The sequence below is a fragment of the Chlamydotis macqueenii genome, chromosome 2, assembly GCF_036417535.1.
Source record: "Chlamydotis macqueenii isolate bChlMac1 chromosome 2, bChlMac1.mat, whole genome shotgun sequence".
In the NCBI taxonomy this organism is placed as follows: Eukaryota; Metazoa; Chordata; class Aves; order Otidiformes; family Otididae; genus Chlamydotis; species Chlamydotis macqueenii.
Window position 1 is genome coordinate 73211419 of NC_141557.1, and position 285751 is coordinate 73497169.

General features: G+C 43.5%; 7 protein-coding genes and 1 long non-coding RNA gene across 14 annotated transcripts; 4 read left to right on the forward strand and 4 right to left on the reverse strand.

The window, feature by feature from the left end:
• Nucleotides 1–10451: 10451 nt before the first annotated feature.
• On the forward strand, nt 10452–30214 carry LOC147601701 (uncharacterized). 4 transcript variants are annotated; one of them, XR_015257634.1, is made up of 6 exons: nt 10452–11470; nt 25350–25480; nt 26647–26751; nt 27399–27638; nt 28595–29362; nt 29484–30214. It is a non-coding gene; the product is annotated as an uncharacterized LOC147601701 (long non-coding RNA). The 4 variants fall into 4 exon arrangements; XR_015257635.1 differs by having other exon boundaries at nt 25350–25442; XR_015257636.1 differs by lacking the exon at nt 27399–27638.
• Nucleotides 30215–33385: 3171 nt separating this feature from the next.
• Nucleotides 33386–150110, forward strand: SLC22A23 (solute carrier family 22 member 23). Of its 2 annotated transcripts, XM_086740273.1 has the most exons (11): nt 33386–34121; nt 50860–50963; nt 56864–57018; nt 113579–113747; nt 118676–118803; nt 125464–125553; nt 131080–131182; nt 134165–134397; nt 137018–137050; nt 138741–138864; nt 145692–150110. In XM_086740273.1, the coding sequence occupies exons 1-11, from the start codon at nt 33597–33599 to the stop codon at nt 146047–146049; spliced, it is 2022 nt and encodes a 673-aa protein (XP_086596399.1). In that variant the 5' UTR covers nt 33386–33596; the 3' UTR covers nt 146050–150110. The 2 variants fall into 2 exon arrangements, with proteins under 2 accessions (XP_086596399.1, XP_086596400.1); XM_086740274.1 differs by lacking the exon at nt 125464–125553 and having other exon boundaries at nt 33387–34121.
• Nucleotides 150111–151518: 1408 nt separating this feature from the next.
• PSMG4 (proteasome assembly chaperone 4) lies at nt 151519–157046 on the reverse strand. Of its 2 annotated transcripts, none has more exons than XM_086740277.1 (3): nt 156830–157046; nt 156650–156725; nt 151519–151781 (listed from the first exon to the last, which is right to left on the reverse strand). In XM_086740277.1, exons 1-3 carry the CDS (start codon nt 156998–157000, stop codon nt 151711–151713), a joined length of 318 nt encoding a protein of 105 aa, XP_086596403.1. In that variant the 5' UTR covers nt 157001–157046; the 3' UTR covers nt 151519–151710. The 2 variants fall into 2 exon arrangements, with proteins under 2 accessions (XP_086596403.1, XP_086596402.1); XM_086740276.1 differs by having other exon boundaries at nt 151519–151785.
• Nucleotides 157047–169930: 12884 nt separating this feature from the next.
• On the forward strand, nt 169931–172616 carry LOC104486242 (tubulin beta-2 chain). The gene is made up of 4 exons (XM_086740278.1): nt 169931–170062; nt 170592–170700; nt 170999–171109; nt 171323–172616. Exons 1-4 carry the CDS (start codon nt 170006–170008, stop codon nt 172381–172383), a joined length of 1338 nt encoding a protein of 445 aa, XP_086596404.1. The 5' UTR covers nt 169931–170005; the 3' UTR covers nt 172384–172616.
• Nucleotides 172617–186890: 14274 nt separating this feature from the next.
• On the forward strand, nt 186891–189667 carry LOC147601703 (tubulin beta-1 chain). Its single transcript, XM_086740279.1, has 4 exons — nt 186891–187025; nt 187698–187806; nt 188070–188180; nt 188394–189667. The coding sequence occupies exons 1-4, from the start codon at nt 186969–186971 to the stop codon at nt 189452–189454; spliced, it is 1338 nt and encodes a 445-aa protein (XP_086596405.1). The 5' UTR covers nt 186891–186968; the 3' UTR covers nt 189455–189667.
• Nucleotides 189668–189847: 180 nt separating this feature from the next.
• BPHL (biphenyl hydrolase like) lies at nt 189848–207599 on the reverse strand. The gene is made up of 7 exons (XM_010127064.2): nt 207484–207599; nt 204526–204629; nt 201867–202033; nt 197698–197851; nt 195220–195351; nt 192513–192636; nt 189848–190033 (listed from the first exon to the last, which is right to left on the reverse strand). The coding sequence occupies exons 1-7, from the start codon at nt 207585–207587 to the stop codon at nt 189946–189948; spliced, it is 873 nt and encodes a 290-aa protein (XP_010125366.2). The 5' UTR covers nt 207588–207599; the 3' UTR covers nt 189848–189945.
• A 7547-nt stretch (nt 207600–215146) lies between these two features.
• Nucleotides 215147–234437, reverse strand: RIPK1 (receptor interacting serine/threonine kinase 1). Its single transcript, XM_010121801.2, has 11 exons — nt 234254–234437; nt 232569–232722; nt 231973–232110; nt 229609–229837; nt 228704–228853; nt 227346–227422; nt 223969–224059; nt 221132–221689; nt 219352–219423; nt 217082–217234; nt 215147–216185 (listed from the first exon to the last, which is right to left on the reverse strand). The coding sequence occupies exons 1-11, from the start codon at nt 234403–234405 to the stop codon at nt 215899–215901; spliced, it is 2061 nt and encodes a 686-aa protein (XP_010120103.2). The 5' UTR covers nt 234406–234437; the 3' UTR covers nt 215147–215898.
• Nucleotides 234438–245147: 10710 nt separating this feature from the next.
• Nucleotides 245148–254167, reverse strand: NQO2 (N-ribosyldihydronicotinamide:quinone dehydrogenase 2). 2 transcript variants are annotated; one of them, XM_086741912.1, is made up of 7 exons: nt 254091–254167; nt 253443–253495; nt 251506–251670; nt 249936–250066; nt 247710–247823; nt 247426–247527; nt 245148–246044 (listed from the first exon to the last, which is right to left on the reverse strand). In XM_086741912.1, exons 2-7 carry the CDS (start codon nt 253447–253449, stop codon nt 245871–245873), a joined length of 693 nt encoding a protein of 230 aa, XP_086598038.1. In that variant the 5' UTR covers nt 253450–253495; nt 254091–254167; the 3' UTR covers nt 245148–245870. The 2 variants fall into 2 exon arrangements, with proteins under 2 accessions (XP_086598038.1, XP_086598039.1); XM_086741913.1 differs by lacking the exon at nt 254091–254167 and adding an exon at nt 254010–254031.
• Between the last annotated feature and the right edge of the window lie 31584 nt (nt 254168–285751).

A 285751-nucleotide genomic window follows, 5' to 3' on the forward strand; every position in this document is an offset into this window, starting at 1 on the left:
TAATTTGTTGATACTATGTGGAGAAATGCACACTGAGTATTGCAGCTGCAAAGCTTTGTTTTACTCTGTGGAACTGTGCTTATCTGGTTGGCAAGGAGAATGGCTTTTAGTGCAGTCCTTCTCTGCTTTGGTCTGCAAGACATTAGCAGATAAATATCCAAATGAAGAGGAGGGAAAAATAAAGACCAGACTCTCATACATGTCACTAGTCACATGAGCAAACAAATTTCATGAGGGATTTGAAGAGAACAAAAGTAGTAAATGAACCTGAAGGTTAACCTAAATTTTTTATGATAGTTTTCATTAACAATGTGATCTTACCATAAAAGATTTTTTTCAAAGCCTTAAATAATTCTTCCTTTAAAAAAAAAAAAGCTAGAAGTTAGGAAATACTGACCTAGCTTGTATCTATGAATAGTCTTCTCAGTAAGCATTCCAACTCCCGAGAAAAGGCTTTGAAATCTTCCCCCACTTGCAATGGAGCTGAATGAGTTCAGCGGTAAATATGCAACAAGTGTAATGCTTGTTTCCGCTCTTTGTTCCCCTGAGTCACTTAAACAAAACAAATTCAGTGCACACTAATAAAGTGGGTAGGTAGCTATTGCAGCTTAATAGCCTGTGCTCGACCATTTTCCTTGGCAGGGAGTTTAAGGAATGTTTCCAGCTAGGTTATGATCTCTTCATCACGAACTGTTATCAGGAGTTGCATTTCCCTGTGTCAAATCCTGGCACTGGATACACACTGCTCTTTGGAAGCCTGGGACTGCTCAGGATGTACAGAGTTAAATGCAGCCTATGTGCTGCTCCCGGGGGCCCATTGTTATTGCTAGAGCCTTCTCCACTTGCATTCCAAATGTTTTCCAACCAAAGCATGTATAGAGGTTTTTTTGCTTTTCCTTCTTTTTTTTTTTTTTTTAAACTAACATTGGCAATTGCTTGTGTCTACCTAGACTATTTTCCTGCAAATCTACATTCTTCTTCAGCTTCTTTTTACTGAAGAGCAGGCTATAAAATGTTCTGCTCATGGTGTCTCCTGGTGCTCTGTGTCCAGTGTAACTACCTGAGTAACACAAGTGTCACAAATTTTCTTGGCTATAAAGGGTGATGAGGAGGTGTACTCCTTCAGGTCATCTCTGACCCTCTAGAGCTAGCCTAGTTCTGCTGTGGGAAACCAGACAAATGACAGGACTTGGGGAACAGGGTAATGTGGGATGATCTAGAAGCTGTTCCCCACTGCTTGTAGGTAAAAAGAATGGGGACAGATTAGGGGAAAAGACTAACAGTCACAATACGCAAGCTACTTGCATTGTATTTGCGCACCTTGAATGATGAGCCTGTTAACGCTTCTCTATAGAAGAGGACCCTGGCCATGCTTAGGCCTGACCTCGTGCCAGTTTTGCTGCAGGTGATCCAGGCAGTCCCCCCAGACTAGCACTGCCACCTCTGTAAAACTCGGTGACTCCTTGTATGTGGCTCCGTGTGTGGGCAGGAGGTAGGGACAGCAACTGCCTGAGCCAGAAATGCTGCTGGGATTTACTTGGTGAGCTATGCTTTAAGTCCCCCTTCCCCTACCCAGCCCCTTGTGCTGAGGATGTCTAACCATGGTGTGAACATCCAAAAAACAGGGACCAAGTCTTCCTTCATCTGCAAATGGATGACAGTAATTTACTCTTTAATTTTCTGGTGATCTTTGGGAAGTGGTGAAAGAAACTAGGAAAAAAAAATGCTATGTACTGAGAAGCTAATAGTATCTGTTTTCCAAAGGGTTTGTATTTGTAGCTTGACATCCCTGAGGCTTGTCTTTCCTTTTCAGGGTTCTCTCTCATCTACCAAGATGGGAGCCTGCACTGCAGCCTTCTCCTCGGCCAGGACATCTATGTTGGTTTGCTTACGGCATCTCCACTTGTTTGGACGCTTCCTCTAACATTACAATAAGCATATTGAAATTACCTGAAGGTTGAAAAGGACCTCAATTAATGTGACAATGCATCCTTTTTTTTTAGGGGAACTATAATGCTGCTGATTTGTGTAGTGTCCTCTAACTGACACTCTCCCAGTTTAGTTCTGCACTTTTTTCTTTCTAGCTTGGTGTGAATCCACGCTCCTCTTCTAGAAGATTGATAATTTAGAAATCATGCCTGAAAGATTTTTAATTTACCTTCAGCATCTGAAGGAAACTGAAGTTCAGATGTGCGATATGATTAAGTACAGTCTAGTTTCAATCAGAACCTGTTATTCTTGCCAACTGAACTCCTAATCAGAAAGGAGCAAAGCATTTCTGGTGAGCAGCAGATTAACTGAAAAATTTATTCAGTATCCTGGGTCAAATTCAGTCAATAGCTGTGCTGAATTAAAAAGATCTTGAAACCTTAACACTTAGAATATATTTTGATGCTTTATTGCTTACTTCAAAAGGCTTAAAAAATTATTTAAGCTTTATGAAACTGAGTTGAGCCAATATAAGACTGGAATTTCTTAATTATTTTGCTCTTGGTTTTGTTAAGAATTATTTCTTAACACTTGCATCTGCAATTTTGTTCAGTCTAACAAAAACCCTGGGATTTATTCCCAAACAAACAAACCTTATTACATGCCTGGTGCTGCTACTAGTAACTTGTTCAACTCTGCACACATTGGTGGCTATTGTTTAAAACAATTTCTGTAGCTGAACTCCCAAGAGTTGGTTTTTTTTTTTTGCCTCTCAGAACAACAGTATCTAAATTCTCTACGTCAGACCGTGCTGGAGGCTGGTTTTATGTGCCCTACTTTTTCGAATGGCACAGATCACTGATTTAAGGAGCTCTGCGCAGTCCGTGCTGCTGCTGAAAACCCAGCCATTGCCATCAGTGCTCACCTGTGGATGCAAAGCCTGAATTTTTAGCCTGGTATCTTAAACATCTGCATCACATCTTACAGCATATTTCATGTTAGCTATATATTTGGCTTGTTCTGGTACTCTCTGGGCAACTGCACAGCTACTCCGAGCCCCTCTCCAGAACGGTTGTGTTCATGGTTATGGTCTTCAGCCACCTGAAAGCCATCATGAGGGTTTAACAGAAAGCTTTTTCTACTTGTCCTGTCTGGTAACCAGATGCTGCCTTTGGTATCGCTATCTGCAAATCATAACAGGACTGTCTTCCCCTTTCAGTGGATGTATTGTTCTCCCTTTGTGTAGCACCTGGTTGCACCAAACTACAGGAGCCCCTGAGGACCCTGAGCAGGGAGCAGTGGTGGGGTGCAGATCTGGGCGCTGTACCCTCGGGTGTGCTGAGACTGAGACCACACATGGTCAGGGAGAAAGGAGGTCATGGAGGAAACACAACTGGGTGCACAGAGTCTCCGTAGGGAAAATTAATCCAGCAGTCCGTAGCATCTCCAGTGAATTGCTGTAGTTGTCAGGACTTGCTGCTGTTGTGAAGCTTGCTGTGTGGTGGTCTTCTGTCCTGTTAACGCGGGCATCAATGGACTGCCTATTCCATTCTCATAAAGGAAGCCTGTTTTGCAGAGGACATGATGCAAAGAGGCTGCAAGCTTGAAATATCTGGACGTCTTCCAACTTCTATTCCCAGAAGCCTTGTTCTAACAAATACTGTTGAACATACACACAGTACAAGGGTGTGCAGGGAGAGACTCAGCAGGAGATGGGATCATACAGAACATCACCAGTCTTGGAGCAGCATGATTAAATAGCCTGCACTAGATCTTTGAAGTTAAACTGGAGTGATTCCTTGTTTGTGGAATCCCATTACTTGGCAAAGGCTGCAACTCTGTTCATAGCTATGCTTTTGAATTTAGGGTGTTATTTTCCAGTCCTCTTGTGGTCGTGCATGTGGATCTCAGGATGCGCTTAGGCAGAAATAGGAGAGCCAGCTGGTGAAAGGAAAGAAGTTGGGAGTTTCCCCACCCACTTGAGCAGATGTCTTCATTTGTCAGTCTAGCCCAAGGCAAAATGAACAAAACTTCCCTCCAATCTCCAAACTTTCCCCTTCTTCTGCTAGAGTTCACAGCAGCTGATAGTCCCCAAAATGTCCAAGACGATCTAAACCTGAATAAACAGCAAGCATGGTATTCACAGGCCTGGTTTGGAAAACGACTATGACAGAGCCAAGTAGTGAAATTTGCTAAAGCAAGTTCTGTGGTTCAAGAAGAAACTGAAAAAAAATTTCTGCCTCTGCTTTCACCAGCCTGGTGAGCTATTGACAAGTGCAATTGGCCTTCAGGCTCTGTCCTGCTTGATTTAATATCTTTAAATCTCAGTGTGCAGAGCCAGGCTCCTTACCCATATGGTCCTGGGAATATGGTAACAAAAGCAAATGCTCTCCCCAAAAGGGATTAAAGAACCACATTGAAAAATAGGCAAATGGGAAAAATAAACCATAGCAATATAAAGGAGCAAAGGAAGCAGAGCACAAATGTATTAGTCATCTCTTAATTGCTCTTGGAGCCCAATATGCTTAACATCCTGAAATAGAAAGACCATCATTTAAGTTCTGAACATTAGCAATTTAAAAAGAAATAAAGTGAGATGTCCTGAGAATGAAATAATATATATTCATATTGTCAAAGAGGTGTTTTTCCTGTTTGCAACCTCTCAACTTAATCCCTCATATATTGTTATATTCAGGAGTTCTAGACAAATTCTTATTTGGACAAGAGGAAAGTTTTTCCTGGGTTTCAAAGAAGCTTATTTCATATTGCATGACCTGAGTGTGCTGACATGTTATTAATTTAGGAAAACTTCTGAGAGAGAGAGAATAATGAATATTTTCCTGTTTTGCAGAAGCCTATGCATCAGGGGTAAGGGCACCCACAGACCCATCCAAGCCAGCATAGTCTACCAGCAGTTGGGCTCTCATCTTTTAAGCATTCTTGGGTTTCAGCTAACAACAAAATCTGTAATTTTTCTTGTAGTCTCTTCAACCACTTATCAGTGCAACTCCCCCTCTCCTCATTGCAAAGTAAACGTAAAGGAAATCATCAAAGTGGGACTGTTTGTTTTGTGTTTAATAGATGCCGTGATCTGCCCTGCAGACCTCCAGGGACCGTCCATTGTTCTTGTTCCTTTGGCATATTGGCTGTGACAAAAATTGTCATCCTCTGTCTTCTGTCAAAGGACACTTCCCCCTCCCTTTCCTTCCTCCCTCTGACTTTCTTTTTCTGTTATTCCTACTTTACGCACCGGTAGTATTTCAGCTCTCAGGAGTATTTGGTACAACTTCTGGGCATCTGCTTTGATGCGCTCATTCCTTGCATATAGCTCTGGTTTGGAGGCATCAAATCCTTTCCGCGTTATGTGCTGGGGCTATGAAAATGGTAGCCTTTTGAAATCAACATGTGCACGCATTAATTGCAGGCTCAGAGTTAATGCGGTAGAATCATGGGTGATCTGTAATTTTGCTCAGTGTCACTTACCTAACACCCTGCAACTGTAATCAAACGGGTTTACGGTCTTTACTGTATTTCCCATGAGGTGTTGCTTGCAGTGGTATTTTTGACAATGGAGAAAATTACATATTGGTAAAAACCTTTAGCGTTTATAATTACATGATATTAAATGGTACCATGTTGAAGAGCGATTGTTGTGTGAAAATGACCAATAATGTTTTAAACTGAAATGGCATTTCTTGCTATTTTCTTTGAAATTAATGCCTAGTGCTTTATTTAGTTATTTTACTATGTGTTAAGAACATGTGGAAGTATGCATTACCATGAATTTTAGAAGTACTTCCTAGCAGTAGATTAAAATATTATTCAAACAAGGGCCAGATACATTCCTGAGCCCTTCCATTTCCAGATCACAAGTCTAGTCTTTCTGACAGTTGATCAAGAGCCTATAAATGCAAAGAGAAAATAAATAAATAAATAAAAAGAACTTAGGCAAAATCTAAATTCAGATTATTGGGGCTGGAGGTCCAAAAACTGGATTGGAAGTTCAGATTGGTTTTTAATCAGAATCCAAGCTGTGCACCATCACCACCTCATTGCTATCACAGGTGTCAATGTTGCTTATGGCTTTTACAGCAGAAACCAGCAGGACCTGAAGAAGCTGTTCAACCTCAGAAGGAAATGGTCCATGACCCAAAAAACTTTCAAGTGAAGTGGAAAAAAAACAATGAGATAACAGTCTAAAGGAATTAAAGGCACAAGGATGACCAGACTGTTCAGCCCTGGAAGCAAAGACATTGGGGCACACAAGCTGCTCAACAGTCATCCAAGTGCTGTGTAGTCCACGTGGCAGAGGAGACAGCTGAAGGGAACAAGGCGGATATGCACTGACTGTATAGATCTGTGCCTTCTTATGGGGGAGTGACCTGGGGAGAAAATACGAAAGTGACTGTTCTGCTCTCTAGTTAAGTGGGCAATGAAGTGGTCTTTGTACATGGGAGGCAGAAATTCAGACTTCAGTATATCCTTGCAGAGGGGTCGATGACTGACAAAGACTAGAGTGGGTTTTGTCTCTGTACGTTAATCACAGCTTGGAGAAAGCTGAGGTGAACAGTATGTCTTGTTATACTAATTTCAGAATGAAGTCTCATTTTCTTCTGCAGAGCTCCCAGTCTCAGTGCACGTCATCAGAGCTAAATGCACATGCACTGGTCTCTCAAGCGAGCTCAGCAGGAGCGGTGGCACTTGCAGCATCTGTTGAGCTGACTTCCAGCCCTCCACTGCCAGTGGATTCTGGAGGTAACAGTGGAGACAGCAGAAATATCAACATCAAAGGGAAGGAATTCAAAGAAAGAGTCTTTGAAATGGGGTCTTTAAATACAGTTGTTTTTCATGCGTGCTCACTAATCCTGTATTGCTGGGAGCTAATACTTAAAGTAAGGGTCACTGAAGGAGAATGAACAAGGAAAAGCATTTTTTGAGGAACAGCTGGGGAATAGAATCCCCACTATCAACTTTGTACACTGAGACCAAAGGAAATTCTTTGTTTCTCATTTGTCTCTGGTGTTATGTCCTACAGCCCCAGAGCTTTCCCTCATTATGTCAGGGTAACTGCTCTGGAATTTAGCTGTAAGCAACGGAAAACACTGAAAACATTATTTCTCTTAAAAACACAGGATATCCATGGTGCGCTGGACTTTACTTACAGAGTGGAGTGACGTGACATTGGCAGTGCTGTCAAGCAACAGCTATGGAGGGAATTTTCACCTTGCCTGAACAAGGAGAAAACTGGGCGTAACATAGCACGTGGGAGCAGAAAAGTGGCCATCGGGCTTGAAAGGCTGAGTTCCTAGAGCCACTCTGAGCAACACTCCAGACCCGCATAACATTTTTATAGTCCAGAACTGAGGGAAGGCTGTCATTGTCGGGCTGTTTTGGTGATTACCTGTGCCTGCTGGATGGCCCTGGCAGCCAAATGACAAGATCGCAGGACAAACCAGCGGGGGAGAAAACTGACATTATTCCTGGCAGAACATCATGCTGAGACCCTGGCTTCCTGCTGCAAAAACAGGAAATGTTTTTTTTTTTTTTCCCTGGAACAATGATGGACTAAATTCAGTACTGGGGTACATTCACAATTGTCCCCAAAACCTTTACAACTATAGGCAGTTTTCTGTGCCCAGGGTCCTGAGAACAGTGGCTAAAGAGAGAAAAGGGGTTTTAGGTAGGTTTGTTTTGTCTTGCCTGTAAAAGATGGAGACCATGGGGGTTTGCATGCTCTGCTGTTTTGGCCAATCCACTCCTAAATTGTCCAGCTGGTTGGACTCCTACTAGCTGTCCAGGGACACTATTCTACAGCGAGTTTCACTGTGAATTGTTTCAGTATTGAGCTTAAATTTACCTCTGTGATTTCCTCCCCTTCCTAGAGCTCCTGCAAGATACCTGGTGGGTCCCAAGAGCAAGGCTAGGAGCAGGAATGGGCAGGTGGTAGCTTTTTTCTTTTTTCCTCCTCCTCCTTTTTTTTTTTTATTTTTTTTTTTTAAGGTGAGCTTCTCAGTATTGAACAGTTAAAAACATTTGTCTAGTTTTCTGTTGTAAACACCCCTAGGCGTGAATTGTGGGAGAGTTTTCTATGAGCAGCGATGAAATGGATTATTTCAGATGCATTTTAAATGTTTCCAATATACATTGGCAAAAGATTTTTTCCCCCCTTCTTTCCCTTTATGGCTTGTACCCTCAGGCTCTTTAGTATTAACAAAATTAATCTGTACTGATAAAATTTGAATGTTCATCCACTTTTCTAACTGAGGGAATCTGTAATATCAGCTATTTTGCATATGTGGGATGATGATTGATGCAGACATAGAAAGGTTCTTGTTGAGATGAGTGCTGATGGGTTAAGTGTTTGGTATGACTCTGGGGCAAACAAATTACTAGTGCAAGCTTTTGAAACTTTTTTTTTTTTTTTAAACAGAACATAAATACTTAGACTGAGTATAGACTGTACACACAAGCTCTAGGGGTTTTGTTTGTTTTGTTTTCTAAGCCGAACTCAGCTTCATTTGAGCACAGTGAACTACAAAAATTATTTCTCTTTCTATACAATTGAACATTTTAAAATAATTATCCCCTCCTATTCTTAATGTATATAGAGTCTTGCCAGATAGGTGCTTTCAACAAGCTGAAAGTATACCCTCTCACAAATAAGCATGGCTCTCTAGGCAAAAGTCCAGCCCTTGCAGCGAGCCTCATCCTGGGCAGGATGAAGCAATCAACATTGAGATCTCTACTGAGCAGAGCCTCACAGAGGGGAACTTGTTGCTATTTCATTCTGCAGCTGAAGAAACATAGAGTAGTGGCAGGGAGCCTTGGGGCAGCTGATTTAAAGATTGATTTTGCAAGCTGTTCCTTGCTATCTGGCATTCATAAAATTCACCTTGAATAACTGATTTTCCTACTGAACTCTTAAACTCTTGCCAGAAGAGCATCCTGCTGGCTCAGTGTATTCGGACCATCTCTTGAGCTACACCAGATGGTACCAGCTGCACTGAAATCCAATGAGTCATGATTCTTTTTTTTTTTTTTTTTTTTTTTTTTTTCCTTCCCTGAGAATTATAAGGATCTGCTCTGCTCCTTTCCTGGGAACTTTGCTAATGCAAGCAGTAAAGGCTCTCCCCAGATAGAGCATCCCACCGGCTTCAGCTCTGCTCTGAGAAAATGAGGTAGGATTAAAAGAGCACAACTGCTTCTGGGCAGTCGGTTTGTGGCCAGCCACATAGTGGAATAGCTTGGACATGAATTTTAATTTAATGCAGAGTTGCTAATCAACATCAAACATGTGAGCGTCTGTGGCTGACAAATTTAATTGGGTGTTTAAGAGCATTGCAGGAAATATGTGCTTGAAGCATCAAAGAGTGAGTTTTAGAACTTCAAACAATACTCTGGTTATGTTTTTGGGAAGGGCGGTCACCAGACCTGTGCTGTTTGGCTGCTGCAGTTATACTTATTGCATCAGTTTCTGAACTTGCGTGTCACTTACTAAAATACATGTGTACATAAATAGACTTACAAAGAACAATATGCATGTAGACTTGCAAAAAGACTTATGAAGAATGATGTTAAAAGAACATCATCATGGTGGGCAGCAAAGACCTAGCTAGGTGATGCAAGCATCAAGGATGCCTGCTAAATCTTAATTTGCTTCTCCTTTCATCCTGCTCCTGTATATTGTGGACACAAATCTCGTGTGATCATGCTACATTTCTAGCAGGATCGTGAATGCACAGAGTGGCTCTGGTGAGAAGCTGGAGCTGTGGAAAGAGGCCAGTTCCTCTGAAGGAGGACTTATCTGCTCTCTCTGTCCGCAGTGGGTAGGACAAAAGGTTCAAGCGATATCAAGGAGATGTAGGTTAGACTTCTTGAAGAAATTGTCAGTAGTTCTGCAAGCAGCAAAATGCTGGTGTAGAGTCACCTGGAAAGAGGGAGGAATTGCTGATCCTCAGAGTGTGAGCCTGGCGTCAGCAATAAGGCAGGGCTAACTTTCTGCATCAAAGCAAGGGAGTGGACTAGAGGCCTTCCAGATTTCTCTCACGTCTTTCCATTCACTCTGAATCCTTGTTTTCTACTCCCCGTTTTCTACTTCTACAGCAGAAGCTAGAAGGCGCATGACAAATGCGCCTGGCATTGGTAAAAGGGGAAAGGAACATTTGGCAGCTGAATGCAGTCCTAGAGAAAGGCATCCCTTCCCAGCCCATGCCACAGACCTCCTGCAGATGTTTTGCAGCTATCACTTGTTCCCAGCTGGCATTCTGGGTGTGCCCATCTGCAGTCTCATTTGAAGCATTAAACCCTAAAAATTTAAACTGAAATTACTGGAATATGCTTTTCAAATATGTGATTGTGACCTTTCCAGAAAGCTACAGCTTTCTGTGCGTCAGCTGCCTTTCTGTAAAATGAGGGTAATACAGCATTTTCAGGGGGATTGCATAAGTAAGTTTAATACTTTTGAAGGGCTTGGGTGCTGTAGCGATGTGCGGTGAGGATGAGGCCATAAGGAAATTATGACTTTTGTCCCCACAGTGGAATATGAACAACGTGCCATAAGGAAAGCCAAAGGCCACATGCTGAGTGTCAGGAAGAAAACAAAATATCAAATGACCACTGATCAAGTGGGCACTTTTCATTCTTAGTGTTGAATGGGGCAGGAATGCCAGGGGGAAAGTAGCATGTGGTATCTTATTGAAGACTGTATAATAATTCAGTCTCCTTTTGCATAAGAACTAAGGTGGGTGATTTGCCTCATCCTTTTGTGAGGAATTTAAAGTATTCCTATGCTACACACAACATCTACCTTAAACTAAGAAACTGAAAGAACCCAAACAGCAAAACCAAAAAAAAAATCAGCTCAGTAAATTTGATGGCTGTGATTCACCAGCTGGTGGATCGCTCAGCCCAGTAGACAGACAAACTGACAGCAGTGGCAGGCTGACCTTCTCCAGGCTGATCAGTGCTAGGGATCTGGGACTCCTTTTTCAGAAGCTGGATAAATGTTGATGTATAGCAGTGCAATTATGAGGTTTGGGTGTCCTGGCTTCATCCTAGATTTGGGGATAAAATTGAGTCTCTTAACAGCACTCCTGTGAACTGTACATCCTTCAAAGGAGAGCCTGGAGTGCTTTGTTCTTTATTCCGTCAATTTGCCTCCAAAAACTCCTACATCCTTATTTTCCAGGACATAATCTAGGATGGTGTGAAATGCCAGGCATTGTCACAACATGTGAGAAATGCTGTGGTTCTCCAAATGAAATACTGTGCAATGGACAGAGGCCAAGGTATAGGTTCCCACATGGACACAGCTGACATGGCCTCCATATATGACAAGAGGGTATATAGAGGGGCTTCTGCCTGATCACAGCTCCCCTTTGTTCTGCCTCTTACAGAAGAACCTGAAATAATGATGTAATCTCCAGTAAAATATCTCTCATTTCTTCTTGCCTTCCCTCTGAGGCACATGATGCAACACCTGAGGCTGTTGACACATTGAACTGATCTCACAGCTGACTGAGGAGGAGGCAGGCGAGCAAAGGTGAGCCTGAACCAAGTAACCGGCATAATGTGCTTGACGCCTTTGTGTAACCTCTTATGGTCAAATATTATTACATCAGCAGAAAAGGCCAAAAGAGATTATATTCCTCTGGGACTCCTTTAATTTTAGATTCCGAAGTGAGTTAGTCAGATGAGAGATGCTTGAAATGAATAGAATCTTCTTTCCATGCGTGTTTGGAAGTTCCTTGCTTCCATCACAAAAACCACTAATAGACCAGTGGCAAAGTGAGAGCTGAAATTCTCATTTCAGTCTATTCCTGCCCTCATTCATCCCCCAGACACTTTCCTGCCTGGTGGCCTGGCTCAGCTGCAGCCAAGGACACGAGGTCACTCCTGGACAATCTTTACCTATGCTGCTGATGCTTGCACTGCCAAGCACCCTGACCAATTACAGATGGAAAAATCCAGATTTAAATTTTTTCTTTAACTGAACACATTGCATCCAGTGGTCGAGGCACTGTAACTACAACAATTTGTCACTGTCTGTAGTGTTGCTGCTTTGTAAAATAAACAATGGTCTTAGCCTTTCAAAATGTGGTGGCCTTAATCAGTTTTTCCCTGATTATAACTCTCATCCTCAGTAGGTATTCAGCTAACAGTCCCTTGTTCATTGTGAGGCTTGAAATAATAATATTTGGAATATAATGCAATTAATTTCAAGGTGTCTTGTTAAATCTATCGGAACTCCTATTTTAGCTCAACCAATGTTTTTAATTATACTTTTGAGGGAACATGTGTTTCTTTGACATTGTACTCTGAGACTTATTGATTAGCAATAATAAAATCTGGCCTGGCTTGCCTATCTGGAATTTAAAGCAAAAAGCTGCTGGTGCAGCATCAACAGCTAATTGACTGAATAACTCTCTCCTGTCGGAGATCATAAAGATAAAAGAAAAGAGATCAGGGCTTAATTGTTTTCTAATGGAGCTAGCTGATACACAAACTACTGTTTCATTAACGGAGCATCCGAGTGCCGTTTTTGGGGGTGAGGTAGGAGTTGAGCTGAGCGTGCCCACATGAGAAGTGGCCCAAGCGGAGCGGCTCTGCAGTGCATTACCAAGCACCTCGCAGAACGCCTTCAGGAACAGATTATTGCTCTTCTGAGAAGAAAACCCCAACGCTGTTAGCATGAGAGGGCAAAGCCAACACCTGCTCATTGTGCTGCCGTGGGAGCTTGAAGAACAATGATGGGCAGGCTGCAGGACAGCATATCTGTGACTGCTCTGTGTTGGTACTATTGGTGAACAAGAAGTGAACCCTAAAGCGCTAAACTATATCCAAAAACAAAACCTCATAAATAAAAAAGTGCCCACAAAAGAAGTAGGGAAGAAATGGGAAAGGTATCAAAATGCTTCTAGGATGTTGTGACTCAAATGTTAACAGAAACTAAGAATTTCCAGGCTGGGTACCTTAATAAATGGCCCAATCTCTGAAGCAAGCCCTTGGAGTCCCAGTAGTGTGCATGTGAACTGCAAGGGCTCTGCTGTTACGAAAACTCTCACCTGAAATGGGTGGTGCTCACACACGCTCCAGCATCCGCTCCCCAAGGGTGACTGTGTGGAAGGATGTGCGAGAGCTGCCTTCCTATCTCAGTCCCATCCTGGTCTCTAATAAGTGCTGACTGTCTTAAGGCCTAAAGCATAATATTTAATCACTTTTCTTAAATTTGAATCATTATTTGTAACTTTATTCTCAGTAGATGCATGTTATCCAGTCTCTCTGAATTCTGCGGTGCTCCCCAGCGCCCTGCGGCACAGAGCTCCTTGCTCTTTGTGAAGTGCTTACCCTCTCCAGGATTTCTATACCTTGAATCGTTCATAATTTATTACACTTTTTCGTCTCCCATTTCTAGCTCCTTCTTAGAGCAAGAAACTCAAATGGTTTAATCACTTTACGCTGATCCTTTTGTCTTCCCCTCTTATTCTGTTCTGAAAAACCTTTGGTTATTCAACAGCCATTCTTTTTAGGATACACAGCAGTGAGGATGCTGTTCCAAGAGGCCAGCCCATTCGTTCATCTTACAACATTATGACATTTTTTGGCATTTGTCTTCATCTCATTCCTTATAAATCCTTCTTGTTGCCTTTTGGCTGAAGTTGAAGATTGAGCATAAATCTTCACTGAGCTGTCTAGGTTTGAAAAATGTGTCTATTTTCCTTGCTTTATCTATAAGCAAAGGACTGAAAAAAATCCTGGGGAGGGGAAAAACCCACAATTTACTTCTCCCCTGCCCCCATGGCATACTTTACTGCTCCCTGCAAAGTTTTAGGGACTTACAAATGTGCCATCTTGATCTAAATGTGGTGTACACTTGGAGTAACTAGGACCAACAAAATCTGTTTCAACATAAAAGGCCAAGATAATCTCAGGAATGCCAAGCTTGTTTTCTCTTCTCATAGCATTTCTTTAGACTTTTACTTCTATAATTTGGTAATATTGCAGTAAATAAGGAATTCCCAGAGTCTGAGTCAAACCATGGATAAACATATGACATAAGATGCAAAACTCTGGAAACATGAACATCACAGCATTACTAACCTTTAATCTACTAAGATTTAGTGGATAATTATAGTTCCAGGCTCCTGCATATTGACTGATGCATTTGGATAGTGGAACTTACGATTATAACTTTGTGCCGATATAAATACAGCTTATCAACCATCCCTGGATGCTGTTTTATAGTGTCAGCAAGTTTAACATTTATTAACCACAGGATGAAGCAGGAACGTGAAAGCAATACTGCTTCTTGGTAGCTTCTCAGTTTACCCTGCAGCACTCACAGGCTAAAATCCACCAGAGAAAAGCGAAAAGCTCATGCAGTATTCAGGATCCAGCGCAGGTGAGAAATTACACGCATGACAGGCTGGGTAGCCTGGCTGAGTTTTGCACAGCAGGGCTCGGTTCACAAGAGCTATGTCTGATGTGGGATTTAATAAGGCAAAGAAAAGGAAGGGGTGATGGAGTCCTCACCTAAAACAGATTAGGATGCCGAGCTCATACTGGACTGCAGACTGGCACAAAGCAGAGCATTGACCAGAGCCAGCAGAAACTCTTGTTTCGTTGCTGGTTGCCAGGTAGCATAAGCCTTGTGAAAGGTTTATTATCCAAATAACAAAAGAGGAGGGTAAGTTTTCACTGACACAGAAAGATTACATTGCTGAGGTTCATCTCCACACAACAATTTTCTTCCTGTTTTTGATTTTTTTTCTGTCTTCTCCCACATTCAAATAGAGAATATCAGAAGCAGGAGAGGAAAAACAAAGCTCAGCCTGTAAAAAGAGCAGAAACTTGACTTCAGAGTGGTTGTAAGAGATTTCAACACTTTTCTAGCATAGGGAGTTTGTAAGTGTGAGCTGCTGCCTTGCCCCAGGACTACATTTATGAGATTGCTGAAGGCACCAGAGCTGTGGAGCAGCCTCTTAGCTGTGAAGAAATATGCACCCCAGGGTAATCGCTGTAATAAGGCAACGGGCTTGCATGTGGTCTCCCACCCCAAAGTCCTGGTCTCCTAGGGTAAGGGATGTGGTCAACATTAGCGTGTGTCTGACCGCAGCAGGACACGCGTTTGTGCTGCTGGTGCCACCAGTGCTCACAAGGACGTAAGCAGGTTCCCTAGTTAGGGGTACAGTTCAAAAGAGGTTCCCTTGCCTCTTACCAGGTCCTTGCCTGACCTGTTGGCCCATCTCTGTCCATTAAGGATCGCAGTTATGGCTGCAGTGGTTTAATTGAGCTGCCTGCTCTCAAAATGCAGCCTCCAGCTTCCAGCCATCTTCACTTTAACATAGCTGAAAGTAAATGTCAGAGTGGGTAGGGATGGGCAGGGTGTTTAAACCTTAGAAAGGGCTGGAAAAGTCCAATTCTCTTTCAGCCTTGTCCCCCAGAACACCAATATCCCAAATTCCTGGCTTTTGACATGAACCACTTGCTTTATTCTGACCGCTTCTGCTGGAGTTACTGACTGCAGCCGGACCCCTGTACTTCAGAAATGCCCACTTCAGAGCAAGGCAGTGCTTAGGTGAGATGGGGTCTGGCTGTTGTCAGAAGAAGCAGAGCAGAGCAAGGCACACATAAATGCTGGGATAGCACCAAGTGCTGAGATGGAGAAGTCTGCCCCAGAAATGCAAACAAGGAGGTTATAGCAGGAGAAACAATCAGCAAATTGAATAATTACAATGCAAATCAATAATTTTAAAAATTACATCACTTTTACGCTCCTATCCCCGTTCTCTGGTACACAAGATTTTCCTGTAAAGAATTTTACAACTGTTATCAAGTTTGCTAACAAGGGAGAGCTTAACTTACAAAATAATTGTCTTGCTCCAGAGTCTTCATCATCCATTGTGCAGCATCCCAGCCTGGCCATAGACTCCCATATCAGCTTCCAGCTTTGGACAGGCTTTTACATTGCCTGGTGGCTACTCCTACCCCTCTAGGGCAAGTCACTGAATGGCCAAAAGGGCTCCAGGTTGAAATTCATGCTCCTGAATGGATTATACTTATCCTTATGTAGTCAAAGGTCTTTTGTTTTCAAAGCCCTCAAACCAGCAAACCCATTTTGACCAAAAGGCTTTGAGGGCAAGACTGCATCTTGGTGTTGTCTGATGGCACTCAGCACCATGTGAACACGCTTTGCTGAGGGCTTTCATTCAGTATTGTGAGTAATTCCCGGGAAGAAAAAGGGTTTTTAAAGGATGAGAGAAAGAACTTGGAATTGCTATCCTTCTTCTAAGCCTGCTATGCAATCTGCTTTTCACATTGTGTTTTCTTCCTCTCCTTTAGGACAAACACTGCTTTTCTTTATCAAAAGGAAGGATGTAGTTGCTCACAGACCTGGGGGAGAGGAAGGCTGCGTCTGCTGTCTTTGTTGTATTCATTTGTGGGTTTCGTAGCCTGGTTTCTTAAGATAAGCAAAGCTTGTACAGTCATGTCGTCTGTCTGTCTTCCTACACAGTTATTCTTTAATTTATTGGCAAATTTCATTCTAACTTGATACAGGCACTTGAGATACCAACTATACTAAATTTCCATGAGTTTTAAGGAAATAGATGGTAGATAAGCAGGAAAGATTGTGTTAACATCCCTACTGGGGGACAAGCTAATGAACTGATCAGAGAATCCACGTGGAAAAAAAAAATAGATATCTGTAATCCTGCTATCTATGGAGCTACTGTAGAAAATAGAGGGAGGTGGATTCACACTTGATATAAGGAAGACATTTTTTACAATGAGAGTGGTGGAACACTGGAACAGGTTGCCCAGAGAGGTGGTGGATGCCCCATCTCTAGAAATGTTCAAGGCCAGGTTGGATGAGGCTCTGAGCAACCTGATCTGGTTGGAGATGTCCCTGCTTCTTGCAGGGGGGTTGGACTAGATGATCTTTGAAGGTCCCTTCCAACCCTAACCATTCTATGATTCTATGATTGTATGAATTGGGGGAATGACTGCCATCTAACTTAGCAAAGAGGTCTTGAGTAGGATTGACCGGCTTTCTGACTTAATTTTCATATTTGCACGCGAGCTGGTCTGAGCGCTGGTGAGGGCGGTGCCAGTGCAGTATCTCTGCTGTTCCCAGACTCCTTGTGTTGCAAATGTTCATCAGGAGCAACGGCATGAAGGGCAAAGGTACTAGTTGCAGAAAAGGACAGTAGGTCAAAATCACTTTTGTCATCTCCTATAAATCTCACAGTTATACCTCCAGGACTAAAACTGCCCAGTGTGCAATTTCTGTGTACAACAGCACAAACCTTAAATAGCTGGCACTGCATTACCCTCTGCTTGAAAACCCACTGGCTGTATTTTTAACTACACTTAGGTTGCATGCTGTCAAGAGGAGTTAGAAACTCCATCTCTTTGAATTCAGTTGTATTGATGATCCTTTAAATATCAGCACGGTACTTGCTCTGTGGTGTAGCGGCTTCTGGATTTTTGTGACTTTCCAGTGACTATAGGGAAGGAAGGTCCTGTGCATTCATCTATCATGGACTTATCATCAGATGTTACAGAATTGTTTCTGTAGAAGAGCAAGCCATTGCGTGCTCTAATTTGTGGCAGTTTGGCTCAGATAGCTGGAATTTAAAAAAAAAATTTTTTTTTTTTTAAAAAGTGTTCTTATTCTACCAGATGTCTTTAAATAACAGTTATGATGAAGCCTCTTGCCAGCTGAGAGCAAGTCCCCCACTGAGACATGAGAAAGGCAGGGAAATATCTGCCACTGTGAGTGCAAATGGGGGATCCCAAGTGTGTGTGACCTGGGAGGTGGAAGGGAATGGCAACCTCAGAGGCTGAGGTGAAATATCATACTGTTGCACTTAAAAAAAGAACAGGCACACCTGCCTTGGAGTACGTGCCCTGTGGTCTAAGAGACTTTTTTTTGGCAGAATAACATACCTGCCCTACACTGTTGCTCTGTGAATAATAAGGCTGGTGTGCCTTAAATCTAAAATGCAAGGCTGCTCAATGGCTTAACGGATTGGGCCCTTTGCTACATGATACAGATTTCCATTCCCACTCGAATTCCCTGATCTTACCCGCTTAGGGATGTCAGTTCATTACCCCACAGGTCACTTCAAATGCGCTACTTGGCACAAATGAAGGGAGCGGGACTTGACCCAATGGAAAACACCATAGAGGCGAGGATGTCAGAGGAGGAAGCAAACTGTGTTGTTCCTAAATGATCACTATAGTCAATATAAAAAGGAACGCTTATATCCTGAAAAATAATTGCTGTCCAGTGTTTTTTTGCCCAGCCGTGACCAAGCACTTTCTTTCTAGGCGCAGCAGTGTAGGAGGAAGGGATTGCTTGTCAGGCCTCCAGCAGGGAACTGGAAGCCTTGCAGAATAAATAGCATCAATAAACGAATCAAATTTGATTGTTTCATAGTAACACTTCAGGATCCTAGTTCATTTTTGGCTGTCTTTCCAGCAGCACATAACTAGTCATCAAACCAGTCAGCCTTCGAGAGCTGGACTGTTTGGATGGAATAATTGGGCTTTATTGGCTGTCTCTTAGGGACTCATTACTGGGCGTACAAAAATGGACAGTACAGTCTGTATCCTCAGTATATTCTACTGGATGTTCACATGTCTACAGCCACTGCACCAATTACAGAGTCTCCATGAGTGATCTGTGAGTGCTAAAGGGACCTGGGAGAAGGCTTTGCACAACAACAACTCTTGGCTTTGACAATTTTTGACTTTCAGAGAGAAAATGGACTTAAGGAAGATGGATGGGTGAGGAGAGACTTGTCTAGTGTGCATTGTACCCCTAGTACAGACAGGATCCCTGGATCCTCATGCCAGACTTGGCACCATCATGGTGTCACAAGTCATGACCTGCTGTACCTCCCCTATCACTCCCTCTGTGAAATGACCCTAGGGGATATACAATGCAGCATGCCATAAAGATTAGTCTTTGAATGTAGATTTATGATCTTGGAATGAAACTTGCAGTCCGTGTCACATGTAACAGTAAGTAGAGCAGTGCAATTAGGTTTCTTTGGTAGCTGCTTGTGTGGCCTAATAGAGAAAGTTCCCATTACCATGTGTTTTGCCATGGTTATCCATGGTTTATCCACGGTTTTAACCTTGCTGTTGCAATTTCACACCTTTAACTGCTATCTGTGTCAGAAAATGGATGTCACCTAACTATTCCCCAGTTCACTGCCACGCACTAATTAGGCTCAGAAGACAGCTCTGGTGAAACCAAAGCCCAGTCATAGGTGGGGATGGTAAAAAGTGAGTTGAGCCAGAAGTCAGGCAGTCCGCCACAATGAGGTCTGCATCATGGGACAAAACAGCTAAAGTTTGTTTAAAAAGGACTGGCGTTCAGTTACGGAGGATTTAGATTCCTATGTATTGTGCAAGATATTGGTGCCAACTGCTAACCTGAAAGAGCAGACAACAGTATCAGGGACACAGATACGCATGTAGTTTTTCTGCTCTACCTTAGATAATTTAATGTGCCATTCAGAAAAATTATTTCATAAAAATATCTGTGTTGTGCAATAGAGAATTAGGGCCAGCCCACCAGTAGATCTACCATTTTATCTTCATATTGCCTTGATTGCAAATCCAAAGTGTTACGTGGGGCTTTTTCCCCTCTTGTCTCAAGAGCTTTTCTCCATCTCCAACCCACTGAGCAAAAGGAAGATGACAGCAATATACAAAGCCTAATCTACTGAGCTCAAATGGGTTCAGTCCATTAACTTGTGCTGAACCAATAAGCTGTGCTTATTGTTTAAGTTAACTTCTTAAGTTTCAAGTGAACAATACAAGCTCCCTCATACAATTGCATGAAATATCACCTGGCCTGTAGGGACACTCCTGCTGTGTCTACTCACATTGTTTTCATCTCATCTGTTCCAGGGGTATCTTCACCAAATTGCAGTTGGCTGATGATACCAGCTACTTAAAAGTCCATTTCTGCTCTTGCTGACAGCTTAGCGTAAGTTGTCTTCAAGAATCAAAAGGGATGTGCTGGTTTTCTTTGTGTGTCACAAAGGCACCTGATAAATCGGGAAGTTTAACACAGCCATATAATTACAACACACAGCTGCATACAGCTACACAGTACTTTAAAATCTTGATAACGCATTCAAACTAAAACTCAAAAATACATTTGTGCCCCTTTCTTTAATTATTCAACAGAACGCCAACAGTTTGAGTGAGCTGTGAAAGCGCAAGCTTGGAACCGGCAGGAAGCCTTGTTGGCTTTCTCTTAGTTTCAGCAAACAAATAGAATTTGGAGTGCAATTCGCTCCCATGGAGAGGATCAGCACAAAACATATGCATCTTGAAGACCTATTTTGAGGACTAAACCAAGTCTTAATCGGTATATTTTGTGGTACATCATTACCAGGCATGAATTTCACTTCAAGTGAGTTCAACTCCAGATTAAGTATTTTGTTTGTTGGAGTTATTTGTTTTAAAGTCTTTACTTTTGCATTCAAGGAGAACAAGCTACATTCTCTTCCTTGGCACACCAGCGCAATTGTCCTGCAATTCCCACTGAATTACGCTGTTCAAATCCTTTAAAAATCCCAAGGTTTCCATGGTGTCACTAAAAGACATCATTTGAAGGGAATGCCATTGCTCTTGCACAAATGAGGGCAGAAATTACTCAGAGAATTTTCATTTTTACCATCTTTTACAAGAAGTAAAACAAACAAACAAAAAAAATAAAGGCCTCGCTTGAATGCAGTTGCCCCAGACTGTGTCTGCAGCAGTAGCAGTTAGAGAAATTATCTTTTTAGTTTGCATGCTGAGCGCATCAAAAAGAAAGAGGCAAGGGCTGCTGGATTACACCATGACGCTGCTATTTCTGCTGCAGTGCAGAATGACACTTTCAGATATGAGCCCCAAAAACATGAAGTGGTCTGCGTCTGGAGAATGCTGGACTTATATTCAGGTAGCACAAAACCCAAGTGCCATGCTACCTCCCCCTCAGGACAGCTGAGCACAGCTCTATTTCCAGGTTATGAACAAGCTGGTCCTCTACGAGTTGGCACTGAACCTCACAGGGAACGTGCCGCTCCATCCCATGTAGCTAAATTGAAGATTACAGTTAGCAGGCCTCCGTACCCAGCACAGCTCCTTGGAAAGCCCATAAATTAACGTATTTTCTTTTCTGGGGATGCCTGGAAGGCAATGGCTGTCGTGACTAGTTTAATTAGTACTTATGCACACTAATTCTACTAAATTTAGCACCTGCGTCTGCTAATCTACAGCCCAGCTGGAGGGCATCGGATATCAAAGGAAAGGGAAAGTAATTGCTCTGGCCTTAGGGACTGAACATTAAAATTATGATGGAGAATTTAGTCAATAGACACATTTTTTCCCCTCTAAGGAAAAAAAAAAACCTGAAGTTGGTTACAATTGCCTGGAAAACAACCAACGTGTTGAATATCTGCATGCCATGTACACCCAGTAGAATACACGGTATTATTGAATCATTTTCGGATCAAATCCCAAGTAGGATTTTAAAGACTGATCCTACTAATTACTACCTCTGGAAGTAAGAGCAAGGGGGTTTTTTTTGTATGTAGACTCTGCTGGAGAGTCAAGGTCTTTCAGCACATTGTTTCTTCCCACGCTGTATATAGCAACTGAAAATTCACTACCAGAATGTCCCTGTGAGCAGGAGGGTAGATATATCCTCTTCTGCTACTATCAGGAAGGATGTACGGTTAAACAGTTGAATGTTATTTTTCAAACTCTCTCCAGAGACTCTTAAAAACTTGTTCTCTCCAGGCCCAAATAGACGCCCAATAGCCTCAGAGGGATTTCAGGCAGATCTCCTCTCCCTGGGGTATCAGCCGAGTCTTAGTAGCACAGATCAAGCTGAAGATCCCCAGGGTGTGCTCTGGTTTCTCTCACCCCTCCCTAAAAAGATGTGTTAATAAAAGAAAGAAAATCATTTTTTCACCTCAGCCATCTGATGGACCGAATCCACTAGAAGTGTGTTCATCTGGAGGAACTCAGAATTTCCTTCCCTCTGAAGAACCAGCAGTTTCCCAGAAAAATGCATATAGAACAGGAGAACCCAAATACCCAGACTTTACAGAGTAGATGTCTAAATCCACCTCCTCCCAGAGATTATGTGTAATTTACAATATCCAACCAAAATCCAATCAGAGGCTCTTCAAAGCTATTGTAAAACTTGAGAACGTCACAACACCAATTCCCCCCTTAGAGGGGAAAAATGTGTCTATTGACTAAATTCTCCATCAATGCAAGATATGCTACAGATGTACAGGTTGGATTTCAACTGGTGACTCAGCTTTGCCTGTTGCAAGCCGGCTATCAATTTGCAGAAGGTCACTGAGGTCCGTTCCAAAATATTTTTTGTTCAGCCAAATCAAATGCTGACTGTTTTGCAAAAAGTTAAAGCTGACACAAATGTTTTCCACAATAGTAGCAGCCAACCCTAAAAATGGGGAAAATATAGATGCCTAGTATCAGTCACAGCTCAGGAGTCTGCACTTCACACAATGAAAAGAAAAATAAAAGTCTGATTTAAAGCTCACAGGAGTTTTAGGTAAATTCAGTTAAAGAAAGCAGCCTCTAAACTTCATCAGACTTGGACTCAGTTCCTCTATTTGTGTTTTTAAAGGAGGTAATTATTAGCTTTGTATTGTTCCTACTTTGTCGACATCTAATAAAGTGAGGAAAAAAAACTTTGTCCTGAACTTTAAAACTTACTACCTGTAATCTGCTTTCTTTTTTAATATAGGCTCATGCTCATTAAGCACTGCACTGATTTGCTCCGAGGTCTTGGAGCGACGGGTAGGATGCTTCATTCCCAGCAGAGGAAACAACATACTTTGCATCTACGTTCACAAACTGGATAAAGGTTTGTCCTCAAATCTGCAAATACTGGAAGGATACGTTTAAGTATCTAAGAAGAAAACTTTAAAATAACTGACTCCAGGAGCACTTTCCCATAGCAACATACTTTTAAAAATAATTGAGAGAGGTTAGCAGAGAATTGCTGCATAATTATACAAATCCATCTTCATCTCTTACTACTGGGTTCTTAATCACAGAAGTGTGCGTGCAAAGGAGAAGCTGAACAAGGCACCAGTTAGTCACCTGCTCCAGGTAAGCTTATGAAAATAAGCAGGAGGCAGCGAGTTGCCCAGTCAGAATGGCTGTTTGACACTGAATAAGGAGACTAGGAATAAGTCAACACCTCTGTGAAACTATCCTAACAATCTCCCTCCTGCTTAAAGCCCAGGAGTAGTATTAAAGCTAATAACCATACAGAGCCTTTTGTCAAAATCCAAATGACCAGGAACACTTGATCTCTATAGAAAAGAAGTGGAGAAAAGAAATGTCCTGTCTAAGATAGCTGGCAGGACAGCTAAACCGCAAAACACAGGAGGCTTTCACCCAGGTAGGTTTTGGCTCACCGCCTATCTCATTCCAAACAACCACAAAACTGGTAGAAGCCTTTGATGTTCTCTCATGGAATGGTCACAAGTGTGAACAATTTACAACAGCTGCACTCACCAGGACAGACTTCTTTATTTTTGAAATGTTAGTTGCTTTAAACTCATTGCCCAGTTGATATCTTCCTGAGAAAGATGGCTGAACCTCTGGAGCATCTGAAAAAAATGTTCGTTTGGAGAGAAACACAGATTTGACAGCAAAAACCAGCTTTCTCCTTGCTGATTGAGGCCATGGGTATTGCCTGTTCTGCTGGCTGACCACCCATGCCAGCTGAGTGGGTAGGGGGAAGCAGGGAAAAGCCACAGCAAAAGCTGCTCATTGATGATACTCTGTTCTTTTATGTCTTAATCACAAACAGAAGCCTTGTATGGATGAAAGTCTAATTTCCCTTTCCCCCATCATCCTGTACCAGGTTTGTTTCTTCACAATATTGTTTACAATTTACTGTTTGGGTTTTTTAAGCCTGGTTTTTGGTTTTTTTTTTTAAAGACAAGCCTCCCCAAGCAAGGTGTTTATTCCTAGCTGACTCCTCCCTTCTAGCATTTCCTCTCGATCCAGGTGTAACTTATCATTCTCCAGCTGCTGTTGGCAGCTTTTCCCTCCTAGCAAAATGTTTCTAACTAGATGTCTCCAGCTGAGTTTTCTGACTGTCTTCTATATTTTGAGGTTCTTCAGACACAGCATCCTCGCTGGGCAGCAGAGGGGAAAAAAGCTGGGGCAGGTCTGCAAGTGGGTCACTCGGTGCAGTGTGCTCGCTACGGCTGGCGCCTCCCACCTTTCCTCGGAAATGCTGGGTGCGCAGTGAGCAAACATCCTGGCGAGCTGCGTTTGCCAGCCGGACCCTACAGGTCCAGAGCAAAACTCGCTGGAATTTCACCCTTTGCTTCAGGTGCAGCAGGTCCTGGTGCATTAGTGCTGTATAATACAGAGCCCTTTGGATGAACGAAGGGATCTACCTCTCTCCCTTTTCCTCAAATTTCAAAAGTCCACAGACTCCTTGATTTTAGGCTGCATAAATTCCAGCCAAATAAACACTATGAAAGAAGTGCTTGGTATTTCCAGGGTAGAGGCTAACAGCTCAAGACAACATTGCTAGCATGCTGGAAAGGGAGTTTTGACCTTTATGGGATAAGGCATAAATCGGTGGTTACGCCTGGAAAGACAAAGTCTGCCAGGCTGACCGTACCGCAGAGCTGTATTTGCACAAGCTGGCCTGGGTTCCAGGTGACTACAAACTATTTAACTCTAGCAGTGCAAGCCTCTTATCTCTCAAAGCTTCAAACGCTGACAGAAAAGACAACAAAAATATTAAAAACTGTGTTATGATTTTTTTCCCCAACCTCTGTCTTTCCCTTTTGTTCTTAAGGCTGTTATTTTGTTTCATAACAATTTTCTTGAGCAAAATCAACATGCTGTTTCTCCAACTTGAACTAATCAATGCTCTAATTTCCCTCTTAAACCATATACACACAGCCATGCTTGTGTAGTGTGCAGAAAATAGAGAATGTGCTTTTCTTGCCATTTTTGAAAGGATTTATTCAGGAGAACCGGGAGCTGAGCTGTGAGCCACTGGTGCAGGTGCCTGGAGCACTGCTGATGGGAGGTGGGAGAGTGCCCAGGGCTGTGCTTGCGCAGGTCAAATTTAGCAAGGTCTGTGCAGGGTATCCCAGTAATTTACGTCTGTGATGAATAGAATAGAATAGAATAGAATAGAATAGAATAGAATAGAATAGAATAGAATAGAATAGAATAGAATAGAATAGAATAGAATAGACCAAACCTACAATGATCATCTAGTCCAACTGCAAGCAGCAGTGGAGTGCCAGGTAACATGTAAATAGATGGCTGTATACATGTCAACATGACATCGCTACATGGCACAGTTTAATTAAGACTTTGCCGCTTCTCAGCCTCTCCACAGGTAACATCCAGTTTGGGCATGTGTTGAGCACAGAAGAGGCTCAAGTCTTGCTGCTGTACCTTGGAGCTCGCTCCCAGCCCATGTAAGCACTGACTCATGGCAAAACCATTTGGACGCTAGGTGAGTCCAAGCTTGACATACAATAAAGGATCAGGCATGGAAAGAAGCACTCCTTGTCAAGCATATCTCTTAACTAAGTGTAAAGAAAAAAAAATTCAAAGGGAAATATTTCATGTGCAAATAACATTCTTGATTATATGTTCTGTCTTCATTAAATATTCCATTTAGGTCCTACAAGATTGGAACTTGGTGATTCATACACTTGAGGCAATTAAGCGTTGAGTTGCTGTCCTCACATTTGTTTGGTTACTTTCGGTAGCATATACACGTGCTTGCACAGTTAATCTGTGTGCAAGGCATAATTTATCTGTCTGAGGACTGCACTCTGAATCACTGAGTTCCCTCAGGGTGCCCTGATTCCTTTCCTCTGATAACTCTTAAGGAATATCCTAAGTGCTCTTTGGTTTTTGCTTTCCCTTTAGAAACTGAGTTATCCAGTAAACGTGACAGTAAGCATCAGCATGTAGCAGGCTGTGATTCCCATTATAGGTGAAAACGCTCCTGTCTTGCTCCTGAACTAAGTATTACTATACCAGTCTCAGTATTTCTGTTAAGAATCTGTCAGCAGCCTTAGAGGAGGACGCAGAAAATATATACATGTATTTGCACTAAGTGATTTTTCAACATCAGCTGTTCGGCTACCATCTTATGACCAAGGGAATGTAAAATGAACGCTGTTAGAGACTTTGGTCTTTTGAAGCAGGAATCCAGCTCAAAGCCTGCTTAATTTAATTTAATTGTTCATTTAATTTAATTTATTTAATTCTAGTATTTGAAGATGATCTGTTTAAAATAAAAAAGCCACTAGACTGACTTAATTCCTGCTTGATTTCACTACATTCCATTCAGGCATTCAAACAATCTGTGTCTAAAAATTATGCACACTGTAGAACTTGTGTAAGCACTCATTAGTTTTTTGCATTGTTTTAATGTATACACACAGACAAAAAGCCCTACATTAAAACACCACGAAGAATGCAAAATTAAGCATTTGAAAGTCAGAAATCACACAAGGTAAAATAGCTTGTGTAAATTTAATTTCGCCTCTTTGTGCGTTCACATAATGTCTATGTGTTAAATATACATATATATAAAGTGTATAATATTTGTGTGTGCACAGCGAGAAAAGCCTTTCATTATATGACTACCTACTGCTTTTTCCACAGAGCGCTTTCTTTATTCAGCAAACAGGATATACCTGCTTCACATGTGGGTCACCTCACTACGAAGAAAGCTGCTCCCTATACGACACCTCCTTGTTAATTGTAGGGGTAGGTGAATCACACATGAGGTGGGAGACTGCAAGAAGAGTTAAGGGGTGTCACTGCTTCTCCAGAGAATTAAATCCACAATTTATAAAGTCAACCGGCTGGCAACTGGCTGGCTGCTGACAGGTATAGAGGTATCTGCTCAGATACATCCCCTCAAGGAAAAATATCAGGACAAGGTTCTGCAATTTAAGTTGCTGCTCTGAGTGAACTTCACTGATTTACCCTACTGTAAAAGTAGGAGGTGCATGAGGAAACTGGTCTGCAAGTAGATTGGAAGGGGAACTAATTTCTAGCTAGGAAATGGTCCCAAGCAGCTGGTGGGGGTAAATTCTTCCTGTGGCATAGCTGTGTCCAGAAGATAAACATCTGTTCACAACCTGGACCAAGCTCGGATAGAACAAGCTTGGATTTCTCTTTCTTATTGTACAGTCACTAACAGTCTACAATCAGCCATTGTCTTCATTAACCAAATTAATAACCTCATTAAAAAAAAAAATGGTAGTGTGACAAAGTTTATTTTCCTTAAAACCAGGTTAACTGGCTTTAATTATCTTACCTAGTTTTAATTCTTTATTAACTCAGTGCTGCATCAGCTGCTCCATCATTTTGCGCAGGACTGATGTCAGGCTTCTGTCTCTTCCTCAAAGCACCATATGATGTTATTCCAGTTGCATTTGTCTCACTTTATGAGTGCATGCCTTGAGACTCTGGAATCTGATTTAGAGAAGCACTGCACATTCACAGTTGCCAACAGGAACTATGCTTTGAAAATACAAAATGCTGCTCCATGTTCAAGAATGCTAAACTGCTGGGAGCTGCAAGTACCCAAAACTTCATGGTTTGCACCTTAACCTGTCTGCCTCTGAGTTTCCCAATATGAAACAAAGGTAATAAAACTTCCCCTTATGGAGACACTGTGAAAATAAGTGCATTAATATTTTTGAAACACTTGGATACTTCATAGGGGAGAACTACAAAAAAATCCCACGAGGACATTAATCATTAGTTCTTGAGAGCAGGGTTTGAAGATAGTGCATTAAATAAGTCATGGGGCTCCATACTGAACAAGGAGAAAACAAAATATTGAATTGTTCCTCATTAAGACCCAGATTCTCAAAGGTATTTTAAGTGCCTAAATCGTGCTGAGAGCCAGGGCTTCTTCGGTAGTCATCTTTCTTTTTTTTTTTTTTTCTCTTTTTCTTTTTTTTTTAAGACAGGAGATCTGCAAGAAAAATTGTACATAATCATTTAATTATAGGTTGCATCATGATGCACTGTTAATTAAAGGTTGCATCAGAATGCATGTGCTCAAGATTTGGGGCACAAACTAACATTGCCCAAGCAATCTTAGTTACAGCATTTACTAACATCAGATTGCTTGACTTTGCATCTATGATCTTTTCCAGTAATCAGTGTACAAATAATTTTCTCTGGTTTTAGGATAATAAACAAAGCCACCTACATTCCCTGTGATGTTCACATCCCTAGCAGATGGGGGATGGAACCCTTCCCTGGCTTTATCCCGCCCTGTATGGGGTACAGACCTCTGCCAGCAGAGTAAATGACACAAGTAGTAGACTGTCATCTTCTATATGAATCAGCATCAGGGAGGGACGGAACATTTTGCCAGTGAGTTTCAGTAATGAGGGGAGCTCAGGAGCTCGCTTGGATGCCTCTATAGTATCAGAACGGTGAAAGTCAGATGTCTTTGGTTCAATCAGGATCGGAGGAGAGCACATTGAAATAAGTACAGGCTCTTCCGCCTGCTCCCTGAGTGGCTTAGCTTCTTTCATAACTTTCAACTCATTCCCCTTTCTTCCTGTTTATCTCGCTTCACACCCAGCTCTCACAGTGCTCACCTGGCCCTCCTGAGCTGAAAAATCCCCTCTAGCATCTGGATAAAGCCCTGCACATCCTGATCTGACCCCGCAGCTGATCCTGCTTCGAGAGGAGGTGGGACTGGAGACCTGCTGATCCCTTCCAACTTGAATTATTGTGTGACCCTATAAAGACATTCTGCTTTTCTCCATTATATAAGTAGTCTGCATTCCAACAGGTGGTTTTATTAATCAGTCTTTGTACCAAGTAGCTTTGGTTTATTCCACTGTCATAATTTCACCTCTACAGCACAGAGTTCCCTCAGACAAAAAAGGCAACCAAACATATACTCCACAAAACAATAAAATATAGATAGGGTTGTTGTTATGTGGAATGAGGTTGTTGCAAATGCCATGTAAACCAGGAATTTATGTGAGGAGCTCTTCAAAGCGCTGTGGTTGGCCTTCCAAGAATCTGGAAATGTTAACACTAAGGCTAAGGCAGCTTGGTTTTTTTTTTTTTTCTCCTCTCTGTAAACACGACATTTCTCTGGGTCCTGGCTTCAAATCCTCTGAGCCGTGGCAAGGTGCCAACAGACAGGTGCTCCTTCTGCAACGGGAGGTTTGCTCTGCAAAGACACAAAGGCCACTGGTTTCCACCGCTGTTGTGCTGCCTCAGCTCTGAAGCCCCTCCCTCTGTGTTACAGCGGAGATCAAATGGCTCCTGTCAGAGGAGACCAAAGCTGCCATCTCTGCTCCTCCTCCCCAAACTGTTGAGGACCCAGGTTATAATGGTATGCAACCTTCTTAATATAATCCAGTGAATGTGGAAAAAATAAGCCAAAAGATATTGATTCATTCTCTTCTTGAATGTAACTTATCTTTTAAATGGTATCTTTTTGTCTTCTGGCAAAGAGGCACCCCAAGGATCCTATGTCTTCTGTCTGAGGTCAAGGAGGCACTGTTGGAGAAACCATGCTTGACCACGAAATACAGCGTCTCATGAAGCCTTGCACAGGACAGAGAGGCTTGGCTCTGTAATCTTAACTTCAGCATTTACTCACGTGTAGGCTCCACCACACAGCTGGAATATTCCTTTCAAATCTTTCTCATTTCCTCATTCAAACCAAAACCATTTTTCACAAGAATATGTAAAGGCATTTCTGTTATTTGAAAGATATTTTTCCATGAAGTTTTGCTTCAGTAGTACTTATTTCATAAAAAATTTATTTCCTCCCTCCTAGAAATGTATTTTTTGTCCTCAACCTTCTCGTAGTCAGAAACAGTCTCTCGAGGATTGCTGTTTCAAGGGCAGGAGAACTTCTGCTATATAAAAATACGTAACTCTCAGGAATACGCTACCTTTGAAAATTTTCAGTTCCATACAAAATTTCAGGACGTAGGAGCAGCTGAGAAGAGGCATTTGGGATGAAAATGCTTAGTCAGCTTAAGTAAGGGTTGCTGCCTCTCATTATGGGCTTTTCATTGTACTGTATGATTTTACTGTTTCTACAGATCTGCTCATCACAGTAGACCTACTTCCTTCTCTAAGGGTTCTTTTTCCTCCTATCTCTTTCAAGTTTTCAGTTCTTTGCTTTCTTCAGTCAAATTTCTCTTTCCTCAAAAGTTCAACTTGAGACCTCTGTTCCCAAAGTCCTCTTCCCCTTCCACTTCTCCCTGCCAGCCCCAGGCTATACTGAGGCCTTTTCCCCTTTGTGGGAAAAGACAGTAAGTGGTGGCTGGGAGCGACTAGAAGACCAACGATGCCATCGCAGAAGAAATCTAGGAAGAGTTGGAAGCAACCGATCAGGCTAAATCGTGAGCTCACAAAAAGGAAGCACGTAGAAAGTAAGTCAAGTTTCCACGGGATGAGTAGAGAAGTACAGTCTAGCAAGAGCAGACAGGGACAAACACACACAAAAAAAGCCAATACAACAAATGAAACTTAACTACAAGAGCATTGCAAGTAACAAGAAATCGTTCGGTATGTACATCAGTGGTAAGAGGAAGTCAAAAGCAAGTGGATTACTCATCAGAGAGAGAAAGCTATTGACTGATGCTGAGAAGGCTCACAGTGCCTCAGGCTTTTTTTGCACCAGTCCTGGCTCAGAGCGGTCACTTGTGATCGGGTGATTGACGTAATACACATTAATGACAAGGAAACAAGCTTGCAGCTCTGACTGGGACAGAACCAGTTACAAGAGTATGTAGGTAGCTTAGAGGTGTTCAAACCAACAGGCTGGCCAGACCTCATGTAAGGGTACTGGGAAAAGTGGCTCAAACAGCGTTGGAAGCACTAGTGTTTGTCTCCGAGAGCTCAGGGAGGATGGCCAAGGATCTTGCTGATCGAAAAAGGTAAAAACAGTAACTATATTTAAAAAGGGCACTTAAAAAAGCCCAGAACATAGACCAGCCAGCCTTTTTTTTTTTTTTTCCCCCAGAAAACACCAAGTACAAATAGACACATCAGTTGTAAACAGACAGAAGGGAACAATGAGACAAGCAACTACTAACATGGACTCGTCAGCAAGAAACTGGGATGAGCTGGCCAAATTTCCTTTGGCAACAGAGGAACAGACCTTGTTATGGAAGAAAGGAGTGAGGGCCACAATCATCTGTGCCTTGGTTAGGCTCTGCACGCCCAGTCATAAATAAAGGGGTTCAGTTTCTGTGAAAAAGTTGGGCAGTGGTTCCAAAACGGTGGAAACAGCAGTTGAGCGGTTTACTGACAAATGGGTGGATTACAGGTGCAGTTGCAAAGGGGTCTGTTCTGGGATCTTTCATCAGCAGCCTTCAGAGATGGCACCAATCAGGGAGCAACTGCAAGTACAAGGGAGGATGAAGTCAGAATTCAAAAGAATCGCTTTGAAAGCCTGGAGCGTGACTGAAAAGCAGCAAGAGGAGTTGTTTTTGCAGGCAGGGTTAACCCCCTGCACGCACAGAGGCTGGGGCACAGGCAGCAGCTGAGGGGAAACCAGCGGAGAGCGGAGGGGACAGCAGGAGGGGCGGCCAAATTGCAGCTAGTTGTCATAAAGAAAACGTGGCGCGGGAACGTGGCATCAGCCATCTGATGTAAAAGGGCACTGCAACACATGGAGAGAAAGAGGAGGCTTCCCTGGGCAGGGAGCACTGGGTTCACGTTTCAGCAAGGAAAATTCAGATCAGAGGGAGGATGAGGTGTCGGCTGGGGAGGTCGCAGGGCCACGGTGCACTGGGGATCCCTCAGAGTGGGAGAAAGGGAAGCCATAAAAAGGGATCCCAAGCCACCAGTAGATGGGAAACCTTTTTGGTGTCCTGTGTAAGAGAAGGAGCTGAAGGGAGGAAGGTCTAAGGAGTTACGGTGCACAGGAACTCGCCTGGGATCAAGCAAATGAAAATCCACCACCAACTTGCTCTTCCATTTACGCTCAGTAACGACACCAGTCCTTTTGTGATGCACACAAGTCTTTTCTGCCCACTAGGCATGTTCATGTGCACAAGCGTATATTGATCTGCTGTCTCTCCTTCCCTTCTTCCAAAGGAAAAAATAACCGCACAGTCCGGTAATGCACGGTCTATGCTCCACGACGAAAATAGTCTGCGGCACTTACATGCTGAAGTAAATTTAGCTTATAATAAAAATAACCTTTGCAAATTTGAAATGTTTGTTTTACAATTAATGTCACCTGTTAATAGGATTTTTTTTTTTTTTTGAGTGTGTGCTAATTTGACAGGCTGACTGAAGCAACCCAGGCACGTCCTCTGGCACCGCTCTAAGTCTCCCAAACGCCCCCTTCGATTTTGGGCTCTTCCCTCGAGGTCAGCCCCCGCTCCAGCCACTGTCCCCACGCAGGGTGTGCTCCCGGCGCGGTGTCGCTGCGGCCGCGCTGCATTATTAACGGGATAAATAATTGATACGGAAACAAGACCGCGATGTAGGAGCCAGAGCCCTTCCTTCCCCGCGCCGTTACCTTATCCCGGCCCGGCGGAGACCAGCGCGGCCGCGGGGCGGCGCGGAGCCCGCGGCTTCCCCGCCCCCCGGCGCCGTCCCGCCCCCGGCGGCGGCGGGGTCCCTGCAGGGGAGGGGAAGGCGGGGGGCCGGGCCGGCGGCGCGGCGGGAGCAGGTGCGGCCGCCCGGCGCGGCGGGGGCGGAGCGGGGGGCGGTGGCGGCAGGTGGGGGCTGCCGGGAGAGGCGGAGAGCCGGGAGCCGGCCGGCGGCTCGGTGAGCGGGCTGCCGCGGGAGGCGCACGGCGGCGGCGGTCGTTCCCGCAGCCCGGGCCGCGGAGGGGCCGGCGGGGCCCCTTGCTGCAAAGCCAGATGTGTGGGACGGGGGGCTGCGAGGGGCCGGCGGGGAGGTGCCGGGGGCTGCCGCCGCCGCTGCTGCCGCGGCCGGGGGGGGACCCTTAGCTGTGCGGGAAGCGGGGAAGCCGCGTCGGGAGCGGTTATTTTCTTCTCCTCCTTCCTTTGCCTTCCCTCTCCTCCTCCCTCCTCCTCCTCCTCCTCCTCACCAAAACCGGGAGAGGAGGCGTGTTCGTGGAGCCTTGCTGCACCGGTTTTGCTTGGTTTGTTGTTGCAGGGTTTGGTTCGCCGGGTGTTTGGTTTGGTTTTTTCCCTTTCTCTTTTTTTTTTTTTTCCCTCTTTTCTCTGCCCATCCTTCCTCCCTCTCTTTCGGCCCATTGCATGCTTGGATCCGGGTGGACCCTTTCTTTTATTTTCGGCGGTGCCTTTCGGAAGGGAGGCGGGGGGGGGGAAGGGAGAGCTGGGATGAGTGCCGCTTGACGCACAGGCGAGGGGAGGGGGGGCACCGCCGGCAGCTGCAGCGGTTCGTGGCCGCAGGGTGCGGGTGAGGAGGGGAGCGAGGGGCTCGCTCCGTGCCTCCCCCTTCCTTCATCCCTTTCCTTCCTCCCTCCCCCATCCGTCTCCGGCTGGGAGCGTGTGTGCAATATATTACGTTGCGAGGTGCGTGGAGGAGAGGGAGGGAAGGACGGACTGGGGAGGGAGCCGGGGCTGCCCCAGCCCCCCCTCCATGTGAGGCCCCCGGGTGACTGGATGGCGATAGACCGGCGCCGTGAAGCGGGCGGCGGGGGCCGGCCGCTGCCGGAGGAAAACGGCTCGGTGCCGGGGGTCGCTTCCCCTCCTCCGGGGCCGCCCCCCGCAAACGCCGCCGGGGCCGAGATCCAGGCGGTACCGGTGCCGCCGCCTCCCCCCGCCGCCGCCTGCAGCCCCCTGCTCCTCGACTACGACGGTTCGGTGCTGCCCTTCCTCGGGGGGCTGGGCGGTGGGTACCAACGGACCCTGGTGCTGCTCACCTGGGTGCCGGCCCTCTTCATCGGCTTCAGCAAGTTCTCGGACTCCTTCCTCCTGGACCAGCCCGACTTTTGGTGCCGGGAATCGGATGGGCAGGGGAACTGGAGCCGGTCGCTGGCGCCGGGCCACGCCAACCGCAGCGGCAACGGCAGCTTCTTCCCCCCGCCCGGGCTGCCCACCCCCCCGGGGGGCAACGCCAGCGAGTGTGACTGCCATGAGTGGCACTACCGCATCAGAGCCGGCCTCGTCCAAAACGTCGTCAGCAAGGTGAGAAAGGCGGTTTCCCCCCTCCGGCCCTCACCGCCCCCCTCACCTTCTCCCCGAGACAAGGGGAGCAGCTGGACACGCATCTGTGCCTGGTTACCCTCCCACCAGGAATAAATCCCGCATCCCCCTAACCCTTTTCCCCTCTCTGGGTGTCCCTGTTGTGGGTTTGTGCCTGGGCCCCGGTTGCGGCACTGAAGTTGTGTCCTGAAACGGGATCCTCAGCGGCTTTTTGGGAATCCCGGCAATGGCAGCTGTCTTGCCGTCTTGGGACACGGGTGTCTGTGGGAAAGCACTGCGCGGGCGAGTGTCACCAGCGAGTGTGGAGAACGAGGTCGTGGAGAAGGTGCCGATTGTGATATCGGTCGTCTTTTGGGTGAGTGTACTAAAGGAACTAAAAACCGGGTTGTTTTGGGGGAAGCTGGTGAGGTGGTCACTGTTGGGAGGAAAACCAGACGAAGTTCTGCCAAATTCCTCTTGTTTCCAACTTACTCCCTTGATAACTGTTTTGCGCAGCAATAAAAAAAAGAAATATCTCACGTAAGTTGCTGTACTCCAGAAAGTGCATGCTGCTCTGTTTTGTGTTTCCTAACGTAATGGCCAAGGTGGAAAATTTCTAGCGAGGAGAGCTGTGCCGCTTTCCACTCTTACTTCATGTTTGCTGAGTAGCATGTGCAAAAAAACCCGCCTCACCTTTTCACCTGGAAGCTTCTGCTTGTTAATGGTACTGGGCCTGCGAAAGCTCTGCTGCCTCTGGATGGGCCTCGTTGGAACAGGCAACTGGAGCTTTTGGAAATGTAAAATGAAACTCTTACACCAGAAAAGTAGTTCCCTTAATCTCAAGGCACCCCCCCCCTCCCAAGATCAGCAAAAATTATTTCCTGCCTGGGAGTGCTGTTTTGGATTAACTGCACTTATCTTAGTTGGGAGAAGGAAACGCAGCAATAATCAGATGACTGGCATGATTGTGCCGGCACACGTTCGTGTTAGTCACTGCAAATCATTTCAGTTTCTCTGTGTCCCTTGAAAGCATGCACAGCAGGGAAAAAGCAGGTAAAACAAATTCCTGAAAACCTTGAACCCAGAATGAATTTTAAAGAAAAAAAAAAAAAAAGTAACCCAGCTACACTCCTTTTGTGAGAAAAACACAGGCACATGGTGGACTTGAATGGTTTGTGATGTAGAAGTGCATAATGAAATTTGACATTTAAAAGAGGCAGATCTTCTTCTGTTTATAACCAGAAACTGAGCTATTCATATGTTTTAGGGTTTAACACTGGTGCTTAAGCATGAAAAAAAAAAAATCTTTAATTATTTATTTTTAGTGTAAACTGTAAAAAAATTTTTTTTTAAATGTTTGACTCTTTTGAAGGTCGTCATCAAGTTGACCACGAAAGGTTGAGGGAGAGTTATTTTGCTATCTTGCATGCTTCTTTAAAAACAATTTTAAAAGTGTTCTTTGGAAGAACTTGTGGTAAAGGGCAGATCAATTTGAAGGGATAAATAAACATCTGTGGTCCCTGCTGTCTTGTTTTCTATTAGAAAGAATAGTAATCATCTTTTGAGACTATGGGTGTTTCCAGTGTGGAGCTTTTATTTTTGTTGTATGTTGTATGTTTGCTTCCAAAAACTTGGCAGCTTTTTCACTTTGATTTGTAATCCCTTGTAATTATAATTAGGTTGTTTTCTCAGGGTCAGGATTCCTCTTTAGTTTGTGCTTTGGTTTTGTTTTGGGGGTTTTCCAGATGGGTGTACTGTCTCTTTTTATCCTAATGAAGAAAGAGAGGAAAAACCCAGGCAGAACATCAGTGTAGCGTAATTTGGACTTCCTTTCTTATAAACCAGCAGGAGCTCTGATGCTGTGGGAGCGATCCTTGTAACTGCTGACTCCTCTTACGTGCATCCCACCGTCCTTTGTGAAAAAGAGCTGTCCTGGATGAATTCGGAAGACTGGATGTTCAGATCTCCCTTAACTCCCCTCAAAAATACATTTGTTTCTGTGGTGTATTATGCAATGTTCCCATCTTTCTAAATAGAGTTTTATTAAATCTTAGTCTAATGTGTGCTCATCTGTGTAGTAGCCAGGGGTTATATTGAAATATCATGAAGAGAGCCAAAGTGTATTAATAAAAAATGCACTTTTGTTTGGCCAGTAAATCCCCTTGTTCTCTTCAGCGGTCCAAGCTGATAGCTGCTGGATGTTCCATTGCTGCCTTGTCTTCAGAAATGGTGAAACAGTTGTTGTTATTTAGCGCAAAGCCTATTTCCTGCTCTTGCCTTTTGTTGATGTCCATGCGCGAGACGTCACTGTCCCCCGTTCCTCGGGAGCAGATAGCTGTCTTTAAACTACGTTACATCTCGCTGTCTCCGTAGCGCCTCTTCTAACCGTTCCCTTCATCAGATGTTGTCTCTCTGTCTCTGCTTTCTCAGCTCTCCCTTCCCTGGTGCCCGTTTTCTCCTAGCCTGCGTCACGATTGGGATGGATGGAGCGGAGATCTTGCAGTTTCCAGCCCAGCTCTGTGCTTTGCTTGGCCCCACTTCTCTTTGTGTCTTTGCTGGAGCCAGGGGTGGCCTTGCGCCTTCCTTGAAGAGGGGCATTGCCGCGCTAGGCGCTGCCACTACCCTGACCTCCTTGACAGAGTCACTGGGAACAGTGCTTTTTATAGTGCTGCCAGTCATTGGAACTGGAAATGGTAATAAAGGACGTGCTGCTCATTATTTAATGCTGTTGAAATACATACAGTGAAGAGGTCAGATGCATAATTTAACCACAGGGATTCCAGTGGCCATATTAAATCACCCATCTGAGCTAATGTCCTGACTTGGTACATAAATCTTGGGCTTTAGCTTCATTTGTACATAAATATCTTCCTTTAGGGCAGTTCACTTGTAAGGCTTTTTCACTGCTAAGTGCTTCTTTGAGGATTTTCATTTATTCTTTATCACAACATCACAATGATCACGCCACTATAAAAAGCACACGTGCATTGTTTGAGAGATGTATCCTGAACTAGCCTTTTGGCAAAAGGCTGGTACTAAAAAAAAAAAAAAAAAAAAATCTGTCTTTCAAATGATCCACGTATCTCACCACTGTCCCAAGGACGAATGCTGAGAAATGCTATCCTTTTTTGCCATAAGGAAACCTGAAGTCTCATTTTTTTTACCCATTTGCTAAGTGATGCTTCTGTTAAATTATTAGCGTTAACGCAGTAGGCAACATAATGACAACTAAACATAGGCAGCCGTGAAGCCTAGCAGGAAGTTGGAGTGATTACTCAGCAGGGACTTTTCTAACTCTCTCGTGAAGTTCTTTAGTGCCTGGATCTTCTGATCATCTGCAAAGCCAGCTGTAATCTTGGAGCAAAGTCTTCACGGAAGCTCTTGGTTACAGGAGTGGTGGTGGTTGTTTTTCCCTGCGTTACTAGGATGACCTGTCTGCTGCATTCGATCACATTACATGGTGGGGTTGTTTGTTGTTCTGAATGCTAATTTGTATAATGGACACCAAAAGCTGACGATGGGCAAGGACTGAGGCTTGATTAAATTGCGGTTGATGGCACAGCATCCCTCCATACGCACCCGCAGTGTTCCAGATCGTTCCACCTCTTGGGGGTGGCGTGGAGGGAAGTGGTTAGTTGAAGGCTGTGTTTTAATCACCCAGAGCAATTATGTAATAATATTTCATGTCTAGTCACGAGGGAATTCCTGTTATGGCTGCTTTCCTGCTCCAGATGCCTTGTTTTGCTGCAATGCTGTTCTCTTGGCTCTCAACTTCCCACTTGATTTGGGTTGAATCATCTTCCCCCCCCCCCCAGTAACATGCCATCATTTTACCTATCTGCCACTGGTTCAATTGTTCTTGTGCCAATTTGGCTAAGCCTCTAGCAAATTGTCCCCTCCAAAAAAAAGCGGAGCTTCATTCAGGAGAGCCAAATGGTCTGGGGGCAGTGCTGCCATGTAGCCAGCACCGAGCAGTGCGGCCTTGGCCTGAACTTGGATTGGTTCAGGCTGGAATGTGATGCTCTTTGCCCCGAAAGTAGTCTGTGTCCTACTAGCCTTTCTTTCCCTTACTTTTATGGCAGTTCTGGCATTTCTTTGCACATGTCTTCAGCTGATTAAATTTGCTAACCTGGTAGAAAACTCCCTTTAAATGCAGCTTTTTTAATTATTATCTTTTTTTCCTGGGTTTTCTGCTAGGGAATGAAGGGAAATGGCTCTGTGTGGTGAGGTGTGTGCTAGACAGTGATATTGTCTCATGGGATTATTGCAGGTATCTGCACGTAGCCAAAAATGGTACAACGGATGAATCCGTGTGTGGTACCAGTGATGATAAATTTGGCACTGCTTGTAGGATGATATTTCTTGGAGTAGGGGATAGGTGTGCATTTCAATTGGATTTTCAGAGTATAGTTGTTAATTAATTCGAAAGGGGTCACTCTGGCAAAGTCCTTCCCAAAATATGAGCTGTGCCACCCTTTCCAGGCACAGATGGGAGGAGGTTGCTCGTTCACTTCTGCGTATCTTCCAGTTGGCTGGTCTCTGCAAAGAGACTTCAGAAATGCTGATGCTTCTCTTTTTTTTTTTTTTTTTTTTTTTTTTTTTTCCTGCAACTGCCACAATTTGTCTTGTCAGTGTTGGTTCCTGGCTGACTGACTTCTACTTAGTCCCAAATCCATTAAAACCTCGAGTTATTGTACCCAGTGCGGTAGTTGGGTCAGAAGTGGCGAGATCAAAGCTAGTCTATTGCCTGTGCCCTTGCTTTCCATCTACAGATAGAAGGGGGCATAGGGACCTGTGAGGCAGGTATTTGCAGTAGCCAGAAAGGCTCTTCTAAATTTCTTTCGCACAAAGCTTTGAAATGACTCTCTCTGCTCCTGATGGGTGCTGAAGGGGTCAACAAGTCCCTGTGGTCAGAGGCTTTTTTTTTTTTTTTATGGCTTCCTCAGCTATGGGAGAGATCCCATTTCCCCCCCCCCCTTTGCTCTGTGAGTTAGCTGATAAAGAGTTAGTGGTTGCCGGTCTGAGTGCTCACAGGCTTGAGAAATCAGCTTGTTCAGGAGGGAGCAAGGGGAGCTGACGGCCTGTCCTGCTGCAGCTGCTTCGGGGCCTGCCCGTACACACTGAACGTGGTGATGGAGTCTCCTGGTTATCAGGGTGCTGGTGAACAACACCCTGAAATACTGGGGCAAGTTTCGGCTGGGCACTGTGAAGGAAGGGGATGGCCGTGTCAGGAGCAGTACCTGCTGTTTCCCAGTGGTGCAGACCTGTCCTCTGCCTGCGAACAGCAGATTACCTGATGTTGACCTTTGAGATAACCAAGTATGATGATATCACCAGACTACAAATACTTGCTTAGTGAGCCTAAATACTGTTTTTATTTATTTAGGGAGGCTATGTACGGGCCAAAACATTTTAAAGCAATTGGTCTAGAAAACAGAGACTGGGTTAAGACAGATACTGGCATCAGAACTCGGGTAGTTTTAGGTTCTCTATCTGGTATGGATTTTTTTTTTGCTAGAGGGAACGTACATGGAGTTAATGTTTATTATCACCCTTAAGATAAGGCATCTCAGATATAGGTATCTGATTTAAACCTACCATGAACAGCTTGTAGCGCTGGTAGAACTAACAGTAATCCTTCAAGGAGGTGGTTCCGTATTAGAATATCTTAAAGTCGTTCTCAGCTTTCCTGGACTTGCTGTTGAGCCTTTCTTATTCCTCATGTTCTGTGTGTATGTCAAAAAAAATGCTTTTTTTTTTTTTTTTTCCTGGATGGACGTGATGTTTGAAATGGTTGGGGTTTTGTTTGCTTTTGTTTCCACTCCCTAATACATCCTGTATCTCTGTCATTTAGTTTAAATATATTGACCCTGCCCATGCCGTGGCAGGAGTTGTAGGCTACGGTGTGTGTTTACCAGCTGCTAAGGCAGTCTAAAACCAGATTTCTGAAGTGCTGTAGCAGTTTTACCTCTTCTTACTCTGACTACCAGAGTGCGATTGTAAAAGATGACCTCATGTTTTTCTTAAAGTGTTTGATAAAGAGGAGGAACTGGCACGTAAGAAGGCATATAATTTGGATGCAGTTCTGAAGGTAACATTGAGATGAGGATTACAGGCCAGCTGAACATGAAGGTGTTCATTTTTTAAGGAAATAACAACTGGAATAGCACAAGACTTTGAGTTTTCCTTAACTTTTGACCATACTAACGGTGCAAAGTCTTTAATTAAAGCTTTCCAAATGAATTCTAGAGGACTGCTAAATTTAGAAAATGCTGAAAGGGATCCAGTGCTTTTGTGTACCATGTCTTTTGTTTTCCTTGTCAGCCTATTAGTTTTCGCCTGGTTTCCCCTCCTCGCTACCTAGTATCTCTGCTTCGGACAGTTGCTCTCGGTCACTCCCTTTCGTGCTCCTTCCTCCTCCCGCACTTCCGCAGCGCAGCCCAGCCCGGCCAGTGCTGGGTTACCCAGGAGTAACTGTGGGATTAATTAGGCTGAGATCTTGCTGTACGGGAAGGGAGTGGGGTTTGCTGTAGATGATGCATAGAAGATCAGAGGACCCTGTCACAGGAAGATGCTGCAGCTTTGCAGCAGTGCTGAATTTTCAGTTCTTAACGCTGAATTCCCTCAAAGCTGCTTCTCTCGGGCCCTCGTCACCTCAACTCTGAAATGTGTGCTTGGCTCTCATAACGTAATTTATTTTTTTTATTCTTTTTCCAGTTGACTTTTGACAGCAGGTGACTTGTGTGTGCACTCTGAATTCCCTTTTAAAGTTAAGGGGGAAGGAAGGGGCCTGAAGAAGGAGGTTCAAGCCCCTTCCAGAACATGTCATTGGGGCGTGTTGCCAAGGTATCCAGGCAAAACCAGTGTCAGTACCTGCTAACTGCTCGGCGCAGTACCGGAGCAGCCCTGACACGTGCCCAGTGCGGGCGCAGCACAATCAGCCGTGCCACTGGCCCATAAAACCCAGCAGGCAGCAACAATTAACGTGCGTGTTGAGTCGCACCCACCAATTCGTGCCGTGTTATACCTGCTGGGACCGTGCAGCAGGTCTGTGCCTGTTTCCATGTCGGGGGAGATGCCGGTTGTCCTACTCAAACACGAGAACAGAAGACTAAATAAGTGAATATATCCTGATACTTCTTTCTGGAATGCCTGTTTAGATCCGCGAGTAGCAAAGTTGGGAGAATCAGGAATGCTAGTTGTGAGATGCAGGGGAGCAGTACGTTCGCCTTGTACGGCAGTGTGTGATTTATAGTTACCCCTGCACACTGTTTTCAGAGCAGTGTGGTCTGGTTCCCTGGAAAAGGTTTTTGGCTTCAGACAGTTGTGGAGGAATTCATTTTGGTGCAAGTACCGTCTCCCTGTTACTTCGCAGTGCTCTAGAGTTGCCCGGTCTCCTCCTGGCCTCCAGACCAAAGTTCACGAGTGTGTAGACAGTGTTGCAATGACCACCCTACAAATATTGTTTAAGGATGGTGAATGTAAATTAAACCGTAAGACCTTTTCCCCTGCTCTCTCTCCTGGGGCTATGTAAAGCATTGTCTGCATGAGCAATACAAGCTCGACAGACCAGTTTCTTACTTTGATTTGTAAAAAAAGCGGAATATTTTTCTCCTTTCTTCCTTCCCCTTAATATTTATTCAAGTCTAAATTTATACCAGACCCTCTTTGTTTCCCCTGTCCCTCTCCTTCTCTTCTTGCCTGAATAATAACAGCTGTAGTCCTCAAATGCTGAGAGGGCAGGGTCATGGCAGCGATAATTGCGTGTCAAAATTAAGGTGTCTGATCTTTTCATCTACGGTGATTTGAGCAAGTGTTTCTCAAGAGAAATGGCTTCCTCCTCTTGTCCTCTCCTTCCCCCTTCTTTGTTTCAGAGTTTTTATGCCATACTTGACATTTTCAAGATTTTTTTTTTTTCCTCTCAATTCTTACAAAGGCCCAATAAGAGAGGAAATTAGGTTTTCCCATGTCAGCCCTCTCCAGGCTGCATACATGCAGTACGTTTTACACTCGCATGGTTTTGGCAGCCTGAAAAATACCAGTCCTCAAAGTGTTAACTTCTTTTCAATAATCAGATAATAGCAAATGTTAATATTTAACCAAAATGTTGGACTTCTCTTGCACATGGCTTCTATTTACAGTGCCTAGACCTGTTCTAAATATCCATTTGAAAGTTTAACTTTTTATTTAGTTTCGTCACAAAGCTACTCCCAAGCAAGCACGTACCTTGGTCAGAATAAAGGTGGTTGTCAGTTGAAAACTGAAGGGTGGCACTCAAAAACTGTTTTTCTGTGTGTGTCTCAGTCAGTCTTAGTGATAAGCATTCTTGCTTCTGGTCTCTTCATACAGCTGGAGGGATGCAAACAGCTCTGGGTCTCAAAGCAAAGCATAAGTTTAAGGTTAGTCAGTTTTGTGACGGTGTCTCCTAATGATGTCAGAATACATGTAGAAAAGGTAAATTACAGCCCAGAGATGTAAAAGAGAGATGGAAATATTCTGAACCTGCTCTCTGGAAAGTTACAAATCTGTTGTTCATGAAAGCTGCAAGCAAGATTTTGTGTCTCCCAACTCTTTGATGTTAGATGACATTATGGAGTTGGAAAAAGCGAAGCGGGTCACATCAGCTGAGAAACAAGTTAGTTGACTAATCTGGGGAGGGTGAAGGCTGGGGAAGATCAAAATGCCTCAGAATATAAAGGGAACTCCCACTACTGCAAATAAAAGAAGTAGTGATGGAGAAGGGGGTGGTATATGGATGCTACTAAAATTGATTTAATCATGTTGAGTATTCAGAAGACTTTCATATGATTAACAAATCATATTTTAATTGTTAGCATATTAGTGATGATTATTTACTTAGCAAACTTCCTTCTTCCTTCTCCCCATGGGGAAAAAACAGATCTGTGATGAGAGCAAGGTTGGGAACAGAAGAGCTAATTGCTCCTGATGAAAGTGGAAAGTTGAAGAGTAGATTAAACTTTTCTAGTTTTGCAGTGTTTCGTGTGGCATCTCATTATCTTGAGACTCCACTGATGGGCCTGATGGATGGTTTGGAGGGTCTTTTTTGCTTGTGATGTAGACTAGGAATAATTTAGTACAGAGCATTCAATTTGAAGTCTTTTCCAATTTAATGGCTGTAAAAAGAAGTTGGCATGTGTCCTCTTGCATATTGGAAGCTTTGGGCTTGTTTTGTGATTGCAGTGTTGCTTGAGCCACCTCGCCACGCTGGGAAGATGGCTCTTGCAGGTGAGCAGTGACTGAAAGGCATTAGACACGACATGGGGCACGCGGATGTGTGTGGTGCAGCTCAACTGGCAGCGCGGCACCGCTTCAGCAGGTGCAGGCATGAGATGCTACAGAAATGCACCTGGTCTCAGCATCACCTTCCTGCTGCTGGTGGGGAATGGGGCCATGCACATACTGGGTGTGAGTGGGACAGCATCTCCCCACAGGGCGTAGCGGGGACAGACTTAGTTACCCTGAAGTAATGAATACGGGAGGCAGTGTATTTCTGCCTCTCCAGTTGCAAGCAGCTTGACACAACCTGTGCCTAAGGTGTCCCATCCTCACCATGGAGTTGAGTTTGCAAACCAAGAGGAAGTGCCATTTTGTGTATCGGTGTTCATGCACGTGATATGTGGCAGCATGACGCCAAGCCTGGATGCTTTCTTTTTAGGGCTGAAATACCAGACTTAAAGAAGATACACTTCAAAAATTAATGTGGAAATTTCACAGCTAAGTCCTGCACATCTGAAAATGTGGTTTTGAAGGATGTATTTCAGCAACTTCAAGTATGTTAAACTTCAGAAACCATTAGAGAAATTTGTGAAGTCCATGATTGTGCAGTTCTGTACTGTTTTGCAGGGATGGAAACTGTTTTCATAGGTACATGAAATTGCTTTCATACAATGCTGCACGATCTAATTATATCTTTCTTGGAAGACAGCGAAGCACATGTCCTCTGGCTCACGCGCCCTCTCCTCTATCTCTCTTCCCCACTCCACTCCCTCCCCGTGTCCCCAGAACCTTCAGCTTTGTGGTATTAATCAAAAGTAGTTTCTTTGCTTTATTTTTCAAATGGTACATTGCCCAGGCAGTCACGTCTGTGGTTAAAGCAACCTGACAGTTTCTGTGTATGTGACCTTGTGTTCACAGTTCATGAGTGACCTTCCCAGGCTGCACCTTTTCCTGCCAGCTGTCTACTGTGGTCAGAAATGGTTTACTGGCTTCCAAGAATGAAAAGTGCAGAAAGTGTTGTTCCCACTGTGGGAAAAATTAATCTGATGAGAAGCTGAGCAAAACCTTCGCATCTGTTGAGTCAGCAATTTCCAGTGTATGGGAATAGGAACCCCACGTTTCTTGGGAACGGGAGAGAGGCAGATGTTGGGCAAAAGGTGATAACTCTGGTACCAACAGTATCTTCTTTGCTACCTGACTGAAAGTTCTTGCAAACTTGGATGGTTATAAACCTCTCAAAATACCAGTGTGTACTTGCTCATTTAAACATTTGTTTATTAGAAGGATTTATCTGTAAGAGATCCTAAGCACTCAAGCAGTGGCTGAAGATTTTTCAGCGAAAGCATCCACTTATGATACCACTGAAGAAAGTTAGATGTACTTGGCACTTGGAGGTCTACCATCATATAGAGAGGAAGTAGCTTAAAAGTTGGGTGTTGACTGTGTGGTGGGTTGGGGCATTCCAGTGTAGGTGATGTAGACTTCTTTGAGTTGCTGTTCAAAGAACACAAACAGCAAAATCTTTCAATACCTGTTTTTCTTGTGTGGGGGATTTTTTTTTAATTACTCTTCTGTTCTCCAGGTAAGTCTAGCTGTGTCTGATAACATAAGGAAAGATGTAGTTTGGAGATGTTTGGTTTTGAACGTGGCTGTTCAAAGCAAGAGGAAATAATTCATTTTTATACCTTCTTCTCAAGTCTTCCAGGATTATTTGGTTTATTTTTTTTCCCTGTTCTTAATGTCCCCATTCTGCAACATTGGCCCAGCTGGTTGTACTGGTGGTCAAAAAAATGCCAAGTGTTCTCAAGAAGACTTTATTGACACTTAAAATACAGATAAGGGAGTGCTTTGCCCAGCTATGATCTCAATGGAGAGACATCCTTACCCTGAACCTTGAAGGTTAAATAGTTTAAATGCTTTGTTGTTGCCATGGCTGAGAGGACAGGGGACACCTGAGCGGTGGTCATGTGGCAGTAAAACCTTCCCAGCTTGGGCTGGTACATCCCTCTGGGAGGCCTCTCCTGTAACCTCTTGACAGTGGTTTAACTGCACAGTTATTTTCTGTAAAGTTGAGCGTCATGACATTTATCTGGAACTTGTGTGTTTTCTTTAACATTAAAAATGCAGCCAGAGTGTCATCTTTGGCTGGGGTTTGAGAAGGGGAGGAGAGAAGCATTGTCCTGTACAGCCTGGAGGAAAATCTTGATATAGTGGTCTCCTCTGGCTGTAACTGAGTGCTACTTGGATAGTTTAGTACTGGGAAAAGGCATTAGTGGTAGGTATATTAGGGTAGAAGTACGGACTTCTAAATTTTTTAATTTTTTTTTTTTTATTTAGTGCTTGATCCTGGGGTTTTTATTCCAGGAATAAATACATGGAGACTGTCTTGGTCTTTGTTACATATTGTATGAAAAGCATAATTTTTAAAATTTTTTAATTATTATTTTTAAAAACAACTTTGGGGTTCACCGTATGGTTTGTTTTTTTTTTTTTAAAAAAAAAACACTTTAAGAGAATCTGAAGGCACCATAAATCTAAACTCTTACTAGATGAGGTATTTATATAGAAGATGGATTCTAGTGCTGTGCAGGGAAAATTGACAGGGGTTGATTATAAAAAGATGAAGCAGGAAGGAGAGGAACAAAGAAAGAAGTGAGCAAACAGACACAGACCTCAGTGATAAATGACAGATTTTTATTCTCATTTACTAGTCTTAAAATTGCCCCCTACCATGCAGGGGAGCTTGTGGATTTGGTGCTGCCACAGTAAGCTGTGGCATAAGTGATATTTAGAGGCTGGGGCTCCCGGAGCAGAACCTTTTCTCCAGGTGTCAAGAGTCTGTGTGGGGGGGCATATTTTGTGCCTCAGGACAGAGCCTGCAAAGCCCAGGCCAGGGAAGCACCGAGGGCGCAGCTTCATGCCTGACTTAGGGTCTTCCAAGACAGGAACCCTCTGGTCTCCTTGCACTGAAAGCAATGCAGAGAGCAGTTGGAGCAGGGCCATGGTCTGCCTGCTGGCTGTTTGGGGAAGGGTCTTTCAGCAGCGGTCTGGACATCAGTCAGTGGAAACGGACTGCAAACCCACGGTGTGGAGAGGTGGTGTGCATGTCCAGGTCCCCTCTCGCAGGCTCTTTGTGCCAGGCTTCTGGCAAGTGCTGGACCAGAGCATCGCTCGTCGTGTCTCCTTGCTCTTCTTAGGACAGAAGGGTCTGCCTTGCACTCTTTCCATGCAATCAGGGTGAAGGTAGAACAAACCAAATCCTTGGCAGGCTTCTTATTATGACCTTTTTACAATGGATATTCAGTGTGCTTAGATGCCAGTGTTATGGCCTCTGGAGGACAAGTGCTTTCAAGGCAGGACCCCTTAATTGAGACAACTTGTGTTTGTAGTAATAAATGTGTAGCAGATTTTACATATGCAACTTTTGTAATTTCGGTGCAAATACCAACTCACTGCATGAGCCCTGTCCAGATTTTCACCCCTTGTAAAGAAGTTACAGGACGGTTACTTCTGGGTGCCTTACCTTTTGCCAGATGTCTTCCCGAGCATCTCATGTTTCACATCGCCCTCCATCTTGATGTAAAGCGTAGTGACTCACAGCAGGGGTGGTGACTCACTGGTATCAATTAAACATTAGGATCCTGAAGGTGTGACTCCTCTGAAGCTTGGACAAAAAAAAATGCTGTCGCAACATGAAAAAAAGCATTTGCGATGTATTGCATATCTGCATAGGTGGCAAATTCTCTATATTGCTATTAAAAAAATGCTTTTGTTTTTAAAATGTTCCATGTTCACTAATGTATTTTATATACAGTTGTTTTTGTTTCAGCATAACAATACAGCCCTATTGCAAATCACTTTATCAGATCTCTTGCACTGGGAGGAGGGATGGAGGGCAGAAAGAGAGACAAAACCCAGAGACGCAAAGAGAAATCCCAGGGAGCAATGTAAATTTAGCAGCACCCTTCCTTCCCCAAGAGGGACACCAGGGGATTCGGCCAGAGCAGTTACAGGATTTAACGGCGTCTCAGCTTCTAACAGATTAGTCTACCTTTTGCGAGAGGCAGCAGAGGATTACTGTCTAGTCTCCAGCCAAAACAATCTAGTGCGGATTTACTTGGAGTGCCACTTGAACTGTCATCAGCGCTGCCCAGCCCAGTGTTTTGTTCTGCAGGGACAGGGAGACCTGTCACTCCTTCCTCTGCAGAGCAGATGTGGGTGTCGTGTTCGCAGGATGAAACTACCAGCGCTTATGGCAGGACCTGTCAGGGCTCTGGGCACAGCCGTGCCATGTGGGCGCGTGTCGAATACGCTCCGCTCTGCCGAGCCCAGGTGTATGTAAGGGGAGAGGCAGCGTTGACACTATTTAATGGTTCCTGCTTTATTTCCAGTTCTTCAAAGCTGAGGCTGCAGTCCTCTGCCTTTGGCTTTTCCATGGGGAAGGGAAGGGGGAAGTGCAGGTCTCTGACAAAATTCCTGCGCTTTCAGCATGACGAAGCCTTGCTGGTTTGCTCTGCTGCTGTGTTAAGATGGGTGGGGACGATACGCTACCTATTAAATATGTATGTTGTCCTATTAATGTCATCGTTACCTGAGTCTGCTTTTGACTGCAGCATCCATTTTTCTTTTGTGCCCTCTCCTTGTTCTTCCATCTCTCTGTGAGTCAAATGCCCTGCTGTCACCCACCACTGTCCTGCCATTTTTATTTTATTTTATTTTTTTTTATAAATGCTTCACAGTGGTGTAGCATTTCTCTGTTTTGTGATAGCTGTTGGGGGAGAAGCTGGGGTATGCTTGCGGCCTTAGTACCTAGCAAGTAACTTGGGGTTGCGACAGATTCTCTGAAAGCTTGTGCTGAAGCAACCGTTGAAGTATTTCACTGTTTCCCTGTTTACGAATTCTGAGGGTTTTGGAGAGCGAGAGATCCGGGGGAGGTCAGGGGCTGCCCGTGTCTGTCCGCACCCGCGTTAGGCTGCCCTTGTGAGCTCGGGGGATCTGCTCTGGTTTACGCTGGCTTGCAGAGCGAGCGCTTAACCGAGGGCAGGAAAGGGCCCGATGCAGGGCTTGCGAGGAAACACATGTTTTTATTTTCAGAGCAGCTGGGGAGTTGGGCAACAGCCCGAAAAACAAACAAACAGAGGATGACTTGCAGATAAGTTATCAAAAGGAGTGGGAGCGTTTTAGGCACCAGTGAAGGATCTGCTGATAGATTGACTTTTCTTCCGCTTTTAAACTCTTTACTCTGGGTGCCAGTGTGCCAAAGTGGTTTGACATCTGTTGTCCTGGCCTGAAGTTTCACAACAGCCCTTCATGAGATTTTGGCTCTTCCAGCCATGAACCTTTACCTACGTGTAATCTGGTACTGCACATTCTCTGCCTGGGGCTCGTGCAAGGGCTGTCTGTCTTTGACTAGCGATACTGAGCTGTGGAAATGAAAAAGGCACTGGGATATCTGCTTTTTCTTTTTGCAGTTGGATGACATCACCCTTCCTCTGGCAGCAATAAAATTCGAAATTAACAACTCGAAGAGATTAGCTTTAAAAAAGTGTTCTCGTATAAATATGACTATTTTTATTAAACTTAATTTGTACTCTACAAACAAAAATGATTTCTCATTTTTAAGCAGCATATACACCTTCTGGATTGTGAAAATAAACCCAGAGCATTTGAAAGCCTGCCTGGAGCTCAGATGTACCTCCTGAATTTATTTGTTTTTTTTTGTTTGTTTTGTTTTTTTTGCGGCTTGTCTGAGCAGATATTTTTTCTTTGTTAACTGGAGGTTGGTTCTATAATTGCAAATATTAGGAATTGCATTTCTCCCACTTGCTGAATACTTCTAAAAAGTAAACATCTTTGGAGAGCAGTTCTCACTGCCTTGCTGAGCTGTTTGCTGCAAATAGTTCATAGCGATTTGGTGGAAAAAAATACTTGCTCATACTACTTGCTTTTGGTTCCTTAGTACCTTCAGTCTGTAGGTTGGAGGATCGGACACATATATGTCCCAACTTCTACAAGTCAGTGCAGTGAGGAACTCAGAAATACATTGAATTAAAACAAAAAGCCTGAGCCTGAAAGCTGACATGTTTCTTTTGGCCACAGAAGTGCTATACTTTCTGGTGAGATGGTACATTGTAGGGAGGACATCTCGAGTGAAGTTGAACCAGAGGGCTGAGTCAGAGCGGGCCTTGCTTGTGGAAGGGCCATAAGTCATGGAAATGTTTCAAAGTGCAGCGCACCTGATTGAACTCTTCTGAGGGAAGCTTTCTTTTGAAGTTGCATCTGACTTTTTGAAATCATTTGCATAAATTTTACTTTGAGTTGTTTGCCATGAAACTTCAGTTTCAGGAGTGCTGCCACTATGACATTACACGCGAACAGCCATTTATTCGTCATAGTTTCAGTTCTGGAGTATCTGACTCTCCAAAGGTAGCTGTACTTATTTTTCATGAAATATGCATGGCTCCCATTACTGTCAATATTTGAACACTTCGCAAACCATGAACAAACATATCTTCCTACATTTATTCAAGGCTATAATAGTACTATCGACACTTTACACCTAAGAGAGATTAAGTTACGTATCTGAGGACAATGAGAATGTTGGGCTAAAGACACGGATGCAGCCTGGCTCCCCTGAGGCTCAGTCTAATGCCTCAGAGGAAAATGTCTTGGAGTTTAGGGAAACCTTACCAGAAACTGTACTGTTCCCATCTTTCTCATGGGAATAAGGCAGTGCACTGATGGCGGGGGGCCCTGAAATGGTCCATTTTCTCTTCCTTTGGACAGAAAGGGCGATTTCAGTGTCAGGGATAGCTTTATTGTGGAGGCTCAACTGTCCCAAGGAGCTGCTGTCCCAAGGAGTTGCATGGTTGCGCTGGGCTCTCTGACTGCCCTGTCTGGCCTCAGGCCAGGCCCTGGCTTTTCAGATCTGGCCTGACGAGCAATGGTGTTAGTCAATCTTCATCCCCTTCCACTGCCTGGGGAACCAGGATGCTTTTCTGAAAGCAAAAGTCTCTTCAGGCTTTGTCCGTGGGCGCCTGGAGCTAATGGCTATCAGAGATCTGTGGTCAAGCTGCTGCTTTTCCCCATGTTTCCGAGCAGCCCTGAGGAGATCAATAGGAAAACTTGCTCTTAAATTGTCGGGCTCGCTGCCCTTGGGCTTCATAGCGCTCTGGTAGTAGGTGTCTGGGGTTGCTATGGTGAGATGCTTGGCTACATCAGTACTGCCAATGTCTAAACTCATGTGGCCTAGAGACGGGAAGACTTAAATGCTGGATATTGTCATTTTATAATTAAGTGCCTGATAAAACTCACTGAAGGAAACAAGTCTTTGATTTGCTTCTTGGGATCCAGGTTTTGACTTGACGGGGAAAGCTTTCCACTGCCATGCATTCACACTAGGACTGAAATTTGGAAGAAGCTCTACACAGACATTAGTATGTTTAAACTCATCTGAGAATAACTAATTTATTTGTATATCTGTCTTATTTTATTTTTCTTCCAGTGGGATCTGGTTTGTGATTCCGCCTGGAAAGTCCACATTGCTAAATTCTCCCTACTGGTAGGATTAATCTTCGGCCACTTAATAACAGGATGTATAGCCGACTGGTAAGTGAAAAATCTTTTAATGCAATGTAACTATAAATAAATAACCGTAAAATATTGAATATTGTTTCAATTTTCTTCTGCTTTGTTTTCATGAGGAACCTTTGCATAACAATTTTTCAGATTCTGGAAGAAGCATGATGAATAAACAGTTTAAAAACATGTGTTAATTGTTTGAACTGAGTAATTTATATCAAGGTTAAATAAAAATAAGCTATATGATGGTTGACTTAGTTATTTCCCGCTGACACCATTTATTACAGCTGTAGTGCTAGTAGAGAATTAAGTATTTTCTAATTATGTGAAGCCTTTGGTTTAGGGTTTGGTTTTTGTGGGTTTTTTTTTTTGTTTGTTTGTTTTTTAAACAGAGAGATAGGGCCAAAAGAAATTGGATACGGCATTGATTTGACTGAATACAAGACTAGTGTAATGTCAATCTTATGCTTACACAGTGTCTTTTGGGGAGTAGAAGGCTGTTTTTTGCAAATCTTTCCATTGTTCTATTTTTAAAGTTCTTGTTAAGGAAACATTTCGATGTAGTGTTAAGGAATTGCTGACTTATGCACGGTTAATATTGGGGTATCAAATTTAAAAGCATAGCATGCAATTCCTTAAATTGCAGTAGTGAAAACATTATTGGATACCTCAGTTATTCTGAAAGTTCAGCTTTTGTTTAAAGAAAGAGTCTTGTAGTGCAAAAGAGGGGGGGAAAATTAAAAGCATGACTTAATGGAAACTTGCAGCATCTGAAACAATAGCTCTGCGATGCCGTCCCAGTCATTTCAGTGGCTTCCAGCACTGTTGCCAATGTTGATGCTTTCAGTGGCCTCAAGTTAACTCTTTTGCCATTCATTGAAACAGGAAAGGAAGAAGACTTGCCTGCTAGGGAAATTTTACGAAGCCTCAGCAACTCACCAGTCAGTTGGGAGAGAAAAGGCCCCCTGCAGCTGTGCTGTAATTTGGCTCAAGCGTTTGTAGGAAAATTACATCTTAATTCTTGAATAGTCGCTGAAAGTTTTTAGGCAAGTGAGGAATCACGACTTTTCAGTGAAATAGGGAACATACATGATGAAATACAGTTGAATTGGATTAAAATAATGAAGTAATACAGGGCTCTGACAGCACACAGAAAGTGTAGTGGGGAAATGAATGAGGGATCTTGCTGGATTTTCCTAAAAAGGAATCAGTGTGGAGAAAGCAGGCTTGTTCCCAAGTTAGGGAAATACTGCTATAATTGACAAATAAGTCACAAATAAGTGTACAACTTGTTGCCTAAGGCACTGACTTCAAGTCAGAATTGTAGTAAGCAGATCTAATAGCTCTCTGCCACCAAAAGAAGGAGCATCCTGCTCTTACATCCATTTCTGTCCCCAGTGTGTGCTTTGTGCTGCCACGTGCGCTTGTTGGACCCCTCTGCAAGCTGCTTAGCTGAGCTAATGCAGCATTAAATATCCCTGATGTAAAAATTAGGTTTGGTTTGGTGTGGGTTTTTTTAAGTAAATTTAAGAGAGCTTAAGGAGAATCTGGTTTCCAGCTGTGGTGCAAAGGAGAAAAAGGATAACTTGGTGGCTGGAGGGATGAGTGAGCCCCTTGCCCTTTCATGAGTGACCAGAAAGGACAAAGTTTGCTGCCACGAAACCCAGTTCTTATGCTCCTCTTCAGTCTCCATCTTTGCTATCTGATGTAACTGACCCCGCAGGGGTTCTGTGCTAGATAGTCTTTTTGTCATTTAGCAGTAGCATTTTGGGCTGGTAGAAGAAGGCTTAAATGGGATTTACTTAGCTATTTATCACAACTTATTTATTTATCACAACTTGAGTTTCCACTACAGCAGAGGGTTGTGTGAAGAGACAGATACAAAGGGGATTGTACCTGTAAAAAAAAGAAAACGAACAAAAAAAGGATGTTAGTCTCAAGCAAGAGCAGGGGAGGTTAAACAGAGGAATGTATGAAAGAGTTATAAACTTTCAAAATCTGTTTTCATTTTACTTATGTACCACCGTCTAGTTTAGATAATTAGAAGATGCTTTGGGGTTTTTGTTTTTTTTTTTCTTGTACCATTAGGTTTTAGGGCTTTGCTTTTCATTTTTGAAAGAAAGCTTTTAAAGCTGTATGTGGCAAAAGCATAGAGTGTATTAAGGTCGTTTGCTAAGTAAAATGAGTGGTTTCCCTTCAATATACAGTAGCTGTGCACGCTTGGATAGCTCCATGTGGAAAACCTGTAAGAAGAAGGTTTGTAAACATGTTCAGCTGTGTGAAGACCGACTGTGTCCAGCGCCTGAATAAGTTATTTGTTCAAGAGGCAGAGCGTTGCTGGCAGTTTTACCTGCCTTGGGCAGAGGCTGTTGAGGTCTCTGGGAGGCTTCCTCTGGAGCAGGCAGGCTTGGTGTTCATGTAGCATCAAGACAGTAGGTCTCTGCCTCTTGTTGCCCAGTACTGCCCCTGCTTTGCACCTGCTCTGGTGCTTTATGGAGCCTTTGTGCCCATTCAGGTGGCAAAACCTACAAAGAATGGCATGGGAAGAGCAATTTGATCGGCAGCAAGAGCAAAGCTTGGTCTTCTCAGGGTGGTAAGGTACCTGAGTAGGAGCATGGGAAGAGCAGGTCTTGTCCTCAAACCTATTCACTTTCCAACAGTGGTGTGACTCTGCTGACGTTAGGTGTATCTTTTTGATGCATCTGCATATCACACTGTGGGGATTGCAGATTTTTTGAAAGCCTGGGGTTGCTTGTATCCCTAGTTATTTACCTGTGTAGGCAGCATTTAGCGTTTGATCTAGATGATAGTATGCAGTGTAGGCTGAGACTTTTGTCACACAGAAATCTCTCTGGAATAGTTTGGATGGCAGCAGATAGCATCCCGGGGCTGTTTTACCAGGGAGATTGTGTATGGTTTAATTTCTCACAAGCATTTCCATGTACCATTAGTCAGATAACTCTGTCTACATATAAAAGCCTTTTTTTGTACTCTTTTTAAGACAGCATCCTGTCAAAACACTGCTGGATCACCAAGTATATGGCTGATAGATGCCCTGGGGTTTCGATTCTTGAGGAATGCCTTGGTGAGGAGGGAGACCATTTTTTTTGTCTGGGAGGAGGTGCTGATGATGCCTCGTACCAGAGGGTTTGTCTGGCCTCAGTTGGCTTTTGCAGGCCTAGCAGGGTCTTAGATTTCCCGATTCTTCATTAGCAGCAACCATTCATTTGCATAACTTGTATAACATTAGAAGAAATACTACATCCTAATGATGGATAACCTTGAGTAAAGAGAGTGAGAGGAGGGGAAGGAATTGATGCATGCTAAGCATGAGGTCTTTTTTTAATCAACATCAGGGAATGCAGGTCAGGCTTGTGATGAGAATTAAGTTCCTAATTCTGAGTGTTTGCCTAATGCCTTTCATCTACAAAACACTTCCACAAATACTCATTAGTATGAATTACAGCTTGGCGATTACGAAAACACGGCTGCGAAAGTCTGTGCAGATCGCTGATAACACAAAGCTCATAGTTGTGGTTTGTTTGGGGTTTTTTTTCTGTATTCAAGGTTTCATATGAGGTACTTCCCCTCTCTACCCAAGTGCTTTGTTTTCTGTAAATGTAAAATCTGAAGCATACACAGAGGTAACTGCCCAGTGTCTAGCATGTTCCCCGTGCCTTACGTATCTCTGAGGCAATGATGTTGTGTTCCCACCCTCAGCTCAACAGCAACTCATCTTCTGGTGGGCTGGGTTCATACGTTGGCTACGAGCAGTCTGCTTTGACCTTGCTGTCTTCAGTTCGCAAGTTAGAATCATAGAATGGTTAGGGTTGGAAGGGACCTTCAAAGGTCATCTAGTCCAACCCCCCTGCAAGGAGCAGGGACATCCCTGACTAGGTCAGGTTGCTCAGAGCCTCATCCAGCCTGGCCTTGAACGTTTCCAGAGATGGGGCCTCCACCACCTTTCTGGGCAACCTGTTCCAGTGTTCTATAACTTGCATCATAAAAAATTTTTTCCTAATTTCTAATCTAAATCTACCCCCTACTATTTTAAAACCATTACTCCTTGTCTTATTGCAACTGGCCCTACTAAACAGCCTCTCCCCATCTTTCTTGTAGGCCCCCTTGAGGTACTGGAAGGCCGCTATCAGGTCTCCCCGGAGCCTCCTCTTCTGCAGGCTGAACAGCCCCAACTCTCTCAGCCTGTCCTCATAAGAGAGGTGCTCCAGCACTTTTATCATCTTTGTGGCTCTCCTCTGGACCTTCTCCAACTGGTCCATGTCCTTGGCATTAAAAACATTGAATGGTTAATGCCAACAAGTTAAATCTTTGAAGTGCCCCACAGACGATGCTACAGCTGAAAAAAATGGTGAACCTGTCCTCATGCAAGGAGCCATGACATTGCCTTCTTACGTGTGACTTTGAAAAAGTGTGAACAGTGATATACATACTGGTGCACTCTTCTAGTTCCCGAAAGTGTTAAAAATTATAACCATGTGTCCTTTTCAGCCCTTCACCCCATATTTCATTGATCTTGTTCCATTTTCAGTAAAGCAAAATCCAAAGTTTTGAACGTGAATGCGTATATACAGCATACTTTACAGCTGCTGATAACAAACTGCTGAAATAATTGAATAGAAATGCTTCAGTGTGTGGAATTGGACTAAGATGTGAGATTTAAATGCTCTTTATCGTGCTGACATTCAACCTGATGGCTGGCTTGCAGCTGACAGACTACTTTGAATGGGTCTGTGAAAGCTGCCTACGAAAAGCAAGCTCGTATATTCTTTGTGGAAATGGCATATGGAGCTGACTAAAAGGGATCCTCGGTTCCACTGGAAAAGTTGTGGGAGTTGACACGTTGAAAAATTTTGGAAATCTCCACATAATGATCCAATTCTTGCTTAAAAATAGCCCTGTGCTCTGGTGCTTTGTACCATTCTCCTTGCACAGGAAGAGGGGCAAAAAGGAGAATTATAAACACTAGGCATGTGAGTAAGAGATGTGGAAGTCTCATATTCCTTTGACATAAAAGAGCCAAACTCTGCAGCAAATGCCCCCGTGTTCAGCGGCATCGTAGCTCTTCCTCCTCATCGGCGCTGCACCAACACATGCAACTACAAGTTGCAGCTGCAAAGCCTGCAAAGGAGGACTGCAAATCCTCACGCCCGCATTGCCACTAATAATTTTTGGAGCAGTTTCTTCCTAGTCCTCTGGTCGGGCTGGTTTTGTGGATCTCAGCAGCCGCTGTGGGGATGCAAGGTGGAGGGACTTGGAAGTTCACTGTGCTCCTGCGAGTGTTACTGTCAGTTTGCCAAGGCATAGGGAAGTGGCGTGAGCCCTGATTAGTGCTTGGTCTGTGTTTGTTAGGCTTGCCCTCAACAGCATGGCTAAGAAAAGAACGTTTTTTGAGCCTGCTCCTCCTGCAGATGGCTGAGAAGCGCATATCTGTTGAGAAGAAGGGAGCTCTGCAGTAAGCTCTGTTGCTGTATGCTGTGGATAAATAATAATATACCATGCTATATGTAACGCGTAATACCATATGCTCTACTGTGCTACTACTGAAAGCTTTGAGAAGTTGTTTTTAATCCACAAGGTATTTGTTTATGGCCTTACTGTAGTTCCTAGATCTTTCCTTATTCACCTTTGGTGTCTTGAAAATGATGTCTAAACCAAGTAGTAATACATCATGTGCTGTCCATGCTTAATCTCATCGGAAATGAACTTGTCAGTGCAAAACTGACAGAGGAGTCTGGGGTTTCGGAAGCAAAAAAAAAAGGAGAAGAATGAAACAAGCATTAAAAACGGACGGTAATATTTGGAACGGAATGCATGACTTGTTCCCCTCTTTGTTAGCTGTTATGTCCGTCTAGCATTGTATCCATCCTGGCTTTTAACACCACTTCTCCCTACTTTTTTCTTTTTAGGTTTGGTCGACGGCCTGTATTACTCTTCTCTGTCATATTCATTTTGATATTTGGACTGACTGTGGCACTCTCAGTGAACGTGACCATGTTCAGCACACTCAGGTTTTTTGAGGGGTTTTGCCTCGCTGGAATAGTCCTCTCCTTGTACGCACTGCGTGAGTATGCCTTCATCACCCATCCAAATGTGTCTTTATTGAGTATGTGGTTTCCTGTTCTCTGGCTTCTAGCTTTCATCCAAACAGATCAAACCAGAATCATATGGACTGAAAAAGCTTTAGCTTAAGTTTTTGTAAAGAGGTAGGAATTTTGCAGCTATCTCTAGGTTGTACAGAGCAGTCTGTGAAGCTGTTTAAATGAGCTCTCGAAAGAGTTATAAGGTGTTTTGGTTTTGCTTGTTGTTATTTAAACCTAGAAGTCATCTGTGTCATGCCCATAATGTGTAAGGGGAGTGGATTTCACCTTGCAGTATTGAGCTCAATAGGACACTCCCCACTTCTGCTATCTCTAGCAGTATGTATTCTGGCACTTTTTCAGAAATTCCTCTGTTACTTGCAGCAAGAGATCCCATGTCCCTACCTCAGGATTGTAAAGTACAGCAAAAACACTTGAGAAGAGCCTGAAGTCCTTTTATCAATAATGTTTTGGGGTTTTTGTTAGTTTTGTCTGTTTCATGTGAGGAGAAAAACAACTGAGAGGAAGTTGGGGGAAAGATTGTAAGAAATGTCTACATGCTCATACCTGGGGTGACTGGTAAACTTGTAGCCAAAACACTTGAAAATCCCTTTCCCGTGCCTTACCTTTGGAGAGTACATGAGTGATACCACTAGCCTAATCTGTGTCCCCTGGATACAGAGGCTCCAGAGACCTGCATCTGCTTGTGCTTCCTTGGCTGTTTGTAATTAACAGGTAGTACTGCACCAACCAAGGAAAATGCAAAATTTCCTCCTTTTTATTATGACTGTGGAACAGTATTATCTAACTATATCCTGGAAGTTGCTGTACAGATCTTCATAAATTTTTATTTGCTCCCTATTGTAGATGGTGTCTAACCCATCAAGAGTTAGCACAATGTCCTTACCCTGCATGGAGTGCTCCATAGTATGAAGTTCCACAGTATTTGTTTTGATTTTGGTGCGCACCAAGGGGAAAGAAGCCTGACTATACAAAAGTTTGTTCTGGGTTGTACTTTGTTATGGCTGAATTGGCACCCAAGATACATATTTTTTTTCTTCTCTTGCCTTTGGTTGTATAATTTCTATTGAGAATTTTTCCCCAAAAAACAAAACTGCCACTGAAAATATCACATTTATTGGGAAGTGTCTTAACCTGTGTGGTTCTCATAGGAGAGGTCTTCAGCCATTACCAATATGATATTCAGCTGGAAATTAGGCTTGTTGGGTTTTTTTTTCACAGCCCAATGCAGCATGTTAGTTTTTCTTGATTGGTGTTTGAGTTTTGTGGGGTTTTTTTGGTTGTTTGTTTGTTTTTACTTTAAAGAGAGTCATTGCAGGTTTTTGTGGAGAAATACCATCTAAGTAAAAGTTTCAGAGCAAGAGAGTGCCTGTGTCACCTTAGATCAGACAGTAGCTTGCCAGCCAAGGCTTTTCTTTCAGCAAATGGGAGATGCTGGTTGGTTCATGCTCTGCTTAATCCAGAGCAAGGATTTGAGACTGATTTCCCCCCTATAATTCAAGTGTTTGCTATAGCCACTGCATGTCTGTATCCATTGCAAATGGGCAGCTGCCTGGATAGACCATGAGTAGAGCTAGTAAGTGTTAAGAGATGTGTGTGAAATTAGCTGCAGTCTGAATATGCATCCCTGGTAAATCTTCTGACCACCTAGTTAATAAGGAGGTGAAGGGAGTGGATTTTTCTGTATTAAATGTTTTCATTTAAACAACAACAAATTGTCATCTTGGTATGGAGTCATGGCAGAGGATTAATCCTTACAGTCTTCAGAGAATGGGAGGAACAGGAATTTTCTGTTTGTTTTGTTGTTGGTTTTGATTTTAGTACTTGTGATCTGTTAGGCTTCCTCTCAATTTAGATTTACTATCTTTCCCTTTCTGCTACACTCTGTGGCCTGCCATTGCACTCCTTTGTTGAGTCATCTTCCATTTCATAGCACCTCTTGCCTCTCTCTTAATGGCCTTGATTTCTTCTGGTGGTTTGCTGCCCCTAAATTCCCGGCTGGCTGCCCTGAGCAGAACAATAGGAAGTGAGAAGTTTGATCTGCTAGATGCAGTCGTTAGCTGAAGTTTGCGAAGCTGCTGTGCAAAAGCAGAACTGTACAGGCTTGCGTAGCCTGCAAAGGTAATGAGCCTGCCACAGGGATCCTTTTACACCGTGTTGAGCTTGCTAGTTGTGCTTGGATTTATGGCCTGCCCAAGGGAAATTGTAAATAAGTGCTGGATGCTTTGGGAGTGGGAAGAGCACCAGAGTGCTGTCTTTAAAACACGGAGCTGCCAAGGTTGAGCTGCCCTCACCATTCAAACCACACTCTTCTTAATAGCCTAAGGGTGTTCTCCTGCCTGTCTGCCCTGAGATGCAGTGGGCCCAGGGATAAGCCTTGCCTTCTGTGGGACGGCATTGCTCAGTGCCCAGCCATCTGTGCTCCTCTGCGGGCTTTCCTCAGTGTCATAGAGAGCTTCTTGTGGCCTCCACGTTACAGCCTCTTGGCTGGAGCTGCTTGGGACTTGTCTAAAGAAACCACTTTTGGATGTTGATTTGTTTAAACTGAAAAGTTTTCCTGCAGCTGCTGTAGTTTTGTTGGAAAGGATGTTTCAGGTGAAATTTCTTGTGAACCTGCAGGGAGAGATGGGCTTGGTGCAGGTGATGGTGCTTGCTGCAGAGAAATAAAGCTGGGGCTTTTGCTGTCTTCCAGAAGTGGTTTCCTGCCCTGTACCCAACCTTCAGTGGCTTCCTGTGCTCCTGAGCAGCTGGGACACACCTTGCATGGTGAGGCACCCACAAGGTCCTCAGGAAGCTCTCCCCATGGCGACAAAGTGGCTCCCCATATGCTATGCTTGGTAGTAGCACAGAGCTGAAGCTCTTTGCTGCTTTACGCTGGTTAGGTCCCCTGCTATGTCAGCTGAGCGGATTTCTGCAGAAATGGGCTGCCCTTTGTTGGAGAAGGGTCCTGGGAGCAGAGGCAAAATCTCCTGGAGAGAGAAATGGTTGGAGGGATGCTAAGGAGAACTCTGGCTGCAGTAGTTGGAAGGGGATGTGTGACCTGCCCAGCGGTTAATTGTAGAAAAGAGTGTAGACTGGAGGGCTGGAGAAGGACAGGTTGTTTAAGATGAAGCTGAGGAAAAGCTGGTTTTTTGAGTGTCTTTTGTCCTGGTGTTTGCTGCATGCATGTCTAGGGAGGGAGGATGGGCATCCTGCACCAGCTGGCTTGGCATGGTTGGGTGCACGGCACTGTGACCTGCTGCCCACCCAAAAATGAGGAGGTTGGAGTTCACCAGTTGGGGTGGAAAGCACTGTGACCAGTCTTGTGAGGAGTTTGCTTTCGCCAAGAGCAAGGGGAAGAGGTGTGGGAGCCTCTGAGCAGGTGCCCATGTGCCCGAGTAATGCCTCGGCTGGTGTCTGTGGACTCTTGCAGCAGGCAAGGTACGGCACTCTTACTGCAAATAGCTCTGCTTGCTGGTTGCAACTCACGTGGCTCAAAGTACACTTGGCAAATGTGGAAGTCATGGGAGAAAGCAAATATGATTATCTGAAGGATGGGAAGGGTGTTAGTTATCGGTCACTTTAGTCTCACTGGGGCATTGCCTCAGATGTGACCCTGGGGCAGCCTTTTCCTGTGTGCTTGTGCAGAAGTCCAGATGCTATGGCTGACTCAGTGCAGGTCCCTTCCTTTGGGCTGGCTGTCACAAGATGGCATGAGCTGATGCAAGAGGTCTCATGGCTGAGGTCACGAGTTCCCCCTCCCCGTTCTCCCCATCTCTTCTCACATGCTGCTGCCCAAGCCATGCTGGCACCAACGTCTGCCCCAGCCTTCTGAGGGGAAAGTCACCCACCTTAAATCATAGAATGGTTTGGAGTGGAAGGGACCTTTAAAGGTCATCTAGTCCACCCCCCTTGCAAGAAGCAGGGACATCTCCAACCAGATCGGGTTGCTCAGAGCCCCATCCAACCTGGCCTTGAATGTTTCCAGGGATGGGGCATCCACCACCTCTCTGGGCAACCTCTTCCAGTGTTCCACCACCCTCATTGTAAAAAATTTCTTCCTTGTATCAAGTCTGAATCGCCTTCCTTTTATTTTAAAACTATTACCTCATGTCCTATCCCAACAAGCCCTCTGGAGAAGACCAAGTGTGCTCTTGTCAGTGGGGTGCACCTTCTGGTCTCGCCTCCTGTTCCTTTGGGAGATCTTCTGCTGAGCATCACATCCCTCACACTGCCTGAGCCTGGGGGATAGAGCAGGAGCGTGGCCCCGTCCTGTGCAGGGCCAGTTAAATGGGTAAAGAGAAGCAAGAGTTCCGTTCCAGCTGATCCCTTCCTCTGCTGTATCTGTCTCCTCCCTGGTGTCCCTGCTTTTGACTCTTTCTGGAGTCGAAGCTAGGATGATATTAATTAAACTATTTAAGGGAGAGGAGGGGTGGGGAAGAGCAAATGCTCTTGGCAAATGCTCCTGGCAGGTTTAACGTGAGCCTCTTGTTAAAGTGCCGCGCGCCATCACTAATGGCTACACCTGAACTCAGACAGCCCAAGCCCTGGCGTGGATTTGCACACAATTGCAGGCTGTTCAGCAGTTTCATGGGTGACTGAGCTACAGATTACGCTGCAAAATTAGAAAGCCTAGACTTGAATGAGCCAGGAAATAGGCTCTGGAAATAGCTTTGCTGAAAGGAAGACAACAGCTGCTCAGTGAGGAAGCAGGGGTGCCCCTCTGATGCATTGTAGCAGGATGAGTAGGCACATTGTTTTCTCCTGCCATGTTAGGAGAAGAAAAAAAAAAAGGTAGAAAAGCTGTTGAAAATCATAGGTTGTGTTTCAAAAACCTGGAGAAGCTTGGCAAAGGCTTCCAGACCGGTTAAAATGTCCCACTGTGATGTATCTTTTTCGTTTATAGTTAGATCAGTCTAACCTGCTACTTCTGTAAATTGCACAGGCACTGATCTGAGAGAGGCTAAATGTGGCTGCTTAGGATTTCTGGGTTTTTTAACACGTATCCTGGAAAGCTAGAGTGGCATGCTAGAAAGCTTGCTCCAGGATGAAGGATGAGCAAGTGCTAAAATGAAGCATGGACGCCTCTGGGTGTTGGGCTGATGTCAGGTTTATAAAATGATTTTGCTTCCAGTCAGGTGTCAATAAAAAGGGTGAGATTTTTCTCTCTTCCCCTTCTCCCCACGGCTTCCTTTTTTTTTTTCTCCCGCTCTTCCCCTTCTTCCCAGAAGTGTATAGGCTCAGATCCTGGAGCATCCCAAGCTTATAATTCCTACATCCCTTGGAGTTTGAGTGGTCTAAACAATATAATTGCTTGATTTATTTTCCATTTTCCTCTCCCGACTCTTCAGTAGCAAGCATGTCCTCGGCTAGGCAGGGCAGGTGAAGCTGCAGGATCTGAAGTTATTCTGTATAATCTGAACTGGCTCAATGAACAACTCTGCAATGCGTTCCCAGATCGGACGATCGTGGAAACCATCCGACCGCTTTCCAGTGCGTTGATGTGTGCTTTAGCTCTGTGGTAACTTGCAGTTCTCTCCCCTGATGATGGGTCTCTGATAAGATCCAGGTTGGTAAGCCACCTGCCTTCTGTTCATGTAACCAGCCTTCCCTTGCTCTGAGCTGCTGGAGGCAGATCTAGTGGGAGCCATCACAGAGGGATGGACTGAACAAAAAATCTGTCTGGATCACCCTAAAGTGACTATTAATTGTTAAATGATACATCTTTGTTTAAGGAGCAGCCACAGGCTGGTCTTCTAACACTGAGATGGGATGTGAGTTTCTGGAAACAGCACCTCTGTATTTTTACTAGCTTTGTGCGAGAGCTGTTAAAAAAAAAAAAAAAACAAAAAACAAAAAAACAAAAAAAAACCCAGAATGAAGTAGGAGCACTACAGCTGCTCAAAGAAAAAAAAAAAAAAAGACAAGACTGTACAAGCCTTTTATCAAATGCCTGGGGGCTCAATTTATGCAAGAGTGGAAAAGGTTATTGGAATTACAGTACTCTCCTTTTAAGTATAAATCTTCCTTCTCTACATTGATTCCTTCAGTACAATCAAATGATGACTCCTCGTATAATCTGTTGGCCACCACCTCCTCCTTACTTCCTCTGAATTTCCTTCCCTTTTCTGATGGTCAGAATGGGTGTGAGCTCTTCTAGGCACAGGGTTTCTGCCGTTAGGGCACGGGCTGTCATCCTTATTTTTAAACCCTAAATACCATGTTCTGGAGCAGAGGTGCCCTTGGAGCACTGCGAACATTGTCCCGAACCTGTAGCATTGGAGACAGTCTGTTTGAAGTGAATTTATACAGGATTTTAAAGTATGCTAAAGGGGAATAAAAGAAGGATCTTTCTAAAGCTCCTTGGGAGGTTTGAAGATGTTTAGTTAATGCAGAAATTGCAGCAGGATCTAATTTTAATCAATTTTTCCATTTCAGTTGCTGAAAATCTTATGTCTTGTCAATGAGACAAAAAGCCCAAGGAATTAATTTTATTTGAGGTACTGCTTGTATGACTGGTCAATTGGGAATGCAATTAAGATGCAACACTGCAGTTGTTATACTTGTGGTGATGACAATCAGATGAGATTAGAGTACACTTGCAATTTCCTCAGCTCAAAACACAGCTTGCATTTACCATTTAAAGCATCTGTCTTTTTAATTGTTCCAGACTAGCTCCGGCAGTTTGGGTGTGCTCAGTATGTGAAATCTTACCTTCTGTCATGCAAATACTTGTAACTATAACTGTTCAGGGTTGTAATGACACTTTAAGGGAAATTTATTGGTTTTTTTTTTTTTAATTTGAGGAGTGGCAAATAGACTCACAGGTCTCATCCCTGTTGTGCAGCTAAGAGCTCACTGCCACTGAAAGGAAATGGGGATGGCTTCTCTCTTCCCCTTCCAAATTCCTTTGCATTTTCTCAGCTGCTCATACGACAGCAGCTTCACACTACAAGGGGATGTTTAAGATGGGTGTGTAGTTAAGTCCAGAAAGTTGCCTTTCACTTGCAGCTGCTTGACTCAGCTAAAGTGGTGTTAGAGCCTTACTGTAAGGGTGAATTGTAAAGTGTCTCTTCTCTCTGCTCTTTTTTTTTTCCCCCTTGTTTTAAGACAGCTGCTAAATGGTTTTTCCTTGCCATGTAGACCCAAGCTAGCGTTCAGCCTCATGGAGGTTTGCTGATAGCAGAGGCTTCACATAACTCATGCGCGTGCATCTGTGTGAGCCCTGTCCAAAGTGACTGATGTCACTGTCGGGATGTGGGTGGTCTGTGTCTTGCAGGGTCCTTGGGCTGCTGTGCCCCTGTCAGCCTCCCTCCTGAGAGCGGGTCTCAGTTGTCCTGCCAGGGAGTCCTCCCCGCTGGAGTAGAGCACTTCACCGCGGCTGTGGGGTCTGCTCCTTCTCACCAGTGCAGAGCCTCCCCACTATGACCTACCCAGTCCCTGAGCCCCAGCTGCTCTGCTTATTCCAGCAGGGAAAAAGTTATGTACTTTGCAGTTATGTACTTTGCAGTTGAGGGTTTGATAGTGCAGCAATATTGTGTCACTGATGTATGTCTGATACTGTTACGGGTTTATGATTAATCCCATACTTCCATGATCTGAGAGATATGTGCTGGGTTGTTTTTTTTTTTTTTTTCCTCTGAGAATACAGGTCGTTCAGAGACTGGGATGTGCAAACTCTATCAGTTGTGATTTTTTTTTTTCTTTTTTTTTTCTTTTTCATAGCAGGAAACAATTTGTTGCAGAGAGCATCAGAGAGAAGTCATACATATAAAGCCTATTCTGCTAAGTCTGTTGGCTTACTGAGTTTTAGCTATCCTGTTCCTCAGCTGCATTCTTATACTCGGCAGAACTTGAAAACTGGACGGGCTAGTTTTGGAAATGAGACGGGCAGCAGCGAGCTCAGGAGCTGCCCTTAAGGCAATCGGCATTACAGGGTTGAATTTTTTCTCCAGCAGCTTCTTCCAGTGAGGCACAGGTATACGCACATTTCTCTTGTGTGCGTGTGTTAACTTCACACTGCAAAAGGAAGCACGCATGGGTTCATAAATCACCTATGGATGAATAGTGCTTTACTTCCCTTTCCTGCCTGTCCCTACTGGTTAGCTCGTCCGGAAAATGCAAGCCAAAGTGTCGTGGCAATAGGATGTGCATAGAGGAAAAACCACGTGCATGAGGAAGGTGGATTTAGAAGTTATCTGTAGTGACTCGAGTATTCAAGTCCAGCAACAAATGTCAGCACACAAATTCACATAAATATTTATGTGCCTTTCAAGAGGAACTGTAATTTAACAAGGCTAGCCAAATTTCCATCCCCAGTCACGCAGACATGACTCCTATTTTCTCGCTTACAAATAACATAAGCCCATGGGATTTTTACTAGTTCAAGTTAATTAAATTTCACTCAAAGCATGAAATTTGCAGGCAGCGCTCGTTGCAGCATTTCTACAAATGCATATCATTTAGTCAGATACAATAAAAAGTTCACTTTTGTTTTAAATCTTCGTTTTATTTGTTACCACTCTACAGAATTTAATCATACATTCTGTACCAATCCTCATATCACTCATTTTTCTTTTTTAAAGAAAACTGCTCGATGTTGCATTGCAGATGAACTTGTTTGTAAGTCATATGCTGCAATTACTGATGGACCTAGAAGTATGAGCTATGTTTTTGTATTTTGAGAACATCTGGTCCCTTCTTAAATGAATTGTACATACACTTACGTAGTTTTTAGAGATAATTTGAGGCATAAGTGCTTGCTAGTAACTTGAAAACTTGTTTGCCCACATTCTTTGAATTCTGGCTATGGTATGAATTGTAAGAGAAGAAATCAGTTTACTGAAGTCTCACAAATGATGTGCAAATCCTCTCAAGCAGGACTCCAGTTTTGCATGTATGAGCTGTATGTCTGCTTTAGCCACCCATACGTTCCGTAAGGAGTCTTTCATGTTGAAAAGACTTGGTAATAAAACAGGTAGTGTCACAGAGAAAAAGAGTGTTTGAAAAAGGTCTCTGGCTTGGATGTGTAGCTGTCCCTTGATGAACAGTATCCGCGCTGAACTGTGGGAGGGAGCATGGTCCAGTATTTGCACCAGAAATTCTGGATCCATATTCCTGTGCCTCTCTGCATGATTTTCCCAGCTCCTGGATGCCCGAGCATCTCTCTCTAACTGGCTTGTGTTTGGAGGAATTCAGGGCAGACTAACCATCCTTGTGGCTTATCCTTCCAGCTTTCTGTCCTACTCCTGTGGCAGAGTTCACCCTCTTGTAGGGCAACCTATTGGCTTGTACACTGATGCCTCGGCCATCTCCCATACAGTCAGGCATTTAAGCACAAATACATCTCCATCAGTTCCTTTTTCTCCTCACATTCGATATATTAGGTGAAGGACATGCATTTAATTCTCCTGCTGTTTATTCTCCAAGGAGAATAATTGCTGTCAGAAGCAGCAGCAGTGGAGTACAATGTCTGTATGTCTTGGCCAGCTGGAGATGTGGGAAGTGCCTTGGTGCGGTGGAAGAGGGCAAGCTCTGCTGGAGCACTATGTGCTGCAATTAATAATTCTGTTAAAAATGCAGACTTGAAGACCTGTGTGCTCTGGCACTATTGAAGACCTGTGTGCTCTGGCACTAAGGCATAGGTACGTTACTTTATGTACCATCTGTTACCCAAACACTTGAGGCTAATTCTGTAGAGGAATGAGGGTGGCATTTTCTCCATGAAGCATTTGGCCCAATAGATATTTAAGCACATGGCCCAGGGGTCCTTGTCTAAAATAAATAAATAAACGAGTCTCCAGAGTTTTCTGCTTGATGTGAAACTACTGTCCAGAAGGAATGATGTGCCGCTCTGTCAGCTTCTCTTTAAGGGCCTTCTCCAGTTCCAGTGCTGCTTCCACCCTGATTTCTGTCCTGTACTGGTAGGCAGTGTAGCTGTCTCCTGGGTATAGAGCACTCAGCTTACAGCTTTGTAAGATAAGTTAGAAGAAAGAAAAGTAACAAAAACCATACAGGAAGCAGAATCAATAATGTGGCAGGCAAAAAGCAATATAAGGGAAGAAATGGATTTTTTTATTATAGCAAACAAAAATGGATTGAAGGCAGGGAGGAAAAACGAGCAACTTTAAAAGATTGCATAATGGTAGAAGTAGCTTATGTGGTGAAATTGCAACCAACGTTCCTAATAAAATCTCATTTTGGCTTCATTTATAGCTTTGACTTCGAAAAGGAGGTTTTGTCTAGAACTTGGCTGATTTGGTTTTCAAGGCACAAAACCAAATCTGTGTTTCTAGGAAGCTTGAGGAGAATTAATTAAGAGTTTTTGAATTATATATCCATTAAAAATGAATGTGCTTTGAAAGTTAAATAAATAAAGCTGTCAGTGTTAGTCATCTATTGGAAAAAAATTACTTCTGTTGTATCTGTACAGTAGGGAAACCTAATTATTGCACTCCAGTGCTTTGGAATTTGGGCAGGAGAAGCTTTGATTATATGAACCTTCACTCTACCCATGTGAGTCTTTTCAGAAGTCGTGTGAGTTCAGAGTTGTGAATCAGCCTGAAGTGTTGTCCCATCCTTGCTTATTTTTTTTTTTTTTAGTGCCTGTGCTAAGTCTGGAAGAAAATATGTAAAGTTCAATGTGCATCTTGTAAACTTTAAATCTGATGGATTTGACTTTTTCAGGAGACAAACATCACCTTTCTTGACTGAGTGTTGCATTTCGATAAAATTAGGTATTCATGCAGCTGCCTTTCCTCCCTTCCTGACTGTGCCTTAATGTTCTTCTTTGGCTGAGGCTAGGTGCTTCACATGGGTCTGGGGTCAGTAACATGAGGCAAAGCAGAGAACAAGAATAGCCAATGCATGACCCAAAGAGGCAAAATGAAGAAAATAGAATACGTAATATGTACCACAGCTGCCTCTTCTCTCTTGCTGCTGGTAAGAGAGAAGGTGACAGATACTTTTCTAAAAGAAGAAATCTGCTTCTATCCAATGAATAATAGCAGCAATTAAAGATTTTTGTATCCTAGTTATTTTGGAAACAAAACCACGGCCATACAAAGCAGGCAGTGTGTCATGCTAGCTTGTGTGAATCTGAGTAGCTCTGCTGTCTCCGTGCTGTACTTTGCTGGGATCCTGGCTGGAAGTTTCAAGTGGGACTTGCTCTGGGGATACTTGTGCCTTTTCCTGCCAGGACAGCTTTTGCGTATGACTTCTGTCTGGATTAGGAAACATTTATTTGCCAATAGTCTCTGTCCCCACTTGAGGCCACCAATGCATGTCCTGTTTGGTCGCAAGCCAAGAGCTGTGGTGTGGCTCTGCTCGCAGCAGTGCGGTGCAGATGAAATCCCTCACAGACGTCCACTTCCTTGAGAAATAACCCACCTGCCTGTCCAAAGCGGGAGAGGGCCTTTTATTTATCTGTGTATACAAAAAAAAAAAAGATCCTTTTTCTGCCCTGATTGCTGGGAGCAATTAAAATTTGGACTGGCTGAAAGCTTTTGCCCTGCTCTCTGCAGGAGAATCTGGCAGCATCTCAGGGATGAGCATGCGCTGAGGAAGGAGGAGAGCAGGAGCGGGTGAACGGAGAGTCAAGGAGAGAGGAGGGGACTGCAGGAGCCACGATACAAATTCACCTTGCCGTGGTGCCCTGCTGTAGATGCAATTTAAGAGCCCTTGTGCCTCGCTTGTAGGGCAGATGGATCGATTCTTGCAAGCTTATTGCGGCAACCTTAGGTCAGGAAATTCTCTTGGTGGAAACAGATTAGGCTGTTAGAAGTCACCGGGAAGCTTGCCTTTATTCAGTGTGGGTCACTCTTGAATGTGGGATTTACAACTTCTTTCTTGCAGGCTTTTTAAAGTTTAGACAGTGTTTAGTTGCATCTTGGCAGAGAGAGCAGGTCTAATATGTTTAGAAACTTGTGTCTTGGACAGGTTAAGCTTTCCCCCAAGATAGCTGTCTTTGTATAGCATATGGAAGTCTTTCCACCACTTCTAGGCACTGACTTGTCTTGGAGAAGAGTGGATAAACTGGCAGTAGAGAAAAGGGTTTTTCAAAATAATTTATAGAGATCTAAATGGCTTTAACTTTATTTACTCCAACTTTCGAGTGAGGATACCAGCTTCGGATTTATTTAAAACTTCTGAAGCTCAGTTGGAGAACCAAATATGATCAGGTCTTGGTTATGAGTTTTCCACTTTTCTGGCTGGCTTTTCTTAGCAACGTCCAAATTAGTGAGCAAATAGAAGCCTCTGGTCTGCTGATGACAACAAATAATCTGTGATTCAGAGTAAAACATCTTGATCATGGACTTGGCAGTCCTAAGCCTTCAGGAGCAGAAATGCAGACCATCAATCTGATATTACAGTACTGGAAAGACCCACTTGCTTTGAAAAGGTCTTTTTGTTGCAGTCCTGTCAATTTTGCTTCAGTAAATTTTACCCTTTAAGGAGATTTTGGTTTGGACTTTAGAATAAAAAAGAAGGCTAGGGCTTGAACTGAGGGGCAGAGATGATGGTGTTTGTGTCTAGGATAAAGATGATGAAAAACACTCTGTGCTGAATTGTCTGACCAGCTCATGTGACTTGATCTACTCAGAGCATTTGCAAAGTCTTTGGGACTGTCATGGTGTTCTTTTGGGTTTTTTTAGTTGTTGTGGGTTGGGGTTTTTTTCCCTACTTGCTTAACTAATTTCTTATTGATACTTAGGTGAATGCCTGAGAATGTCTGACTATAACATTGCCATGTCTGTTTTAAAATATTATACTGTGTAGAATGGGAAGTTTCTGGATTTATATGTCCAGGCTTCAGCTTTGTCTCCCATTTGTTTTGTTATAAATGATAGTACTGAAAAGAGTGAGTTTCACTTTCTCAGCACTGGAATAGTGCTTGTTCTTTGGAAAACACATGTATGAGAAAGGTGTGCTACAACGCTTGCTGTAATATATTAGGAGAATTCACTGAGATTTGTAAGATTTATGTGAAAATGAGTTTGTCCTGATGATTCTGAATTCCGAATATTGGTCTGCAAAATATTATGCACAATTCTAATTTCAAATAATAGAATTTTAGTGACTTAAATTTAAGATACTGCTATAATAAACTATAATAAGGTTAAATACCAAAAGAAACAATCTCTAACTTGTTTTTTTTAATACTGCATTGCAGTTGTACTTGCACAATGTGTAACTGGTATGAAATCATACTGTTGGGATGTAAACCCTGAGACAATTTCAAGACAGGCATTTAGTGTAAAATGAATTAGATTTGATTTCACTGAAAAGCTAAGTGTAAAATTATTATAAATTTGAGAAACCTAAACATACAAACTGTCAAAACTTTCATTTTCCATTTTTTTCTGTGAACTGGTGGATCAGGGCAGGAGTAGAATGTGGCTGGTGAAGCTGTTTTGCGTTGTCTCTACCTGGAGAGGTCGGCAGCGGCGCCGTCTCCTCTGAAACCCACTCATCCTACCCCAGTGCAGGTTTATGTTGAGGGGTACTGTTAGTGTGGTGTGGGTCTGGGGGCCAGCAGAGCTGCTGCCTATGCGTCCAATACCCAGAATACTGGTGTTTTCCTGCCAATCTTTAAGGAAAAGTTTTACTGCATGGAAACGGTGCTGTGAGACTATCATGCCAGTAAGATACTGATGTTCAGTAATTATTGGTTACAGTGTTCCTGTCACTGTAGAGTCATAGAATGGTTTGAGTTGGAAGGGACATTTAAAGGTAGTCTAGTCCAACCCCTCTGCAAGGAGCAGGGACATCTCCAACCAGATCAGGTTGCTCAGAGCCCCGTCCAACCTGGGCTTGAATGTTTCCAGGGATGAGGCATCCACCACCTCTCTGGGCAACCTGTTCCAGTGTTCCACCACCCTCACTGTGAAAAATTTTTTCCTTATGTCCACTCTGAATCTGCTTTTCTCTGTTTTAAAACCATTACCCCTTGTCCTGCCACAACGGGCCCTGCTGAAGAGTTTCTGCCCATTTTTCTTATAAGCTCCCTCTAGGTGCTGGAAGACTGCATACGAGAACTGTGCTTGCACTCTTGTAACTGTACATTGACTCTCAAGGTGAACCCTGGGGGAATTGCCCTGTTCACCCGTATCCTTCTCAGCAGGCACTTCCTTTCTGCTAGCTTTGACGTTTGTCTTGCCCTCTGCAGCCACTTAATCCGGCCAACAAACAAGCAAAAATTCACTGTTCTCTGCTGAACTGATTTTTTGCTCTTCTGTTGAAATATCCAATTAGGGAGCAAACAGATGCAAATGTCAGCAGTAAATGCCATGGGAGGCGAGAACACGGGAAGATGGGCTTCGCTGATGAGGTGGCAAACTGCATCCTGACCAGCACTGTCTCACGAAACTAAATCTGAAAATAGAGCAAAGGTGTGGCTCCACATTACAGCCCTTGAACGGCACAACCAGTTTCAGAAGTTTCTGCCATGTGTTGCCACCTCCTGAATTTTGCTGATTTAGCTAGTTTTGTAACTGCAGTCAAAACCAACCGTGGATGGGGATGTGGCTTAAACAAAAAAATTCAGAACTACCTCTTGAAATATTACTCCCACCCCACCGCTGCCAGTTGCTCTGCTCTGTTTTTCAACAGATCCACCTTAGGATTATTGTGTGATTGCATCAGCAGTGGAATTGGTGCAGATGAGGGAACCGTAATGTGTAGCGTGCTCTTTCCTTCTCACACCACGGAATTGTATGCATTCAGGATGAACCGTGTGTAGATTAGTTTCTCGCGTATTGCAGAATACGCTTCAGACGGAGCAAAATCAAAAGGGAAGAAATCAGAGCATCCTTCTGTGAGGAAAATTGAATTATTGAAGTATAAAGTTTTCTAAGGGCAGCACACTACCTTGTCTGCCATGGCTGTGGTCTTTGGATCCCAGCAAAGGAAGTTAAAGAAATGACAAGTGACAAATGGAGGGGGTGTGTGCATGTCTGTGAGTTCTAGCTGAGCTGGCCACCCTCCCTCGGAAAGGTCAGGGAGGGGAAGAGACCCTCTTTCACTCAACTGTTTTTAATGGAAAGTCACGGTCTCTTTTTCATTTGGAATTCTGAAATATTAGCAGCAGACCTAGTAAAGATAGATGTATGGCAGAATGTCAGCAAACGGGCAAAAAGCACATGATGAAGCACTAAATGGAAAGCATGGTATATGGCGGCATGTGACACAGGAGGGGAAGATGCCTAAAAATATGTATATATCTGTACACAATTCTTCTTTGTAAACTATATTGTGTTGAGATAGAAAGTTTCTACAGAAAATGCTTGACTTTTCTGGCATCTCCCTGTGCTGGGGAAACTGTAAATATTTCATTCTGGGTCAAATTTAATGTCTGTGTTCTCTGAAGATAACGTGGTACTTTCAAATGCTGTATGTGTTTTATTCCTCATGCCTGGATTCCTGGATTCTGTATTTTCACTGCCGTTTCTTTCCTTGCCAAACTAGTCTGTTGTATCGTGGGAATCCTTAAGCAACAAGGACAGACTTAGATGAAAGCAAGTGTCAAAATACTAAAATTTCTCGTGGGATAGAAACTCCCCATCCCACACACACAACATATATAACCTACTGTTGGCATAGTCTCCTATGCAATACCTTTATTTCTCTTCCTCTGTATCAAGTTCTTAATCACCTGAGATCGGCTGACAGAACATAATCCAGAGTGGCCTGAAATAGTCGGCAATACTTGTGTGCTGCAGTGGTACGCCATGGGAAAGGCAGGTGCTCCCAAAACCTGCAGACATTAGTATCACAGTGTTTATTTTCATCTGGTAACGTCATCAGTATTCTGTCACGCATTGATTTCAACTGGGATAACTGAGGGTGGCAGTCCAAAGTCTTTGGATAGAAAGTAAGAGCCTTTCTTTGGAAGCTCCTGAAAAATCCTGTGAACTGCAGAGTCAGAGGCAAGAGCTGCGAGGCTGCCCCGTTCCAGCTGTCATGGATGCTGGAATCCTCCATTTCAGAGGGAAACAAATTCCCAAGTGCTGAATTGTGTTTTTTTTTCTTAATTTCTTTTGCATCCTTTTTGTGGGGCTTGGAAACATTTCATCTTTCTGTCTACCTTATTCCAAAGGTAGTGTGTTGAAGAAGCACAATGAATGGTGGATGCAATTTGCAAACTTGGTTATCTGAATGATGATAAAAATGGTATGAGACCAGGTGCTAGATAACTCAGGCTTTTTAATTCTGCGATGCTTGAGTGCTTGACTCTTTTTTTGCAATGTTAATACATTACATGTGATGTAGAAGGAGACTTTTGTGTATGCGTGTGATCTCTTAGGCTGTCTCAGGGGGCAGAAGTTTCTCACTGTGGCATCAAGTGGTTTCTCTGTGGTGTTGGAGCCTTTGATTGAAATGACAGAGGGCTGCAGGATGACCATTAACGTGTTGGCGGGCTTTCCGCTGTAGTTTTCGTTGCCTGGCTTCTGGCAGGACTGAGCACCCTGACACTGCTTGTAGTACTGGGGTGAGGGGCAGGAAGGGGGCAAGCCATGCCTTTGGGAAGACTGGCTTTCAAAATAACTGTGGAAAATGAGCTAGCACCCTGAAATTGTTTGTTTGTAAAGTCATCATGAGAGAACATACCATCACATCACAGGTGACGTGCTGTGCAGTTCCTGATGGGCGGGGACATGGACCTGCTCACGTGCACCTGCATGACCTGGAAACATTTTTCTGTATCATGGCCACAAACTAGTGAAATGTGACTGGAAAGCACTGGAAGGGTGTGGACAGGTTGAGGAGCTGGTATTTTGACCACTGGTCCATGCTGTGGTCTGCTTCATGCTTTCCTAAAGTAGCATGAATTTTTGTGTTCTGGTTTATTATGGTAGCAAAGGATCACATAGATTGTTTCTGTGTGTGGACTTTCTGTCATAAAATTGTAATAAAAAAACGGAACAGCAGAATCAAAAAATCCTAAATTCTGTGTTGGTGCAGTGCTTTAATTCTCAAGTTGGAATGTAAAATTTAGTTATTTCTTAACTTATAAAGTTAAGAAAGCTTCTAAACCTCTTCTGTTTAAAGGGGAGAGGAGAAAAGGCTTAAGCCCAAAATGGTGCTATTGCCTTTAGGTGTCTCCGTATGGAAAAAGATTATGGGATGCAGCGCAGTCAGCAAATCACTTTTGATCCGATGCGAATGCTCTTCACCTGAGGAAAGCCGTACGGTGCTCTGTGTGTTTGCCTTACTATTGACGCTGGTTTCCTGGCAGTGCTGCTTAATGATTCTTGCTTGTTTGGAGACAGGCCACCCCAGTGTGCTCTGTCCCTGAACCGTCCTCCACCCCAGCAGTCACCGCTTCTCCCTGGAGCACCAAGGGTGGTGGTGGTGGCAGCAGCTGGCGTTAGCATTGCTTACTGTGTTTAGTTTCTTCATTGACACAGCTTCTTAATGAAACACCTGATGAGTCAGTGTTAACTAATCTCACTTGGGTGTTTGGCTGTTGCATCCCTGAAGACCAGGGTTCTGGAGAAGTTCTGCACCTGTCTTGAGGTGTAAGCCGGAGAGATCATTTGCATGCAGCTATGGCTTCTTTCTTCATGTAACTTTGTAATTCAGTACCTGTAGGGATAGCAAATTGTAAGTGAAACTGGCATATCTAGAAGGAAATGTATGTGTCCCTCGCTCCCCCAGGCAGCATTTTTACATAAGAGGGACACTTTGGAGATGCATCTTGAAATTGATTTCATCTTTCTGCCCCATTAAACAAGCAATTGGTTTTCAACAGCAGTTCACAGATGAACTGGAGTCAAAGCAGCCTGATTAACTGGAGGACAGCCAGCTTGGCAATTGTTTGTCATCTCCTGTTTAATACTTGCAGTGTATAGTGATACACACATCAGTCTTAAAACTTCTCCCCTCAAGAGCCTATACAGTAAACTCACTTGTTGAGGAATTGCTGAGATTCCAGCCTCCTTCACAACTTTTTTAATTTAACCAAGTTAAATACTGCTAGCTGGAGTTGCTCAGCTCAGTGACATACATGCAATGCTGGAAGACTTAATTTTTGCTTTTTTGGGTTTCATATCTATAAATGGGTGGTTTGGAGTTAGTTGAGGTGAAGCTTAATTCCTGTCTGTTAATAACAACAATTCCTCAGTCAAATGTTGAATATGCTCTGCTTTTACTCAGAAAACTAGGTGATCTCTGTGTGAATGTGTCACTAATGGACTTCCTCCCAGCCCCGGCAAAGTTACAATGTCCTGAGGGTGCATATGCCCATCTCTATTCTGAATACCTGGGTTTGGGGTACTCTAGTCACTAACCTGACTTCTGAAAGGCAAAGGTGTTAAGGAGTGTCTCTTCAACCTCTGACAGGTCTTATCTTTAATCTCCCAGTATTTGTCATCCTGATTATTTTAAAGGACAAAATAGCTGTATTTAAAAGCTTCTAATCATTGTCATGATCCCTCTTTTGGTTTGTAGGTGGATGAAACAAAGGGCTGTGGTCTCTTGGGGGCTGAGAGGGGAAAAGGTGGACAAAGGGACGAAGCGGCTAGTACTGTGTCCAGAGTGCCTCTAACATATTTTCTGATTCACTTCATTCTTACAAGGGGAAGTTAATGAAAATGGTAGAGTTTAAATGGCTGTGTTGCTACCTGCAGGGAGGGGGGAGTGAATCTACAAATTATAGTACAAGGTTATTGGAGCACTTATCTGCCTATAATATAGGTATATGTCTCTGAACTACTGAATACTTTTATTGCTGCTGCTTTAATAATTGATCTACCCTTTGGAAGCTGCAGGCTTTTTGTCTAGGATTAATGTACTCTTAACATCCTTATGTCTACCACCTTGTCCTGAAAGCGAGGTGGTAGCACAAGAAACTGCTACAGGGGGCTCGTCCCAGCTTTGACCACATGTTCATATATCTTCGTAGAAAGCATTTTTAATCCCTCTCTGCTGCCAGGTTTAGCCATAAAAATCTCAAGTTCCATTCTGCAGATCTCTTCCATGTTAGCTAGGAGGACTGGTCTGTTAACAACTAGCAATAGTGAATGGCAACTTTCTCTGAACCAGGCTATGAAAGAAGGCACATGCGTGGCTGAAAGGGCTGTTGCATGCCTGTTTCTGGCTAGGAGTGCAGAAACTCTCATCCTTAAAACACAAATCTTAATAGAGCTCTTTCCCCAATGTGAAAAGCTGAGTCAGGCTCTGTTCAAGGCCTTCCTGCATTTTCTTGAGAGAGACCTCACGTGGTGAGGTGTTAATTCAGATCTGTCAGCAGGCACTGCAGGTTGTTGATGCGTGTGTTTTGTGTTTTTCCTGTTCTGTCTTGTTGGCATAGCAAGCTGACAAATCAGCACATAATGTCTGCCACAGTGAAAGTGGTGTGAAGCGGGATGCTCTGCTGCTCCCATTTGTTTCCCAAGATCCGCTTAGGTTTCATGGCCTTGTTCTCTGCGGCGAGGAGCTTTTGCTTTTTTCAGGTGTAAGCATCAATATTGTGTACTGTGCTTTGCCCTGTTCACCCGTCTGCTTTTCATAAAATACAACTGGGGTCCGCCATGGATCACATGTCGTACAATCTGGCTCCGAGGTGTGGTTGATAAGGAAGAGTCTCCATCCATAGGCTGCACATCATGCTGGGCAAGATGGAGCAAGGGCAAATGTCTTTTATGCTTTAAGGCACATTTGGTTAGTGGATTTGCGATTCCTGTGTTGAAGCAGAGAAGGGAAGCGAGTCAGGGAGGTTGACTAACCAGAGTGTGGAGGGTTGCAGAGGCCACACACTCATCTCTCAAGGTAGCTTTTGTGCCTCCAAGAAAGAAGTATCTTGCTGAAGGCAGTTATGCCTATTAGCACCAGCCCTCCGAACTGTGGAAGGAAGGATGTCCCTAGGATGGGCTTTGTGGGAGGGTGGAAGAAGCAGAAGGAATTAAAATAGGAGCTGGCATCTGTACACTGGGGAGAGGGGAAGGACAAGGAAACTTAGGGCAGAAAGGAGTAATAACATGATTCTGACTCAATAATTTATTTCTGAAAACGGAGGAGTGAAAAGAGGGACACAAAATGGAGGAGATCACTTCTTTCTAACAAGATTTGTTTCCAGCTAGTACATTGAGTGACTTAGTGGCCAATATAAGCCCTTTGAATAGATCTCCTCTCCATGGTGTTTGTATTTAATTTTTTCATAAATGCAGAGCTTAAATTCTGAAGGTATCTTCTGCACTACAATTACATGTCAATAGAGTCATCTTTGGTGGATAATGTTTTGTTTGTTTTTTGTTTTTTTTTTTTCCTGTTTGTAGCAGCCCATGCAGTTAAGACCACATGATGTTTGCCTTCATGGTTGAAACGATGTTTTAACCTAGGTTTGCAGAGGCAAAAGGTAATATTTTTCTGACTCATTGAACTGTTTTTAATTCAGGGCGTTCTACAGAGTCTCCAAACAAGGCCATACAGGTTGTCTAGGAGTAATAGAACAGCTCAGTTGTATGGCTACCGCCCAGCCTCACTGGTGGGAGGATGTTCCTTTCTGAATCAGCAAAGAAAACTGGTTAAAACCAGTTCTGTGCTCCTTTGTTCCCTGTGGTGCTGTTGGTAACTGTGTGCGTGATGAGTACTGGCTAGAATTGATGGCTAGCAGGAAGAAAACAGTATTATTTTTCAATCTGGTGCTTTTTTTTGGTCATTTGTGTCAGTTTGAAGCAAAAGATCCACCAATAAGGCAGGGATGTCCCATAAGAACAAAGTATGCCATTCCCACAGCGATGATAGAAATACAAGGCTTTTCATTTTATTTTAACTGTGTTTGAACACATACATTTCTAGGATTGCTGAGGTGTACAATTTAGCTTGGACTGCTGCTGTAGCAGTGACAATCCAAGTCATCAGAAATACTGCTTTTTTGTTGTTGTTGTTGTAAAGCCACATGGATTTTATTTTAGAGAAAAAAAATAATTACTAATTCTTTTCTCTAAAATTTTCTTTCTATAGGGGATAGTTGTTAAAAATCAAACCAAAATTCTAGTAGTTCACAGTTTAGTTGTGTTGGTGATGTGGAAAACTGAGTTGGATAGTGCAAACTCAAGTATTCATCCTTCCAGGAGCTGAAGAGGGTGACTTAGTGCCAGGAAACGACATAGCTTCTCTTAGGGACCCAGTTTTGTGTACGGGGGTCCACCATGCACAGATTCACAAGAGGTTTGTTTTCAGACACATGCCATTTTCCCTTACACTGCCCCGGCTGTAGCCCATCTGCATTGCAGGGCTGATAAGCTGCCTCTCTTGCTCTCTTTCGCATTAGTCAGTTTATCCGTTCTCCCTGGCTACTCCACACACAGCACCCAACTGACAATTGTGTGTAATTACTGTTTGAGCTGTTCTCAGCTTATGGCTATTTATTTGTCTTGGAAACTGGCCAGTGTTTTCCATGGGATTATTTCTCTTTGTTAAAGTTGTTATAGTCATGGCAATTTAGGCAAAGCAATGCAACTGTTGGTTTTGGAGCACCAAAGGCTAATTCAAGGCTCTGAAACCTTGATTTAGAGCCCAGAAGTGTGCACTACTCGATGTATGGGAGATGGTAAGTGTTGTATCTTGCTTATGTGCACTTAATGGTTTGCCTTCTTGAAAAAGTGAGGATTTTTGCCTGTGGAGATCAGTGCTGTATTGTGGTAACAGAGCATGCTCTAGGAAATGATCTTAATACTTTTTGGTTAACTGCCAGCGGAACAGAGCAAGTTTTTGTCAAGTGGAAAGGCAAAACTGGCGTGGGAGGAGGACCCTCAGCAGTCTGGAAATGGCAAGCTTATGGATATGGAACAGCATTTTGTAGGGAACAGTGTGGGTAGATGTAATTAAGCAGGTCTCAGTGGACAGTGTTTGTTTCTCAGCTCGCAACAGTGGCTGTTTCCATTAGCTTTCTCACCTGTGTTAAAACTGTCCTTGGAGTGATATGTGTGCAGGTGGCAAACTTTGTTTCTTCTGAGGTAATCGTTTTGCTTATTTGTGGCCAAAGGAGGCCAGGAAGCCAAGCTAATTTAGTGTGGGTTTCATCTAGGAGGTTTCTGGTGCTTTTTTTTCCATAGAGAAAGCTGGCAGAGTATGAAAAGGAGTCTTGGTGACCTCATAATTGAATAAAATGAGACTGCTAATTATGTTTAAGAGGGTTGCTTAGATTATCGTAAGTATTTCTCTCTGCATTTAAGTCCACAGACTTTCCTTTTTAAGAAGAGAAACATTCGGGGTGGATGTCACTGCAGTCTCCGGACTTTACTCCCTGCTTCCGTGACTGTGTGTGGTTTGGTAAATTGCTGCCTTGCCTGTCTTGACAGTCAATGGTTCTGGGCAAACAGAGGGTTGTAATTGTGTTATCCCATAAATGAGATGTAAAGGCTTCACCTGACCTTGGCTTCCCTTGTCCTCTGGACCAGGGCCGGGAGGGATGCTTGCCCTTTGAGTGGTGCCTGCCTGTTCCCTGCCCCCAGAGGAGTGTGGGCCTCCACAGGAGGAGCACCTTGGAGCAGGTGGGACCCCAGAGGCTCCCCTTGCTCTGTTCCAGCTCTTCAGCTCTCCCCTTCAGAAATGTGGACGAAGCGAGGAAAATGTGACGTGTCGTGGGTGTCTGTGTATTTTGCTTTAACCAAGCTGAGGGGAGGAGGAGGCGGCGGCGGCTGGATCCATGTTTCCTGTTGCTCTCCCTCTTCTGGCGCCGTTTCTCTGCTTTCCTACCCCCTCACGCCTCCCCCTAGCTTCCTGGCAGCCATGTCCCGTGGCATGCTCTTTTCACCCCCTTTCAGGCCACGCAGTACCACAAAAGAGCCTTTGTTGTACCTGCAGTGCTGTATCTGAATGCTGTGAAAAGCATTACAGCAGCTTGCCTGTATGTGAGAGACCGCACGTGGGGAAGCTTGGGACAGGAGCTGTGTGGCCAGCACCCTCTCAGCTGAGCAGCAGAGCTGTGGGGAGGCTTTGGGGATACAGGAGGGATGCTGTGGTGTGAATTGCATGGAAACACAGTGGTAGTTGCTGCCATGGAAGTGTTTCTCCAGGGCAACTGCTGTGTGTTCACGTAGCATTGAAGCAAGTCTTAGGATATCTGCGAAACAGAAGAAGCTTTTTCGACATCAGGCCAGTGGAACAGAGGCTGGAGAGAGCAGCGATGGTGGCTGCATCATCCGCTTGGAGAAAGAATCTCTCTTCTTGGGGGACTTCTCAGCTCCACCTTGCAAGGTGCTTTCATTCACTGCACAGCTCCTAGGCCGCACGGTGCCCCGCAGCCAGCCCATGTTGGTATTGCTATGGCCCACCACTCCATTACACCAGAAGCCATTGAGAAGAGCTGTCCTGGGGAGGCCGCCAGCACTCCAAGAAGCCCTGTTCTGAGTCAGCATGTTGATGCTATGCTGCAAGCGCACTGTGTTCAAAGGCTGTACTAATTATAAGTTGATCCTGGGAGATGAGGATAAAAATATCCTTCGTCGGCTTGTCTCTGTAAACAACCTGTGATGCTATTTGGAAGCATGGCACAGTTTTCATGTTGCAGGGGATGTGCACGCTGTGTGTGAAGGACTTCAGCAGTCTTCATGCAGAGCTTCCTCATGGTCAGGCTGACAAATAAAGCAAAGAAGGAATTTTTTTCTACTACCAGAGATGGCAAAGTGGATATTCATGAGATTCTCTTCCATGCAGTTCTGGGGGTAATAAGAGTTTTCCTCAGTATTGGAGGAGGACAAGCGTTTATTAAACCAAGTGTATGCTGCAATAGTGCCTTCTTTTTCTAAATAAGAAAATGCCCTTGAAGCACGTTTTCTGTCCTGGCTGTGTGAGTTTGAGTGGAATCTCTCCAGTGCAATGCAGGAGAGGATTTGCTTCTCTGTGTGCAAGAAATCAGCTGAGTCGCTACTAAACCAAATAACAGCACGTACTGCCATCCACAAGGTAACGTGCCCTACTGGGAGAGGGTGCCAGAGGCAAGTGGAAGAGCTGGGTGCCAGCGACAGACGTGCAGGGAGCACCCTTAAGCAGATCCAGCGGAAACGATGCTGCGTAAGGCTGCCAGGAAGGCAGCCATCCCCGTGACAAGACCTATCTGCACAGCTGGAAGCTGCTGCAACGCGATGGCAAGAGAGAACCAGCAGCAAGGCCCTGTAGCCTCTTTCGGCTGATGGCTTTGTCAGCTCATGCTGGCGCAGGGCCAATCCAGGCAGAGCTGAGCCCCTCATGAACCTCCTCAGCCTTCCTGTACGTGCCTTATGCAAACTTTCTGATGTGTGCAGGGCATTTGGGAAGCTGAATGATGCAAGCGTGCTTTCTAATAAGGCAAAAGCACTTTGCTTTTCCTTTGTTCTTCAGGTCAACAGTGACTTAAACTAATGTGGTACAATGCGTCTTTGCATTTTCCTTTGGGTAATGCATCTTGCTGTAGGTCGTGGGATGACCTATGTTCTGAACTCTACTTTTTATGAAACAGGCAAAATATGAGGAGAGGAGGGAGGAGCGGTCACAGCCTTGCTTAAGTACCTTCCAGTTCAGTACTTTGGGACCACATTGACAATCTTGAGGAGGAAATGCCTGAAGTACGCAAAAGGGTTTGTCATCTGAACTACATTATTCATCAAAATATTAAAAGAAGTGTACGCAAAGACATAAACTGAGCACACCTTGCTGCAGGTTGTAACGAGCTAAAATACAGGCAGGGTCTTGGGGAAAGACCAGAGAGTCTCAGTTAGCTCAGCACTATCAGCTGCCTGAGTGCATCTGGACACTTTCTGCACAAGGTTGATGTCGGGCTTTCATCATCTTTGTACTCATTTTTCAGTAGCTTAAATAAAACAGGATTTAGTCTGTATTAGCAATAGATAACAGTGGTGCCAGTTAGAGGTGCTGTAAATCTGGTGAATGAGTAAGGGCAGTTGGAACCTCTGCTTCCTCTTGTCTTGCAACTCCTCCAGGTTTTCTCATTTGTTTTCCTCAGTGTTTGTCCTGTAAATGCTTATAGCTAGGTTTATGGAGATGTCACTCTCCTCTGTGTCCCCCTCTTGTTTTCACTCTGTTTTCAACTGTTGAATACATGTATGCTTAAATCTGTCTCCATCTCCATTTAAAAATTGATGGCTTCCTCCTTTTTTTAATTTATTAATTTATTTATTTTTTTAAAACATCTGTAGTTTAACAGCCTTTGTTCTGACTCTGTTTTAAAAGAGTTGGGAGTCTTGCTTCTCTTGTTAGAGCATGATTATTTGCATACATCCACTCTTCATTTCAGAGCAAAGATGGATGTGTGTTGAGAGCTTTAGAATAGGTGAGTGGTTAAGAGGTTTCTTTCCTCTTTTGGTCTGTCTTAATGCTGCTGTGGAAAGGCTGGTTTGGAGAACCAGGTCTCGCAAGTTTGTTTTTTGTTTTAATGCTGTTAAGTCTGTTTTCTCTGTTTGTCACTGGTAGTGCTTCAGGCTATGTCTTTATCTTCATGAACTTGAAGGTCTTGCCTTAACCTTGATGACAAGCTCGGATGTTACAGCAGTGTGATTTAACTCTGAAAAGTGCTAGAGCTTGAAAATATGTCATTCTGCATTCAGGATAGTAGTTAGTATGCTTCAAGTTGGTCAACTTGTAAGAGAACTTAAGCATTCCTTGGAATGAAGATGCTTTTCTATGCCTCTGTCTCCCCATCACACTTTCTCTCTCCCTCATATATTAATTAATAATAATCATTGTGTGGGTGGGGATTTGTAGAGCCAGAAATTGAATGAACTAGAAATGACCCAGGAAATCTCTGCCATGCTGCATGTATATATAGCTCCTAGACAGCCACAACAAAGAAGATACTGCTAATTATTTTCCAAATAACTTTGACAAAGGCATGAATAGAAAAACGCATGTGAATATTTTTGGAAGATCATCTGAGCAAAAACTCTAATTTTAGAAGTTGCTTGATCTGTTTTAAAATAATGTTAAGAAGTCTTTAACAGTAACTTAAAAAAAAAGAGAGAGAGAGAGAACTCTTCACTGAAGGATCAAAATCAATTTTGGTCTTAAATTAAGATCTGAAAAGTTTGGAGAGTCATTTCTATTCAATATACTCGGGAAGGTTGGGGGAGGTGCCGGAGAAGTCTTCCTGAGAAGTTGTTCTATGTGCTCTTGGTGCTGATATCTCATATCGTGCAGAGCTCATCTGAAGCAATAACAGGAAAAGACAGCTATACAGAAAGCTGCAAAATGTGCTGATTCAGGGATAAGAAACTTTTATTTGGAACATTCAGCTTGTGATAGTATTTTAGACTTCCTCCATTTTTGATGGATTCATTTATATTCCATTGTGCTTCTTGGCAGTATCTTCGTTTCCTCACTGCAAGAGTCTGATTCTCAACCTAAGAAATACCAGGAGGAGGGAGAACAGGGGCAAGTAGATAGGTATGCAAATCAAATGTGAATGACTTTCTGCAGAGAGGAAGACTATAATGCAAAATCTGCACTGGAAGCTACAGGTCTTTCTCATTATTATAGCCTAGGAGACATTGCAGACACCTCATGTGAAATTGGGAAAGTAACCATATGTTTCTTTTCCCAAAATTGTTAGGGGTGGAGTTATCCCTACCTACCTCACCTGGGAAAAAATTTACTTCTTTGTGTCTGGCTCCATAAAGAACTAAATTGTTATCATTGTCATGTCCTGTTATTTCAGCTGTAGAATGCTCTGGTTTTGGTTGGATGACGTTCTCTTTTTGTTGTTCAGCCATCTTTCTGGCTGCTCTACATTTTCAAATAGTCTTGTGTCCTGGGATGGTGCTGTAGTTGGTCATTCTAGCCTGGTCCATTGCTTGTAGTCTTTCAAATTGTAGGAGCCGATGTTTAGCTCTCTTCTCTATCTGTGGAGTTCAGGCACTTCTTTGTCTGATGTGTTTTAGACTTCTTGCTCTTATTATTCCAGCTCGTTTGGCAAGGCTCTGGTCACCTTTAGCTCTGCGCAGGGGTTCGTTCCTGTTCATGTGGCCCAGAGGAATGGATGGAAGAGAAGTGTCTGAATCCTCAGTGCTTGCCTCCAGCAGAGCCAGGGCCCTCTGTGTGTGAGCGTAAGGCAGTAGCACAGTGATGCCGAAGAGGAGTGCTTTCTGTCAGGATCAAAATTGTCTATGTCCTCCTCTTGTTGTAAGAGGACAATGCTCTTGATTGCAGCATGATTCCAATTTTTTTAAAGGCAAGAATCGGTGGGCTGTTGACCAAACTGTTGTAGTTTTGCTTACTTTTTACTTGCCTTTTGGGGTTGTTCCACTCCTCCTTCATTAAAACTGGGAAGGGCCCCTGAGGGAAGAGTGTGTCATCTCAAGCATGAAGCCTTTCCTTAAACTGTGTTCTTTTCTTATGGACTGCCATTCAGAAAAGAAAGCTTACTTTTTTTTTTTCTTACTTTTTTTTTATTTATTTTTTCCTTCCTTCCCCCAGTTTCAGGTGTAGCCCAAGTTAATGCTGGCAGGCTGACTGTGGGAACAATTAAGAGTTTCTATTCTTGTCATTTTAGAACTTAGTGTTATTACACTCCACTTCACATGCTGCCCTGTGAACAGTGGTCTAAACTGATACAGGTAATGAACTCCTGTGCCCCTGACAGCTTGTGCACTCTTTGGCAAGGGTGGGAGCCATCTGAATTAAGTGGATGCAAATTGGCAGATTGCTTCATACAGAGCTGAGGTGCACAAAAGCTGCAATTGCATCATGCACAGGGTGAGATTCCCCGCTTGCTGGAAATTTTTAATGTGTTGGGAGAGCAAGCAGCTCTGGGTCATGACTAAGAGACATCAGCAGGCTGTGATCCTCATGTCTATTTGATTGCAAATGAGAAGGGGAAAAAACCTTTAAAAATAATGAAAAAAAAAAAAAAAGCAAACAAAAAACAACCCACCAAAACCCTCCCAAACAAACCACTGTATGTGGGTTGGCTATGGGTTTGTGGGGTTTTGTTTGTAGCTGGGATATATTTATCTCTGTGTTTATTGCCATATAGTTGTCATCTTACTTACTGAGTTACACAAGCCACTTTATCCTGAGCTTCTTTAACTTAATTTCACATGCCTCTTTTATTAGTACTTGTCATGTACCTGCGAGCAGAGGGATGACAGATTGTAATATGTGAAGTAAAAGCAACTGCCATGAAATCAGATGATTGACAGTAGGGGGGGAGTGCAGGGAAGACAGCTTGCTTGGCTGCCAACTTGACAAAGCATGTTAGTTCACTGGGTTTTGGGGTTTTTTTCTTCTATTTTACTTCGGTTTAATTTTGATCCCCTGGTTGGGCTCTATCTCCAAGTTCATTATTTATGTAAAGCTTTCTTTTTCTTCAAGGTAAATGCTTATAGCCACTTTTATAAATAGAAGGACTGGCAAAGTTGTTGCAGAAATACGGGTATCAGACTGGATTTGCCATGTGCCATACATTCTCCATACTCTTCCGGGCATCATGGCGCAGAACTGTTGTTGCAAAGAGTACTGCTTCTTCAGGATGTTGTTTTAAGGTGTTTAAGCTTCTTCTCAGGTGCTGAAATGAAGTTCAGTTTGCTAGTTCATCTGTACCACTGAGGCTTCGGAGAGAATGAAGGGAATATTTTTATTAGCTTTCATTTTGCCCTGTGTCAAACTGGACTGATCGTCTGTGACAGTATTGAACAAACCCTGCAGAAGTGGAGGGACAATAATTCTTTCTAGTGTTGTGTTTGCAGTGCAAAGAGTGTTGAGCAAATATGCTTGCAGTGATTCAGCAGAGTTTGTTAAGTATTAAGTTTGGGTTTTTTTTCCAGGCACTAAGTACTGCATAATTGAAACTTTGTTAAGTTGTTGAACCAATTTATATATACTTCTCAAAAGCAACGGTCAAGCTTTCTTGGCACAGGCAAACTTTTAACACTTCTTTTTATTTAATCCAAACAACCTTTCCTGCTGGCAGTCGAATTGCCCATGTCATTTCAAGCTCTGTGCTGGCAACAAATTCTCCCTTCTCCATAGTACTTGTTATCTCATATCTTACAAACTAACGGCAGATTTTTTTTTTCTGGAATATCAAACCAACTTGATCTGAAGCAAAAATAATTTTGTTTGAGTTATTGCAGCTCTCTGTACATTTCCTATGTTAACTGATTCTGTACTTCTAAGACCAAACCTGACATTGGAAAACAAGGTAGCTATCTTGGGAATGTGAGGGAAGAGTCATGAGCAGTTTATGGTAATTGTTAGGACTGGGTGGACATCAGAGGAGAAGGTCCACCCTTGCTGCACTAAGGCTAAATTATGGATATTTTTAATGGGTTTGGAGATAATTTTGGGAGCGCAAATCTGAGCGGAACTTTTTGATTGTGGTTCCTTCATGCAGGTTTCGTAGCTTACTGAAATTGGTGACAGTGTAAACCAGTGTTAATCAGAACCAAGCCATTTAAACATGCTAGCAGGTCTCCTTGATGTGCCAAGGTGGCCAGAGCACTTAGTCTTGAAGGCATGACAGCTCCCACAAAAGCAATGAGCGTTTTCTTTAGCAGTGTGCTTTCTCTGGCTTTCTAGTTTAAATGCAGCTCTGTAACTTGTCTCCTGTGGCTGCATTAGGTGGAGGCTTGTCTTGTGGAGAAACTATCCCAAATAAAGTCTTGCCGTGTGGTCCTTGTGCAGGCCACAGTCAGAAAGAGCACTCCAAATTTTCCAACTTTGTCTTAAATTTTCTGTATCTCCAGGCCAAGATGCTTGTCATTCCATGTAAATGATTTTGTTTAAGCCTATTTTCCTAAGAAAATCAACTAATGTAACTCATGCGGTCACCTCCTCTTTGCCCCAGTGCTTTCCCCTTTTCCCTCTGCCCCTGTCATTTTTGAGCCTGTTCAGCAGTTTCAGCCACACAAAAGCAAGCCAAAATCCTCAAAGTGGAGGAAGGACCTGGCACGCTAGTGGCTCTGCTTACAGGCAACTAGTTTGCTCTGGCGGGAGCCATCCAGAGAGAAGAGAGGGACTTGAGGACCAGCACAGTTGGGATGGAGAAGATACTTGCCTTCCTCTAACTCCTAGCTTGCAGTGGAGGCTGAGCTTACAGACAAGGCAGTGTGGGGTGTCTCAAGTACCATAGTGTATTGTGCATCCCTTTTGGGCTTTTGGTTTGGCCTCCTTTTGTTTGCAGGGCTCTCCACCAGCAACAGACCACAAACTTGGCATGCAGCTCCTTATCATTACCTCGGCCTTCTCCCTGAAGCCAGTTCTTACCAGGATTGAAATTTGGGAAATCAGAAGGAGGAATCAAAGAGGAGAGGTATCTGGAATCAAAGAGGTCAGCAGGCCTGCAAGGCAGGGCATGTTGGAGCAGCTGCATGTGTTGTTTCAGAGTTGTACCATCCCATCAGCTCCAACGTGCTTGGCATTCGGCACCTTCAGAGGATGCTCAGCTTCAGCTGAAGGGCAGGAGGAGGGGTTTGCACAGGCTTTAAGAATAGCTAGCGAAATAGGTAAGAGCTCATATGGCATTTAAGCTTGCTAGCCATTGCCAAGTTTCCACGTTTATAACATCGAGTGCTACTGTAAACAAGACATCAGCCCGCATCCTCTTCCTATGTAGGTGTCCACAGTTTTCACTTAAAACCCTGAGTGTGCCTGTGTGCAGCCATGGTAATGACAGATCTAATGACTCTGCAAACTAAACTTTAACTTTCGAGTCTCGTTATATGGCTCACAGGACTAGGAAATGCTTGCGAATCTCAAAGCTTTCTGGACAAACTGCTGTGATGTGATATATTTCCTGTTCTTGGAGTGGAGGAGTCCACTAAAGGCAGCTGAGTAAAAGGAGTAGGAGCAAAGTCTGGAGATGAAAGCCTCTCCTTTTAGGTTAGATAAGTAGGTATGAGGCTCTGAGTCTGGTTATTGTTCAGACTTGGTTCATAGGAGGCTTTACTGAAACCCCTCCTGGGCAGGGCTTGGGGCCTTGATTCCTTTAAGGTCTGATTGAGGTTTGGTCACGGGTGCAGGTGGAGGTAACCTGCTGGCCAGGGGATGGTTGCTGTCTGTTGACAAAATACATCCCAGTGTGGCAGGAGAGATCAACTGAGGAGGGTGGCATGACAGTCACAGAGGGGCATCCCCATCCCATGAGCAAAGGCCATTGCCTGTCGGGGGCATGTGTTGTTCCCAAGCATCCATCTCTTGGTGGGCTCTTTCCTGTTGCTGTTGGTAGTGTCTGAAGTGGGGACTGCTGTTTCTCACATAAGCATTTCTCTGCATTTTGTAGACAGTAGTGTCTTCAGACTAGTGTGTAATATATATATGTTTGTAGTAGATGGTACTGAGGAGGATGCACTTCCAGCTATCTGAAGGGTAAGGAGAGGCAGGCAGAGAAAGGAGGGATGGGGAGACAGAGAAAAAAAACATCTTCCATCCAGTCACTAACAGGGAACACTTGGTCACAGAGAATACTTGATCACAGAAGCGTCCTGTATGGGAGGACCAGTATTTTTTGAACTTGTTTTGGTTCTCTGGAGTTAATGAAACAGAAGGAATCAGGGAAAGAGTGATGGACTTCATGTGTGCACAAAGACATTATGTTGGATTGTACTGGAAAAGTCCAGATCAGTGGCCCCCAGGGAAGTCTGGACTACTGCTTTTCTGGTGTGTTGATTCAGACCAGGATGTATTTGCAGTCAGAGGAAGAGTTAAGCGTAACACATAGACTAGCAGAACAAGGAAATCCTTGCACCCTCCATAGCTGTTCTTAAGATTTCTGACATCTCTACTGGTACATCTCCTTCTGGACAGGAAGCTAGAAATCTCTGCATTTTGGATATTTACTGACGTTTATCTAGCTTATTAAATTGTCTGAAACTATCGAAACTATCACTTGTCAGAAGGTCAAAACCAAACCCACTTGAATGCAATTGGTTCCCTTTTATTTGTTCTTGGGAATAGGCTGGAAAGAGACTGTTTGTGAGGATATGCAACTTCTCCCTTATCTTTGGACTCCCCCTGAAACATTAGGATGAGAAGAATATGTCGTGATCATCAAACCAAGATGGATTTATATGCCTGGCAATAAGACTCTGTGTTGGGAAATGAAATGAATCTACTTAAGGATATATTTAAAGGGAGGAACTGTAGTGAACCCACACACAAGTGAATTTGAATTTAATTAAGTGAATTTAAATACATTTGTCTAATCTCCCTGGCCAAAGTATCATTTACTCTATAAATTCATTTACCTGTTGGCTTGCTTTTTTTTTTTTTTTTGTGACCTTAGTTGTGTGATGTTGATTTTTGCTTCTGACATGTAAGAGCTTTTTTCTTTTCTTTAATCTGGATTAACAGCTTCTTAACAGCTTCATACAGAATTGTTATTTTGGAGCATTTTCTTTCCTACATCTACAAACATTAAATGTCAAAGCAGTAAAACAAGCAGCCCTCTGCTCCCCACAACTTAATTGAGGAAGGACTTTTCTAGTGTTGGAAAGTTTGGGAAGTTATAGCCGTAGTCTGGCCTCCTCGTACCACCCCATAGCCGCACAGCTCTGTGTCTCAACAAAACTGACATCAGCAAAATATGATTACAGTGTGCCAGAATATTAAGGTTGTGGTTTTGTGATGCAGTAAGTCTGTATTTAAGATGGTGGTTGTGGGATTAGAGGTACTCTGCAACCATGTGGGTGGGTAGGTTTTTTTAAGTACAGGTTCAGTCCTGATGGTTCTCCTTTGCAGGCACAAAAACATATGAAGACTATTTTGTTTTGTTTTCTTTTTTTTTCCCCTTGCATTATTGGTGCATTTTTTTTTTTTTTAACTTAGCACCAAGTCTAAGGCTTTGCTGGCTGAATGAGGCAAGGTCTAAAGCCTCTCTTAATGTTGTTTAACCTGGCTGGTGACAACCATCAACATGTTTGAGCTTTAAAACCTTCTTGTATCTGTAATGGAAGGACAAGCAGAGAAATCTTAAAATGGAAAAGCCTTGGTTTTGTCTGTCAGCCAGGATAAGAAGTAGTTGGTGGGAAAGGGGTGAACTGAAGGAGACAGTGCACTTCACGGAATGAACAAAATTTAGGTAGATCTCCTAGTCAGTGCAAGAGGTGGTTCCTGCTGCTAACTCCGAATTCCAGTTTTGGGTGACATCTTAAAGTAGACAAGATGTTTGGTATGGAGAACATCCAGGAGATGGCTGTAGATTTTATGTTCTTGCTTTCAGACAGCAAGGCTGAAACCCTAGTTTAAAATCAGAACTTAATTATTTAAGATGCTTTTCAAAAGGGAAGTAGATGTTCACTGGCTGGTAGTAATTCAAATGTATTGACTTGTAATTAAACACAATTTTCACATTCATTTGGCACTATTCCTGGAGAACTGGGTGGGTGCATACTGTGTGTGTACACATACTTACTGAAGCAGTTGTAGGGCTCAGCGTACGCTTGCTCAGATTCCTCATTAATAGCTGCTTTTTCCTTGTGGTTTGTGCCAAGCTGCGCTTGGATGGAAAACGGCGTTTAAAAGCTCCAACTTTGTTTAAAAACTAATTAGTGAAATAAAAGCTTGTTCAAATGCTCTACTGTTTGAGCAAAATAGAAGTTTACCAAAATATAGTTTTGTTCTTTAAAGCTATCCAATGTCATTAAACAAAGGAAGCATTGTGGCTTTTCATTTCTGGTCACCACGTCCTTCAAGAATTTAAATATTACGGTAGATAACATACTAGATACCAGAGGGAAGAGAATAATAAGCTTTCCACATCCTGAAACTTCCCCACTCCCACAAGTGGCAAGTTCAAAGCCCATAGTAATATGTTAATTTAAACAAACTTAAATATACAAACTATTTTTTTGCACATTTGGGGAAAAAATGTAGTTGTCAAAAACTGTCTTAGACTTTCTGCAAACTCTTGTTTCACAGCATTGGTCAATAGTTTCTGCAAGCTCAGTATCTGAATTTCTTTAAAGCTTTGAGAAGCTTTGTGAGTTAATTTAGTTTTATTTTTTTTTAGAATTAACTTAATTTACAGTGAACATACTGTGGTTTCAAATGTAGAATTAAAAAGATTTGATTAAGATATTTGAATAGGTCTGATTTAATTCCAGATGTAGAAGTGCACAGAAGTGTGATTTAGATTTGCAGGGTTCCTCCTCACTCCCTGAACCACGACTGACCCCAGCAGCTCTTGCTTTTGCTATTAACCAGGTACCTGTCATACCTGAGCTATCCCCAGACGAAGAGCTACACACCTCAATCGGTTTTCTAGAAAGGAAGGTGAGTCCTATGTATTGCAGTGCAGTATTGGAGATAAAAGCTAAGCACCAGGGAGTACGTTCTGAAATGAAGTGAGATTTTTCTTGGGTTATCTGGTATCTCTGCAATGCACTTAACCTCTCAGCAGGTTAAAACAGAAGCCTTTCAGAAACTGCTGGTCATGTATGAGGGAGCATCCCTCAGCCCCTCTCGGGAATGCCTGGGTCGTTCTAGGGTGGGGGTGAGCAACAACAAAAACATCTGTTAATGCATTTGGCTTTCTAAATTTATCTTTGTTCCCTATCTGACTCCTGTGATGCGCGGTACTTCTCTTATCAAGGGAAATGGTGCATTGAGGTGGTGTTTGCAGGGAGATTGGCACAATCCCTCCGTCAGGAGTTTGGGAACAAGAAAAGTCAGTGTATATCTGTGCAGGTGGATGTGTGCCCGGTGGAGGAAGGAGAAACAGGGATTTAGGAAGAAAGGATAGGAATTTTAAAAAAAATTTTATGAGCTGAAGTTCTCTGGGGGAAAAAAAACCCCAAGTGGTCTCAGTCTTGAGTGTTTTTCCCATTTCTTCTTTAACAGTTCCTTCTTTTTTTTTTTTTTTTTTCCCCCTGATGTATGAATGAAATTGCAAAGTCAAAGGTCACCATAGCACCACTGACTTACTTGAAGTGCACTTTAAGATTTCAGTATGCTTTAGCCATCATTTAAAAGCAGCTCTGTCATTGGAGCATGGGTCTACCTTGCAGATGCAGTGGAGGTGTGTTTTCAGGTTCTGGAAGCAACTAAGCCATTGCTGTAAAAATGGCACAAAGGATGGTAAGTCAGTCTGTGTGGAGCTCCACTTCATTTAAATGTAACAAGAAGCAAGGGTGCATGGGATTTGGCCATGGGAAGGAGCTGAGTGCCAGGCTGCTTGGGATGCAGCACTTCTGGAAGGGAAGACTGTGATCTCTGAATGAGGACACTTCCCTTTGCTCACTTCATGGCTCTGCTTGGTGCCGGGACCTGGCACATGGTCTGGTTTTGGAAATAAGCAGAACTGTACCAGTGAAATAGTATAATACCTGTATTTTGAGTAGTGTTTCCGAGGAGGGCCCTTAGGAAGAGAAATGTCTTAATTCCTTCAATGGTACCACTTGCACTTCTCAATTTCGCATGCAGAAGACATCCTCCATCTGGTTCCTGAGGAAGAAATTATTCTTCTGCAAAACTTTACTTTTTAGTCACTCGCCTGTGTGTGCTTAGGAGACTTAAGAGCAAAAAGATCTTACTCTTTGAAAGAGCTATCCCAATGTTAAGGAGGTTCTGTGACCTCTGTCAAAGAGGCCTCTGTGGTGGCCACTGAAGTGTTTCAACATAGTATTCACATAACAGCTAGCACTGAAGAAAAGAGGAAGAAGGAAGGAGAGGAGGTCAGGCAGTTCATTTTGGGGGATTATTTATTAAGACTGAGATCTGGCCTGCAGCACTAAATATGTAACACCACGGATGGATATGTGTTTCTTTTCTAATATAAGATATGGAAATCTGCTTTGTTGCCACCATTGTAGATGTACTAAGAAATTATTTCTCTACTCCCTCTCCTTGTTTCATTCCAAAGACATTAAGCCCCTTAGAGTCCCAGGGTGTTATGTTCACACCAATACAGACAGACACTTTTGGAGCTCATACAGTGCTTTGTTGTGAGCTTCTTGTGGGGAATGCACTGCAGTCAGAGAGAACTTAATTTTTTAGCCACAGCTTTGCTTATTCTAATCCCGTATAAAGTGCATTAGGTCTTGGGCTTTGGGTGTTCACACGCCTCAGTGTATGCCTTGTTATAAAGATCAGTTTGAATTCAAGCAATAATATGTGTGGAAAATACTGGTACTGAAATATAAGACCCTCTGATGATCCTGTGGATGTTTTCTTTATTAAGTGCTTCATCTAAAAATCTCCTGTAACACTTGCAGACATCATTAGTTATCTTAAGGTGTTATAAAAACCAGACCTACTCATCCCATCTCATCTACATTTGCACACGTACTTGGAAACTCAGTGCTTTGGTTGCTGGCCTGCCAAGGAATGTGTTGAGGATCATTTGGTATTTCACGAACAGGGGGGTCTCCCCTGCTATTCCCACAACATGTTGTTCCCCAGGGCTGTACAGCCAACGAACACCAAACCCACAGTTTCTTCATGGTGGGGAATACGCAAGTCAGGGCTCAGACACATGCTCTGTGTTACGGAAAGTTCGATGCTTTGAATGTTTCTGGTATAACTTGACAGCTTGCTGTTGAAACTGGTTGTGATATGTGGCATGGCAGTGTTAGCCCCCAGTCTCTGACATTTGGTTTGCACTTTTTAATAGGAGAAGGTGCTTCTGATGGCTGCTAACCTCTTCCCATTCCTGCTCTCCATTTCACCTCCTACTTCCACTCCCATTTCATGCCTTGTTCCCTGCGTAACCCCTACTGCCTGCCTGGTGCTGAAGCAGCCTCAAGACCTGGGGAAGGGATGAGGACCCTAAGTGGGTTGGTGTTGGTGCAAACGTCCTACAAAACACTGTGCTAGAGAGGTGCTGTTCATCGCACCGTGGCCGTGCAAGGCTTCTTCCAAGGGACCTGTGGTCAGATCCAGTGTGGACAAGCTGCTCTCCAACACGTGCACTTACTGGAAGGACCACAGCCCCCTTGTTGGAGGCTGCTAACTTCTGCTCTTACTTTTAATTGCTTAAAATATGTATCAGTTTTGTGCATGTTTTTATTTAAAACAAAGCAAAACACACAAATAAAAAAAACAAACCATCTCTTTAATGTAAAAATATTTTGCTCTTCTTGCAAAAAAAAAAAAATTGGATGAGGAGAGAAGTTCACTTAAGTGGAAGAAATGAACTCCACTTTCCAGAAGAGAGGATCAAGTAGTGTGAGTGTCCCAGCAGCAAGTAGCACTGTTGAGTGCAAGGTATTAATCACACTCCAGAGAATTTTGCAGTTAGCTGTTTTCAGCCATGTTTTTAATCAATATGATATCTTAGTTCTGTCAAATTCAGAATAAAGCCACGTCTCAAATACTGCTTGTTGCTATCAGTTTTTAACCATCCAAACTTTAGAAAACTTGCTTCAGCTGTTGAGGGACCTAACTTGTGAACCTTTCACAGACTGCATATTTTTAATTAGCCTGGTTTTTGGAGAATGACTGCAATGGAAGTCAACTGTGTTATGATACTTGCTGGATACTGAAGCATGTGTAGTTTCCCCGTCTGAAGCATTATAAATAATTTCCAAAGTCCACAGGTCAGTTGCAGTTGCCTTGCTTGAAATAGAAAAGTTAGGAGATGAAGTACTCTTCCCCCAGCTCACCACCTTTCTAGCAAGGCATGAAGGAGAAACCCAGCTCACTTCATGGTGAAGGAGTATTACAAGCCACATTCCTACCTAGGTAAATTCCTCACCTCATTTCAGAGTAAGGATTTTTTCTTTCTTTCTCTTTTTTAATTTGCTGCTTTCTTGAGCTGGAGTAAATTGCTGTGGATATCTACAAAGCTGCTCTACCCTCTCCCAGGAGCTGACGGCCCCTAAGCAAATGTGAAGTGACTCCTATGTATTTTGAGAGACAGTGTTTGCATTTGTATCCTTTGTTGATAGAAGCTAGGTAGTGTAAATATGGATAAATATGAACTGACTGCAGGTATTGCAGCAGAGTCATTCAGTGGTTTATGTGTGAAACCATGAAAGGAAGAGGCTGAACAGAGAGCCCTGCAGCTGTTTGGTGTGAAATACCTGTTGGTGCAAGGTGTGATCAAGAGAAACACATTCTTAGGGTGGCTGAATGTACATTATATTCTTGTTTTAATTAAGCCTTGCCTGTTATGCACGGCGACGCTTGCGGTGGTAGGAATGTCTGTTTGGCTCCCTTAACATTCAGCGTGTTTTCCTGAAGCAGAAGTAGTGTGGTCAGCTGCTAAGTGGAAGCATAACTGAAGTTTCAGATGTAGGATAACTTGTTTCACGGACTGCAGCAGTGCTTTTAATGTAAGGCTCTCTTTCTGCTGGAAATATGTTCACTGGCTGAAAATGTTGATTTGCAGATGCTGTGATCGTATGGCTCTTTTCAATTTCAAAAATAATGTCCAAAGCGATTCTTCTGAAGCTCGTTCTGGTGTTGGCCAGTTAAGTATCCTGTTACCTACTGCTCTGTTTCTGTCATAAAGAAATATTAAATTCAGATGTCTTTATAATGACCATTTCCTATTCTTTCCTGAAATAAAGTGTGCCTTCTACGAATGTTTCTAGGAGGTTAATGAATAATTGACTACTGAGAAGAAGAGAAGATCCTTTTAACTGACAATTGAATCTGGTGTGATGTATGAAAATTAATAGGCCTAGAGCTTGAAATGTGATATAAATAGCTTGATGTAGATATACAATATTTAGACACAAAGATGTCCTTATTAGTATCAATTCTAAATATTGTTATTTATTTTGCATGCAGCTCCAAAGAACTTGTCCTGGTTTCAGCTAGGATGGAGCTAATTTTCTTTAATTTGGTTTCTCAATCAATGAAGCTTTAGAGTTTATGTATTTAGGATCTGAACTTGAATGCAGAGACCCCTGTTACATTATTCGTGTTCAGATGAGGGAGAAGACATCAAAAAGCAGGTGTGTTTTTCTTTTTCTTTTGTTTTTTTCCCCTCCTTATCATTTTTCTCTTTTTGTTACACTTGTGCAGGCATTTGTTCAAATTGAAAAAATGGCTTTGAATCTCTGTATCTTCTAGGAAGGAAGAGTGTGCAATGATTGTTAAAATGGAAAATATTTTACAGCTGTTGCTTTTATAGTCGGTTTTATATGAGAGCTACTGATGAGCCAGTAATAAATCAGTGCAAGCCTCGCACGCCTACGCTTTTCCTTCTTTGCACAGAACGTGGATATTGTTTACTCCCTGCTCTCTTCTGTGTGGTGAACTGCACGGGGAGTTTTCCCGTTTTGAAGAAGGATTTGGAAATGAAGTTGCTACCTCGCTTCAGATCTTAATCTTCTTTGCTGTTTGCAGATGATTCTTCACCAGCCAGCCGAGTCAATATTAAAACCAAGCTGTGCTGCCTAGAACCTGGTGACTCTGTCTCTATCAGCATTTCCAGTTTCTCATATCTGAAGTTCAGAAATTGGCGATAAATTGAGTTCCCTGAAAGGGAGGAGGGCTATGAATTACAAGGCTTAGCCACCTTCTCGCCAGCCTGCCGTGCTGCCTGCCCGGGACTGAGCAAGGCCGGGGGCTAATGGTTTGCCTTGTTCCGTTTCTGTGCTACTGAGGTTTGTCTTGTCCTTTTAGGAGCTTGCGTACCACTTTCTGTCAGTCAGAAGTGAATATATTAAAGTGGTTAGGCTCGTACTTGTGTAGATTTTTAATTTATTTTTTTTTATTTCCCTCCCTCAATTCCCCTCTTAAAAAAAAATATATATATTTTGCTTTCATTTTTGTTTATGCGATTATGCAGAAACATTGCAGGTGATACCAGCTCGGCGAGGGCAGCCTGGCAGTAACTAGCTTGGCGATTCTCAGGCTTTTAAATTCTTCAGCCTTCCTGTGTCCATTTGTTTCCATTTCGCAGGTGGCTTCCCTCTTAAATGAGTTTCTTTTAATCAGACGCATGGGAGTACAAGGCTGTGTTGTTTGTTAGACCTACACTGTCAGGTGCAGTGATCTGAGCAACAGCTTCTGGCCTGGTTAAAAGGAAAACCACCTCAAGGTGAAGGTTATCCCTATGGTTTAACTCCGTGTAGGCAAAGGTGCAGGTGTGTGTTGTCTGGATTTTGGGGTGAGGGAAGCCTGTTACTGGTAGTGAAACTGTTGCAGGGTGTTTGTCTGTTGGAGTATGGTTTATCCTCAGGCAGTGATTGCTGGAAAGTGCAGCTGATGGGGCTGGGGCAAGGGGGTGAGTTTTAGTATGGCTGAGCACATCTCAGTGCACTGGGGACTTCTGGTCTCTTGCTGGAGAGGGAAACAGTGGGCAAAAGCTAGCTAGTTGTTTTGCAGGTTTTTTTCATTGTGAAAAGGTCATTTTCTATTTCACCACCACCAATGCAGTGAATGCAGGAGGCAGAACAGGCAAAATAGCAGCACCCTTCACCTCTTACTGCTCTGAGACTTGGTGGTATTTGCGCTCTCTCGTACCACTGTGCTGCAGCCACGTACAAAGTTGGGCGGTCGCTTTGTGGCTTGGGCTGCTCCTGCGGCTGTAATTTTCCAGGGAGAGAGTGATGAGCTGGACCGCTGAGTACTGCACATGCTCCGGGCTCAGCAGACCCTGGCCTTCAGCATTGGTGGTGGACCCCGCAGAACACAGCGAGTGGGTGGTGGGAGCAACCCGGCGAGAGCTACACCAAGGCGGGTGCGGAGCCGAACAAATACCGCAGTGATGCTGTCAGCCCTGCTCAGCGCAGGGAAAACTCCCTGCCTCTCAGAGCCTTTTCCAAGGACCTGCAAACAGACCTTCAAACCGCTGCAAGGGAGGACCACTTTTCTTCAGTCATTCCCTCACACTTCTAATTTAGCTGAATGGGTAATCTAGAAGGAGATTAATTTCCTAAGATTATTTATGCAAATGACAAAAAAAAAAAAAGTCTGTTTCTGGTAGCAAGGCACATAACATCAACTCAGATGAAACCAGGAGAAATTTCAAGACAAGAGAAGCCTGTGGTGCTGGTTCTTCACTCACTCCAACTGAGAGGCATCTTTTTCTGCATTAGAATGAGAACTACAGAGTCCCATGTTTTTTTCTCGGGCAAATTCTGACCTATTCAGGCATGTCTGTAAACAGATACAGATATCCCAAGCAACATGAAAACTCATAATGCCAAATTGTGTTGTGAGTTTTTACATACTAAAAAAATTAATGGTGTGTTATGCTGGTACGTGGACACAGAGATGAGTGGTGACAGTGATTTTGTGTGCGACACAGGAACACAGCACATACTAGTCTATGTCCCTGGCTCACCCTGCATGGAGTTTTTTTTCTTCTGAAACGGTGATTGTAGGGGCTGGGAGGTTTTTTGGTGTTTCAAGTTAGTGCAGCACCATAGCACAACGCAGCTCCAAGTAACTCTTCATAAGCACGTTGCCTGTGAGACTCTGGGAGGCCAGACACTGAGCAGCTGGTGTCCGGCACCTCACTGACAGGTGAGTGGGTCAGGGTGTTGTGTCACCCAGAGTTTGTGAATGTCAGGCGTTTCCCCTCTTTTGGGCAAGAGCTGGGAAGGAAGCCGCTTTATTTAGAAAAGGGCTTTTTTTTTGTTTACTTCTGTCTATTCTTATACTGAGTAGACATAGTATTCCTCTTTCCATGTGAAACATCTCACTAAATTATAAATGTGAGGAAGTGGCTTAACCAAATTGTTGTTTATTGGGTGATTTTGTAGAATTTCTATCTTTTATTATGGCTTAGCCATATAGCCATGTATTCCTCTTAAAATAAGGAAACAGTGATGATAACAGAAGCTCCTGTTTTTAAAAACTTGATCTTAACTTACCCAGGAGCAAGGAAGGTGTTCTGCAGGTGAGGCCAGTGATACTGGATACAAGCCTCCTTCTTGCCTACAGTGAGCACATGCACCCATCACTCAGAGCAACCCCAGCACTGAGTGACTGCGGCCAGAATTCCAGGTTTTCCAGGATTTCCAACTCTAGCCCTTTTTTTAGATGAGAAAACAGTTATTAATCCTTCCCTACATCTGAAAGTGTTGTGCAAATGGGCAAGGATATGTAGAGAGACCTGCTTCCTGTCCAGTTCCTAACGGCCTCATGCAGGGGCTTTCTTCAGGGGTCCGGCCACTTGTAGGTGGGGAGCGTGGGCAGAGCTCAGTGGAGCAGTGGTCCCCCCAGGGGCAGGCTCTCCAGGTGGGACACATGGACATAATTTATTTTGCTCAAATCTTCGATCCTCAGATCTCATCATTCAGAAGTTCCTCCAATCCCTCAGTCAAACCTGAAGCAGACAAAAATATTTTCCCTTTAACATTGCACTTTGAGTAATGAAAATTAAAAAGAAAAATAATAAGGCTTTTTTTCTTAATCTAGTTCCTAAATAGCATAGTATGCCTGTTCGTCTTAGATACGTGATGGAAGGTTTTCGGTTTGTAACTTGTAATTTATTGTATTTTGTTCCTTAGGACCTGTACTTTTGGTCTTTATTTTTTTTTAATCACACTCTCGTGTTACTCCTCCTCATTTACTTATTTATTTTTGCCCTTGGCTCAGAATTCCAGATGCATCCTGATTATATAGCCCTCTGAGCTTTATCCTTCATTAAGCAAACATCAGAGTTCAGTATAATAAATATGACTGTTCTTTGGCAGCACTTTCTGCATGTCTTTCATAGCTGACGGGTTTGCAGCACTTCCAAATGTCTCTTAATGTTTTTTTTCTTCAAATTTTGATTAGAAACATCACTCAGGAAGACAGAGGAGCAGTCATGTTTTCTCTGCTTCTGTAAACATACATAAATGTAAGTGGACATTAATTTTATTTTTTTCAAATTATGTCTGCACTTTTTTTTTCCAGTAAGAACACCTCTCACAAATGTAGTTATTCTTAGTTCCCAGGTAAACCAGAATGCCTTTTGGGTAGAGCTTTTTAGCTTTTTGGTTGGCAACTTGGTAAAATCCAGATGCGAGGTACAAGGTGGTTTTCCTAATTGGACTCCGAAGCTTAAAAGCTACATCTGAAGCCAGGAATCAGTTCCTCCTTGTTCCCACATGTTTTTGAGACAACGACTTGTAGGTTTATGTTGTGAATGGTCTGGGGAAGGGCTCTGCCCTCCTTCCCTAGGGATGCTTTCCACCTGAGCCATGTGCTTGGTGCTGCTCTATGGGCAGGGAGCACGTGTCACCTTCAGCTGGATGCCTGGTTACCTGGGTAATAGATAGAGAGAGATCGTCAAGTTCCCAAGACATTTCTGTGGCACTTGTTCCAGAGGGGCCATGTACCCACGGTACACTAAGATTTGCTGCATGCCAGCAGGTACAAAAACCTGCCCCGAGGAGGTGCTGATGTCCAGGCCGTGGGTGGGGGTACCAAGGACCCTCTGTCACACCAGGAAAGACAGGATCAGCCACAGAGCCTTTTTTTTCCCATCATCCAACCTTTTTCTTGTGGATGGAAGTCGTCGTCTAGTTTACCACATTCTTTTAAGTGCTTGAATACAGTTACAAAGCAAATCAGTGTTTGAGCTGAAAACTGAGCTCACCTCTTGTACCATTCCAGTTCAGCCCTTTCTTTCTTATCTCCTTACCGGCTCTGCAAGAGGACCCAAAGGAAAACTGGGAAACCATAATGGAATTATTGCTGTTGTGTTGAGCAAGAGAGTGATTTGTTCATAGCTCAGTGTGGGAAGGAAATTTGATATGATGAGCTGGGGACAGTCGGTCTGTAGTTTATTCTCGCCCCGCCGTGGCCAGCACCTACTTTCTGCCACTCTTCCTTCCTCTCCCACCCCTTACACATTTTTCTCTTGCTATAAAATGATAGTAAATATAGGAGGTTTTTCTGATGCATGTGAAACTACTCCCTGAGCAGGGGAAATCTAACACCACACGCCATGCACTTCTGGCATTGCATGCCTAGGAAGCAGGACGTAAAAGTCGTGTTGTCATTTATGTACTATAAGCCAGCTACGTATTGCTGCACAAACCAAAACAGGATTATCTTCGTGGAGAAACTGCTTGCTGTGTGCATTTGTCTTCAAAGTAAGTAGCACAACTTACTGCAGAGAGAACCTCCCAAAAAATCCTCTGATGGCTTGGCCCTACCTAGGCAGGGTGAGGTCTACACCAGGCTCTGCCAGCTGGTCCCCTAGGCACTGTTCCCTCTACCCACAGGTCTCGTCTTGACTTTGCACCGTCACAGGTACTGTGAAGCACCAGTCAATAGGAACTGCCATTTGGAACATAGAGAGATACTTAGGAATTGGTAAGAAAAGGTTAACAGTCATTCATCTGCCACGGGGTGTGTGCGAGCATGTATATCTTCACAGTTTCAGCTGTAGCTGTCATGTCTACAAAGATTACTAATGTTGTAATTGGAACAAGTGAAATCCGCTTCTATGAACTGCAGCTGGATTCTTTCCAAGGAGCTCGGTTTCTTTTTAATGTTGTGTTATTAATTAGCCGAGCAATTCGTTCTAGTTTTATTTGGAACAAATCAGTGAGTGTTGCCATCTTTGAACTTTTCTGTAAGCGGCAGTTTTTTTGAAAGAGGTCTTTCACTGGAGAAAAGCGAGTGTCCTCCGCAGGAGGATGGCTTCTGCTCTGGGAGATCGGTGTATTCCCAGTGTCCTTGCCAGCCTCCACAAAAGGAGGATATTAAGAAATGTGAGTTTTCTCTTTTTCAGAGTTATTGCAAAGCAATAGGAGGTTTTCCATCCATTCAGCAGAAATATTTAGCTCTTACCATAGTTTTATCAGCCTGTATTAGCATTTTACCCTTGTAAAGCTACATATTCTTCTTGACTGTGAGATACCCTTGAACAAACTCACTCATTTTTCAGGAATGATCCTGGGAAAATGTAGAATCCCAGTGGATGTTTTTGGGTGGCCTGGTTTAGTATTGCGCAGATATGCTCAGCACAGCAATTTACATGGAAATATGAGATGCTGGAGGTATTTTAATGCCAGTTGCCCTTTTATTGTTGTTCACTCTCAAGTCAAGTTTTACCAATTCAAGGAATTCTCTACTCCAGGGGAAAAACTTTTCACAGATGGTATTTGTAAAGACAGCAAGGAAGAAATTTAAGGAATGTTTAAGCTTTGGCAAGTGTGAGATCATTTTAATTATGTATGTGACAGCAGCACGTGAGGGGCGTTCCACTGCGCTCGCCTCTGTGCGTGCAACTACAGGTGCTGCCTTCCTGAGTTAACCTTGCCTTGAAATGGAGGTGTACTTGAAGAGGGCTGGACGGGGAATGCTCTTTCTCCAACAAGTTTTCTGCACTCTCTTTGACCTCGTTGCATTATGCAGCTGCAGAGCTGCCCACAAACCAACCACGAGCAGAGCCCCCACTGCACAGAGCACTTCTCATGCTCAGGGTGGTGGAAGGTGTCCTATACAGTGTACAGTCCATGTGTGTAGCATAAGGAATAAAAGCTTGTAATTAAAAACTTAGGACTTCATTTTGAATTAAAATTACGATAGCTTTAATAGTCTCAGGAAGGAGGTTTTTTCCCCAAGGTTGTATGTCGTATCTTTTTCACTTCAAAATCAGTTGACCGAAAGGAAATCTGTGCTGATCTTTCTTTATCCCATTATGGGAATGTTACTTGGAAAAATAAAAGCTTGTTGGGAAATGGAAGAGGAAAAACAATACCTACATTTCTTCTTTTTAGTTCTAACTATTTTTTTTCTTTTTGGCTATTTTTATATCAAAGGGAGTTTTCTCACCACCTAAATACTACAACAGCTTCATTTTTCTTTTTGTATTGTCATAAGTTTAAAATTAGAGACCCAGCCAGGGGCCATCCTCCCTTTGGTGATTCTGGTGGAATGGTTGTGCGCGCTGCTTGGCACGGTCCTTGCTTGTCGCACGGGTGTTCCCATTCTGTCTGCCTACCTTTGCCTTCCCCAGACCCGTGTCAGGTCTGATGCTGAATCCCAGAGACAGAGGACTATTAATCCACAAGTCACCCCATTAGTGTGAGCAGCACTTCCTTCTCCAGTGAAAGCACCTAAAATACAACAGCTCTTTGACTTTGAGTCTCCCAAGTTCCACTTTCACCGTTTTCATGAAACGTCTATCCAGAGTGCCTGGCATAAATCTTTAAAAACAAGGATGCCCCCGAGGCCAGATGTGTGACAGCCTTTCACAGGAATGCTTGCTAATTGCTTTTGATTAAATGGCCTGCGTACCCGCCAGCCCTTGGTGTCTGCTTTCGGCTGGCACTGTGGTACTGTGGGCTCTCCCTGGCGCTGGTGACCCCACCTGAGCAGTTTAGGTCCTCTGAAATGGCATGGGGTTCTTCGGGGCGTCACCCAAATTTCCACTGATTGCTTTTGACATCAGAGAGGGGTCAGGGAAGAAAAACAAACAAGGGGCTTTTTCCTGTATAATTATATATACATATATAGATGTACAATATGTGTGTGTGTGTTTATGCATAGATGTGTGTATGGGTTTACAGCTGTATTTATGAGAGTTTAATAACCAGCCACCCAAACGTTTGCTTAGACTCTGTGTATGTGAGCGTTTGGAGGGCTCGTTATTGACACAGGCTGCGGGAATGAGGTGCTTTCCTGGGATCATGCCTCTGGTGTGCAGTGCTTCAGACAAGCCATCCTCCTTCAATCCAAGGGATTGCGCGCAGGGCAGGCGATGCTTTATTAAGAGCTAGGGAGCATTAAGTACATTTCTTGGCCCTCCGTTTAAAGGTTTCCTCCAGGCTTTTCTTTTCTGCTTGATAAGCTAGACTGCAAACAGCTCGAGGCTTCTCATGTCAAATTCTTGTTAGCAATATATAGTTCTGCTGGGAATATGCTCAAATCTGGGGCTTGGTGCATTTATTCACTCATCCAACAGCACGACAGTAACGGTGAAAAGCTCCTGCTTGGAGGAGCATCTTGTGTGCGATCAGTGCTCAGGGAGAGAGGGGCTGCCCCTTGCTGCCTCAGTGGGCTGGGAAACATTTAATAAACCTGAAACAAGGTATTAGGCTGTTACTTCTTTGTTCCTGCCTTTTTGGAGGACTGTCATCTGCCTGGAGGTTGCAAACTGAGATTTAGAAACAGCTGCTGTTAGAATATTGTTTGCTGCTTGGTTAATTAAGAGGCTACCGTGCAGATTTGTGGCTATTGAATTTCTTCTCTGTTCTGATTTTAAGTGGCTACGATATTGTTAAAAATTCACTAACAAATACAGAACCCTTTCATCTGAAGCATCAAAGAAAATTAGCTCCTCTGATACCTCTCACACTGGTTTTGTTTCAGCTGCTCTCTTTAATTCCTGTCAAAAAAAATGCCAGTTGTGATTCAGATTCTGCCAAGAGAAAGGGGGCCAGCTGTCGTGAACAGCATAGGTGTTCGATTTGCAAAATATTCCTATGATCGGCTTTGTGTTTCCTTTAGAGCAAGCCACCTTTTGGAACAAGGGAAGAATCTGGTATATTTCTATGCAATCTTACTTTTTTTTTTTTTTTTTTTTTTGCAAAAATAAGCAAGTATTGATACAGGTTTGGAGAGTCTCTTACTGGAGGGTAGGAAGTTATAGACTGGAGGTAGAAGAGAAATTTTTTATAGATAGCAGTTAATGTATATTAGAATATATGTTACGACAAAGCTTTTTAATCATTTTTAACAGCATTTAAATTAAGTCATCTTTATTCTGAAATTAGTGTGTTCTGCATCTACCAGTTTCTTACGCTCTTTGTCACTGCTGTTTAGGTTTCCAGGGGCACACTCCTGGTTTTGTTTCATAATGCTGCTGTTCACGTATGGGAACTGTCACCAGAAATCAGTGTTGGCTGGGAGCTGCTGCTTTCTTCTGGAAGTAGGATAGAAGGCAACTGCAGCACCACGAATGTGATTTAACATTTCTTTGTTTTTATGACTTCGTGAATGGCAGGCAGGATGGTGTGTTAAGGGTTTATTACACAGTCAGACGGCTGTTTTGTAAGATGTTGTTTGTCTGTCTTGTGCAGTGTAAAACACAGCAAATGCAGATACTACGGGATGAGCAGAGGAACGATGCGTGCTCCCTTCTCTGCCGCTGATGCTCCCTGGGGGCCAGCTCGGATCAGAGCATGACTGCAGGCATCACTGTGTCCCACGCAGTGGTCGGGCAGCCTCTGCTCAGTCTCCTGCGCCTGGAGGAGCCGAGCTCACCCTCGCCTTGCCCAATTCTCTGCTGTGAGCAAGGCTGGCCCTGGGAAGGGGCTCTGCTGCACGTACATCGTGCCCAGGCTGTCCCCAGCTCCTGCAACTACATTTGTGCAGGATGAATGAATCTGCATTCGATGTCCTGCGTCGAACCCAAGCTGACTATGTGTCTGTGGTCCAAACCACCCACCTGTGGGCAGCTACAGACTGATCGCAGCTGGGAGGAGAGCTCCTCCTGGAATATCCTGGCACAGCTGAGCAATACCAGGCCTGAAATTGGGTTGGTTATTGCTTGTTTGTGCCTTACAGGAGTGAGTCAGGTGTGTGGAGAGCAAAGAAGGGGAAGGTTGCACCTTGTGTTTTGATTTTTGGATGAGAGGTGTAGCCACGTTTACTTTTTTCGTGCTGTGCCTCTCTGTGCACGTTGTAGTGTTTGCAGAGGCTAAGTAGTGTAACTCAAGGGTATTTTGCCTAGCATCAGTTTTAGCACTCATATACAAAATGAACATCTGCTCTAGTTTTGGTAAGAACAATACCTATTCTGATTAGATTTCTGTCTCTCAGCTCTGTCCGGTAGACCTGGGTTGTCTGTCCTGGTCAGAAATGAAGAGTGGCCCTGTGTGTCTGGTGAGGTGTCATGCTGGCTGCCTACGCCGGAGCCAGCCCGATGGCTCCTTTAGCTCCAGTTGTGTCAGCGCACCGACGAATGATTTGACACATGATAAAAGTGTTAATTGGATATAAATAGTGGGCTAGTGTGTGTTTAAAAGACACCCCCCACCCCTCCAGCCAGACCTGTAATGTGTAGAAAAGTACCTTTGAGGAAGCACCTATGTCATGTCATAGATGTTTTTTAGAGTAACTTTTGTGCTCCTGTGCTGTTGGGGGAAAGTAATCCCATTTTTCTTACTCGACCATTGGAAGTTCAGTCTATTACTGCTCTATTTGACAGTGGATTGGATTTCTCCAGAGCGGAAATGAGATTTTTTTGTTTTTTCCTTTGCTTCCATTCTCTCTCTGTCCCATGTTTACATCAATTGGTGGGTGACTGTGCCCTGTGGCGCGTGTGGTAACCTTTCCTTCCATGCACTGCTTCATTTGCTGTTCTCTAATAAATTGTGTTTATACGTGGTGCTTCCTCCCTTACTTCTGGTGATGGCAAAGACAATCAAGAAGTGCTCTGTGTCTAAACTCACCCAGGAGCAACTGCAGGCTTAACCGGGGCCATTTCAGCCAGCACTGATTGGGATGAGAAGTGTACGTAGCCCATGGGTAGGGCTTACAGTTCTTAGAAGTTTGTGTCTAGTAACCACCTGGAAATTTGGGTGTATAAGCAGATACGTTGGATTGTATTTATTTCTCTCCCTAACAGCCAGCTGCAGAATTAAAGGCTTGTCTGGGAGTTATTGATAGTTTCTGCTGCAATTGTATCTGGTAACTAGCCATAAGCCAGGCTGGGGACTGTGTTATTCTGGGAATATCCAGCAAGATCATCCCTTCATAGTGGAAGGCAAATCCCATGGAGAGTGCTGGAGGAAGAAGAGGTCCCTGAGGTTTGAGAGAGCTTGGTGGGAATTAGGAAATACAGCAGGAGTGGAGACGGGATTGCCTCCCTCCAGTCTTCAAAATTGCCGTTGTGGAGGTGGTGAAGCTCGGCGTGCCAAAAGGGTCACCTCAGGGAGCACGGCGGTGGTGGGACATGCTGGAAGCACTGAATAGCTTGGAAAAACTAAGTGCTCTTAGATGTTTTTTTCTTTCCTTTTGTGCTGTGTTGGAAAGCAGAGTCCAAATGCAAAATCCTATCTCAGGGCCATACCCTGTGCTTTACTCTTGAGTGAGCTGAGCAGCTGCTGAGGCTGAGGGGCAAGCACAACCCTGGTGCTTTAGGATGCTACCACCACCGGGAACTTCTGGTGTCCCGCGTTTTACACCTAGAACTGTGTTGCCTGAGCTTTTTTCTGCTCAACTGTTAGCATGGGTCTTGTTCATCTGATTGTTTTCCTCCCTTTTGGGTTAGGGGAACGTCTTGAGGAGTCCTTAGAGGGAGGGATTTAAGAGTGTTGGGTGTATAGTAGTATGGGGGAAACAACTATCAAAAATGGTGGTTTTTAAAATTTATTTATTTTAATAATGTGAAAATGTGAATCTAGAATCAGACTGTCTCCTAGGGGATTTTTTTTTTCAGTGGGAATGTCGTTGCCCAGATTTCAGGTGCTTTGTCCTGACCCTTTTCTCCAAGGGATTCTCCTATATAATTACAGTCTTGGTGGCTCACAAATTGAAACTGGACAGGGAGAGAAAACTGCAAAGGCAGTTAGCTTGTGGTTTCTGATGGAGCTAGCGCTTGGGCTGCGGTGCAAGAATTGCTTTGTGTTTTGGGACTCTAGATGGGTGAGTGAATGCTGGAGAGTTGTTCAGGCAGTGTGATTTAACCTCTTTTTCCTCTTAATATATTATTTGCAAATGACTTACAACAACTTTTTTTTTTCTTTAAATAAAAGTATTTGCTATTTATCCTTGTGTAAATATCCTGTGAGAATAAATGTCAGCCTTTGAAGACAAATGAGAGGGTTTCTGAAATCTGAAACAGATTATTTGTTACCAGCTCTCAAGTGGAAGACCAAGTGCGAAAGGATGGGATGCAGCACTTAGTCCCTTCGTGTCGATGACAGCTCATCTGATGGGGTTTGGAGGAAGTGCGCTGCACAGGGCCATGCTCTGTGGCAACACGAGCTGGTGCTCACTCAGTGTTACTGTAGTCCTCCCTGGTCACCTGGCCGTGTGTCCGTCTCCTCCAGATGCACTGCTCCTTCCACAGCTGCAGGCAAAAGGGTGGGAGAGAGGAGCTGGCTGGAAAGGGGAGAGGGCAGCATTGCAGATGTCAGGCTCTGGCATTCATGGATAATTTTAACCCAGTTTCCCCTCTTCTTCTCAGGAGAGGTTGCCTGAAAAATGGTTGTCAAGGATATCAGCGCCCAGGGTTTTTTCTGTCTCAGTGCCAGGGAGAGGAGAAGCTGTTAACAAAGGCTTCTTGCCCTTTCCTGTCTAAAATTGATGTGCTCCTTGTCACCAGTGACAGATGCATTTGCTGCGGATAACCTGTGGCTTTACCATGCCTTTCTCTGCTGATGCCGGGGTGATGGTGACCTCCAGGCAAGGGAGCAGCTCTGCACATGGTGGGGCTGAGCCCCCGGGGTACTGCAGAAGGCTCTTCAATAGCTCCCTCCTCACAGCTGCATCCCAACGAGTCTCAGTGCCCGCAGTCTTGCAGTTGGGAGGGCTGAGACGCGAGCCCTCCTGGTCTCAGCTGTGTCCTGTGCAGCTTGTGGGGCATGCTGGTGGGAAGAGTGCCCTGGTCCCACTCGGAACAGGTGCTCTAAGACCCTCTGCCATCCCATCTGACCTGTCAGCAGTGTTGGGATCTTCCTAAATTTTACCAGCCACTCAGAGATACATGATGGACCCCTGTCCCTTTCCATAAATCCCAGCATTTGGTGAGCTGTCGGGAACAATTTATTTTGATGTGGAATGATCTAGAGCCCTGACATCCTTGCAAGCTATTTCAAAGTTTCTGAAAACCTTAAAAAAAGTAAAACCTTGCAGGACTAATGGTTCTCTGCAGACACTCCAAAGATGTCTGTGGCTCTGAGATGTCCCATACCTCATCCACCTAGGGCCTGACTCCAGAAGTGTCGTTCTTTCTGCTCCACTCCCTGGGTTCTTCCAGGCACACTGATTTTCAGATGAGGCAATACAGATGGCATTCACCGGTTCAAGTACTATATAATTGTAGAGAATTAATTCACTGATGTTTATACACAGCTGCTTTTTAGCGAAACTGCAGACGCCCTTGCCGAAGGGCCTCCCAGCGCTTCATGTGCTCTGTGGAGTGGACCTGCTTTTCTTTGTGAAGACTTCTTCAGGCTTCCCCTTCTTTCTAACCAGAGTCCCAAAGGACTACACTGCAGGAACACAGGGAGGGGTGAGGGAGAGAAAATGAATCCCATTTAAAGAAAAGTAAGTTAAGTATTCCAAAACCTGCTTGAGAGATCTTACCTGATGTGACTCCAGTGGCGTGCTGTGGGCTGAAATATGAAATAATGATGAACTCATTTTCAGTTGTTTCTTTGTTTTGGTCTGTCAAGAAAATCTTACTCTAACCTTGATGCTATTGTCACATAGCATGCAGTGTGGATCAAATGAGGATCTGGATGTGACAATGTTGCTTTCAGTCCATAGTTTTCCTGGTCCTAAAAACTACTTACTGTGCTTTTTAGACATGTTTGCAAAATGCTCTAGATTTGAAACCTCTGTTAGCCTCTGTATTCACCTAAGGTGTGAGAGCGTACCCTGCCAACCTGCTTGTTGAAGCTAGATGGTCAAAGTCTGACCAAGCTCAAAGCCCTGTAGGTCTATCAGCATCTGCGGCATCTTTTTTCAGGCCAACATCCATCATGAAACTCAACTCCTCTGAAACCCAAGGGCTGCCCCTGCTCCGAGGGGAGCACACCAGCAAGGGAAGCCAGCCCAGGACATCTCCAAGGGTGCCTCCAGAGGGAAGTGTGGGGAACATCGGGGACAGAGCCCTCCTCAGCGGGGGCTCTTCCCTCAGCATATATCTGGAAAGTTTAGCAAACAAATCCTAGGGGTGCATGTGGCTTTCTTAGGGGTCAAGTAGGGCCATAGCTGCAATGCTAGGGGTAAGCAAAAAGGACAATGTATGAAATAGTGGGGATGCTGTTCTGAAATCTATCCTTTTAGGATACAAAAAATGTTGATTTAAAAGTCCTTTGCTTGAGCTTGAGCTTGAGCTTGACCTTTGTGACTAGGAATAGCCAATGTAGATGCTGTGGTTCTTACTCCCTTGGTTAATATTTGAAAATATTTCCCATAGGATTTCTAAATAACTTGGTGAGAGATTATATGGAAGAACAAAGTTGTTGGTTTGGATTTTTTTCCCCAAAAATATCTCAAAGTAGCCAGATTTTGCACAACCACACTCATTCTCTCACGAGTGTCATTCATGCACACTCTCATAGCCGTGCACTTACAAGTACAAAGATGCATGTCCACGTAGTCTGGCCGAGGTCACTTTTGTGACCCAGAGGACAAGAGGCAGTGGCTGCTGCATCCTCATCACATCCCTGAGGTTCTTGGCAGGCAACAACAAACCAGAGTTAATGATGTTTACAGTTTTTTGCTTCATTGTTTTTTTCTCATCCCTCATAATTCTCAGGCAAACAATTTCTGTTCTTTTCTTTTTTGTCATACTCTTGACATTTTATGACTTCAACCTTGTTCTTCATCTTCTTGATACGTTATCTGTAGGTCAGGTTGTTCCTCCTCCTTTTGTTACTTGAATGAAGTTATGGGTAGGCTGAGATTGGCACAGTGGACATGTGCCATTTCTTTAACCCGTGCTCTGTCCATCCTTCTGGTGTCTGGTTGCTTGCTCCTGTACATACAGGATAGAGTCTGAAAGGAGGACTTCTACACTTCATTCCTGCATTTCCCAGCCAGAGACATGTGCCATGCAATGAGCCTCGTGTGTTCTGTGTCTCATGTCAGTGATGCCTACAGGGACCGGGTCTGGACCCCGCACGTGGTGAGGCCATTGCCTTCAGGCTGGGTCGTACTTGCAGCATGTGTGGAGCAGGTCCACGTTGATACAGGTTCTGTATCAACGGGGATTAGCTGGGTCCTGCTTCCACTGTTGGTGTGTGTCTGCTGACGGTGACAAAGTCAGTCCCATGGGTCCTGGGCACGTCTGATTTCACTGCCCAAGGTACTGCAGGGCTGCTTTGTGTACAGGTTTCAACTTGCCCATATGATCCTTTGCCTGAGACTTACAGAAATTAGGCTGCTGCTCTGGTTGCGCTGCCTAGTGTAGAAATGCTGGGCAAGGAAGCAAAATGCTTTCCACACCTGTCTCCTAGCCTGCATAAAATTTTCCAAGAAGAGCAAATAGAGATATCTGGGAGGTTTTGGTACTGATTTCCATTATTTGTGTGTATGACAAGGGTTTGCTTCATCCTCCACGAAGCAGCTGAGGTGGAAACATTATCAGTGAATGGGGGAGTTCGAGCTTTCTTACTGGATTTCCCATGGGTGAATAAAGCTGATCTATGTCTTGTAGTGATTTCTTCTCAGTCAGTAATTTATCACATGAACTGGGTAGAAGTTGTTGCAGTTGCAGAGGCCTCGTGCCTGGATGCATCGCAGCACCCGTGTGAGCATCAGCGGAGTGCAGGGTGCCTTTCCTGGTGCTGGGGCAGAGGTAGGAAAAGGTTGACCGCTAAATGCTTGCTGAAAACTGCAGTGCTGTATCTCTTATCAAATAAAACTGATGCCAGAGACGTTGGAAAGTCAGTAGACTGTCCTAATACAACGAATATTTCAACAGAGATGTGATATTTCAGCTGCAGCAGCAGGAGTGCCTGCTGATGTCACTTGAAAGTCATGCTCACCCAGCAACAGCAAGGATTTTAATTTTTTCTCTCCAGCTTTTTTAGGGAAAAGGGCAAAAGTTGATCATATGCGTTGATAATCCAGGGAAGAAAATAGGTGCTAAATAATCTCTGAAGTGTTTTCCTTTCTATACAACAACTAACTGCTGCAAATGGAGTTACATACTGTGCACCAGTGACTTGAAAAAATATAATTTTATTATTTGGACATCTCTTTCTGATTTCGTATAAAAGTTTTTCTCCTCCTGTTTTTTTTTTTTTTTTTTTAATCTGATACTAACCTAAGCAATGCAATTGAAATGCCAAAGCCTTACCTATCTAAAGCAGACTTCCCGTTTCTATAGCGACAAAACTCGTCCTTGTACTTAATGGAGGAGTATTAGAGTCTGAGAAACTGGGACTTTAAGGTTTAGAAAAACAAGCAGAACCACTTTATATTTGAAGATTAGGAAAATAAAACGGAAGTGACCCCTTTGCATAGAATAAAAAAAAAATCGCCTAGGCTTGGGATATTTCATTAGTAAGAAAGAAACCGTATTAATGTCATAAGGAGCTCTGTATTTTAATCTTGTTTTCCTAATTAAAATGTAAAAGCCTTTTGTAGCAAGTGAGAGACTTTGGCGGTTTTTTCCTCCCCTTGCTTTTCCAAAGCTGTTATGTTTGTGGTTAAGTTAATGAAAATTTGCGCTGCCTCACAACAGATACATTTTCCTTCTGTACTGGCAAAAATCCATAAATAGTTTTTGTCATTAGCTAAAAAGAAAGGGGACAAAAACCAGTGTGAGATATTTAATTCTACATTTGATCTACAAGCTAGTTCCCGATCAGCTGGTTTAAATCTATGTTACAGTGATAAGTGCTGAACAAGCTACAGACGAGAGTGTGAATGAAGGAGCAGCTGTCATCTCTTCCTGTTGTCTTATAGCTTTCAATTACAATTTTAGCAGTCGTTAAATTCTAATTTAAAACCACCATAGGAAACATCCCAAGGAAAAGAACAATGCTGATAGCAACGTATCATGAATGTTTATGAGCCTATGTTTTTGTATCAGCATGCCGATAAGTACTACATAACATTTGTGACAGGTTTACTGTGCTTAATTATTAATTTTTAGAAGTGAACGTAGGCAAATGGTAAATATGAAATAGAGGTTTGTATTGCAATCTTACTGGCAAAAAAAAAAATGTTTTAATGTATTTCCACAAGGCAGTCCAATTTTTCTGCTATTTAATATGTGGGGTTTTGTTAGGTTTTTATTAAAGCTGTGATTCTGATAAATTTGTCGTCATTTTTGAGGGCTAAATAAAAAGGTAGCAAGAATTCAGGGTTTAAGGAAGCTTTTTATCTACTGAACGCACTTGTCACCAGGCAGTTGAGACAAGCGATGATGGCAGTGATGGCAGTAAATTGCCCCACAGCAAAAGGAAGGAGGGAGGACAGGATAAGACAGATAGAAGGCTGGCTCGTTTCAAAGTTGATCAAGATTAGCTATTGCGAAAACAAAAAGCAAACCCAGAAGCAACCCACTCAGCAAAATCCAGCTTGAAACTGTAGCGTATTAAATTGTGGGCCGGTGGCATCGTGTATGAGCTGGGCAGCTGTGTCCTGCTGAGAGCTGCACTCTTTGGCTCTCAGCAAACTGATTGGAAAAGCAGGAGGCATCTCTGAGAACACTGAGAAGGCTCAACCCCAAATCTTTGGATTGTGTTTTACCCTGCATTCAGCAAATATCTTACAATTTCGTAAAAATGCTTCTCTAGGCAGAGGCTGAAGGAAAGCTGGCACTGGGGATATATGGCAGGTCTGCGGGAGACATAGTAGGTGTATGGAAGTTGCAACGTTGGGCCGGAGCCAGCTGTTAATGGGCTGCTCCATAGCTGCCTAGGGGATTTGAAGCCTAAATACAAGAGGAAACAAGATTTATGTGATCATGCATAACTTTGGCCAGAGGTTTTAAGGACATTAACTCCCTGAAAGTTTTATAAAAAGATGCCTTTGCTGGTGGGGGGCTAATGCATCTGTGTGTGCTCTGTGTTGCAGGTATAGAGCTCTGTCCTCCTGGGCACCGGTTCATGATCACCATGGTGGCGAGCTTCATCGAAATGGCGGGGCAGTTCCTCATGCCAGGGCTGGCTGCTCTCTGCAGGGACTGGCAGGTCCTTCAGGCCGTCATCATCTGTCCTTTCCTGCTGATGCTGCTTTACTGGATGTAAGTACTTCTTCCTCCTCTCCGGTCAAAGACAACACAAGCTCCTAGTGTTGGACTTGGGAGGTGCTTCACTGTCGGGAAGTGCGTGTGCTTCACAATGCATGTGAGCCTTTCCCTTTGTTCTTACATTCACCTTTTGCAACGACTTGACTTTGAAATAAGAAATAGTAAGTTTATATAATTTGCTGTAGCGCACACATAGGTTACATGTTGAGACTTGGTGGGAACTCAGGAGATGGTCCTCTTCCTCTGAGTGGCAAGTTGTGCTTTGTTATTCTGGCTGTCACTTCTCCTTTAAAGATGAAAACAGTTCTCTTGAGAGGATGCATCTCAGCCTAGCTGTTGTCAGATTACGGTTGCACAGCTAAATTTTCCCTTAAAACTCATACTATGGTTCTGGGCTGTCACTGTTGGTTTCTTTGGCCTGGGTTAGCCAAGCTAGGTTAAAAATAACGTGTCGGCTCTTGAGCAAGTGCACTTGGACGTCTTGTGTGCGTGTGTGAGGTACACAGCCCTCAACTAGACTGCCTGCTCAATTTTGCCCCAATTAGTGCACACTGTGCCGAAGCCTGGCTGGCCGGTCTGCATCAGGCAGTGGCTCGGGATCGTTCCCACAAGGAATCCTCCCCTCCCAGCAGCTCCCGCTCCTCTTTGCCAGCTGCGCTGGCAGCACTGGAGTGTTGGTATGGCTGTCCTGAGGGAAGCAGGGTGGCTCTCACCTTGGTGGTGCTGGGTCCATCCCAACCTGGACTCTCTAAGTCTCCCAAAAGAATCTTTCTTTGTTCTTCTGTCTTAATAGTGACACGCAGTGGCGACATAACACAACGGAGGCTTATGAGAGCAGTGTTGTACAAAACAATAAGAGTAAGAACATGCTAGATGGTTCATTTTAAAGATAACACTGAGAAGATTAAAATACTTAGTTGCTGTATACTGAAAAGAAATTAAGAAAAAAAGGCCACCGCATTGTGCAGGGCCCAGTTGTTTATGTACCGTGGGGGACCAAGCTGGTAGTTGTAATGCCGGACAAGTTGCAACATGTAAAAACTTGTTACAGCATGTAAAAAATTTTAACGGTTTTATATTTTTCTATTAATGCATGAAGGCCTTACAGAATTCCACTGTGTTCATGGCAGTAATAATGGCTTTTTTTTTCCCCCCACCCCCTCTGTTTTCCAGCATGCACAACATCTAAATGGTTTCATCTTGTCAGTGTTAATCTTGATGATGAATAAGCTAGAGTGTTCTTGTTAATGTACAGTACCGCTCTCCCAAACCTGCCATATGTTATACACATGCAAATGCAAACACGTGGAGATCTACTCCAAAACCTCCTGTTGGGATGCCCGCCAGCTGGAAAGCATTATATCCACCACTGGAGAGTACCCAATATCAAACATAATGTTCACAGGTATTTATATCCAAAAGAACAGTCTGATAGTATGAAGACACCTGATGAAAGTGCTAGATGGCATGGACAGCAGTAATCCCTCAGCGGTCTTCTGGAGGCTAGCACGTTTTTCCAGGTGGCCAAGGCAGGGTCCCGTACGTTGCTGCTGAGAGGTTGTCCCTGGGTGACGTTGAGAGCAACAGGAAATGCTAACATTTATTTCCTAGTCTCAGAGAGCTTTGTGGCTTTTTGGCTGGACAGGACAGACAGACCACACAAATAGATTCCCTCTTATATAATGTGTGACATGGCAGCTTGATAAATAGTGGTAACAGCCGAAGTAACAGGATTTGCATTGCCTGAGGTTTTCACATTTGCAGAAGTGGACTCTGGTTAGGATGCCTGTTTAATTATAGTGTTGATACAGTATGCACTTTTCTCTTAGGCTTTTCTCTTCCATCTGTTGCATGTTATCTGGAAAGTGCTACGGTTTTATTACCTCTTTCCTTTCCTCCCCTCTTCCCCCTGCATTGTGTTGGGGAATAGAGTGTGGACCCTCAGCATATGTTACAGATGAAGGAAGAAAACTAACAGATTTGTAATAAAAGAACAACTGGAAAAGTGCACTGCTTGTTAATTCCCCATTGTGTACCCAAAGCAGTGAGTTCAATAACAGACGCTGCCTCCTCCTTTCTCTCTTTTCTTCCATCTCCTGCTGTGAGAGCACTGTTTGCCCCTCCGTGCTGGGGCTTAGCCCTCTCCCACCTATAGACTTGCTCTGCTACCAGCCACATGCATGTGGCAGGCCATAGCATCCCCAGGAGGTGGGTGGCTGAGCGGAGCGAGAGGCTGGGCATGGGTGAAGGGAAAAGGGGAAACAGCAGATTTGTCTAGGAGGGGCGGGACTAGTGAACTGGGACACCTGCAAGTGGAGTAGGTGCCTTTGCTGACCTCTCAAGTCGTTCTGGAAAGACAGAGGCACCAATGTAAGCCAGACATGAGCAGAGGGGTTGGTGACAAGCATATAAAAACAAGCTAATAGAAGTTAGACTCCTTTCAAAGTGTATGTGTTAGAGCTGTGAGGGAACAGGAGCTCCAGTTACACACAGGCATTTTTTCCTCTCCTTTGGAGGCAGGAAGCTCCTGACAGCACTGTGCCATGAAGTTCAGCACGAGTATCAATAATCTGAAATAAGCTCTCGCTTCACTCTGACCAAAACTGAAGAACTGGCAAGGGGTGGCCAGTTCTTTTCTGATGCTGTTAGATAGGATTTATCCTCACCAAGACAGAAAATTGTAATAACTGGACTTGTTGCCCTTGTGTAGGACCCCTAATTGACACACTAACCCTTTGCACAGCCATGGGTTTGCTCTGCATCTGGACAGGATCATGATTCTCCTTCCGGCTCTGTATGGTACCTGCCTGGCCTTTTTCTATCTGTCAAGGATTCTTCTCTGCTCTTAGGATTTCTCAGGCTTAGGATCTTTTCTCCCAGTGTCTCTCCCACTCTTCCCCTTCTCCCCTCCCAAGCAGCAGCTGTGTAACAGGAGATGAACATTTCCCCCAACCCACCCACTGCCCATTTTTTTCTTTGACTGCAAAAGGCTGGTCCTTTCCTGGCTGATGGAGGAGGTAGAAGACTATCAATCAGGTGTCTGCACTCAGCTCAGCCTGGTGATCTGGGCAACTGCCCATCCTCAGCAGAAAGCTTTCTCGGCTTCATCAGTATTTAATGACAGGTGATTAAGTTGGTTGTGATGGTTGTTAGTTTGGCAACAGAAAGTGCAACAGTAGGTGCGCACAAATGACACTTGGCAGCAGGGTCCATGCTCCACAAGTGAGCTTGGGCGCTTGCAGAGATGGGGTGGCCAGCACATCACCTGGCTCTACCTGATAACCTGGGTTCAGTGCAGCCCAGGAGGTTTTAAAGATCCTTAAATGAACCTCCCAGTGCTCGCACTGGGTAATGGAGCAGTTGAAAGACGTGAGGCTTCAGCACTTCCAGTTTGAGAAACCTGAAATAACTGGAAGGCTTTAGACACCACTGGTCCACAATATGCCCATCCCTGCAGCTCTCTTCCTTCCCTAGGAGCAGATGCTCCCCACAGGACTTGTTGTTTGGGACCTATAAGCAGACCACTCAAAAGTGCAGCTTTTAGGCTACTGGCTGAGGCTGTCCCCTCTCCAGAGCTAAGTGTGGTGAGATTTTACGTTCAAAGGATTCTTAATTTTTCAAAACCTGCTATTGCAGCACAGGACTTTCTGCAGGAGGATATGCCAAAGCATCGATGCAGCACCAGTGGTAGTAAATAGGCTGTCAAGCTGAATGACTGTCATCATGGCTATTATATATTTTTACTGCCTGATATCATTTGGATTGCAGTGTGCCTGACTTCTCTCCTTTTTTCTTCTTCAAAAAGACATACTTCCTTTATCTAGGATGGAGGTTTCACTAAACTGTCTTCCAAATTGCATCAGCCTTAGAAGATAGTACCGTAACTGTGCAATTGCCTTGTCCGCTGCTTAGAACTATAAGAACTGAGGCAGCATCCACAGCAAAGATCAGTGCTTTGTGAAGGAAATTTGAGGTTTATTATGTATTTGAAGTTAAAAGTTTGTAAGATTAGTGAAAATGAGCCCTAAACAAGAAAGAAAAATGTGTTTGGAGACAGATCTACAAGTTTTCATATCTATAGAAGTATGGGAGGTTTTGTTTTTGTTTTAAGATCTACATATTTCTTTTGGTTTTGTATTAAAATAAACTCATCTGGAAAAAAAGGAAGAATGATCAGTTAAGCTAATGAATCAGATAAATATCAGTGCTTGAAGGAAACAACTGGATGGAAAATAAACTTTTTTATTTTGTAAATATGTGTGCAGGTGTGTATTTTGAAGGCAACTCAACTGACATAATATTGGCTTTACTAGTGGAATTTTTTAGAGAAACAACTGAATGTTGTCTGGAGCATTCACAATACTGACCTGTATAAAAGAGTGGCTTAAAGTATGCATATCTGGGAGAAGATTTTTGACATGTTTAAAAATTTAAAAAAATGTATTCCATTATAATCCTAAAAAGTGATTCTTCTCTTTCCTCTCTCTGTCTTTACAAGAGAATACAAATCACTTCTGTCAGCTATTTTCCTCCTTTGGTCCAAATTGCCATGTGTTAACTGCACATCACATTCATTCCCATCTTGACAGCAAATGTCTATGGCAGACAGTGCTGCCTCCTCTCCGTCCTTTCAAAATTATATTAACAGGCAGAACAGCTCTAATATGCTATAAAATTCTAGTATGTCCTATTTCTATGTGATAAGATAGTTCCTGTATCATTTGTGAATCAGTGTAAAAGAAAATGTCATTAATTTGCACAATCTGAATCTGTTTTCCCTCTTACTTGTTTTGTAAGTGATTCTTCTGCTTTTTGAAAATAATTACATAGCTCATGAACGGTTAAATGAGCAGCTGAACGCTATCAGCTCTTCCTCTGACAGAAACTTGGAAGGGACTCTAACCTGTTTTCCATCTCTAAAGTATTTTTCCAGAGTCCCTTCGGTGGCTGATGGCTACGCAACAGTTTGAGGCATCCAAGGAACTGATCCTTCAGTTCACACACAAGAACAGGATGAACACGGAAAGCGACATCAAGGGCGTGCTGCCCGGTGAGTAGGACAGACAGACAACCAGAAATCCCTCCGCTCTTCTCTAAAGGCTGCACATGGCATTGCTGCCCAGAATTAAATCATCTATTTACTGCCTGTAAAATCATCCCACTCGTTCTTTCATTCATTCGTTCATTTTGCATCTCTTGAAAAAACATTCCAAACTCCACCACTCTTTTTAAAATTACTCGGTCTGTTGAACAGTCCTAGTAATTACAGTCTCATCTTGCAGTGCCATATGTCTTTAGAGACATCTCGAAGAATTTTACCATGGCTTCAGTCCTGTGTGCCCCTGGAAACTGTGTTTTAAGGAAGCTGCTGGCTGGGGTCCCACCCATCACACAACACTTGTTTTCTTGGTTTGGAGAAGTTGCAGCACTCAAACCCCAAATGCTAAAGCACCACTCCCGTGGCAAACCTAAACCACATTACAGTTTCTCTTTGAAGTCTTGCTCCAAGAGCCGTTTTGCTTTCCTCTCCTGCATCATCTGAGTGATGCTGCTCTGGGGGTGAAGGGGCTGCAAGCAGCAACGGTAGGGTGCAGTTTTTGGTTGAGAGTCTAAATTACCAGTTCCTTGTTTTGCTGATGCTTTTAGAAAGAGCTGACAACTCTATCACCAGGATTGTCACTGAAATAGCCGTGCTCCTGTTTCGCAGGGCGCTTTGCAGAAGAGACTCAGTGTGTGTCTAATTACAACAAAGGGAAAGGATCTTTGCCTCACCCATCCACCTGTCAGATTTGGTTCAGGCTCCCCTCTTCCTTCTCACAGACCTGATGGTGGCTGTAAAAACCCATTTTACACTGTCATTTGCAATCTGTATCAGACTACCCACTAGTTGGAACAGAGTGGAATGTTGGGGGTTTTTTTCCCCACCACACACATTTTCAAACCCTGCTTACTCGGACTGCTGGGGCTACAGGAAGACCTCACCCAGTAGCTCTGCCCAGGGGGAGGGGTGATGCTTCTTGCCCTTGGCCCAATACTCAGTGACAAAGGTCTCTGGGGTAACTGTAGCTTCAGTCCATGGGTGCTAAAGGTATCAATCAGCACTGGAACAGACTTCATCCAGAACAGAAAAATGTCACTGTTAACATCAGTGGCTAGCAGATGAAGCAGTATTCATCAGTGAGGGCTGGAAAAGTCCGACTTGGGTATGTGGTCTTCATACCCAGGTCACTGCTGTGATTTCTGGTGTAGTTGTACAAATGTTAATTAGCTGGTTTGCATATGAATTGGGTGACTGGGGCTACAGTTCCTGGATCTTCATTGCACATAACATGGCTTTGCAATGTAAATGCTTATTTTTTCTGGTAAAGTTCTGAAAAGCCCCGGGGTATGTGAGCAGCCCTTAACCTGGTGATCTCCATCCCCCTCACTTCCTTTTTGCAGATCTTCCCCAGAGTAAATGATGGATCTTGGAGAAAACTCATCTCTGTGGCAATGAAGTGTCTCAAAATTGGACTTGCAGCTTCCCAGCCAACTCTAAATTTGGCTTTTCTCAGCTAGTCAGCTTCTTTAATTTGCAGATGAAATAAAATGTGTTTTAGGGAAAAGAAAAAATAAATTACCTGAGTTTCCTTTAAGGAATATGATAAAGATGCAACTGTGTTAGAGGGATTTATTGAAGCCATGTATAATAATATTGTCCATGGAGGAATGCTGAGTATCAAAATGGTTTTATGACTATTATTCGTGACTGATTACTTTTTCCAGCAGTTTCATGGTAGGGGTACACTCCTGTTTAAGGAAGGACTCCCTTCCATGTGGAAAACAAAACATTATTACACGTCTTGATGCTATGGATTCTTTGCCTGCAAATACATTTGGATACAGCAGTTGTCAGTACATTACCCTTTGCAAACTTTTAAGTGATACAGAATATGGTCAGTTTTGCCTCCTTGCTGATGCTGGATTTCTTGAGGATTTTGTTTGAGGTTTTTATTATTTCCTCTCTCACTTTTTCTCTTTAAACTCTCTTTCCTGACCCAGCTCTGGTGGGATGCTGCATTTCTGTAGGGAGAGTAAGAGAGTAGCAGTATCAGAAGGATGAAATGAGCTTAGCTAAAAATTCTGGAAGAATTCTCTCTCATTCTGGGTACGTAGGAGTGTTGAGAGTTTGAGTGAGCACAAGAGAAAAGTAGAAATCCCCAATGAAGAATGTGATCAGGCTGTCTGTCTTCCAGTGGATCAGTAAGCAGAAGAAAGCATTTTTCTGCTTTTGTGTGTTACAATCACATACCCTTAGCTACTGTAGCAGAGAATGGGTAAAAAGCTGGTACTTGGCTGGGAGAAAGGATGCCATTGAGCCTGATGCAGATATCCCCTATTTCCCCTTGACTCCATTGTTGAGTTTCCTATCTGTGTGGAGGGGTTTTTATTTGTGATGTGTTTTATTCTTTGTTTTCCATCTGAAAGGGCTGGAAACTGTTTTGCTCTAGTTAGGGGCCATTGTGTTGCTGTTTATTATTCCTCGCTGCATTGTTGTAGAGCCTCCTGTGACTGAATTACTCCCAATACATTTAAATGATAAACTGCTCGCTTGCAGTCCCTTCCAGCTGGAAACCCCACTGTAATTTTACTCATACATAACAGTCAAATTAGTGTATCCTATATAACAGATAATTACAAGAGTTACAGTAGTTTCATACGTACCTATTTTGGCAGCTGATATGAGTTCCATAATAAAAAGAAGGAGCATTCAAGTGGGTGAAGTATTTCTGAGATGGAAGAAAATGCGACTTTGAATTGCTGTCCAAGCAACAAACAGGCTTATTTTCTCTTATTTTCTCTTCTGAAGAATCACACCATTCTCATTGCCCGCTGAAAGCTTTTACTGGCCCATTCGGCTGCGCTGCCCATAGTGGAAAGTGCCACTAAACTTCCGTAAGGCCTATTTTCTCCATAGGTACGTTAGGTGGGGAAAAAAAAAGGAAGCAAAATTTATCTGCTGTTTTTTGAATCAATCCGTAGGGTGAGAGTAGTTTTCCGGTGCTTTCTGGGAGATGTCTCTAAAGAGAGCAACTAAATGTCTGGACAGTGGTCCAGCTGCAGTTGAAGGGTCCAGCAGCTGTGGTAACAACCCCTGTCTGGAGAAAATGGGCATGGGCAGTGCTTGGCCAGCAAGATAGAATGGGAGTGCACTTCTGTGGTAAACAAATCAAAGTGAGACAAGGGATGTTGATAGGATCCGGAGTTTTGTGAATTAACATTGCCCCTATCTTCTCCGTAACCTGCCCCAGGGGTGTAAGGTAGCATCTGTTGTTGGCTGCAAAACCAAAGGAGAGCTGCCCCCTTGACAGCTTTAAGTGGCTTCATTTTTGAGTGATTGGTGCACCTCTTGATTTTTGGCAGGAATAATGGCCTTCATAAAGAGATTCTTGGTTTTATGTGGTCATATTTTCTTTAATGCTTAAGGAATCTACGTGTGCTAACTAGACCTGATTAAATAATCCCTAATGTTTCAAGTCTCAAAATTTCACCAGTTGGCTTAACGCTTTTGGCCTCTTTTAGAAATAAAAGTTTAAATTCATTGTTGCATTAAGGGAATGATTTTTATACAACTACATATTGAAATGTCATTTGTAGAACAGGCTTGGTGAGTTTTGTTGAGAAATCTTTCAAAACATTATCCAAGAAAGTCAACTTCAATCATGAGCAAATGAAGTATTTTGATAATATTAACTCAGCAAAGGTTTTTCACTGCCAGTTGCTCTAAAGACTTCCCCATCTCTTCCCTGTTCTCCTGCGGGACAGGAAACAAACATACATTTCAGTGCAGCTGCAGGACAGTCATTCTGACCTGAGTGAAATAAGTGCTAAGGAAGCATGAAAATCTGTTTAAAGAACAGGAGAAAATAATATTTTTAGGAGAACTGGAAATAGAATGGTTTGGGTTGGAAGGGACCTTCAAAGGTCATCTAGTCCAACCCCCCTGCAAGGAGCAGGGACATCTCCAACTAGATCAGGTTGCTCAGGGCTCAGTCCAACCTGGCCTTGAATGCTTCCAGGGATGGGGCATCCACCACCTCTCTGGGCAACCTGTTCCAGTGTTCCACCAGGAAATTCGAAGCGCCAACTGTTCTTACACCTTTTAAAGGTGTGTTGTACATTAGGTGGCTTTCATTATTTTGGTAGGATGCATGTTCTTCATTCATGTGATGGGGACAAAGGGTCTGTTTGTTGGCTGGAACGGATCGACTGCTGCAAGCTGATGTCTGCTGCACCAGCACCTAGGCCCGCCAGCATGTTTGGATGTACTGGGAAATGCACCACTTGAGAAGCCGTATCAGCTGTTATTTGAGTGCCAGACATGATGCTTCCATGGAAACCCACTTTTGTGCAGTTCTCCTTCTCATCCCCTGTGGTGGGAAACATTTCAGATGTTCCTGAATGGAAAAATAACTGCTTGACCAGGCTGAATAACAAAAGCCCTTTTTTGCTCATCTGTAGATAAAAACTGGAGTTCTCCTGTGGACAGATAGGTTAGAGCTGGTCCATTCCAAGGTTCCTTTCTACGCTTAGAGAAATAATATTGATGTAATTACAAAAGTGGCCAGCAAAGACCAAGACAGACGCACAGACTGTGCATCCTGCACAGTACAGGACACGTGGAGAGGAAGAAGTACAGTAGTGGCAGGTACTGTGTGTGTATGTGTGTGGATTGCAGTTAGGAAAGTTACGGTTTTCAGGGGCTTTCCTTTTAAGAAAAATAAATAAAATCATTCACCTTTCTTGCTACTGAGCAGCACACTGCTGTGACTTTTCTTTTATACATACGCTAGTTTCCTGTTTTGTTTTGCTCTGTATATTTTTTTCTAAACCTGAGGTTTGGATCTATGTATTAGCTTTTTTTTTTTTTTTTCCTTCCATTGGGTAAATAGCAGAGGGAAGAGTGAAAAAGCCTTATGTCTGAAAGTCAGTCTCTTTCCCTAATAGAAGAGATTAACTCTCCCTACAAAGCTTTACTCATATCCTTAGACAATCACACCTGCAACTACGCTACTGTTTTAAAGCTTGTGGTGGATGAAGAGCCAAGTGTATTAGATAGAGAAAGAAAACAAGTTCCCTGGCCCTGTAATACAGATAACTCCATGTGATGCTACTATGTACAAACCTGCCAATGTGTTCCTTTACTAGATCCTGTTTCTTGGTTGTTTAATTGTGCCAAACTTAAATATACCACACAACTCCCAAGGGACAGTCAAGTTAATATGGGAAATTTAAAACAGTTCAAGGTGCTACTTGAAGGCAGCCTTTAAGTCTTACAAAGGACTGTCTGTCAGCCACAGAGATTTCCATCTCACACTAAAGCAGACAGTGGTTTCTGTTGCCCTCCTGTATGTTAAATCAGCTTTCAGGAGGGGCTGGATTTCTCCTGGTCGTTGCCTGTTGTCCAGGAGCAGGAACTGATGAAGTTTGTGCAGCTCTCTCAGGACATGCAGTAAATGATAAACAGCAGGTAACAAGAATAAAACTAATGAGTGTAAGCCCTCTTCTGTGGGCTAGGTCTACAGGAATGGAAGAGGAGAGCCCATGCATGCCCTGGCTGGGTATCCCTGGCAAAGGCACTAGTGACCTCTGACAGCTGCAAGGTTTGGAAGGGACAGAGGAAAAAGGGAGCATGCTGCTGAGGATGCCAGGATGCCGTCTACTTTTGATGCCACTGGGAAAAGCCAAATATGCCAGAAAACTAAAAAAAAAAAAAAAGGCGGGGGGGATGTCAGCCTCTATTAAAGCTTGAATGACTCTTTCTCACCAGTTGAGTCTTCCGAAGACTCTCGCTGGCTGCGCTCCAGCCTGTCACAGCTGCTTTGTGCCCGGCTGGCACACTGGCTCTTTGTCAGCAGTGCTACCTTTCCTCCCAGAGGAGCTGGCTTTACGGGGCAGGAACCGCGTGTGGAGGGCTGGCAGCGAGCCCTGGTGCTGCCGGCGTTCCTCTGGCCCATGTGCACTGAGAGGGGAGAGGGTGGGTGAGTCCGGATGCAAATGCGAGGGGTTAGGAGAGAAGATCTCAGGAACTAAGTGGGGGTGGAGAGCAGTAAGAGGGAGAGGTGGACAGAGAAGAGAGGAAATAGAGTGAAAAGAGTTGTGGGAGCAAAAAATAAAGATAGTTGGAGGAGATTTAGAGGGGCAGAAATGACAAGGGATGAGGGGAATTAATGGCTGTAGAGAGGGAGGAGAGGAGAGCTAGAGCATGAAGACCAATGGAGCTGTGATCATTTGCTTTCTCTTCCCTCTAAAACCAAGTGTCAAGCCCAAGGATTCAGTCTTAGCACTCTTCTCTCGTGAAATCCACCCCTAAAATATGTGCTTCACGCCTCCATACTGCCCAGCTCACCTGCTCTGCTTGCTGAGGTGTCCTCCATGGCTCTGGCAGTAGATAGCAGCAATCCACATGTAGGTATCAGAAATGTCCTGATGGCCGAGATGCAGCTCCACACAATGACGTTTGAGGTGTTCTTTGTGTTTCTTGCTTGGATTTTGTTTTTTTTTTTTTCTTTTTAATGGTGTTAATGTTAGAGGAATGTAAATGTTGACAAGTCACACTCTGGGAAATGCAAGAAGTCAGGTTGCCTGGGCAACCCTTGCTTGACCTCCTGGCATGAAGGCATGATGATACAGCCTTTAATAACATGATTACGACCTATTTTTTCCACAGGGCATAGGATGGACGAATCAGTGCATAGGATGGACGATGCTGTGGGAATGAAGCTGTTGTCTGTTCCTCATTTGTTGCAGAATTTGGAAGGTGTGTAGTGAATAAGGCAGAGGGTTGTAGAAGGAAAGAGGACAGTCTTGGGAAAATGAAGCTGAATGCCTCCTGGAGAGGTATACTCATTCCCTGTGTCTGCCAGGGATGTCCTTGTATGATGATAGAAATTTCCCTGGAATCAGGCTCTTCCAGTGCTGTCACTAATGACAATTTCTTCAGTGTCTGTCTCTAGCATGTAATTCTGAGACTTGATTTGCAGAAAGTTGGAGCATTAATATCAGCACCTACAGGGGATACTGCTGCATGATTTTTCTCATTCTGGACACAATTCCTCTGTATTTTATCTCCCTGCCTGCAAAACGGGCATAATCTTTGTCCTTACTCTTACAAGAAGGTGGTAGAGATTATTTCATTGCTATTTATGAAGTACATGAATATTCTGACAGCACTGTAGGAATGGCTCTGAGGAAACGTATGATTTTTGTATTCACTGGGAGGTTTGGATAATAAGGCTGAGGGGCACACCTTGGATGGGAAAGGTAGAGACACCATTAGTAGCTGCCCATTTGCTGACTGCGGTGAGCATTCCGGGGGAAAAACTAATGTGTGATTATCTAATTAAGTGCTTTATCATAATGCGTATGAGCAATTGAAGATTGCGATGGCAACCTCATGTCTGGCTTTTCATATCTTTTTTTGAATGTAATTAGAAATACAGGATTGAAACAAATTATTGCAACCAGTCCTTTGCTATTATAGTCATCGAGTCATACAGTTGCTTTCATTAAATGAGCTTAATTTTAAATGCTGTTAGTATTTATGTCCCGTTCTTTTGTTGGAAGACCGTTCCAGAATCCAAATTGCTGTTCTACTGGGGTACATTTTTAGCATTCTGTTCAAATACACTATAGCCAGGTTCTTTGTCTCTTCTCCCTTCCCATTTGCTCCCATCTGTGACTATCATTGTCTTAAATCTCTTTTTCTCTTTTCCCATGCCATGTGAGCATGTGTTCCTTTGCTGAGCTGAAGTTCTCCTCTATCTCCTCTCCGTTTATCGATAGGCTTGCCAAGACTTCAGTTTCTCAAATGCTGATGACCAGAATTGTAAAAAAGCACCAGTATTTCATTGTCTGAATTACAAGTGCCTCATGGACACAACAGACTGGTGCCTTATAGTCACCTGTGATTAAGTAGTAAATAACCAAGTAAGCCCAACACAGTGTTGTCTTCCAGTAGAAGTGTTTCCCATTAATCCCTGAGTGTCTTACTTTGTATTTTCCTTTTTTACTTGCTTTTGCCACACATGGTCTGAGGCTCACCCAGTTCCCTCTGATTTCCTAATTCTGTGCTGTACTGCTGGCAATGCCTCACTTTGTCACCAGCAGACTTCATTGGCACATTCGTAAGAGTTGTGCCAAGCTCCCTAGTGAGGTTAGTAAATAAGATTGGGGTTTTTTTTTTTGAGAATAAGACTAGTCACTTTGCCACTAACCTCCTGCCATCGCTTGTGATTTCCATTTTTCTACCCCTTATTGCTGTCTGCCCATCAATCAGCTCCTTACCCACCTTATCATTTCTGTATGTGACTTTGATAGCCTTCAATATTCCTTCAATATTAGGCTATTCAAAAATACAATGTATTAGGCTGCTAGTCCTCCTTGATTTTTTTTTTTTTAAATAAATAAATAAAAGAGCACAAAGGGAGTTCATGGAGTCAGAAATCCTGGAAGGTATGCATAACCCTGTCTACCCAGTAACTTCGTGTGGCTGTGAGTACGTTGTTTCAGCTCTGCTTTTCGCACCGATCTACCTCCTGGTGCAGAGCTGTCGTGCTCCAGGGATTGATTGAGCCTCTGTGCTGGGCTTCCCTAGCTCTTTTCATGTTCAAAGAGCTACTGACAGTATCGCTTAGCAGCCAGAAAAATCCATCAGAAGTCCATCACAACAGGACACTTGTCATTTTGGACATCCTTTTTTGGCAGCTTGATTTGAGCTTGGTCTATTTTGTCTTTGCCAAGTGATGCAGAGATGGTGGCTTCGTTTGAAAGCTTTAAAGATCCTTTCTGATTTTGAAAGTCATGCTCCCGAAACGCAGAGGATCCCACGAGAATTCAGCAGCGTTGGGAGCTGGAAGCCGGTAGGGTTCCCCTCCCCATGAGACTTTTAAATTCTCCCAATGAATAGTTTTAATTCCCACTGAGATATAAAGAGTTAGCTTGTTGACAGTTTTCCTACTGAGTCCCTGAATAGGAAGCCTAGAGTGTGTGTGGGCTCCGGAGTATGGGAAAACTCATAATGGGCCTCCGAGTAAATGGATAAAAATATTTTTTTATTTTCCACACTCGTCCTTCTGGTAAATCAGTCAGAACTGAAACACTTAATGCAAATTCCTTCTGAACTGGTGACTTCAGTGCAAAATCGAAGAATAGACTGAGAGTAGGGGGAGTTTTCCTGGTGTTATTCCAGTAAGTGAGCGAGCAATATTTTGCTTCCATGCGATGTTAGTAGGTGTTGGCTTGACTTCTCTTTTGAGATCTTAATGTTGACCTATGAAGTCCAGACAGCCCAAGAGCTGCCACTCTCCCTATGTCCATCACAGTCAGTCAGAGCAGGTCCTTTCGTGCAAAGCAGACTACCTCCAAAAATAGCGGGCCACTTAAATGAGAGCCAGTCCTGTAGCTGATGACTTTTTTTTTTTGCAAGTGATAGAACTTACTTGTTGCTATCTGAATGATATTTTGATTATTGTCAATTATTGATTTTGGGTCGTTGGGGTTTTTTTGGAGAACATTTGACTGGTATATATAGAAATAAAGGATGGAGAAAGTAGTCAGAAAGATGATGTTGGAGACTTGGGAACAGTTAGTCATCTGAATCAAGTGACTTAGATTTGGAGTTTCAACACATCATAGAGGGATGGAGGAGTAAATAGCTGGTAGATCAAGAAGGCTTTCTATAAAAAATCAGGTACTATTTGCATTCTTTGGTGTAAGGTTTGAGGCCAGATTCTTTTTTCCTTTTTTTTTTCCTTTTTTTTTTTTTTTTCTTTTTTTTTCTTTAATCCTTGTAATGTAGCTACATCTGGAATCTTTTCGGACATTTTTGTATAATGATGCGGTGCATTCATGGAGTATGACCCCCATCAGAGTAGAAGCAAGGGTCCACTGAAGGGACAGTGCTGCACGAGGCAGGGTAGAGAAGGGGTGAAATCCTCCTTGTGTGGGATCCTCGTTTCAGCTGAAGCAGAGGATGTTTTTGGCCGTTCACATAACCACGGGCTCTCCGTTACTTGAGGGTAGAACAGCAGCTGAGTGAAAAGCACTACTGGGAAGTAGTTCGGAAGGACTGATTTGTAAGAAAAGTTAAAAGGGAGCCTGAGTGCACGTGGGAAGGATGTGTGACAATAAATAAGGAACGTATGGATTGTAGCAGCCCCTAACGTATGAACAAAGTAGGAGTCAGGGGCAAAACAATGTTTGGCTCTGAAGACAAGTGTAACCAAGTTAAATGTTGCTTCTCTTAATTTTATTAAATTGTGGATCAATAAAGCACATATTGACAATAAAATCTACTTTCTCTTCAGAAAGAAAAAAGTAAAAATGACTTTGAGAAACAAAAAAAAAAAACCCCAAATTAAGGACATTCAAAGAATATAGCATCAGGGACCGTCTTCTGCTGATGGAGGAAAAGGTTTACTTTGACAGACTCGTTCTGGTCATTCTTAGACAGTTTGAGAGGGAACCCTTTTGTGCACATGAAATCTGTGCAATGGGTGTTGTCGGGGTGGTGATTTTCATTGTTGCCCTTCAGCTGAAATAGTAAACATCATCAACAGCTTTTCAAAACCTTGTGCAGCTTCTAGTGCTTGCTTTGACATTTTCGCTGTAGAAGGTTTGGCTTGAGCTCAATTATAGGCTTTATAACTGTTTTTTATCTAACTGCTTCGGTTCTTTTGAATTATTTTAGTCCCACCTACTCCTTTCCAGAATCTTGCTACAAAAATCATTTTGACCTCATTCTCTGAGATTAGGTACCATCTTTTTTTATTGCTTATTTTTTTTAATATCGCCTTGATCCATTGCTGAGCCTGCTGAGTGCTCCTGTAGTAGAAATATTAATTCAACCAATTTCCTCTTTTGCTCCACCTGTGCTTTTATGCTTTTGTGAGCTTCGTGCTGCGTAGATTCTGGGGAGAAATGGATATTATCAGGTAGAAAGGAAAGTAGCACGGCAATATTCTGCTTAAGTACAATCATTAGTGTAAAATACCCTGTGCTGCTTTTCTCAGAAGCTTTCCCTGTAGTTGTTCTAGATAAAAGACCAGGACCAACCTGAGAGTAGTGAATAGCTCAACTACTTGCATATAAATAGTGTTTGATTTATTTTTTTTAATACAATTTTTTAAAATAACAGCAGACAAACCTGTCTTTTGTCTTGTTTGTAAATTCGGGTGATTTATCTCTTTGCTTTTATTTTCCCCTGTCTTGCATCTCTTAAAGAGATTGTTTTTCAGTGGAGGAAGGCAGAGGTCAGGGCAGGCCAGCGCGGACAGCTGAGGACACCCGGGCTAATTGAGTATGCACAAAGGGAACGCGTGCACAGTTCAGAACATAGTTTTTGCGATGCTGCTTTATCACTACAGCTTTGGTTTTTATGGGACTTTATGCCCTTGCAGCTGTCTCACTGATCCAGTAGCTTGGTTTTGTTGGTGTGCTTAGGTAGGTGATCAAGCTCTCACCTAATGATACTTGGGAAATAAGCAGTGCCTTTCATTTTTGTCCCGTGCAAACAAGAATATCAGGTGCAGCATTTGATGCTTGTGTGTTCCTATAGCATCGCAAAGAAAAGTGAGCAGCTGCCCAGCACTTTAAAGGACATGGTGAGGCTTTAGTTTTGAAACACAGACACCACAGCTGATGATGCCCAAGGATTTTTCTTTCTTTAAGGAAACGTCTTCTGTTTAGGGCATCCATCAGAACAATTTTGACTATTTGAAAGGTGGTAGGGGGAAAGGATGAGCTGACATAATGTCCTAGCCACTTCTTTCTGAAACTTCAATAGATTCCCACGCAAAATGGGTTTGAGCTTCAGTCCTTTCCATGGCTTTTCAGGTGTGCATTGCAGAAATGCAGCAGGTCTTGTACCAGAGCAAAGGGACCCTCTTTGAGAGCTATCCTACGTGAGCACAGTCCTGCCTGCAGGGATTTAAAAATCAGCAGAATCCTGAAGTTCTTCAGGAAATTTTATCTTACGCTTGCTGGGATCAGGCTACATACTGCCCCCATTCTACATACACGTTTCAAACTGGGAGAAGGTTTGGCGTGTGAAGAAATTCTTGAGCAGTTCTTCAGCCCCAAAAGGTTAAGGGAAGCCTGGAGAAAAAGGAGGAAAACCTAAGGTGGACTTCAGGCAGGTTGTTTAGTCTTTTTTTAGCTGCTGGTGGTGAAATCAATAGTGTCCTGCTGTCCAGAACATCCCTCAAAATATCTGTAGTTCACAAGCGAAGCTTCTCTGCCTCGTTCTCCCCAGTGAAAGAATAATTTTGATTTGGTTTTTTTTCAGAGCTGGAGAAGGAGATTGCCAGGAGACCGAAGAAAGTCTGCATTGTTAAAGTGGTGGGAACCAGGAACCTGTGGAAAAACATCGTAGTATTGTGTGTGAACTCGTAAGTCCGATCTCCTTCTGTTTGAATAGTTGTGTGGTTGGTGACCTGGAAGCAGTAATAGGAAATGATGAGCTCCTCCATTTCCTAGTGTGGGACCCTTCACTAGTGTCTCTGATAAATTATGCAGGAAAAACACCAGATGGTGCAGGGAAATTTTTTTTTTTTTTTTAATGGTAAATGTGGAGGCTGTTTCAGGGACCAGCACCACCTGTCTTCTCAGGTGTCATGCTGGTACATGCTCACACATGCATACATCTGCTGCTGCGCCCTGGGTGGGATTTCTGAAACCATTAATGCCACAGAAGCGCAAGTTCAAGTTGTTTACATCTGATATGGCTGTGTTGCAGAGGAAGATGTTGCTTACTAGTAAATACAAGTCTGCTCCCTTCTATAACAGCTGTCCTTGATAGGTCTTCCAAAGCAGATTACAGAGTTCTTCAGCTCTCCTAAATCATGTACAGGGCACACAGGGAGAATGTGCTGTGTTGCATAGAGCAAAGTGATGCCCGCATCCTAAGACTTCAGTTTGGACGTGCTTACATGGGCAAAACCAGGCGTCTGCCTGAGGGTTTTGCAGGTTACAGGCTCTGAGACTTTCTGTCCAAAGCTGAGCACCTTGTGAAGAGGAAATAGATGGGCTGGAAATTTATCCTCCAACCAAACCCAACTTCTGGGAGGGTGTCAAGAGTGGATTTTCTAATTTTTCAGTCTTATAAAATGTTCATTTTAATTCATTTTGTGATTTTTTTTTTTTCCCCCCAAATGAGAGGTGACAAGAGGACAGGAAATCCCCCATCCTCTGCTCTGTTTAGTAGTACATAGCTCTCTTGTGCTTTTTCTTCATCACTTCAGGTCCCTACTCTGCAGCCTTCACTGCTGTTAACAGGCACATGGATTAGTCATAACCCAGAGAGGACAGCCCCTGTGCTGGGCAGACAGTCACCCAGAAGCACACAAACTTCAGGGGACTGTCTCCAGCATTATCGGTTGCAGATCCAACTCTGGTTTTATGATTTTGTGTCACCGATGGGTGACTACCTCTGTTCTGAAACCACGTTTTCCTCTTAGGCTGAGCCGGTAGATGTAATAGCTGGCGTTAACTGTATTTGTGAAAAACTTTTTTGTGGGGAATCCTCCCCTTCTCCCTCACCCTTTTTGATTATGCACACTTGGAAATTCCCTAAACCAGAACTAGGCAGCCCAAATAGTAACTTCTGGCAATGGCACACGGAGGCTGTTTGCTGTCCAAGTAGAGTGTGAAGCAGATGTGTGTTTGAAGAAATAGCTTTCATGTTTGTTTTTAGGGGGTGGAAAAAAAAAAACTATTCTATTTTAATTTTATTACTTCTGTTAGATGGGGCTTTGTTAAATTTTTGTAGCGTGGAACACGGGGAAGGAGCCTGTTGCAGGGGATTGTGAGACTTCAAGGAGAGATAAATATATTTCATTTTAAAGCAACTGTTCTGAACTGCTCAGCAAGTTAAGATAATAGAGTAATTCCTGGGAAAGCAGGCTGGAAAGCAAAGTGCAAATGATACATTAATTTAGTTTATAGGTCATGGCCTGAATAATAACTTCAGCAAGCGTTTTTGCATGCACAGAAGAGAGAGAGGATACACACTGGTTAACTCTGCCCTCTTATTAAATATCATTTTGCTGATTAATATTTAACTTATGGGAGGGAGTCAGTTATAATCTAGATATCCAAAGCAAATTACGTTCTTGTGTAGCAGCAAGTACTTGTGCTAGGCTTTTTTTGGGGGGGGGTTGTCTGGTATTGAGGGTGCATTTTTGAACTATGGCATTGATTCACAAGAGCACAAGAGAAATTCCCCAGGCCCTGGGCTGTCACGCACTCAGCAATTGCGCATTCCCCAAACAGTTTCTGTGCTTATATTAATATCCAGTTTACCCTGACAGAGCTTCAAATTCTTGACGTTCAGGAGGACAGAGGTATATCAGTGTAATGTAACTGCCATTCATTTTTTGGAGATCTGGATCTGTGCCTGCCGCTCTGTCAGGCACAGTTAATTTGTGACAAGAGGTTTGTCTGGTCTCACTGCCAGAGGCAGGAGGCCCTTGCTCGTGGGGGGGTTTGTGCTGTGATGGGGGCAGTTGGGAGCAGTGACCTCCTGTAGCAGCTCTGCTGCAGCTTTGCACCACATCGGGGTGATGTTGAGGCTTCTCATTTGATTTCTGTACCTCCAACCCCCTTCTTTTTTTTTCTCCTCTTCTCCTATTCTCCTTTCTTTGGGGGTAGAGGGAGACAGGAGAAAGAAGAATGAAATGGAGTGGCAAGATGTTGATCACTGGCATCACAAAGAAACTTTTAAAAGAAGGGGAGACACATTGCTGTGAAAGGTGGTGTAAATGTGTAGATTGAATTAGGGCTTATTATTTCGTAATTGTAATAATCATTGCAGCACATGCAACTTCAAGTACTCATTTCTAAGGGGTTTTCAGTTTTAACAGGCTAACTTGGGAAGTGAGATGCAATCTTTAGTACGACCAAATGGGACAGGCAGAGGGGTCTTCCTGTAAGACACATCTGTATTGCACAGTGTTTTGCTGTCCAAGCATACAGGATGCTTCTTCGCAGCAGCGCTGGCTCTAGGGCCGTCAGCAGATGCCCTGGGAACAGAGAGACGTCCTTTGAGAGAGAGAATTCTGAAATACGTTGGGAAAACCAGTCGCACTAGGAGTCCTTATAAAGTTGCCTATACCCCAATATTGAGCAACAAATGAAGCCAGTAGATTGCAACTGTCTGGCTGAATAGGGTTTTTTCTTTTGATTCTTTTGATCATTGTTTGTTTTTACAGTAGAACCTAGAAGTCCAAGTTGAGTCTTTTTGCACCAGATGGTGTATTCCTGCAGCAGAAGACATTCTTCCTGCATTAACAAGTTCCTACACTGAATTACGTTGCAGTGTGTGGCTGCCTTCCCAGCAGTGATCTCCTGTTGCTCTCTCCTGCTTCCCCTAGGCTGACTGGTTACGGCATACACCATTGTTTTGCAAAAAGCATGATGGGGCATGAAGCGAAGATGGCGATTACCCACAATTTCTACGCAGACTACTACACCATGGCTGGGATTGCGCTGGCATCCTGCCTGGCCATGTGCCCAGTGGTCGGGTTTCTGGGGAGAAGAGGAGGACTCCTGCTTTTCATGATCCTTACAGCTCTGGCATCACTTTTGCAGCTGGGCCTTCTCAACTGTAAGTTGGAGACGAGAGCTTTTCAGGACCACGCGAGTTTGACATGCAAATAAGGGACCGGGAAATATTAGCATTTCCTTTGCCTGTCTCAGATTTGACGTGCCGTACACCTGTGTAGGTTAAAAAGCTGAATTCATTTGAAGGATTCCCCAAACACTTGTTGTTTTAGGTTCGTTAACAAAAGGCATTGTGTTCTGGATGAGTCCCTGTGGTGAAGCTTGTTGAGCATTGGGGCTACTTCTAGGGCTGTTACTTAAACAAACAAAAAACTGCTTTTAATTTTATTTCAGTTAGAAACCCTCTGAGGAAAGAGCTGAGTAGGGGTTGAGAAGGGAAAACTTTCCCTCTTGAATAGCCTCTAAACAAGCAGAAGTTATAGAAATAGGTGTATGTCCTCTGCCTGCTCTGAGCATCTTGCTGCGTGTGAGTAATATACAGGTAGCATGGAAATACGCAGCTGAGAGACCCTACTTTTAGCATGGTATGTATAGTACATGCAAGCATATACACATGATGTCATGAGGTGACACAGCTTTTCAAATGGATTGTTCCTGCCAAAAGCAAGAGTATCCCACTTCTTCCTTTGCAGGCAGTAACCTTTCCCTTGACCTTTTGAGCTGCTTCAGCTATTAGAACTGCTACAGACATATTCCCTTTCCTTTTTTAAATTTTATTTCCTTGTCTTAATTTTCTGTTGGCTGAGGAAGTTAAACGTGATGCATCAGAGAAGCAGAGGGAAGGTGGGATGTGCTTTGCCGCTCTCACAGTTGGCAGTCATTAGACCCCTGTCCCATGAAACCTCACCCCAAGGAAGGGGGAGGAGGATTGAGATGTGTTTTGGACAAACTGGGTATGAGACGAACACCAGAACACTGGTTGCTGCTGGTTGCCATTTCTAAGTTTAGAAATAACTAAGGGCTTTAATGAAAAAGAGTTTTTTGCATTGAGGATGGAAAGATTTCACAGTCTCGCATGCTGAAGGCAGCCCTGAGGCAGCACGAGTTGTCCATATTTACAGACCGTGTTTCCTGAAAGCGTTTACTAATTTAACCTTTAGTGAACAAGCTATTTGTGGGAATGTGGAGGGAAACAGGGAACCTCTTTCATGGCGTGGAGGAAACTCCAAAATCGTGTGTGCAGACGTCTACGTTCCCCTTGAGCGCACATTTACCATGTTCTGCAGTCCCAGCTGAGAGTGGGAGAAGCTCCCTGGCCCCATCTCATCCCCAGCCCGTTGACGGATGTGACCGTTCACATGGAGGTGCACGCTGTGTGTGTGCAATCTCCCAAACCTCCACGTTCTTGTGATGGTGTCCATCAGGGTCTCTCTACTAGATTAATCTAATTTTTGTTAAAGGACACTAGATGTTTGTTGAGGCTGTTGAAGTAATAAACATGCAATTGCTTAGTGGAAAGAAAATATGCCAGAACCATGAAAGTCTGTTCCAGAGCCATGAAAATCTGGTTGCAGTTTTTCAACAACAAAAAAGGGATGAGGGAGGTAGGGAGGAACACCCTGTAGGAATCATTACAACCTTTTCTACAATGAGTTTAGGTGGTTTTGTGAGCGAAGTTACTAAAATTAAAAGCAGCCTTGGGCTCTAGGTGGTTGCTGCTGTGTTGGCACCTAAATTTCTCTCAATGCTATGTGCCCATCAGTTTTCCCTGCTCTGCCCTCTTCCCTTGCTTTGTGAGAAGAGGAGGGAAAGGCAGCCTTGAACTTCCAAGCAGCTCATCTCCTCTCACTCTAGATTGTGCCCTGCTTCTTCCTCAGAAGAGCTAGACAATGTTTGGAGAGCAGCAGCAACCCTGCTGATGATGAAATCTGTTACAGCCTCCTACATGTTTTAGTTTAGCATAACTTTGGTGTAATTAGCAGATGAAATCAGAATTTGAGAAGGAGGTTGAGAGAAGCAGAGGGGTATTCTCCATCAACAGCAAACCCACAGCGGATCTCGAGGTTCAGTGTGTTCAGCCCTTTCTCTGGACCCTGGGCTGCCACCTGGGATGTCACAGGAGCCTGATGGGAGATCACCAGCAGAGCTGTGCCCAGCTCACGCCGCTGCCCAGTACTGCCCTGCGCGTCTTTGCGAGTAGGACACATGGCAGCTGGTGGCTAGCGTGATACACGGACCACCAGCTCAGGGTTTTGGCAAGGAAGAGGTCTCCCAGCAGTGCTCTCTAACTATACAGCTCTGTCGGCCATTCCCTCAGGGCTGCAGCAGGAGGGCAGTTTCTCTTCTCCTCCTTCATTAACAACAAAGAGGCCTTTGTGTTAATCCCAGTGGAAATTCTGGGGCTCTTAAAAATGCATTACCACTTGGTTTGTTATCACTGTCTCATTAGCATGCTGTCCTCCGGCTGAAAGGGGCCTGGAAATGGCATGTCCTGTCTGATGGCTGTAAGATGTGGCAGTTGTGGCATGGGAAAGGAGAAGTGTAAGGGAGGCAGGGGGTAGTATGTGGGATTTACCTTTGGTTTGATTTTTTGGGTTTTGGTCTTGGTTTGCTTGGATTTTTTTTTTTTTATAAATTGCATACATAACAACAGTATGTTCTTGTTTTCTCTCCCTTTCTCTCTTATTTTTATCCTACTCTGACTTCTGTGATCTTGGATCCAGTGATTGGAAAGTATAGTCAACTTCCAGACTCAGGTATGGTTTACAGATGGATTTGCATCATGCTGGAAGCGTTCCCCCGGGAGTGGGTGGATCTGAAAGGCTGGGGCCAAAGCACCCAGAGCAGAGCTGCCACTGCAGGGGGGGACAGGGGGAAAGCCCACTTCTCCGCAGTGCCTTGGAACCCCACTTTTAGGCAGGCCTGTTTGTTTATACTCAGTCTGTCAGCATAGCATCCCCTCTACATCGTCTGACTTGGTTCTGCATGTCAAGAGAGGGTGCAGAGGTCCTCCAAGGTTTATTTTTAGATATAGGGCAATGCTTTCTCAGAAGCAACATTCCTAGTTCCATCTTTTCCAGAAAGATCCAAGATGCCCAAGTCCCCTCTGATAAGGGGACTTAGGCACCTTAGAAAATACTTCCCCAGGCACCTTATCCCAGCCTGAAGTGCTGTAATAGCAATGCAGTGACAGGCTGCAGGGGAACAAATCCTGCCCTTCTGTATTTGATTTAACGGACCTGTCCTTGCCCAGCCTTTCCAAGGTCTGTTCTGCTGAGCAGTCATGACTCCCTGCAAGGTCAGTGCTGCAGTCTCCCCCACTATGCAGAAGGTGCCAGGAGCCCCAGAGACCCTTGGTTTGCAAGGTGTTGTGCTCGTATCTGTCTGTGGGCAGTATTTGCCCTCTCCTACAGACATGGGGTGCATGCAGAAAGAGCTCCCAAATACCTTTTGCTCTCATGAGAGAGATGTTCAACAAAAGCAGATGTTGCTTTTCGTTGGATCCAGCCAGAAAGTGCACTTGCTTGCGACTGCACACTGATGAGCAGCCCTTTCTCTGGCCAGATCTTGGGACTTGGCTGGAGGAAAGTGGGGGACATTGGCTGCAAAGCTCCAGTCCTTTTCCCAGCACTCCCGTCAGGCACTATGTGTTCCCCTCCTATGGCACAATAGTCTCTGTGAACAACAGGCCTCCTCACTGGCCAGAATGGACCACATGAGCTTGTACAACCAGCGATCAGATGTCCCACCCCTGCCCACAGAAGGTGGCAAGGGAGAATCAAGTGAGGGATGGGCTGTATTGTTGTCATGATGAGGAGACAGTTTCCTTTAGCTTTGTTGAGATTTATAGACACTTTGCTGCCATCCAGCTGTGAAATGATTGAGCAAACAGCCTCGCTAGACATGGCATTGGCTTTTCTCACCCAGAGTTGTCAGGTGAAGGCTGTCAAGCTGGGGGTTATGACAGAATTTGCAGACTGATCACATGTAGAGACTTAGCATGGACATGGGAGCACTTTTATTTCTTTCACCTTTTGTCCTGTGACCCTCTCCAGTGCCGAAGCCACCACGTGAAGCAGATGTTTGGCAACTTGATGACTGCTGCCTGCTTCTGCTTGTCTGTCAAACATGGGAGGGAAGTGACTGGTGCCTAAAAGACTGCCCAAAGATGTGTTTTTTCTCCCGTTTTACCTTTTTGTGGTGGCTGGGCATAAATAATTCAGAGATCACTGCCATTTTTGGCATGACATTATGATTTTTTTCGCATATGTTTGTGTCTGGGGTGCTTGGGGAATGGATTTTATAAATACCAGTTTTAAATTAGTATTACAAGAATGACTCAAATTCTCATTTAGGGAGAATGAGTAATGTAATCCTATTTTCTTGTTTTCTTCCTTGGAAATTTGTCCTCATTCTTACTTTTTATGAACACTCTTGTCTTGGCAGGTATGAGTGACAGCGTCAAAGACAAATTCTCTACCGCATTTTCCATCGTGGGTATGTTTTCTTCACATGCCGTGGGAAGCCTCAGCGTGTTCTTCTGTGCTGAAATCACACCCACAGTAATCAGGTGAGACACTGGAGCCCCTCTCTTCAAAGTATGGGGGTCAAATTATCCTCATTTAATTCATAACTGTCTGTGTAACTTCACACATTGTATGGGAGGGGAAATGCCCCATAATCAGAGACCTTGAAGCGATTTTTGGACTGCTCTCTAATTTAGTGCCACTGTAGTCAGTCTGCCTAAGTCAGTGCCTGTCTGTAGATAGAGAGGCTTTGTTTCCACTGGCTCCACCTTGTGTCCCATCGTGGTGATTATCAGCAGGCCCAGGCATCGCATGAATTGCGTGCGTTTACAGTGCGGTACAGTTTTAACTACTTAGCTGAACCAGACTGTGCAGCTTCCCTTACTCTACTGGATTTGTACGGTGGCCATGTGAGTCTGCAGCTCAGTGTTAAAGGAGAAATTCTATGAGTGTGCAGAGAAGGGTGTAGCTGCAGGCAGTGCCTGCCACTATAGGGCAGCTTAATCAGGCCAGTTATAGGTGTGTTTCGGTGGAAAGGAGGCATTGCAACATGCGGTGTTAAATGCATTTGGTGCGTACAGGTGCTCTTGAGAGTCTGCAGTCCTGCTCCTCCTACAGCAGCACCAGTGTTAGTGGTCTGCCTTTATTGCAGATCATAAAATCACAGAATGGTTTGGGTTGGAAGGGACCTTTAAAGGTCATCTAGTCCAACCCCCCTGCAAGGAGCAGGGACATCTCCAACCAGATCAGGTTGCTCCCCATCCGACCTGGCCTTGAATGTTACCAGGGATGGGGCATCCACCACCTCTCTGGGCAACCTGTGCCAGTGTTTCACCACCTTCATCATAAAAACTTTATTCCTAACATCTAGTCTGTATATACCTCCTTCTAATTTGAAACCATTACCCCTCACCCTATCACAGCAGGTCCTGTTAAGAGTTTGTTCTCGTCTTTCCTATAAGCCCCCTTTAGGTACTGGAAGGCCGCTGTAAGCCTCTCCAGGCTGAACAGGCCAAACTTTCTCAGCTTGCCCTCACAGGAGAGGTGCTCCAGCCCTCCGATCATCTTTGTGGCCCTCCTCTGGACTCTCTCTAACAGGTCCATGTCCTTCTTATGTTGGGGGCTCCAGAGCTGGACACAGTACTCCAAGTGGGGTCTCACAAGAGTGGAGTAGAGGGGCAGAATCGCCTCTCTCAACCTGCTGGCCACGCTTCTCTTGATGCAGCCCAAGATTCAGTTGGCTTTCTGAGCCTCAAGGGCGCATTGCCGGCTCATATTGAGCTTCTCATCCACAATCACTCCCAAGTCCCTCTCCTCAGGGCTACTCTCAATCCATTGTCCATTCAGCCTGTATTTGTGCTTGAGATTGCCCTGACCCGTGTGCAGGACCTTGCACTTGGCCTTGTTGAACTTCATGAGGTTTGCATGGGCCCACCTCTCCAGCCTGTCAAGGTCCCTCTGGATGGCATCCCTTCCCTCCAGCAAGGTGTGGACTGCACCACACAGCTTGATGTCATCAGTGAACTTGCTGAGGGTGCACTCTGTCCCACTGTCCATGTCGCCGACAAAGATGTTAAACAGCGCCAGTCCCAATACCAACCCCTTAGGAATGCCTCTTGTCACCAGTCTCCACTTTGACATCGAGCCATTGACCACAACTCTTTGAGTATGACCATCTAGCCAATTCCTTATCTACCAAGTCCATCCATCAAATCCATGTCTCTCCAGTTTAGAGAGAAGGATGGCATGCAGATAAAATCATCTTTGTCTTTGCAGCCAGATCGATCTTAGCAGAGGCTCAAAGTTTTTCTGAAAAGGAGCATTTCATCCAGAGCAATAGTAGAAATCAGGCAGATGATCTTCACTGGAGAGCTTCCTGTAAAATGTCTTTGTATAGTCAGGTTTTCGTACTATTTTATGTATTTACTGTTACCTTTCACAGCACAAAGGTTGTGCTTGCATGTTCTGGATTCTTTCAGCAATGCCATAGTGATTCAGGAGTCTACCCTGACTCCATTGAATTTCCCAGGAATGTAGGTCATATGGGTGGAGGGAAAAGAAGAGGATACTCTTTTTTTTTTTTTTTCCTTCCTTCCTTTCTTTCTTTCTTTCTTTATATGCCTTTTCAGTAACTTCGCAAAAGTGTCAGTTGAGTAGACAGAGTGTCCTTGATCCGTGGCCTTTTTTTCCAAGCTATCTGACTTTGTGAATGTATTTTACAGATAATGTTATTTCCACAGGGGCAGGCAGTGTGAGTGGTGAGGAGATTATACAGCAGCCCAAAACACTAACAGCTATTTACTTATGTGCGTGCCAGTTTGGTGTTTTTATGCCTCTTTAATTTTCTCCTTGTCTCTGTCTGAAAGACGTGTAGATAAGGAATTGGCCATGTCAGCCAGAAGAGAATCTGCCAAGTAAGATCAAATGCACAGCGTGAACTTAGCAGGTTTTTTCCCCTTAAATTGCTTGCGTTGCTACAGGGAAGGGGACAAAATCCTGGCTGGGAGCCAAGCTTCTGCTTCCCCTGACTCTGCTGGGTGACACCAGGCAAGTGACAATAGGTGGATATGATGCCCCAGGGTCCCCTTTATTAGTAGGAATGATGATGCTGTGCAGCGCTTTGCAGTCCTACCACCGTAAAGCTCTTGATAAGATTCACTCGGGGCTTTAATTAGGAGGTGGCGCTTAGGTTGGTGCATAAACATCTCTCAGGCAGAGGTGTGGTGAAGCTGCCTTGTGTTTTGCTTTGTGGTGGAATCTGGCTGCTCCCTCATAACCTGTTCCCCAAAATACTGCCTTGGATGCACTTTAGTGTTTCAGGCCATCTTAATATGCTTTCAGTTGAATCTTGAGGAACCTTCAGGAAAAAAGGCAAAGAGAGCATTAGGGCTGTCTCTGGGGTTTCCCTGCTCAAATCCTTTACCTGTAACCCCCCATCCCTGAGGGGGAAAACCAGCACTGCCATTATCAGGGTAGGGGTGACATGATGGCCAACCCGTAGTACCCATCTGGCTCTTCTGCTGTGGTGTTGATATGAACAGTTACAGCAGTGTAGGATGAAAACAGCCATCTTCATTGCCAAGAGATGTCATCGACTCCAAAGACATAAAGGTCCCACACTGTCATGTGGCACAGAGGAGTTCTTCATACCCTTGCACTGCACTCAGGTCTCCTGGCACTAGGTAGGAGGGCTTCACCAGGAGCTCCCGTTCCTTGTACCGGCAGTTTCAGTACAGAGCTCCTTCCAAGCAGTCAATTTAAGCAATAAGTGGCACTGATAATCCATCTCCAGTAATCTCAATGGGATCACTGTTGCGGGTTGCACGGCTACTAAATAGGAACACACTGACGAAACTACAGTGTGTCCTCTCCCTATCCTCTGCATGCTCAGTTACTAACAAGTGGAAAAGCAATCTGGTTTTCTCTCTCTGTGTCCTGCTTTTGCACTCACCCAGCCAAAGAAATGAAGAGTGGGCAGTGATGGCCGAATTAGAAGCTTTACCCATTAATAGCTGTCTCAAGCCAAATTTCCAGTGGGGTATCGAGCTGTTTACTGGGACCTGAAGCAGGCCTGGCTTTTCAAAGATGGTGCCTTGCCCCATGAGGTCATGGGTTCCAGGTGTGTTACTGAAGCTCTGGCCCAGGACTGAGCGCACAACAGAATTGCTTACGTACAGGAAAGGCAGGGAAAACCATGGAGGCTTTTAGGGACTGACTTCAAGAAGTGGCTGAGATAACTGGACAAAACCCTAAAAAACCTGGTCTGAATTCAGTGTTGGTCGCGCTTAGTGCAGGAGGCTGGAGTAGGTGCTCTCCCAAAATCTCCTCCATCCTGACTACCTCTCTGGCTCTTTTGTACTCTGAGCCATGCCACGTATTGACCCGTTTGCTCGAGATGGACAAAAGGGCACCAGCAGATAGGGTTAACATTTCTCTATTCTCCTGAGCAGCGCTGAGAAGGACAAATCCCTCTTCTTAGGTTTAGCCTGGTTCAAGCAAAGAATGTCAGCGAGGAGGCTTTGCTGTTCTCTGAAAAAACACCGCAGTAGCGAGTGAGGAAATTCTGCCCCACGACCAAGGAGACCCTTTCTGAGAACAAAATTTTGGACCAAGGTCCCTTTGTGACTTGCCCACATCAGGACTGTAAGCCTCACGCAAACCATCTTGTCTGGCTGCCACTGGACGAGCAGGGATGGGGGAAGCAGCTCTGATCACCCGTGGGGCCATGCCGTGGGAAACCCCCCTGCGGCAGCCGCTGCTGGGCAGAGGTGCCAGGGGAGACGCTGGGGCTTGCCGTGGGTGCCAGCAGCCCTCGCGCTCCATCCCTCAGCTCCGATCTGCACCTCGGAGTGCGTTTGAAACACAGATGCCAGTCCCCCACCATGGGAAAGCCCATACTGAGGAGGAGCAGTGTCCCAAAACACCCTGGATGGTTTTGATTTCTGCCTGCTGCCCCACAGAGCCTGCAAAAACAGCATGAATTATGAGGGTGCTGCGTCTTTTACCCTCTACCCATTTTCCTGACGTGTATGCGAACAGCAAAAATTTCCTAACAGTATTTTCAGGGTTTTTTTTTTCCCATTTTCGTATTGGCAGAACAGTCAAACATTTAAAAAAAAATCTTCTACGATGCATACCAAAATGTATTTTCAAGCCACCTTCTGCCAGGTTTTGATGGCGCTGGATAAAGTAACACCTGCTCTAATTACTGACGTCTTATGGAAAAAATTTTCCCTCCGCTCCAAATCTGAAGCCACTTGACCTGTAACAATAGAGCAGTCTTTGTTGTTGCCTTTTCCTGTTCCCTTTCAGCTTGCTTGATGTCCTTCTACAGCTGCTTTTAAAACTCACCTCAGGTCCTTCTCAGCGGTTGAGATACGATTTAGCCGCAGCAAACACTGATGTAAATGAGCCGGGCTTTTGTTGCTCCATAGCCAGCTTGGAGAGGGATTTGCCGTGCATGGGGGGCCTGATTCTGCCCGTCACTCGTGTGATGAGTGTATTAATGAAGTTGCAGGGAGGCCTGTTGCACAATGGCCGCTTTCAGCTGGGTTTCTAAATTGCCATTGGAAAGCTGGTGGGTTTTTAATAAGCTCTTTCACAGTATTTGGGGAAATCACTGTTGTCTGTGAAAGATGCTCTGCTGATCTGGAGAATTGGAGGGTACATACGTGAATTTTTGATCCAGTCGGTCTCCCAACAGCATTTTTTTTTTTTTTAAACCTGTGCTTGCTGCCCGTTAGCTGTCAAGTAAGCAGCAGTGGATTTTGGAAAGGGTTGGGTAAAGTTTACCTTTAACATGGTGGTTGGCTGAGTGAATTTGGCATTTGTAGGTTGATAGTGCTGTGATTTCTGGTATGCTCGATAGTTGATGAAACTTTTTTTTTTCTCCCCGACTACTTGTTGTGAAGCAGTTCATATGCCTTCTGCAGTTGTCTTTCGTAAGGTCCAGTTACCGTTAATAATTACATCTCTGCCACTGGGCCGGGAACTGAAGCACCTGAGCCCGTTCTATCACCAGAGGGCTTGGGAATAGGTGGCATCTCCCAGAGGAGCCGCAGGAAGCATGCTTCCCTGGGCGAGCTCAGTCGGGGAGTGGGGAGCGGGGTGCCAGCGATTAAGCTCATGGGGGGACCTCCCTCTGCAGGCGGCAGGGCCTTTGGAAAATCAAGGACAGGCTGCTGCTCTTAGCAATATTGCTAAAATATTGCTAAGGGTCACTTGAGGGTGATGCTCCACTGGCCGGAGGCCTCGGTCGGGCTGCGGCAGGAGGAGGGAATGGTTTGCCCTGGAGACGTGCCTGTGGTGTTGCTTCAGTGCATGGTCACCCAGTGGGGACAGGCCCTGGGAGCGCGAGCTGTGCCTCCGAACGAGGTGGGCATGTGGCCAGAGGTGTGCCAGGCACGCCTGCTCCAGGACCTGGAGAGACACTGATGAGCAAGAGGAAGAATTGCAAGAGAGGTTGCTTGCGTGGCCGAGCATCAGGAGAGAGCCCTGAATTTGGCTTGCACAAGTGACTTCAATGCTTGTACCTGGGGAAAGATGAGGTTTTTATCACACTTCTTTTTTTTTTTTTTTTAAGCTTTCATGCATTTACACCTTTTTTTTGGAGTGTTTGCATGTATGATCTCAATATACAAGCACACTGCATTTAACACATAAGTATTTGTGCCATAAATAATATTTTATAAAGGTACCTATTTAAAATTTAATTATTTCGCCAATGTTAACCTTTTCATAACCCCTTTCTGTGATACAAGAACACACAAGAAGAGCAAGAGAGAGTGAAGTGAGGGACCTACCTCAACTTGTACAGTGAGTTAGAGGAGGTCTCGGAAACTAATTGCAAACTCTTGTTCTGACCACTAGCTATTTTATCTTTTTTTTTTTTCTGAAAAGGAGGCATGTTATTACAATGTCAGCGTGTTGAGAGGTTCCAGGCACAACACTGTTTTATGGAGATAATATTTCAGCGCTCAGTGTTTGGTATAACGGATCGCGGCAGTGGCCTGTAAAGTCTGATCTCTTGCCTCCACTGCTGATTGATGCCAGATACTTTACAGGCAGCAAAAACTGACTTCTGCACCTACTGCTTCTTGATGTGTCCTGTGTAAGCTGGAGAAGGCTCACATGCTAAGCAAAATCTGGTTTTCCCTCATGGAAAGAACCTAAAGGGGGCCTACAACAAAACTGGGGAGGGACTTTTGACAAGGGCAGGTAGTGATAGGACAAGGGGTAATGGCTTTAAGCTGGAAGAAAGTAGATATAAGAGGACCTGTCAGGGCTGTGGGCTCCCCAGCCCAGTGCCGATGGAGCTGCACTGGCAGGAGTGGGCTGCAGGGCCAGGCTCTCACTTCTGCTGTGTTTACAGGGGAGGTGGGCTGGGGCTGGTGCTGGCCAGCGCAGGCTTCGGCCGCCTGACTGCCCCCATCATGGAGCTCCACAACCAGAAAGGCTACTTCCTCCACCACGTCATCTTCGCCTGCTGTACGCTCATCTGCATCATCTGTATCCTACTGCTGCCGGAGAGCAAGAACCAGAACCTGCCCGAGAACATCCCAGATGGGGAACATTACACCCGGCAGCCCCTCCTGCCGCACAAGAAGGGGGAGCAGCCCTTGCTTCTGACAAACTCTGAACTCAAGGATTACTCTGGCCTCCATGACTCGGCAGCTGTGAGCGACGGGATCTCAGAGAACACCACTGCCAACGGGATGAAGTCGATGTAACCGGGTGGATTTTTTTTCCTTCTTTTTTTTTGGTTGGATTTTTTTTTTCTTTCACCTCTTTCTTTAGTATCTTATTTGATGCTGTTGTGCAGGAGGAGCAGCACTTTGGGCAAAGGTGTTTTGCACAGATTTTACAAAACAGTGATGGAGCAGACACAGACTTGGGGGGAATTCAACTCTGCTGCTAAAGCAACTTCTGGCATCTTCAACTGTTGTGCAGATTGCTCTTGAAAAAGTTATGGGGGAAAAGACTCATCTGAGAAAAGACCTGGCTGGAGGTAGCCCTTCAGAACTCTTTTTTTCCTGCCATTAAATATGTATATTTATTTTGATTTATTCTCAAGAAGCACTTTATTTCCTTTTCCTTTCATAGATCACAAAAATGAAGCCATCTTATTATAAGAGGTGCAGCCATTCCAAGAAAGAAACCATGGGGGGGGTTGTTTTCTGTTTTGTTTTTGTGTTTCTTTAAAGGAAAGAGGGATCCACTGCAAAGTTGAATTGACTGAAATTTAGACTTGTGCAACATTCTTCTGCCTGTCTAGAAAGTCCAAGCGCCCAGGTTGCCTGCTGTGTTTGTATACACCAAAAAAAAAAAAAAAAAAAAGAAGAAGAAAAAAAAGCAAAACCTGTTGTGACTCTGACTGCATTTTAGGCAGCTTATGTTTGTTTTTATAGCCCACTTGCACTTAAAAGTTTCTTTCTAAATTAGTACTTTTTTTTTTTTTTCCGCTAAATGCAGTGAAGAAAATCCTACCCAAACAAGCTGCTTTTTCTATTAGAATCAGCCTTCTCCATTTTAAGAGTCTATTCATCTATTTTAGAAGGTTTCCACTGGTCTTTAATAGTAATGTAGGTGATGTAAATGATTTGACCAATGATGCAAAAATTAGTTTTGCTGAGAATGGCTTTAATTACCAGGAAGCCGGTAGAGTCTCTGAGTGACTGCTCCAGAAGAAGAGCCTAGACCAGCAGGGACAAAAAGTAAGAAGTATGAGGTACGATCTGTACTTTTATTCCAAAAGGCAGTGCAGCTGGGATGCCCACTCCTGGGAAATGAGTGTCCTGGCATTGCCTTACCTGGTTTTTAGAACCAGGGTTTGAGTTTTCAATTTAAGTTGATGAAAAGCTTAAGTCACTGTCGGAAAGGAATTAATTGATAGCCTGTGAATAATGACTGACGGTCTGCTGTTGGCCATCTTGGGGCTTTTAGAGATGTCTTCTGGTTCTGACCCAAGAATATACAGTGAACTCACCCTGATTTCCGCCCTTCCCCAACTGGTCTTGTAGGATTTTCATTCAAGAAAAAAAAAAAAATTACTTCAATTGCATTGATCCTACTCTAGGCTAAGCAAAGTGAACATCTAGTTTGTCTCCTACTGTGCACGTGGCAATTTGACAGTGGCCACTTGACTTCTCTCTTCCAGCCCCCAAACCAACTGTTTCCTTTGGCCAGCGGCTTTTGGTTCTCACTGTGTGAATACCGTGAGGATCTCGTTCAATGCGAAAACTTTGTAAACAAACAGCTTTCTTGCATTGTAGTCAACCTCCCTGCTCTCCCTCCCTCTTCTCCTTTCTCACTCAGGCCATCCATTTGTGATTGCTTGGTAGTGCAGACGTTCAAACAAACAGAGCAGCAGGATGTCGATGTTGTGCTGAGTGTCCGTATGATTGCCACTTTGTTTGATGTACATCTTGCGTTCGTACGCACTTTCCTCCTCTGCCTTCCCTCCCCCTTCCTCCTTTGCTGTATATATTGTCGATTAACTACTGTACCTAACAATTTCCATCCTCCATTAGGCTGCCAATGTCCTCTTACAGGCCCCAATAAATCAGAGATACGTGCTCCCCGGCGGGCGATGCAGTAAACAGCCTGAGACGCTGGTGAGTGCAAGGGGACAGGTAGACCTGCAGAAGCGGCAGAGATTGTTGTGTTCAGAGTAACAATGTTGTCCTAAAGCTGCTAATTTTTGTACAGAGTATGTGGACATTCCGGTTCTTCTTGAGCCTGGTAAGAAACACTGGACCAGTTGATGGTAGTTTTGCCCAAAGTTACACTACTGGTTTTTTTTTTCACCTTTGCTAGACTTGCTGTAACAGTGAGAGCCCAATCTTCCTTACACTTGAGTTTTATTATTGAGCTTGAGCACGGCTGCTTCTGTTTTTGTTCTGTGCTGAGACTTCTGCAGTCTGTGTTCACCTGAGGAAAAACCCAGGCCTTCCCCATTCATGCAGTATTCACGTGCCAAATTTGTGCAATAACTTTTGCCTTCGATATGAAATGCTTCTAGTAAGCCACGTGCATTAAAAGGGGGGAAAAATAAAAAGTGGGTTTACAACAAAAAATCGAAGCAGCAAAACAAGTCCTAATGGAAATGGGCCTGAGAGCAGAGGAGCAGGGGCGAGCGCAGAGGCGGAGAGCAGCGTCCTGCCGTCCATCGTGCTGTGGAGCCAGCGGCTCCTTCCTTCGTGGTCTCTGCGCGTGCGTGCTCAAGCTATGGTATGGCTCTTATCGACCATCCAACACGCCTCATCGACTGGCTGCTTCCAGCACTGTCAGTGGTCCTGGTGTGCTCACTGCTGTTGTCCACAGCGCTTTACCGTTTCCGATTCTGGTGGTTGCTCTCTGATGACAGACGGGCCCAGGGAAGAGAATAGTTGTTATATCAACGTTTATATAATAAACAAACTAGGTGACAGGAATGTGCGGCTTTTTTTTTTTTTTTTTTTTTTAGTTCTTATGAAATCTACTTGATTTGTTGCTTTTGGGTTTGGTTTTTTTTTGCCTGAAACCAGGTAGTCGGTACTCATTTTCTGCTACATGTGGAACCCCAGCTTCTCAAGTTGGTGCGGTCCTCTGTCATGACAATAAAACACAAACTGATTTCCTGCCTTGGCAGTTCTGGTTTTGCTCCTTTTCCTGAAAAGGTGAACAATTCTGTGAGGGGGTTTTTTTGTTTGTTTTTTTGTTGTTGTTGTTGTTGTTCTGTTTTGTTTTTCTGGGTTTTTTTAACACACACACACAGAGAGCTGGGAAGCTTTTGCTAAGCGTATCTCATGTGGAGAAGTCGGGTACCAGGTGATGCAGTAGGGCAGAAATGAAATGCAGAGATGCTTACCAACCTCTGCCTGGTCCTACGGCAGGATGAGGCTCTCAGTCTGCCGCACCATCGGCTCCTTGGCCGCGTCTCCTCCGCAGCCATCACCAGGAAAGGCTTTCCTTAGGTGGCTCTTTCTGGCCACCGCAGCAAGGGAAGCGGTCAAAGCTGTCCTGTCCATTTTGGCCTTTTTCTGTGAACCTTCAGTAACCTCTAAGCCCATCCGTGGATTTTTCTTTGGGTTTACCATTTAAGGGCTTTCTTCCATCTTTGTAAGTTTAAACAAAAATGTGAAAGACATTATGCTTGATCTTGGGGTTTTTTTCCCCTTTTAAGGTTTCAGTACTGCTTTTGTTGCCAGACACACTGCAAACAGGTTTGCAAGTGTTTTGTGGCCACTCAGAAAGGAGGTTGTGATTTACTTTTTGGTTTTTGTTGAGCAGGCTTTTTTTTTTTTTTTTAAAGGAAGTATTTTACTTAACTGTTGCCACTTCCTAGAGCCAAACACTAAAGGTCACCAAATTGGAAGCAGAAGTGCCATTAACTGAACTCACTGAATGTCAAGTCAAGTTGCGCCTGTAGCTGGCACATAAGACAACACTATTAAGTGGGGGGGTGACCTCTCCCACTGTAACTTTTTTTTTTTTTTTAATTTAAGAAAAATAAAATTACAAACCTCATTTTAAATGTATTGTGTAAAATGTTTCGGGAAAGGAGTACAGTGTGTTATGTCTAGTGGGTGAGACCTCCCTCCCCATTACAGTTTCTGATGAAGTTTTAAAGAATCGTGTACTGTATGTTTTGATCATGAATAGTCTGGTGGTGCTTCCTCATAGCACAAGCTTAAATCAAGTACTGAAAACAGTCTTACAAGCTAAATGTCTGCATGATGTTACATCTGTTGTACCTACTGAAAAGAACTTTGTATGTAAATGTACAGAATAAAATGACGTCGTCCCATCAGTTTGCTTTCCGTGGTCTGGCTCCCTCGCTGTGTCTTCCGAAACAGCCCGGCAGCAGCTAATGTCAGTGACACCTCAGCAAACAGCCCTGCCCTCCTCTACAAACAGAATCAGCCGAGTATAAATCAGGCTAATTAAATCAGCACATTGATTTGCAACTAATTATCCTTTATGCTCAGTCACAGAAGAATAGATGACTGCGTTTGCTGGGTTGTATCAGTTAAAAAAGAAAATACCCTCCAACAGTTGCTTTTTGCTATTCTGATCCTGAACTGCAGCCAAGGACCAGCAGCTGTTCCTACCAGGTGAGGAAGGGCCTTCTGCACCCACCTCAAACCTGCAATGTCTAAGCCACCAGGTGTTCAAAATCCCTTCAGACAAGAGACTCATCAGGGGGTGCACTTTCTACATCAGCAACCCCTCGGTTCCGGTTTTTAATTGCCAATCATGGCACCACAGCAAGGTAAGTCCATCCATTTTCTGTAGGCTGTTAGGGACAGTTGTCTAGCAGCAGCACTAGTAGTTTTTGTTTGTATCAGAAGCTTATGTCTGAGTCAGGGATCAATTTGCAGTGCAAAAGAAATTACCCAGACTCACTCATTAGGTTGCTACACTCAGTGTTCCTCCAAATTGCTGTGAATAACAGGCTGTGGGCCATAGCACAGCATGTATCAAGAGCTGCAAATGGTCACTACACCAATGGCTCTGGGGTTAGTTTGTGTTTTTTTGTATAGTTAACTTTTAGCTGCCGTTCTTGTTGAAAAATTAGCCCATGGATCTGCCTCTGAAAGGATAGCCATCCCACCTAAAAGCAAGTTTAGAGATGTAGCAGCAGGAGCGTTTGCAGTGGTGGTGGCAGTGACTCCTCCAATTTTTCTAATGAGTGCATTCAGTTTACACACATGATGCTCTTCTAGCAGCCTGACAAACTTAACTCATCTATTGCTCAAAAATTCAAGCTGTGCTTTTTCCTTCTATATAGCCCTCAAGGATGTACAGAAAATGCTTTGTGAAACTCTTCCAGTATTCTCAGGGCCCAAGAGATGGAAGGAAATCCATTGTTTAGCACCAGTACTATAACCAACAGGGACTAAAAAAACAGAGCAAGGTAACACTTATTTTATGTTACAGCTTTTCAATACTGAAAATGTGGTTTGAAGTTTTTTAAATTTTTATTTGAACACTAAAAGCCACTGTATTATGTTCAATACTAGTACCTCTTAAATTAATTGTAGAATTTGGAACTAATTTCTCAGCAGATCCCAGTACTGAACACAGGCCAGACACTGCATGCACTTTTACAATTATGTTCTCACATCGGAGTGTTTTTTTCTGCCCTACTCACCTATTCCCTGCTTAACAGGGTAGCAAATTTTGGAAAAAAAAAAAAAAAATATTCCAAGCCCAACTATATTTAGGTCCAGCTTTATTTAATAACAACTGCAAATTCAATCAAAACAATACAAAACAAATATACTAACTTAATGTCAGTGTGAAAATTGCAATCAGTTTTTCTAAAACAAAAACTTCAAATTATTTTACAATGATGTGAAGTCAGAACTTCTCTGGAAAAGCCATCATTTCTTCTTTGATCCTGTTTTCTATGAGTAAGGTGAAATTGCTGTCTGTGTTTTGAAGATTGTAGCTGACAAATATCTGTTTTTTGGTCTTGCTGGCTAAAACACAAAACAGAGTATTCAGCCGTAGTTTGCTTTTATATAAAAGTGATGATGGTATCCAAGCAAGCGTTTTAAAAAGCTGTATCATGCAGATGGCTAAGACAACATTCTCCACTCCTGCTATGCTATGTCTGTGGTAAGTCTATGTAGGGTAAGTCTAGGTAAGTCTATGCTATGAAAAACACAAAGGGAAAGCACACAAGAAAGTGATTAGGCCCCAATTAACAAAGTTCTACTTTATTATGAACCCCTAAAAAGGCCCCCAAAAGTGTGCATCACGCTTGTCTAAACCTGCTGTCAATAATTTCATATCCTTTAACCTTTATTTATATGGTGTCCACAAACACTCCAGCAGGCCTGGAGTTGAACGCAATGAAGCTAAGCACAAGTTCCAGGCTACTGTAATGACAAATACCTAGAGAGAGGTGCTATAAAATTAAGAGCTGCCTCCATGACAGAGCTAATTAAAAGTGAGAAAAATAATGTCCACTGGGGCAGGAAGACTTAATTATCAGACTTGAACAGAAAACACCAAGAAGTGTTTTATAAATAAAATGGAATCATAGTAATACAGCAAATTTGTAACTCTCTATACACTGCTAAAGCTAAACTTTGTGAAGAATGTACAAAAAATAGAGGAAAAACAGGCACTATATTTAAACTGAGTTGTGTAAAACAGAAGACAAAATTGGTATTTGGGTCACAGATGTTCCTGGCAGGAAGTGAGCTCAGAGCTGACGATCCCAGGGAGAAATCAGACTGTTATGCTGAATATTCAAAAATATCATCTGAATTTAAAAAAATTAAAATTAAGACACCAGAACTCCTAATATCTCAATCCTTTTTAAATGGGAAAGTTAACTACAAAAACATATATTTAGATATAAAAATGTACTTAAACAGCACTTTTGAGGCATTTTCATTATGCAAATCAATTTATTATTTTCTGTTCTAACAGGTTACCAGCTTCCTGGCTTAGCAAGCAGAGTTGCTTCTGAAATGTGACAACTCATTTGCCTTTTAAAATTTGGTACTACGCAATGCTGATACAGCACAGCACATTGCTCTGCAAAAAAAAAATAGCGCTTGGCACCAGATTTTGTGGTATAAAGCAGCATGTTTGGTAAGCACTAGTGCTTCATCATCATACCCTAAATGAATGCAACACTAATTCTGAACTAGTTAATACTATTATCCTATCTAACAAAGCTACATCATACACTGCAATGTCAAAACTCAACTTCTTAATTATGTTTGCCTAAGATCCAACTGAGTCTCTGTGATGCTGTTCCCAGTCCCTGGGACACTGAATCCCTCAGGGCTGCCTGTGCTGAGGGGCTCTGCTCCCAGCAGGAGCTTTTTTGTCCCCACTTCCCTGCGGATTCATTTGGACACATGAACTCTTGTGAGAAGGACAGAAGATCTTACGCCTTCATGGCAGACTATAGAGTAAAGCAGAAAACCGCGAAAGACAAGGCTTACCTAAAAAACTTCAGCAGAGCTGCTTCCCGCGCAGCCTGGCTGCTAACCCCTGTTGCACCAGCCCCTCAAAGCGGGGAAAAAGCTTCCTCAACAGCTCATCATCCGGGACGTGCTGAGTGCCCAGAGGCACTCTGGCAGCACAGACCTGCTCCTACAACCTCAGGGACAGGGCCAAGGCCCAAATCTAAGCTTGAAGAGGAGCCCAGTGGGAGCAGGAGAACGGACAGGACAAGTGTTAGGCAAAAGTTTGTAGACAGTTTGCGCTGGAAAAAGAGGTGATGGAGGGGAACTGAGAAAGACTCAAAGGAGAGGTTGAGGTGCTCTTCACCAGGAGTCTGCCAGTGCCTACAGAGGGAAGATGAAGACCTTGTGCTATTCAGCAGTCACTGCGGCCGAAAGCACTGTGATTTCAGGATATGCAGGTAAGGGAGGCACTAATAGACAAGACTCTCTCAGAAATCAGAATCCACAAACCTACAGGAAACAACCTTTTCAGATTTGTGTTTCTTGACTAGTGAGACACATCTCCTGCCAGGCAGGGTGGTGAGAAACAGTCCCTGCACCTAATACAAACAGATATAGATAAAAATAGGTAGAAAGAGGAATAGGAACATGGCAAATCATGTGTCTTCAGTGATAGAAAAGAAAAAAAAAAAAACAAACCAACCCTGAAAGAAGGGAGAAGATAGAGCCAGCACACCAAGTGCAGCTGTTCTGGCTAGGACCCCTACCAGGCTGTAAAGAAAACAACAGGAGAATGCGTACACTGATGCACTGCAGCGCTGAAACTCCTGCTCCAGGGCAGGGAACCTGATAGTGTAGGAACAAAAGGCAGGTGATGGAATGTGGCTGGGAAGTATAAGAAATAAAAATACTTATGTTCAAATGGTATTGTATGCTACTTAAGTTAGTGCCTGTGAAGACCAGAATGAAAACAGCATGTAAAAAATTGTGACAGCATGGAAAAAAAAGATCCTGCCTACCTGAAGATTTCCACATGGCAGGACAGTTAAAAAGACTACTTTGGAAGTGCAGCTACAAGTTAGGATTGGCTGAGAATAGCATCTCTGTTGTACAGAATTTGTGGGAGTAACAAGGATTTAATTTCCCAGAGGAAAACTTACTGGTAATAGCAAAGCTTCGTGTTCCTAGTCAAGGCAGAACACAGATTTCCTTACCGAGCACTTTGTGGAACAAAGAAGATATAGAGATGCTTAGTGATCATCTTGTGGATCCACTGGTTTCAGAAGAATAAATAATTTTGGAATAAGTGACCATCAGCCGACTTAAATTGCTGGACTGACAAAAGCAAGCCTGAAAACTTAAGGTGTAGGACTTCAGAAGGAAGATCTGTTTCTCTTCTCAAAACTCACTTATGATCAGGTGAAGAGGAAGCATGTAATTATTCAAAGCCAGAAGTGTATTGTTGGCTTTCTCTTCACAACCAAAGGTGAAAAAGGTCTACAGAACTTCCTCAATACCATATAACTTAAGCAGGATAGCATGAGTAAGAGTTTTATCTGTAACGAATATAAAAGGGACTGACCAGCAAGGAAAACTGCAACTGCGAGGTCAGATGGCACTTATACAGAAGAACATTGCCCAAAAGCCAAGCTGGGCCACAACTGGCACAGAAAGCTTAAGAGAAAATAATGAAAGATACTTACAGCACAAATAGAAGAAAATAGTAAGGTGCATTACGATCTGAGGATAAAGAGTAACCGTTATCCCAGTACCAAGCAACACTATCAGTTCTCAGTAACAAAGTATGTGAAATTAGCAATGCAAAAGAGAAAAGGATCATAACAAAAAAGCAGACAGACCACTTACTGGGAGAAAAATCAGGGGACTCACACAGCCTCTGTCCTAGAACACTAAAAGCACTAATATAAGAAATTACAAGTTATTACCAACCCTAGCTAGGAAATCTGTAATAAATCTTTAAGAGTGAAGATAACACAAGCGCTAAAAAAAAAGAAAGACAGGACAGGATGGGAATCACCGAGATGACTTAGAGCTGTTAGCTGGATACCAGTGCTACACAGAAGCTTAGAGCAAGATTGAGAAGAAATTAGTAAGGAGGAGACCAAACAGAAAATGGAACAAACTGGTACACTTTACCCAAAATAAACCCTCTCTGACTACATTTTACTGATTTCTTAAGGATAATGCACTAATTACGCATAAAGAAATGATGTTGTACAGTTATTACTTAAAATGGAAATTATTGAACCCTGTATGAAGAGAAAGAGCTGCCCTCAGGGGAGACTACAGCAGTGGTTATTAAAAGATAAGTTATCAGGATGAAGAAAGAACACTAGTACTGTTTTTCAAAGAGCAGTCTTGTCCTTTTTACACATGCGGTAGTGGTCATGGAGAAGAAGCAGGTGTAGACATCTGAAACTGCCAGACAATACAAACTCAGGACATATTGCCCATAATGAAGATCAGCACACAGATAATTAAGAAAGATCACGTGGCCTTCCCAACTGAAACAACAGAAGCACAATGAGATTGAGTAGCGCAGCATCTCGCATTTAAAACTCGGTAAACTTCAGCAGTTCACCAGCTGGAGCTGTGTCAGTTACTGGTAGGTGATGAGAAGTAACCAGCACGATGTACCTCTCAGAGATGTGAGGGCGCTAGGACGCATTAAGCCAAGTATTTCTTTAGAGATACAGGAGTTTGAAAGTTAGCATTCAGACTCAGGAATCTGGCTAGGGCAGCATTGCTCTAGGTATAGCAGGACACTCTTACAGGTGCTGAAAATGGAGAGGCATCCCAAGAGGCGCCTGTTACACGCTGCGGGGACAGTCAGATCAGACACTGCTGTCTGTGAGATGATCCAGGACCTTCCAGGCCAGAACTTCTCAGCATTCGGGGGCTAAAAGGTGCAAGATGTGATGAGGGATGGCTTCATCTTCAGGCAAAACACAGGCACCTTGCATGAGGGCCATCCCCAGCGCAGGAGTGTGACGGAGAGGAGGTCACTGAACGTCCCCCTCGGCTGGCATATGCGTGTGGCTCCCCCTGCCCCACACCCAGAGCCACGCTCGGGATATTAAATCACACGGGTTTGATAATTCTCGAGCAGAGACCGCCGCCAGCTGAGGTCGGCCAGGAGCAGCAGCCCCGGAAGGACAACGGCTGCTGCTCGCCCCTGGGCAACCAGCACGGCTCCCCACACCCCCGTGCCCACCCACACCGGGGGTTCTGGCTCCAATGCCACTAGAAACAGCTCTGCCCAGACCCCACCCGCGTGTTTTTACCCCCTCCACGGAAGGCGAACCCCCTCTCCCCTCTCCGCTTCCCCACCCTACCGCCCCGGATCCGGTTCCCTCCCGCGCCGGGAGCGCGCATCCGGCGGGCCCGCACCTACCCAAGCGCTGGGCCAGGCAGGCGGAGGCGGTGTCGGAGGGATCTCCCAGGAGCGAGGCGGCCACCGGGACGCTGTCCTGCAAGCGGAGCACAGCACAACACAGGGCAGGGCTGAGACCCGGGGGCAGAAGCGGCGGGGGGCCCCGCCGGGCCCCGGGAGAGGCGGCGGGGGGACACTCACGCGGGGGCTGCACATGGCGACGGCCAGGCTGGCGAGGGCGGGCGCGGCGCCCACCCAGAGGAAGAGCGAGTCCCGCAGCCGCATGGCGTGGAAGTGCACACGCTGCTCGCCCAGCCGCCCGCTGAAGTCGTGCAGGGCGATGCCGCCTACCCCCGCCGCCGCCGCCTCCATCTGCCCTTCTCTCCCGGCGCGGCCGCAGGCCTCACTCCGCAAAGCAAGGCCCGGGGAGGCGGTGCTCCGCAGCCCCCGCCCCACCTCCCTCCCCGTCTTTCCCGGGCACCCCGCGGTGGGTGCACGCCCCCTACCCCCCCCCCCGCGGGGGTGGTGATTAAGGCGAGGGCAGCCGCAGGGACGGGGAGACCCCATCAGATGGCGGGTGAGCCCCCGCCGGCGGAGGCACCGCCGGTAAATCGGGGGTTCGGGCGGCTCCCGGGGTTTCAGACCGAGGGGAAGGGGCTGGCGTGATGCTGTGCGGCCTCCGAACCCCCACCCCGGGGAAGGGGAGGAGGAAGGGCAAGGTGACCTTAGCTCCATTCAGCTCTGGAGGGTTTCGGGGTTACAAGGGGGGATGTGCAAGGCCAGCGAGTCTGGTTGGCTGAGCTCCGGAGGGCACGGGGCCGAGAACTGGAGGCCCCGCTGTGGGTGTGAACCTTGCGCCCACCACGCTTTCGCCAGAGCCCAGCTAAGCTGGCTGTCACTGAAAAGGCTTTTCCTCAGCTGTACCCTCTGTGGCTGCCACATGGATGGCCGTGGACCCTTTGCAATTGGGAGTGCGTGTCTTCGCGCCGTAGGCAGGGTGATCGTCTCTGCCTAACGAACAAGCAAGTGAATGATGCAGGTTGGCTTTTTAGTCAGTATTTCCTCTGCCTCCAGTTTCATATGTACTTCTAGAAAACAACATTTCCATTTCCAAATTCTAAAATTTCATTTTCACATTGAATAAATGGTGGGGGGAAAAAAAAGGAGCTGGTCATCACTTTTCTTCCCTAAGCCGCTGCGCTGCTTCTGGCATCTGCTGAAAGAGAAAATCCTCAGCCCTGATAATTTCTGTCCGTGCTGCCGCATCGATGCTAAATCCCGGGAGGCAGCTAAGCCTGGCCCAGCTGCCATACCCTGACATCCCATGGCACAGGATCAGCTTGGGAAGAGGTGGGGGGGGTCGCGGGCCACCTCCTCTGCCCTACATTTGTCACTTGCTGCTCGCACAAAGCATTGTGCAATGTATGGCAGCAGACTCCAGCTGTGCCTGTCCCTCACCTCGCTGCTGCCAGCATCTTCAGTCTTGTGCTGGTCCCCAGATCTCCCGTCCCAAGCCTTCGCCTCCGCATGGGTTGGCCTTCTATGAGGGAAGCATGTGCAGAGGCTGGGGTTTGTGTTGGGGCTCAAAAATCGGCCTCTCCCTGTTCCAGCAGCCAACTGACACTTAGTCTGTGGCAACTGCGGAGATCAGGCAGGCAAAGAGGTGATAAAAGCCACCTTGGAAGGGGGCGAGTGCTGGCTGCGTGCACCGAACGCTTCCCTCTGCATCATGTTCCTCACTCTTGCTGGTTGCAGCTATGGGTTCGGTCTGCGCTCAGCTGGCAGCTTTACCACCGCGCCTCCCCCCCCCCAACTCTTGCGGCATTGCAGAAATAAAAATCTAAGCACTGGATAAAATATCTGCTGGGAGCCTTACAGGTGGTGAGATTACTGTGATTAGGCACATGCAGGCAGTGGAGGAGATTTGCCCTAGGATCGCTTGATCAGAAGAGAGAAGCAGGCAATTTTAGGACACATTTCAGCTGAGCTGCTTTAGATCTCTCTTTTCAGCAAGAAGTATCCTCTCCTGACCGATTTCCATTGACTCCAAGGGAGGGTAGGGTGAAAGGTAAGAGGTGCGAGGCTTTGCAGGCAACTTTATTCACATAGGTAAATCCCTCTTTAAGTGGCTGGAGCCAGTTTCTCTACTACAGCGGAACAGAGTTGCTTCTGCAGTGGAGGATCTGCTCTAACAACGTTCCAGCCCAGCCTGTCTCTTCCCACCACATAGAAATTTGGGCCTTCTTGTGTGCTAAACCTATGTTTAAATTATCTGCTGGATTGAAGTAAGAGTATTCTGTTTTCTTACCTCATCTTTCCACATCAAATACAAGTTTCTTGTCTTGCTTCCAAGGTAGTCTACAGGTTTGCTTCTCCCTAGGAGCCCGTATTTCCTCATGTTCTGATCTGTTCCCCTTCTCATCAGAAATTTTCTCCAAAGTGCTTGTAGCTTTCCTTGGGATCCTAAGCCCTGCAGACCTCTGAAGGTAAGCCACAGGGTTCCTCTGCACATAAGCAGTTCCACGTATTTAAGGCTTTTCTGTGAAATAGCTGCTGTCTGTAGGTCATGCTAAATCCTTATTTCAGCTCAGAAAAGGAAAAACATTCATCTAGCAATAAAATGCTGAGTAAGCATTCTTATTTACAATGCAGGTGTGAAGAATGAGTGGAGCTGTGCAGAACCAGACCATCAAGTTTCCTAATTTCAGCACTGCAAGGCCATCAGAGCCCCTGCAAAATGAGAGGGGAAAGCTATCCAGCAGCTTATGGAACCTCTTGCACTTCCTTTAACGTGCTCATCTTTTTTCTGTGGCCGTGAAAGCAGGGCCCATTAGTCTGCCTTATTTGTCAGGTGTGAGGCTAGAATGAGCCTCAGCTGCAGTGAGACACCAGATAGCAAACTAATGATAAAGCAAAGGTACTGTAGCAAAAGCACTGCATGTGCCTATGGATCTGTGTAGATATTGCTGCTCAGATGAGGTCCAAGCCCCAGGAGACAAGGTTTAAAGTTATGTACTTCTATGCTCCTTGCGCTTCTCCAAAAGTTAGGTTGCCTACAGGAGTTACTAGATCCTAAACCCTGACTTTTACCACGTGTCCTCTCCACTCCAGTACAGTTTTAAGTCAGGAGTAAATTTTCCTCCTGGTAACTGAGGAGTTAAGAAGAGATGTAAAGTACATAGTTATGAACTGGCATGTTGTTGAGAGAAGCAAATGTTTTCTAATTCCAAAATGCATTCTGCGCTTTTGCTCCTGCATGAATGAAGTGTGAATCTGACACGTGAGAAAGCAGTTGACCATTAGTGTGTGTCAGTGAACCCTCTGTTGATGCCTCAGGACACGCCAGTTTTCTTGATTTGTTGTCCTTTTGCAGAGGAGTAAATGACTGCTCGATAAAGCCAAGTGAAACCTCCCAGCCGCTCCAGTTAGCCTTTGTGGTACCCGGCTGCTGCAACAGTAGCTGTGCTGCAGCCCCAGGCTTTCGGGGGCCCGCTTTGTGCTGAGACTCGGAGACTCATTGTATGTAGTCTTCCCTCAGTGGCACGGGTGGCTGAAGGGGTACTTTTCTCTCCCTGTGCCATTGGAGCACCCAAGGAGCTGAAAGAATACTTCCTTTTTTTTTTTTTGTCATCATTGGATTGTTTTTCTCAGCTGGATCAGTCCTCTGATCTAGCTTGCTCTGCTAGCGCTGCTCAAATACTTGTGCTGGCATCACGGAGGGCAGCGTCAGGCAAGCATGGGCAAGCAGGAGTGGGAGAAGTGTCTCTGCTTACACTGTACAGTCACCATGGCTGTGATGCTGCAGCCATCTAAATCACTTTTAGGTGGGGCTGCCCCAGTCCTGCTTTCTAGCGCTCATCTGGTATGATGGTGAGTCAGTTTGTGGAACCAAATTGGTCAAAAACTATTCCTGGGATCCTGGGATGGGATGTTTGTTTAGCTGTGATAGGCAGCTGCTCCTGAAATATCCAGCCATGGCCACAGCGCTCTCTTAACCTGAGGGCTCAAAACACTTTATCAAGTATTAAGCAGCCTCACTTACAGTCCCAAAAAAGAGGCAGGAAGGGAATCCAGGCTGGAACTTTTGAAAGAGTTGTAGAGAATGGGGAAATCAGACTGGTGAACTTGTATGGAAATCACAGTTTAAGAGATCTGTAAGGGAACTGTACCAAATTCATACGATGAATCTCATGATCCAAAGCAACATCAAGGCCAGCCCCTGCATCCCAAAAAGCCCATGTCTGAAAAAGCACTCATAAGCAAATGCAAAATGTAGGTTTACAAACAATTTGACATCTGCAATAGCTGCTAAGACAATAGCAGAACTGCTATAGTGACTCCTCAATGCATCTACTGGCACCTGGGCAGGCATTGCTCCGAGGAAATCCAGTTTCTGATTTCCAAAAGACTTAAGGTACCAGATTTTTCTGTCAAGGAAAACCCTCTTCTTTGTGTGGTTTGTAACCTTGGCTGTTGGGATTTCCCTGCCCGGGTGGGTCGAGGCCTGGGGTGCACGTGGCACGGCGATTGTCTGACGGGCGGCTTGTCATGATCCACTGCGCAGCGTGTTGGACTAGAAATCAGTGCTGTTAGGTTTTGTGCCCAACTGGCACGGTGGCCTTGTGCAAATCCTTTCTACTCTGCTTTGTCTCTCTCCTCTGCAGACCAGAAGAGTACAATAACCCGTGCCTGTCTCCCTGCAGCTGAATGAAAGTCTGTGTAACACAGAGCTCATAAGGACCTTTGTGAGCTCAAACTAAATTTCTGCCCTTACCAAATGAGACGTTTTCCTTTTATTGTCATATGAGTCATTGGAGGAACTTGTCTTAGATCTCTCAGAGCATTTGAGGCATGTGGGTTTCTAGCTGCTGGATGGGAGGCACTAACATGGAGTGACTCATTGGTCCCCTCAGGGACAAGAAGAGGTTTACGCAGTCGACTGGAAATCATATTTTATATGCAGATAGACCGCTTTATGGTGGAGAATCCTGAAGCAGCTTAGAAACACCAACTCTGATGCATAAAAGCCAGCAGCTGTAGAGAGATCTGCAGCTGCAACGGGCTGTGACATACCTGTAACTTGACAGGGAAAGGAACAGGTGTGAAAGTCTAATGGAACTGAACTTTTGAAAGGCTGAGAAGGGAGGAAAAAAAAGAGATAGTATTGAAAAATGTTTTCCCTTATACTGCTCAATTCAATGCCTAGATCTCACGTGACTTACAACACACCTGATGGATCTTGCTGTTTTTCTGCCCTTGGGTCAGCTAGTGGGAGGCAAGGCTGGGGCGGTAACACGTGCAGGGTATGTCGTGTGCTTGAGCCAGAGAGGATGCCGGTCTGCTACTGACTCAAGGGCTGACTTGTCTGCTTGGGTTACAAAGAGTTGTGTTCTTAGCTGTGGAAATCATTGATTTAACATGCAGCGCTGGCAACCACACACACGGAGGTATGACCAAGATTCAGGTTGCTTTGGGAGGGGAATGAAATTCCTTTTTTTGAAACATAGTTTGTTATTGTCATGGTTATGGGACTTGCTGTGCTTCTGGTCTCTTCCCCATGCCTCTGCATGCTTTCCTTCTGCTGATGCCAGAATTTCCATGAATTTTCTTTTCCTCCTTAGACCAGGTCTTGAACTTAATAGTTTCTGTCACAGAGTCCCTTAGCCTGCAGGTCTGACGGGACATGCCTGCACACAGGCAGGTCTCCCTTTCTTAAGCATGCCGGCAAGTGCCTGCCTCTCAGTCTGGTTCTCCGAACAGCCACTCTCTTTGATTACTTTATCAAGTAATGCCATGGCCTTTTAATTTTTCCATTCGCAAGCAAAACTAGCTGGACAAAATCAGCTTTGATTATTTTGCTTCCTCCTCCCTGGATGAGAGGCGAAGCTAACAGGCCTGGCATTGTCCCTTAGCAGCCTTCCAGTGTTCACTCAGAGGTGGCTTAGCTCAAACCAGTCTTTTTCTCTCAGCTTTTCCTTCCTGCTCTGTTGAATACAGTGGTTCAGCGGAAAAAGTAAATATTGCAAAGAGTAGCGTAATACCTGTGCATTATTAGAGAGCAGCCCAACCTTGTCTGATCCATACCTTAGAAAATGTATACTTAGCACTACTGCTGTAAATGCAGAAAAAAAAAATCCAAATATGTGGTGCCTGTTTGCATGACAAGAGAACAGGCAGAATAGTTATGCTGTCAGAACATACTACCCTAGGAAAATGTTATCGGAGTTCCTCTACTGTATTTTCAAAGTCAAGTAGGATCCCAACAGACTAAAGCTGTGGCTTCAAAAACTCTGTGTCCCGCCCTTGAACAGCAGCTGAAAAATACCTTTCCCTGCTGCCTCTCAGAAAGCACGAGAAGTAATCTCCCTTTTCTGCTTGGTGCTTGAAAAAGCTGGGGCCAGGCGCTGTTGGTCCTGTTGTTACAGACAGCGGGTGGACGGTGGCCTTCCCCAGGACTGGAAGGCTTGTATATGCATGAAATTCCGTAAAGGGGCGTTTGTTAGGTATTAGGCAAACACAAATCAGGTGAAAATTATTCCTAAGTCCTGTAGAGAACCGTAAATGGGAACATAGGAGGAGAGAGAGAAGGACAAAGGAATTCGTGGCATTTGGGAGTGATACCTTTCTGTAATACATTCAGGATCTGAGCCAGCCTCTGCAGAAATCAATTGAAAAAGCACCTGCTAGCTCCTGCAAGCTGAAGATAAAGAGTGTAATGATGAACTTCGCTTCACAGCTGTCCAAAATGCTGCAGTTTGGGCTCCTGGGTTTCTGCAGAACACCTTGCTCACGTACCTGCATCCCTACCCGTGCAAATACGAGGCTTCAGCCCACAAAACCCCTGCAGCTTTCCTGGTCCCGGATTTGCTCCCTCCCCTGCATTCCCGCCTACCCCGTGCACCCCGAGTGGCAGTGTCAGCACCAGCACAGCAGCCCTGTGTCACCACACCCCAATTTTGCCACCTTTCCCCCATCGCTGCAATCCCAGTGGCAGGGATTCCTTTAAAGTACTGGGGGAAGGAAGGGCTGGAAACTGTTTTGATCTCTGCCACCGTTCTAGTTTGGCGGGGATGCTTCCAGCTTTAATAAAGCAGATGATCAAAGCCTTTGTGCAAACCCTGCCGTTGGGAGAGAGGCTGTATCGCTGTACTGACAGCACACCAGAGCACTGTGCAGCTCCCCCAAATCCTGCTTTTTCTCAGCTGCAAGCTCTTGGCACCGACATCATCTCCTTCCAGCCCAACCCGGGAGGGCAACTGATGCCAGGGAGGGAGAAATCTTTCCAAATATTCATTTTCTTTTTCCAGTAAGCCAGAGATTTCGTATACATGTGAGTGATCTGGGGCCATTTTTTTTTCAGCCTTCAAAATTGTATTTGTTTCCTTTCCAGTCTTCTGAAGGATGGATATCAGAGGCACCTGAGTGCAGCCGCAGCAGCTGCCTGTGTACAAACTTTGCAATTCATTTGCACAAGGATGCCTTTTGCAAAGGGAAACAGGCAGTGTTAACGAGTTGACAAGCACACTCTTCCTTGCAGCGAGAGCAGAGCTGCCAGCCGCAATATTACTGCAGGGAGGAGAGAGCAGGGTGGTGGCAGAAGACCTTGAAAAAAAAATTGCTTTGTTCAATCTGGTTACAAAGACTCCTGCCTAACCTTAACATAGCAAATCCCAGCTGGCGAAGCAAGGTGATGGATTCAGTAGAAATTCGACTTGGTGACGATACAGGGCAGTGTGTCACTATCAGGGTTTCAAGGATGAGTCCTTGAGCTGGAAAGAAAGAATGTTTAACCAAGAAGGATCAAAGCAGAAAAGGAGTGTTTGCTAGGCATGTGGCTTCTGTATCACTGCCGTTCCAAATTCTGACCTGACGGCTGCAAATGAGGGTCCAACAGTGGTTTTACCCTCTGACACTGCCATTCGCAACCAGATCCTCAAACGATGAAAATTTGCTCGATCTCAGTTCAGCCTGAATACACACACACACACACACACGCACAAAAATCCTGCTTAGGAAAGAAAGCACTAAGACCAGAATTCAAGAGTAACTCAGACGAGTGAGTGAATATTTTCTTTCATGCCTTGCTCTTTTGCTTTTACTGAATTTGTTCCACATGAATGTAGAAACAGCTGCATCAGCACCAGCACCGAGGCTGGAACCTTATGAATATTTATGCCTGGAGCACAGAGCACACAGGAATCAAAATGCCTGCCTGTCATTGGTTCAGGGACCCCAGCATCCGTCCAGCATCTTGCCACGTTTGGGGGCCAGGCGAGCAGATTTACTAGAGAGCGGATCAACTTCTCATCAGCACTCTCACCCGATTGCAGGAAAACTGCCCTTTGCCTCCTACCTGCTCTTTGCTTCTCATCGTTCAATTATTTCCTAATCAGGGGAACCATTTTTCATCTCTCTTTTGCACTTCTGTGGTTTATATTCTCATCTATTAAATACTGTTGGAGACATCATTAGATGCTTGAATTATTTTAATTTGCTTATGTAAGGGCATACCCGTAAGCCTTAATATGAATGAGATGCAACAAGAAATAACACTGACAGGTCCAGCATGTGCTAGGGGGGACAAGTTCGCGACACATGGTGCTAAGCACGTGAAAGGTGTTTCGTGTGCGTGGTGCCAGTCTGACCCACGGAGCCTCCTTTGGGACTTCTTACCGCTGTAATTTTTGCTGATAAGGTGCCGCAGTGAGAATCCTTAATGTGAGGCTGGGGGGGTCCTTTCTGAGAGCGCCCAGCAGGGTTCTGGCCGACAGCCTTGCTCCAGCTTTTGTTTCACTGGAGTAATCCCCACCTTGTTTAATCATGAGTGAGCCAGCAGGTGCAGACACTGCTCTCAGTAAAACTGAAACGTTCACCTATTTTTAACTAATTCACAGAAACAGTGGCTTGTAGCAGCAGCAAAAAAAAAAAAAAGAAAAAAATAATCCCGTGATCTGGTTGAAGCCGGTTGTGGGGAGGATGTGTAGCAGCTCCAGACAGCTACACCAGCAGCCCCCAGCCTCACCCCCGATGAAGCCAGGGCTGCCCCAAGATGGGCAGTGCCGGTGGGGGCTGTGGGGCAGCAGACCCGGCCCCAGGGCCCTCTGGCGAGTGCGGCAGCGCTGCCCAGATGGGCACGGGGTCTGCAGGTACAGCATGGCCACAGCCCAGGACTCGCCCGCTGGGGCTTTTCGGGTGACCAGAGCCCACTCAGCAGCCGGGCTGGTGCAGGCCCACAGCTGATGGTGCGGCCACCCCTCCCTGCCTGTGCACCCCTGTGCGCGCACCACGATCGATTCCGGGTATCGCAGCCTGAAGCCACCTTAGTTTTGATGAGCTCTGGGGTTTAAGCGTTGCACCAACGGACAGGGACAGCCGCTGGTGTGCTGGCCGGGCAGAGAGGGCGGGCTGGCCTTTGCTGCTGCCACAGACGTGTCCTCCGTGTTGATGCACTGCAGTTTTTCTGCTGCCTCCCTCTTTTCTTCCTTTAGGCTCTCACAGCTTTCCGTGCTGGTGCTGATTCTCCTCTGTCCTTAAGCTTAAGCTGTCACTTAAGCTACTGATGATCATGTTCCTGTAATCCTATCTCTGCCTGGATTTATACCTTTTCTTATCGGGCGTGGCACTGCACTGCTGACTTTCCCATAGCTTAGCAATTTTCTCGGGAGACTGGGCAGAGGCTGTGCAGCTGGGCCGTGTCACAGCCAGGACTTTCATTGGGGGCAAGGCTACCGAGGGTCACATTTAGCACAGCTGTGGCACACGTTGGTCCAGCCACTAGTATAGCCTCCAGGCAACTGGTATGTAAAAACCAAGAAGGCGGGCAGAAATGGAGACCTCCAATAAATTTTTTTTCTGCATAGGTGCAAAATATTCCCTCTGCATGGGCACCACCCTGAATTTCTCCCAGAAGTACCCAGGGTCATCCCGGCCTGCCCCTCCCTGGACCTCCTTTGAGTTACCGTGATTTGTGCTGAGGGGCAAGATGTTGGTTTACCTTAAACGACCTCATGAACTGCCCTAGATGCAGGTCATATACTGTCTAGCCTGGTCTGCAGCACAGGACCTCAACCTGCAGGAGTCCAAACTTTTTTCTCATTTTTATATACTACAGCATCCCGCCCCTCAAGACACAGAAAGCTTATGTGCCACTCTTGAGGATTTGGGCATAACTTCAAGGTCCTTAAGTCATTCAAGCCCTTCTGAGAGGAGCCCCAGACAAGGACGTGACCCATGAAACGGGATGCCAAGCCATGGGATGGGCACGTGTATTCTGAAAGGAAATGCAAGTTTCTCTTTAGGGAAAACCTTCTAATGCCCCACAAACTGTGCTGTACTGCATCATGCAAATGCACATATTTTCTATCGTAAAGTAAAATGACCGAGTCCTTCCCTTGGGCTTTTGTTAGCTGGCTGTTGCAACCTTCTGCATCCTGCAAGGGAGTGGGGACTTTCGTCAGTGACCACTTCAGTAGCGTAAGGCAGAGGCTCTGACCATGATCGCACCCAACCTTGTAGCTGGAAGGGCAGGAATCGTGAAAACGAGGCGGGAGAGGAGATATTGGATAAAACTGGGGTGATCTTCTGAGTTTCATTAAACAAACTCTTGACTGAGGTCACATAATTCCTCCTCTCGGATGTCCGGCGAGGATGGCTGCAGAATAACCCTGTGAGCCAGCATTTCACCTGCCCCGTCGCCGTTTCTGCGCTCCCATAGCCACACTGCTTCTGCACCCTGGGAAATCAGCCGGGCGAGTGGAAATGTTGCAGGGGTTTTTTTGTTCCTTTCTTTTTTTTTTTTTTGTGAGCTCCTTTCTGCTGGGAAGGGGGAGGGCGGTTGTCCGGGAGACTGGAGATGGAGGAATCCAGCCAGGGCCAGCCCCAGGGCTGGGACAGGGGCTGCGCTGGCAGACACATGGATGTGAGGCAAATACTGAGAGGGGAGAGAGGGGCACTGGCAGCCGACAGCTGAACAGTTCATTTCCCAGCGAGTAATTGGCCAAAAGGTACACTAAATCCTCCGTTTCAAATGCTTGCCTTCGAATTAAGCTGGACCTCGTCTGAAGTCTCCTGAAGCGATCGAGATGGCCGCTGTTTGCCTCTAAAAGGTCTTGTCCAGGGGCTGCAGAAAAGCTAGACCTGGATTTCCTCCCTCATCCCCCAGTAATGCAGCTGTTTATATTAAAAAATCAACATTTCACATTGTTTTTTTCTCCCAGTCTCAACAAGTCCTACACAAAATATACACTTGCACATCCCACTCCTTTCAATCAATTTATTTTAAAATAAAGCAGTTGGGGTGGGTTTCTTTCCTTTGGTGTTAATAATCTGTTTTCCTTGAACTGGATTTTAAAATGGCTTCCTTTGAAGCTTCAAGCTGTTAGGAATGAGCTTAACATAGATATGGAGGACGTGCAAAATCAGCTACTCCCTTTCATGCTGAAATGTCAACAATTTTTTTTTAGTAAATAACTCACACACAGTGTGCGACACGCAGAATACTTGGAAATCATAGTGGCAAGTGCTCACGGGACCAGTATTTTGCACCAGCTCTGCTGTAACCGGGTTTTGCTGCGACGGTGTTTTCAGAAGCACACCCACCGCAGCCGTGGGAAAGACTGGGGTTGCTTTGCCTCGTTACCTGAGGCGGTCAGTGGTCCACTGGAGTTGCTAATCTGCAAGTTATTTGTAAAGAAGTAATTATAGATGTGGATGTTGATTGCACACTTAACATGGTACAAAAAGTATTGGCTGGGAATTAAAGCTACACATTGTTCGCCGAGAGTAGTCGACCAAATAATTAAACTGCTCCTGGCTTAGACCAGTGAAAACAGATTTTACAGGAAGCGCAAGTGACCAGATTTATTTTTCTCAAAATCAGCATTGAAGAGACAAACCTGAGAGTGTATTTTCCAGCATCCGCTTTCGGAGCTGGGATGACTTCTCCCCGTAAGGCGAACAAAAGAAAGGTGTGGATGCTGTGGCATATCAATCAGAGGAAACCGGGTTGTTCTGCAGTTTGCCGCGGAAGAATGTAAAATCAGGTGCAGAGCGGTCCACAGGCGGGGTTATCTGTCTGCATAAACCAGGTTAGGGAGATGAGGGGGATCGGCACATGGGTAGAACAAAGGAAAGAGTATGCTGAAGAAATACGGGTTGAAAATGGTGATGAAATGGTGATGAACTTTTTTTTTTTTTTCCCTATGTTTTTAAGGTAGCTGCAGCCTTCAGCCAGCGAGTCAGTGAACGCGGTTTAGCGGGGTACGGCCGGGTGCTGGCTACGGGGCTCTGCCCGTCCCGGGCCGTCCCTCGGGGCAGCCGCACCCTCCCGCCGCCCCACCGGCCCCTACGACCGGCGGTGACCGCGGTGCCACACCGGACTGCTGCAGCATGAACCGGGGGAAGCATCCCTGGGGCGCACACGTTCACCCCCCCCCCTCCTTCCTCCCCCCTGCCCTCCACCTTTTCAACCCCTCGCCTTTCTTCATCCCCCAGCACGTGTAAACCCGCAACGAAGCGACAAAGCGCTGCCAGTTTGCAAGCCCCGATTGGAGAACCCCCCCCCCCCCCAGCCCCCTCCAACCCCCTCGAGTCCCGGGCAGCAGCCCCCCGCGCTTGTCTATTGTCTGGCCGGTGGCCGCAGCCGGAGTAGGGGACAGCGGGGAGCCGGTCGCTTCGCTAGAGAAACCCACCCGCGTCCCGCCGTGGGGTAGATGAAGCGGGTGGGAGCGCGGGGCTCCTGCGGACGGAGGGACGGCGATCACCGGCGCTGGGTGATGCCGGGGGGTGCGTGGTGCCCCGTGGGAGCGGAGGGGGGTGAGGGGCGGTGCGGGCTCCCCCTCCTCCCTCGCCGCGGCAACGCCCGCCGCTGCGGCAGGGGAAGCGGCTCCTCTCGGGGAACAAAAGGCGGCGGCGGGAGGGCGGCGGGGTGGCGGGGCCGGTTCACACGCGGGCAGCCAACAAAGCCCCGGGGCGGGCGGGGCCCTGGCCAGGGAAAGGGCCCCCTCCGCCCCAGGCTGAGCCTCCGGAACAGGGCGGCCGCCGCCGCTCCGCGCCTTTGTCCCGGTGTCAGCGGCCAACCGGGGCGGCGGGCGGCGGCACCGGTGCGCGGCGGCCGCCCCCGGCCAGCCCCGCCCCCGGCCCCGCCCCCCTGCGCCACGCCACGCCCCCCGCTGCAGGAGACAATGCCGCAGCCCCGCCCCGCCGCCGTGAGCCCATTGGCTCCGCGCCGCTCCCGCATGACGTCACCGGGAGGGGCGTGGCGCGGGACCTGATTTAAGGGGGCAGCGCGGGGCGCGGCCGCTGCAGCGGCGAGTGCGGGAGCGGGCGGAGAAGGCGGCGGCAGCAGGAGTAGCAGCAGCATCGTCAGACACCGGCACCATGCGTGAGATCGTGCACATCCAGGCCGGGCAGTGCGGCAACCAGATCGGCGCCAAGGTACGGGCCGGCGCCCTGGCAAAACGCCCCGGGGTGCGGGGCGTCGGGGCGCGGGGCGGTGCCCGCTCAGCCGCTCATCCCGGGGCGCGCGCGCTGCCGGCAGGCCCCGCCTTCCCGCTGGGGAAGCAGCGCCGGCCGCGCCCCGCAGGGTCCGCGTGGGGCGGCTCCCGGCTGTCGCCTGGTGGCGGGTGGTGGGGGGGGGGCTTCTGTGGCGTGGGCGCGGCGTGCCGTGCCGTGGGTGGGATGAGATGGGGGTGGGGGGCAGCCCTGCCGTCCGTCCGCTCGCCGCGGGCTGCAGGGGTCCCGGGAGGGCGGAGGGACGGGGGCGCCCAGCCGGTGCCACACCCCTCACGGCGGCGGGGGGGCGGTGAGGGGCGCGGTGGCGGCCGCGTCTGGCGGGGGCCACCCCCCCCCACGCGCGGCGAATCCTCGCCCGCCACGTTGCCGGGCTTTGGCCGGGGGGGGGGGCGCGGGCGGGGCGTGGTGGCGCTGACCCCCCTTTCTCCCGCCTCCCCCGTGATGCGTGCAGTTCTGGGAGGTCATCAGCGATGAGCACGGTATCGACCCCACGGGCAGCTACCACGGGGACAGTGACCTGCAGCTGGAGAGGATCAACGTCTACTACAATGAAGCCACCGGTAACGCCCCTCTGTCACCAGCTCCCCGGCCTGGTGCCCCTTGGGGGGCGTGGGGGGCAGGCAGGGGTGTCCCCAGCCATTCCGCCCTGGAGGCTCTACCTGAGCCCTCCTGGTAGCGGGGGGTGTCCTGGCACAACTTTAAGAGCTGCTTGGTGTTCCCGTCCCCGACTACTGCCCTCCAAATTCCCTCATCCTCTGCATCTCAGGCAGCAAACGGTGGGTGGGTGGAAGGGAGCACAGCAGGGATCCTGTGGCACTGACTGTGGGGCTGTGACACCGGTGCTGGTTCCTCCTGCAGGTAACAAGTATGTGCCCCGTGCCATCCTGGTGGACCTGGAGCCCGGCACGATGGACTCTGTGCGCTCTGGCCCCTTTGGACAGATCTTCCGGCCCGACAACTTTGTCTTTGGTGAGTGGCTGTGGGATGGAGGAAGCCCAGAGTGGGAGCTCTGCGCACAGCAAAGGCTCAGAGCGAGCATGAGAGTGGCCCAGGGGGACCAAATCCCAACAGCGCAGTGGGGATAGAAGTGAGGGGGGAACACCTTGGGGCAGGAGAACTGGGAGCGTCTCTGCTCCTCCCTGGGGTGCTAACGTGGCACCTTGCTTCTGCTTTGTCGCCTAGGTCAGAGTGGGGCTGGCAACAACTGGGCCAAGGGGCACTACACGGAAGGCGCTGAGCTGGTGGACTCTGTCCTGGATGTGGTGAGGAAGGAGTCGGAGAGCTGCGACTGCCTCCAGGGCTTCCAGTTGACCCACTCGCTGGGCGGTGGCACGGGCTCTGGGATGGGCACCCTCCTCATCAGCAAGATCCGGGAAGAGTACCCCGACCGCATCATGAACACCTTCAGCGTCATGCCCTCCCCCAAGGTGTCGGACACGGTGGTGGAGCCCTACAATGCCACCCTCTCTGTGCACCAGCTGGTGGAGAACACGGATGAGACCTACTGCATCGACAACGAGGCCCTCTATGACATTTGCTTCCGCACCCTGAAGCTGACCACCCCCACGTACGGGGACCTCAACCACCTGGTGTCGGCCACCATGAGCGGCGTGACCACCTGCCTTCGCTTCCCCGGCCAGCTGAATGCCGACCTGCGCAAGCTGGCGGTCAACATGGTGCCTTTCCCCCGCCTGCACTTCTTCATGCCAGGCTTCGCCCCCCTCACCAGCCGTGGCAGCCAGCAGTACCGAGCCCTGACAGTGCCCGAGCTGACGCAGCAGATGTTCGACTCCAAGAACATGATGGCCGCCTGCGACCCCCGCCACGGCCGCTACCTGACGGTGGCCGCCATCTTCCGGGGCCGCATGTCCATGAAGGAGGTGGACGAGCAGATGCTCAACGTGCAGAACAAGAACAGCAGCTACTTTGTGGAGTGGATCCCCAACAATGTGAAGACGGCCGTCTGCGACATCCCCCCGCGCGGCCTCAAGATGTCCGCCACCTTCATTGGCAACAGCACAGCTATTCAGGAGCTCTTCAAGAGGATCTCGGAGCAGTTCACAGCCATGTTCCGGCGCAAGGCTTTCTTGCACTGGTACACCGGCGAGGGCATGGATGAAATGGAGTTCACGGAGGCCGAGAGCAACATGAACGACCTGGTTTCTGAATACCAGCAATACCAGGATGCCACTGCTGACGAGCAGGGGGAGTTTGAAGAGGAAGGAGAGGAGGATGAGGCGTAAAGTTGATATGGGTAGGAGTTAAGTATAGTCTGAGCAGGCAAGTGTTCATTGAGAGGAGGAATCTGTCCAGTTGTGCTGAAGCATGCATTTTTTAATTTGGTGCTCTCCACTGTTGCTTCTGTCAGCAGTTTTGTATCCTTGACTGTCCAATGTAACAGTAGTTGCAAAAATACTTCAGAGTCTTCTGTTGAAATGGTTAACTTCTCAAACATAAAGGCTTTTTGTGTCCTAAACTGTCTCTTCTGCCTTATTTCTCTCTAGATTAAGAAAATAACTCTTGTGTAGTTTTCTGTACCTTCACTTCTTGGCTTAACCCTTAACCTCAGTGAAAGGTTAAACTCAATAAAACGAGATTTATCAGGACTTGAATTCTGCAGCATGAGTAAGCTGCAGTTGCTCAGCTTAAGATGGTAGCTAATTTATGGAAACTGGGAGTTCCCTGTTAGACACTCCTGTGTCTAACAGCTAATCTATTGTTGGTTAAAAAGTTGTCTTAACTAATGGAAACTGGGCACTGCACTTGAGAATCCCGAAACTCCTATTTATGGACATACATGGTAGTGAGGTCAGCGAGAAGGTATTGAGTTCCACATTACAAGCTGTCAAAACTGATTTGACAGGATAGCTGCAGGCTTCCCCGTTGCCATCCAGCAGCTCTTATTCAACTTGTTCTAAGGCCTACATTACATGCAGATGGGTGGCTGCCTGGGGTTTGACTTGGTCCTGAGCTCTCTTGTCTTCCCCAACCCTCCTCTTTAAATATGAAAAGTCCATGCAGAGAAGTATGGGTATGTACTATCAGGCAACTTGATTAAGAACCTGCACTTTCTTTTCAGGCATAAAATTCTTGAGTGTTTCCCAAAAATAGCCACTAAGCTGCCCTTAACTGTAAAGGGATTGGCTCTTCAGGGCAATTGATCTCCTTCAGGAGATAAGAGGTGATGGGCAGATTTCTAGACAACATGGCTCAAAAGGCTGCCCAGAGCATGTGTATGATCTTGGAGTAGTTGGGTAGATACCCTAAGAAGAGCTGCCTCCCATGTCCAAGTTATGCATTCACAGGGTTGTTGTTTGATGCTCTTGGCCACCGCAGCAGGGACCGGACCTCTACCCAGGCAGGCGAGAGCAGTGCAGCAGCAGGCTGTTGTGCATCTTTGCGAAGGTAAGTGTGGCTTCCTTACAGTGGGGGGGGGGGGGGGGGGGGGGAATTTGTGTTGCCATACGCTTAAAGGATGTGAGAATCCTGAGTGAGTCTACAATGCAGTTGTCAGTAGTTGTAAGGCCTAAGAGACTTTTCTTACTCCTACAAAACAAAACATCAGTAAAATCCCCCCCAGAGTATAGCAGCTACCCCATATGTGAACTTAGTCCTCAGTTCACCCACGCACTGCTTAGAGGAATGCTCCTGTACTAAAAAAAAAAAGTGTTGCTTTGAGAACTGCTACCAATGCTACAATTACTGTGGTCCTTACTGCTCTGAAAGAGCTGGTATCCATGTGCGTGCAAACCTCTTTAATAAAATGCTTGCAAGGCATTACTGGAATAAAGACTTGAAAGGGAGCTACTGTGCATGACTAATATCTTGCCCGTTTTGGCTCTATAATTGACCCCCGCCTGCAGGCACTGCTTTGAGTGTACCCTGCTCCTTTGCTGATGGGCTACAGTGACATCTACCATGGTGTGCAGGACAACAAACGCTTGCTAAAGCTTTTCTCATCTATGTGCTGGTGTGCAGCCTGTAAAGAGGGGTGAGAAGCACTTAAACTGCCTGAACTGTCACTAAACAAATACAGCCATATATACTCACAACAATACTTACATTTCTTAGCACTTGATCGGTTCTGGGATTAGGCATTAAACAAATGGAGGCTGTGTTAGTAACTGAGTTACTACACGCTGCCCCAGGCCCTTTGGGGAAATAACAGCTTATCTGGTTGTCAAAGTAACCTTCCCTTGAAATTACCTAGCTGGGTTGCACTTGAAACTGTTTATCATACAGCTTTGTTTGTGAAGCTGAGAGGGGGAGCCAGCTAATGAGTTTAAACAATGTTTAACTAAAAGATGAGAACCCAGTCTTCGATAGCAAAGATCTTCCTTTCTGCTGTAGGACTGTAGCGGGTTTCACTAGTGTTCAGCATGTCTAGCTTCTAATTCTTAGTGTAGTTACACTCTGTCTCTAGCTAACCCTTAAGTGACACATTTCGGCACAGCTCCCTTACTAGAAAGTAGGACACCATCCTACGTTGCTTGCTGTTGTTTGTATTCTGTTTTTTTTTTTTTTTTCTAGAGGAAGAGAAACCATAAATAGGGATACTCTAGACAGAAACATGTCCTTTCACAAATCCTACACAGCTTATTTGCCAGTTATAATAATGAAAAAAAAAAATCAAACCACCATTTCAGTAGAAGTTGAGGGAAATACAGGAAAAGGGGATACTGGAAGATTTTGAGGGGAGCCTCAAAACAATAACTCAACTGTAAGGGCGGATGAGTCTCATACTGGGCCTAGGGGCTGCAGTACCATTTTTTCCATTGGATCTTTGAGCTTTAGCTGTACCTATCACCCAGGAGACCACTCACCACAAAAACTGAAGTCTGACTGCTGTATGCCAAGCAACAGACAGATGTCTTTGCAAGTGCTCACGGCTGCACTTTTTCTGTTTCACAGGGAAAGCAAAACCACTGAAAGGATTTCAGATTAGGTAATCTGGCTGCCTTAGCCTCTACTGGGTGCTGGTTTGTATTTGTCCATGTGATGAACAAGGCCTTTAAAGTTAAAGGTCTTGCATGAGGCATCCTGTCTAGAAGAAATTAAGATAGAGTATGGGCTTAGTGGTGTACAGCTTAAGCCACTTAAAATGAGAGAGAAGTTAATGATACCAAGCAATATATTTTTGTTTCAATATATCAATGGTGGCCTGAAGAGAAGCATTCTCCTCTGTTGACAATAAGAGCTGATGGTGTTGGGAAGGGAACAATCTTTTGTTGTTGTTGTTCCCTTTGCTTAATATGTGGTGTTTTTTAAGCACATTAGCAGAATATCTTGACCAAGGCAAACAACTCGACGTTTGTCCACTGGTAGATGCAAGATGGTAAAGTTAAATAAGGCTGTAAAAGCAGCTAAGTACTATGTGGGTTTAATTTAAATAGAAATGAAGTGTGGTAGCGCTGAGATGCCATCTCTCTTAATTTCCCTTCCCTGTTTACCTGGGGCCTCAGTCTAAGCCATTGTACCAATAGTGTGGTCTGGTCTTCAAAACACTTAAGTATCTGTTGAGAATGTAGGCCTATATCTGTTTTCCAACCGATGTTTTCCAATCTGTCAAATGGGAGCAGGAATGATTCTCCTCTTCCTAACATATGTGAGACGCCCATATATATCAGAAATTGGGTTGCGTTAAACATACAGTGGTCCCAGTGATGTAATAACCTAAGAATCAAACCCAGGGCCCATCCTGGAGACAGGTATATCTTTCCAGAAGGTATGAAGTGAAGAATACAGTAAGTCAAAGTCGCAATAGGATTTATAACCTGAAGACAAAAGGTAATCCAGATCTTTGGTCTCTTCTCCAGCCAATTCTCTGCAAAAATGGGGCAAAACCTGAATCTTCTGTATGGGGAAATCTGCTCATGGATGGTATTGTCACATACCTCAAAAGAGTATAGTGCTAGTACGTCCTTCTATGTATCTGTGCAAATACTACATGTTAAAAGAAGTTATGATGGACTGAAACAGCCTTTATGGGACCCTGCTGCAATGTGTTACTGCAAAACACAGCTCTAGTGCTTGGAGGGACTGTGGGAGAGTGGTGCAAGAAGTGTGACAAGTTTTCTTACCCCACCAGAAAGAGCTGGGGCATCTAGCAATACTTTGCACCAGAAAGAGCTGTCTCCTTGCTTCCTTCATCTTTTGCCCCTCCCTGTAAGCCCATGACAAAGTTGTGTATAAGATCAGGATGAACCCTGGTACTGGCTTTTAGGAGGGCAAGTTTCATGGTTGTTACATTGAAATCACTTAAAAAAAACAAAAACAAAAACCACTCCCACACCTCATTCTCTTACTACATTTTTTTCAGAAGCGCTGTTAAACTATATTAACTTCTGCTTCGCAGTGGGAGGTGCCTCAATTACTGCTTTCAGTTTAATGAGGCCTAATATTTTTGTTTGCTAAAGCTCGGAGGAAATAAAATCCTCTCTGGAGAAATCATGTCACTACCCCGTATATTTGGTACACACCCTTTTTCCCAGGGGATGTTATTCTACTTTTCCGTTCCACATTAAAGCATAATGAACGTGTACTTTTAGGGACCATTGAGATGTAGTAGCCTGCCTAGGAGCTACAGGCAATGCTGTTCCCCTCAACCTGCTCATTGTAGGAGAGGCACTGTTTTCTCATTTACAAATAATCCCCTTCTCAATCTCCTCCTGTATTTTTCAGCTGCTTCTATATTTCCATGGAACAAAGCTCCTGGCTCTCTTGATGCGTTACATGTGCCTGAGGCAATCCAAGTAAGGTTGTTTTTTCACCTGTCCTGGTCTGTTATTTATTAAGACAAGAAAGAGCGGACTGTGGGATCTCAGGTACTTCCATTTCAGATGGATGCTCTCTTTAGCTTGCCTACATGAAAATTCAAAATGGAAGCATTTGGTCACAGGAAAGTGCCTGAGACCATGGTGCATTTTGGAAAAAGACATTTCTTGGTCCTGACTCTACTGGACACTTGTTCAGCTGGAGCCCTCTGAGCATTTGCATCTGAGGCACAGGGAGGGTAGTGGGGACAGTTCTGCAAGCCTGGCTTCCCCCAGCCGTTCTGCTGGCAAAGGACGCAGTGCAGGTGACAACTCTTTCCTCTCTGTGAGCAGTCTAACAAGCAGTGTCAGTCCTATTTCAAGTATTTTGTTTGTGAGTCAGCCAGAAAGAAAAATTGTGTCTTTTTGAAGTGTGTGTATAAGAAGGCTCTCTATTTGCAGTATCTAAGCAAAAAAATAAATAATTTAAGAGTTGGTCATTCTCTCCTGCTCGCTCAAAGTCATTTTTCCCTTACAGGCAGAATTCCACTCATAAGGGAGGAAATCAAGTTAGCTTTGTTAAATTCTTGTTTGTTAACGTTTGATTTTTGTATGTCAGAGATTTTCTAACTGGTCTCAATTTATTCATTTATCATCTTTTATAATCAGATTATTTTTCTCAATTGGCTTCCTTAGTAAGCCTAAGGCATATTTTCTTTTCTTTTTGGCAAGCAGGCCTCTATAATTTCAAACAGAAATGTTAATAATAATCCAGCTTAAGCAGAATGTGAAAACACTTGCTCCAGAGGATGAAATGGCTACCCTGGCTGAGGCTGTACAGCTTGTTCAGTAAACAGTTCTCTGTTGCTTTGCACTGAAAAAATATTTCCATGTTTTCCATAAATGTCATAGAAAGATACTGCCTGCCTTCATAGTGAATAATTAAACAGAGTTTTCAAGCAGAATTCAAATGGTCTCACGACAAGCTTTACCAACATTAAATGAAATTCAAGCATTGACTTCTTACAGTCTGCTTCTCTGCATCCAGCGTAATGCTGGTCTTAGAATTAACACATTAATTTTATGGCTGGTTTTTGGAAATTGCAGCTGTGATTCCAGCTCCACCCTAGCAGGCAGGGAGAAGGAGCAAGCTTGGGTTAGAGATTTCCAAGGCACTGAGAAAACTGCCACTTGCAGAAGCGGGTAGCTCTGTGGGCTGGGCTGATTCAATATCCTCCCACTGTGTTTTGCCACAGAGCAGGATCAGCACAAAAGGTTCAAATACCAAAATACTCCACAAACTTAAGTTTCACCTGATTTATCCAAGTAGAGAAGGTAATAAAGGATCAGTAGTGATTACCAACAGATTAACAGCAATAGTATTTAAAGGTAATGCATCTAATCATTGCTACATGAAAATAAGTACAGTGATTAAGAAAGATACATCGCCAATTGCCCTGTGAATACGTTACCATCACCCAGATCTGCAGTTGCTGGGGAGCCCCGGTTCCAGCAAGGATTTGGAGAGCCTGTCCTGGCAACTGGGAGGTCCTACCCATTGTGTCCATTCATGGGTGAGGTTTCCAAAGTCGCTGCAAGAGGGTCCAACCTTTTATAGTGCTAAATAAACAACTTTCTTTCATTATTCTAAAATGCAAAACCACCAGTTTCGGTTACCCTGTTGCCCCCCACCACCACCCCAGAGCTTGGCCAGAGCTCAAAAGAGGAAACAAGGGAGTTGCTGTGATGTAACGCTTCTCTCTTGCATATCTTCTGTTTTTTTCATACACAAGGCCGAAGAGTTGTTATCCGTTCTTACGATGGACTTTCTCACAATCTATGTATACTGAAGAAGTTACAGTTAAAACAACACAAGGCTAAGGAGTTGTTACTTACTTTCATGATGTACTTTCTCATGCCCTGTGAACACTGAAGAAGTTACGATGAAAACAACACAATCCTACTGAACGTAGCAATGCAATACGGATCATCCATGGGTCAGCTCTGGCTCAGGCCAGTTAATCAGGCCCGGTCACTTCACGCTGCACTACACCCTTGCCCCACTTCAGGTGTTCCCTTTGTGTTATTTCCTTCAGGCAGCTCCAGGGCACGTCTGACCCCACCACCAGTCAGTTCAGCTCCCTAAACTCCACAGTTAGGGACAGTAAAATGGGAGTAGGGAAGAAGCTTTTTCTTGGATTAGGGGGTGTGCCAGAGAGAGAACTGGCGCAAAGGAGGAGGAAAAGGCAGGCAGGTGGAAGCAGGAGAGAGCAGAGCAAGATGTTCACTCGATTCAGCCACTTAGTGTGATGGTACCTTGAACTCTCACAGGGAACCTGGGCGATTTTAAACAATCTACATTGAATCCTACCACAAACTACTGCATCTCTTAGCAAATATCACAAGATGAAGCTTAGAGTTTGCTCGGTGTCAGTTTGAGTTACAAGTAACTATCAGATTGCAAGATAAAGCAAGGAGGCTAAGGAACAAAAGAAACTGTGACTAGCAGATCAAAGTCACTGTCTGTGCCTTGTTCTCAGTGACGTGCAGGAAATAAGCTACCCTGGAAAATGTGATATCAGCATTTCATTTATATCGATGCTGAAATCTTAGTCATCTCTTGACTGGAGGACCCAGTTTGTAGAGATAGCAGACGTATTTCATCTGCTGAGCCGTCTTAAAAGGTAGATGCAGCCTGGATGAGGGCAGGATCCATCTGGCTGCTACCCATCGCATCTGGTGTGCCAAGCGGAAATAATGAGAGGCTGCATTGTTTTGCCTTTCTTCTCAGTAAATCACTGCCTGATGATGATCAACATATTTTTCCCTTTCTGGAGTCATTTTGCGACATGTGATCGTGTTTATTATGGTAGCTTTGGAAGCCAGAGGAGTGGAGTTCTCTTTGCTGTGTCCTGTAAAGCCATATTCACAGGAATTCCAAACCGTTGGAGGTTATAATCTAAGTTAACAAGAGAAAGCACAGGGTGTAGAAGAAATATTAGGTTCATGAGGAAACATTTCTTCTCTCGAAAGGAGCATGGTTTGTTTTAGAATTGACAGTGCCCTAAACTGCTCTGTAAGATGATGTTTTCTCACACATTCATCCTCTCTTCTCTTGTTCTTGGCCAAACACACAAATCCTCAGGTACAATAAACACAAGTACAGAGGACTCTACAATGAAATTGGTTTTGCTCATTCATAAAAGCACGCTCAGCGTTGTAGTATTTAATTGCTTCTAGTGCCCGCAGTGGGTTGTAATTTTGAAATAAAAATTATTTTCCTCTTTGGTATTTTATTACTAGAATTAAAAATAACTTCACGATTATTCCACCTCCTTGCCGGCAGAAATATTCTTCTGTCTTAATGGTCATTACAAGCAATTAAGCCTCGGGTTCCAAAGGTGACCTCAGACAGTCCTCATCAGGTGGGAATAGCGTAGTTACCAGGTAGAAGGCAAACAATAAGCTAATGAACAGAGCCTGCTCACTCGAGTACCAACAGAAAGACTCAGAAAGTCGTGTAGCCTGTGATATACATGTCTGAGCGATACATGACGTCACCCATCACAAACAAGTGATAATAAAGCCATGGACAGACATTTTGTATGCTTAAGCAGCTTTCACATTTGTACATTTGTGATTCTTTTTCAAACAATGGGAAATTACAGACAGACGTGAAAATGTTGTGGGATCCCTGTTGTGTCCCTTGTGCATCCATCGCAGGGGCTCTGCTGTTGCCTTGGAAACTGGGAAGGTAGGGTTTGATGCAGGCAGGGAGCTGGCTGCAGCACTGCCAGCAGAATTTCGGCTGCTGAGGGGCACATGGGCGTTCCTGGGCACATGCACTGCCTTTGTATGAATGGGAGATTTTTTTACTTTCATTTGTAAGTCTGAACATTTAGAATTTATGGAGCTGTATTAAAAAATACAATAGGGAACTCCCATATCTACTTAATTAGCAATGATGGCTAATATTCGTTACAATGTTCACCAAAATGTAGGCTTCTGAATTGACATTTAAGTAATTGACATCTAATCTGCCTCACTGCGCGTTCACGGATGCTCATCCTTTGCTGTGGATGAGGGCATTTATTAGACACATAAACATAGAATGATAGAATGATTCGGGTTGGAAGGGACCTTTAAAGGTCATCTAGTCCAACCCCCTCTGCAAGAAGCAGGGACATCTCCAACTAGATCAGGTTGCTCAGAGCCCTGACCAGCCTGGCGTTGAATGTTTCCAGGAATGGGGCATCCACCACCTCTCTGGGCAACCTGTGCCAGTGTTCCACCACCCTCATTGTAAAAAATTTCTTCCTTATATCTAGTCTGAATCTACCCTCCTTCTATTTTAAAACCACTACCACTTGTCCTATTGCTACAGACCTTACTAAAAAGTCTATCCCCATCTTTCTTATAAATCCCCTCTAAGTACTGAAAGACCCCGGCTCTCAGCCTTTCCTCATAGGAGAGATTCCATTTCTCTGATCATTTTGTGCCCCCCCCACTAGACCTGCTCCACCAGGTCCTTGTACCTCCCTTTAGATACTCTGTTTTAAAACCTGGAGCTATTCCCCCCAAAAAACCTGGTCTCTACAAAGAGACCAGTACTATAGCATATAAAAATTAGATGGTTTCCTAATAGAAGTTCAAAATTGTTAATGAATTAATTGTAAAGCCCTAGGAAGCCACTGTGTGCATGTGGGAAGAAGGCATGGCAAGGAGTGTCCAGGTGCCTTCAGGAGAGGAGTGTGAATGCTTCAGGCTGGTCCTTTGTAGATTGCCAGGGGTACTTTGGCACCCAAAAAGCTCTTCAATGCCTGTGTGGATCCCATAGAGATACGGTTGTGTTGCAGTTCCAACAGTACTGCGAAGATGTAACTGTCTACTGCTGCCTGAAAAGGCGGGTTATGCTTATAGCAAGTAGAACTGTATACGCATGAGTTGTGTGAGCAATAACAAAGTACTGCAGAAATGTGTCAAAGGAAAATACTGACAACAGCTGGGACTTAAAGAACACTAAACTCAAGAGAAGCTGGTAAAAAGATCACACTGTCAGCACAGTTCTGGATATTTTGTGATTGCAAAAGCCATTTGTAATTCCACGTGTTGCAAAGCTCAGGCCAGTCCATGCCCATTACATTTTCCAGCAGCTGAAGTTTCTGCAGTAGGGGAGAAGAAGAGCCACAGTTCACAAGCAAGTCAGTTCGCTGGAGGAAACTGAGAGAAACTTTTGCAAATATGGTCAAAGTATTTTTCCAAGGTCACAGCAGCCGAATGCTGGGCAAAGATATGGTACTTCTTTAGCCATTAGTGTTTCCTGCCATGGATGAAAAAAAATTGAGTGAAACTGGTGGCATTATGCATCTGTTTATATTGTGTTAAGCACAGATAATTTGAGTAATATGTAAAAAACTCTCTCCATTCTGGCTGCAATTACCTTTCTTCTGGATAGTGGTAATGATTTACCACATTAATTATTACCTCACCTTTGTAGCTGTTATAATTGCAATTTAACATTATAGCATACTGTGGCACCGAGATCAATAAACCATCGAGCTGGTGTTGCTGGGCACACACAGCCTCCCACTCCTTTCTCTCTTTTTCACAGAATCACAGAATTGTTGAGGTTGGATGGGACCTCTGGAGGTCATCTAGTCCAGTCCTTTACTCAGCCTGGGAGGGTCAGCTAGAGTGGGTTGATTTGGGTTGTGTCCACTTGAATTTTGAATATCTTCAAGAATGGAGATTCCACAATCTAGGCAACCCATGCCGAAGCCAAGAAGTTTTTTTCTTATGTTTAGATGGAATTTCTTGTATTTCAGTTTGTAGCCGTTGCCTCTCCTCCTGTCACTGGGCACCACTGAGAAAAGCCTGGCTTAATCTTCTTTACTCCTTTTTATCAAGTATTTATATACACTGATAAGATTCCCCTGAGCTTTCTCCAGGACAATCAGTCCCAGCTCCCAGCTTCTCCTCATATGACAGATGCTCCAGATCCTTAACCACCTTTGTGGCCCTTCGTTGGACTTACTCCAGTGTGTTCATTTCTCTCTTGTACTGGGGAGCCCAGAATTGGATGCAAAACTCCAGATGTGTCTCACCACAACTAATCCCCTTCCTCAACCTGCTGGTAAGGTGCTTCCTAATATTGCCCAGGATGCTGTTGGACACCCTTGTTGTGAGGACACATTGCTGACCCATTGCTGTTCAACCAGGTGTCCACCAGGACCCCCAGGTCCATTTCTGCCAAGGTGCTTTCCATCTGGGTGGCCTCCAGCCTGTACCAGTGCCTGGAGTTGTTCCTCTCCAGGTGCAGGATGTTGCACTTCCCCTTGTTGAGCTGCATGAGGTTCCCATCAGCCAATTTCTCCAGCCTATTGAGGTCCCTCTGGATGGCAGCACGACCCTTTGGTATATCACCTACCGCCCACACAGTTTTATATCATCAGCAAACTTGCTGAGGGTGCACTCTCTTACCGTATGATTCATTAAGGTGTTTAACAGTGTTGGCCCCAGGATCAATTACTGGGGTGCACCACCCATGGCTGGCTTCTGAACTTTGTGTTGCTGATCTCAAGCTCTTGAGCCTGGCGGTTCAGCCAGCTCCCTCAGCACTCAGGGGTGCATCTCATCAAGATCCATGGATTTCTGTATGTTCAACTTGTCCTTTTTATGCTTGTGTTTACTCAGGAGCTCCTTATTCATCCATACAGGCCTCCTGCCATCTTTGCTTGATTTCCTCCTTGTTGGTATGGACCATTCTTGAGGCTGGAGGAGGTGATACCTGGAAGTCAACAAGCGCTCCTGGACTTTTCTCCCATAGGATTCTTCCAGATAGACAGCAGGAGAGGCTAAAGTCTGCTCTCATGAAGACCAGGGAACTGTGATCCTGCAGTTTGCCTTGTTCTCTTCTATCAGGATCTTGAACTCCACCATCTCATGGTTACTGCAGCCAGGGCTGCCCTAACCCTTCATAACCCTGATCACTTCTTCCTTGCTTGTAAGTATCAGGTCTAGCAGAGTGTCTCCCTTTCAGACTCCTTGATCATCCGAGTCAGGAAGTTATCACCAACGCATTCCACAAAACTCCTGGATTGCTTGTACCCTGCTGCGTTGTTCCTACAGCAGATGCTAGGGAGGTTGAAGTCCACCTTTAGGACTAGGGCTTGTGAACACGAGACTTCTTCCAGTTGTCTAAAGGTCTTATCTACTTCTATTCCTGATCAGGAGGTGTTTGGCAGGCACGCACCACAACATAGCACACATCGGTTTGCCTGCTAATCCTGACCCTTTAGACCTCAGCTGGCTCATTATCCACCCCCGGGCAGAGCTCTGTGTGTTTCTGCTGCTCTCTCACACAAAGGGCAACTCCCTTTCCTCGCCTTCCCAGCCTGTCCTTCCTGAAGGGCCTGCACCCCTCCGTTACAGCACTCCCGTCGTGTGAGCTATCCTACCATGTCCCTGTGATCCCAGTGAGATCACAGCCCTGCAGCTGCATGCAGATCTCTAACTCACCATGTTTATTGCCCCTGCTGCGTGCGTTGGCGTAGAGGCACTTCAGAGAGGCACCCAAGCCTGGTGACTCCCAGGAAAAGTGCGAGAGCTTGCCCTGCCATGCTGTTCCTGTGGCACTTCTGTACTATGCTTGAGGCAGACCCTCTCCTGCTCCGTTGTGCTGAATATGAGGTACATAATTTCTCATCCTCTTTGCCAACTATGTTGGTTTTATTTAGTGAGGGGAGGCTACGGTGGCAGCTTCTGTAAGAGGCTTTTAGAAGTAGTTTCCCCTTTGTCCAGTGGACTTGGCCGGGCCTAGGGTGGACCCACTGCTGGCCAGGGCTGAGCGAGTTGGTAGCAGAATGTTCTGTGATAACACCTCTGCGATAACGTATTTAAGAAGAGGAAAAACAGGAAAAAAAAAAAAAGAAGATGTGAAGAAGCTGAAGCAGGGGCAGAGTTGGGGAGGTGCAAGCCTTGCAGGCCTTGCGGCCCTCACCCTCTGGCCTCCCACTGGGTGGCCAACTGAGCCCAACTCGTCCCGGCCTGGCTGCAAAAAGTGGAGAGGAGATGAGAAGTGAATGAGATGTGAAGAGAACCTGAGAGGCGCCTGCCAGCCTGTTATGAAGAATTTATTGTGAGAGGAACGGCTGCAGATGCCAAGGTCAGTGAAGAAGGAGGGGGAGGAGTAATGCAGCTCCTGGCCAAGATTCCCCTGCAGCCCATGGTGATGACCATGGTGGAGCAGGCTGTCCCCCTGCAGCCCACAGAGGCCCACGGAGGAGCAGAGATCCACCTGCAGCCTGTGGAGGACTCCACACTGGGGCAGGCAGATGCCTGAAGGAGGCCGTGGCCTATGGAGGGTCCATGCTGGGGCAGCTGTTCTGGAGGGACTGCACCCTGTGGAAAAATTACCTGCACCAGAGCAGTTCACGAAGGACTCTAGCCTGTGGGAGGAACCCCATGCTGGAGCAGGGGAGGAATGTGAGGAGTTCTTTCCCTGAGGAGGAAAGAGCAGTGTAAAACAATGTGTGATGAACTGACCATAACCCCCATTCCCTCCTCCCCCCTGTGCCACTTGGTAGAGATAATGTTAAGCCCAGAAAGAGGGAGGGGTGGGGGGAAGTTATCTTGTTCTCGTTCTCATTATCCTGCTTTGGTTTTAATAATAAACAGTTTTCCCCAAGCAAAGTCTGTTTTGCCCGTAACGGTAACTTTAAGAATCTCTCCCTGTCCTTATCTCAAACCTTGAGCCTTTTTCCTTATATTTTCTCTCCCTATTCCCTCAGAAGGTGGGAGGAGTGAGAGAGAGACTGCGTAGATTGGTCCCGAGTGGGGCTGAACTACAACACCAACCCACTCCACCACTTCCTCATTTGACTGCAGTTGTAGTCTCCCTTCCCTGGACCTAGTGTAAAGCTGTCCTCACCAGGTTGGCCAGCAAGATACTTCCACTACTGAAAAATTTACAACTGTGAATCAATGAACGTTTTATAGTCAAGTAGAATAGTTTCTGCACAATCCAATATAGACCCTGCTGAAATTTATTTTGGATATTCCCCATGGCAACAACACAGATACAGATGTCAGTCTCAGTTGGTTCAAATATTTTGTTCTCACTGTTGTTCTTCAACTGTCCCTCCTCTCTCAGTCACCCGCCGTGTACTCAGCTCAATTTACTTCTATCCAGGAACAAGCAGAGATGCTAGGAGGAGAATCCAAAATCTCCCAAAATGAGGTGCGTAGCAGGTGTCCGGTGAGACAGAGCATAACTTAGAGAAAAAAAGATATCCCATTCCTATGGGTGTTCAAACTGCTCTCACCACCAGGCCACTCCCAGGAAAAGCCGTTCTTTAGTAGTAGCGTTGTTTCTGTGTTCCTAAAATTAGGGCCCCAAATACAGAGGTCTGGCAGCGCTATCTAAAATGGGGTTGAGCCGCTTGAAGGTGGCTGCGGGCTCTGACATCGCCGCCCGGTTCCTGCTGGTTTCAGGTGCCTGAGCAGTGAGAAGGCGACTCTCGTGCTTCAGAGGCATCAGAACGGGATTAAGCGGCCCGGAGCTGGAAAGGCAGGCGCAAGGCTGCTGATAAAACACGGCCCTCTGTGCTCTGCCGCTGCGGCGCAGCAGAGGCGAGGAAACGAAGGGGACGAGCCCCAGCAGGTGCGCAAAGAGGAGCTAGGGTTTTTTTTTTGTTTGGTTTTTTTTTTTTTTTATTTTTCACTTTTTCAGCCCAAGACGGGCCAGGCCTTGCCCGACTCCGGCCTTTTTCCCGCCGGCCGAGGGCGAGGTTCCTCCAGCTCCCCAGAGCAGCCGCGCTCGGACCTGGACCTGGACCTGGACCTGGACCCGGACCCGGGCCCCGACCCGCCCCCCGCCGCGGGAGACAATGCCGCAGCCCCGCCCCGCCGCCCCGCACCCGCCGGCTCCGCGCCGCTCCCGCATGACGTCACCGGCAGGGGCGGGGCGCGGGGCGCCCCATTTAAGGGGAGGGGGCGCGGGGCGCGGCCGCTGCAGCGGCGAGTGCGAGAGCGGGCGGAGAAGGCGGCGGTGAGGGGCATCGTCAGACACCGGCACCATGCGTGAGATCGTGCACATCCAGGCCGGGCAGTGCGGCAACCAGATCGGCGCCAAGGTACGGGGGGGTGTGGGGAGGGTGTCCGCTTCCCAGTGCGGGACCCCGGCGCCGCACCCCGCGGGGTATCGGGCAGCCCCGTCCCGGGATGAGAAGCGGCTTGCGAAGGCATGGCGGGCCCTGCTCCCGCGCCCCCTGCCTCCGGCGGCGTGAGCTGCCGCGGGGCTGGGCGCTGGCCGGCGTGTGCCCGGGCTCCCCCGCCGCTGCCCTCCCCTCTTGCAGGCAGCCGCCCCCCCCCCCCCCCGCCCGCCCGGCCTCACCCCTCTGCAGCCACCGCACCGGCTCCCGAGGAAGGAAGCGAGAGGTGTTCCAGTGCCACCGACCTCCGCCTCCGAGGGTGCTGCCATCTTCTTGTAGAGGCTAGAGGGTCTTAAGGCACTGCTAGACAATGGGAGACCACCCAATTGAGATACCCCGGGGCTGTCATCCTTTGGCTATGAGCTATAAAATAATTAACTTGCACACGGTGCTCCAGCTGCCTGTCTGCCCTCTGCTAATTCAGCTGTTGCGGCCAGGGAAGCCTTTCTGCACTGACTCACCTTCCTCCCGGCAGCTGCTCTGCCATGCCAGGGAGTGGTCAGGGCCACGGCACGCGCAGAAGCGCGCTGGTGTGCGTGATTGGCACTGGCCAGCTGCGCTTAACAATCGCCATTTTCCAAAAATCTCTTCTAGTTCTGGGAGGTCATCAGCGATGAGCATGGCATTGACCCCACGGGCAGCTACCACGGGGACAGTGACCTGCAGCTGGAGAGGATCAACGTCTACTACAATGAAGCTGCCGGTAAGTGTGTCTGCTTCCTCAGATGCCCTTAAATGGGGCAGACATGTCAGTTCATTGAGGCTGGAAAAATCCCCGAACAAGAGCTGTCATCTGCCAGTGATGCCTCTAAGAGAGCTTTGTTCTCGGAATGGCTCTGATAACACAGCAGTCTTGATCGAGACAGTGTGTCTCTCCAGTGAAATGCGGGGAGGCAAAGGGAGCACAGCAGGGATCCTGTGGCACTGACTGTGGGGTTGTAATGCCGGTGCTGGTTCCTCCTGCAGGTAACAAGTATGTCCCTCGTGCCATCCTGGTGGACCTGGAGCCCGGCACGATGGACTCTGTGCGCTCTGGCCCCTTTGGACAGATCTTCCGGCCCGACAACTTTGTCTTTGGTGAGTGGCTGTGGGATGGAGGAAGCCCAGAGTGGGAGCTCTGCGCACAGCAAAGGCTCAGAGCGAGCATGAGAGTGGCCCAGGGGGACCAAATCCCAACAGCGCAGTGGGGATAGAAGTGAGGGGGGAACACCTTGGGGCAGGAGAATTGGGAGCGTCTCTGTTCCTCCCCGGGGTGCTAACGTGGCACCTTGCTTCTGCTTTGTCGCCTAGGTCAGAGTGGGGCTGGCAACAACTGGGCCAAGGGGCACTACACGGAAGGCGCTGAGCTGGTGGACTCTGTCCTGGATGTGGTGAGGAAGGAGTCGGAGAGCTGCGACTGCCTCCAGGGCTTCCAGTTGACCCACTCGCTGGGCGGTGGCACGGGCTCTGGGATGGGCACCCTCCTCATCAGCAAGATCCGGGAAGAGTACCCCGACCGCATCATGAACACCTTCAGCGTCATGCCCTCCCCCAAGGTGTCGGACACGGTGGTGGAGCCCTACAATGCCACCCTCTCTGTGCACCAGCTGGTGGAGAACACGGATGAGACCTACTGCATCGACAACGAGGCCCTCTATGACATTTGCTTCCGCACCCTGAAGCTGACCACCCCCACGTACGGGGACCTCAACCACCTGGTGTCGGCCACCATGAGCGGCGTGACCACCTGCCTTCGCTTCCCCGGCCAGCTGAATGCCGACCTGCGCAAGCTGGCAGTCAACATGGTGCCTTTCCCCCGCCTGCACTTCTTCATGCCAGGCTTCGCCCCCCTCACCAGCCGTGGCAGCCAGCAGTACCGAGCCCTGACAGTGCCCGAGCTGACGCAGCAGATGTTTGACTCCAAGAACATGATGGCCGCCTGCGACCCCCGCCACGGCCGCTACCTGACGGTGGCCGCCATCTTCCGGGGCCGCATGTCCATGAAGGAGGTGGACGAGCAGATGCTCAACGTGCAGAACAAGAACAGCAGCTACTTTGTGGAGTGGATCCCCAACAATGTGAAGACGGCCGTCTGCGACATCCCCCCGCGCGGCCTCAAGATGTCCGCCACCTTCATTGGCAACAGCACAGCTATTCAGGAGCTCTTCAAGAGGATCTCGGAGCAGTTCACAGCCATGTTCCGGCGCAAGGCTTTCTTGCACTGGTACACCGGCGAGGGCATGGATGAAATGGAGTTCACGGAGGCCGAGAGCAACATGAACGACCTGGTTTCCGAATACCAGCAATACCAGGATGCCACTGCTGACGAGCAGGGAGAGTTTGAAGAGGAAGGAGAGGAGGATGAGGCTTAAATCCTCTGGTATCAAAGGAACTTTGTAAAGCAGGCATGTGTACTGAACGACTTCTGATAGTGGTGGTGAAGCATGTTCTCTAGAAACTGTGTACCCAGTTATCCTATCAGCACTTGTAACTTTGACAGATTTCTCAATGTAACAGTTCTGAATCCCAGTTATTACAATGTTTTTGTCTTTTAATGTTAAGAGCACATAAAGGCATGTATTCTAGATCATGTGTTCTGTCTTTCTTAACACCTGTGGATACAGAGCAGCTATTCAGCCCTTGTGGCAAGAAGTGAGTTTAAAGACCTGTCAGAAATCCTGCATCACAATTGTGCGCTCTGATCCACTGAGGCTTACATATTCTCAAAATGTATGCTTCTCATGCAAATATCTTCCATGTTTTTTCTTACAGGACTCAAACCTACCTGTAACTTGAACGAATAATGGAAAGCCAACTAAAGTTCCTAAACAAGGCAAGGACAAAAACCTCTAACTTGTTTAAGTTAATGTAGGAAATCTTCCACTTGTCTGTTGAAGTCCTCTGCAAAACGTAGGTGTAGATTATGCTTTGCTTCTGGCATCAGAAGCAACCTTAAAAGAAGAAAAAAAAATCAAGCACTGAATATACATTATATTCTGTGAGTATAGGTAATTAAAATATTTGTTGCCTTTTCCTTGCTTGTGGTCACCCAAGTATAGAACTGAAGTAACACTTATTTTAAGTACTATCCCTATGTACCTCGTTCAGGATATGAACCACAGCAACAGTTGAGCAACAAGTATACTACTTGCCTCACTTTGAGGAGAATAAACTAAGCTTAAAACAAATTTGTGTCCTACACTCAGTTTCTAGGAACCTTTCTGGTGGTCTGCAAAGAAGAAAACATTCCAAAACTTCAGTGAGCAGGATTCATTTTCAACAGGTATGTGAAGTACCTGTGCTCTTTTGCCTCTTTCAGAGAACAGGGGTTGTGCTGGGCAGCGAACACATTGAAGAGATCTCTACAGAAATGTAGATTTCTTGTCACCACCCAAACTTAATCAGCATTTGAATTTTGTCTAATTTTTCTGCAAAAAGACAATCCAAAACTAACACCATTCATTCATCCATTAAAATAGAAAGGGAAGTCAGGAATCCTTAAGCTATAACAAAGGTTTAGAAGTAGTATCTCAAGAAAGTTACATTTTTGTAGCACTGATAAGAGTCTGACAAGCCTAAAATACCACTTGCCACTGCCTTTTATCTGAGAAAAACTTCATACATCGGGTACATACTTCTAATGCTTTGCTTTATATGGTGGCGGGAAATCATTTAAATAATTTCATCCTGCCACATACTAAGCAGTTTCAACAGAGCTAAAGCAATCTTGACTGATACTTTGCTATGCTGCCTTCTTGCTACCTAAGCCCTGCTACAGCAAGGGTCATCTTTCTTCTTTCAGTGATGACAAGTACTGCTTTTTTCTTGGAAAAGAGCAGTAGCACGTGCTCTTCTAGCACTTCTGTCTTAACTTCATTAAGTGTGCTTCTTCAAGGATCAAGCAGCACACAGATGCACAAAACAGTAGCACTGTGTACGCTCTTAAATACTGCTGTTAAGCCACTGCAATGCTACCTAAATCTAGCCATGCTGTGCAAATGCAGAATGCTAGCACACTTACCAGGAGAGAAACAAGCAATGTATCTGCACTACAATTAGCAAAAGCTTTTTCTACTTTACTACTAGATAAAAATAAAGGCAAAGAAAGCTGATGGTACTTTCAGCATGTGTTACTGAAAATATGCTGAATTTAAGGTTTTCCTTCTGCTTCACAATAGAACATGTTCTCTCCAGTGCAACAAGGGAAGAAGGGGACCATATACTAAATATTAATTTCTGAGAACACTACTAGTCTGATTTATTTTCTGACAAATACATACACAGGGAGCACTTCAGCATGAAGACACGCAAAGAACTGCTTTACATTTTATTGGATAGTAACTTCTAACACTGTTTCTTCCCTGGTTTGTCTTCCAAAGAGAAACTATCGGATCTTTGTCTAGTTTTTGTGATGACTTGCCTTGGTAAGCATCTGGATCGTTTCAGAGATCAGTGAAACCTAACAGGAATGATAGGTGTTCTCAGCAGGGCGTGTGGGAGTAACTAACTAGCAGACACGGAATAAAACACTTGCATGTGATTGTTAGGAAGATCATGTGTTCTAACGTTTCCTGTGTCATAATGCATTTCTATGAACAGTGGGGCTGAGTTTGAGATAAATATGTCACTCAATTTTTCACAAAGACTACACTTATGAAAGAGTTCCCTACACTCTGCATTCATAAAAATGGGCTTTATTCTGATTCTTTTATTCAGTGTTAATTATCACATTGTTATTAAGTAGTAACAGAACTCTTGAATTTGTGTGCAAATCTATGAAGAAAATTCAGCTGGTGAAATCTCAGCTTTTTACAGGAAGCATTTCTAGGGTTTTCAGATGAAGCAGATGGTGCCCTGAGATTTTTCTTGTTTATAAAGTGATATCTCTGAGCATAGTTGTACATTTTTTTTTCTCATTCTGCTTTTCTTAAAAACACTGAAAATTCACAGGACAGTTGGAAAAACAAAATCTTTGAGGAGGTTGTTCACATTAACAAGGCAGAGCAAACACTGGTATCCGGTGCTTCTCTCTAAGAACTGGGAATCTCCATTTATAGTATATAAATTCACTGCTCGACTGAATGGGACAAGTTAGGTATCTCACAGCAAAAGGAATGCAATGGCCATAACAGAGAAACAGAGAAGAAATTTGCTTGTTTCAAGGAGTTAGGGAGTGGTTCTGTGTGTAAAGTAGAAAGAGGAGAGGACTTTAGGAAGGAGCTTATGGAAATACTCTACTTTTTATACTGCAAGGAAGGTCCAGCTACACTGTTTACACTGTAACTTGCTAGGGCAGTTTGGAGTAGCTCTGTCTGTGGCAGAGACAACTTATTCAAATACTTTAACTTTTTTTTTTTTTTCTTACACTGTGGCTTTGAACTACTTAATTTCTTCAACAACAGTTTATAAATACTCCATCATATAACTTACCGAGAGCCTTTGATCTGCTTATGAATGTATTCTGCGTGAGCTTGTGGGACCAAAGGGTCTTTCTCACCATGAATTATAAATGTGGGACATCTAATATCTGGCAGCAACTGTTGGCAGATATTACCTAGGGAGAAAATAAATGAAGGTCACACTTCATTTTAAAATAGTGTGAAAGACTGAAACGGCTTCTGTAAATGACCGAGCTCCGCTGGGTTCTAGCTACTGCCTCTCCTTGTGAATAGCGTGCAACTAATCTACGGTCTTCAGTGTAATCCAGACTTTAATTAACATTTCTTTCTCCAAAATGTTTCTTCACTGAAATTTGCTTCATTAATGGATACTAGCACAAACGGCCACGGCAAATGAAGTGTTTCTGTCCCACAGTTCCCCTGGGCTCTCTCTGACTTCAAAGCAAACACGCACATCTCTTTGCCGCTTTGCTCTTTTCAGCCTTAGACTTATGCCCTTCATGTTTATGCTACATTTTGTTACACTGGTTGTCAGGTTACCAGATTTGCTACTTTTTTCAACAAGTTAACTTCGGTTGTACTCATACCTCTTCCACCTTCCCGACCCTTTGCTGTCTGCAATGCGTAATCATTTAATACAAACTGTACTGAATTATTCAAAAGTTATCCTCCCTGCCCCTTCATCTTACAGAACCTCAAGAATAATTGTATGCTTAGCAGTCTTTAATCTCATTAGAAGTAATTTTAATGCTTTTTCTTAAAGATTCATCTAATTTTTTTCCCCCTTTCTTTTTTCCTCATGCCTTCGTAACCCAGTTTACAAATTCTTTCCCTAACTTCCCATGCTCTCACATGAACATGAGATTCTGTGGGCAAAACATACTTGATGGGTTTTATATTCCATTTATCTTTGAGCTAACTTTGTCCTTTTTGTAGTTGTCTCCTCACAGCTACCAACAGCTGTCAGTTAATGCTCATACCTTAGCTCTAAAGTCATATACAGTTTCACAGAATTTTTCCAATTGCTTGGTTATTTATATAGTCTTAGTCGGCACTTCTACCAATTAAATATTTTCATTTAGAACATTTCACCCGCAGTCCTCAAACGCTTACAGAAACGTTGACTCTTTTTCAGAACAAGTAACAAGTAGGTTATTTACCTAAGGAGGTAGTTGGCAACCAAACTATTATTTCCTAGTTTCCAGGTCCTAAAACTGTTTTTTACTACAACAACTAGATTATATTTACTCCAATAACACAGAACAGCAAGAAGAACCTTCAATCTTGCAGCTTATTTGGTTTCACTAAGCATTGGCACCTTCTAAAAATTCATTTCTTACAGCTTTTCACGCAAAAAAAAAGCTGTCCTATTTAGGGTAGATAATCTTATTTCTTAAAAAGAGCTTAAGTTGGTTTTGACTAATAGAGGTTTTACTGTCTTCTTTTTCTCTCTGATGAGTTTTATTAACCCATTTTCTTGTATTAGCCATTCATAACCTTTTGTGCAGTGTGTTTAATTCAACGGAGGTCTGCTTGTTTTTGAAGTTACTCTTCCTGAGCTATTCCTGGAAAATTGCAGTCTGATGGCTGCTCATCTTTTTTAGCAAATGTTAGGCTTATCCCAATATCTGATCCAGTTACTGCATCTAGGTAATTCAGCTCCTTGTTGCATGTCTCCAGGTGGCTTCTTTTTCACAGTCACTCCATCTCAGTGTCTGAGGGGTGTGCATGGGAAAAAAAGGATGCCACAGCCAGAGTTTCACCAGCCTGGGCTTTGGACTTAAGAACAAATCAGTTTTAAGGAGATGCGTTCTAGAAAGGGTAAAATAAAATCAGATCATAATTTGCTACATCTTTCTACCGGGAGAAATTCTCATACTGTGTTGCTGATCCTATGCAAAACTTTATGGAAAAAGTACAAAATAAAATAATGTTTTCCTTGTAGTACCTGCTGCCTGTTAATGTAGATCATTTTTCATTGAGAGCTACAGGAAAATGTATATAAGAGAATTACAGATTCCTTGTTTTATGTAGCATGTACTTCTGCTTTAGGCAAAGTAAAGCAATTTCCCTCTGAATTAAAACAGAACTGCAGGTTATTATTAATTGTATACTTGGTTGCAAAAGTCTGTGTAGAGTACTTGCAGAAATCTTCAGAGATAAACATTTAATAATTACTATATTGTCTAATTTAACTATTCTTTTTGGATTTTAAACACCTAAGTTGTGTCAATAGTATTTTTAAGTGTATTTTGTTAACTCTGAGTTCCCAGAATCTGAGCTTCCTTCTCTTCTAACGCACTATATGCTACTAGTTTTGAAACAGTGTTTCGGCTCCTGTTTGCAGAAACTACAAAGAATACACCTCACTCCTGGGATATCTTAACAATGTCACCAAGAGGTAATCCTTCAACACTGAGAGAGGATAAAAAAGCTGGAGCAGAGTCCCTCCTGTTCAGTCTGCACAAAAGCAATGATTTAATAATGCAGTTTTGTGGCGGAACAAGAGGAGGGACTCACCAGCTAATGCTTCCCATAAATGTGTTTTCCTCCTGTACCTTGCTGGTTCTGTGAACCATCTATAAAGTAACTGTTTTATTCATGAGTGTGAGTCAGACAGCTTTTAATGCCATATGCAGAGTGCTTCCTTTACTGGCTGCTAGGAGTACTGTTAGATTTTTTCATTCAGAACTGTCTGCTACTGTAATTGCTTCGGTTTAACATTGTAAAAGCCTTACCATCTGATTTTTCAGCAAAGCGAGATATTCCATCTACCCAAGCCTCACAGGTTTTTGCAAAGTACTTATGCCCATACATCTCTTCCAGTGGTTTCTTGACCCTTTCACTCCATTTTGAAACATCTCGGATGCCTACATAAAATAACATTGAAATACGTTAAGTCCTTTCCAGCAACGAGATACAACCCAGAACCGTCAACACCTAATATGAGTAAGTTTTCAAACCAAACTGCAGATATGTATTTCAAACTTGAAACTGCACTGAATAGTTTTAAATAATTCATAGCATGGAAAGGATATAAAAAAGGTAGTTTTACGATCTCTGCTAGGTTCAGAGTTGCAGAAGCCCATCTTGTTATTATGGTCACACGGAACAAGAAGAAAAAAAAAAAAATCAAAGGATCCAGTCCTAAAACTTCTGATGTTTGTTTTTGGAGGACTTGCAGAACATGAGCTGAAGGGAGTACCTTGCATATAAAATGGGGATTGTTTTATAATAGTGTGCCAGAGCTGGCAATAATTTTTTATATCCTTCAGCCTTTTGCTTTGGCTCATGGACGGAAGTTCTTCCATGGCTCCTACCAGTACTCAGAGGAAGGAAGCTCTTATTAAGGCATTCCAGCAGGCTGACATCATGGTACATTTGCCATAGTCTTAGAGAAAAACAAGCAACTCTACTTAGTAGAGCCTTGTGACTCATGGCAGGCTGGCTAAAGCTGTACAAATAATCTGACATGCTACTATTTATTTATCAGATTTACCTATTTTTTTTCCTCTAAAATTTTCAGTACTGCTCACAAACCAGATATCCACAAGGGTGACTTTCACTAAACTATATTTCAGCTGTACAGCTTTGTATAAATAAAGCCCAAAACAATGTTAGTGTAGCAGAGAACCAGAAAGAGACCTGGAAAGTACTGAGTCATCAAGCGGTGATATATGCCACTAGGAAAGCTTTTAATTGGTTTCAGATGGGAATTAAGGGAAGAAAGGAGTGAGGTGTTAATTAACAAACAGAACCTGTCCAACCAAATGAGCAAGGCAGCAGTGACTGAAAGTGCTTTATAACAGCATCTGGTTGGAAATGAGTTTGCTCACCCCAGGCTAGCTGTTACTAAACAGCTGTTTCCCTTATAGAATCTACTCTTTTATCCTTATGGCTGGCCTTAATTTAAGAAGAGAGGGGGGGAAAAAGCCAATGTTGAAAGGATATAGGTATCAAATAAACACCGTTCTCTCCTATCAAACCTGCCATTGCAGCTGAGATGCACTGATGGGCCAGCTGTAGAAGGCTTGCGCTGCTACTCTCTGAGCTTTATCACCCAAAGAGAGATGTTGAAACCACCAGCCCACAGAGAAGCCAAAAGTCAACATTGCTTTGGGTGCTCCGTGTAGAGTAAGACTTATTTCGTTCATTTTTTTTTTCCACATTTTAGCCTGTTGGCTGATACTAACTGAGGTGCATTTCATAATTACATAATAAAACCTTCATAAATATAAAAGCATGTCAAGAAATAAAGCAGCACTTTTACAGAGCTAAAAAGCATTGTGCTTACTGAACTAAAAATTACACTACTACTACCAATGAAAGTGCTGCACTGTAAGTACTCACGTGCAAAACACACTTGTAAGTTAACTGAAGCCAGACAGTCAGATTTCACAGCTGGTATAAATGAAACTCCAGTCACTAAAATGAAATTATACTGGGTCACACTTGTTAAGAGCCTGCATGGTTAAATCTCTTAATTTCTAATTTCACAAGGAAATACTGTCCCTTTCTGAGTTCACTAGCAGTTTTTGCTATTTTCCTTTGAAGTGACAAATGATCAGATTCTATTTCATATGAGTGGAATAAGGATGAGAAATCTCATGGTTTTTTCCTTTGCAAAGGTTTTGTAACCACGATAATTAGCTTTAAAGGAATGCAAATGTGAAAGGCATCTTGGGACACTCACTTGAACGATTCCTTTGCTTCCTGAACAAAAATGGTAAGTTATGAGCTTGTTTTCTTACTGTTTATGTATTATATAGGCCCTAGAGGCAAAAGCTGTTATGTGCTAGCCCAGTGATTTTCTGTGGACCTTGTTTAAAGGTTGTGCAAGATGTGAGAAAAGAAATCAAGCCTGGAGTTAATAGTAGTACTTGGAATTTATTTTTGGGACTTTGTTACAACCACAAAAATTTGACTTTATGAAAACTACAGATAAGCTATTATAAATTAGGTTTTTCAGCAGTGTAAGTTAGTAAGGACTTGTTAAAAATTCTATTATATTACTGCTAGAGTAATTGTTAAGGAGTTTCTCATTATGACTTCAATCTATCCTTATACTTAACAACATGGTGAATTTTGTGTCCTGTTCCTTCAGGTTTGTTCTGTCCTCAACTCTATTTCCACTTAGCCGTTACATGACTAAGATTCTTAGGTCAAGAAGAAATGAAAATAATTATTTTAGGATACGATATACAGTTTGTACATACCATTATAAATTCTCACATCCTCTTGAGTAACGCTGGCATTTGCTCCCCAGACAACCAGCTTGTGGATAAGAGCTGGATACTTTGCAGCTGCAATGAGTGCTGTAATTCCACCATCACTCCACCCCAGCAAAGAGAACTTCTTAAATTTCAGTGCCTTGATTTGTAAAAAAAAAAAAAGTTATATGCAAATCATCAGCTGGTTTTACAAGCAAATATGAAATATTTATTAAAAACTAACTATACAGATTTAGACACAACACTATATACTTGAACTATAGTTAGCTTTCATAATGAGAAAATGTAATTTTCCTGATATACATTAAAATACTTAAGAAAGGTCAAATATTTAGAAAACAATAAATTATACCTGCCTTTCCAATTTTCTACAACTATTTAATGAAACAGGCAGTAGCCATATTAGATTCTTGCTGCATTTAAAAAAGCTCTCTTGAAATGAAGAAATGTTTCTTTACAATGGAGAGTAAAGACCTTTTCAGAGAGCCTGATGGTACCAAGAATCTGTGGATTCTCTTGGTACAAAACTGGCAAAGACTATCACAGTGTGGGATGGTAGGTAATCCAAGATCAAGATGAACTTAAGAAACAGAAAAGTATAAAACTTGCAAAATGAAACCCAGTGATCTAATTTACTGATGCTAGCTGATCTAAGATAAAATAATCTGCCCTGTAAGAACCAAAAAATTAATAAAGTATTTGCTACAGGACTGTATCAATTTTTAGTGCCTAATTCACATTTCTGAAGCGTTTAAGTGTACATTTAAAATGTTACTTCATGGTGAATTGCAATTCAAAACATTAATAATGGAATTCCTCCTTCTCAAAAAGGAAGGCTCAGGGCAAAAAAAATCTGACAACCAAACCTTAATTCATTCTGACTTGTATAATGCTTTCCAGTAGAATTTGAAATTCTTGTTTCCTCACATACCACAATCTGGTAGTACTGGCAGGAACAGGAGAGAGGATTTTCTCTGTGTGATGTTCAGTGGGCAAAGGGTGGGAAAGGTAAAGGCACCCAGGAGCAAATGCATCTGAAGGTTGTACAGGGACCATATGGAATGGTTAAGCAGTATTTGCAGTTTTGCATATAGAAGCTTAGGTTAGTAAACTCCTGCAAACATACATCAAGGTTTCAAAGGGGTGGGTTTGGTTTGGGGTTTTTTTGTTTGTTTTGCTTTTTTTTTTTTTTCAGAAATTACAGCCTTTTAGATGTGATTAAAGAAGATACTGTACTTTCGGAGGAAAAAGAGCAAGACAGTTGAATGAGTTGTTTTGGTGCTTGGTGTTTTGTTGTTGGAAGTCCAGGCTTGTTTTCTTTGGACAGAAGAAAGCAAAAATGCAGGTAATGACAGAAACAACTACAGAGAGAGAAAAAGCAGTTTCTAGTCTGTTTGTAAACTCCATGCTCAAGTGAGGCATAATTTTATCAGTCAACTCAATAACCAGCAAACTTCTATCACTATCAGGCTTTTCTGGTTTTGGCTTCTTCCTTGGTATTAGGCTCACTGTACTGTTGCTCAATCTTAGATTTCACTCTGCTAAGCTATAATTACTAAACAGAAAAGAAACAAAGCAGGGGAAAGAAAAGGACATGTAAAGTAAGAGCTAACAGCAAGAAAAGAGAACCTTGAATTTTAGCAGCTGATCACAAGTTGGCCCTGGCCTGACAAAAAAAAAGTACTTTTCTGTGACCAGCTTTCAGTATTGTGCTGCTGAAGGGTTACTGGTGTCTTGGCAAGTTTCAGGAGTTGATGGCAGTCCTTGCAAAGCTTAAGTTTTTGCTGTTGCTCCTGCTGTTCTCCTACCACCACCAACAAACTATGGATCTCCGTCGGCTGATGGGTGGAATAGCTGATTAAAATGTTTATCCTTCACACCAGGTTATTCACCAATGCTTCAGCTGAGATCTGTTTGCCTCCAGTATTTCTCTTGTTCACTAGCCATTATCTTGGTGCATTCTTTGGATTGTCTCAGGATGCCTTTGCAGCAGGAGGAATTTAATTTATTTTTTGCAGCCTTCCAAAAAACAATGTGATGTAACAGATGTGTTGGATATGACATGCAAGTGTGCTTGCTTTAGTCTTGAACTACTTACAGTACAGGCCTCTGCCTAGCATTGGCAATAACCCTACAGCTGGTTGTGCCTCCTCAGTTCTGTGGGTCATTTTGTGTTGGCCTTCACCCATAGTGAACAAAATCTCTTTTGAAATCACCTCCTCTATCCAGGCCTTTGTGAAATGCAATCAAATGATCACATAACAATGATGAAAGTAACTCACAACAGTACCCTGTACTGTATGCTTTCATTGGATCACAGGGAGTACACCACAAGTAAAGGCTGCAGTTGATCTACAAAACCTTGGAGAAGCCCAAGCCTATCCTCTCACTAGAACAGTAGCTCCAAAGAGTAAGAACCTCTTAAATATCAGCACTAATTATTTCCATGATTGTTTTAATGATATTGGCCTTTATTGTTAGACATTGAGATGGAATGCAGCCAAGTGGGCCTATTTGCATTATACTCCTTTTGTTTCAAGCAGACTCCTTCACAGAACACATATGATACAGAGCAGTGTCATGCATCAAGGTGCCAAATATTGTGCAGAATTTCAGCTTCTCCTATTTGATAGAAACGTTGCAGGACTCGCAGCTCTAGCAGAGACACCAGAACCTGAAGGAGTCTAGAATAAAGGTTCTGAAGGCTCACCTATATGGATGGGTTTTCTAGCTGAGTGGTGGCAAACCATATACATTATAAAGCCCTCTGCAGGAGTTAAGCTTCATTTTATAACAGAAATCCTAGTTGGGATGATTCTTTGGGATTGTGCTAACCTTTATATGTTACGCTAAAATAGAAGCAAGTGACCACGCTTGGGAATATTTTAATAATTTGTTATTATATGCTTATATCAATAAACATCCTCAAAAAAAACCAGGATGCTGCATCTCATTTGTTTTGGCAGCTTTAGAGAATGCTAGATCATTGTCCTGTTTGACTAGATGCTACATGATTACATTCTCTTTGGGGACAGCTCTGTTTTCTATTTTGCATTTATTAGTATTTGGATAGAGGCAGGAAAAGGGGTTACAACCACTTAGACTGAAAGTTTGTCACCTATCCATGGCAGTATCTTTATTTTCTTTGTTAGCATAGCAGAAGAAATTGGTGATTTACAGTGCAGAGAGATTTCTTTTATGGTTAGAGGGCAAAACTGCATCTTAATTCTGATTCTGCTGTCAGACTTATTTTGTTTCACTATGCAGAATGCTTCAGGAAGGCTGCGTTTCCATTTTCAGATGGGTTTCTGCAAGGTTACTGCTTATTACAGAAATACCGTTGGATTGACTGTCTGAATTGTGTCTCATATTTTTGGAATTTTAATGCTCTGCCAACTTTCTTAACATGGACAAAGACAGTCATATAGCGTGATATAACAAAGCCAAAATATTAGTTAAAACTAAATTAGAAAACAGTATTAGGACTTCTAGGACAGAATAAGAGAGGAACACAGAAACACAGATTTGAAACAAAAAAATCTGCAAGGTGGAGAAGTAGTAACAGCTTCAGGTCACATCCTTTGTATTCACAATAGCTGTATGAGTTTTTAAGATCTGGCATGATCACAGGAGCCCTTCGATTTACCACCAAAATTATTTCAGTAATATGCTGTAAAATGCAGAGTGTCAAGTTAATTTCTAGAATCAAATGTTTCTTGATATGGGTTGCTCAAGTCAAAATGCCAAGATTCCATTAGCTAGAAAATTTTCTAGGAATATTTCACTACTGTAATCCCTTCAGTTAAACCACTTACCATAGGCTTTGTTTTTTATATATACTTTACCTAAACTTACATGGTTCTTGCCTGTAAACCTCTTAGGGTAGGGTCTTGGAATAAAAAGTTATTGCTTTATAATTAATTCTCACTGCCAAACCTCTATGTATACTGCAGAAGAGAAGGAAGAAGAAAATATTTTCCAAAATAGTGTCCATCTGCCAAGTTTTAAGCCCTCATTTGTGTGCTCTTTTGCATAACTTGCTGTCTGCTGGAAACAACCTGCTTAACAATGCTCTTCCTCCTTCTCAAAATTCAGGGAAAACAGCTTTTAAATATATACATAAAAAAAAAAATAAACTCTCAGAATAGATTTACCTGCATAAGATCCACAGCATCTTTTGCATCCCTCTCAAAGAAATCTGGAGGAAAGTCTCGAGCTGGAGGAATGGACTTTCCATATCCCCGAGGATCCCAAGCAACAATTGTGAAAAGTTGCTTATTCATAGACTTAAGCTGTGGTCCAAAATCTGTTTGACCACTCCCTGAAAAATCATAATTTTTCAATTACAGTAACCACCATAATACTTACATAGTACATATACATGCTCTAAATTGAAATCTTGGGAAACTTGTATCTCAATTCTACAAAAGATGATCAATCAACACTTTATCTTTAATTGTAACTAACCATTGTGAATCTCAGACAGGAAATACCACAATAAAAATATTCAGAAGTATCTGCAATACACTCAGAGCAAATAATTTCTGGTAAGTATGTAAGTTTATCAAAACCTGTGCTCTAAACAGATGCTTTAATACAGAATCCTAAACTGAGTCACCTGGAATCAGCCAGGGTAGGGATTTATCTTTAACAGATTTAAAGCACTAGCGTGGTCATTGCTGTTCATCTGGACAGCACAGATGAAACTGAAAGGGGAGGAATATAATGACTCTAGCTACAAATCTGTAGGTGAAAAGCATTGTCTAAGACGGTTGTTCTTATTCGATAAAACACTTCTGTGAGAATATTGGTGCTTAAAGCTGAGCTTTAAATACTTCTTGCCTGAGGAGACAATCATGGCACAAAAGTATAAAATTGTAACTTCTTATTTTTCTAATATGTATGTTGCCAAAATAAGCGCAATACAGCATTTTTTTTCTGATGCAGAACAGTTTCTTTTATTGATAGATCAGACCTTCAAAGGATTAAAAAATGAAGTATTTGTGTCTATTGCACTAAGCTACCTAAGAACGCTAACACAAAGGTAAGACTGCAATTTATTTCTCATTTGCATTATGGTTATGTGGTAACAGTATCACACACTACTTGATTAAAACCTGTTCAGATCTAGTACATTCAAATGATGTAAATCAAATATCAAATTAGCTATCCATCATTCTATTAAGAAGGCCATTTAAGATATTTTTTGTTTACTTGGACAAATGCATCCTCAGATACCTCCGCCTATACCATCAACTGCTGTAAATGATAAAAGAGGCTGTATACAGCATGACACGATGAGTTGACTACAGTCTGACATGATCTCTTCTCTCTTGCAGCACCAATTAATAGCTAGAGTCAGAAGAAAAATATCAGGTTGTTTGAAAAATACCAGTACAACCTGATTAATATTAATCACATATTCTTACATAGGCTTTATACGGATCTCTGCGCTAGAATGCATATGCTTGTTATACATACATATATACACACTTTTATATATATATATATACTTATATATATTTATTGCACCTTAAAAAAAATTAAATCCACAAGGCTGAAAGCACACCTGAATGATGTGTTTTCTCAGTACTTTTCTAATTAGAAAGAGAAACATCACTTCTGTAGTAGTGTAGTTTACAAATAGTCTAGAGACTGATTAATTCTGTTGAGCTAAAAGCACTTGTTTGCCACAATACACTTACTAGTTTGTAAATACTGTAAGTAATATACAGTACACTGAAAACTTAGTATCAGTACAGAGGGAAGAAGTATGGGAGAGTCAGAATGTAAAGCTCACCCCCACATGTTGCCCAAAAATATTAAACCACAAGCTTAATAATGATAAAGATACTAAGCCTAACTATTACTGTTAGTAATAACGCTAACTGAACAGTAGCGATGTACACCTAATAACAACAACAGTATTATGACCGAAGAAATAAATTATTTCTATTTAAAGAGTTAGCACTGGCAACAGGATTACTAGTTTAAAAAGCTGCTTAAAATGAATAGGTTAAAACATACAACTACTAAAGCACTTCTAGCATTAACTTTTTCCACCCTCCCCTTGAGAATTCTTTGAAAGAAAGAACCAATTCACAAAGACTTGAAAATATTGCTGCCAAGAAGAACAAATGTTATCTGCTCTTCAGTTCTTGATGTTCTACCATCTTGATCCAGCGATTCAGTTAAGCATGAGCCCAACTCTGAACACAGTTACTGACAGCCTGCCATGAACTGCTAGTAATTCTGATTGGTTCTCTAGAACCCAGAAAAAAAACCTTGTGTTAATTTTAAAATTTTGTTATCAAAAGCAGTGGTCTTGATGGACCTGTAGCTAGCAGAACCTGTTGTCCGCCTCAAAAAGCCACTGAGAATCTTAACAATGTTTCCTTGAATAACCAAAACATGAAAATAAATTTTTAGTCAAAAAGCAAGTGTCAGCCGTGCCTTTTTCACTATGATAATAAAATGAAGATGCTGCATTATGTCTATGTCTATTAATTCAATTGGAATGCACCTAGTTTCTAAAAAGAAATGCATAATTCATTTGAGTAACAAATATAGCTGACCTGATTTTCCCCACCCCTCTTTTATTTTGCACCTTGTGTAGCTATTTGCCACCTGTGCTGGACACCCTCTTTGTACAGTTAAATCCAAAAATGCAAGTGCCTACTACACCACTTTTTTAGTGACAATGCTCCCTAATCAGGTGTTGAACATATTACAAAATAGTTTTGTGCATTCTAGCTTGACACCAGATGGCTGAAGAAGTGGTCGCTTTACAAAGGTAAGACAAAATCTCCACACCTAGCATTCCGGGAAGCAGAAGAACTGCATGGCTTCCTTCTCCTGTCTGCTGATAATGCAAGTGGACTCCATTCACGTGGATTTTCGCAGATGTTATTGAAGTACTAGGGATGGAGGAAGCAGAGAGAAATAGGAAAACATCCAGATGGTTAATTTTCATTACTATACAGTGATTCAAGGAATACAGAATAATTTTTCTAGATATTGAGATTTAAATGGGTCACTTGCCTTTCAAGGGTGCACAGAAGACTAAATAAAAAACTTGTTTGGAGCAGAGAAGTACTCAGTAGTGACTGCTATGTAGCATTTGTACTTAGGTTTCACAAATGTAGCTAAATGACTTAAGTTAAAGGGGAGAAGAAAAAAATATTCTTGACCATGCAACAAGGGGAATATAAAAGCAGCTTTACATGGCTACAGAATTGTGTTGAAATAAATGTTTTAGAGAGGAGAAACCTCATTCTGTCACAGCATAACTTTTGAAACTGCTGGTGTTCACCTTGTAATTACTAAACTGTAATTACTAAACTGAGCCTCTCCATCTGCCAAAAAACCCACAAACTACTGTTACGGTTCCTCATGAACCAGAGGCTCTACAATGAAAACCACCTTCCACTGAGATGAGGGTGGAGAAGAAAAATGTGATAACAATATTTCTGTCATTGTAAACTTAGCAGGAGGTAATGCTTAACTGGAAAATACATGACCAAAAAACCCCACCCACTAAAGAAGTGTCACAGAAACTGTCTGCACCGGCCAACTCTCAGCCCCAACCCTTAAACCTCTACACTAACCTTCAGTACAAAGCAAAACATACATGTAAATGCAAACAGGTAACCCGAGATACCGTGTCTAGATACAACCATCTAGTGAGAAAGCAGAAGTAGCATAGACTGAAGGTATCTTCTCAACAGTATAAACCATTGCATCTGTTCTCCCAAGCAGATTTGTGCCCTAACGGTTGGAAGCCATCTTTTCAACAACCTAACTAATTTTATTTAGAGGTAGTAATACGGAAAAAAAATTTGCCATTTGGTTACCTAATGGTTAACCCTTATGCCCTGCAGTTCTCAGTTTACCTTGATTAAATATTCTTGCCCCATAAATAAAATCAAGGTGAATTCACATGCATACAGAAACACTGTTTTCCAGTCTTATATGTAACAATAATCTCTGTTCCATGATATGTACTGTACAATTTATTAAAAATTCAACTTTAACATACAAATTCTGAACCACTTATGGCACATAGGCATAGTCCCACCTGTATAGAGCTTAAAATGGTGGATTAAAGGCAAAAAAAATCCCACAAACTTAAACCCTTCTCATAAGGAAAATAAAAAAGAACAATAGCTTGTGAACTCAGATTCCCAATACATAAGTGGCAGTTAAACCACAGAATCTATTCAACACAAAGCCATTCAGATTTTACATAAAATCTTGGTCTACATAATCAATCATGCCACACACCTAAATATAAGCTGTGACTGTGCTGAACAGGATCAGCTCTTTCTACCTTTGCAGATGCAATTTGAGAACTAGAGTACAAATGCAAATCTGTGACAAGAATGCAGCTCAAAGAAACTCAGTGTGCCATCATAACTTCAGTGACTGATTGTAATGGCATTAAGTCCATATATCACACTTGATGTGGCTATATGCTTCACAACTTGAATTTTGAATTTAGCATTCCAATGGCTGTCTTTTCTCCTCTGAATATCTGGCTTTCGTTTCTTCTCTATTTATTAAAAAAAAATTGTTTCCTCTTTTTTTTTTTTTTTTCACCATCTTTTGGTTTGTCATTCATTTAATCAGCTTATTTTATCATAGTTCTCACCACAGCAAATAAGCACCTTGCTCTTACTAACTTTTACAGAAATATATGATTCTTTTGCTTCTCTTGTAATTGCCAAAAACATTTCCAGTTTTGAACAAAACTGAAATAATCACCATCCTGTTACCTTTCTTTAAAAAAAAAAGTTACTAATATGTAATTTTAATAGACAAGGGATGTATATTCTGCTTTCCTGATTCAGATGCTGAACTTTTTTACACGATTCTACATTTTTTAGGATTAATAATTAACATCAGACGCTTGAGAACTTTGCTCAGTTTCTGACGCTTTTTCTGAAGTCAAATGAAATCCAGGAGTTTCACACAGGGAGTATTTTCAATACTTTCTGGACTAAGAACAAATGAGTTGGTTCTTTATGTGCTGAGAAACTTCACCAGAACTGGCTACACCAAAGGCAGATTTGGTCTTCCCCACATCAAGTTTCTGCGAGTCTGAAATCACTTCAGTATGCATGTCAGCATGACGACTTCACTTCTGTCAAGTTTTCACAGACTGCATTTTTCACTGGTTGGCATAGTCAGAAACCACATTAAAACAAAACAAAACAAAAAATTACACTGTTTTGTAACTGAATTAGCAGTGTTAAGGTTTATAGCTCTTTGAGAAGCATTGGATACGCACTGCCTACGTCAACCAAGGCAGCACGGACGCAGAGTAGGCAGGTCTGTGCCTTGCTGCAGGCCACATTTCACTTCATACTCTGTAAGAGTGCAGCTTAATCTGGCAAACACCTTTCTGTTCCAGCTGTGCTACAGTACAACCTAGTCTTTATCTATGCAGGGGAAATAAAAAAGATGTGCTATTATGTCTGGTTTCCTCAACAGGATTTGCAGAATAAGCAGCATTTTACACATTACACACACATCTTCTCTTTGGCACCTCCCTGCCTGGCTGCAGCAGCAGGCACCTGAGGGTACTGCCAGGGTCACACCTTGTCACACCCCCCACACCCCCCCCCCCAAATCTAGTGTACAGTCCTTCTGCTAAAACACCTTGTTCGCCCCCCACCCTGGGTGACACCCACCCGGGCCTGTTAAATATCACGCTCCTCAGGCCACGGAGGGAGGGGAGGGACGAGGGAAGGAGGCGGCTGCGGTTTTTACCCGTAGGAAGCGGCCGGTCCCCGGGGCGTGAGCGGCGCGGCCCGGGCGGGCAGCTGCGGCAGCAGCAAGGCCCGGAAGGCCCTGCCCGCGCTCCGCCGAGCCATTTTGCCCACCGAGGCCGCCTCGCCGGGGAGGGGAGGAGAGAGGAGGGAGGGCGGGACTCCCCTCCTCTCTCCTCCCCTCTCCTCCTCTCTCCTCCCCTCCTCTCTCCTCCCCTCCCCTCTCCTCCCCTCCCCGGCGAGGCGGGCGAGCTCCCGCCCTGGGCTTGTCGGGTCCGGGCCGCGCCGGTGCGCGGAGGTCGCGGCCTGGACAGGCGTGAGATGGCGGTCTAGCGGGCTACGCTGGTTGCTGCAGTCGCCCCACTGAAGGGACTTGCTTTCCTCTGGAGCTCCTCACAGGTTGCTTGTAAAGCACCAGGGAGACTGATGGCTTTCCCCAGTGTCTGCTTTCCAAGTGTGGAGGAAAAAGACCAGCCTGAGTCATGGCCTGCTGGGGACAATGGTGAGAAGAGGCAGCGAAGGTAGCAAGGAAAGCAGCAGAAAGCTGTAGAGCTGGTACCAGCTGTGAAACAGACCTAGGAAATGAGGTCCCCTGCCTTATACCTGGATGAGAGGGATTTCCTCAAGGCAGGTCAGTGTTACATATTCATTCCACCCAGTGGGAGCTCAGAGACTGCCCCGAGAGTGAATAGTTGTCTGCCTTCCCACTGCATTCCCATTTGTTTGCATGGGACTAACAAATCTTAAAGGTGAATGACACTTGTAACAAATCCCAGTGCATGAAGAGATTAACTCAGCTGTGTGAGCATACTGGTTCTATTTATCCTCTGAGCAGATCAAACCATTTAAGATTAGTGTCTTTAGTATGGCTAATTACAAGCAATCCATCATGAGGAAAAGCTGCCTTCACTCTTGCCTGGTGACATCTACAAGCCCCTACAGTTTCCTGGGCTCTTAGACCACTTTCAGAGGCTCATCTTTGTTGTATGTATCACTCACCTACATTTCTTTCTGGTGGAAAATAGCTGGAGGTGATGGTTGACTATTCCATGTTTAGGAAAAAGAGGTAGCTTGATCTTCTGCTGCACAAACTGTTTTTGTTGTTTTTTTTTTTTTTTCTGAATTCTGAATTTTTTTCTGAATTGCCACGAGTGAAAAGGGGCATATATCTCATATCACTATGAGCTGCAGAGGGAAAGGTCTCAAATTTGTATCCAGTTTCACTCTTGGTAAAATGCCTTTCAATCTAATCTTCCTACATATCCTCTACCTACTGCGGCTGAAGGACAACTTCTCAGAACCTGTGCTGAAGAACTGAGGGATAAATTAGAAAGGGTTCATCATCCAATGTAGAGGAAGAGAGGTAGAAAGGCAAAACCAGAAGTCCTCACCAGAAGAGAGAAAAATGAGATGAGGAGGTGTATGTACTACTTGAGAAAAGGATGGGGTAGATCCAGATGGGTTAACCCCACTGTCAGTGTGACAAAAGCTGAGTGGTCCCTTTGCAGAAAAGACTGTCTCCATGAAGGTGCTGCACAATGTGTCACATCCAGGCCTTCAGTCACAACTCTGGAGCGTATGCGGCCTGTAAAGCAACCATTCCTCTCCCAAGTGTTTGGACCACACAACTCCTCTCACAGGCAGTGTCCTGCCTTCTCTGGCCTGGGGAGAGAAAACTAACATGGCAGTTGGGGCAGAAATGACACTGGCAAAAGACCCTTTTCTGTGCATGTGGGGAAAATGATGGGTGCCGTGAAGGGTGACAGGAGAGAGCTGCTCTTGAGGAGAGAGTTGCTGTCTGGGTTCACAGGGCTATGGCCCCAGCTGCAGCTGTGGAAGCAGGACTCTGCCAAGGCTGGATGCAGCTGGCAGATCTGAGGACAAAAAGAGTGTGAACTCATAGCTTCAAACTGTGTTCAACCTAGACAGTTGTTCTAGCTGTTCACTAGAACATCCAGTCTTGATAGTAAAGCAGATTTGGACGTAATGATGGGCAGCTGGGAGAATTAAGTATTTCAGCTCTACTATTTCCTCAGAAACATTGTCCTCATAAATTACTGGCTGAAAAGAGAGAAAATGCTTTGGGCAAGCCAGACACAGGCTTACTCTTACATAGCCTAGGAAAGAGTTGAGAACAACTGGGGTACTTGTTCTCCTGTCCGCTCCCGTAAATTTTTTTTTTCTCCTAGTTACTACTGATGGTTCAGGTTCTGAGAGCTAATTGTTTCTGGCCGTGGCATGGAAAATAAAAGCAAAAGGAAAAAATGTTAAAAGGATGTAGCTCTGCTCTGCTGGTGATATGTCCCTGAACACAGATTTCCTTTCCTCTCTTAACTGCCCAGTCGCTTTTTCCCTCACTTAGTGTTGCCCCATCTCTACAGACAGAAACTTGTGTCTACTGGCAGCTTCTGGCTGCTGCTGCTGGTCGGATTTCTCTCCGATATCCACCCAAGGCTCTGGAAGGCATCACTGCTGTGCAGTCCCTGCAGCTGGCCTCCACTGTTGGTGCTGCATGGATTTGTTCCTCATGGAACTGAATAGCAGTGAAAAGGGCGATTCAAATGCCATTTTTCAGCTCATAAATATTTTCCCAAACTTCTTGTGAGGAACAGAACTGCAGAACGATGACATCTTTCAATATGCCTATTAAATTGCAAGGACAGAGTAGTCTTATGACCCCTGGTTGCATAGAAAATAGATATCTACAAGTTTTGTACTTCCTCAGGTAGAAAATCTAGAAAAGACCTAGTCAATTATTGACATAGTGGGTCCCTTGAGACATGCTGGAACATCAGGCAGAGACTAATTCCAGGTTTCCAGAGACATTAATTTCACCCACACAGGAGATTCTTGTATCAGGAGCAGTGATCCCATAGAAGACACCAGAATCATTACCATTAGTAAGGGCTCTAACTCTGGAGATTTCAAGAAGGAACTCCTTTGTCAGGGCCATTGGGGCACTAACAGGCTTTAATGGCTGTGATCAGTCTCAGCTGAGGTCTCCTCCCACACCCCAGCTCATGGGCCCAGGAGCCTTATTTCAGCTCAGCACAGGGCCATGAGTCCTTGCCCCAGCTGTGTACACCCATATCCGGGTCTCACTGGGGTCCCTAGTGATCCAGGTACTGTTGTAGACTTTGCTTCCTATTGTAGTCTTGCTTCTTGAGTCTGTGTACACATTGACTGATCATTTTTGCCTCTTTTACAACTACTTCTATGAAGTGAAGTATCCTGCTATTTTCACATCTGTTTTGATGCTTGGGCTCTTGTGCCTCTTGGATATTGATTATTAGAACAGATGATGCTTTCACCTTGGAACAAAACCTTGTTGTTCCAGCTCCACAAAGAGGTAAAATTTGGGTAGTGGTGAATTGCCAAACTCAGAACAAAAATGTGGAAATGGTCTTTCTATGATTTGATATTGGCCTTTCAAACAAGAAAGACTAAACAGACGAGGAAGGACTTTTGAAGCTGCGAAGTGTGGAGACTAGCAGCGTGTGGTTTTGTAGAGGGAGGCCTATTTAGCTAGAATATTAGCCAAGTTGAGAACAACTGGACTTACATGGTAAAGAAAAGGAAGCTTTGTCAGAAGCAGAACAGCCTATAGAAAAAGATCCCAGATACCTTGGCTCGAAGAACGTTTCAGACTGACAGAGAAACTAAGATACAGACATGCATTTAATAACTGTTTTCTTTATGATTGCTTGTATTTTTCTTACGCTAGCAAAGGATAGTTGTCTGTCTGCTTAAGCGGTGTCTGTATACCTTTCGTGTGTTCATGAATAACTGCATTATAAATCCAAAGTGCCTGCATGCAGATGTATCAATGTGAGGTGGTCTCATAATTTCAAGGTTGAATATGATCTCCATCCTGTAAATCTAAGCAGAGTCTTGGTATAATTTTTTTTTCAGATTCAGGGCATTCTAGATTCAGAGACCTGAAATGGCTCCAAATACTCTGGTAGGAAAGCAGAAAGAGCTTCTCCCTTGCAGAGGGCAAGAACAACATTCAGAAGATGATTCTTGATATGTTTATGGAAGGGGTTGTATTAATCTCTTTTAGTGAACACAGTGACCCAGACATCCTTTCTGGTGCTGCATTTAGTTCCCTTGACTTGAGATGTGTGTGGTGTGTGTAGGAATTGCAACCCATCATTCAAAATCCAAGCAGTATTACTGGCTTGTTAAGGTGATTAGTGTGGATTTTTGTCTCAAGCAGCTCTCACCAAGCATCTCTCTGAGCTCTATAAGCTTTAATGCTTATTATCTGATCACATCTTAGTTCTGGCAGAAGTTAGTGTCTGTATCAAAGAGATGAGGAAACTGTGCTAAAGAGAAAGGAAGTGACCTACTTAGAGTTGTAGAGGAGGAGTGGGAGAGGAGAGGGAAACCCAGCATAAGTCAGGAGTCTGGTCTCCTTCGTTTCACTCTTAGGCAGTACTTCCTCCAGCACAAAAACAGATTCTAGCCTCTGCACCCTAGACTCTGTTCTGATCCTAACTTCCCCCTTCACTTCTCCCCAGGGGCTGTATTAAGGGTAGAGTGTGAGAGCTGCACTTTCTCTAGCTGCTGTTTTGTGGTGAGGAACAAATGAGGATCAGTTGGCTGACTCCTGATGCTCATTGGTATGCTAGGAGGGAAGCCTGGCATGCTGCAAGGAGCACTTTCTGTAGTCTGTAGAGACTGGCATGAGGAAGAGGTGGAAAAAATTGCCTAGAGGGCACTAGGATCCAGGGAAGAAACCCCTCCCAAGTGCTAGTTAGCTTGCATGTGGCCCTGCTTGTATGGGATGATACTTCCTACTTTGTTTCCCTCTAGCTCCTTCTCACCATGTACAAGGCTGGGTGTGTTTCAGAGACTCAGATTCTTACTCTATTTGCCATCCAAGGCTCAGATAAAGTTTTCATTTATTGTAGTAGAATTATGAAAAATCTATTGGAGAAAACTGCTGTAGTTTATTTAAAGCCGCTTGATCAGTTGGAGGCCAAGCTCTCAAGTATTGCCTCTCCTTGGAAACTGGCCTCTGAGGAAGAGGAGCTGTACGTTGCCAGCTCAATTCAAAATTCACGTATCAAACACTTGCAACAGTGTCCTCTCTGAGCTTTTCATTTGGTATTATTAACTGGTATTATTTAGCAACTGTTTGGAAGCAGTAAAAATTCCCCAGAATTCTTAGCTACTCGTACACTGCTAATGAGGACATAGTAACAAAATGAACCAAATAAATTGCTCTGAATTACATGGACTCTAATCCTCTCTGCATTTAAGAATTTCAGCACAGATTGGCTGCTGTATAATGACAGCTGTAGCTAAGGAGTGGAGGCTGTACTTGAATGATATTTGATCACTTGCTGTTAAACAGTATTCTAGCTTTGCCTCTCTCTTCCTTGCCTCCATTTTTTCCCTTCATTTTGATCTGTCATGATAGATTGCTTTTCAAAAATCAACTCCATCCTTGATTTTTTTTTTTTTTTTGAGGGGGTTGGAGGTGGTAGATGAAATGGGCAACCCAGTAAGTTGATATTAGCTAAACTCCCTCTGCCATGCTTAACATTTCTGTACATTTTTAGGCCAAAAGAGAGCACTAACTCTTTTCTTTGGACCTCTTGTACACCATTATATTTTACATTTCACCTAGTTAACCTATAGCTTTATTTTTTACTGTATCCATCTTAAGAAACAAGAGCAGTCTTAATTAAAAGGTATCAAGAGGATCCACAGACTCCCTAGGTAGTTTATTCCATAGTTAATCATCCTTATTATTAAATATGTAATCTAATTTTGGCATGCCTGGCTGCAGCTTCCAGGCACTGAGTCCTATTCTGTGATTTTCTACAATATGCTAAAGAGCTTGTAGTACTTTATATTTTCTGCCCAGAAAGCTGAATTTTCTTCCCTGTGATTGAGTTCTGTAAGGGTTGTACTGAAAGAGATCGTCTCTAGCTGCCAGTTTGGTGTTTGTTTTCTATACCGTCCTCCGTGTCACCTGAACTATGAGCACTAGTCTAGAATTGGACTTGACAGCATCAAAGCTAAAATGACCTTCACCTCCCACAACGCACTTTAAAGATCTAGGACTCCCCTATGCCTAAGTCCTATTCTGACGTGCCTCGTGTTTGTGCTCTACATATTTGTTGTTGTTGTTGTTGTTTCAGAACACAAGGTCCAGGCTTGCTTTCTGTAATAAAGAGATAATGAAGCATTTAATGTATGCCTGTTAAATGATCACCATCCATTCTGTGTACCAAATAAGACCAGGAAGTTATGATGGAAAAATAGCATGTCGTGTAAAAAAAGGCTAAGGGTACGTGAGACCCGAAAAAGCAAATGGGGGCTAAGGAATTGAGGTAGCAACACTGTGCAACCAATGTTACTAGGACATAAATGGACTTTGTAGATCTGTTCAGGAATCTGTTTCATGAAGTAACATAGTAGCTGGTGGTTGCAACGCTTTGTGGCCCACCAGTGAAGAGAAGACACCCTCCCTCTCCCATTTATCCATCTGCTTAAAGAAGAGTAACTTATTACTTCTGGAAAGTATATGCTCATTATACTAGATATTTATATGTCTTTTATCTGTCTCTTATACTCAAGACTTTATGGAAAAATTAGCATGTTCCTAAGTCAAAGCAATAAGGTAATGCAATAAACTAAGGAACTTAAAAATATTAATATTACTGTAGTATATATTGATAAAACCCAAGCTAGCCTCAATGGAAAGGCACGTATGGGTTTTAGCATGCATTAACAATAAACATATATGAACTCTCCAGTATCTGGGTGGATGACAGACCCTTTGTATTGATTTCTGCTAAAGTCTCTCCATTTTGGGGGCCATTTCCACTATTGCCTTGTGCGAAGGAGGTTGAAAGACAGCAGACACGTTGGTGCTTGCTATGATTCCAGTTTCATTTTGCTTTACTAAAATGGTGGCTGCTCTATCAAGGAGCAGAAATCCATTCTAATTACACTTTTAATAGTTTTTTTTTTTTTGGTCAATAACAACAAGCTAATGAACACTTACTGCTTTATACTTACTTCTTTATCTACAGCATAAAGAATGATGTGGTCCAAAACATCTGGTGGAAATATCTGTAGATTTGACAGAAATAGGAGGTATGATCCTCCTGTTCAGAAAGGGTTTTAGGAAGGGTTATTTATTATTATTATTATTATTATTATTAATTACTATTTATTTAGAATAGGAAGAGTTTGGCATAATTGTTCTTAGAGCATAAAAACTTACAGCTCAGTAATTCTTCTTTCATAGGTCTTGCACACGGAGATCATGGCAGTACTAGCAAGTCAGAGCGGCAAGGAACATTTGCAGGCTCTGGGACACCATCACCTATACTACAGAGCTGTTCCAGTGTTCCCCAATGCAGCTTCAGAGCTGTGAAATAGCCCTTGCAGAATATTTTGGAGGTTTAAGGAATTTGCTCTCCTGGCATCAGGCTGTGGCATGCCAGTTAACCTCAGCACGCAGGAACATTCCCAGATACATTTAATTTACTAGTAGAAACGCAGCCTAAGAGATTCAGAAACTAGTAACACCTCCGAGTCCCCAGAGCATGTAGGAGAATGGGTCTTCTGTCATGTGGTAATAAGGTACCTTCCCCTTCCCAAAGTTTTATAATCCCAAGTTTTCACTTTGGATTGCATAATGATTAGATTTCTTTTTTCACTACTTCATAAAGCAGATGAGATGCTTAACATGTAAAATCTTTTCTACCAAACAATGTAAAAATATAATGCAACATAAACCTGTTAAAAAAAATGTTTTATCAATTATATACTTTTAAAGCCAAAAATAATTTCTGCTTTTATTCATGCTGTTCTGTATTATTCTAGATATCTGTATTTAATAAACATTATAAAAAGTTTTTTAAAAATAATATTGTGTTGACTTAGAGCAATAAGGGACCAGTACCTTTGTAAGAATTGGCACTTTTGGTGAAATTTAACAGTTGATTTTGTTTTCTGTCCAAGTTTTTTAAGGAGTGAGTCAGTCTTTCACATATTATTACTGATACACTAGCTTTGCTGAAATGACACATTTTTGTTCAGAACTGAACAAGGGTACCAACATGTTTCAAGATGGAATCTAGAAACTTTGTAAAACACATTCTTCTTGAATAGATACTGGTATTGCATTTTGTTGTTGTTATATTTAGACAATAATTTCATTCAGAAGGAAGTTGCTTATTTTCTTTTATCTTCTGGAAGACCAATTATCTTGACATAAGCTTTTTGACTTACTGGAGGTGTTCACTGGAAACTGCTTGGCAGAAAAAATACGTGTTCCAAAAAGTCTGTGCAAAAAGGACAGCTCCAGAACGTCTGTTCAGAACTATTACTTGTTGTTGGAATGTCTTCAGGAAAAAATACCCTCATTTTCCCCAGTTTCTCCATCAACTTATTCCTCATTGATTTGCATCAAACTAGTAAGGAGATCCAGTCTTTGGCAGCCAAAGAGGGCTTTGGCAAGTTTTCCAACTGTAGCGCCTTTGGAGCCTTCCCTCATTACCCACTTAAGCAGCATTTGGTAAACTTTTTCTTTGAGTCCATCTCGTTCATAATCATGATCAATTTCATCAATCTCGGGATCACAGAAGCCCAGTTTACGAGCACAGTGCTTCCATTGTTTAGCCAACTTTTCTCTCACTAGAGTCAGATGTTTCTCAGTCAGGGCAGCAGTATTGTCTGCAAAAAGTAAAAGAGTATAAAAATATGGCAGTTTAACGTTTCTTCCGTTCCTTTCGTTATCTCACCTGTCTTTCTCCAGCCATTTATTAGTAATATCTGGAGACAGAATTTTAGTGACACAATCAGAAGTGGGTTTCACGGAGGCAGTATTACCCAATGATGCCAGGAAAGAAACTCCCAGTCAGAGCATGTGTATTTACAGGTCAGTTACTGGACTTGCTTTTTGATCTGAGGCTCTCATAGTTTGTCACTTAAACTGCAAAACTGAAAAGCTCCTTCCTAGCGTTCTTATACAGCTGACTGATGTCTGTATGATATGTTTTATATTCTGGGACACTATTAATTTGTTTACTTTGGAATACACAGGGATAGTTTAATTCAGTATTGACCAACAAAAATGAATTAAATTTCAAAGTCAGTGTTCAAGAAGTGTTTGGACAATGCTCTTACACATATGGTTTAACTCTTGGGTTTCCCTGTGTGCTGTCACGCACTGGATTCAATGACCTTCATGGGTTCCTCCCAACTAGTTATATCCTATGATTTAAACTATAAATTAGGTGAGGACCACCAATCCTAACCTTGCTTCTACCCATTTGAATGTTGTTATTCCTCTTGTTCTTGATGCATATACATCTGTACTTGTATCTGGTGTCTCATAAGAAGTCATGAAGCTACAGGAGAAATGAGGTACACGGTATTACAGAACAGTATTAGCACAAACCTGTACTTGTTTTATACGTTCTTAATTATGTAGTAGATAAGGACCCAAACAGTTATTTCTCAAGTATCAGAGGGAGAAAGCTCTACTGCTTTCATACATCCCAAATCAATTGATTCTTAGATAAATATATTGTGAGAATACATCAAAACTGGGGAGATATTTATCTTACCAAATATACCCATTCCTTCATAATACGCGTAAGTTGCTTCCGTAGCAACAGGAGAAGTGCTGATGTGTTGGTTGTGCTCTTCAATTTTCATGTGATTGTAGGATCCAATTTGAATTCCAGAACTGTTACTTATGTTGTACTTGATTGGATCTTCTGTATAAGGGAATTTAATACAATTTTATAAACAACTGCGTATGGTTCAAAATGTCATTAAGTAACATACAGAGAAGGTAAGGAGGAAGAAGGTTCTGCTAATGAGGGAAGTGATTACATGTTTTTATTGCATTTAAAGTAGAAATAGCCATTTACTGTCAACTGTGAGCATATTTTCATTACACAGTGTGACAGAAATGTACTTGAGTGAAAGCTACCTTATTCTGTTTTTGTGCCAAAGTACCATAGTCAAGCCTTACATGCTGGTAGTTACTAGACTGTAAATAATGTTCCCTGCACTTTAGTCGTGTGTAGTAGCAGGCTCGCTTTTTGTTGAAAGGGCTTTTAGTTTAAATCTTAAAGCCTTACTTCTGCCTCTCAGGTTTACTTTTCATAGATGTAAGTTCAGGTTTACAGTTATGACTTCAAAGGTCTGTGAAACTACAGAAAATGATTTCTAGTTGCTCATAAGGTTTCCATATTTCATGTTATACTATGCTGTCTTAATGGCATCTCTCTGTTTCACAACATGTTTCATATCTGCTATCTAGGAGTATGTTCTTCAGTTGTATCTATTTTCACAGTACACTACTTGCTCAATGTTTCTTTCAACGTTTCTCGTTTTTTTTTTTTTTTTTTTCTTTTAAAAAATTCCTCCCCTGCCCCATTCTGTACTGCTGGTTCTAAGGCAAGACTAGAATGTTTTTATGAGATAAATGACTAAAAAAACCCTACTCCTTTATTTTAAGGCCTGAATCCTCAGCAATAAAAGTCAACATGTACATGCACCAATTGCACAGCTAAATTGTCTGCACCTCTGAACATTAAACTAAGTGACTGTTCTAATCAGGTTAGGTGATGTCAGTTTTCTGTTTTCTTGACAATGTTTTCTCAGCTCTGTTTGGATAACCATCCATTAAACATTCTAATTCTTGTTTAAATGGTGAATACCACAACCTAGGTCTAAAATTGAAGTATAGATACTTAATACAATAGACCAAGCTCCGTATTTAATAACCCAAAATGATGGTTAGATGCACAAACATCCTTCTTACACACTCAATTGCAATGTGAAATATGAAAACCTATAGTTACGTATGAAAATCTGACTAAATGTATTTATTATTTGTTAACCTGAAATACATGTATGCATGATTAGTTCCTAGAAGTCGCACAAAAGGAACACATTTTATTATGTCTTAAAATACTATGATTCCTGTATCCTTTCCTTTTCTTTGAGGTGAAGGACCCAGGAAATATTTTTAGCTAAAAAATGAAGAAATCTCATATGTTTGCTATTTTCTTATCTGGTAGCAAAATGAATCTAGCACAAGATATGTCAAACTAGCATGTACAAATGCTTTGTCAGTATTAACAGTAAAGGTCCTGTGCTTATAAATCTCCTTTCTCAAGCCTCTACATGCTTGTCATGTTTGGGTCATCACCTAAAGACTCTAAGGGGCATATAGTCAAGAAGACAGAAACTTGCTGCTTCAAGTTTTCTTTGTAAGTGTAAACCACTTACAAACTGGACAATCCTTGCAAGGGTTTATTAAATAGTTCAGGGCACCCCAAGCAACACAACTTGACAGGAGCATATATTAACAGCTCCTGAAGGACATGACAGAAGTTCCAACCCTAACCATTCTATGATTCAGGGGTTTAAAACAGTTGAACTGTAGAGACCTGTGCCCCAAGGAAAGCTGATCAGCACGAAGCCTGCAGCTAGAGAGTTGTATCAAAAATCCAGAGCAAGAAAGGGGAGGTGTCACAAATGCATGTGTGGTTCAGGAGCTGGGTAGTCACAGCAACTTGACATTTAATTTAAGAAAGTGACTGGTTTAGGTGTACAGGAGATCTTACAATGCCTTCATATTTTTAAAAGCTCTTTTACTTAAAATAAGATGTTGTTTTTGATCCATTAAATTCACAGTTAATGGTGTGTTGCTAGAGACAGGAAGTAGTTTTACATACTGGTACTGATAACTTCAGCTATGGTTAGAGATATTAAGCAATAATATAAATTATTTCAAGATCTTGAAGTTTTTTGCTTTGCTGATCAGGCTGCAATGCACAGCCTGTTGGCTACCCAGACAGATGAAGGCTACAGCACTTACCTGTGCTTACTCTGGGTGCAGTAGGATAATACGTAAAAGTTCCCCTTGTGAAGGAAGTGGAGTCTTTGTTACCTAAACAAAGAGGGAAAACAAAAAAAAATGCCAGAAGCATTACGTAAATAAAAAGGCAAATGTACTTAAAAATGACTGCTGTATTTGTAACAGTATGAGTATGTATTTTGTGCTCTTAAAAAAAAAAAAAAGAGAGAGAGAAGCTTTTTCATTAACAGGATGGTATCTCCTTGAATAACTCTAAGTAATGACCTTGTCGTGGTTTTGTTCAGTGGCTAATAGCCTTAACTGTCCTTGGACCCCAGTGAAGGCAATGGGCTTCCACGTGGGTGTATGAATACCTGGCTAGTAGACAGCAGTGCGGGATCACAGCGCACCACAATTATGGACTGAGCTGCCTCTATCAGGTATTCAAATTGGAAAATTCCAGACTCCCAAGTGCACTCCTGCTGCTTTACTACTGAGACTGATTGCAGTTTGTATTAGCGTGCTCCTTGTGACCGGCTCTAGCAAAGGCGTGGGACACCACTGCATCTTCTGCTGGTGGCAGTAATGTCCAGCAGAGATGTAACTTCCTGCCGAGGGCAGTAATTGATTTGGATGCCCACAGATGAGCTCTGCAACTTATGATGGGGCAGTAAAAGTGGCTGGGTTATGGTTACCCAACAAGTCAATGGAAGAGCTGCAATGCAGCTCTTCTGCATCTGTCTGATATCTGCCACACTATCACACACAGCCTCCCTATAAGAACTGTTTTCTTTTTTCTTTCAAATGGAAGATTTTACTTTATTAGTGATGTTGACAGTTCTAATCACTGCCTTCTGACATGACAGCTCTTGGATTCATTTCAGTAAATAAACCTCACAGAAACAACTAATCACAGCCTCTGCATAAATAATTTAACAGAATAACACCTTTGTGGCATTCTGCCTGTAAACAGCTAGGCATGCTTGATTTTCTTGTGAGACAATCTGGAAAAGAATGCCATGCTAAAAACAACCAATACTTTCTAGGAGCAGGCTAACGTATCTGATGCTATCTTTAGTTCCTAAAAGTCACATCTTTCAAGTCTCTAGTTACCATTTATTTATACTTTTTGCCAATGTCTGGTGTTCTCTTCTTTCTTTGTCTCCATACCTTTCCACTCCACAGCTCACTAGTAAATACCAACAGAAGCTCCCCATCAGCACCAGGCAGAGCTCTCTAGACAAACCAGTTATGAGCCTTAGCTCCTTGTTGGCTCCCTGAGCTCAGGAGTCTCTTAGCTTGCTGCAAAGCAGCATCTATTTTCTGAAATATTACAAATGTTGTTTCTACGCAAGCAGAACCTATGGTACAAATGTTATATTTTTGAGAGTCAAAAGTTCTCCTTTGCTGTCCTAGAATGACTGGTAGCAGCTCTTGGCTTTGGTAGCTGCTGTACCAGTACCTGCTGTCTGCTATTACTTGGTAGCTGCAGAGTTAGGCATTGGGTCTGATGCTCCTCCATTACACTGATGCTTTAGAAATGGTTCACTTGAAATTAACAGCCTGAAATCAGTGAAAGCAGCATAACGAAGTTGGAGCTAGAACGTTGTAGCAACCTGAAGTAACCTCAAATAAACAAAGAGAGCTTAATGAAATAAATTCACCTTTGCTATATTATAGATCAACTGTTAGCCATAAGCAGATTGTTGTTACACAAACAACAAAAAACTCTTGACCACTTCATTTTTAGAGAACAAGTATGTTTTCAGAAACATAGGTGTTGAGGGAGGAGGAATCTCACCAGTATCTGTGTCGGCATTCTTTGGATACCAGTTTACGCTCGTCTGTGGCTGCAAGTTTGAGCCAGATTCAGGCACAGGAGGTTTACTTAGGCTAAAGGTACTGGCTGAATACAATCCATAGAGATCCTCTGTGTTTCCTGTTAGAAGACTGTTAGGATTTGGCCCATAAAAAATATCAATGTTTCCTGGTTTCGGTGTTGTTGCAGCTGGCTGTGGCCAAAAATACGGATTTGATCCTGTTTTTTCAGCTCTTGGATACAGTTCACCCCATTGAGGAATAGGAGATGGCTTTGCAAACGGATCATAGGAAACTCTTCGTCTCCTCTCTTCCTCTCTCATTTCAGGAGTGTATACTACAGGTGGAACTGCTTTATCCATCCGGTTACCGAATACATGGTAGTTGTACTCGCGCTCAAGTTTTCTTTCTAGATTATCAGCAGATGTAAATGAGGTCTCACAGCTCTCAACAGGCTGGTTCTGAGGGGAGGCAGCAAACAGGGCTTCATTAACCTGACTGGCCATGGGACCTTGAGAGCTGTGCAGGGAACTAGGCTGATCTGAAAGGGAGGAAAATTAGATATTTGAAATACATCCAAATGCAAGTATGTAACTTGTTGTGATGACACTAGAATCTATTAATCTACCATTAATATTACAGTAATATATAACAGGTGAAAATATAACATTACTTCCAGCATTCCTAAGCTGTGTTTTATCTTATAGAATGCCTTTACCAAGAAGTATTAGAGACTTTTATCTAGGAAGTACAGGCTTGTTTAAGCTATCAGTGTCAAAATCTCACTCACTCAAGTGGTGTCAGAATTCACTGCATACTCTCCTTATATTGACATCAAGTTCTCAGCCACTGAAACAAACAGTTCCTGGAGGGATTTGCAGGGTCTAGTTTACTAATGTCTCCACCGGCATTAACAGGAGTTTAATCAGTGCAAAATTGGAGTGTAACAGGATGAAAAATAATACCGCTGTAGTAGATGTTACTTCATACAGCACAAATAATTTGTCATTAAAGTAATGTTTGCAAGTGATTATGTAAAATATCCTGTTTGGGTATTTGGTGATGAATCCTTTTTGTCTAGTCTTCATAGTCCCAAGGAATACATTTTTACAAGTAGGGCCTACCAGATAAAATAGTCTGTCATCTACATTCTTCAAACTAATTTTCGCTATCAAAGGAAGCTATACCTCAGTCCTGAACCAGATTGAGTTATGATCTGGATGCTGCTGGAGCATTCCAAGAATAAAAAAAGAATGTAAAAATCTGTCTGTTACTACTTGTTCTTGTGTTTTTAAGGGCTGGACTACAGATACTTTCTTAAAAAGTTCTGAAAGCTTCACAGTTGTCTAGAAAACATTGTACATTGTCTAAAGCAAGGGAGTCTTACACTTTTTTCCAATTTTACAGTGGTCTGTATGTATGTTGTTCTATTAGGCTGAGATAATGCTAGTGAACTGGGTTTTTTGGGTTTGGTTTGGTTTTGTTTTGTTTTTTTTTTTTTTTCCAAATTACTTGAATTCAGTCCATATTAGGCAGGACCAAAACTAGTTTCTTTTGATAGCTGTATATTAGTACACCTTCAGTCTGACTCGCTCTGCTTCTTTTGTTACCACTGCTAGAGAGGGAGTGGGAGGAATAGGCTAGTATGGAAACAACTTCGTCAAAAGTGACAGCTATTAGGAATTCAGTATTAGCATAAACTATATGGCATCTATTCTCTAGGGCAAGCTTGAGATGTATGAACAGATCCTGTGGTATATCTTCCACAACCACTGTCTGAGTAATGCTTATTGACTCCAGAAAAAAACCTGACTTTGACAGGCTGTCAAGATAGTGTCTTTCTGCAATTTAGATTCACAATAAAGCCTTTCACACTTAAAACACAAGAACATCTGTAATCTGCTGCAGTCATATGTGATTATTTCTGCTAGACAAACGTAACTATATTTATTTAAAATATAATAGTGAGGCTGCCCTACTAAGTCAACCAGTTCCATTGAAGAACAGTTATGGCAAACCTAGCTTTGGGGAAGATTTATTAGTTGCATGTTATAGTTTAACATTATTCATTTAATAATGTCTTTCAAACTTAGCAGGATTTTATTTCTACTGAATCTGATATTGTTGCTTGTAAATCAGCGTTGCAAATATGATTCTATATCCTTTGCCATTAAGAAACTTTGGTGAAAGAAATTCCAGATACCCTACTACAAAACTGTAACTATATCATCACATATTAGTGAGATAGCTCTATAAAACCATGAAACATGCAATTCATCCAAGATTTGACAGAAAACATGAAAGAAAGGAGGAAAAAATTAATCTATTAGTGCTCCTCAGATTCCATAGAGAGCAAGATGATAAACAAAGGAATATGTTATAATTTTGCATCCTGGTTGTAGTCAGAGCATTCCTAATAAAGGCTGGAGTGGGGGGAAAAAAAGGAACGTCTTTGTGAAATTAAAGCCAATGCACCGAGCAGTTGGCATGGCTAAACGGATGAGAAGAAAGTATGAAAAGTAATCATCAAAGTGACCCTTGAAAAGTCTAATGTTAAATTAAATTTTCAGCAGGAAAGCAGAAAAGTGTAAAGTGAAATAGGTTCAAATTGTAGATTGTGGAAAATTCAAAACATTAAGGATAAATTTTGTGAGCCTGGGATCAAATTTAATATTTTCAGTGATTACAATTCTTTATGAAGTGCTGAACCGTTGAGTCTCTTCACAGCCCCTTAATGGTAAGATTACTTACTTTGTACATGTACACAACTTTATCTTTGACTGAATACACAGAATAATGATGCTCTAGTAAGTGACTTACCTACTTGACCATTACTGGCATCTTCCGCTACAGCATCTATTTGAAGAGATTGCATCCTGTTCAGCAGTTCATTTGACTCAGGCCACATTTTCTGCACATAAGGAAGAACAAATGATCAAGTTACAGGCACAAGCTTAACCAAAGGGAGTAGCTGTAGAACAGGAAACAGTACAACTTGAAAATTAAGTGACCTGGATGAACAGATTCTATGAATCTGTGGGAAGAGATCCCATACCCTTACAGAGAGCACAGTCTGACAGAAAATACTCATTGCTTTGCTATAAATGGGCAAAATCTTTTCTTCAAAGAAGGGAGGAAGAACTGCAATGCAACTGCAGTATAAAATACTCTGAGTTGGCCAAACAATACCCTTGCCTACATGAGTATGAGGTTAATCCAGACAGAGTGGTTTGGGATTGTCTTGTCCTTAATAGCTAGGCTTTCTGCAAGCAATCTCAGTGAGAAGACACTGCTGAGGTTAAAGGTAGCAAACGTGGATATTGTTTTGTGGATCTATATTTAGTAAGTACATTCATCAACAGCGAAGAGGTGAGGAAGACTTACATTTATGTATGGCCACACTGACTTTTATGAAGACTATTGGGAACAAGGAGTTCAGAGCAAATCTTCAGATAGGTGCAGTACAACTTCCTTTCTGTAAACCCTCATTCTCACTTCACTAGAGTGAAGGCAAAATCCATTCCTGTTCTATTCTTTTGATGTTCCTACTATTCAGACTTCACTGGAAGTAAAAAAAAATATTTGTACCTGGAAAAATTATTTCCCAATTTTCCCTAGTGCTTCTTAGTCATAAAATAATTTCTAAAAGTAGGTTTGTGTTTTGTGGGGTGTTTGTTTCAAATTAAACCCAAGAAGTACTTTTGCAGATTAAAAATCAACAACTACTCGCTTTTCCCAAAAAATCTACTTCCTTCCAAAAGCAAAAGATAATATTCTAAAGTGCGTTACAACCTGAAGTCCTTAGATTTCACTTAGGTAAGTGAAGTGCTTGAGCGGGGGGGTTGGACCAGATGACCTCCAGAGGTCCCTTCCAACCTCAACCATTCTGTGATTCTGTGGTCCTTTTAGTTAGGAGGCTGTGGACTCTGCTTCCATGATTGCTAGCAGGGGAAAACAACAACAACAACAACAACAACAAAAAAGCTATGCCTAAACACTCTCAACTCATGTTGCTACTGAAGCTGTACTAGTAGTTCACCACATTGATTTGCCTTGGATGCTGTATTCACATTGTGTGCCTGATCAGAATGGATGCTTTCCTTCCTGAGAAAGTAATGGACTCATGGTCCGTTTTCTAAATAGTGCTTTGGTCCCTGTGACTTGAGAGGTATATTTGCAGAGAGCTGATGCAGCTAGTATAATTGGCCATGATCCTGATCTGAGGCTGCTATGATCAAATAGACGTATATACTTCACATCATGAGTTAGTTTGGTCAAATCAGTCCAGGAAAATTATTTCATCAGTTTCATTTTGCAAACACTATTGCTTTTTAACAGTCACTGGTTCTTCATAAACATCACATGTTCTCTAAACCAAAAGCTTTCATTTCCACAATTGTAGACTTGCTGACAAAAGGAAGCACTTTAAAGAAAACTGTAAATGACTGGTTTCACAAAGGAAGTTGTTTTCTTTTCTTAGTTAAAATAACTGGGTAGGTACTCTTCTGTGCGTCACTTCACTACAAAGATTAAACCCCTAGTGCCGGGAGTTCTCACCGATAGCTGTCAGTACCACTGAAGTGAGCAAATTGATAAAATCTGTAATAAAAATGTTCCATAATCAGCCTAATTGTTCAAGAAGTTCTCATTCTTTTTTTTTTTTTTCAGTCAGGAAACACTTCTTTTTATCATAGTTCATAAACCTACAGCCAGAAAAGTAAGAGAAACCAACTCGGACACTCAGGAAAAACATTGGATTTCAAATTTTCCCTGTTGTTATTACTGCAGTATAGCTTCCTGGTCTCAAGCAGGCTGGGACTCATTAGACACTGCCTGAATGCAGGACAAAAATTACCAAGAATTTACAGTTTTTTACACTTAGTCTAAATCAGATTCTGCCACTTTTGAATCCCTAGGAATAACATTTTATTTAATGAGTGAGACTTAATGGATATATAAGGAGGTCTTGAAACGTACTATCCTAGAATTAGAGTGTCAATCAGGTGGGAATAGACCTTGGGGGACCTCAGGCCCACCTCCTGCTCTAAACAGGATCACTTACAGGATCACAGCTGGTAGCTCAGAGCTTTGTGCAGTTGGGTGTTGAAAACCTCCAATGATGGTTACTGGAAAACCTCCTTAGGTAACTTGCTCCACTGGCTCAGCTGTTCTTATGGGGAAAACTGTTCCAGCGTTTTTTTTTTTGTTTTGTTTGTTTTTTTTTTAATCTTTCTTCCAGTTTGAATATTTCTTGTTTCAGTTAGTCTGCTGTCTGTTGTCCTCTTACTATGCATTGCTGTGAAGAGCTTGGCTCTATCTTCTCAATAAACTCCTCATAGGTAGGGGCAGGCTGCTATATATGTTCCCCCAAAGCCATTGCACGTCTGAGTTGAAATAGCCCCAGTCCCTCATCCCCGCTTCATACGGCAAGACTAACAAGTAAGTGCTGAGCAGATCTGCTCTATCTGCTGCCTGTGACACTGCTGGTACAGCTCAGGGTGGTGCTGGCCTTCCTGGCTGCCAGGCAGGCTGTGGCTGGTGTCCAGGTCATGGCTCACCACCACCCTGAGATCCTTCTCAGCAGTGTTGCTCCCCAGCCTGGCAGCCCCCCCATTGGCACTGAAGTCAAGGGTTATGCCGGATCCAGCACATTACATTTGTCCTTTCTGAATTTCACAAGGTTTCTGTCATCCTGTTCCTCCAGCCTGCAGCTGGCAGCTTTGCCCTTGGGACTGTACTGACTGGTTCTCCTAGTTTGATGCCACCTGCACACCTTAAGAGAGTGCGCTCCATCACTCCTCTGAGGTCACTCATAAAGAAGCAAACCAGGGAAACTCCCAGTATAGTAGACTCCTGCACGACCAGGGGTTACCAGCACCCAGGTGAAGCAGGACCCATTAACTGCTACCCTCTGAGACTCACCATCTAACCTGTTTTCATCTGCCCATTCAGACAGTAACATCCAAACTTAGATACAAGAATATTCTGGGAGACAGTGTGGAAAAAATCTTCCTGAAGTTGAGGTAAATGACATGCACTGCTTTCTCCTCATTCACAAATCCAGCCATTTTATCACAGAAGGAAATCAGATCGGTCAAGCACGATGAGTCTCAAAGTGGCAGAATCTGGCCATAACTGGGGCTGGGGAGAGGGAATGTGGGGAACCAACACTTTTAAACGCTTAGAAAGTTACTCACTTTTAACTTCTTCAGATCATCTTCAATATTTTTTCCTAGATTTTGATAGTAAAATGGCTTGTATCTTTGACTAATTTCTGCAAAAAGAAAAGAGCTAAATGAAAGTGGTTTTCAGTGCAGAATAAGTGATTTATACTGTTAACAACTTTGATGAATAAGGATTGGATAAAGACTTGTATGAAGTCAGAAACAGGAAAATTATACATACATTTGGAATCTGTTCACGTGGCTCATTTAGCCTTAATATAGTAAGAAGAACAGGATGATTTCTAGGGGATTTTTTTGTTGTTGTTGTTGTGGTTGTATTGCTTTTTAGGGTGAAAGCTCTCTGTATGATCTGTGTCTGACAGCACCTTTCCTTGACTTGACTGGCCAAAAGATTGATTGCCCCATTTTAAGAAATAAGATATGTTCAATTGCATTCAGCTATTTGATAAATAACTACCCTTCTCTGCTGAAGATAAAATTACTGAAATAATCCACAAACATGGTAAATATCAGGATTTTGCAAATGGGAAAATGAGAAGCTAAGACCCAGTGCAAGCATAATCTCAATCCATTAGCAGTAGATAATGCAAATTAAATATGAAAATAGTAGTCGGGTTCCTCTTGATATACAAATTTACTCTGGGTATTTAGGTACGTTCCTGATGTATATGAAGCTCTTGGTGCCCCTGTCTAAATCCAAACCTCCATTTCCTGTTATGTGTAGGGGGAATTTTTTTGTGGATGGTGGTTTTTTCTTTTTTTCGCTTTTTGTTTTGGGTTTGATTTTTTTTTTAATGGGTTTTTTTTTTTTTGGCACTACATATTGAGGCAGAAAGAAGAGATAAGGTGATAAAGAATTCTGACCTACTTGCTGAGAGCTCCTAGTCTCCTTCCCAGTGCCATTCAGTCAAGACTCTTACTGACTGCAAGTGTTTCGGGATCTGACCACACGAAAGGATGATTAGCTAGTCAAAGGCTGTTGCATTGCTTATGGAATGCTCGACTGGGATAGCTTTTAAAGTTAGTTTCGATAGGGTATTTTCTCAGTCATAGCCAAGATATACTATGTCCCTTGATGTTAGCTTTTCTGTAAATTTCAGCAGGAAGAGTATACTATGCTGAAGACAAATTTTCAGCAGGTGTAAAGTGTCTCAGCTCCATTCGCTCACCAGTATTTCTCAAGTCTATAAATGTTGGACCAGATCCCATTTCTAGTCGGGGTACAGGGAGCACACTTTTCTGGGCATGTGAATTGACATTTCTATTTTCAAAGCAAAAATGTGTATTTTAAGAAGAAAGCACTCAAGTTTTGCTGCAATACAAACTATTGGCGGACATGTACCAACAAGAATCCTGAAGCAATGCCTTACCTGCAAAGGTTGGCCGTTTCTCTGACTCTTGCTCCCAGCATTGTTTCATTAAGTCAATAACTTCCACTGGACATGTATCAGTGATCTCATTTATGTCTGGTCTGTTTCCATTTATGATGCCAAAGCAAATCTGGGCTTCATTTATACCATCTGAAAAATAAAATTTCGTATCAGATCCTGACCACGGGTTTTGCTGCCTCTCTGTAGGCAGAATAAATAGTGAAGCAGCTCCCTGTGTGTTTGCGGATATGTAAATGAAGATTTCAAAGATGTCTGAGTTACAGCTACAAAACTCTCACATTAGTGAATTTGACTCCACTGCTCTAACTTCCATGGATTAGAGATTTATTTTAAGATTAGTGAATTTTCTTTTATATGTAAGACATGCCTAGTGTGAGTAAGGATGACAGATCTAGCTCTTTAGAACCTGAATCTCAGTTATGCTGTGCACTGAGTACAAACACAAAGATGGCCACACAGGCAACGTTAAGCCATTTAGTTGGCAAAAAATCCCTTCAAAATGATAAACACATCACTCTGGAATATTAGTCTGCTCCAATTGCTCTGCATGAGCACATTATTGCACATTGAGAAATTGGCACCACACAGCTGAGAAGTGGTAACTGGCTGCGTGACTATTCTTGTTAAAAGAAAAACCACGCGTAACTAGCCCACCTCAGGAAATAGCATAGATGGGGCTTATGCCTGCATTTCAATTCAGATGTTCTTGTCCATGCTTAGAAGTCAGGAATTATGCCACTAATGCCTCTTACTGGCCATGAGGTGCCAAACAGGTGCTATTCTTGAGCATAGGTGATTTAATCTGCTAATCTTAATTTTGTAACTTTAAATGCTTAACACTTGTAACTTAATTTTGTGACAGCGGCCTTTTGGAAGTAACTTACGTTCGTATGGCTCTTTGTTAGCAAAGATTGCCCAGATCACTATGCCGAAGCTGTAAACATCTGATTTCTCCACAGGTTTTATATTAAGACAGCGTAAATGCTCTGGGGCCATATAGAAAAGAGTCCCAGCATTGTTCTGGCAAGCGCTCTTGATTTGCTTCTGTCGGACAGTCTCTTCTTGGGTCAGCCGACTCCAGTTCTTAAAGGAGGCAACACCAAGATCTGCAATCTGAAAAACGAGACACATGAGAGCTAGTGCTGTGATGAAGAGGAGATAAACAAGTATTTCATGCAGTGCTCAATTTTATAATGAAGAGCTGGTAATAATTTATCTAAAAGTGAAACACTGCAAAAAAATGCAACTACAAGAAAGGAAAACAAATTTTGCCATTTTATGGGTTTGTTTTTTTTTTCCTTAAATAAAGTATCACTGCCAACTGGGAACCATTAGACTGAACCTTCATTATTAACTTAACCCTACTTGGAACAATTGCACAATGTAAGAAAAAAAAGAAGTTTGGGTTTGCTCATATTGACAATCATGTTCAAGATCTGCTTGCAGAGCTCATGGCAGAACAGAAAATCCATATGAGAAGAAGCTAAGATTCAAATCCAGAAGTAATCTATGAGATGGGCAGATATTCCTCCTCCCTCACTGCCCTTTCCACTTCGATTCCATTTAACTCGACTTCCTTAGATCTCCCTTCAGAAAGGGGGAGGAAGAGGATCTAAAATGATGTGATGTGTATGACAAAGACACATGGAAAAGGATAGCACAGCATAAGTTAAAGCAGCGATACTTGGGTACTCTGCCCTTGCCAAGGTGACGTTACTGAAACCTCAAGGCGCAGTTTTACAACTAATGTCTGATGGTGAAGAAAGCAATCCTTCCCTCACAGAGGGAAGTCCTGTTATGTGCTCCCTCTGCTCCTCTTGTTCCTGCACTGACACTGGGAAGACCTAGTGCAAGGCACTCAACCAGCTTGCTGAACCAAGTGCTCCCCAACAGAAGGGTAGCGCTGCCAACAAGGTAAATAGTAATCTGCTGGTTTGGCTTTCTAAATCAGGGCAAGGTGGTCAGATTAGCACCAATGCTAACGCAAGGGAACAGGAGGTCAATAGGAGAGGAAAAATGGAAGAAAAGGGGACTGCCTCTCTTGGCTGCAGGCAGCTGTCAAACTGAGTTGTGTAACTTCAGATAAAGCTGAGGTGACACCTTGCCTAACTTCTAGCTCGCTTTTCTTTCCTCTCTTCTTGCCTCTAACTAGCTTATCGTTCCTCTTGAGTTTCCAAACCTTTGAGCTAAATTTAGAGGTCACGTATTCAGAGGGAGAGGAAAATGTAAGTGACATCCTGCTGAGGAAGTAGGAGTCCATGTCTACAAGTGAGAGCAGGTCTAATGCGACAGAAAAAGATAATGATATAAATCTTCCTACACTTGCAGTTTCCTAGAACAACTATTTTCTTTTACAAATATTGTCAATGTTAGACACATTCAAGCAGATAGATCATACAACAGCTACTTTAAATTATACTTTTGATCAAGCTGCTTAAGGAAGTCTGATCTGATTCTGAATTTGATCCTGGGTTCCAGTTCAGTTTGTCATGTAGCCTACTTTGGTCCTGTCCATATAAGCAAGCTGAAACCCAAAACCCCATCCCATTTACACTTAAAGCAGATCATGGTGGGTTGTTTTTTTTTTTTTTCAGCCAAAAAAACGGAGTTTTTACCTCTTATCTGCAAGCTGCTTATAGTGCACTAAGACTTGCTACTATATTAACGTTGTCAAACAACTTCTCACTAATTTATATGTGAGAAATATCAAATGATAGAGCTCTCTTAACAGGAATTTATTCTGTAGTTTCAAACTGTGATGGAGTGATTATTTCAGCAACTCACCTTGACCAGAGACAGGACATTTGATGAGGACTGCTGTAAATTCTACTCAGATTTATTCAGCAGTAGGCTCTATATCTATATGTCTTGATCCAAAACCCTATTAAAGTTAATAGAAGGGCTTTGGAACAGGCTTATAAACCATTCTTTGAAGTAGTCTCCTGCTGCTTTTTTTGTAGCTGCTGGCTGTCATTTAAAAATGATGACTAAGGGGAAAAAAGAAGGAGACAAAAGAGAAAAACGTGATAGGCAAAAGGAAGAAAGGAATGAAAAGGAGGAGGTAAAGACAGGAGGACAAATTACAGCAATAAAGGACAAAAGACAGGATCCATAAGACATTCTATTTTGTTTCAATGTCTATGAGTTAAGGTTTGCTCCTTAACCAATCAGGAATACTAATCAATGCAGCTGAACCGGGTTCTTCAACCCAGATCATCAGCTTTCTCCATTTACATTCTAACAAGTACCTTAATGTGGAAGTCTGTGTCCACAAGGATGTTTTCTGGTTTTAGGTCTTTGTGTACAAAGCCTTGCTCATGCAGATAAAGCATTCCTTCTGTGATCTCCAGCACGAAACGCCCTTTCACTGACAAAGGCAGTGAGAGCTAAAACAGAGAACAAGAAGTACCATCTATTAAAAACGCTACTACAACCATCAAATTAAAAAACAGTCTTTAAAAAACTTTCTTTCTGAGTTCCAAGAGTACCTCATGGGTGCCATGGCTCAAGCCATGGTAAAAAAAAAACCAAAACACTAAGGTCCTTCTTCAGTCTAAATTTTTGCATTAAAGTAGTACCAGAGTCATTCCATATTTACAAAAGCATCCTTCTTTAATAAATTCTTCACATAACTCTACAAACACCCCTATAACTTTGAACCTATAACTGTGGTCTACTCCTCTGTGATGCACAGGAAACCCAGAATTGTCCTCTGCTGCCTCTAGAGAAGACAGGGCTGCCACTGGCTCCTCAATACAGAAAGGAGAATGAGAAACGAAATACTTTGTTCAAGCATCTTATGGACCCTAAGGAATTGCAAGGGATGAAGCAATCCACAGCTCACTTTCTTTAGCACTTTCATCATGTTCCCCCGGTCCACATATTCCATCACAAGTGAGTAGTTTCCATCTTCCAAAATTATACCTAGTAGTTTTACTACTCGGTCATGCTGCAGTCTGCGCATAATCCTGCCTTCTTCGAGGAGGGAATCATTGTATCTGTAAAACAGAAATTACACTGAACTTAAGTACAGGCTAGAAAGAACACAAAGACGAAAACGGTGTTCATTCATAATGAAAATGATGGCCAAAAATATCAACATCCCTAAAGCCACTGTAAGATGAACCATACCTTTAGCTGGTTTTGAATTGATACAGCTTTGTTCATGCCAGGTTCTATTCTCTAAGTCTCAAATGCCTTTCGCAGAGACTGACTGCTCAGCCTGATTTTAAGGCCTGGTTTTCAGAAAGTGCATAAGCATTCTTTTTTGTAGGTGCACTGCTGGTTGTGTATGTCCAAATCCCTGAAGTGGGGTGACATCAGGACAAGGCAGGGCTGAAAGAGCCTTTGGACGTACTCCACTGCCTCTTGTACAGAAAACTGTACAGGTCTCTTTCCCAAAGGGCTGGTATTTATTTTCATGTTCAAAATTGATTTATTATAGGGGATCCACCCACATACTGGATGATGATGACATTTACTAACAATTGCTGTTTTAGGATTAATTCAAAGCCTAACTCTTTACCTAGGCATCAGTACAACCCATCAATAGTCACAGGTACACAGCTGGGAGCTCGCTAAGGGTATTAAATAAGGATGGTACCCATTATATTAAATAGAAGAAGGAGTGGTATTTTCACTGTCGCTCCTGTTTTAGTCATCGGGTTAAAGGATGTAAGACAATCTTGAGACTATGTTACTTCCTAATGCTTTCCTACCCTGTGGCTTAAAAGGAAACTGCTTTTTCCCCTCTGTAGTACTAGAAAAGAGACTGGTTATTTTGTTTGCATTAGGCTCAGTTATAAATTTGCTTAAGACTTTTGGTTCAATACTTTAAGGAATAACAAACTTATCCACTGGCAAAATAAAAACTCAGTTAATTTATTTATCATAACCCAAACTAGAATAACATGGACTTTTGTTTCTCTCTAACGGATGACTCATGGGAGAGTCTTAGGATTGTTATGGCTGTGTGGTAGTAGAGCTGCAACATAACCTGAATCCACTGAAATCAACAGCTAATTCAATCCTTGAATTAAATCAGTGAGCTTGGCTCACTCTGCTTTTTCTCAAGGGAGAGAGGGTTACATTCTGGGTATTATACACGAGGGGTTGGAGTCCTGCTGATATCTTGTGTGTTCAGGTCCTAGTGGACATCTACAGTTGGACAATTGTATTGAAAATTGATAGGCAAGCTTGAAAATACCATGTGCCCACTGAATTACTGCATTTCCTTATTTGTGCAAGAGTCCCCTTGATTCTTAACAATTCACAGTAGTGCTCAACTTGCAAGAGAAAACAGGAACTTCAGTGGAACAATGAGTTAAACCAAAAATTTGGCTTGTGAGGGAAAAAAGGAAAATTTGCACAACAGTTGCCAGTACTGTCTTAAGAGTATTTTCTCCACAATCACTCTAAGATCCAAAGATCTGAAATTATTACACTTTATTTAGATTTATCTCCTTTGAGTTTAGAAGATTCCTTAGACTAACTGAAAGATAAAAATGAGAACTAAGATCTGTAACTTACTCAGTGCGCTGAGGTCCTGTATACACTTTTTTTAATACTACATATCCATGTTTCTTGTGAAAGCATAAAGAAATTGTTCCAAATCCTCCAGCATCTAACTGTTCTTTTTCAAGCAAATCCTGGGTGTTCATGTGGATGTCTTCCAGCGACATGTTTGCAGTCTTTGTGGCTTAGCAATTAAAACAAAATCAAGTACCCTAGTGCTTCTGGACCTGTAGTATAAAGGAGGAAAAGAAAGTGTCATCATCAACATTTAGCTGTTCCACTAAATAAGCATCTATGTAAGGACCGGGAGACGAGTATGCTCTTGTGACCCTTATGAACAAAGCTCCTCATTTTGAAACCAAAGATACTGTGGTTCTCACAGGATCAGGCCTAAAGATCACAATGATTTAACCTGTCAACCCATTTGAGTTATATTAAGGCGATGTAAAACCATTCATTCACCTAAGGATTTCAAAGTGCTGTTAATAATTAGTTTTTATCCATGTAATATGCAGTAGATAAGTACTGTCCCTACACTTCACGCCTGCAAAAACTGAAACCCAGAAAAATCAAGGGTCAAGGTCCCAAAGGCAGGTAGTACATAACGATTCTGATTATGATCTTATTTTCTAAATTCCCTGAACGTGCGCCTGCCAGGTGCCCAGATACTTATACAACTCTAAGTTATGGTTTAGGCATCTTTGCAAATCCAGCCATAAAGAGTTTGTTTGAAGCTTAAAACAAACACAAAATGGTTCTCTAGAGGGTGAAACAAAGAATCTAGCTTTTGTGGGAAACCTATTTTCACACAGGAAGGACTATGGCGGGAATATAAGGCAACTTCTCCCCGCTCCTAAAAAGAAGAGGAACAAAGAAATTGTGAAGGTTTGTGGTATCTCCTAAGTGCACCAAGAGAAAAAGAGAACTCAGGGGAGCCTATGAAATGGGTAGATAAGTAAATCACAGTGGCTACCAGAATAACTTAAAGTCTTTGATAAAGCTGTGGTGCTCTCTTGCCTAACAGGTCTCTCAGGAGGTAAAACCTTAAAAGAAGGCTAGACCGCCAGTACCTTTGGCACGTGCCAGCAAGCTGCATTGCTAGCATAGGTGCAAGCCACAAACTCTGTTTTCTTCCTCATTGAACTTTTACCTTAAGCACCTTATGTCAGGTAAGGAAAGAGTTTGCTAAAAAAAGACAAAGTCCAAGAGACTAGGAGGGCTTCCTCCTAGGTGACTATGACACAAGTGTAAAGAGCTGGGAGAAAGGCACCATTTCAAAGTGCCACCAGCAGTGGGTAACGAAGAGCTCTGAATAGTGTAGCAAAGGGATTCCCAAATTTTTCAGACCAACAAGTGACTGCTAACTCCTGTAAACTACTGTGGCACCTGTTAGCATCAAATCTCTAATTGAAAAGATTGCTTAATGTTGTTATGAGTGTCAGCTGCAGCCTAATTACTACAGCCTCTTTCTGGAGCCTGGGAACTGTGGAGGTAGTGAAAGTGTCTGTAGAAAGCAGGTGTCTGAGGGAAGAGAAATGTTTATGTGCAGACTTGGAAATTGTCTAGTCAGTTCAATATTGACAAGCCAAAACAGGGAAGAGTAAACTTAATTTAAAAAAAAAAAATAGTTGTGCCTGTAGAAGAGAGAAAGCAAGACCTTTCTCTTCTGAATGTGTATATACTCTATGGGCTACGGTACATAGACAGGGAACATCCTCTCTATGTCTGCAGTGGTGTGCTCTCTTCTGAGTTTTCTTCTTTGGCTCTCCTGGATTGGAAAGGTTGCAGATTTTGTTTCACTGGCATGCTAGCTTGTGTTAAGAACACAGGTCTGAGGATATGGCTGCATTCGTTTAGTAAAAAGGTAAGCTCTGCTATGTCTAATAATTGTTAGAAGAGAGGAGACTGTTGTTGTGTTTTGTTTGTTGTTGGTTTTTTAAAAATTCCTTTACAGTTAATCAAATAGCTAGTAACAAATCACTCAAAGCAGTGCCAAGAATAGCCACTGCTGCTCATGTAGGTGAGGCTGTCTCCCTGGAAGTTTCTGGTGATGGTTCTCTAGCTTTCTTGGGGTGACTGTTGTGCAGATGGGGTGAGTGTCACAGGAACAAAGGCCTGAATTCAATTGTGAACTAATATCTTGCTTCTTTATCTGAAGCATCCCTTTCAGGAATTGGTAGCAAGTCACATACCTATGGTCATTTTTCCATGTTAGCAGTGATGACACATCTACGTACTAGTTATTCTTGTAAGAATTGTGCGTGCTTTTCTTGTGAAGGCAAATTAGATGTCTTTTTGAATGCTGAGTCTCTAAAGTTGCGTTAGTACTATTGATAGCTTGGGGCTGCCATTCAATACCATATAGCTTGTCAAAAAACAGCTCTGCCTCAAACTGCAATAACATAGGACCTTACTCCTATCTACATTGCTAATACCTGTTCCTATCAAACAGCATACAAGCATCGTAACCAGAAGGACTGGAAATTCATAAGTAGTACTAACTTCTGAAATCATGAGATAGCTGCTGAAATGAGCTGGATAACATTCAACAGAGGGAATTTTCTGATAAGACAGGAGGGAACCCTCCTCCTTGGGCATGCTTACTTTTAGGATGCTATCATTTGTTGTTGTTATTAAGTAGTGAGGTACTCTAAGTAAAGCTTTCTGATATTCAGACTTACTTCAAACCCAATTTTTTTTTTTTTTTTTGTAGGAAGGCAGGCAATATCTAGCCAGGCTTTAAGCAAAGACTACGTATTTTGGTGTACTATTTAACATGAGGTATTGGCTGATGTTACGTGGAATCATCACATGAAACAGAAATCAAGGAGGGAAGCTCAAAGGCTCAAGTTCATTCCAAGCTTTCTGCTTTCTATTGAGATACATGGTGATTTAGATGTATCCTCAGTACCTATGATACACCAGTGCAGACAGGTATCTGCAGTTAAGAGAACAGAAATGTTGTAGTTTGGTTTAGCCTAAGCTTACAGAAGCTATGCGTACTTCTAGGGGTTCATTTGTGTTCTATGAGGTAGCCCCCCCTCATCTGTATACTTGGTTGATTTTAAAGCATTTTTTTTTCCTTGTATATAGGATTCGGGACATCTGTATTACGATGGGTTCCTATTTAACAAGTGCCAACATGTATTATGAAAATTTGAACACAGGTTGCTAAAAGAGAGGGACTTTTGCCCACCAGTACATTTGTTTTTTTTTTTTTTTTTTAGAGAAGGATAAAAGTGTAGTAACTGAGCTTGTGGCATTTTTTTTTTTCTCCTAACACCATGGTTATGTTCTTCCTTCTGACCCCTGAAGAGCACATAAACTCCCAAGAATCATGACCTCCTCATTACATCATATTGGGCTTGATCATCATTCAAAAGCAGTTTGCTCCATTCTAGTGATTTGTTACTGATCTCGTGTAGCCTGCGCAGTTAAGGAGGATTGCTGGGCACATTAGCAGGGTAATATGAAAAAAGGCCACACAGTAATTGCAGCCCTTTTGGTCTTGAGAGGTGTAAAAAGGTATAATCAGAGAACGTGAAAAAGTTTGCAAGCACCAAAACTCATAGCCATTTTGTTACCAGTTAGGAAAGGAAAGGAGCAACAAACAGGAACCAAAGCTGGGATTGCCAATGAGGGTGACAGAAAATAAATAGCAAGGTTCCTGCAGCTGAAGACAAAAATGCTGCGTATGTAGATGTTTCAAAAGCTGTCAGTGCATCTGAACTCTATTGCTGTAATTCTCATAACCCACTTTCAACTAAACTTTTCCCTTCGGCTAAGGTTTTTCAGCTGCTGCATCTTTTCACTGAGGAATGACTTATGTTTTATTCCTTTGGAAACAGAAAAGAAAATACCTGTGTCAGATCAGCAGCAGGTTGCAGAACGCGAGGAGGAGCCAAGACAAGTGAAGAAAAGGTTTTTCACAAAACACGAGTTTTCGGAGGACCAGAGCAGAGAGAGCAGGGAAAGGAGGGAGGCGGCTGTCTGTGCAGTGGCTTGCTCCGGTACAACCGTGTCACAGCCGGCTCTGTCTCAGGAGAGACGTGTGTATTCCTGTACGGGACTCGGAACGGGCACTCCTTCGGCCGAGGCAGCCCGAGGAAGGCGCCGGCCGGTACCGGGCTCCCTCAGCCCCTGCAAACCCGGCTGGCAGCCGCGGGCGGGCAGGGCCCAGCGCATCCGCTCGCCGTGCCCTCGGCAGCAGACGGGGCCGGGCAGCCCTGACGCGGGTTCTCTCTGGCCTAGTTCCTCTTTGCCCGACTCCACACGTCGTCCTTCTCCTCCTCCCCGGTTTCCTGCCGCCGGGGCCGCCTCTCCCCGCCGCGGCGACCCGGGAGTTCACCCCCCCCCCCGCGGCCGGGCGACCCTCCCGGGGCAGGGGGAGGCGGCGGGATGCGCCGCAACCCCGCCGGGCCTGTCATCCCGCCGGCCTGGCCCCGGCAGCGCCCGCCCCGCCGTGACCGGGACCCGCACCGGCGGCGCCTTCGCAACATGGGGGCGACGCAGGGCTTTCGGTTTCGGGGGGGGAGCCCGGGTCCGTCCCGTTCCCCACACCCGCCCGCCCGCCCGCCCCATCCCGGTCCGCCCCATCCCGGTCCGCCCCATCCCGGTCCGCCGTGCCTTACCGTAGCTGCGGGCCGCTCTCCTCCGTCCTGCCGCCTCCCTGGGGAGGGCCCGGCGGCGCACGGGTGCGCCCTTACCGGCCCCGCGGCGGCGGGCGGAGGGCGGGCACGGCCCGGTCCCGCCCCGGCCCGTCCGCTCCCGCCTCGCCTGCTCGGAAGCGGAGGAGGCGGCCCGGGCTCGCCCGAGGGCACGGGGGGCGGTGGCGGCGGCGGCTGCCGCTCCTCCCCAGGCTGCTGAGCGGCTCGGTCGGTGCGGACGGCGAGCGGTGCAAACCCGGCCGCCTTCCCCAGACTGACAGCAGCTGTGAGCGCGGTGGAAATGCGTTTCTTCGTGGCGGTTTTGGGGCTGAGGAGGCAGCTTTTCATGCAGGAAGGGTGGAGGCAGGAGTTTCTGTTTGTCAACAGAATAGCTGTAAGGGCCTGGTGCAGAAATACGTCACCTCAAAGGGCCGCTGTGAACCATTGAGTCCACCTCCGCAGAGGCCAGGTGCATCGAGGGCATCTCCAACAGATTTTATCTAGTTTGCCCTCGTCCTAACAGCAAAACAGATTCTGTAACTAAAATGGTCTATTATTTTCATTAGGAAAACTGTTCTAACATAGAAATAATGGCTAATGCAGCTTCTTTAAGTGAGACTGATTCCTTTGACTTTCTTTCAGTGAAGTGATGGAAATGATGAGTGTCACTCCTCTTTGCCATGCCCTTTCCTATTCTAGGGAACGGTTACATTCTCTGCAGTGCCCCATGGATGGTGCGGAGATCACGGCTCAGTGCTACCAGGCACTACTGGAACAGCAGCAGTAGCAGATTCGTGTGGGAGTGCAACAGCAGCACACAGCTTGTGTTTAAGGGAGGGAGCCTTTCTAATGCTGGAGGGCAAGCCTGATAACTATGTGAGAATGAAAGTGGTCCAGGAGCCTGTTTCCATTTCCTGGTGGAAACTGAGGCCCCAGACTGTCACAGGTCCGGAAGAAGCACGATGGCCATAGAGGGTTTGATTTAATTCTATGCTAGGGGCCACGGTGGATTTTATAGTTAGAGTTCCACAGCAGTGGAGGACTTCTCAGGTTGTGTTTGTACCAGTCCTATTCCTGCCACATACACACAAAACATTAGCAAACAAAAGAACCCCATTTGGTATTATGAGGCTTTTGAGATTTACATGGGTACACTGGTATGCAATGCTGGCATGTTCTGTGCCTCTGGTCCTTTCCAAGTACAGACCTTGTCCTTCATTTCTCCCTGTGATGGTCAGCAATGTAGTATCTGAACTCCTAAACCATTCATGTACCCTTATCTGCCCTTCTGGGGGAATGCACAGTCTGACTTGTGCCTTCTGCTGGCCATCACGTTCATCTGTGAGGGGCAGGTGCCTCCTACCTGCCAGCTTTCTGAAAGGTGTCCCTTTGGAAAGACAGATAGGAAACAATAGTGTGTGGGCAGCTGCAGTTTTGTAGAGGTAGAACAGCCTTGGTGATTGCTTTCAGGCTGAAGTTTTCTCTCTGACTTTCTGCACCTTGTTGGACAAACTGAACAAACAGCTTCTTTCCAGGAACCCTCAAAAAAAAAAAAAATGCTGAATCCAACTGTTTCCACTAAAAAAAAATGCTGGCAATGGAACTGGCACATGTCCAGCACATCCCCATTTTCCACTGATTCTGGATCAGCTGATATTGAGCCAGAACAGGAGTTCAGTGCTCCAGATGCAAGGGCTGATCACCTACTGTGATGAGGCAACTCAGGATGGCTATGCTGAGTTGCCAAACTGAGCTCATCCTAGTTTTGAATACAGACATTTCATGTGTATCCATGCTGTGAGGTATCGTAAGGAGAGTGTTAAACCTGCAGTCCAGAGAATATCTGGGACGTTCATCAACTCAATAAAGCAAAATCAAATCCAGACATGGTATCTCTGGTGGGCCAGTTGTGCAGTTTTCATCTTCTGCAATCCCAAATATTACAGAAATATTTTGATAACATTTTACTTCTGAGGTTTTTTGTTGGTTTTTTTTTTTTTTCTGCTTTTGAGCTTTGCGTTGTGTATGTGGCTAAATACATAGGCTGAAGGCAGGAAGATGGCTAAATTTATAAGAATTGAAACACTTTTAACCACACAGTATCATTCAGTGGTGATTTGCCAGCAAGTGCTAGGCAAAAAAAAAGAAACTAGCATTTATTTGTTGGTGCTTAGAGGTCGGTGTTGCCAGTTACAACATTCCTTCTTGAAATGAACAGGGAAAATAAATTGATCTAAAAATGCAATCTGAATTTACAGAGAAATCTCTTAATTCTGATTGAGAAGAAAGGAAGGATATTCTCCTTCCTTTTTAGTGCTTTTCATAATAATGCATTTATATGAGTGGAAGTTTTCAATTTTAGTATTCAAGAAAATAAAATAAGCCCATTAGTTCTCTTTTTACTTGAAGTTCACTAATCTTGACCAAACTTTCACTTCGTAACAAAAATCTCAGCCATCTTATTAAAACTGACAGAATGTATGGATGCAGTAGGTATTTTAATACCCTTAAAAGGATAAGACAATTACCCAGCACTAAAATTTGAAAGCAACCTAAGCTTAAATGTTTTGCATCTCTTTTGTGGAATGTAGCCTCTTTAGGATATCTACTAACATAGTGGGATTTTTTCTTGAAGAAAAAAAGTTGTACATGAATTATACATGGCTGTACTGGCTGTTCCTCTCTTCAGCACAACCTTTCAGTAACTTGTCTATTGCAAAGTATATTCCTCTGCAAGCAGGCAGCTAACCTCAGTGGCATTGTTCCAGGAATTAAATATTAAACCAAAGGAAGAACTATCTACACCTGCATTTAAATGTTTGTTTTTTGTTTTTTTTTTAAACCTGAATTAAAAGCACCTTACTGCAAGAATTCAGTCTTTGTTTCCCTAGGCTATGAGGTTTCTTGATTACATAGTTCAGATGGGCATCTATTTGTTTCCCTGTGTTTTTCTCAAGTTGCAAGCATGTCTCACTTGCCATTTCAGAACATCAAATGAAATAAATTCAGTTATGACTTTTGGAACAAATTGTCAGAGAAAAAGACCAATGTGTTGCCTGAAAGTGTGTGGAAAAGGAGGACCACCAGCAACAAAAAATAAATCCCCAGATTAAATGGAAGGGGAAAGCATGTTGCCCTTGTACCCCTCTGCCCACCCTGAAATGCAGCTACAAATTACTCACTTAATTCTAGCTTTATTCTGATGAAATCAATCCTGTTCTGACAAGACTACATTTGACTACTCACATAATGTGATTTAGCAGTGCAATCATTCTTTAGATCAAAATGGCTGCAATGTTTCCAGTTACTACTAAGAAACGAATGCTGCCACTTCCTTTCTCGCTCCTTATTAACCACAGAATACTCTCTATTGGTTTTCTACACGGTAGAATTCTCCCTTGAGTTTTTGAAAGGCATGTGCCAGAACATGCATGCGCCCTTGCACAGTGTGCTGTACAGCAGGCACTGAAAGCCTGTCAGGACAAGGACGTCAGCTCTTGGCTCAGCATCCACTGCTGCTGCACAGTTGACTGGCTGCCCGAGCGTTGAAAGAGCATCGCTCTGCAGCAAATGTGGTTTAACCTGTTACGTGAGGTACAGCTCACGGCTCTAACTACCTCTTCTCTGAACAGATATAGGAGAGCTAGACACGAAAGAAAGGAAAGTGACAAGAATCATGAGGCATGTGGAACAACTTCTGTATGAGAATAGACTACATGCATGAGGACTCAGATTGACGGTGGAACGTTACAGTTGAATAGTAGTTCTTAGCTTGCCCCCCACCATATACACCCTTGTACAGTGGCTTTCAAATAGGAATGATATTCCTGAAGAATTTACTTTAGGAGAAGTTAAAGCATGTGGAGAATGGTGATCTGGCTGACATAGTCTACTTGCATTTCCATAAGGCTTTTGAGAAAGCTTTGTGGGGTTTTTTTTGTGTTTTTTTTTTTTTTTTTCCAAGGAAACTAAGCAGGTAGGGGATAAGAAAAGAAGGTCATGGCATGGAGACGTGTTTAAAAGATAGGACAACAGTAGGTGGTCAGCTCTCAGAACAGAGAGAGGTTACAAGTGCAGGGATCTGAGCTATTGAAAATGATCTGGAAAAGGATACGAGCAATGAGGTTGAGAAAGTTTGCTGATGATATGGATTACTTAGAGAAGGGAGGACAAGGAAAGCAAATTGTGAAGAGTTTTAGAAAAACAGTTGAGTGACTGTGCAATGAGATAGAAAGTGAAATTCAAGTTATGTAAAGGGGTGCAGATAAGGAAAAAAAATTACCCTAAAAAAATTACCCTAAATTGATGTATTAAATAATGGGCCCTGAGTTGACTGTTACCAGTGATGGCCAAGATCTAGGGTTATAACAGATGAAAACATTAACTAAAGCAGATCATATGTCAGAGATTATTAGGGAAGGAGCACAGGAAGTAAAAGGAATTCAAGAGTCATGTAGTTGACTGCACATACTTCTGGTTCTCTCTTCCCTGTGAGACAGTGAGATAGGATAGTGAGACTGGAGGAGTTCAGAGAAGGGCAATAAGGGTGACCAAAGGCCAATGTTTTCTCTTGGAAGAACAACTGAGCAGGACAGGACTCCATAGCCTGGGAAGGAGATTATTTAGGAAGGGAGGCGATGCACATCTACAGAACTCTAAGTGCTGTGTAAAAACATAGATGGGACTGACCATTTACTGTTGACAGGGAGGAATCCAATGAAGCTGCTGGAAACCAGATGCTTCACCCTCCCCTGGATCCCTCCCTACTCCAATGCTTCATGCAAGGAAAAAGCTGACCTGCTGAACTTTGCAAAAAAAATATTGTCTGCCAAAAAATATAGTATGAATTCAAGAGAAGACTGAACAAAATTGAGAACAGAGATCTGTTTAGCTTGGTAAATATAGAGAAAACATATAGAGCTCAGGAAATCCCCCAAACTAAATATAGTTGGAGCCCGGAGTAGTGTTCAGGGGAAGTGCTTCCTCTTCCTGGCCTATAACCACTGTGGAGAGAAAACTCAGAGTTGGAGGATCCTTGTTCTGACCTAGCATGGCCACCCTTGTATACTTAGATTACAAATATTTCAGTCTAATACAGACACTTAATGCTGCCACGTGTGTGGGAGCCGGCATGCGTCTGCCAAATAAGTGTCAAGAAGTGTATCTTCATCATATAGGTCAGTCTGAGATTCTTTGTCTAAGCTCTGCAATTGATCCAATACAGTAATATTTGGTCTAATAGTTGCAGCTTCTGCTTTCATATCCATTTCCTTCTTTCTTGAATAGTCTGGTGACTGGACACAGTGAACATAAGGATGATTCCTCTCCTATACAATTTTAATATTTGCATTTGTCCTTCAGTCTGTCTTCAGGTAACTTAAAAGTTGTTTTCCTTAAGTCTCTTAGGCAAGAATCTGCTTTCCCCACAACTTATGTGCGTAACATTTGCCAATTTTATTCCCTTTCACTTTCTTTTTCTTACTCAAGAGTTATTGAGCTAAAGCAAATTTATTGTTTGTGTAACCTGAAGGCTTTGACTCATACGCACTGAAGCAGACATCTGCAACAGCTTAGGGCAGCACTACTTCCAGGGGTCAGTCTCTGCTAGGGGTGGCCCTTCACCTCATAAGGTGACAAACGGGAATACGTGACTCTTTCCCGGTGGTAGCATTTCCTCGTCTGGTGTATCAGTTTACCCTCCCCCTCCAGAATCTGGGATCAGCATGTTTATTACCCAAATAGCCCTGAAAGAAACATGAGGGTTGGGCATGACAAGACTGCTAGAAAGAATGTATGGCAGGTGCACACTCTGTATGCAGAGGCCTAAATGTCATTTGACAGTGACTCAGAAGACCGTTTCTTATTCAGGCCACATTCTTCTAATTTCAAAGCCAGCTGTTAGGTAAGTTGATCAAAGAAAGAAATCGTGTAGCTAAGCGAGAAACCCACCCTTTGCCTTATGCACAAAAAGGGTTAACAGCTCTCCAGTACAAAAATAAACCTGCTAAACTTCAAGGTAAAAATCACAGATGTTAAGAGCCAGACAGTCATTTTCTCCTACTAGATCCTTGCTCGTAGACAGACAGTGCTCCTCCAGGTGTTTGAGTAGGCATTCTGCCTCCCTGACTGCCATTGCTAGAGATCTCCAAGGGAACCCACGTACACTGCTGTCTGAAGGGATGCACCCAGCCCTCCAGACCCAAACAGCAATACTGACTGATGTGAAGGGGCAGGGAACAGATAGGACTCCTTTTTCTCTCTACTCAGGGTAACAAAAATAGAGAACTCCCTTTTATTTTAGGAAACTACATACTTTGCACATGGGAGCTACGTTCTATAAAGAAATGCACTACATGCACATACTGCCATGGGATATTTTTGTTTTCTTCCTTTTCTGATATCTGTCATAGCTTTAATACTGCTTTAATGTATTTGTAAATACATGGAAAAGTCTAAGGCTGGAAGTCCACAAGGCCTTCCAGCTGTATAAAGCACTGTGCAACTGTACAACCTTTTGGTTTATTCACAATCTGGCTTCGTGGCTCAAAGGCACAAGTGTAGATCTCATTCAAAAGAAAGGGATTGGCTACAACAAGGTTGAGTATGGGCAGCATATTCCCTGGCAAATAAAAAAAACCAGTGTCAGTTGGTACAAAAAGTGTTAAAATAAACTGGGCAGTGTAGTTCACTGTTTCATAAGCAGCAGTGGTATAATCTGCAATTAAATACCACTTGTGTAATCAAGCACTTGTAGGCAGGATGTCACTGTTTATATGAGCAGAACTCACAAAGAGTTTTGTACCCGTCATTGAAGAGAATCCCTCAGGAATCAATGAAGATCAATGCTATATTGTCAGTTAAGCACCTAGCCGTAGTAGTCGAGATACTGCTAATACATTTGAATTGGGAAATTAGAATTCAGATATTGAGATAAAGCACCAAAAAGAATGAAAAAAAAATAATCTCTGTAGTCTTGTGCCTGAACATTACTTGAAATACCACTCAGGGGAGCAGTTTATGGGTTCTTCCTTCCAAATTGTCTTCAGACGCTGGGCCCAGGCATTTAGCATCTCCTTCCTCTTCTCCTCAGAGACATACTCTGGAGCGAAGCAGATGTGAGGCGCAAGGACTTTGACACCACAAAAGTGCATGATTCCATGCTGGAACCAAAACAAAGAAAGAAATGCCTCAGGAATTAGTTAGTCTTTAACTTTCAATTCAAGAATGTGGAAGATTCAAATCTGAAACTATTTCTCTGATCCAATAAAAGGCAGGTTTTCTAAACCTGTGCATTTATCAGAAGAAGGGAAATAAATTGTACAAGTTCATTATCTATCCTGGCAGTCAGTATTGAAGGCTAGGCATTAAGCAGAATGAGATACAATACTCTGAAAAATACGGTCAGCTTCATTTATTCTGCTCTGTGGAATTTATTTTTAAGCACTATTAAACCCACAGAACTGTTCTTCTTGGCTATCATACGCTATTAAATTTGCAAGGATCAGAGACAGCCTAAAGTTCACTGTACTGTTTGAATCTCCACAGATTGCTCCTGAACGGCAGTGTATTCCTCATCAACTTCTAAGTATTTTTTTTAACTTTTTGCCTCTGGCTTAGCAAAACGATCCCGAACGAAGGCTAGTGCCTTTCAAATCAGTTCAACTTGCCATTTTCCCTTTGTGTATTTCTGAATTCACAGTTGTGTTTCAGCTTCTTTGTTACGTTGACTTGCAAGCTCTACAGCTACATAGTTTCACAAGGGCAGACAGCTAGTAATCGCAATGGGTAGGAGACCAAAGAATCTAAGCACATCTGTTGTATTATATCAAGAAGTAGCTGGCACAATTTGGCTTGCCACTTGAATTTCTCAAAGCATGCTTGCTACTTTTGATAAAAGGGTAGCAATGAGAAAAGACATGCTAACTTCCATATGCTGATCATTAGCGTCAGGATAATGTGTGACTCTCCTCCTGTCCTGCATCCTACGTGAAGCAGGTAGCTATGGGGGAAAGAAATCCTGTAAGCTAGGGCTAAAGGAAATCCTATAACACCAGAGAAACTTAAAAGGCTGACAGTTTAAGCTTTCTCCAGATTCCAATCTGGAGGAAGGGGCACAAAACAACTTTAAACCTCTGTGGACTTTTAAAGTAGTTTCAGGATTTTAGGGCCCAATTTATAACCTGCAGATGCTTGGTGTTGGGGGCGACGAATATCAGAAGCCATGGGACTGAGAAATAAGGGACTTTCTAAGAGAAGGAAAGCAAGATTGAGGACACCTGGTGGTGGTTAGAGGATCTATAGCTATAAAAGCACGGAAACGGTAACAATAGGTGGCTCCCCGCCTAGCACGTGGTAGGGTCTGAGACTATGCTCCAACATCTGGACTATGCTCCAACATCTATGCACCAACAGCTTGGAACTGACAACATAATTCTTTCTTATTATATTTAATATAAAATAAACAATAATAAAACTGTTAAAATAATTAGAATAATAAAAATTAAGGCAAACAAATAACAACGAGATATTCATATATTATACCTGCATGGGCCACAGGAGATAGCGAATATCGCCACTGATACCTCCTTTTGCATACATCTCTTCACTTCCTCCAGTGGTGAAAGAGAACAGGGATAATTTGTTCTAGAATTAAGAAAGCAGCACTTGAGTTAGGCATGTTTAAGAAACAGTGGCTAAATAGTTCAAGAGATATTCAGGGGAATCTGGACAGCATAAATTTCTAGAGGAAGTGGTGTCCTCCTCTTTCCCAGACCTTACGCATAGTGGCAAGTCTTGATCTTAATAAATCAATCTCAAAAACATACCTTGAGCAAACCGGAATCATAGCAGTTTGGAAATTCATGAGCAAATCCTTGGACCAAGACTCTGTCCATCCAGCCCTTCATGATTGCTGGCATGCTGAACCAATACAAGGGAAACTAGGCAAAAAGTAAATTACCTTGTTAGCACAGAGTTCGAGCTGTCTTTAGGCCTGGTCTGCAGGCCAAATCCTGTTCTCTTAATCTGTTCAGATCTTGTACATACCTTCTTCCAGCTCTCTGTCAGGAGAGGCAGTAGCTATGCTTGGCAAAAATAACTGAAGTGCTTTCTGTTTGTAGTAGTCTAAGGTACATTCCTGAGCATCTCTAGCATACTAACACCACGGTGAATGTAAGGGTTTCCACAAAAATTAAAGTTGGAATATGATGAAGCAGGAAGGTGCCACTTAATTCAAATTTAAAACTGTACAGAATTGTGTCCTATTGCTGAAATGCAAAAGGAACGTATGATCTAACAGAGAATATGGCCAAAATGCAGAGAGCCTTATTACTAGGACTGATATCTGGTGATCAGTTCTGATCCGACAGCCTGCTGACAAATGCCATGGGATCTTAAGAAAGACTTACTTTCACATCCTGCCGACATGATGACCCTGAATCACTTTATTGAAAAGATTCTTTAACAGTAAGACCCTCTGTTTCTAGATCCTCCAGTTAGCCTATGGGACTACAGCCTGAAGCTGTCATGTCTTATTTGCAGTATCTTGAATGCTTTATGGACTCTTATTCCAGGATGCACGGCTATACGTAAACCTTTACACACACTGCAGTACAGAAGAAATTTTGTAAAATCTTATCCATGTGTGGCTCAATTCAAGATGGAAACAACGTGGAAACTAGGCATAGTTTTCTGCACAGGAACATAACCAACTCTTCACAGCAGTCTACAGACAGAAAGTAGAAAGCAACCACTTCCTTCAGGGGATGTTTTACTATACTTAATCTCAGAAGCAATAGCGTAAAATGATGAAGACTTACAGTGAAATGCTTAATTGAGATATCCTCACATCCTAAACTTCATCTAGAATTGGACAGTGGAATCTATGTAGGCTATGCCTAAGGCCAACAGTCACACAGGTATACAAAGAAATGTGGAGCTAGTATTGCTTTATACAGTGTTTCTGGGCCTTGTGGACACCAAGGACAGACCTGGGACAGTGAGGAGGGCAGATGGGGTGTGACATCAGTTAGGAAGTCTAGATAGTGCTTCTGCAACTCAGCAATAAACAAGGACAGTCCAGTTGGGGAAGTCCAAATTCCCTGAGCCCACTGCCTGGTCCCAGCTGCTCACCCAGAAACTAAGCCTTGCCCTGCATCCTGCTAGTCTGCCTGACGACTGTGGTCATGTAGATCTTTGTGCATCTGGATATTAAGTTTGGCCTGGTGCTGGTGAATTACCGGATTTGCTGTCATTTTAACCTGGATATCTGTGCTACTGAATGACTGGATTTGCTGTTGTAACGACTCAGACAATTGTACTACTGATCTGTATTTGTCATCATTACTTAGAGATAAAGTGTTTACTGCTAAAGCTTTTGGTCTGGTACCTGTTACCAGATCCCAGCCTTATAACTCGGGAGGGCCATCTTAAGTCCTTACACCCATATATCTCTGTGTGAAGATCTGTTTTTGCTTTGTGTGAGCTCCAAGATAAAGGGATAGTATCGGGCGGCCTGGTAACATGGCATGGTTCTCATATTGAGATTTACAGTATTATTTTGCATTCAATACTTTCTAGTCTGAGTTGCTCAGTACAATTGTTGTGGAGTTCAAGTAGCATAAGAACCAGCCTTCACAAAACCTATGCAATCAGACTGCTTTTAAATGTTAAAATGAAGCACAGCTGTGACTTTTACTTAGGTATTTTAAGGTTCTAATTTCAGATGCCTTTCTACTCCCCAAAAATGCCAGTGTGAAGCCATTATTTGTGTGAAAACTTCATACTGGGCTAGCATGAATAATGTTCGCACATTATTTGATATTTTTGTTATTTTCTAAAGTCCACATCATATCAGAAAAACCTGACACCTTGAAATTACTATGCTGGATACAGATAGTTTTGTATTGATAGCAGAGCTACTCCCTCTTTTTACTTTGTCTAGATTCAATGTTCCTGATGAAATCTATAATGTTCTCACTTGCTATTGCTTTTCTTTTGTTCAACTTTGTATATTACAATTGAAATCTTTTAATATAACTTAAAATAAAGACCTGAAAAATCAATAAGTCTGCTTCCTGCACCTTCCTTTGCTCTTCACTCACATCACTGGACAAACCTCCTCTCTTGTAAGCTTCCCATGTCTCCACAGCATAATTGAACTCTTCTGAGTTGTGCAAGCAACCTGTGGGTAGAAGCGAACAGTCACTGCTAGCCCTGTTTCTGGCATCATAGCCAAATAAAGAAATATATGTTGCTTTTTTGTTGTTGTTGTTGTGGCTATTCAGCATCATCATAGCTGATGGTGATATGATTTTAAACTGGAGAGGAACGTAGCGTCTCCGAGTACTAAAACTTTCACCTTTCTGTAGCAAAATATCAAGGGCAGTAAGAGGACCTAAGCTTGGCTCTAGACTCTGGTGATGCAGGTGGATCATTTAAGAGAATTTTGCTAATTGCTCTGCCTCTGCATAAGGGATTAATGAAACCACCATGCAGTCACAAGCACTATGTAGCAGCTTTTCAGCCTCTGTAAGTGGGAAAATCAGCAGGGGCTGGGGAACCAGTGTTGGCCGGCTCTGCTGACTCCACTAGTCGGGTGAGCTGATTCAAGTATGTCTGAATCAGACATATACATTAATTCTGCTGATTCAACACACAGATCATCAATCTCTAACAGAAGAGAGAGGCAGTAGCCTCATGAACTAAACTCCAGCAAGTCATAGAACAGGATCTGAAGGCATTTCTCACCCACAAGAAATGGACTTCAGAGATGGGCTGTGTACATGTGCTAGTGCATTTTTCCCTCTCAGTAATGTCGTTATGAGCCAAGGTTCATATTCAGGAGTAGACATTTAGAAATGTTTACATCTGGTCATTAATAAGTTTCTTCTTGTTTTTGACAGTGCTTGTACTAGACCTGTGCTATTTCTTTTTTATTCTTGTTTTAAGGAAAGAATTTCAGCTGTAGCAGATTATGATACGGCTTTGTGTTTCCTAACCTGGAAAAATACTGGGGCTAAATGCTAGTACGAGCATAGTGAAAATATCACATAAGCCTAACAAGAGCATCACTGTTTTTCTCAAGTCTTAACTGCATCATCTAGTCGTTTTTAGTAATCATATGCTACCAAGGTAGTCGGAAGGTGCCAAAACAACTCAAAAGCCCAAGGGCTCAGCGCTCAAGTGCCTGGTGCCAACTTGTAGAAAGTAATTTTGTTCATTAAGAGAAGGTGGTTCTTAGAACATCTCTGCAGTTGATTCCAAATACGGCAAAAATCATGTTTTCCCTCATTCACTTTAGCGTAAAGGCAAAACACTGTTTTACAAATCTGTACTATACAGATATTTCATTTTTCTGATGGAGGAGCCATTTCTAGTGATCAGATTTATTTTAAAAACATTATAATTCCTGGGTTCCTACACTGACATTTCTTCATCAATGCTGATAGAAAACAAAAAGCTGAGTCTTGTTATTTGAAGGATATTTGTACAAAATAATAGCAACTATTTTCAGAGTGCACCTAACTGTATGGTTCTGGATTGTTAATGGAGCAGGATAGACAAGGTGAAAGTTTGTCTCGTTGGTACTCTTGAAAAAGGTGTATTTGTGCCTAGTCTCACCAACAATGTCATTTCTTGTTGCTCTTGGCTCGAACTGCATTGCATATAAATCAGACACCGTGACACTGCAGCCCTGCTTGCTCAATTCTTCCACAGCAACCCTCTTCAAAGATCCATTCAAGGACTTGGGCTCTTGATGTGCATAGACTATCAGGACTTTCCTCCCTGGAGGAGAAAAACCAGAAGATACCTTTGAGTATAGGAGGCAGACGCAAAAGAGTTTGTGGAGCCAGGGCCTGGTCCTTCATTTTTTCTGTAGTGTGTTTTTACAAAACTAGTGAAAACAGAATGACAGTGGCAGCATCTGACTCCTGCTCAGCAGCAATGGGTGACTCATGAGGAACTAATCAGGAAATGCCCCCCATCCAGCAATTTTGTGCTACACTGGGCTTTCCTAAGTGGAAGTCAGTGCTTCCACAGCAGCTCACAGCACCCTACATCAGCACAACCCAGTCTATCCTCTTGAGTCAGCATCTGTGTTCATCTGATTCCACTAGACCCCAAAAAAACCTCACCCAACAAAAGAAAAAAAAAAAAAAGCTATCTGCTGGTTTAGTGCTCTAGTTCTCTATGCTGGGTCAGACAATCTACAGCAGAAGTGTGAGGTGTGGGCTGGAATCAAAGCAGTGCCAGCTTAAATTCCCTCAAACTCTTGTGGAAACAAGTTCTGAGATCTCAGAGGATTCCCCTACTGCAATGTGGGATCCCCTCATCTTCCAGTTCAGTGTTGCGCAAGTGACAACATCGGTGTAGATGTTTAAGATGCCACTATCCCACTTCAGCATCATCACAGCAACTTCAATGGAAAGCAACATGATTTTTTCTTAGATATGATGGTGAGCCACCTAGTGTATCTCAAATTGCTGACAAAATGGATTTAAGGTAAGCTGAGTGGCAAGAGGGATATGCTGGGATGGAGCTTCTTAAACTGATGTAACTAGGTGTATCAGAGGTTACTCGTTTGAAGTTTTACTGTACACAGGCCATCCAATTTTAATAATTCTCAAAAAAAATCATTAATCACTGAACATAAGGGAAAGGTGAAATACTTTTATGGGGTAGTAGTTATTTATACATAAACACTGCAGAGGAGGAAATTTCCAGGGATTATTGAAAATTACTGGATCTGCAAAACATGCAGCTCTTGGTTCCTGACTGCCAAGGCAAAAACTCGGGCATCTCCTGAGTTCAGTTTCTGCAGGGGACAGAGAAGTCGTTTGGCCCACAGCACCACCAGGGTGTCAAGTGACTTTAAGGCATCAGAGATAATTAATAGAATCAGAGCGTGATGAAACAATACCTCATTTTTAACCTATATTATAAAGGGTGATTATTTCTCCAGTGTACATGGCATCCATGAAACAACAGGTTTGCCAAAAGACTATTAAATTCTGTGGTCAGATGCTATAATAAATTTAACTTGTATAAACTATTTAAACCCTTGCTCCATAACTTATTCTGGAACATCAAGAGCAGTTACCCCTCTGCTGTTCCTGCTAACTCCCAGCAAGCAGGTACTTCAGTGGCTGGAGATGGTGCAAGTTCACAGATGCGATAGGATTAATTCTGCAGGCTGCTGGTTTGTTTCCATTTCAGTGGAGCTGAGGGCACTCAGTGTTCAGAGAGACTGGAGTTTTCAAAGGTACTGTTTACTGAAGTAATTTTAGTCATTTGAAAAAGTAATACCTTAGTCCCCCAACTAAACATTACTGTGAGGTGGTGGATGCCCCATCCCTGGAAACATTCAAGGCCAGGTTGGACAGGGCTCTGAGCAACCTGATCTGGTTGGAGACGTCCCTGCTCTTTGCAGAGGGGTTGGACTAGATTACCTTTGAAGGTCCCTTCCAGCCCAAACCCTTCTGTGATTCTATGATTTGCCCTATACCAGTGTGTCCAGGCCTGAAACGAACAGCATTTTTATTAGTCCTTGTTCTTACCTGCCATTTTCCAGAAGTACTGAGTAGCATCTGTCTTGAGAACCTGACACGGCCTGTGAACCCAAATGACACATGCACTCATGTGAGACACATCAGGCAAAAAGGTACAAGGAAAGGCACCGTTTCAGGAGGAAAGGTGCACTTCTGTGTGGACGCAGATGGGCTGCGAGGGGAAGGAAAACACCATCTGAGTGGCTATGCCGTCTGTCCGTGCGCCTACGCCTGTGTATGGGGATGTACACACACACCCCCCACGGCGGGCGCTGCAGCCGCAGGGCCCGCCGGAGGCCGGGACCAGGCCGGGCCGGAACCGTCGTCCTGTGCTGACCGGCGGCGGGAGAGACGGGCCCGCCGTGCCGCCTCAGGGCCGCCCGGCCCAGCGCTCGGCCGGCGGTACCGGTAATTTCGGCCTGCGGGCCGCCGGACCGGCACCGTGCGACTACCGCACAGCCGCTGCACCCAAGGGCTGAACGGGATCCACCGCGCCCCCGCCCCGGAGATCGAACTGGGGGCTCATCCTGGTTTTCCTGCTACCCTCCCGAAACCGGTTTCAAAACTACTCCAGACCCCCTCGGCCCTGGATCCTGGCCCCAGCCCGGGCAGGGCCGCTGGCCCTTCTCCCCGCCGGGCGCGGCCCGGTGTTGTTACCTGCTGCCCGCGGCCCGGCGTACCCCTGCGGCACGGCTTGGAGCGGCTCTGCCGGCGGCCCCGCTGCCCGCCCCACCCGGCCCGACCCAGCCCCGGAGGCTGCGCCGGGGCGGGACGCGAAGGCCGGATCGGCGCCGCCCGCTGCTGCGGCCCCCGTTAGAGACATCGCCCCTTCTGCTGCTCTTGCCCGTGAATAACTGCTGCTATACACACGGTGTATCACACACTCACCGGCCTTTCTTTGTAACCGGTGCTGCCCGTCCCGGGGTGTGGACACAGGGGAGCTGGGGCAGCTCATCAGTGGGTGCCCCTCCGACTCTTCAAAGTCCTCACCCATCTACTAGGGGCCAAATGTCATCAGTCGTAGTTTTCAAATGAAGAATTCGAGGTGGAAATGAAGTGACTGTGCCCAATGGCTTGGGAAGTAAATGGCCGAGCTACCAGTGTCCTCTTGCAGTGGGGTGAGCAGATATCCTTCGTGCAAACCTTGCACCATCTGTATTTTTCATCTGCTGCCCTCTATGCTGTCAGGGTCAGGGGAGAAATGCCCCTCTCGGCTATCTCCTCCGGCTTCCCAGGGAGAAGGTGACACACAGGGTGCTGCTGGCACTGTGGACAGCCCTGTCTGGAAATGGGCAGCAACAGCGCCTGAAACCAAGGCTGTGGCTGTCAGTCACCAACGCATGTTGAGTATAAAACCTGAGCATGAATTCAGCTTGGCCACAGTCTCCTGGTTACACAAGAAGCAGTGTAGTCAAGAACTAGGCAGGGACTCTAGAAACTCAGATTCAAGTTAAAGTTTACTTCCCCTCAGGTAGGATGTCTTATTTTTGTCTTTTCATCCCTTCTGGTAACAGAAATAATGAGACCTTCTGACAAAACACTCAGTTAAACACTGAGTTTAAAATGGCTAAGGGCTGTTGGTATTAATATACTGCTAGCAAGTAGAATCATAGAATCATAGAATGTTTAGAGTTGGAAGGGACCTTCAAAGGTCATCCAGTCCAACCCCCCTGCAAGGAGCAGGAGCACACCTGACTAGAGCAGGTTGCTCAGAGCCTCGTCCAACCTGGCCTTGAATTCAAGTAGAATTCAAGTAGAATTCACTTTTATGAAGACTGGGCAAAAACTAGGAATGAAGCTGAAATGGATATAGCTCAAAGACTTTGAGTTTTGTATAGGCTGGTTTTTTATGGCTCATAAAAATGCCCAAGCCAAAAGTATGTATTTTCCTTCATTTTTCCCCCGTGCATAAAGTCTATTTAATGGTAGGGCACAGGAAATTAAACAAAAAATGCTAGTACTTTATATACTGTACCTACATAATATAATTTGACAGACTATTTAATATGATACCTCACAGAAACAGTAAAGAAAAAAATGACACTGTTCCTGTGAGCTTTTCTCCATTCAAAACTCACTTGAGTATTAAAGTATTTCCAGGGGGTCTTTTTATAAATTTTCTCTGTTCCTGCTTTCCTTCTCAACGTTCACCCTGCATTGGAAATTGGTCTGCCTGGATGTCACCTGGGCATTGGTTGAGTCTCTGCGGGTGTGCAGCCCCCTCTGGGGTCCTGTTTCCCTTCCTATCCTTATCTCCTGCTATCTGGGGCCTGGTCAGAGCAAATGATGGCTGTCGCCTATGCGTCCAAAGCTTTCTCTGGGCTGGGTGGGACCTGGCACATGCTCAGTCCTATCCTGACATGGAGAAACACCGATGGATTCCCACCTAGGTTTTGACATAGCTCCTGGACTTAGAATTGTCTTGCTCTCTTTTGGAGGTTTAATGTAGAGCATAACATGTATACAGTAAATGGCCAATTATATATCATTATCATATATATTATTATTGTTAGCAACATTTGAAAAAGTCTAGCTGAATATAAAAACAACATTAAAAAGGGAGAATATTTTGTGGAGGAAGGACTTCAGAGAATACATTAATGATGCATCAGATGGATAGACACCTATGTTAAAATATTACACAGATGTATAAAGTGAAAGATATTTTATTTTACTACTGGTAAATAATAGGCTTTTAAAATTGGAAAATACTGCAGTACTATAGAGGTGCATGGTGATTTTAGACAAATGAAAGCTGTAGTTTCAGTCTTGAGAGTTCATTAATTTGAAGAGCATAAAACCACTAAAATTTCTTCACATGGGATTGGCAGCAGTGATCTCACCGTAGAGGTGATGCCCCAATTTCTGAGTAAGGTTGTAAAAGTTTACAGCATTACTTCCTGTGTTAATTCCTAATGTATCTTAAAGTACCTTTCTCTCAAATATTGTTGGAATGATCTCTACTAATTCTACAAAAGAAAAAAAAAATCCTTTCATATTTGTCTTGGCCAAGGACCGTTAAGAGGATTTCAGCAGCCATATTCAGCAATTCCTTAGCAATCTTATGAGCACCCATTAGTTTTTCAGAGCTCATCAGAGAGTTCTTTATCAAATTCAATTGTTTTAGGAATCCATTTACTGTTGCTATTTGGGCAACTGTGTGGGACAGAGTGAAGTTTCTTGTAGCCTCTCTCTCCTGCTTCCCCTGCCTCCTTTAAAGGTAATTAGCACTCAGGAAAGTGTTGCTGTAGCTCAAACACCCTCTGAGATTTTAACTTTGCAGGTTGGGAATGTTTCTTATTATCTTCCCCTCCCATACCATTGCATCTCATATGCCTCTCTCTAGTCCTTCTTTGCAATAAGAAAAGGGGTCTTTTTCCCATTAATATATTTTTTTTTTCTGTCTAAGGACTTAATTAGTGATGAAAAAAAGTAGCTGTGGCTGAACTGGGACAAAATTCCCCTGTTGCTGTAGCCATTCATGAGCATTGTCTGAATAAGCCGTACTCCTTGGGAAGTTTGAATATTTACAATTTCTCTTGCTTTTGATTGACATGAACTGTTTATCTCACTAACACAAGGCAGAGAACATAAGAAAATGAAAATTATTACAGTGATTAGACCAAGGGTCTGTTCAACCCAGCACCCTGTCTCCAGCCCTGCTCACAAGCAGATGCCAAGCGAAGGGTCAGAGCAGGTAAGCACATATGATACTGACCCCACTGCTCTCAGCCTGCAGCCATCTTCAACTCAGGCCTGGGCATGTTGTAGTTTGCTTATGTAGTAACCTCCAATTTACCTCTCTGTCAAGCACTTTTCCCAGTCTCCCTGTGATCTGTGCCAATCCCTTAAATGTGTGCTGTCCTTGGCAAAGACTTCCGCACACTCCTGCTGTGTGAGGAACAACACCTTTTTTTTTGCTTTACATCTGGTTCCTATCAGCTTCATTTGATGTCCCTTAGTTCTTCTACACTTCTGACAGTGAAGAATCAGTTCCTGCTCTTCTCCTCTGTCTGTTGGTGATTTTTGTGGGCCTGCATTATGTGCCTCCTTAACCACCTCTTTTCTGGACTGAAGAGTGTTCTTCAAGGGGTCTTTGTTCAGAAAATGCTCTGTACTTTCAGTTGTTCCTAATTCTTTTCTCTGCCCTTTTCCAGTTTTGCTGTATCATGTCTTGAAGTGAGGGAACCAGATCTATGTATAGTATTCACAGTATTGATGCACCTTGGATTTACCCAGTGGTATAATGATTTTCTGCTCTGTGGTCTTAATAATTCCTCCTATGAAATTTGCTTTTTTGACTGCTACTGAGTGTTGAGCTGGTGCCTGGGTGTAATTATCTGTCATTATTAGAAGATTTTACTCCTGTGTGGTGGTAGTCAGCTCAGAGCCCTTTATTTTAAATGTGAGGCCAGGTTTGTTTGTTTGTCTCCCATAAGCATCTATTAAGATTCACAGAGACTAAAAATAACTTTTAATTGCCTGGCCTCCTGAGCGGTGTCCAGAACACTGTGCTAGTCTTAGTTCCCATACAGGTTAGAAATGACCCTCATGCTCTGTGAATGACTTGCCTATAGGAGGAATTTGGCACAAGTTGGTAGCTTAAATAGGGGTCTTCAGATATATTCTAGATACACTACTGTTATCTAAAACACTTTTACTCTTGATTTGTAGTCCCAGACCCTCTAGTGAAGAGAGATAACTTTTTTTTTTCTCTGAAAAACTAATCAAGCATCATGCTTTTCTGTTGATTCTGAGGCAAGGAATTGGACACATAGCTGAGGAGGGCAGAGATACCTCTTTTATTTATTTATTTATTTATTAATACAGTTGCAATATTTGCTTATTGGACCACTTCTTTAGGAAGTCCAAGAGCTGGATTTAATTCTCTCTTCAGCTTGAGCGAAACCAAACAACCATTCTTAAAAAGTGACCCCACCCCTCAAACTGCAGGCTATTCTGAAGTGGATACATCATCAGTTTCTCTTGAAGGTGTTTCACTGCACAAAAACATCTTGAGTTCTGGTGAAGAAAAAGAGAGAATGCAGGCATGATTTTGCCACTTAAGCACTGGGATCACCTTGCAACATGAAGGTTCCAGACCTTGTGTCAAGCATTACTGAAACCTTTAACGCTGGGTGCATGCACAGCTCCTACTATGCTGTAAAAGAAAAGCCCACGCTCTCTTTAGCTAAGGTTAGGCATCAACTGAGTAAAAGCTTTGAAGGTAGCAGGAGCTCATTTTTCCCTAACTGTCATTTGTGTGATTTTAAGTCTTTTTTTTTTTTTTTTTTTTTTAAACATTAAATATCTGGCCCAGAAAGAAAATTTGTCTTTTTGTCACAGTTCCCTCTGAGGGCTCATTCTTTCCTACTACAAGGAAGCACAGTCAGCATTAACTGAAGGAAAAGAGAAAGATCTCCTAAGTAGGAAACTGTGGTTCATGTCAAGGTAAACATTTAAGTTGAAACCTAAGAGGCTGCACCTGGATCTCAAGCAAGTGACCTTAATTTAGGAATTTTCACTGTGTATTAACCTTACCTTTTCCCCCTTTTTAAAATATATAATAAGGGAAAACAAAGCAACCAAGAAAAATGAAAGTACAAGGAAAGCAGGAAAGTAGCCCTAGCTGGATGATGATCAGTTATAGGGAGATGAGTAGCAGAATGGGAATCAAGAGCTTAATGTGGGCCAAGGTAATTTTCCAAGGCAAAAGCTTGCCAAGTACTGGTCAAGAAAATATCTTCGCTAGTAACAAGGCATATTTGACAGCTTGCTCCTATCCCCTAGTGAAATCAAGTGTCTTGCAAAATTGAAAAGGATATGTAACTAAAAAGGAAGAGAATCATTCACATAAACCTTTTCATCAAACATTTGATCCTGATTCTCTTCCCCAGGATGGAGACAAATTTCACTGACTCCTTTCTTTCCTTTGCTGAGATGTAGGGTCAGGCTGTCTGCAAGTTCTTTCGCTCCTTTTCCTTCATTGGTTGACAGGTAGGAGGTTAGTTTAGATAGCTGTTGGCTGCCAAATGCTGTTCTGGAAGCCAGATGCATTTCTATCTGCAGTTTATTTTGTCCCTATGTATTTTACACTTCTTTGAAGCCAGCTGTTATCCTTAATGAGACTATTAATACTTCCTTGATCTGTTACGGGTTAAGTCCCATGAGGAATCACTGATTTTAAGCCACTCAGTCATATTCTGCACACAAACACAGCTTGATTTTGCTCAAGGTACTTTTAAAATCCTCTCTGTTTTGCCAAGAAGCTTTTGTATTCTATTTTCAGTAATAAAGATATACTCTTAATATTGCTCTGATGTTACTGAGTTTAGTAATAAAAAATGCCTATGATCATAAAGTGTAGATAACTCAGCTAGGAACTGGAAAGAACCAGCTCAGTGACCTGAAATACTTGTCCAGTGGCTATGCTTTCAGAGAACTAAACTTCCTGAACCCATAACAGTCCCTTTGAACAAAGACAAAGCATCAAACTATTGTCGTTGCTCTAGGAAGCCCACTTCAAAGATGCTGTAGTGGTGCAAATGTTATGACATAGAGGATTACAGTCAAGAATAAAACAGACTAGACTATTTCAGTTGGAAGGGACCTACAACAATCTTCTAGTTCAACTGCATGACAAATTCAGGGCTGACCAAAGGTTAAAGTATGTTGTTAACGGCATTGTCCAAGTGCCTCTCAAACACTGACAGCCTTGGGGCATCGACCAGCTCTCTAGGAAGCCTGTACAGTGTTTGACCACCCTCTTGGTAAAGAAATGCTTCCTAATGTCCAGTCTAAACCTCCTCTGGCGCATCTTTGAACCATTCCCACATGTCCTATCACTGGATACCAGGGAGAAGAGATCAGGATGTCCCTCTCCACTTCCTCTCCTCAGGAATCTGTAGAGAACAATGAGTTTACCCCTCAGTCTTCTTTTCTCCAAACTAGACAAGCCCAAAGTCTTTAGCCACTCCTCATAGGACATGCCTTCCAGCTCTGTTACCAGCTTCGTTGCTCTCCTCTGGACACATTCAAGGACCTTCACATCCTTCTTAAACTGGGAGGCCTAGAACAGTCAACTTCTTGCTCTACCCCAAACCCACATAACTGCTCTCCACTTAGGTAGGCATGCTGGTGGGATTCTTCTCTCCTAATTTTAGCCACGTAAAAGTTAGGGCATCTAGGCTAAACTCCCTCTAGAGCTGAGAGTTAGTCACTCTCAGATGCAATTCCTTTCACTTGCCTTTGATGCTAGTGGAAGGATACCCAACACTTGTCTTACAGCAGACATGTGGCAGCATCTAGGTGTTTAAGGGGAGATGAATACTTGGACTCCCACAGCTTTTTGAGCCGTAGATATTGTACAAGGTATATAAAAGACCTATGTTTTCCAAGTGTATGAAACCCAGCTATATCACATTGAAGGGTAAGGAAATAAGGGATATTTTCATGTTTTACTACTGTGCTGTGGCTAATTACTGTCCGGCACTAGGTGCTGTAAGAACAGCATTATAAAATACCTGAGGTAGAATAGTTTCGGATGAGTCAGAAGCTATAAACCAGAAAGCTGGGAAATATTTAGAGTGAGCCTAGTGCTTATTGCTGTGATTTGTGCCAGCAAAATTTATACAGCACATAAAGTACACTAGAAGCAAGAGGAAGACTAAAAACCGCAGTAACAAAGTGGCTGCAGGGAGAATGAACTAGATAGAGCCGTGAGCAGGCGTGGCACCAAAAGATTACACTTTGAAGTGTAATGAGTTGTCCAGGTCAAAACTATGATATACTGGCACAGTGATACAGGGACATCTGTGGCAGTACTTCATGCGTCATACTGCTTTGTGAACAGAGACCTTCGCTCCCTAGACGTGTCTTCCTACACTAGCATCCGGTAAGGAAAGAAAAAAGTTGTTTATCATTTGATGGTAAAGAAGAAACGTAAAAAGAGTCAAAATAAGAGTATCTGAATACCTGAAAACAACTAAAACAACTAAATGCTTTTATTTACAATCCGTTCTAATAACTCACAGGCATGGAAATAAAAATTTCGAGTTGATTATAGGAGAAAGACAAGAAAATCCTGCATTTCAAATACATCTAAGAGAGAGGAAACAACTAACACATTTTATTGCCTCCAAGTTATGTCCATTTATGGCCTAACTTTAAAATCTGCGTGCTAAGAAGACTCTCTCAAGTTCAAGAACTAAACTACTCTGAAATAATCAGGTTTGTTGCTTCAAGCCAACAATGAATTGAGTTATAAACACAATTAAAAACATAGATGTCAGCACAAAATGATGCCAGCATAATAATGATCCTTAATATCTGCTGTGTAAATTCATGTAGAAATGCTAATATCATATTTGCATGTGCATGCACTTTTTACATAGAGATTACAAAATGTGGGCTAAGGTGCAAGGTACGGTCATCTATCTTAGAAAAGAAATTAATTAGAATATAACTGTACAGTAACTATTCTAGCTTTCCTTATGCCTTTTCCTATGATTAATGCAAAAATTATTGTACACATTGTTCTGTCTAAAAGAATCAGGGATCCAAAGGATATCTATTGTGCCCTCTAGTGCCCAGCGCAAGGGTTTGTCTTTATAGCAGAAGTCAAGCCTTCAAAAAGGACGCGTTTTTAATCTTTAACGCAAGTTCTGTCCTAGAGGGAATGTTTTAAGAACCTTTGTCACCAGTGACAATAAGCAGCAAGGAAAAATGATGCTAACAAGAGAATGATAAGAGAAATCCTATTTGATATTAGTTTTTTGTGACTATTGCAGAGAACACGGCCACTGGGAGAGCAGTTCTAACCAGCAAGTACTGCGGTTCTGCACTGAAAAAGGAATAAAAAAAGAGACATTGAGAAATAATATCCTACAGAAAATATTTGTGCATCAGTCTGTACCCTTACATGTGTTACAATAACACTGTAGTTACACCTAAGCTTCTTTTGTCAGGTAATAAAGGTAACAGTCACCCTCATATCGCTCACTCTCCTTACAGCAGAAGAGTTGATGGGCTTGTGCAACAGGAAGGAAGCAAGCAGGAGGACTGCATGACTAAGAGCCTGTCACTGTGACCTGTTTTTCTTCTCAGTCTCTGTCTGGTAGTGAGTAACAGAAATTGAAAATGGTAACCTCTGGGGTTAACAAGTCTATAGTATCTCTAAATGAAAAGCAATCCCCCAACAGGGAGAGTGTCCCAGGAAACAGTTCTTATCAGTTGTTTAGCTTGTTTTTAAACTATATGATGTTAAATAGTTAACCCTAATAAATGAAACATGTATTTAAGTCTTTCATATATTTGAAAATTAATTGCAGCTTCTGCTGGCAGATTTTTGCCAGGAAGTAAGGGGATACATAAATTTATTACTTCTAAATTAATAATCTCTTCCGTACCTTTTGATTGAGAAGTCTGGCCTGAGATACTCTTTCACACACAGGCTAGAATTTCAAACCTGACTATAGACTCAGTCTTCATGTGTAAAGCACAGCAGATCTAGGATTTGCTTTCACATCTGAATAAGGAGAATCTTTGCCCAGTGTGACTGTCTTCACCCTGTTTATGACAGCAAAAGGCAATAGGGTGTGTCTGCACTCTCCTTCAACTTCTTGTGGAATTGTTCATTTAAATACAGCGTGGAATGAATAATAGCTGATGCTTAAAGAGGTAATAAATAGGCAGTTTGATTTCAGGGGAAGACAATTTACAGAGTATTTGAACCGAGAGTGGCGATGCATTAGCTGTGATATTAAAAACAATGAATACATCTGAGCATAGTTTGCTGAGAAAGTACTTAAAAATCTGCAGATATTCTATGACTCTACCTGTTTGATTTTGAACACTAGCTCCATGCAGAGTTTTAAAGATTTTATTTTTCTCAGGGGAGAGGCAGAGGAGGGTTAAAGTAAATTTTCTATGCCAATAATTCTTCCTTCAGATTAAACAAAAACTTGGGTGACTGGTTTTTATAGTCATCATATTTCAGAGTAACTTTATATCCCAGATGTAAGATTATATTTGTCTCTTATGAAGAAAATGTCACACATCAAGTTGACACTCTGTTTTCATATTCAAGTTGGTGCTTCCTTAGATTTGAAAAGTGAGGCTGGAAAGGAGCCCAGCTGCTGGTTGAAGTCTGTTGTGGTGGGAGATGAACATAATTCCATAAAGTTGATAAACACTAGTTACGCGTCAGCAGGTACATAAAGTGCTGCCTCTGGTGAGTCCGGTGATGCGTGACATAATGTATTTCAGAAGCAACTAATTTTAGATATTATTTCCAAAGGGATTTTTGCAGGTTCCTCTTACATGCTAAAGTACTTGTCTGAAACATCTGCTGACAAGCCACTCCATGCAGCTGCAATCCACCTGGGGAGAAAGCCAGGCAGATTGCAGCAAAAATGAGAGGGGGTACCAGCTTGTCCAGTGTGCCATGAGCCCACCCTGGCAAGGTTCGTTATGGGACGTACCCATTACAGCAACTTGGTTACTGCTTCCCAGCTACTGTCGAGCCTTTCATTGACTTGGAATCAAGCTATACTACGGGATCAAGTCCTGTACATGAACACATGATCCTGCCATCTGAATGTTAACCATCAAGGTAAAGAAGTCATCAAAGTGGCATTGTTTTAACACATGGTCTCCTACCCAGGCTCAAGATTAACAACTTGGCATTGGAAATAGCGAGCAAGTCCGTCACAGTTAACTTCAAAACAAATCCGCCAGTGTTCAAAAGAATAATTAAGCAGAGAACATAATTCTGGGGTAAGGTTCCTCTGAATTTCTGACAGAGAAAAACTCTAAGGCTTCAACAGGAGCAAAGCAATTTTAATTGTCTTTAATATCCGTCACTAAATAATGCAGCCCGTGGTGAGCCACAGAAAAGGGAGGACGGTGCTTGCCTGGCGGAAGCCCAGAGGAGGGTGCTGGAGAGCCGAGAATGGGACTCCTAACGCCTTAAACTCTTCGAGATAAGCTGAGCAGTAGATCCACCCACATACCAGTGTGCTTTCTCCTGTCTCGGTGAAGCTGCAAAACAAACAGGGAATTAGTCAAAATCTTTCTTGTGTTTGCCAGATACTTTATGTATGTGGATGCTCATCCTACACGTGCAGTCTTTCAAATTTATTTCATGACTCCTTTTGCTGACTTCATTTCTGCATGATTCTGCTGAGCCGCTCTTTTGTTACCTCCATCATAATTTCTTGGTCTATTTTGTGTGTCAGACAAAGAATCTAGATATCTTGAGTTTCACCTGTACATTTAACAGTTTACTCATAGAACAGATAATGTTGCCATAGTATTTGATGCAAACGAAGAATAGTAATTTATATTTGATGGATAGGCAAACTGATGCTTGGAGACTAAGGGAGAAACTAGGCAAAATGTATAGCTACCTCCAATTTGCCTATGTGTAAAATTTCATCCCTTTGAACTACTCTGCTGGCTAATGTGTTATGCTTAAAATCCACCTGGAGCAAACTTTCTGACTTAGGATTTTCCTAGGAATGTTTTATAGTGATTGTGTAGCATGGAACACAGGGATGGTCCCTGGAGTCAAAGCTGGGATCCAAACCTCTCTCTTCAGTAACGGGGCATCCTTGCTGTGTGAGAGCTGCTGATTCCTCAGCTCTGTTCTGCAGGCTGAAGTCTCTTCAGCCTGGGAGTGCCCTGCCTTCCCTCTGTCCTCACCTCCTGCTCTTCTGCAATATGATGGGGCTTGGTGGCTGAGGTGCACTGAAGTGTGAAACCTGTGATAAAATCGTCTCTGGGGAGGCAGGGTTTGAATTCTAGTCTTAATCATTGGGAAGGGGGAAGGGGGAAAATGGAAGGGGGAAAATTAAAAAAAAAATGGCACGTGCACACTCAGGAAAATATATATGCTAACTTCTGGATATGGGAGTTTGGGGCTGTGGATAGCTGTTCACTCAAGATGTGCCAAAATGGTTGGGGAAGCAGATGATTCAAGACATATTCCTGATATTACTTGCTTTTGTGTTACTGTTGCCTAACTGCAAGTAATCTGCCTTTCTGTGGCCCTGCGACTCCCCAGCCCCTCAGGATGCCTCTTCACTTGGATGTCCATGTCAGCTCTTCTCTGTTAACTGCCCCACTGCAAGCCACAGCCAGCAAAGGGGCTGTCCCATGGGGGCAGCTGGGGTTCGGTTGGCAACCCCTTGGAAAATGGCTGCCTGTATCCCAGCCTCTCAGCCCCTACCAGGTCAGGGCCCAAGCGCTGCAGTGGACTGCTCACACCTGAAGCAGGGCTGGGTGTTGCTCACTGTTTTGATGCACTGGGATAAAGACAAGCATTTATAATACTAAAAAAATATATATATATATATATATATATTATACACTGTAAGCCTTTGCAGGACTGGAGTGTTACCATATCTGGTAGCTACTCCCCCCCCCTCAGGATTGCAGTCATCAGAAGTGTGAAAGGGTAGTCTTCACAGAAATGTAACCACTGCCCATATAAGCCTCCTCCCCATGCACAGAAAGAAGAAAGGCATTCCCAAAGAAGGAGGTGTTAATTGCAGTACATGTGCAGAACCTGGCCTGGTAAGCTGCCTTGCAAGGTGGAATATTACAATCTTACAGACGAAGCAATGTAAATTTTTGGCAAAGGGCAGGGTGGAGGTACCTGAGGGTAATGTAAAATTACATATTCATACAAATTATTATTAATTCAATGATTTTCATGTGCCTAGTGTTTACTCTTTGGGAGTTCTGGTTTGAGAAATATTGATTAAGTTTGTTGCTATAATGTGAACTAAAATCACCTCAGTGTGCACCATTACTTTAGATTGCTCTTACGTTTGATCTGCATGACGTAGTTGGCAAAGACTTAGGGTATGGTTCAGAGAGATCTGTCCCATGCACTAAGTGGCATTAATCATACAGCTATATGCAGACTTTTATCTTTTTTACATCACTGTGGGGTATCCCCGTTTGTGCCCAGACCTCCTACACAAAAGGCACAAGTACAAACGTACTTCCCTGCAGCACCATAACCAGTCGTGCAGATCCACCACCGCTGCAACAGTGCTGCCACATTTTCGAATTACTTCCTTACCGTACATCTGCACTGCCTGGCCCCTTCCCCTCCCCCCTTATTTCTTTGCTACCTGCAGTATTGCAAACCCCAAGAGCAATGAGCAGAGCTGAGAAATCCCCCAAACTCAGTTATCCGTGCAGCTACTCAGCGTAGCTCTCACAGCACTCAACATGTGCATTGCTTCCCCCCTTGAGTTTTTTGACCTTTTCTGTGGCCTATCGTCATTTAGCATCCTGTGTCACACCACCTCACAAGCTCAAATAATTTGTTCTGGGATTAATTGCTGTGGTTCAGGAGCTCAGTCTGAAGACCAATGTAGCATCTGCTATACAGCGGTCAAAGCTGACAACAAAACCCCAAGTGGAAAACTGAAAGAGAGATGAGCTCCTCTTCTTCTTCCACTCTGCTCTTCTTCCTTTCCACCTTCCCTCTCTCCCTAAAAACTCAAACACTCCAACTCAGTATGCTTTTGGATAAAGACACATCATGGTTGTAATTTTTTTTTTCTTGTAATTACTCTGTCCCATAACAGAATCCCTCACTACTGAAGTTTTACCTTGTGGGAAGGTAGCATAGCAAGATATGTTTCTTTCTTTTTTTTTTTTTTTCCATTTCTACCTCTCTAACTACTGCTATGGGAGCAGAATTTTACATGGAAAATCGTGTATGAATGTTTGTGGTAGTGAATACAATTACGAAAATTTATTTTAGTTCAGCGGCAGAAGAGTCAGGGAGGTGTGTGCAGGACTGGGAAGCAAGAACATTTCATCTCTGCCACTGACAATCTTTTTGGCCAGGGGAACATTGTGTAGACTCTTAATTAATTCAATATGAGTTAATTTATCTCAAATTTGGATGCCTATCTTAAAAAAGATAGGGGGTGGCAAAGGGCCACACAGCTCCTGTTCCAGTGGATTTATTAGAAACCTATTGGCAGTAGGCAGTTGTTGAGAGCAAGCTCAAGCTGGGCACCCAGAAATGAAATGCTACTTTTGAAAAAAGGGCTTTAAAGCATTATTGGTATGAAAATGCTGACTGGTGCTCAAGGTGAGTCGTTTAGGAGAGTGAGGGAAAGAAGGGCAGCCAAACATCCACAGCCCAGATGGTTCAGGACAGACACCACTCTGTTGTGCCTCTGTAGCTCTGGAGAACCATGGTCCACACGTGGTACAAAAGCTGACAGCACTGTGTCCTCCTGTGTAGAAGGACCCAAGTGTCCTGGAACTTGGACGCTCCCTGCTCAAGGATAACTTTGCTGTGACAGAGCAATTTTGTGTTGCTTCACAGGAGAACTGTAAATTATGATGGTGGTTTTGAGTTGATCTTAGGACGTCTTGCTGCCACACAATATAGTGATCTCTTGACCTGAGTCATTTTTTTTTAACTGTAAGAAATGACTTAAAAAAATAAAAATCAATGGAAAGATGTGAGAAATGGGAACAGGAACATGCACTGCATGCTCCTCGTCTGCACAAATGCGTCATAGAATTGAGTTTAAAAAAATAATAAGGCAACAGAAACCTCTATGGATAACTAGCCATCTGCTTTATTAGCAGTATGACAGGAGTCAAGCAGGAACATTTAGCTTGGGACTAACAGAAACAAATTTCTTCCCTTTTTTGTTTGTCTACTAAAACTTTTGACCAAGATGCGTTTGTCTACACTGCTCTCCTTCAAACACCTACATTTCGTGGCAGGATTTCTTACTTTATCTGTAGCAGATAAAGGCAGACCTGCGTAATATTGAATAACTATTATGATGGAGTACAGATCACACTTGGTTTCTTCTAGATATTGCTCTAATAAAAATCATAGAACAAATACCAAACTGCTTGCGTAACCTCCTAGGTGTCAGTGGTTACGCTGCAGAGACAGTTAGTCAAACCATTCTCCTCGGCAATACGTTCCGAAGTACAGCATTGTTTTCAGGCCTGCTGGAAACGCGCCAGCTTTTTGCTGAGCCTTACGTGTGCTGAGGCATGACTTGGGGTAAGGCTGTGTGAATATATTGCCTGCAGTGTTCACTAATTTTAATGGTTTCATCCCTTGTGATGTAGTGACTCATTTCTTTGTGTGCATACACATGGCAGGTAATGCTCCTAAAGCTCTTATGGTTTCTGATGCGGGTTGATACTTGACTTGCTAATGCTGGTGTCCTCTCTTCATGATACTGCTTTTGGACAAAAATTGTTCTTTAAGAAAAATTTCAATTTTGTTTTGATTACCATATCCAACCTCCTTGCTTGTCTTGCTACCTTCGAGCAGTCTAAAAAGTAAAATATTTCTTTTACTATGTTGAAAGGTCTCTTAATACTTCTTTGTATATCCCATAGCATTGATTATTTGCTTTCCCACTCCCACAATACAATTGTATTTTGGAAAACTGCCCACTTACAATTACATGCTAGGATTCATATAAAAAATTATGAAAATACCATTTATATTGTTTGAAACAGGTGTGAGAATGCATGTTTCTCTGTGTCTCAAAGATCTGTCTATGCAAGCAGCTTGCTGACAATTTTTTTTATGTCCATATCATCATCATCACTCAATGTCACCTACTATTCATCTTCCTGTAAACCCCACTGAGAGCGCTTCTTGTAGTGGAGAATCTGTGCAATGAGAAGAAAGTGATCTAGTCAGATGTCAAACGTGCATCACTTTTTCCTTGCCCACAGCAGAACTTGCAGGCGATGGCTGTACAGAAGAACAGTTTAGCTTGAAAGTGTGTTACACAATATACCTAACCTCTCTGCACTAGGGGACAGATAGGCATGTTACGTAAAGGGGAAGATGGCTCAGAGCCGGCAGCATCTAGCAGAAATCATGACAGTTATAACGATGCTGCCATGTGTGAGAGACGCTACCCGGGTAGGTTTCCTTTGACTTCCCTTAGGGTTAGAGACACATGTGGAGCCAAGGATCGAGCCACAGCATATGTGAGTTTGGGCTTTAGAAACTGACTCTGTTTGTCCCTAGATCTAAAGATCATGCAATAGAATGTGCCAAATCTTCTTAATAATTTTGGTTCTTAAACTATGACTGTGTGGAGAGAAATAATTTTATGTGAGCAATTTCATGCAACTGTGAAAGAATAAAGAAAGTGAGCCTTTATTTTCCTGCGTATGCAATATTCCAAATACAGCAAACTTCACTGCCTTCAGCGACAGTACAGGACTAACAGGAAGACAGCTGTAGGTACGGAAACCAAGAAAAAAATCTTCAGTAAGACCCAGAATCAAAACCAAATAACTTGAATGAAACTAAGACTGTGAGCCTTACATATATATCTTCACTATGGATATTAAATGAAATCATTGTTTTGTCAACAGAAGGGCTCACCCTGACTTGGGCACGAATCTTTACTTACCCTTAATGTGGGCAGGGTACAAGGCTTAAGCACTTGCCAGCTTTTACTATTTAATAGCCTGTGTTTATTAAGCTAAGGTACATAGTTCAGACACTGTTTCTATCACAGACATAAAAATCCTTGATTTTACTGGCAGTTTACTCAATATCGGAAGTAATCATACAGCATTAATTAAAATAGCTATGCAACAGTGTACATAATTATGGCAGACAGTCTAAGCACAGCTGCAACCATAGACACTTCCTCTATAAAAGAGAAGCCAAAAGATTTTGTCCCAGTTTTTAATGAAGTTATATTTCAGTGTCTGTATTCCAAAACTCTTCCTTGGAAATGAAGCCATATTCAGAAAAAGCCTCACAACCGTATCTCATCTTTCTAGTTTGAAAGATGGAGCAATGAGCTAATCATATTGGGATTTGAACCTCCACCTCGCCAACATCTGATGCTGCAGGATTTGATCCATGGGATGTGCTAGTTTAATATTCCTGGTAAATAATAATAAGATTCCCGGTAGTAGTCTGCATTACAAAACGAACAAAACCAAGACATTTCACAACCTCTGTCAGTCATCGCTTTTATGGAGGAACTGTTACAGAGGAGTTGAGTTCAGCTGTGTTGTATAATGTCTCTTCCATGTAAATACTAAAAAAAAAAAAAAAAGTGCCTAATGCAACAAGCTTTTCAAAGTACCCAACTTAATACTGAACCCCATGAGTTTGAAAATCCTATGTAGTGAATTGATTGCATCAGACTGCAGCCTGATACTGTAGCTACTTGCTCTACAATGCTGGCTTGCAAAAGCCCTCACAGGAAGACCTTGTGAAAAAGGAGAAGTTGTTTAAAAGTCTCGTGCTTCCTTTCTTCCTCTGTTGGGCTGCTGTAATAGTATCTAAGTCCTGCTGCATGCTTTAGGTTTTGTTTGACTTTCTTTCTATTTACCTTGCTGAGGATTATGCTGGAGAACTCAGAAGAGAAGAGACGTTGACCTCGCTCAGAAAGTGCAACAAAAATAGTGGAGGTTGCATGAAGGGGTTAGAAAGGGACAAATCCTGAGGAGTCTGGCAGCAATGTGGAGGCTGCTCCCAATGCAATAGTAGTGTGGTATCTTAGCATGTGTATTGCACAAGCTTTTGAAAAGGAAGTTGTGAAAGAAAGCAAAGGGACTACATACATAATGAAACTACATTATGAGTAATGAAAGTACCACCTAGCCTGTGGGCCTCCCTTTCTCCAGGAGTTGTCTGAGCCTTCACTTCCTTGTATCTGTATTCTGCGACTGGATGTTGTTTCATTTCCATGCCTGTTTAGAAAACTCTTCCCTTGTTGGTGGCTCAGAACATCTCACGTGCAGTGCCACCACATTCACTGTGGTGAATTACTGAGGCAGCGTGTTAGCCGGGACCAGCCCAGTGGCAGTACTTGCCCAAAGATGTCAAGGCTGGGTAAAGGTAGATAAAGATGGAAGAACTGGGAGCTGAGATATAGTGGAGCTTAGGAGAGACTTCAGATGCTCTTGAGGCAACAGAAGAATAGTGGAAGCAACAGCTGTGGTTGCCGAGATGATGTACTCTCTCCGAGTACCTTCAGTACACCTTCATCACTAGCCAGCCTTGCTTTCCAGGGCTTTGATAAAGACAAAATTCGGCCATTTCTATATTCTTCCTATGTCTTCTGAACCTGATGCATACTGTCTTTTTCTTTAATTCTTCAGAAATTGAGTGAAGCTGTACAGTTCTCCTTTTACTCCTCTTACATTCCCTACAGGTGCTTGCAGTCCCAGCAATGAGATTGCCTGTCAGCTCTTCTAACAGGCAGCCAATCGACCAGACTTGTATTGTGATTTTGTGGTTAATTTCTAAGAAGATACCAAGAGATGGCTCCAATTTTACCTCAGAAATGGAAACTTTTACATCATGCTGTCTTTGCCAAATTTACCACCTTCTTGTTGTCCTATTGCTTTAGAAGAACTTTGGATGAAGATGAAGGCATTTCCTGGTAAAGGAACATGTCTCAAGTTTACCAACGAGTGTAAAGTCTAGCCTTCTTGAAAGGTGAGCAGCTCCAGGTTAGAATGGCTGAGTTCTCAGAAGAGAAGGGGAAAAGCTAAAAAGCTCATCTGTTAAGAAATTAATTTGTGGTTTGGTGGAATTCTAGAAGTGTGGGGAGGGATAAAGCATGAGATGAAGCCTAAAATAAAATTCCAGTAATTTATTTTGGAATAAAATTTAAAAAAAAAACAAACTGTACCAAAAAGCTACCTTGTCAATTTATTAAGGATAGTCACCCTTCTACTGAATTCACTAATTATCCTATTAAAAATTTAAACCAGTGTGATTTCCTCTCTTCTCAATCTTTCTTCAGTTCAACTTACTTGTGACTGTTACTAGGACAAAGTCTGCTAAGGATGTTTTGCAAGAAGTTACAACAATTTATACAAATTGGACTTCTACCAGTCACTTCTGTGCCTACGGTAAGAAACTGAGTCTTGACTTCCAAGAAATTGAATAGCAGTGTGCTGATGGGCTGCCATTTGTGGTTTGATTTTGTTTTTTTTTTTTACATACATGCAGTGTCAAAAGACTATTTTTATTGAACTTTGTGTAATACATTCAACTTAGTGTCAAGGGTCTGATTGTAGAGACTACTCTTGTCCCTTTTATATCCAGCGGAAAAGTTGCTGTTAGAGAAGCTAGGGATTTTCCCATCAAAGGAAGTCCCCACTTGATGGTGAAGCAAAGCTAGACCCATGAAGACACCTTTTGTTTAGAGGCATGTGAAAAAAAAATTCCCTTCTGGCATATCAGCTCCAGGAAAATCATTGTATGCTGTCATTATCCCCCTCATTTCCCTCATGTAATTAGGGGACTGGGTATGTGACAGATGTTACAGAAGGCACCTTTGCTTGCCTTGTTGCTTCAGTGGTGTGCCAGGCATAATGTATTCAGATCCAAGCCTCCAATGTGATAGTATATAAGCGTAAAACCAGTACCTCTCCAGTCACATAAATTTGCCTTCATTTTCTGTGATCTTTTTTTTTCCTTTAGTTACTAAATATATGTACATGTGCATGCACTTATATGAAAAGTATCTATTCACAGAAGTAATACAAGAAAACAACAGAATATAAGGCCTGCACTAAAGCACAGAATCATAATTTTTTTTTCCAAAGTAGAATTTATTGCTAAATATTTACACATAACTAACTCAACGAAGATGAGATAGACATTTCCCCCTCGGTTTACATAAGATGTATTTCCTTTGTATGAGGTCCAAAAGCTTGAAACGTTGATTGGATATATGTCCCCCTGTGCTGCTTAGTGGGGAGGAGGTAGAGGAAATCAAGAGTAAAGTTGAGCCCAGGAAGAGGGAAAGGGTGGCGGGAAGATGTTTTTGAGATTTGGTTTTATTTCTCATTATCTTACTCTGGTTTGATTGTTAGCAAATTAAGTTAATTTTGTCAAAGTCGAGTCTGTTTTGTTCATGACAATAATTGCTGAATGATCTCTCCCTGGCCTTATCTTGACCTTTTCTTCTCTCCCATTATTAGAAAAGTTAATTTCATGGAGACCGCTTGAGACACTCAATAATCCAGTTTCCACTGGTTTTCACAATATTGCAAATATGCAGGAAGGTAAATTTTTTGTGTAAATTTAGGAGTTGCCCAGCAAATTTGAAAGTAATCATTTCACATTTATGTAGTTCCGTTCATTACCAGGGATCTAAATGTCTGGCAAATACACAGGAGGATGACAACTTATATTTACTGTGCTCAACAATGGTATCCAACCAGCAAGAGAAGAAAGTTATGAATGAAATTGAAATGCAATTTCAGATTTATTTCAAATAGCATTTGATCCAATTAGAATCTGTACTACTGGAAATCCATAACTGATGGTTTGAATTTGACCACCACACTGACCTTTACAGCCTACGTTTGCTGAAACTGACAGAAAATCCCTGATGTGTTTTCTCTCCTTCACAGGGCAGTAGCACAGTGTTTTCAGCTCATTGTCCCTGAAGGATGGTTGACTCGGAGACAAGAGTGCTCCTGTGCAGATCGCAACCTTGCGCTTGCATTTTGGTTTGCTTGGTATCTCCCATCCAGATACGAACAAGGTCCAAGGCTGTGGCTTGGCATTATTCATGAACCGTTAGTTTCACTGTCAAATGTGCTCTAAAGCAAGAGGAACGTATTCTACCAACATTTTCTGGTAGCCCACAGCACCCACATCCTCTGCAAGTGAGAGGCAAGAGGTGAAGAGGATGATAAAGGCACTGCATGTGTTCTCTGAAATTCACAGGTCAAGGTGAGGTTAGTAATTACAGAAAACTCCTAAACATTACCACTCGGTCTCCAACCTAGGAGAATCCCTCTGCCTCTCACCCAGCCTCTCTTCTTGAAGGGCATGTAAAAGGTTGTGAACAAAATTTGATGTTTGTTTTATGGTATCGGAATGACTCCACTAGCATAGTGGATAGTTTGATATAACTACTTTACTGTACTCCTGTGAAAAAATAAATTGTTCTTGCATTAGACTGAGCACAGAGATGATTCAAGTTGTCCAGCACTGTTCAGAGGGAGTCTGTGGCAAAAGAGAAACTGAATAGCTTTGGATATCTTGCAAGTGCCACAAATTTGTGATTATCTTTATACTGTTCTGTGCTTTCCTCCAGGTTTTGAGTGGGAGGTAATGGGAAAATAGCAAAATGCAGTGCTGCAAAGAGAAGTTTCTCAGGAATCAGCCAAAAGGCAAGTATGATACTGACTTGGCAGCATAGAAAATGGAAGTGGCCTTGCTGTGGAAGGTTTTCTTTTGCCTCTGTGCGCTATGAGGAATCAGCTTGTGCTGGTTAGTGTGTAGAAATTGTGTGGTGTTCCTTTAAACGGGTGTCATTATCTGATGTGTTTCCCTGTCTGAAATGATTTGAAAATCACTGCAGCCTTGCTACAACAAGTAGATAGCCTGATGTTTTATATTAATAGCAAATGGTTTGTGTGCACCCTAGAGTGCTAATGGAATTCCTTTAGATGTTTGACATGAACATGAAGGAAAGGCACATCATACAGCTATCACAAAGGTTTTGGAAAACCTGCTTGGTTACCTTCCTTTGTGTCTGGTACTTGGTCATTCCCTTCAGTATTTCAGGGGAATGAGAGAACGAATGTTCAACGATACCTGAAGTGAGGCCAGTTTTGGTTGGAAAATACTGTGACTCAGTTTTCCCACAGGCTTTTCTCCTCCTGGTAGCTTCTGGGACTTTCCCTTCCTGGAAAGTTGTTCTCTGTGGCTTGCAGCTTATGGCAAGATTTCTCTCCAGTGCCCATCTGGCACTTTCAGGAGCTAAGCCAGCTTTCTGCTTCATCTTACTACTCCCACTCAGAAAAGTTTTCAGAGCAGAGAGGAGTTGCAGATATAATTGCAAAGGGGTCCCTTTTCTTGACCTAGCACAGCACTGTAGAGATTTTCCACTGTTTGGATGTGGGTGCACTGCTTTGCACAGTCCAGTTGACCAGTCCAATATGGCCACTCAGGGAAGCGGAGAAGGTGGATGTTTCTTCTATTGGCTCCATTTGCAAGGTTTCAGACTTCCACATGGAGGTGCTTGTGTCCATTTTTGCGCTTTTGTTCAAACACATTTTGGATGTCAAAAATACTGGCTGTCTCTTTTCAATTCCCATGCAGCTATTCGTTTCCCAGAGTAAGCAACACGTTGTGGCTGGTGAAAGAAAGGTTCACCTGTCTGAAATCAGAAAATAAATCCTTGTTTGTTGCTAACAACTGACAAATGCCTTCTGGAGAAAATCATCAATGTGGGAATGGAGGTCTCTCGGAATTTGCTCTTAGAATAGTGAGTTGCAGAGAGAGGGCATGGTGGAGAGAGGAAGGGTCAAATCTGGAAAGGGTTTTGGTGTAGCGGCATTATACTAGAAGCAGCTGCTCGTTTCAGCCAAAACTGTGCTATGCTGGGCAGAAATTATTTGAAGTTATAATGTCAGCATATTTTATTAAAATCATACAGCATTTACTCTTCCTATGGCCTTTAGTACCCAGACTTACTGCCTAACAGTTTGAAATAAGTTACGTACTAAAGATGGTACTAAAAATCAGTGCGGTGACAATAGCCTCAGGCTGTGTGTCAGGCTAACCAAAAGGTACATCCTGATGCCTGACTCTCTTGAAGAGCTTGACTTGGGTTGTTCACTGAGGTAAAACAAAATATGGCCATTTGTTAGAATGTCAACCTGGATCTGGGGTATTTTTCACTGAGATTTTGGATGCCTTCAGATCCACAACGGAGCAAGACTCTAGGACAGGGACTACAAAGAGATTACAGTTGAAAAGGCTTGGCATGAATTGACCTCATAGAATCACAGAATAGTTTGGGTTGGAAGGGACCTTTAAAGATTATCTTGTCCAACCCCCCTGCAAGAAGGAGGGACATCTCCAACTAGATCAGGTTGCTCAGAGCCTCATCCAGCCTGGCCTTGAACGTTTCTAGGGATGGGGCATCCAGCACTTCTCTGGGCAACCTGTTCCAGTGTTCTACCACCCTCAGTGTAAAAAACTTTTGCCTAATATCCAATCTAAATCTACCTCCCTCTATTTTAAAACCATTACCCCTTGTCCTGTCACAACAAGAAGAGTTTTTCTCCATGTGTCCTGTAGGCACCCTTTAGGTATTGGAAGGCCACTATAAGGTCTCCCCGGAGCCTCCTCTTCTCCAGGCTGAACAGCCCCAACTCTCTCAGCCTGTACTCATAGGAGAGGTGCTCCAGCCCTCTGATCATCTTTGTGGCCCTCCCCCGGACCCTCTCCAACTGGTACATGTCCTTATGTTGGGGGCTTCAGAACTGGATGCAGTACTCCAGGTGGGGTCTCACCAGAGTGGAGTAGAGGGGCAGAATCATCTCCCTCGACCTGCTGGCTATGCTCCTCTTGATGCAACTCAGGATACGGCTGACCTTCTGGGCTGCAAGGGCACGTTGCCAGCTCATGTTGAGCTTCTCATCCACTGGTACCCCCAAGTCCTTCTCCTCAGGGCTGCTCTTGATCCATTCCCCACCCAGCCTGTATTTGTGCCTGGGATTGCCATGACCCAGGTGCAGGACCTTGCACTTGGCCTGGTTGAACTTCATGAGGTTGGCACGGGCCCACCTCTCCAGCCTGTCAAGGTCCCTCCCCTTGTCGTTGGCGAAATTGCTGAGGGTGCACTCTATCTCACTGTCCATGTCGCCAACAAAGATGTTAAACAGGGCCATGCCCAATATGGACCCCTGAGGAACGCCACTCTTCACTGGTCTCCACCTGGACATTGAGCCATGCATTGACCTTGATGCACTACCTAATACAAATAAGAGTCGTGTTCATTTGCCATGGATCTAAATATTTCATTATATTGTTTGTTCACTGCTTCTTTCATCAAACTTAAGAGAGAAAGAGCACAATATTTTGTGAAAGATTAAATTTGGACCCAAGTTTCTCCAAGCAACCCTGGTGTGAGTAAAGTCATGTCCAATCTCTAACTGAAATTTATTGCTTTATTGTCTTTAAAAAAAAATTTAGTAGGAAAAATAGCAAAATAACTCTATTTTACTCTGAACAGTGTTTTTTCCTTCTAGGATTTTTGGTTACATGATTAATTAAAATTCATTTTTTTCTTGTTAATGAAGCTACTATTAAACTATCTGTGCATAAACAAAGATAATATTAGAGTTGAGATTAATGTTCTTCTTAATTTTTATTTTCTTCCATTGTCATATTCTTCGCATAAAAACCGGTCCCTGATGTAGGTTATGACAAGGTATATTGACAGACACCCACAGGAAACTATTAATACAGATTTTTTCTCTATGGCTTTTTCTCACTCTTGCTCTTAAAACGGGGGGAGAAAGTAGTAACTTAGCATAAACTAGTATCTGTGGCATAAGGATCTTGTAGAAGATTTTTATCTCAAGATGCAGTGCAGAGACAAGGAAGGAAGTGGGATGTCAAGTGAAAAACTTCAGGATCTGATTCAGTTACAAGTCCAGATATGAATTTCAGTGTTTATCTGAATCTTAATTTCATCACTGACACAAGAGAAAAGTCAGACCTGGAATTGTGGATGAAAGAATTCATACTATGTAACATGCATCCACTGAATTGCAGCTACACAATTTACCCTTCACAACAATGATTGAAAGAAAAATATTGGTTGCACTACTTCAGTGTAAACAAAAGATGTCACTATCAGACGCAAAAAGCATTGAGCTAATTAAAGATTGTTCTGAAACTATTCAGATCATACCATTATGATATAACAATGATTATTTTTAGTTTCCTTCTTTCTACAAAGGGAAACCACTGAAGATACTCTGTGAAACTACTTTATCTGAAAAAAAACCCAAATTCTGATTTACAAAGCTCCTTTCTTGATAGGAATGTTTATAGAAACGCTTCCAAGTTCCTGTAAATGCCCCCACGTTTCACACATCATATCATGTGAAGCTGTTCTTGACCCTGCAGAAGATGCGGGTGAATCATTAAACCAAAATGAAAGAAGAAGAATACGGAGAATAGAAAGTTCATGAATTGTGAAGACAGAATGTAGTATAGAGTGGAACAAAAGGACAAGTTTCAAAGCAGTAGATATTAGACAAAAAATAATACCAAAGGAAGAGATTATCTCCCACCCTCATCCATGTTTTGGTGTGGTTAAACTAAATGTAGTAGAGCAATGTCTGATACAGTATGGATCTCAATTTTCATGATCCCATTGAGGTCAAACTCCTCTTGCCTCTTCTGGAAGTAGGACTGGATCCATGCATTGTAATCAGGCTAGGCAGTAGGGCAGCGTTTTCACAAAAGGAGCACCATTAACAACAAAGCTATATCTGCAGACACAACCAGACTTCTTCTAAGGTGGGTTGGATTGGTCTATCCTGCCCTCTTGTTACCTCCTCCAGAGACATCCCGGGTTGGATCTGAAAATTATTACCTGAGCCAACTTTCTCTCTTCCAGCTTGCCTGAGAGTTTCAGCTCTTCTTTCTGCTTCTCAAGTGTGATAGAGCAGTACATGGTCCTTGGGTTTTCATCAGTCTTTATTGAAGTCAAGCTCCCAGAAGACCCAGGCTATTTTCCCAAAACCAATATTTAGAAGAAATGTCCTACCTGCATGCATGATACTCTTTATCTGTGCTTCCACTTCTGTCCAGGCATCCTTTGCTAGACTATCATGATTCTAGTAAGTATTTTTCAATGTTTGCTTTCTGACTTTTTTTTTTTTTTCTGAAGTGTGAGCACAAGATTCAGAGAGGAGGTAGTTCAAGGGAAGAAATTAATTGTCCCTCTGTTAGTCCCTTGGGGAATCTTTTCAATGATCAGTACAACTGGAGACTTGCATTCATTTCTCTGTGAGTCCCGTCTATTCTTGGGGAACTTCCCCATTTAGGGGGAAATCCACATTCAGCCACAGATGGGGGAGTCCCAGGCTTCTGGACAAGAGGAGAGAGGGGTGTAAAGGACCTAGAAATTGCTTCAGAGAAACAAAGGCATCTGTGTATACAATCTTCCACGCATACCAGTAGACATAATCGGACTTGGAAGACCTGAGAGCTAGGCCTACTAGTTGTTCCATGATGAAATAAGTTGTCCACCTTGGTCCCACTATCTGGAATTAGCAAGATTTGAAAGTTGTTGAAAGCAAGTTGTAGAAAGGGATGGAAATTTTTGTGTGATAAAGAACTGGGGAAAAGCTGAGTAAACATGTCAGGATCCAGATGAAAAAAGAACAGAGAAAGCCTCTGATGTTTCCAGAATTAAAAAATAAAGCTTAGGTTCACTAGTTGGGATGTAGAAATTTTATCTACTACGTTGGATCACAAGCTGATAAGAGGTTATGGAGGGAAGATATCTATATGTGTGTGAGTACACAAGCATGTACAGTACAATAGGAAGCAGGCTGTGCAGCTCAGCTTCTTGTGAATATATCTAGAAGTTGAATGTATTCTTTCAATATTTATTTTCAAATCTACTTTGGATTACTGGCATTATGCCATTGATCTAACATGTCACTAGGTCAAATCAACTGTGAACATCATCCTACGCTGTGCTCAGGATGAGAATTTATATATACATTTGTCTCCATTTAATTAATTTGTTCTGTGAGAACAACTCAGAAAAATAAGTCTATTTGCACATCAGTTTTGAACCTATCCAAACCATTGGAAGTTTTTCTATTTCTTTCACAGGATCTTTAGAGCACATTGTAATTTTCTAGCTGAACGACACTGAAAGTGTTAGTAGTTTCACCTTACTACAGATGAAGGACTAGAAAGAGTACAGTGCTGGTTTTTTTCCCATGTTATGAAAACTCTAAGATAAGTGACAGCAGAAAATGTATTAGGAAGTTTTGGATCCCATAAGGACTTCCCTGAAAGGTGAAAAGCACAGGTTTCTTTTATTTTCCTTACTTGGGCATCTCCTTAAACAAATCAGGTACGTCATTCAGCAGAGTGTGGTGTTACATTAATTACAGCATGCCACACAGCAAGTAATGAGAGCAAACTCATTCATTTGAATTCAGAAAAAAAATCTAAAAGTCAAATTACTTCTGCTTCTTAAGAAGCTTGTATAATATGTAGAATTTGTATTTCTTAGGCTATTTCTATCATTGGAACCTTTTCCTAAAATTTTTACATGTGTCTCTGTATAGTAAGTGGTTACATGATATATTTATGGATGTTCTTTGGTTGCCAATTCCCATTTTTATTTTCCAGCATTTTAGGATGTTCCTCTGTAGCTGTTCCTTCCAATGATACTGTTTTAAATTCTTATCTATAGATAAAGAATCTGCAGTGGTTAAATAAATCGCTATATGTAGAAAGCCTTTTTTTTTTCAGTTATGCAACAGCATAATCACCTCACCTCAGATATAAGTGGTAGGGAACTCATCAGAGCTCTTTATTTGTAGTATATTTGTTTATTTATTGCTTATTGATTTCCCAGGGTGTCCAGACTGAAAAGATAAGTTGTATGGTGTTGTGCCTGGAAATTAGAGTAAAATTCCTTTGCAGTAGGCTTTGTGCAGCACTTTGCCATTATAGTAGAGCCTTTACAGTATACTCATTTTACTTGTGGTGGAATAAAGGAGCTACTGCTGCATCTAATCTAGTAAATGAGTATGATTAAACTGTATAATTTGGTATACAACTGTCTGAATTATGCAACCATTTACAAACCTCAGCCAGGATACTTTAGAAACAAATTTTATCTGGAAAATGTGTAATTTTCAGGAGTGTGATAGTTTTGGGGAATACTGTAGAGTACCATAACATGAATACAAGGACAACATATTATTTATTCATTTGTTTATTAATTTGCATATATTTCTATTAAAATTAGATTTTTTTACTCAGGTACTGCAAAACTCATTGCTATCAAGATGGTTCTCTTCTCTTAAAGCTTATAATCTAAGGGTAACTCAAAAAGATAAGGGAGAAAGACAGTCTGGTAAGAAAGAGGGAATTTGTGTTGATCTGTCTATAGTATAATTTTTTAGGACTCACAACAAAGGAGTATTTTAAACTGAAATGTGAAGGTGTGTATCAGTAGGATAGAAGAAAATACAAAAGCGTAGATCTCAAAATTTGATAGGTGGCTGTATCACAAGTTATTTGGAAGGACCCTCTCATGCTCAGCATTTCAGTAGCAAACAATGCAGTAAGTAGATTAGGGCTAGACTGTGACAGGTCCTACAAAGAGAAGACTAGTAGGGTTACATTTAATATCACAGAAAAGCAAGAATAAGAGGAGAGATGTCTCAAGAAAGGAGATTAAATCAAAATACCAAGGTAGAAAGTTTGTCTTTGCTGAAATATTTGCATGGTGCAAGACTGTGTTGTCAAAGCTAGGGAAAGAAATTACTAGGGGAGATGATTAACTATATTAAACTTACACTGATGATTACACATCCGCAGTGAGTTGTCAGAAAGACAGGCTGAGTTGTTAGCTTGGCTAAAATGATTCATGCCTAAGGTGGAAATGTGGATTTGTAAGTGATGAGCATGAAGTTGTTAAGCGCACTGGAAGTGTGATTATTCAGAGATAAGGAGCAGGAGAAGAGAAGGGAACCAAAACCACAGTTTGACAGAACACCCCATCCCCGCTGGAGTAGAACAAAGATGCTTCCAAACAGCTTTGTGAGTTGCTGTAGAGAGTGGAGGAGAATTAGGAGAGAATGGAGACCCTGAAGTCAATGAGTGTCAAATTTTCAGAAATTACGTTGTAGTTATGTCAAGAACAACTAGCAGACCTAGAAATGGAAGGCTGCAGCACTAGAACTGTAAGCTTTGGTTAAGAAGTTTAGTTGAATTCAGTTGCCAGGAACTGAATTGGAGGAGGCCGAAGATATAATGAAGAAAACAACTCTAGGCCAGTGCTTATAGGTGCCATATTCAACAAACTTGGAGTATCTGAAATCATTACTTGCTAAGTGAGATGACATTGCTAAATAATTCTAAAAGAAAGAGCTCTTCCAGGTATAAAGTCTATAGGAAACAGCTGTAGCTAGTTAAGGGAGAAGACTGGTAGTATAGGATGAATTAGTCAGTGAAGTGAAAATGTATGTAAAGAATAAAAACTGAGTAGCTAGTTTGGAAAAAAAAAACAAAACCCAAACCAAACCAAAAACCTCACCAATGCAATGCAAACTAGTCAACAAAAACACAATCTGATAAAGGTAAAAGGTGAAAAAGGAAGAAAAATAACACAGATATTGGAAATTAGCAACTAGAAAAAAATTGATAAAGTTCCAAAAAATACATTTTAAGATCAAAAGGAAGAGCTATGTCAACATTGCACTGATTTTGAAGAGACAAATTTGCTGCTCACATTGTATCAATTTCTCCTATGTAAATACTGGCCATAATTTTAGGCATTTTGCCTTATTAATAAAAAATATATTTACTTGCTCCCTAATGGATCTTATTCCAACAGAGATGAGAGAGAAAAAAAAATCTGTAGATATATCAGACTTAAGGATAGAATATAAGCAAGGTTATTTGTTTTGGGAGGAGAGACAGACAGACGGGGAAAAAAGGTTAAGAAAAAGGTATAGGGAGTGATGCGAGGAAGTGCAAAATAGACCAGAAGCTGGAATAGTGAAGGACCGTGATGGAAGGAGTAGGTGTTAAATGAGGAGAGCAGATAAAAACTACTTGTGAGGTGGAAAGGAGGAGAAAGCTAAAGAAAAAGTATGAGCAACTGAAAGCAAGCTAAAGTGAGGAGGAAAATCACAGCATATTTAATCAGTTATCACTTGAAATAAATTTATGGCTTCTGGTATGATTTAACACATACTCTGTAACATCCTCAAAGTTCTCAACCAGAAAAAAGACCCATTCTGTTAGACTAGATAGCTGTTAGAACTCATCTTAACACTTTTGCCCCACTGGGCTTTTTTGAGTGAAATCAACCTCTTTCCACAGGTATCTTCTTTCTGATCATAAATTCTAGCTCTAAGTTTACATTTTCCTTTTCCTTTTATGAAGATTAATTTTTTTTTAATCCAAGAAAGATGGTTAAGAGTTTACTTTTCTCTCGATTATTTGTTCACTCTCCAACTCCAGCTTTATGGATACACCCTCTCATATGGAAAAGTTCTTCTGCTGATCATTACTGGAATGAGTGATCGTTCTACATACAAATAGTGAAGCTATCTTTCATCTTTTCTTTCTAAAATAATATCAAGAAGCTGCTGTCAGTATGGGTTCAGTCTGCTTCAGTCCTGTAAATTTATTCTCCATTGCCTATGGTAGAAGATCAATTTTTTCTTCCTTATTCAGACAAAAAGTCTTTTGGAAATCACCAGAAGATCTGTTTGAAAGTGGTCTGTTTCAGATAGAGAGGTAACACTTTAGAGCTAACTTAGGTCAGAAGACTAAAGTGATCGATCTGAATGATGAAATGAAACTTGGAAGTACTTGGAAAACTGAAAGATAACAAACCAAAACCAAATATTTTAAGTTCTGATTGGAATGCACCCAAAACTAGCAAAATGTTTCAGTCAGGAGCAAAGGGTGAGAAAGGCTTTGGGAAGTTCCACCATAAGCTGAGATTTGATTAAGGCTAATCTTGAAGTTCCCCCACCCACATATGTCACCTAATATTCAAAAATATGCACAGAAAACAGAAACTGTATGGACTATTTTCGTTTCAGCTGCATTTCCTAGCCTTACTTGCAGGATCAAGATGAAATGACAGAAGTTAATCTCATTGGTTCTCTTAGAAAGTAGGAATCTCTTCTGAAAGGCTGCAGCATAAAGAAAGATGCATTTCTTAAAACATGAAGCAGTTAAACTTGTTGGTGTTTCCTTACTTTCTGTTTAAAACCCTACAGTCATTCAAAAGACTGGATGTGCAGTTATGCTTTGCAAACATCTAATAAAACATTCTTCTGTCTACAAAGATCACAAGATCAGCACAAGCAGATGAAGAAGGGCAAGAGGGAGGAAATGGCATTATCCTCATTTTCCTCAGAAGCAGTTTTTAGCATAGCCTTTGGATATGTTTACCCTTTAGACTTCAATAGGTAAATATGCACCAAAGGTAGCTTTAAATAAAGAATTCCACTTTCATAATTTAAATTAGGCATTTCAAAGTCTTCATGTACTCGAGCTGAACTACTGTTGTCTCTGAAATAATTCATATGAAGCTCTGCACTGTAGACCTACTGAAATGCAGGAAATAACCCCAAGTTTTCTGAGTCTCAAATCCAGTACCTTTGTTACCACCCTTCCTGTCATCCAATAATAAAGATAAGATATGAGAACTGGAAGGAGAGATAAGATCATGGAATAAATCTTCATTCTTAGCTTACAGAAATTATTTTTTTAATTAACTGAGGAGATGAACTCTTTTAGCAGAAGAGAAAATAATGGAAAGCAAAAAATCTGTGATACTTTAGAATACCTTAAGTGAGTCATCAAAGATTGCAGAAAAAAAAAGATACACAAAATGATGTATAGAAGTAGATATAATACCAAATATAAAACTCAGATCTCTGAATCCCTATCTTAGATCTCTGATGACTGAAAGGAAGAGATGACTGTAAGAGATCTGATGTACAAAGAAATCATAATGTTTAGATACAGCTATACAGGTTTACAGAGCTAGATAAGTAAAAGATGGCACATAACAGTGAGACTGAGCTGAAGATGTTTGTGTTGTCTTGATGACTGAGATTGTGGAGAAGGTTTTTGAGACAAGGGCTTAATGGTCTGTCTATGTTGTCTTTAAAGCTGATGGCTAGACATCATGAGAAAATACTGAAACAAGGCATTCACTAGAATGGCAGGGGAAAGATCCAGGGAAAAAGTTGTGAAAGGCTAAGGCTAGCAGGAGAAAGCTAAAATAGCTGCATTTTTGTGTGAGATCCCTTAGCAGTAAGTGACATAAGGAAAAGAGAGGCAGAATTATTGAGTCCAAGACTAATTGAGGTTGGAAGAGATCTCTGGAGGTCACTCAGTCCAAGCTCCTGCTCAAAACAGGGAGCATGTCACAGTCAGATCAGGTTGCTCAGGCCTTGCCCAGTTGGGTTTTCTTACAGTCTCTCTGGGCATCTGTTTGAGTGCTTAACCACCCTCCTGTGACCAGGTGTGACACTCTAGAGGACCATGTTGGATCTTGGAGAATGGTACAATCATTTTATTTCAAAAGGACAATTTCATCATTAGGATAAAGTACCAGAAGTTGTCGGTGAATGAAGTTTCAGGACTCATAGATCAAAAGCAATTTTGTATAAGCCCTTGAAGTATGGCACAGAAGGAGTTGAGACTTTTATAAAAAACTCCTATGAGCTCTAGAGATAAAAGAACTTAAGTTTTGTTTTCATTG

Excerpts from the sequence above, each read along its gene's own strand:
- LOC104486242 (XM_086740278.1), top strand. The coding sequence starts at position 170,006 with ATGCGTGAGATCGTGCACATCCAGGCCGGGCAGTGCGGCAACCAGATC. Across the intron at positions 170,063-170,591 it reads GCAACCAGATCGGCGCCAAG|TTCTGGGAGGTCATCAGCGA; the intron begins GTACGGGCCGGC and ends TGATGCGTGCAG. Across the intron at positions 171,110-171,322 it reads GCCCGACAACTTTGTCTTTG|GTCAGAGTGGGGCTGGCAAC; the intron begins GTGAGTGGCTGT and ends TTTGTCGCCTAG.
- BPHL (XM_010127064.2), bottom strand. The coding sequence starts at position 207,587 with ATGGCTCGGCGGAGCGCGGGCAGGGCCTTCCGGGCCTTGCTGCTGCCG. Across the intron at positions 204,630-207,483 it reads GGACCGGCCGCTTCCTACGG|TACTTCAATAACATCTGCGA; the intron begins GTAAAAACCGCA and ends CTCCATCCCTAG. Across the intron at positions 202,034-204,525 it reads TCTGCTTCCCGGAATGCTAG|GGAGTGGTCAAACAGATTTT; the intron begins GTGTGGAGATTT and ends ATGATTTTTCAG.
- NQO2 (XM_086741912.1), bottom strand. Across the intron at positions 250,067-251,505 it reads AACAAGAAATGACATTGTTG|GTTGCTTGCACAACTCAGAA; the intron begins GTGAGACTAGGC and ends TTCTACCCACAG. Across the intron at positions 247,528-247,709 it reads ATGATTCCGGTTTGCTCAAG|AACAAATTATCCCTGTTCTC; the intron begins GTATGTTTTTGA and ends TCTTAATTCTAG.
- PSMG4 (XM_086740276.1), bottom strand. The coding sequence starts at position 157,000 with ATGGAGGCGGCGGCGGCGGGGGTAGGCGGCATCGCCCTGCACGACTTC. Across the intron at positions 156,726-156,829 it reads TCGCCATGTGCAGCCCCCGC|GACAGCGTCCCGGTGGCCGC; the intron begins GTGAGTGTCCCC and ends CTCCGCTTGCAG. Across the intron at positions 151,786-156,649 it reads CTGCCTGGCCCAGCGCTTGG|CCAGCAAGACCAAAAAACAG; the intron begins GTAGGTGCGGGC and ends TTTGTGTTTTAG.
- LOC147601703 (XM_086740279.1), top strand. The coding sequence starts at position 186,969 with ATGCGTGAGATCGTGCACATCCAGGCCGGGCAGTGCGGCAACCAGATC. Across the intron at positions 187,807-188,069 it reads CTACTACAATGAAGCTGCCG|GTAACAAGTATGTCCCTCGT; the intron begins GTAAGTGTGTCT and ends TTCCTCCTGCAG. Across the intron at positions 188,181-188,393 it reads GCCCGACAACTTTGTCTTTG|GTCAGAGTGGGGCTGGCAAC; the intron begins GTGAGTGGCTGT and ends TTTGTCGCCTAG.
- RIPK1 (XM_010121801.2), bottom strand. The coding sequence starts at position 234,405 with ATGTCGCTGGAAGACATCCACATGAACACCCAGGATTTGCTTGAAAAA. Across the intron at positions 232,111-232,568 it reads TGATGAAAGTGCTAAAGAAA|CTCTCACTGCCTTTGTCAGT; the intron begins GTGAGCTGTGGA and ends TCTCTGTTTTAG. Across the intron at positions 216,186-217,081 it reads TGAAGGAATGGGTATATTTG|ACAATACTGCTGCCCTGACT; the intron begins GTAAGATAAATA and ends TACTTTTTGCAG.
- SLC22A23 (XM_086740273.1), top strand. The coding sequence starts at position 33,597 with ATGGCGATAGACCGGCGCCGTGAAGCGGGCGGCGGGGGCCGGCCGCTG. Across the intron at positions 50,964-56,863 it reads ACAGGATGTATAGCCGACTG|GTTTGGTCGACGGCCTGTAT; the intron begins GTAAGTGAAAAA and ends TTTTCTTTTTAG. Across the intron at positions 118,804-125,463 it reads CATCAAGGGCGTGCTGCCCG|GGCATAGGATGGACGAATCA; the intron begins GTGAGTAGGACA and ends TTTTTTCCACAG.